Genomic DNA, 288358 nt, shown 5'->3' on the forward strand with positions numbered 1-288358 from the left:
GTATGAAATTGTATGACCCAGAGTGTAGTGGTGATGGGGAAGCTGCCTGTTAAGGACCAGTAATTAAAATCACTCAAAAACTTTTACAACATACAGTATGGCTGAAAATAAAAATCAAGTGTGCTTAATTCATTCTGTTACCTAGTTTATACATGGTTTCTGCTTTTATCCCATCATCTGAATTATGTCTTGCATTAATAAACAGTATAATCAATCAACACTTGTTTGAATAGAAAAGTAGTTAAAAACTTAAAAACTATAAAAACTGTGAAAGCAAAAATAAAAAAAATGTAAAAACTGCAAAGTGAGATAGTATGTTTCTTTTTTTACTTCATCGTTTGTTTCCATAATAGCATTTACGACTTCTCCATTTTTTCCTTAACGTCAGATAAATTATTTATTCTGCTCCTATTTACTATTGGGAATTAAAATCGGATTTCAAGGTCAGCCCAATAAGTGGCATTACTGCCTTCCTTTTCCCTGCAGCCCTTTTAATATGAATATATATAATTAAATACTGTATATATAATTAAATCTGAATTAAGTGTTTGTTGTATATGTAATAGATATTGTGTACTCATTACATTAGCAAAGTAATCAAGTTACGGGGAGTTAGACATTATGTTGTAGATACTTTACCCAACATTATCAGTGCAGTTATACTGATTCTTTTACTGAAAGAAAGCCTTGTTGATTGTTAGCAGCTATTACTCATTTATTTCTTTTATATATATGCTATATACTGTTCATCATAAATTTTAGCTATTGCTGGTAATGGATGTCGTGAAGATGCAATAGTGTTACTGCCTCATGCTCCATTAATTTTATGTGATTCCTAGCTTGCCTATTGTGTTTGTGAAGTTTGTACATCTTACCCATGTCCTATGGGTTCTCTTCAGGCACTTTGTTTTCCTACTATACTGCAGATGTACGCACATTAAATTGATTTGCAGTCCTAACATGGCTCAGAATGAGTGAGTGAGGCGTACAACAATTTTCTAAACAATGACAAAAGCAGGGCTTGTGAGTACGAACAAACAAGGAATAATGCCTAATCAATCCCAGCAAGAAGGTACAGTGGTACTGTACCTCTGGTCACGACCATAATTCGTTCCAAAACTCTGGACGCGACCCGATTTCATCGCAGTCCGAACGTAATTTCCCCATAAGATTGTATGTAAATACAATTAATCCATTCCAGACCGTACGAACTGTATGTAAATATATATATTTTTTATGCACAAAAATAGTTAATTATACAATAGAATGTACAGTGTAATAGTAAACTAAATGTAAAAACATTGAATAACACTGAGAAAACCTTGAACAATAGAGAAAACTAACACTGTAAGAGTCTGCGCTGTAAACACTTTTTTAATGAGTTTTAAGCACAGGGAAAAAAAATTAAATGGCACTTCTCTTGCGAAACTTTTCAAACCATCCTCTACTGGCTTTAAATTCCTCACCTTCACCACTCGGAATAGGATTTTTTTTTCCAGCAAATCACCATGAATCTTCCTGGCTTTCTCGCATATGATTGCCTTGCTTATGCTATCCCCTGCAAGTTGCTTCTCGTTCAACCACACTAGCAACAGTTTTTCCACCTCTTCCAGCACTTGAGGCCTCTGCTTGGTTAACTTTGTAACTCCTTTTGCAACATCAGCTGCTTTGTTAGGCCCTGTATATGCAAACAAAAGAAAATGGGAAACAGAGAATGGGAAATCATTGGCACGTACAAACGCACGTAGGGAAACTGGCCGCCAGTGTTTTTATTCGCCACCAGAGCATGTGGTCATGAACAGATGCAAAATTTTGGCAAACGTTTTGATCGTAACCTGATTTGTACGTGTTCGGAAACGTTCGTGACCAGATGTTCTACTGTACTAAGATTAGGATTAGGGTTGTGGCAAAAAACAAGGGATACCCAGGCATGAACTAGCCGTGCCCTTTCTGAGTATTGTCAATATACAACAACAACAACATTTATTTATATACTGCATTTTCATACCAATATACAAATATAGGCACTAGATGCTCCTTTGGTCTGCACCACTTGAAAATTCTGAAAGAGTAAAATTAAAGAACACTGATATTGGTGACTGCGGTGGGCTGGCGCCCTGCCCAGGGTTTGTTTCCTGCCTTACGCCCTGTGTTGGCTGGGATTGGCTCCAGCAGACCCCTGTAACCCTGTAGTTAGGATAAAGTGAGTTGGATAATGGATGGATGGATGGATGATATTGGTGAGGTTTGACGTCAATAGCTTTCCAGCAAGAGTCTAGAGGAAGTTTTGCCACAATTATCCTTAAAGCAAATGGCCTCAGCTGGATAACAGAATGTTGAAGTGAAGAAAGATCTAGAAGTAGAATAATATAAGAATGGAGAGAAGTATTAATAGAGAGAATAGATAATAGAAAATTGGGCACACCAGGCCAAAAATAAGACAATGACAGTCATTCCCAACACATGCATAAAGATGCCTGATATATTCAAGGAACAGAGGTGACAGTAAGGGTGGAACCACAATCTGCAGGTGTATTGCTTGCATATAAATGATTAACAAACTGAATTGGGTCTGTTGTTAATTTGAGTTTTCACTTACCAAAGATAGTATATTATTAAAAATAAATTCAATGAAATACGGAGAATTAAGAGGTGACCTGGTTGCCACATCAGCTTAAATAGTATTGAGCAATATGTTGCCTTACATAGCAGTGTATAGACAGTTAACACTGGCTTCCCGCTCGGGGTCAGTGTAAGATGGAGTTTATATTGAGGGTGAGAAGCAAAAAAGGTCATGACTACAAATTCACTTGCTTTAAAAACAGATCTAAGATGTAAATAAAAATAAATGGAAGAGTAATAAGGGATAGAAAAGGGAGACTTTGGTGAATAGAATATCTGAGTTGTTGAAATATGTCACCCAGTGTATGGAAACTCCTATAAGCACAGGATTGCAAACTAATAGGATTACCTCCAACGTATGGGGCTAGGCTGTGTAAAATAGGCTATGAAATATACTATTCTGACAAGGATAAAGATGCCTTTCCACCTTACACCATATTCCTAACATGTACTGTATATGATTGAAAGACCCATATTTGAGGATCAAGATGTGTGTTTAACCGAAGAAGAGGGGAGAGTGAGAAGAAGACCCAAGGATACACCAGTTAACTCCAACAATAACCATGAAGCACCAACAGGCTTTGCTTCAATCGGATTAACATACACACACGCATACACACTCAGCTTATGAAACATGCCGTCTGCACCCTGACTTCCTGTAATTCTGTTCCCACTTCCCTTTAGTTTTTTTACATAAACATTCATGGGCCAGTGCTGTCCCATCTGCACAAGAAGCACAGAGCTGTTCTGCAAGGATTAACAATTATTGTCATGATGAGATGACAATAAAAAGTAAAACTGTCCCATGGTTGTAGACCTGGCTCATTCACGTACTGGAGAGAGGCTAACTGTTATTCAGTACGGCGTTTTGAACTTGTGACCTTCTAGTTCTCAAATCACTTTAGCTTGATAATAATTTTTGTGTTACTTTGCTGCTGTTTATGCAAAACACAAACACACCAAGAATGATTATCAAGGTAATGAAGTAGCTCCTATTTGTTATCAGACTACATAACTCCAAAGACTTATTGATCCAATTTTTTTTCTTCTGCTAATTAAAAAAAATATTTAATTTGCCTCAGTGTTTGCCTGTGGCTTTGACAGTAATTGAATTGTTCTTCCCTTGTTGTGGCACTCATTGCTGCATGTAGAAAGCAGAGCTAACAAACTAGGTGTGTGAGCTGTTTGATAAGTCTTGACATTATTATCAAGGGGATTAAGGACAAATGATGAGGGCTGAAGACCCTCTTCATCTGTTGTTATTGTCTTAAAAATAAAATGAGGCCTTTTATATCTATTGAGTTACTTACATGATTGCAGTCTTCCTGTAATTGAGATTATTTTTTGTAGCTGTCTCTCTCTTTCTTCCATTGTCTCACTATTTATCTCTCTCTGCCTTTTTTTTTTTTACTTGTTATTTTGTAATGAAAAACCGTCTGCTTGCAGGATGAAAAAATGCAGCATTAAAGATGAATGTACTCCTTTCTCTTTTTGCATTCTCCACAAGCGGTCTTGATCATTTTACAATGGGATGTTTGACAGAATGCCAGTTCCAATGCAGCTGTGGCAATGTTTCTTGTCAACTCTGATAGCCACATATATCTATCACAGAGTGTTCCTTAAAAACTTTCATTATGAAAGTGATTAAAAATTATCCTTAATTTAAGGAACAACAGGCAGAACCTGAGTAATATAACCCAAGGAGATAGTTGCAATCTAGAAGCAAGAGTAGTTCTCGGAATGCAGTAAGGAATCTTGCTAAGAGCAGCATACAGGCTTTTTGAATGAATGACAATGCACACTGGCAAAATCCGATTAGATTTACTGCTGCTGTGATTCTGAGCAGCTGTATCATAATATTGTATGTGCCAAAACAGCTTTTTGATTTTGTTTTGTATATGCATTTATGCTTTTCGACTTGAGAGATGCATTCTAAGAGTCAATCAGTCACTTGAAAGTCTCTGTGGAACATTAACTGCTGCAATGCTTATGTAAAGCAGACACAGCGACAAGACACACATAACCTTTTCAAAGCTTATCAGTGTGAAACAGAAGTAAGATAGATTATATAACAGTGAATACACCTAAACTGCACACTTTTTATGGAGGAAAATAAGAGACAGTAGTATAAACAGGCTGCGGTTATTACAGCCATTATCACCAATATAATGTACCAAAAAGATCCACTCAGGAAAACTTAGGGAATATAAAGTAGTTTTGCCATGGGATATCTGTTAATTTATTTGCAGTGGGTTCAAGTTAAACAAAAGCACTTTAAATAAATATATGCCGTATATTACAGCATTTCCATTTTTAGTACCTATGTAGGATCAAGAAAGGGTGAAATGGATCCCCAATTATGTAGTGAATCCTAAATTTTAACAGAGGGCAAGGCTACAAACAGACACGGCCACTATGCTTTAAGAAAAAGTGACCAATTAAGTCAGGCCCACGCCAAACATTTACTGTATTTTCCACCCTATCACATATTTATACAAATAACCACACAACAGCATGCATAAATGGTACTATATTATAAAGTCATCAAAACATGTACATCTATTTACACACACTACAAATAGATAATATGTGTGCACACCCAAATGGCCATGGACACTACAGGTAAATGCAAAGTCCTTTTACTATAAATAATGGATCAAATACTTTTGATTCACAGAGCTCGACTATAGTGTACTTCTTAAATGATATGAAAAAAGTAAGTGTGTATGATATGTTCTGTACAGTTTCTCCATGTTTGTATTTTGTTGATTAAATATGATTAAGTGGAATTTGTGGTGTGCTCTTTATGATTTGAGTGGGGATGTCATTCATTTTGGGGCATGTTGAGGTCTCATGATTGCTGGTTGTGTCTTATCTGTAACACCTTGCTTACTTTTCATTATGTACGAGGGACATTCAAAATGTTTCCACACTTTTTATTAACTATTTATTAAGAATTCCAAAAACAAATTACATCACTTTTCTACATAGTCACCTTCCATTGAACTTAAGGATGTCATAAATCAGGGCACAGGCAGATCCAGCGCTCACATTCAGCTCTCCTGCAACCTCTTCAACTGTTATTCTTCTGTTTTTGTGAATCAGTTTCAGGGTTCTTTCTTCATTCCTCATGGTTGTGGCTGTAGCTGGACGTCCGGAGCACTCTGCATCCGTCACATTAGTATGACCATTTTCAAAAATGTCAGTCTACTTATGGATGACTCTACGAGAGAGAACTTTATCCCCATACTGAGCACACATGCGGAGCTGAATTTGTTCTCCTGGCACACCTTCTGCCAACAAAAAGTGTATGGTAGAACGCTGTTCCTCTTTGGTGTAATTTATAAATTTCGTAGCCATCTTCACCACAGGGTGACAACTCTTATACGAAACTGCAAGGGCAGCCGGCTTGCCGGACAGAGCTAGTCACATGACACTCTCGGACACAACCAATTACTACTTCTCTCGCCTTCACCGTTTCCAACGAAAATATAAAAGTGCGTAAACTTTTTGAACGACCCTCGTATATATTGTTTCACTACATATGGACTACATATGTGTTCTGTGATTTTTCAGGTTAGATTGTTATATTAACTGATCAGGGTATCAATTACCCTCTGCTGTGACTTCAGATATGAAATAACCTGTTTTTGCAGTGTTAATAGATGTTTATAACTCTCCACCATGTGTGAATGCAAGAGGTTGGCTGTCAATGCTATTTCAGCTTATATGGACGTTTAAATGGATTTTTAACTATATGAAATTGCATGACACTGATAAAAAACAAGTATTTTAAGCATTCTACTAATACATGTTATAATACCCATCACACATGCTTAAGTCAGACATATTTCTCTAGATACCGCATACTTCAGTATAAGACCTGTGAATCGTTCATATTAACAAGTAATTTTCACAGCATATAAAACGTTTTCATTACACCACACTACACAGAGATTAATAAAGACTTTCCCGATGCTTTATAAATGTTATGACCAAAATAGGCTTTTGTTAAGAACTTGTTATATAACAATAAAAGTGTAATAACTGTATTTCTGGAGTACCTGTTGGGGTTAGAGGATGCAATTATCTATCTGCTCCACAAGGCTTATTCCCATCTGGACAAATCTGGCAGCACTGTAAGGATTATGTTTCTTGATTTCTCCAGTGCCTTCATACCATCCAGTCATCTTGGCTAAGGGATAAACTTGGAGATATGCAGGTGGATGAGCCTATGATGTCCTGGATAATGAACTATCTGTCAGACAGAAGGCAGATTGTGCGGCTCAAGCACCACAAAGAACAGTACTATCTCCTTTTCTCTTCACTCTTTACCCCTCAGACTATAAATATAACATCAGGTCATGTCACTTGCAAAAATTCTCAGATGATTCTGCACTTATGGGGTGTATTGATAATGGGGATGAGACAGAGTATAGGAGTCAGGTGGAGAATTTTCTTCATCTTAACAGCACATTCTCCCAACCTGTACCTGTATTGTACTTAACATCAGCAAAACAAAGGAAATGGATCTTGATTTTCACCACACCAAAGAGCCCCTATGTCTGGTCACTATCCAGGGAGTTGATATAGAACTCAATTGGATTAATGCTGAGAGACAGACAGGCATGATAAACAGAATAAGTGCCTTCACGTTTTATGTGTATGCCCATAAAAAGGTCAACTCTTCGCTTCCCTTCAGTGGTTGGGCTGCACTGCCAACAACAAAAACTAGTTACACCAAGCCATCCTTGTGACGATGCGGGTTCAGCTCCATGCTCCCATCTGCTGTCCAGGAGCCCTTGAACCCGTCACCGTCAGTAATGTTACCAATGAGCTAAGCAGTGAGGCAACAACATAGCAAGGGAATGGTGCAAAAGTGCTTTTATTAAACAGAACAAAAACAATGTCCAAATCAAAGTACTGTATTCAAAATCAATAAAGTGCAGTGCCTTCTAAAAAGAGTCATTAAATAAATAATCCATAAAACAAACGTGGAGATTTAAAAATCAATAAATAGAACAATAATAATAATCCTTTAAAAGACGATGAGGTTAAAATGTTGGAAGCAATCTCTTTAAAACACAAATCCCGGTGTGTTCGTCTAACTAGTGACTCCCCTGCTTCTCCCTATTCAGGCTTTGCAGCAGGGGGAGCCACTCTACCTGCAGCTGACCTTCTTTCCACTTCAGAACAGGTCTGGAGGCCTCTCGATCACTGGCTTCGGTCGTGCACTCAACCCAGACCGGGACTTGGCTTCTCTCCAACGGCCAGGACTCTCACGCTGGAGATTATTTTCCCAAGTCTCCCGACTCCCTCTATCTTCCACGGCGGGTCACCCCCCCTCGCTAGTCACTCCCGCTCCTTTCAAAATGCTCAGCGGGAGTGACCACAATCAACTGCCCTAGGTGTTAGATAAACATCTCGCTAGGGCCCACAATCCAACTGCATTCGAGCCTGCTCTCGCTCGTTCGCTCGATCTCCTTCGCTCTCTCTGTCACACCGACTTTCTCCTCACTTCCTTTCAGCAACCTCCATCTTTTCCTTTCTCTTTCATTTCATTTTTTTCTCCCCTCTAGCCGACTCACGCTTCTATATATCAAGAGGGCATAGCAGCTGCGGCAAATTAGCAGCCCCAGGAACAATCACGGATGCGGGTGGTCTCACACCTGTGCACTTAGGTGAGAAACACCCACATCGCAAATCGCCCTGAGAACTGCTTCAGCCACACAACCAATACGCCCCCTCGCTAAGCCGCGAGCGTGGTGATTATTTATTTAAACTGGCCTTAGAACGGGAGCTGTGGACCCGCTATACCACAATCCTATCCTTACTATCAGTCTCAAAGTATTTGAAGGAAATTTCCAATGTGGCCAAAAGAGGGGATTCACTCAAAGGACCATGTCTGGAACACCATGGCATTTTTTCACTATATTTTATGTCTAAATAAGTTCACCTGTATCCTCTTGATTCAGAAAATTCTGCCCATATTGTTAGGTTTCTCTGTCATGAAGAACAGCTCTGCATAAGAGTCTTGTTTAAGGCACCATATTTATATTTTTTTGTCAGTGCCAAAAGCTAGTGCATGTTGACTAAATTTAGAGCAGCATTTCCACATTACGGGGTCATTATGTAAATCTGTCTCCATGTAAACAACGTCTACTGTAATTTAAAAGACTGGTCTAAACATGTCTCAATGTACTTCAAAAACTTACTCTCCTGGGAAACCCATATTGATGGCACAAAAATACATGCTCAGTCTATTTAGAAACTGATTAGCTGACACACTAAACTGTCTGAATCACTGAAATATTCAGTTAAAATATATGTAAAAATAAAAAAATATGAGCTCATGAAATTAAGTTACAATAAATCTTTATACAATACATCCAGTGCCAAAAACTTGTGCAGTAGCTGGCAGCAATCTAGTGCCTTAAAAACAGTTCATTCCAGTCTTTGCCCAAGATTTACAGACCAAAACGTCCCAGGATACAGTTACTAGTGAAGTTGTTTGCTTAGCGTTAATAAAAGCTAAATGTATAACACTTAAAAACCATCTGGAGGTGCTTGATCATGTAAAGTTTATCAGCGACATGCATCTAATAGTCGGATATCTTCAATGGATTTGAATTGGCTGAGAATTTAATGAATGTTAGGCATTAGTTCACCACATCACCCCAATCACAATAGGATAGATAAGTATGCAGCATCGACTTTGTCTGGACTGAAATAAAATACATTTTTTCCTAGAAATATCAAGGATTCCAAACTCTGCCGTATACTAATTATATTTCTGCCACTGAAAGTAACCTTTAGCCAAGAGATAAAAAGCTCTATGATACAGAAACTAATTTGGCTGCAATGGTTAAAAGCACAAACCTGTTACAAGTCAAGTCAAGCAGAAATCTAATTATTTGTAAATGAAATCTTAGTGCTACATAACTGTATTTTCGTCTAGGAATGAATGCCAGCCAAGAAATTATCAGTTGCTCTGTAAAGTTGTGGCCTGTATTAGTGTTTAGTTAGTGTGACTCTTTTTGTTTTAAAAATATCTTTTCAATCATATTTGCAAAGAAGCATGCAGGTGTGAACCACTTTAATGTATTTTGAGTAAAAGTCTCAGAAATCTAGAAATATTACTGAATATGATTTAATACATTCTGTGCTGTATATTTGCTGACATCCAACATGTGTTAATGTCAAATAAGTGTAGATGCTTCTCTTCTTTCATAGAAGTAGTCAGTGGCAAAGAACTTTTGACGTTCACTTGTATTTAATTTTACATTTATTTTAATGCTTCATTTTGATAAGCAAAAGTTTTGGTAGGTAGATAAATGGACAGTTTAGGGTGCACTTGACATTGCATGGGCTCTTGCTGTCCTTCATATCATGAGGGTTGCACTTTGTAGTGTTGCCATAGGCTGTATAGCAATATTATTATGTACACATGGCAGATGAAAAACCCAAGATGAGACAATGTGTTTTCTTGAAATACATATGCTGTCTGCTTCATTAAGATGCAACTAAAATGTTCAAAGCAGAAATCCCATTTTACTTCTACCCTTACTTTATTACCAGTAAGCTCCTCTTGAAATGTGCTTATGGGATTGGATTCAAAAGCTCTAAAACAATAAACAATATCCAAGTTACAATCTTACATAAATCTTTATAGGTGCATGCAAATGTGTTGTTATCATTTATAAACACAGCAATAATCCCAGCATGGAAGTTTTCCAGAGTTACCAATACAATGAGTAAAAGTGTAAACATTTTTGGAGCAAAAATCAACTATTTTGCATGCATTATATCAGTGTATATATGTATTCCTGTACCTTCTCATGGTACAAGAGCTTGTCTTGACCATCCCTTGAGCTATGCCAGTACTGGTCAAGTGTTCCATAGGTCTGTGTTCCATAGAAGCTAGACAACCTCTGCACCACTGATCCTCCAGGTACACAACTGAAAGTCTGTGATGAGTTAACAAACTCCAGTTTGGATGTTTGTGATAAGCTAACAACACTGCCCAAGTGAAAAAGAAATCATTGCAGAAACCAACACATTAACCTGGTATGGTGGGTGGAAGAAGTAAGGCTTCTTTCGAGGACGCATAACACATTATGGTGAAAGCATAGAAAAGACTGCAAGTCCGACTGTACTTCTCCCAATAACCAAATTCAGAAAGAAATGAAATATCAGTTATTGCATAAGTAGTCACTTACAATAGGAACATCAAATGTGAAGACTCTACTGTGTGTACAAGTGGCCAGAAAGACAGTATAAACCAAACTGAAACCAAATGAAACCCTGCTGTTCTCAGGGAAAACAAGTGAATATGACCCACATGAAGCAAGAGTAGCCTATCTAGTATCAAAGAAGAATAAATGTCAGAACACATCATTAAATTAAAATTCAAGTTAAAGTTGAGAATGTCACCATTATAATGTGATATGCATCAACAAACACAGCAGAAGAATAAGAAAAAGACAAGTTCTACAACCAGTTTTAGTTGGCTGTAAAGAAGATATTGAAAAAAGACATTCTGATGGTTAACATGAATACCACAGAAAGGAATGATAATGCAGTGAGAGAGAAAGAGATGAGAAAACACATTCTGGAAAGTATGAATGAAAATGGAGAAATGTTCACTGATTGCTGTGCCTTCAATGCATTCACATTGCAAAACAGAGTCTCCAATCACCATACCATAAATCAAATTGCTCACATTGCCATCTTCTAGCAGTGAGGAGGATCACTACAGCATGAACAATCCTGTTCTGAACAAATCATTGTTGAATAGACAGTTAATTGGGTAACCCAATACTATATCACTTTCATTGACTTTAAAAAGGCCTTTTAACAATGTAGATAGGTAGTTTATTTGGAACAATACAGGGATACTATGGGTTGCCTTAGAAGGTGCTGAGCCTCATTAGACATTTGCCAGAGATGTTTCAGGTAACTACAAGAGTTAGACAATGCTGTGTGCTAGCATTTATCTTTTTCGAAAGAAGGAAAAAGTCAACGTCTTGAGTGAAAGAACATCAAAGCAAGTTGGATTGAAAATTATTCAGAAAAAGACCCAACTGGTACACATTGACAACAAACAATAAGTCCTTATCATGTCTGGTGAGACAGACAATTGGGGGTGTTTTAACTGATTAATTTCAGCTCATGCCAGGACACATCACACACAAAAAAGTGTGCAGGGGATGCTGGCGCATGCTTGTAGCTGCTGCTCATCCATTAACTCTTTTTGTTAAAATTCACATTAAATTTGCACTTCTTACACTTCTTTCAATTTTTTATTGTATGTATAGTTCATGGATGCATCTGACTCGAGCTCTATTGATTTGGATTTATTTTTATAGACATTATGAACTTTGCCTTGACTGGGTTTGCAGCCTCGGGGACAAATGAATCTTTCTATGGTTCACAGGACGATTCTTACAAACATTTCTTTGCACCATGGTGATCTAGGAGCTGGGGATGGTCTGTCTTCTTGATTATAATGGATATACTAAATATCTAACAAATTAATTCTGTTAGATCTTAGTGCAGCATTTAACACTGTCAGACATGACATTCTACTGTCCAGAATGGAGAACATGCTGGGTATCTTTGGCACTGCCCTCCAGTGGTTTAAGTCCTATTTGACTGACAGGCAAGAGTTTGTTAGTCTTGGTAACAGCAGGTCCAGCATAGCACCAGTCACACAAAGAAGACATCAGGGCTCTGTCCTCGGCCCTCTGCTCTTCTGTATCTATGTGCTTCCCCTTGGCCATATCATTCGTAGCTATGAACTGGGTTATCATTTTTATGCAGACGATACTCAACTCTATTTCAATGTTAAAAGTGAAACTTCATCAGAGCTTTCTCAGCTCACAACTTGCCTCAGTGAAATTAAAACCTGGATGGAGCAGAATTTTTTTAATTTAAATTGCAACAGAACAGAATTCCTGCAAACTGGCACAAAAGTGCAACTTAAGAAAATGAGCTCCTTCTCAGTCACTGATCTCATCAGCCCTTCTTCTGATACAAGGAATCTTGGTGACAGTTTTGATTTCTCCTATTTTTATTTTGCCAACATAAACCACAATGAAAACATTCTTACGTTCACCTCCATAACATATCCCGTGTTCACTCATTCCTCTCCTTTTCTAATGCTGAGAAACTTGTCCACGCGTTCATCACATCCTGCATTGATTATTGTAACTCCCTCCTGGCAGGTGTATCTTCTAATCTTATATCACAGCTTCACCTGATTCAAAACTCTGCTTCAAGAGTCCTTACTCGAACCAGCAACAGCAAGCATATAACACCCATCTGGTGTCGCCTCCACTGGCTCCCTGTGTCTTACAGGACTATATTTAAAATTTGATTATTAACCTACAAAGCTTTAAATGGCTTCACACCGGACTGCATCAGTGACCTTCTCCATCACTATGCTCCTGTTTAGCCACTAAAGTTCTCTGATTCTGGCAGTCTCATTGTGCCCCATAATAAACTGCACTCTGTGGGTGTCCCGGCCTTCAGCTGTATAGCGCCCAGACTTTGGAATGACCTTCCAAAATGAATTAGATCAGCTGACTCCATTCATTCTTTTAAAAAACAACTTAAAACTCATATGTGCCTCCTTTTTCAGTCTTCCTCTCTGTCCAGATGCTCAGGATAATTTGTGTGTGTGTTATATCACAAATAATATTATTTCTAGGCTTTTCTTTTAGTATTTAATTTAGTATTTGACTCTGGTTCATGGTCTTTTATTCTATGTAATGCTTTGTGTTTCCTGTATCTATCTGTTTTAGTGTTCTATTCCGGAAACACTTGTATTAAGTGTTACATATACCTGCAGTTTCCATCTGAGACTCTGTGAAGCACCTTGAGCATGGGAATGGTGCTATATAAATAAAACGAATTATTTATTATTATTAAAGAGATAAATGTTGGTCTTGTTGCAGCATTTTATTGGGTTGGCACTGGCTCCAGGCTGAATGAAGGATATAGGAGATGGGTTAGTGCAGGGGGGCAAGGTCTTTCTATTTTTAGAAAGTTTGTGTTTACACCAAAATGACAGAAGCCATTGCTGGTTGAATGGAGAGTTATTGAAGAGATAGTAAAAAAAGGTGCCATTGGTCAGGTAAAAGATCCAGAGTGACATAAAACGATTCTGTGGTGTGGTTGTACTCTCATCAGATGATGTGAAGAGATGACAGAAGGGGTAAAGGCCACCACAGCATGTTGGAAGATGTTGCAGCATCCATTGAAGGACAAGATGCCCTAGGAGCTGTTGCAGCAATTGCAATGTAGCAAGGATGTGTCAGGCTGTTTCTGGGAAGAGGGTCAGACACAATGGCATTCGTTGAATGGCAAGGTTGTCTGTGAGCTGCAGTCTGCACAGCTTGGATCTGGATAAGGAATTTATTTGGCTTTGTATAGGGGACTCCCGTGGACACGATGGAAACTGGGAGTGGGAACATGGAAAGACTACAATGAGCAGGTCTTGTGAAGGGCTGGTGCCTTGTTCAGGGTTGCTTCCTGCCTAGTGCTCTGGTGCCTGTCATTCTGAATTAGACTAAGTGGGTTACAGAATGTTATGTTACATTACTTTAAGGTTACTATTTATGATATAGGAGGATTAAAAAAATTGTCATGAAGTCTGGGAGAACAGTTTCACTCTTGCTCAAGTTGGAAAACAACTGTAGTTCATGAGAAGCTGTCTTGTGCTGTAAACATAAGAAAAAAATCAAATTATAGCTCCTACTTCGTTGATAGTACAGCTCTACTGCCTACAAATCCTCAAAATATTATAGTGCATAGCTTTTTCTGATTGCCTTTTAAAGTTTCTTGCAAAGAGAAATTGTTTATCCTGTCCAGTATTGGTTCTTGCCATAACATTGTTCTAAGAAAGGCATGGAGAATGTAACATAAATGGTTTCTTAATTATTTAATTAAAAAAAAGTTTTCATACATTATCCTTTTTTATTCAACGTGATAAGTGTTGTCTAATTTGCTAATATGCTGATTTCTGAGGGATGCATGTCTAGGACATTAACCCATCTATAGTTATGCTTACTTATCACTAAGTTCATTATTTCTTGCTTGTCTTCTTATTCCTTTGTCTTCTTCTATTGGTATCTGCTTCAATTCCTTATGAAGAGTTTTCTTTGTAAGATAGTTAGAAGAAAGTGAAGAATTGTACAGTATTTTAAACTTCAATTTACATTCAGCAGTGCTCATAAATAGGATATCCTTTATTGTTAACATTAGTGCAAGACTGAGACAGAAGAGGAAAAAGAGAGCATGCACAGGCATGGTTGGCTCAGTAGCTTTTATGAAAAAAAGGGCTATAATATAATAATCTGAACTGAGTACAATACAGACATACAGTATATGTATAGATACTGTAACATTTATACACATGTGCTGTGTATATAAAATTTGAAAATTGAGATTGAGCTACAGTAACATGATATGGTCTGCATTACCAAAGCTGGGGCAATAAAGAAACCTGAGGTGTTTAATCATTCTAACCCACTGAGAATAATTATTGGATTCTTTTTATAGTTGGTTTTATGGATCTACAGGGATAGCTATTTTAATGAGAGCATGCTAGACCGACCTTGGAAACTAATTTAATTTTCCATGGTTAACTATGCTACAAATGTAATGGATGATTATAGACTGCAGATTGGGGTGCAACATTATAACGTTACAATACACAAATGAAGAAATAAATGCAAAGCAAACTTGTGAATTTTCGTTAAGAAATACATTGGGTGTTTTTTTATGTTGTATAAGCGTAATATTTATAAGACTCTGTGGTAAAACAAAAACCTTAGTCTTAAGACTATTTCTGAGTATATTTCCTTAGCTTAGCACCATGCAGTTCCATCCACTTTAGAATATCTGAAAAGCCTTTTTTTGACACAAACTAGACATATTTTGATCTGGTGTTTTTATTATTTTCATTTTCTACTTCCAATGAAATGGACAAATTTCCATAAGCATGAATGGAGATATTAATAATTATATTTCTCAGTATATTTTTTAGTATGTGGCAGTTTATGGCTTCATTCTCATTTTGTTATCCCAATTTTCAAGGAGCTTTTATTCAAAAACCCCAACAGTTTAAGCTGAATTACAGAAAAAGAGTTAGTGCCACAATTCAGCGTTAATGTTTTATGGTTTAATGCATGACTGGTTCCTCCTGTTGCTACCCATTTTGCTCCAGTGTGCTATAACTCTGATCAAGACATACTAGGTGGAAAATGAATGACTGGTTATCTATCTATCTATCTATCTATCTATCTATCTATCTATCTATCTATCTATCTATCTATCTATCTATCTATCTATCTATCTATCTATCTATCTATCTATCTATCTCTATCGTAAGATTTCAGTAAGAATTTTATAGTGCCCATCACATCCTAAAATTAACCTCCAAGTGCCAAAAAACATAACAGATTTTACTTTTTTTATTATTTATTCAACACAAAATAAGATAACATAATGGAGTAATGTGTGAAAAGTAAACACAACAAGATATAACAGTTTTTTTGAACCACCTTTAGCAGCAATAACGTCAAATAATTAGTTTTTATATATGTTTATCAGCATGTTACATTGCATTTGAAGAACTTCAGCCCACTTCTCCTAACAGTAATGGTTTATTTATTGATGTTTAAGGACATTTGTTTATGGACAACTCTCTAAAGGTCATGATACAGCACATCGATCAGCTTGAGGTTTGGACTTTAACTTGACCATCAAATCCATGACTCGTTTTTTGCCATTCTGATGTATGGCTGTTATGTTTAAGTTCGCCATCATGTTGCATATAATCCAATTTCATGCACAATTTTACTGTGGGACAGACAGTGTTATATTTTCCTTTAAATTACTCATTTAATGAGGAACTTCTTGTAGGATCAAGGCTTTCAGGTCATTCAGTGACTTACTAAACTCTACTGCCACATTTTTTGTTTTTCTCTTGTCTACCTTCATGAAAGCTATACTTGTTCAGTCTGATAGTAAAATCATGGACTGTAACATTTAAAAAGTTGAAAAAGGCCTGTAGATCCTTAAATCTAGCCTTTGGGTCTTTTGCAGTTTTTTGAACATCATATAGTCTGATCTTTAAGTGAATTTTCAGGAAATTCTTCAAAATCCTCACTAAACAATGAAGTACCTGAAAATTTTGGAAACTACCCCATATTCTTCCCAGGCTGATAAACCCCAACAATTGTGGAATGCTTCAGAATGATGCTCCAAAGATGCTGCCCTTATATAAAAGTAGTGGTACTTACTGAGTATTGATTAATAAAGTGAACATAATCAGTAGTACTTAGCTCTAATTGCCTACTTAAATGATATGAAAGCATAAGGGTGTACATAATTCTTCACTTATGGATTCTGCATGTTAGATTGTTTTTTTACAATATCTTCGCTGACATTTGAGATGGCAGTAGTACTTTTTATAACTCAGAAGTACACAGAGGCAGATAGATAGATAGATAGATAGATAGATAGATAGATAGATAGATAGATAGATAGATAGATAGATAGATAGATAGATAGATAGATAGATAGATAGATAGATAGATAGATAGATAGATAGATAGATAGATAGATAGATAGATAGATAGATAGATAATAGATAGATAGATACTTATTAATCCAAGGGGAAATTCACATACTCCAGCAGCAGCATACTGATAAAGAAACAATATTAAATTAAAGAGTGATAAAAAATGCAGGTAAAACAGACAATAACTTTGTATAATGTTAACGTTTACCTCCCCCAAAGGGTGGAATTGAAGAGTCACATAGTGGGGGGGAGGTAAATATTCGAGCTAGGTTGAAACTTTTTGTTTTCTGGTAGTCTTCCATGCAGCTAGTTCCTGTTACAAAATAAAACAATTAATGCATGGCATAATATTCAGCTACATTTTGAGATTTGGTTAACTGGTTTGAAAGCTGGAGATTTTTAAAAATTTTCTAGTAACTTCATCAAAGAGTTTGTTATCACAATTTTCTTTGTTACATACTTCTCAAATAGTAAGACATATTCAAAAATAATAGTGAAGATAGAATGCAGTTGCCTACATTAGTAGAACATATACAATGTTTTAATGCCATTTTACAATGACATGCTGCTTTCACAGACAGCAGATTCCAACTCATGTCAAAAATAAAATCATGTGTGATTGTTACTAGTTGAATGTGTGAGGACTGTGGATAACTGTAGTTCAAATTTCTTAAAAAATATATATATATACAGTATATATATATATATTGTGACAGTTTAACACTAGAATTACCAGAGCCTACGAAAAAACTCGTAAATCCGTCCCACCTTAAATCGCGTCTTAAATCCGTTTGCACCTCTCCGCCAGAGTCCTTTGTCATCTAAATGTGCTGATAAAGCTACTAGCAGCCAGCTATTCCATCCCCCCACCGACTTAGAATGAACTTCTCTCCTAGCTCAAGCCTTGCCTTGATTTGATTACCTGGGATTGAAGTGGAGTTTTACAGTGGAAATAATTCTAGCGTTATTTGGAATACACGCATTTCATGTGTGTTCCATTTCTATAGTTGGCTGTGCAAACACATTTTTAAAACAGAAACGTTTTTCATATTCTAATAGTAAATGACAAAATGTAGGCATAAACTATATAACGTATGAAGCCTGAAGTCCATATATCAAAGAAACACTTTCACAAAAGGTACAAATAAAAGAACACGTGCGCCTTCATTCAAAAAAAAAAAAAAAAAAAAAAAAGCCGCGTTAGCATGCCACATTGACACACTTATTACAACCGCCACAGTGGCGTAATGGTATCAGCGCCTGACTGGGAATCAGAGGGTGGCGAGTTCGATTCCGCACGGTTCCACTTCGAGAAATTAACTGCTCTTATTCTTACAATTTTACAATAACAATATAAATTTAATTTCAGTCTGTAACAGGCGGTGTAACTTATGATACTGGTAAAGGTTAGCTTTTTTTTTTTTTTTTTTTTTAATTCACTTTTCATTCTCGCAGTCACATTCAGAATCAATCCATACAACCCCATCTGACACAGCTGGTTTCACATAAATAAAAGTGCACTTTTATTCAAGACTATAACCGAAGAATAAAGAAAGCAAGTTACAGTTGGTGGTTGATACGACAGCTTGCGTGGTGCAATGTTAAGAACTGCTGATTTCCGATCTGTGCTATATAAAATCATCACATTCAAATATTAACAGTTCCCACACACCCAAGGTCCGCCATTCCTACATTTACGACATGTGTACTTGTTGCAGTGTACACACCTCTCTGTGCTATGGTTCCTATTACAGTGAATGAGCACCTGACACTGTACTTTCTTCCCTGGGGGAAGCTGAGGTCTTAGAACGGAAGTTTGTTGACGCTGTATCGTCTTTTCTTTTTCCATCGCCTTTTCCTGTAAGAAGCGACGACGAAGTTCCTCTGCAAGGTGAGCCATGAACACTCTTCTTTTCTCAGCGGACCCCGTGCATGCCTTATACACTACGTGTGCGTTCATCGCTGCTAGGTCAAGGATGTTGTACAACACAGCAACCGGCCACCTGCGTGTTCCTGTGCGCACTGAACAAGCACGCGCCTTCTGGTCCATGATGTCAACGCCACGCTGGGGAAAAAAGAAAGACAAATATATGTGACATTTTGAAGAAATCATTTTATCACCAGAAGAGCACCAGAATACTTCGTCACACTAATATTTTTTTCATTAGCATACCTTCATGTGGTTGTAGTCTGTGACCGGGTTTGTTTTTTTTTTTTTATCTTGTCCAATCTCCACATCATGGTGCATTGTGCTGAGAATGCAGACAGACTTCATCTTTTTGGGCACATACACTGTCAGCATGGCACTGGGAGATCTAAACACCAGCGTGGAGAATTGTTCGTGTACTGAACTGACTTTAGCTGCAGGTGGAAGTTCCCGTCGCACTTTATTCATGGTGCCAAGCAGAGTTGTATTGCGGTGCAGCAGTCTATTAGCCAGCGAAAGTGACGTGAAGAAGTTGTCTGTTGTTACGGTTCTGCCTTTGTCCAGAAATGGCTCCATAAGCTTTATGACCACAGACTCGGAAAGTCTTTCTCCCGTGGGATGACTGGGATCTTTTCCTAAATAAGGAGTGGCATTGCACATGTACTTTGTCTCCAAATCTGCCGCAATCCAAAAAGGCAGAACCGTAACAACAGACAACTTCTTCACGTCACTTTCGCTGGCTAATAGACTGCTGCACCGCAATACAACTCTGCTTGGCACCATGAATAAAGTGCGACGGAAACTTCCACCTGCAGCTAAAGTCAGTTCAGTACACGAACAATTCTCCACGCTGGTGTTTAGATCTCCCAGTGCCATGCTGACAGTGTATGTGCCCAAAAAGATGAAGTCTGTCTGCATTCTCAGCACAATGCACCATGATGTGGAGATTGGGCGAGATAAAAAAAAAAAAACAAACACGGTCACAGACTACAACCACATGAAGGTATGCTAATGAAAAAAATATTAGTGTGACGAAGTATTCTGGTGCTCTTCTGGTGATAAAATGATTTCTTCAAAATGTCACATATATTTGTCTTTCTTTTTTCCCCAGCGTGGCGTTGACATCATGAACCAGGAGGCGCGTGCTTGTTCAGTGCGCACAGGAACACGCAGGTGGCCGGTTGCTGTGTTGTACAACATCCTTGACCTAGCAGCGATGAACGCACACGTACTGTATAAGGCATGCACGGGGTCCGCTGAGAAAAGAAGAGTGTTCATGGCTCACCTTGCAGAGGAACTTCGTCGTCGCTTCTTACAGGAAAAGGCGATGGAAAAAGAAAAGATGATACAGCGTCAACAAACTTCCATTCTAAGACCTCAGCTTCCCCCAGGGAAGAAAGTACAGTGTCAGGTGCTCATTCACTGTAATAGGAACCATAGCACAGAGAGGTGTGTACACTGCAACAAGTACACATGTTGTAAATGTAGGAATGGCGGACCTTGGGTGTGTGGGAACTGTTAATATTTGAATGTGATGATTTTATATAGCACGGATCGGAAATCAGCAGTTCTTAACATTGCACCACGCAAGCTGTCGTATCAACCACCAACTGTAACTTGCTTTCTTTATTCTTCGGTTATAGTCTTGAATAAAAGTGCACTTTTATTTATGTGAAACCAGCTGTGTCAGATGGGGTTGTATGGATTGATTCTGAATGTGACTGCGAGAATGAAAAGTGAATAAAAAAAAAAAAAAAAAAAAAAGCTAACCTTTACCAGTATCATAAGTTACACCGCCTGTTACAGACTGAAATCAAATTTATATTGTTATTGTAAAATTGTAAGAATAAGAGCAGTTAATTTCTCGAAGTGGAGCCGTGCGGAATCGAACTCGCCACCCTCTGATTCCCAGTCAGGCGCTGATACCATTACACCACTGCGGCGGTTGTAGTAAGAGTGTCAATGTGGCATGCTAACGTGGCTTTTTTTTTTTTTTTTTTTTGAATGAAGGCGCACGTGTTCTTTTATTTGTACCTTTTGTGAAAGTGTTTCTTTGATATATGGACTTCAGGCTTCATACGTTATATAGTTTATGCCTACATTTTGTCATTTACTATTAGAATATGAAAAACGTTTCTGTTTTAAAAATGTGTTTGCACAGCCAACTATAGAAATGGAACACACATGAAATGCGTGTATTCCAAATAACGCTAGAATTATTTCCACTGTAAAACTCCACTTCAATCCCAGGTAATCAAATCAAGGCAAGGCTTGAGCTAGGAGAGAAGTTCATTCTAAGTCGGTGGGGGGATGGAATAGCTGGCTGCTAGTAGCTTTATCAGCACATTTAGATGACAAAGGACTCTGGCGGAGAGGTGCAAACGGATTTAAGACGCGATTTAAGGTGGGACGGATTTACGAGTTTTTTCGTAGGCTCTGGTAATTCTAGTGTTAAGGTCTCCGTGACCCCTTGAACCCTCAGACCAGACGTCAGACACCAGATAAAAGTCCAAATATTGAATTTATTATAATAATAATGTGCACAAAGCACCTACACTTCACAAATCTCCTAAATCAATAACTAATCAATAAACAATCCTCCACACTCCCAGACGCGTTGCCACCCTTCCACCCAACTCAGCTCAACGTCTGGGACTTCCCATCGTCCTTTTATATTCCCTGACCCGGAGGTGTTCCTGTCCAACAATCCCACAAGTCCTTCTGACTTCCAGGTCAGGGTAAAAGTCCTTTTCCTCAACCCGGAAGCGCGTCATTTCTTCTTGTCATGTGATCATGACGCACTTCCGGGTTATAGGGCACGTAAGAGTCCTTGAGCCTCCCTGCAGCGTCCTCTGTTGGGCCCCACGGTGTCCAGCAGGGTTGGGAATAAAAACTCCATTGTCCATAATTCCCTGCTGGTCTTCGGGGCACGTCCATGCTACAGGGAGGGCTCCATCTAGCGGCCTGGGGGTATTGGCCGGGGTAAATGGCCGGCCATCCCTCACAATATATATATATATATATATATATAATGATACAGCATCTTCTAAACGATTAAAAAAATGTACACAACACGTGTTTCAGCCTTATTGGGGCTAGTCAGTGTATGCACTTTTTGCATCCCCTTATGGGGATCAAACCTCAGTGGCAAGTGGTTCATTTATTTAACAGGGTGAAGATTGGACTATAGTATTACATTCCTAGTTCTCGTTCCTCTGGATGCAAAAAGTGTGTACTCCTGATGAGCTCCAATAAGGGCGAAACACGTGTCATGTACTCTTTGTATTGTTAGGAAGATACTATAACACTTATCTGTAAGCTGCTTCTCACAACTGAATGGACGTGGCAGATGTCTGCTGATTAGCTGACCAACCACAAGCATCACCTGGTAGGTAACCATCCAAATAATCAGACTGCAATTCAGAAGTAGGAATGTAATATATATACTGCATGTATTATTGACTTTGCATTAAAATTGATGCTCTGCCTCAGTACTGAGAAGTACAGACAGATTCTTATCCATCATGCAGTTTCATCAAAGAGGCATCTGATTACTTCATTCTGCAGCACGACAATGACCCCAAACACATGGTCAAAACCATAAAAAAAGCTATCTGCAGTGAACAGTGGCACAGGGAATCTTGGTATGGCCCCCATAGAGCTAAGATCTCAATATAATCAAGCCACTCTTGGATATCTTGCATAGACAGAAGCAAAAAAACCCAAAAAAAAACAGCCAAAATCTGCAGTGGAACTGAAGCAAGTACTCCAATAGGCATGGAACAACCAACCACACTAATACCTTAAGAAACTCCACGAAAGTGGACCAAAGAGAATTTCTTCTTTTTTTAAGACAAGGGTTGGTCATACAAAATTTTGATTTTTTTCTGTTTACTGCACTTTCTAAGACATTAATTTATCAATGAAACTATTCATGGCACTATTTTTGAAAGCATTCCTATTTTACAGCATTTTTTCATATTCATTGTATTATGCTGCATGTCCTTGATTTATTTACTGACTGATTGACAAGAAATTCTTAGCAATTTGCAGACAAGCTAAGGAAAAATATTTTTACTAATGGATCTTATGGCCCTGTGGGCCAGAAAAAAAATCAATCCTATTATAATGAGAAATTAATCTTAAAAAAATTTGAAAAAACGAAGATGATGTTTAGCATTTAATAACTAAAAACTTCCATCTTAGCTGTTGAATAGGGCATACACAGAATTGTGCACATGGTAACATGTCTGACCACATGCCATCAAAACTGTGATTGGACTCCAGCCTGAAATATCCTCAAAATGTTGGTGACAAAATAATAAACATAGAGAAAGACAAAGGCTACATGTGTCAAAAATGGCAAAATAAATCCTTATAGCATCCAGTGAGGATGAACTCCGCTGTGCACCTAAAGAAGCTGGTCAGTGTCAAAATTATTCTTACAGTATATATTTAATAAATGCAAGTCTTTCTGTCTGTGCCCTAAAAATTTCTAAATTCATCAAAACTAAAGAACCAACTGTATTTAGGTATCCTTAGATGTGAATACACTAAGACTAGCCCCAAACCAGAAGCGCTGGGTTTAAATGAGTTGCCTTGGGGTCATCAAGAACACAGAGTTACATTTGTGAAGATATACTTCAGAAGCATTAGAACAAATTCTCAATTCAGAGCTCAGGGCCATCTCAACAGCATCATAGGCCCCCGGGCAAAGTAGTGTGCTGGGGCCCCTGTTTTGATAGCAAAACAGAAACATACTTAGGCATCAGAAACATTGTGAGCCCCTGTGTTCCTGGGGCCACTGGACAGTGCCCATTGTACCAATACGTTAAGATGGACCTGTGGAGCCCACTTGCAAACCCACATTCAGCCAAATACATTAACGTGAGAGGAAAACCTGCTTAATCTGAAGAAAGCATACATAGATATGAGGAGAACTTAAAGTGTCCACACAGAATGCAACCTAGCTTGTGATTCAGCAGCATGATACTATGTAGATCCATTGCACCAGCCAAACATTAGAGCTGTAATTTGCATTGAGACGTATTGAGAAAGCTCACAAGCTAATAAAAACTACAAAAAATTGCAAAAGCAAAATTGTCATATATGTATTCATACATTCTCACACCCGCTTAATCTAATTTAGGAATGGCACAAAGTTAACGTTTTCAAAATAACTATCTGTATATGTGATGGATCTGTCTGTTCTTTATGATACTGAAAATAGCTGAGGCCTTGACACCCAAGCTTAGGCTCTTTATCATCTGGGAAATTGGAAGGATTGGATTGAATAGCCCATAACTGTATAATGATAAAGCTTCATTCAGCCAATAATAGGTCTGTCAGTAGTCCAAAAGCTATGAAACATATTAATCAGGCAGAAGCCAACATAAGCTGCCATGTATTTTACAACTTCCAGTGGCAATATTTATTTAAAAAATCCCCAACATGTCATGCAATGCCCTGTCTACCCATTCAATTTGCTAACAATAGGTAATTCTTCTAATTCAAAGCAAATGAATCAATTGATTTTTTTCATTTTCTAAATCAGATTATTCAAATTCAGGGTCACAAATAGTCTATTCCTGCAGTATTAAATGAAAGACGGTCTCACTGTAGGCCGATCTATCACAGGGTGCAGACACAAAGACAAGGCTAATTTTGATTTGTCAATCAAATGAGTTTACATGTCTCTGGGAAATGAAGTAGACCAGAGTGCCCAGAAAGCCCTCACAAACAAGGGTGGAGTGTTCTGAAAACCCATATATACTGTGACGAGAATAAGACTTGAATCCAGGCCCCAGGAACTGTGAGACATTAGTCCTACCCACATTTATATTTATTTTTGTATAGTGCACTTATTATATTAAGAATGAGAGATTTGTGTATTATTATAATTCCATTAAATAACCTGCATATCTAGTTTAGGACAACAGGTATTTGGAAAATAAACTAGTAGTATTGGCTACAAGGCAAATAAAAACTAGTGATGAGTGAGATGGTCTGTGCAAAATAAAGCGGCTTTCTGTGTAATAGTGAATCTTCCTGTGAAGAAAACCCAGTAATGTGAACAAGAGAGCGTTTTGTGGTGGCCTTGTGTGGAAATTATACAACCTCTTAATTTAAAAAAAAAACAAAAAGCATCGAGCTTCATGTGAAATTGAAAAAAATTGACTTAAGCGCCAGGGATTACCTGCAAAATGCAGTCGTGGAAAAAAAGAGTCTAAATGAGTCTTTAGGGACCAATATTCTTGGTTTTCTATGTTAAAAATCATTTACAACCCACCAAACTTTACTCTGTTTCATGTTTCCCAATTTTGGAATTGCCAGCAAAATAAATTTAATTGTCTGGTTTGCAAAATTGTATGCAATTTGAAACCGCCCTGTTTTGTTTATCACAAATAGCAACCCTAGAGTTCCTATCCATCCCAGGGCACACTTTTTTTTATAGTGGGCCAATTTAGACTCACAATTAAATCTAAGAGGAACGTCTTTGGCATGTCAGAAGAAAATTAAAATACATGAAGTAAACTTACAAAGACAAGGGAGAAGCATGCAGACTCCTCAAAGACAATCTCCCTGTTGGATTCAAACCCTTGACTCAGGCATTGTGAGGTAGTAGCCCTATCCACTGAACATTGTGCCACTGTGCATATTTAATAACAATTAGTAAAGTATAAAACATCTGGGAATAAAACACACACAAAAAATATATATATACTATTCAAAAATATGTTATTAAGGTTTCTGATATCAAATAACAGAATTAAATAGTGCAGCTTCAATAATGTTACCAATTACAACAAATACAAGATTATGTTAAATTGGCTAAAAAAAACATAGTACCAAGAGTCTAACCCCAGCTCTATTATAATCACATACCTTTTGCTTTTTCCATTATCAAAAAAAAACATTTCTAGAAAAGCTTTCAGACACTGACATTTCAGGTCTGTTATTGACAAAATATTTATTTATTCAGTGATGTTTTAGACATCACCTTTAACTGTGAACACCACCTCAAAGTACTTCGCCTTTCACAGTTCAGGTTGTTTGTTTTATGCATGGAGAGCACTGACCTGCTTAAGGGATTTTTTTCTCAGCCACACAGTGAGAGAAGAGGGATAAAACTCTAAAACATAGTAACACATATGCCTCTGGTGAAATTATATGTAAAATGACTTCACCTCATCTAGAAAATGAACAGGTAATGAGACAAATTACATATGCTAATCCACTATTAATTCAACTCATTTTCTAATTGTGCTTTTCCTAAATTAAAGTTAGCTAGGAAGAGTGTCAATTGCAGCATTAGGAATCAAGTAGAAACTATCACTGGGCAAAACAAATCCTTGCACAGAGCAAATCTACATAAACATATTAGGCCAATCGGAAATCACCAGTCCACACAACAGCCTGTCTTTGGTCAGGAAGAATGCACATAAACTGCACATGGAAAGTTTCTTGTTGCAAATAGAATTGTTTGCAAATCAACATTAGCAAAACCAAGAAAATGGTTATTCACTTTTGGCACACTAAAAGCCTCTACACTCAGTCATTATACAGTGGATGTGAAGGCGGTACACTGCTAAAAATATTTAGAGGTCCACGTCAACGACAGACTGGACTGGTCTACTAACACAGAGAAACAGGCAGAGTAGACTGTTTTCTTAAGAGTCTGCATCCTTTAATTTGTGGATAGAAACATCTTTTACATTTTCTACAATTCTGTGATGGCCACAGTGTAGTGTGTTAAAGCCGGTAACATCACTTCAAGAGAGGCCCACCGAACCAACAAGTTGAGGAATAATGTATCTATCCTCTATTATGGGCTGCAGTCTCAACTCCCTGGAGGCAGTAGCAGAGGAGAGAATAAAGAAAAACTGATCACTATTACAAATAATGAAGTATATCCTCTCTCTAATACACTACCATTAACTACTTTCAGCTGACAAAGTATTCAGCAGAAGTGTGTCTTTATCATTCCTAATCTCATATACTTTTCCTGTGGTTTTTGCTGTTATCCACACACCCATTATATACTCCTGAACAATGGTTCAAGCCCAAGGCTCCTTGCCTCTTAATTCTGCCCCTGTGCATAATTGTGCTATCTAGACATCATCAAGGACTGTAGTCATCAGAAAGGTTTTAAGAAATAGATCACACATTCAGCTGGAAGTTACTGTAACGTCATAATAATTATTACTACTATCTAAGCAGGCTGTTATGTGTATCAGCAATAAGGTTGTTGGTCATACTTCATATGATAATTTAATGGAGGACTTTAAAGCAAGGAACTACGGGAAGGTAAATGTGTAAATTGCGTAATGGATGGCACACATGGGCTAGCATTCGGGCCAAGACTGTAAAGGGACCCTTACCCAGCTGGGAAGCAAAAGTAATGAAAAGGCAGAGGAATATTTTCTCCCCCAATACTCTAGATGGCAACCTCCCTGGGTTAGTATTCTCACACAGACATCCACAGGGCATGCATGGACGTGTAGTTCCATGGGGCTGCCCTTTTGGTTTCCATGGGTCTCTACTTTCAGGGACTTTTGTTTGACCCGAATGTGCTTTTAGCAGGTTATGCCCTAGCACCGGAAGTACTCCCAGGTCATAGATAAAGGGAGGTGCTCGATCTCTGCCAGGTGATTTGGAGTCGGGAGAGGATCTAGACAACACTCGCCTGGAAGTTTGTTTTGCTGTTCTGTATTGGACTGTGCTAAAAGAAGAAGCCTGTTAAAAGGTAGTTTGTGAATAAAAAATGTCTGCTTGCACCCGGGTCTGTCTTGGTGTTGTTTTGTCTGGGGCTTGGGGGCTCGTAATAGAAAAGTTCTCATTGTCATGTCAGCAGTTAAATTTTTGTTAAATGTCAGTTGTAAAAGCTCTGCAATTATTTTGCTATATTTAAGTACAGTAAAACCTCAATTATCCATCACTCAAATCACCATTAGTCTCTATTAACTGTCAGGGTCAAAAGAAAAAAAAATTGTGTATGCCAGCGCCTACCTATTACTGCACTACTACTGCCATGCGGTGCACTGTGAGCTTTGCACGTTGGAACAACTCTCCCTTGTGCTAGCACGTAGTGTTCTTCCTTTCCCAGCAGCACATGTCATGCTGCATTTTGAAATTACAGTGTTAGTTACGTTCCATCAGTTTTAATAACGTTTCATAGCTTTTCCCTTTTGTTACAATTAATCAGTTATGTCCAATAAATGTAAGAGTGTTGTGTTGGAATTGTTACAAAACCTGAAATTATTAAATGTTTACAAAAGAGTGAAAGTGCTTCAAGTATCACTTCAATTTATGGAGTAGGAAGAACAACAGTGAACGACATAAAGCATGATGCCGACAAAATTGAAAAACGTGTGTCGAAAATGGAAACAACTAACTGTAATGTTATTCAGTAGTAATGTTAATGTGTTAATGTTCTTCTGTATTGTAATTTTCTTTTTCAATTGTTATATTTTGTTAATATGGTGTGATTTGCAGGCAGCTTGAATGCTGTAATTGATGGGACTGGGTGAAGGGCTTCTGTCCTGTAAGGGGCGGAAACGTCTGTTATGAGATGAGTGACAGGAAAAGTTAGGAGAACAGGGAAGGTGTGGCGGAAGGAAGCTTTGAGTTGGGAGTCAGGAGACAAGAAGCAGGAGTGTTTGTAGTACAGAGAAAGACAGAATGTGAGTGGTAGGAGATAAACTGATATTGTTCTTTTATTGTTTCGGAGGTGTTCTCTGTAACCCAGATAACAGAATTTAAGACAGGGCACTGTTTGTTACAAAACAAAGACTCCAAGTAAAATGAAGAAAACTCCAGTACCTGTACCAGTATTGTACTGGCCGTTACAATATTATATGAATTAATTAATGTTGTTAATATTATATTTTGTTAATATAGTTTTGTTTTGTAAATAAATATGACTATTCACTAAACTAATTTACTGTATATCATTTTTAAAGTTGCTGTTCTGTTATCCATTTATGCAAATGTACAGTATTTTTATAGGCTTCCTTACTCTGTAGAGTATTATTTGAAACTTGTCTAAAAAGCATGCTGCATGGTTTGCTGAATTTTAGCATTATGTGGGAAGTTACAAAGTTTATCTGACAGATGTGATTAATTCCGTTGTTATTTCATTCAGGCTTCAGATTATTCATGTATTTTTATCCAAAAAAACAGAGAGGTACACTCATAAACAAATTTTGCACAAACTGCTTTTTAATCAAACCCTTTCTGCTATTTAAAAAGAAAATGTGTTTTTGTATTTATTGTTTAGTTAATCATTTAATATGTACAGTTATGTCAAATTAATTGAAGACTGTCCAATTGGCATGGTGAATGTATTACCTGTCATGAACTCTGAACTCTGCTCTAAAAGAAAAGTTACAAGAGAAAAAACAGCAAGTTAGAAATAGTTATAACTAAATAAATAAAATCTTAAAATAATTTATAAGGAATGAATATACTCTTACTTAACACAGATATACAAGTAGTAGAGTCCTGATTTGAAGATAGGTTTTTTAAGTCCATGAAGATAAGTCTGATCCTGTGGTCAGATAGCCAGGGAGAATAGAGAAAAAAAAAAACTTAGTTTGGGTATGTATGGGCGAGTGTGTGCCATAAAATGGCATCCCTTCCATTGACTGATTCTTTTCTTCTGAAGTTCCTGCTTATCATTTCTACATACATAAATACAAGTTCTGAATTTACTTAAAGCAATGTCACATTACACAACTGCAGAAGTCAGACTTGATCTCATTGCCAGAAGATATCAGATTACACGACTAGAAATGTAGAAATGGCGGAGCATGACAAATTATGCTGGTGTCACATTATACAACTTCTGTTCAGAGGAAATGCCAAACCTAATGAATGAGTTGCTGATCTTGTTGAATGAGAATTTTACACAATCAAATTTCCCAGGGGATGACAAATTAGACACCTTTGTAATGATTTTCCAGTACAGTTTCACATTTCCAAAATATGACAATTTTAAAATTTTCTCTGACAGCAAAAAACGTGCTACCTGATAGAGCTAGTGCCTTAAAAATGCTCTCCTGGTACAGCAAGTTCTGCTGTAATCGACTTTCACCTTTATTTTTTCTTTTTTTCTGCTCATAGTAACTGAAATACTGGAGATCTGACATGCAAGTCTCTCTTCTGTTTCCAAAGCGCAAAACATCCTTGTTTCTTATTTTGTGCAGCTGCCTTAAATGTGAGTAAGCACTCATTAGTTTTTGGTACCTGCATAAAAACAAACGAGCCCCTATGACTTAAGACAAAATCAGACCAGTCTCAGACGAGTCTCAGACAGGTTGGACTGTGTCATTGGAGATGTCTAACTACATGACCGTCTATACCAAACTTGCTATGATTATGTAAATGAAGCTTGTGACTGAGAATTGCTGGAAAAATCATCAGGGGCCTCAATGTATCAACAGTGCGTATGCACAAAAATATTGCATACGCCCGTTTCCATGCTCACTTCGCGATGTATAAAAACTAAACTTGGCGTAAAGCCACGCACATTCTCACGCTAGCTCAAAGCATTGCGTATGCAAGTTTTCGGCTCGGTTTTGCAAACTGGCGGCACCCAGCATCAAAGTGCTACTGTTCCTGTGTGGCTTGCCTTTATTTTTTGGATTCACATCTCTGACAAGACTTTATCAAATACAAATTAACCACATATCGTAATAATATAATGGCCCATGGAATTGTAAAACTATTCCAAATACCATAGTTGGTTTAGCGTTGTTAATCTTGGTGCACCACTCAGAGTATTTTAACCCACTGTATCCGAGTGTGGAATCACAGTTCTACAGCAACTGAACGGAAAGAGGATAATCGGGATACTGTATCTAGCACACTCTTTCTCGGCCATGCACAAAGCCATGCACTGCTCCTATACGGCAAACGCTTCACAGCCTTTCCTGTTGGGACCTCGCGGTTCAGAAGTAGTTTCATTGATCGCTAAATGCACTCAATCAGTCCATCAAGTGCTCCCGGTAGAACTGTTTGTACTTATAAGTACAATTACCTCACTTTAAACTTGCACTGCAGTTGTAATATTGTACAATATGAGCCACTTTTGCTTTCATATTATATATTTTTTATTGTTTTTTTTATTGTATTATTATTATTGTTGTTGTTATTTTATCATTTTATAGGAAAATAAGTTTATGGAGTATTTGCATAATGAATCTCATTATACCATACAATAACAATAAAGGAATTCCATTCAATTCAATTCAATAGAAGAGAGTGCATATTTACAGAGGATGATGGCTGGCTTCTAAATCGATTTAGATTTCCAAGCACTATCTTGTTTGGAGCTCTTGATATCATTTTTAAGATGAAATGCAGTAAAGTATGTATATTACATTATACAGGGATTGTTCCTGCCTTGCTCCGTATGCTTGCTGAGACTGGCGCGATCCGGGTTGAAAAAATGGATGGAATAATTAAACATGTACTGCGAAGATATTTCAATGTTCCATAAAAGTTTTCAAGAATCGGCATTCTAAGCTTACAGATGGCTTGACATTTATTAAAGAACTTATTGTGTGGTGATTGGTTACTTGGAGAAAACAAAGGAAGGACAGGAATTGGGGGTTAACTAGTTTAAAACAGACAGTACTGCTGCAATACATTATTTAATTGAGGGTTGCACATGGTGCAGCAAGCATCTTGTGGGAGGCAGGAACAATCTCTGGATGCGCCAGCACATTGCTACCACTGTGCCACCATGCACTCATGTTTAATAGATACTTTAATTTCTATAATCCTGAAAATGATATGAAGTATACATCTTAGTATTTAAATTGTTAAGAGAGCTGTAATATCATGAATGTAATGTATTCTGAGAAAGCCCGTTTAAGAAGCACATAGTGATTCACATACATAGAGTACATAGAAGAACACATAGAATACAAAGCATTTAACCTGCTATTTTAGTTACGGTGGAATTTGAGAAACTAATAAATTAAATGATTTTAAGATGAAGTTTATGACATTCTACTTTAATGACAAAATAAACTACGAGATTGAAGTGGACATTTTGACCTTTTTTAAACTGTGTCCCTATTCTTTTTTCTTTTCTCTGTACCCTAATACCCTTCCATATGACATTCAACAGTGGGCGATGACTCGCATTTTTATGGCAACTTTGATATCTGGCCATTTCTTTTTTATTTCAGACACTGTGTGACTTTCTGGACTTGAACTTTCGAGTTTTTCTGCACTCAGTATCACTCGATTGACTTCCTTTTGTTGTTTATACCACTGTTAAGTCAACAAATAGTATGTTTTTCCTTGCCTCAACTTTGCATTCACTGACATTCTTTTTTTCACATGCTTTTTCCATTGTCTTTTAACCGAACACTGAATGGAAAGGGCTATTTATATTGATTTACATATGCAAAATACTGGGAGGAGTTGAGGTGGGGCGGCAGGCATGTGCATGTGCGTTACATTTCATGCTGACTGGGATTTATGTAGCGGAAGAATGTGGAAGTCGGTGTATGCACAGATTTATGCATCTGGATTTTTTTGTGTGTACGCACATTTCAGTTTTTGTCTGTATGCCATGATTTAGTGTGAATTCTACACACTGCATTACGCTTCAGGCCCCAGGCCTTTCATTCATGGTTGTGGTTTGTAATAGAGTAACACAGCAGCAGATGAGACCCAGACTGGTTCGGATGCCATGTAACTGCTGGATGCACATATTCATACTTTGTCATTCTGTCACTATGTAGATTAATGCATAATTCTTTGTGTGGTAGAAGTTAAATTAAATATCCAGAGGATTCTGATGCAAAAATGTTTAAACAAATATTCAGACTTCTCATAGACTATGACCAGGCTGAGATCTGCTACTGGATTCTTGAAGGTAGAGTCTGCTGCACTGGCTGCTGTAATGCCATGATTTTACAGTTTTAATTCTATTATTCTTAACTTAGCAAAAGACATTACTCAAAGTCCAAAGAACAGTTCCGTTTCTATACTACCTGGCTGATGTTCTTTTCTGCAGTTTGTTAGGTTACTTGGGTGTGTGATGTGTAGCAGAGCAGCCAAGTGATGAATTAGCTGTGGTGAGTGCAAAGGGTAAAATCCAATTTAAGTCACAATATTCTGAAATCAATATAAGTGGCCCACATTTCATGAAGTGCAAAATGATTTTCAGGGAGCTCATATTGTTTTTAAATGAAATAATGATTGTCTTAAAAATGGGCTTTCTTGCTTTGCTTATGAACGATAATATATAAAGTATATATCGCTGGAAACAAAAACAAATTTTTAAGAATACTTTGTAGCTGTATTTATTTAATGACTAAACCATTGTGTGCTTAAATGTTAAAAGTTTCTTATACTACAGCTGCTTTAAGTAATCATTATATAAGTGCAGATTGCTTGTGATTGACAGCTAAATCCCGGACAGCAGCTGGTATTTTACATTGGCAGCATTGTCTTATTTGCATTTTCATTTTTAATTGTTCCTAACTAGATTATACTTGATGTAAATATCAAATGATCTTTAAACACATTTGATGTTCTTTCTGCCATGTCTTGTGACAGTCATGTTGAAACACAAACTATTTAAAATTTCTTCTTTTCCAACCCGCTGAATCCGAACACAGGGTCACGGGGGTCCGCTGGAGCCAATCCCAGCCAACACAGGGCACAAGGCAGGAACCAATCCCGGGCAGGGTGCCAACCCACCGCAGGACCTATTTAAAATTTGAATTATTTGATTAAAGCTGCAACTGCCGTTTCTTTTTTGTCTTCTTAGATTGAATTAGCGAATTAGGTGTGCGTCTGTAGAAAATCTCAAAACTCCACCAATGATGGTCACGGTGACTAGATAAGCAAACAAGAAACATACCCTTACCTCAAGAACATATTACCAAGAATATGTGATAAAATGTATTACTTCCAGTTTACTTTTGCTATTACAAGCATGCTTCAGAAGTACAGAAGGAACATTTTCTTAAATCAACACTTTTGCTGCTTCAAAGTGGATGTATTCAGTAAGCTTTAAGGCTTTTGTTTTCACGTTTTGGATCCTGGCCCTATTACCTCTATTTTTAAATACAAGAACATGCTAGACATTTTTTAAACTTATGAAAAGTGCTTCAGTTTAGAACATAACTTCACATTGCAAATTAATATATACTGTGATTGTGAAGAAATAACTTTGACTTGAAAAATACTGAACTTATCCTTTAAAAGTGCGCACACTTATGCTCATGTACTGAGGTTCAGTATGTTATAAACTACAGAAACTGTCATACAAAGAGCAAAACACGTTCATTAACAATAGAAACTTTTAAAAATTCGTTCAAAATTCCATTTATTATTGAACCTGATTAATCCAATTCAGGGTTGTGGGAGGCCTGTGGCTTTACTGGCAGCACTGGACACAAGGCAGGAATCAACATTAGATGGGGTGTCATTTAATTCTAGGGCACACTCATGCAAACACTCATATTCACTATTTGAACAATTTATAATCAACAGCCAGCTTAAGATGCAAATCTTTGGAATTTGGAAGAAAAAACTGAGTTTCCCCATAGAAATGTGGAGAGCATACAAACTAGGCTCAAACAATGACTAGTCTGGTATTCAAAACCTATGATTCTGGAACTCTAAATATTATCTCACTAGAAAGACAACATTCTCTTCCTCTGGTTGCATTTTTTAGTCTATTGCTAACTGCTGATTTAGCCAGTGATAAAAGTTCAGATGTCACAACAAATACTTTATATAAGTGCAGTTCTTCTATATATAAATATAACATTCATGAAAATTGACCAAGCTATACATACATTTTATTTGTATAATAAAGAAAGACACAAATGAATGTTAGTGCTGCTGCTGTTTCTCAAATCCAGCATTCTTGGTTCAGATCTTAAGGTCAGATTTCATTGTCTGAGTGGAGTCTGAACAATCTTCCATGTCTGGCACTGAGTTTTTCCCCACTAGATGCCCTGATTTTCCTTCCTTATGCATGTTAGGCTAAAGAATAAGATCAGTATTTTTCTAGTCAGTTATTTGTTCACAATCACGGTATAAATTAATTTGTCACGTGAATTTGTGCTTTAAAGTGATGCATTGTTTAAACATTTAAAAAATATCATGTGTGTTCTTGCAGTTTAAAACAGGTTCGAAGGGGTATGAGTCCAAACCTGAAAACAAAAGTTTTAAAACATATAGAATACATCCATTTAAAAAGTCAAGAGTGTTATTGAGTATTGAACTGTGTCTAAGATTGTAATGTAAAACAGCATATTCATGTTGTTTTAGAAAGACCTCTAGTATTTCCTTTTCACTTGTAAATATGGTCTCTATGTGTAATTAATGACATTACTGAATGCTGAAGCCCAGATGTGAATTGCTGTCACTGTTCTGTAGACAACTAGACAATCATCATTGAACAGATGTCACCCTTATAATCACTCACAATATTTCACTAGGTGTGATAAAAATAATGCAAAATGTACTATATATACTCACAGGTGGTGCAGTGGTAGTGCTGCTGCTTTGCAGTAAGGAGACTGTAGAAGATTGTGGGTTCGCTTCCCGGTTCCTCCCTGTGTAGATAGCGCTTAGAGTACTGATAAAAGTGCTATATAAATGTAATGAATTATTATCATTATTATTATTATTACTCGCATATAAGTCGGGTCTTGAAACCCAAAAAATCGATCATAAAATCAGACCCCGACTTATACGGCTGTTCAAAAATATGACACTTAATATATATATTTTTTTTTTACATCTTCTTGCTTCCTCCAATCTCGCACCAGTTTTTCAGACACATCAAATTTTGTTGCAGCAGCACAGTTACCAATTTCAATCACCATTTCAACGACTTTTGATTTAAAACCAGCTTTATATTTTCTTCTGGTGGAACGCTCCTTCATAGATAAGGGATGCTATTATGATAAAGGTGTATGAGGGTGTGAGATACAAAAAACACAAAACAGTACAAACGTCGCTTTGGAATAGTTCAGGTATTACCGTGGGGTCACGCAGGCACTAAACATAAAAAAAAAAGGCAGCATGCTTCGTGAGCATTAGCATATCAATCTCTTAGACCAATAGTGTGAGTTTTCTGCATTTGACTTACAGTGGTGCTTGAAAGTTTGTGAACCCTTTGGGATTTTCTATATTTCTGCATAAATATGACCTAAAACATCATCAGATTTTCACTCAAGTCCTAAAAGTAGATAAAGAGAAACCAGTTAAACAAAAATATTATACTTGATCATTTATTTATTAAGGAAAATGATCGAATATTACACATTTGTGAGTGGCAAAAGTATGTGAACCTCTAGGATTAGCAGTTAGTTTGAAGGTGAAATTCGAGTCAGGTGTTTTCAATCAATGGGATGACAATCAGGTTTGAGTGGGCACCCTGTGTTATTTAAAGAACAGGGATCTATCGAAGTCTGCTCTTCGCAACATATGTTTGTGAAAGTGTATCATGGCACGAACAAAGGAGATTTCTGAGGACCTCAGAAAAAGAGTTGTTGATGCTCCTCAGGCTGGAAAAGGTTAGAAAACCATCTCTAAAGAGTTTGGACTCCACTAATCTACAGTCAGACAGATTGTGTACAAATGGAGGAAATTCAAGACCATTGTTACCCTCCCCAGGAGTGGTTGACCAACAAAGATCACTCCAAGAGCAAGGCGTGTAATAGTCGGCGAGGTCACAAAGGACCCCAGGGTAACTTCTAAGCAACTGAAGGCCTCTCTCACATTGGGTAATGTTCATGTTCATGAGTCCACCATCAGGAGGACACTGAACAACAATGGTGTGCATGGCAGGGTTGCAAGGAGAAAGCCACTGCTCTCCAAAAAAAACATTGCTGCTCATCTGCAGTTTACTAAAGATCACGTGGACAAACCAGAAGGCTATTGGAAGAATGTTTTTTGGACAGATGAGACCAAAATAGAACTTTTTGGTTTAAATGAAGAGCGTTATGTTTGGAGAAAGGAAAACACTGCATTTCAGCATAAGAACCTTATCCCATCTGTGAAACATGGTGGTGGTAGTATCATGGTTTGGGCCTGTTTTGCTGCATTTGGGCCAGGACAGCTTGTCTTCATTGATGGAACAATGAATTCTGAATTATATCAGAGAATGCTAAAGGAAAATGTCAGGACATCTGTCCATGAACTGAATCTCAAGAGAAGGTGGGTCATGCAGCAAGACAACAACCCTAAGCACACAAGTCGTTCTACCAAAGAATGGTTAAAGAAGAATAAAGTTAATGTTTTGGAATGGCCAAGTCAAAGTCCTGATCTTAATCCAATCGAAATGTTGTGGAAGGACATGAAGTGAGCAGTTAATGTGAGGAAACCCATCAACATCCCAGAGTTGAAGCTGTTCTGTACAGAGGAATGGGCTCAAATTCCTCCAAGCCGGTGTGCAGGACTGATCAACAGTTACCGGAAACGTTTAGTTACAGTTATTGCTGCAAAGGGGGGTCACACCAGATACAGAAAGCAAAGGTTCACATACTTTTGCCACTCACAAATATATAATATTCGATCATTTTCCTCAATAAATAAATGACCAAGTACAATACTTTTGTCTCATTTGCTTCTCTTTATCTACTTTTAGGACTTGAGTGAAAATCTGGTGATGTTTTAGGTCATATTTATGCAGAAATATAGAAAATTCAAAAGGGTTCACAAACTTTCAAGCGCCACTGTATACAGCCAACATTAAAAAATACCTGAAATTATATGGTAAAATCAAGCCCTGACTTATCCGTGGGAGAACTTATACGGTATTTAAAATTTCTTGAGTAAATGTCTGCCCAGAACAAACAATTAAAGTTACTAATTACTATTACTAATTCAAAAACGTTCTCGGTTATTTTATTATCATACTGTCAGCAAGAGTGACACAACATCAAATGCAATAATTGGCTTGTGGCGCTTTAATCTGTTTTGTGGTGGATTAGTTATATTGCATAGCCTTCTCTTTTCATTTCCCCAGCATTTTTTGTTATGCACTTACATGATACACCACACTAATTCCATAATGTGAAGAATTAGTTGACTTTGTGAACTTGGTATTGACTTGCAAGTGTTCTTGGCTCTTCTGGAAAACTAAGGCATTGATAAAAAATTCAAGGCAGTATAAGCAATTCTTTTCAGATTTATTGGATTGTGTACAAAATACAATGGAGCTCTTATGTGCACACATGACTAACATGTACCACACTGCAACTCCCCATTAATCACGCTGTATTAGCGATGTAAAATATAATAACACAGACCATAACAAAAGAGAAGTAGCCCTTGTAGCAAGAGTCCTTACTCGAACCAGCAGCAGCGAGCACATCACACCCATCCTGCTCCGCCTTCACTGGCTCCCTGTGTCCTACAGAATCGAATATAAAATCCTACTAATAACCTACAAAGCTTTAAATAACCTTGCACCAAACTACATCACTGACCTTCTCCATCACTATGTGCCTGCCCGCCCACTAAGGTCCTCTGATTCTGGTAATCTTGTTGTGCCCCTCACTAATCTACACTCCATGGGTGACAGGGCCTTCAGCTGTATAGCGCCCAGACTCTGGAATGACCTACCAAAATTAATCAGGTCAGCTGACTCCATGAATTCTTTTAAAAAACAACTCAAAACTCATCTGTTCAGGAAGGCTTTTAGCTCTACTTGACTTTATTACCTTTCTCTCAGTTTACTTCTCTGTCAAGATGCTCATGTAACCTGTATGTGTGCGCGAGACCATCAATTATGTTGTCTGTTTTTTTTTTTTAGAATTTACTGTCTTAATCTTCTTTGTTTATTTATCTGGTTTGTACAATGCTATATACTGTATATTCTGCCGTTCTTTATTTATTCTGTAAGTGCCTTGAGCATGGAAAAGGCGCTATATAAATAAAATGTATTATTATTATTATTATTATCCCACCCGACATGTAATGTGGTTCATGATTTCATTTGGGTAAGATCGTATATAAAATCAATGTGAATAAAATTCCACTTGTGCTTGTTGTCACAAGCATGCTTCAGAAACACAGAAGGCACATTTTCTTAAATCAAAACTGCTGTCGCCACAGAGTGGACATATTCAATAACTTTTAAGGCTTTTGCCTTCACATTTGTCCCCTGCCCCATTGAACTCCATTTTAAAACACATGAGCAGACTAAGTATTTTTTGAAATTAATAAAAAATGTGCCACTATAGAGCACAAAATTTAGCTTGAAAAATACAAAAAATCATCCTATAACATATATTAAATCTTTTAACATAAACATATGAAAACAAAATAAAAAAATCAGAACACACAATAATGAATCGTATCCTTTAATTTTGTTTCTAAATGTGTCTACTCTAAGTGTAGGTGTATGCATGAGTGGGCCCCTCAATGGACAGCGGTTAGGTAACATGAACCAGGCAAACTCCAGCCCCCTGCGACCTCAGATAGGCTAGTTTGAGAGTATTACATTTTGTTAAAAACAGTAAGCTAAAAAAAAGTCAGTATTAATTTCAGACCAGAATAATAAAAGACACATTTTACTTTAACAAACTATGCTAACAGAATATTGTGCTGTGACAAATTCAGTGCTGCATTTATCCTCAGTCAAAAAAGCAAAAAATAGGAGAATTAAAGATCCCATCTTCCATTTGGCAATTTATACTAGGAATGCAGCCTGGACTTTTAAAGCCAATGTAATTTAATTTTGTCAATATTTTAATTTAATGAGTGAAAAAATAATTATTTGGAAAAATGTAATTGAAAAGTTCAATCAGAAAATATTATATATGAACATATTCCAAACAATATAATCTTATAATTAAAATTTTCAAAAGAAATCCATACTCTTAAAATTAATGTTTATGCAGTAAAAAACCAGCATTAATAAAGTTGAGAAAATTATTTTCCTACGAAATTAGGGATAACACCGTCAACATTGAGGGTTCCTCTTCTAAGTTTTGTCTACATTTGTATATTCCTACACTCAATTCAATGTATTAGTATTGTACATATTTACTTTAACGATAAAATCTCAGAAAATATCAATTGAGTATAAGTGTCTCGTGGTTTTTAGGGTTCCTAATGATGGTGGCGTAATTATTATGTAAATGAAAATTTAGAAAAGATTATAGAACAGCCATTCAAGATGACTACCACTGTTAACAGCAAACAGCACATTTTGTGACCTCATGCTGCTCCAACAAAGTAAAATCATCACTAATTAATCTGCCTGTACAGTGTTAATTCAACTCAACCTTGAGTGTGGAACTTTTATTAAAAATTTACATTATACATTAATGTACCAGTTTAATAATCATTTTCGAAGTTTAGTCAGATTAGCCAGTTGCCCCCTCCAAATCTTTTTTTTTCTTCAATGTCCACCTTGCTGGGCATTCTTTGAAATGAGACCCATTCTTCTTCTGTCTCTCATTGGGCCTCATCCCCTCCACTTCCATCTTGGTGTAACTCTTTAACCAATCATCCTTCACTCCATGCACCCAAACCATACCAAAAGTCTTTATCTCTGCAGCACAACACCTTTTGTCTGCACAATGTGACTTTCTTTTAACTTGGCGTTCATCTACATTGCGATCCATGGCACTCCAAATATCCATCAAATCATTCTCATCTCTGTTCCTTCCAGGTTTGCTTTATCTTCTGCTTTCCTTAGTTTTATCTCACCCTCAAAATGCATACACCTTTTACAAAACAATACCAGAGAGACTACGGTGATAAAACTTTACATAATCACTGACCTACAAAACTATATGTAAAGTACCTCTACCTGCCATCCCAAGTGTAAAGTGCATGTATATGAGCTCATAAAAATATTCATGAAATGACACATGTCCAAGTTAGAGTTAGGCTTAGGGTGACATGAGCAGAGCAAACATTTTAGAAAATATAGATCAGTCTGTCATATGTCACTTTGAAACAAATCAATATATTTTTTTCATGGTGGCAGCTTAGAATATATAGTGTAATAACAAAGCAAAGACAGTGAGATGTTTTGGGGCACTCGTAGACAAACCCCATATAATTGATGTCTCAAAAATGAGAAATGAAATGCAGGTTAAAGTGTTACATTGCATCTTTCCAGATGGGAGTCTGGATACAGCTGCCAAAGATGGCGATTCTTCCAGTTAAGATAATTTCCGACAGGAAGAGGTGAGTCCAGGTGGACAGAAACTGGAAATGACATCAATGATGGACAAGCTGCCTATCTTCCGGTCTGCAGAGGCAGAGAAAGAGAAGGCGTAATCATAGAGTGCCAACCCTTGGAGTGGCAGGGAGTTACCGTCACCAGAGCCCTTAAACTGTCCACTTGTGCACATGCGTGACAATAGTTATTGTTTCTCAAAATTTTAATTGACTTAAACTTCATGTAGAGTATAACAGCTTTAATTTGAGTACAGTCTGCACAAAAGCAGACTAAGAAAGATAAAGAAAAAATAAGTACAAGAGAAAAAGTGTTAATAGAGAGACAGCAGAGAGAGAAAGAAAAAGATGAATTAAACAGGAAAGGAGACACTCATTTCATTCTACAGTACTGCTGTCATTCTAATGATTCTTTATTACCACATGGACTTTAGTCGTCTTTTCATGAAGAAGAACACATGAAAAACGGAGCACTACAATCTAATACAACATTCAATGTGGATTTGTGCCAATATCTCCTTTGTTGGTTTGTAAAGCATCTTGAACTGATCTTTTAAATTAAAGGTGCTATTTAAATAACAGAAGCATTAATCTGAATACATTTCAGCCAGTGATAAATAACTAAGTCAGTGTACTGTGAATTCAACAGAATCATGTCTTAAAGCAGTTTACACCCTGTGTATGCCAAAGACAAGTTTCAGCCTCTTTAATTGATTTCTTTGAGGCCGCACATCAATACAAATTTCAGTAGGACACACACTGGGTCATTATGCTCTGCTGCCTGCTGTTGTTCTGTGGGTTAAATTCCACATAGTGTTTGTTATACAGTAAATATTTCAATCTGATTTGTAAATAGAGGTTCATGTTCTAAAAGCATCATTATCAATAAATGCATTTGTAAAATAACAGTGGAAAGCATGCCTGCTTTATGTTATTCTTTGATCATTGTGAACACAGTTCTGATTGATTTGTATTCAATCTGCTCATGTAGCTTAAGGAACAATATGTGAAACATTGGTGTTTTATACCCCCTTTGTCATTTACTAAGAAATGCTTCAGTAAATGCTCAGTGCAAACTTTTATTGTTTTCATCTCTCTTGCCAGCAACACTGGTTGCATAATTTAAAAGTCAATGAAATGAATCTGTCTCACCTTGCATCAAAGCTTAGTTGTAATTTAACAGAGTATTTCTCCACCGATCTCCTAAAGAAGATGGTTCCTGGGGGTCAATTTGTTTCGAACCTAGTTTTGTTAAACTTGACTTGCATGTATGGAATGTTATCTGATTTTAATAAAATTAATAAAATGTTATAAAAAAAAAGAAGATGGTTCCTTTGGAGTACAGCTATTCAGCCTAAAAACAAATGAATTTCCTTTCAGTGAGTGAGCATCTTTCTATTTTTAGTTAAAGATTTCCAGGCCTATGCAGACTGTTTGACTTATTTCACTTTTATACTTTAAGCTCCCCACTAGTGCAGCATATACTGTAGGCAGTTGCCTAAAGGCACTGAAATTCAAGCTACAAGGTCTACAGTTTAGATGGCATGTCTGCTTCGCTGTGTGACCTTGGGCGAGCCTGTGTTACAACTGTACAACAAAATATAAACGGTGGAACACCTTGGATAAAGCCATTAGCCAAATGTGTGATAGGACTGCACTTTCCTGCTTAATTAGGCTTCTAGAAGAGGCAAAGTTACCTGTTATATGCTGTATTTCTATTGTTTGGATATGCACATTAGGAGTTCGACATCAGTTGTTATTAGGAGACCATAAGTGCAGGATAAAAAATGTTTTGTTTTTGTTGATATTATTATACATACTAAACTGTAGTTAACAGTTTGTAAGTAACATTGGAGAAAGCTGTGTTTTAAATACAGACTTCTATATTACTACTAGTAATAATAACCTGACTTGACTTCAGAAAAGGTAAAACAAATGTCTGTTCCTCCATACATTTTAGAAGGAGGAAATGTTTTTTAGGAAATTCATATGAATATGTTATTTTTTATATTTTAAAATCTGGAATAGCTTACCAATAGAAATTCACCAGGATAATACGGTGGAGCATTTTTAAAAAACTGCTAAAAACCCATTATTTTAATATGGCTTTCTTATAGCTTCATTTTAGTGCAACCCTGATATTCTGTATGTGCATTTAATTATCATTTTTATCATGGCCCTATGATCGGCACTAACCCCTACTTTCTCTGTTGTTCTTTTTCCGGTTTTCCGTGGCTGCGATCTGCGCCACCACCACCTGATTAAAGCACTGTGCAATCCCTACATTAATGGATCTAATTGTTCCACATGAAGCCTGAAAACCACGAGGACTGATTTAGATCATTTATGTTAGGTGAGGGCTGGGTGGTCTTGTGGCCTCAGAACCGCTGCAGATTTTGTTTTTTTTTTTCTCCAGCCCAATGGAGTTTTTTTTTTTTGTTTTTTTCTGTTCTTCTAGCCATCAGACCTTACTTTATTCTTTGTTACTTAGTATTGCCTAATCTTATTTTTATATTTTTCTTTCTTCATCTTGTAAAGCACTTTGAGCTACATAATTTGTATGAAAATGTGCTATATAAATAAATGTTGTTGTTGAATATGTTATTTGTTATATTTTGTTAACTGTGCTGCCCACCTAAGATGGGTTAAAGTCTATGTAATTAATGCAGACCTCAGCATTAACATTTGCACTCCATACATGGCTTTTGTCACTCCAACAGATGGTGCATCACAAACAACTGTAGTTAAAATACATGCACCTGTTGGAATGACAGGTGCAATACATTTGTCTCTGTTATATTACACTTTGTAAGGTTATCATAAAAGCAGTGTTAAAGTTTGGAATGACAAATGCAATGCATTTTATTGCTATAGACGATTGTAATGCACCATCTGTTGGATGACAAAGACATAGCAGCTAGACGGACAAACAGATACACAGACACTCCTTTTATTAAGGAGGATACTTCTCTCCAAACATTTACTGTAGCAGCTAGAAACATAATTTATGTATATCCTTTTGATTTTATAGGTGATGTACAGGTAATATTTATAGAGGCTTAACAGACTACATAGTGCAATAGTAGCATTAGAAAAAAAATACATTAACATCTTATTACTTTCATGACAACTAACTTTGATGTTTAATAACACAATATTGATCAATAACTTGGGGGATACCAATTTACAGATTCAATGGGCCCCATTATATATTTAAATTTAATAAACCATTTTGCACAATATACTGTAATACGAAAGAAATCGAGTCCACAAAATCAAAAAGAGTTGGGGAATGACCCCATATAATGTCCAGCGGACATTGTAGAATAATAATGAAAGTGATCAAAAACCAAAGCATTTGACAACAGACAGTTGGAAAATGGTGATTTTTATACAGGAAAAATGGTAGTCAGAAATGATGTGGCAGGAAATGGCATCAAAGCTGATGGATGGAAGTGACGTCATTGGGAAGGAACCGGAAGTGATGTCATCACGGGAGAGATGGAAGTGACACCATCATCAAGAGCTGGACGTGACATCATCGGAAAGGAACCAGAAGTGATGTCATTAATGGGAAGCAGAAGTGACATTGGGTGGCCATTTTGTGAATCTGGAAGTGTAGCAGGTGAGCTATTTTTCTATTTTGGGTCTGCTGACAAAGAGAGAGAGATATTACTAGCACAAATCAACCCTTGGTCTCACGATATTTCATTCAATTTGTTGACTGCCTTCTAAGCACACGTGTGTGACAATACAATAAAAAGGGAACTCTAACAGGAACTTGAATGATTGCCATATTAATTACATTTACATAGTTACATTCAGTTGTTCTCTGTTTTATAAATTAAAGGGTGAATTGAGAAATGTAGTTTATATTAAGAAAATTACAACTGCACACTGCAAAAAATGTCATCTAAATTAATGAAACCTTTCTAGTCATTAAATCTTGTTTTCCTTATTGTAAGATTAACTGAAATCAAAAAGTGTATTATTTTAGATCACTTAGCTTGTTTAAAGAAATCTTGTCAAGTAATTATTTTTACACTATTAACAGATGTTTTTGCTACTCAAAATCAAAACAACGCCTATTATTTTTTTTGTAACTTCCAAAAATTACCAAGACACAGATAGATTTCTTCATTTTTACTTTGTATTTATTGTTTTTCTTAAAGGTTTTTCAGAAAAAGTATATATAATTAAGTTTGGAAAACACAGGGACTTCAATCTCTAGACATTTTGGGCTCAAGTCCAGGTACACTCAGTGAGAAGATTCCACAATCTGTCTCAAATCCATGTATGTTCATAAATATATATACATTAGAAATACATAACTGTGTTTTAGGTTAATTGGCAGCTATGTATTCAGAAGGTGTAAGTAATGGTGGGTATGTGCCATCATTTATTCTTAAATATCAGCAATACCAAAGAGCTGATCATGGACTACAAAAAGCAGATGAGAGCATACACTAACAATGGGGCTGTAATAAAATAACTTTAAATTTGTCGATTTTCACATTTCTGAAGACACTATATGAATATCACATATTGAACCATAGTGAAAACAGCACAAATGTATGTCAGCAGTCTTAGAAAACTTCAAAATTTCAGCATAAGTACCCAAGTGCTTTTACAGCTGCACCACTGAAAGCACCATGTCCAGCTGGGCAGCCCTATTACCACCCAGTATAGAAACTGCACTGTCATCAAACACAGACCTGTGCAAAGAGTAATAATACAAAAGACATTATTTGGGGACGAGTTTCACAATCTTCAGCAAATCAGCATTAGACAGTGTTTGAAAAGAGCTCAGAAAATTAAACTGGGTTTAGAAATGTAACTTTTTTTGTCACATGAATCAATATAGAAAACAAAGCAGAATTCCAGTATCTAATCAAATTACCACACAATGATTTTAAGTGACATATGATTATAATTTACAATAAACATATATTTACACTATATATACATACTGGTAGCATCTCATCTCAGAGGTAGAAGTGTGCAATTGTATGCTGTGCTTAGCCTAGAGAATGTCCCTCTTAAGGGTGCAGCCGTGGACTGCAAGCATAATGGGGCTCCAGTTGTCTTGGCATCAGTTTTCCATTTCAGAAATGTCCTGATGAAATGATTTGCCATGCTTGTCACAAACCACTCCAAGATTTCCATGGAAAAAGTCCAGATGAGAATCCAAGAAATGAATTTTAAAGATGTGTTACACAACATGGCTTTGTATAGCTTCAAAAGATCTTCCACAGGTTCTTGGTGCCTTATGATTCGCCAAGATGTTCCTACTGAATCTCTTAAAGGAATGCCATGCTGCTTTTTCAGCTTGGTTCAATTGGTAATTGATATTCTCATCATGATTCAGTTCCCTAATTTGAGACCCTATAAAAATTCTTTCTTTAAGCTTAGCATAACCAGTCCTAAGAAATTTCCTTCTTCTACAGTATATGTGAATTTGAGTCTATTTAGATCTATTGCCTTAACAAAATTCTTGCTTAATGCCTAATGTGGAAAGTAATAAAATGTTCATAAACAACAATAAAAGCATTTTAAACCTGAATTTAACTTGAAAACATCCATATATCTTAATAAAGGTTTATATACAAAATATATGGCCTAAAAAACTCAGAAACTATGGGTGATAAAAAAAATTCTGACTACATTTCTGAAATCTACATGAAAAAAATCTTTTAAAACACCTTTAAGTGGTTCTGTGACAAAATCTTTGTTGACCAATGTTATTAAATATTCTAGTCATCCATTCCATGAACTGCTGTCATTGCGGCAGGCCGTACCACAGGCTGCTGAATAATTAGCACAGTATCCACCCTAAAATCTGTTATATAGCAGATAAACATTATTTCATACTTTATTTACAGCATATTGGTCATATTTGTGCTATTGCATCCAAATTATACTTTCATGAACTTATTTTACTATTATTTTATTAGTATTTGTATTTATATGCAACTTGCATTATGTTGTTAATGTCACGATTGTACATCATTTTAGCTTTTTTATGTTCTTCATTGCACTTTTCTAGATATTTTCTTCTCATTTGGGATAGATTCTGTGACTGTTATTTTTATTTTCAATTTTTCTTTTGAGATAGTTGGAACTTTCAATGTCTTAATTTTGTATTTGCTATGATGGAAAAGCCTGAATGCTTGACCTGTGGTGTCATTGTTGTGACAGTATAAAGTTAAGAGTTGTGCACTTCCTAGTTGTCCAGGATTATAGATTCTTTTAACAAATGTATTGTGTGCTTTAGAGTTCACTTTTCTATCCCTCTGTCTTTTGCTTGATTTTGATGACTTGGTTTGATGGATCACCAGGTACTGAATTGTGGGTAATTTTCTGACCATGTTACATCTGATTCCTTAATAACCTGTCTGTCATGTTTTCTTCCTTTGGCAGAATGATTAGTGTGTACTGAATTGTTTCTTCAATTATGTTTTATATTGTACTGTTGTTAATAAGCCATCATTGTTAAGAGCTTTGTGCAAAAGAATTTCATTTGTCTTTGCATCTCTAAATTGTGATGTAACAAATACGGAAAATAAATAATAAACAAGACAGGTTGATTTTCACCTTGTATGTTGCTGAAATGCTTCTGGCTCCCAACAACCCTGAATATGAAACAGAGAGCTCAGCCAATGGATACATTATCTCATTTTTGAGGTGTTTGCCAAGAAAGCTGGTTTGAGACTGCAAAGCTACTTGCAATTCCCACTTTCATCTTTTGGAGAATTTTACTCATATGAAGCTTTTTCAGATTTGAAGTTTGTTGGTAAATGTTCAGCATATCTTGTACATAACTCTGTTGGATAAAGGAAAACAGTTATAAACTGCTCTGCATGTGTATTTTCAATATGTGAACATGAAATGATATGTGTAATTTCAACTCTTCATTATGTGTACAATGAAGTTCTAATTAACTCTTGTAAGTAACTATGAGATGTTGTCTCCCCTGTCAGCCTGCCTTCTTCTTAAACAAACTGAGCTTGATTCATCTTGGTCTCTGTTACCAGCTCTTTCCTATAGCCTCCTCAAGAGAAAGACAGTGAAGGTTACTCTAGACATAATAAAGGAGACTGGTTATTTGTCCTACCATGTTGTTTTCAAAGTTTGTATGTTGATTATTTGAATACCTATGTCCTTTATCAGTGCAGATATTTCTTTACTGTGAGTTTAGGGTTCTGCTTAACATAGTTTCTAGACATGCTATTTAGCTTGTGTTTCCAGCAGAGAGCAGCAGTTCCCTGGAAATGAGTTCTTTTGTGATTGCATCATGTTACCTAATCCAAATCTATATAGATATAAAATAAAAGGTGATACCCCTCCCTAGTGAAACGGCGGTAAGAAATTACATAGGAGAAAAAACTTAGCTTTGTTGATGTTGTCTTATGCTGCATAACAGACGAAGGAAGCCAATGACAAAACCCAGTTTGGGAGTGGGGGCCCGAGGTGTTGAGTCTGTCAATGTTTGTCGGTGCAGTGGAAGGCATTTTCACGATTTCTCGGATAACGATATCTCCCATCTGTCCGTTGGTTTCAAATGGTGTGCCAGGCAATGTTCCAAGGATTTATACTCTTTCTTCATGTGCAAGGCCTCCCTTAGATGAACATGCACTTCCAAATAAGGCAACGGCGCTTAGACAAGGATACAGTTCCATGCTGAGTTAAACAAATAGAAATAGTACACTGCATCTACATGCTTTCCATTTGTTCCAATCTGTTTTATGTGATTCTGCTTGCCTAGCAGTTCTGCTTGGTGAACCCCTGTTTTTAATCTGGCTTTGTGTCAGCTGTGCATGTGAGTAGAAAAAAGCAGATTTATAAGATATATTTGCACAGAGCATAGTGACATATTAAACTTATGCTTATTACATTCTTATTACAGCACGTGACATAGAAGGATTCTTGTATAATTAGTGAGAAAACACAACTCATTTGGGTTGAGTGCGCTCAATGGAGGTGCACAAGAAAAGATTCCAAAAAGGTGGTACTTTATTACAAAATCACTGTAGGTGATATTGTGGATGAAATTTTGATCACTTTGACTGATTCAGCTAACATGGCTGAAGAGTGCTACACACACTCTCTCACCTTAGCAGTCCAGGTAATATACCCCCTTCTTACAACAGTGTTTAATTTGATATGAGACAAACCAGAGCTTCCATATGAGCTACCAGAAATCTGACTTAAAAAAGTATTACAGGAAATTCTAAAACATTTCTTGGTAATAAATTTCCATCTTGACACCAGAAATAAATCCTCTGAAAGATTCACTTGCACACACATTTCCTTCCACTTGTGCTCAATGATTACCATTAATTTTTTAGAATTCAGTTTCAGAATTCAACAAGACACCCATGCAAGTGTCAAGCTACCAGTAGACTTTGTTTAATGTTCTTTGTCACTCTTAATCGGATTCATGAAATTTCCTCTGCCTTTTCCAAACCTTTTTTAAGCAACTATTAAAAACTTTCCAGCACTAAATCTACCAAGGCTCCCAGACTTATACAGTAATTAAATACAAAAACCCAAAAAGACTTGGGCAATTCCAAGACTGTGTTGGTTTTCACAGTCACAATATGTACTCTGCATATGTGACAATACTTCTAATACTACTACTGCTTGAAGAAGGGGCCTTTATGTCCCCATGGTAGCCTAAAATCAGTCAGTGTTAAAGATCATACCGTTTTGAAGCCAGGTATATCCTAATGTCATATATTATAACACCTTCCCAGAGATGGGCACATAAAGAACAAATGAACCTTGTTACTAAATCAAAAGAATCATATAATGCTATGTGTGAATGTTATTTATTTCCAGATATATACATTACAATACAATTTAAGACATATAATAAAACAACGAAACACACATTGCTGTAAGGTGAAAATCAGTCCCATACAAAGTACAATTAATCCAGTGTATCATCGAAAAATGTTAAGATTCATTACTCTTAAAAAAGCACATTTATAAATGTCACTCCAACCTAAGACAGAGAGCTACTCAGTAACAAAAAGCACATCATATTGATTAAAACCACAGCAGTTAAACCGAGATGTTGGCAGAAGCCCAGCAGACTTCCAGAATAATAGCAATGAATTCCTGCCAGCACTATACAATTCCACATAAAGATTTTTTTTTAGTTTTAGATGTCATTTTTCTCCTTGAGCTATGGAGGATGCTTTAAAATTCTTCCAGTTTAGCAAAATTAGCTAACATTGTAGTTTAGGAGATCACCCTCAGTTTATTACTTAATAGTCTTATCAATCAGAATGGTCAGGCATTTCTGTCATGGCTAAGACCAATTGAAAAATTTTATTTGTTCAGTATAGTGGGTATAGTATCATCACCAATTTGTTGCATCCATGTGTGTTGCGGATGTCCTGGCTTTCAGTGAACTGTTTCTGTCTGTATCAACAATAGTGGCTTGGAATAGAGTTCCTCAGATGAGCAACGTGACCAAATATTGCAAATCGGTAGCAGGAAATAGTGGCTACAATGGAATGGATACTAATACTGTACGAACAGTGACCACCGAATTCCAAACCAGCCGATATACAGAACTTGATACTGGAAATGCATTTGAAAAGACTGGAGTATGTCTTTGTATGTCACAAGATAGCAAGGTCCAGGATTCTGGGCCAGAACATGTTTGATAGACTCTGATCTTGGTGCTGACTGGCGCTCAGTAGACTTCCTAGATAAGTAAACCAGTTGGCAGCTTCAACCTTCTAGACCAGGGGTGGGCAAAGTCGATCCTGGAGGGCCGCAGTGGATGCAGGCTTTTGTTCAAACCCAATTGCATAATAAGCACTTATTGCCCAAATAACACCTCTGCTTCATTTTACTTGTCTCGCTTGTTATGTTTGGAACACTTACTGCTTATTTTAGTCTTAAATAGCTGCATTCTTGGCTTTTAAGTGCTCTTTATTAGCAATAGATGCAAATGACAAAAGAAACCAGCAGTTCCCCATTTAGCTTGTTTCCATTTACACCTGTGTGTATTTATCATGCCCTAATTGGTTTAATTGAATACTTGGAAGGAAAGTGAAGAGAAAAAAGTGAAGGACTGAGAATTACTCATCCATTTAAGGCCACAAATCATTTAGTTGAAATCCTTAGAAAGGAAAAAAATCCAGGATATGAGAATGCCATGACATGACAGAGTTAAAGCACTAACTAAGCAATTAAAGTAAATTATTGACAAGGATCATTTTCTAATTAAGCAACTGGGTTGGAACAAAAACCTGAAGCTCTTCAGTTTTCTGTCAAGACATGTTTAGCTGGACGCTTGCAATTCAAGCTAATCAAGAGATCATTAGATGTTTACTGTGGAGTCATTCAGTAATGCAATGTTATCAGCATAGTCACTATCTAAAAAATGATACAGTATCCTTGAAACAGTTAAGGAGAATCACTGAAGTACTTTTATGGGGGATTGTCCACTCCTGTCTGATATTACTCCAAGCACTGCTTAAAGACGACTTGTAATGATAAGTATCTTTCCCAAAAAATGTCCCAAGATAGACATTACTCCAATAACAACAACAAAAACATGTATTTATATAGCACATTTTCATACAGAAAAGTAGCTCAAAGTGCTTTACATAATGAAGAAAAGAAAAATAAAAGACAAAATAAGAAATTAAAATAAGACAACATTAGTTAACATAGAAAAAGAGTAAGGTCCGATGGCCAGGGGGGACAGAAAAAACAAAAGAAAACGCCAGATGGCTGGAGAAAAAAATAAAATCTGCAGGGGTTCCAGGCCACAAGACCGCCCAGTCCCCTCAGGGCATTCTACCTAACATAAGTGAAATAGTCCTCTTTGTATTTAGGGTTCTCACGGAAGGACTTGATGATGATGGTCATGCAGACTTCTGGCTTTTAATCCATCACTGTTGGAAAATCACGGTGCTTTGAGTAGATGGTGGTGGCGCAAGCTATCTATCTATCTATCTATCTATCTATCTATCTATCTATCTATCTATCTATCTATCTATCTATCTATCTATCTATCTATCTATCTATCTATCTATCTATCTATCTAATTGCCATTAGTCATTGACTAACCAATCTCTCTCTCTCATTCTTCCATTGATTGTTCACAGGTAAGGTCCAATCCCTAACATATTTTAGATAACTGTAATCTAGAAAGGTGACGTAAAGTTTAAAGATGAATTATAGCTTGTTTTCACAGATTAATAAAGAATTAATATTGTGAATAATCAAGTCCAATTTTTTGCCTGAGATATTAATAGAAAGGTCTCTTTTCCAGCATTGCCGAAGAGCCACACATAAATAATGAATAAACCTTGTTGCTAAGTCACACGAATCATGCAATATTTTGTGTGAACAATACAGATCTTACTACAGTTTTGTCAGTCAAGCAATAATACACTAGACCAAGCATATTTTAAAAATCATGCAAATATATTAAAAAAAAACAAAGCAGAGCAGCTAATTATGCTGTAAAATGAGAGGCACAGCACATTCTAAGTCAAAGCTTGGGCTGGTAACAATGCATTTCTTTTGTTCTACCACCTATATTTGTGAAGGGGCATTGCTCCATATCACAACTGGTACAGAAGCTACAATCAAACATTTGAATTATCAAAGTGAACGATCCATAAGGAAATAAAGATAGCTTGCATACTAAAGCATGACATGATACTGTACAAGGGTGTAAAATTCCATTTTGATGTGAGTATTTTTTTTCACCTCATAATGATGAACTTCATTCAGCAGGTACAACATGTGTGGCAGGGAGGTGTGGGGGATTGTTCCCATTCAATAACTAATGTATTTGGGTCTGTGTGGAGAAAGGAGTAGGACAGAGTGTTGTACATTAGTCCGCCATTAGTTGGCAAGTTTGGGGTTCTGGATGGACTGCCATAATCACTGAAGAATGAGCAAGGCTCTTTATGGGCCTCGTCTTCTGTGGTCCCTCATGCAACACCTTCTCTGCATCCCTTTTATTTGCACTCCTGCTACTGTACAATGGATTTTGATAACTAAGGTAAAAAATCCATTTATAAGTGGCCCCAACCTTTAATTTCAACCATGCTGTTGATTAGTTAAGAGGCCTAATGACTAAAATTAATGAGCATGTGTGCTGAATCACTGTATAGATTAGAAATGTTTAATCAAGTGCATCTTTGAGATAGTGATCAATAGAAGAGGCAGTACACAAAATAAAAATTCACTGATTGAATTTAAAGTAGATGAAATTAATGATGAATTAATGAATGAGAAAGATGTCTCACTGCAGAGGAGGTAAAATGACTTCTACAAAATAGTAGATGAAATGTGAAATAATAATGTAACAATATTTTTTTATCTTTTGGTTAACAAAGATCTTTTCAGGATTCAGTCTGGTTGCATAGCCATAATTTTCAACACACCAAATCATGCTAAAAAGATAAGACAAATTCAAGAAACCACAAATGAAATTGAAGATGCACTGAGACTTTTTTTTTGACTAAGTTCTAACAATTAAGACTACTATTAAGATTGTGACATTTACGTACTCACAACTTAACAAAACTGCTGCCATTGCCTTGTTACCAATAACACTTTTAGAATGTGTGCATGCTTACGCAAACAGGTAATGGTGGTGATGTACCGTAATCTCTTGTATCACATGAAACATTTCCAGACTCTCCTGCAAAAATAATAAACTTTAATGAAACTTTAATGCAACATGCTCATCTACAAAGTGTCAATTGACAAAGCCAGATCATGACATGAGCTTGGCTATATATTTGCAAGATATGAGAAGAATCTTTAAACACAACTGTATTAAAAGAAACACATTAAGACGTAATTGTCAAAATTAACTTAAATTTCCATTTTACAATCCAAGAGTATGACTATAAAAAGTATTCACTATTGGCAGTTTTCAGATTTTATTGTTATACAACCTTGCTTCACAATGGATTTAATTTGGCTTTTTTGACATTAACTAACAGAAAAACACCCTCTGCAAAGTGATCTAAATCAATTAAAAATATAAAACACAAAGTAATTGATTGCATATGTGTTCACAACCTTTAATACGACACACCTATCACAAATGCAGTTCACAAGAAAATATCGAAGTCACTGAATATCTCTTAGAGTGTAATTAAATCAGTCATTAATAGATAGAAAGAGTATAGCACAGAGCAGGCCATCCACAAAAACAGAGAGACCATTGTGAAGGATTGCTGGCTTTGTACTCCGGCCCTCACCCCCAGGCCGCCAGGAGGAGCTCTCCCGACAGCATGAACGTGCCCCGAATTCCAGCAGGGCATCATGGACTCTGTAGTTTATATGCACAGCCCTGCTGGATACCATGGGGGCCTCCAGGAGTCGCTGTAGGGAGGTTGTTGGACTCTTATGTGCCCTATAACCCGGAGGTGCGTCAAGATCACATGACAGGAAGAAACGACGTGCCTCTGGGGTAAAGAAGAGTTTTTATATGACCCGGAAGTGTTCCTAGTCACGTGGACAGAGAGGATGAAACACTTCCGGATCAGGACTATAAAAGGACTATGGGAAATCCCAGATGGCGAGCTGAGCTGGGTGGAAGGGTGGCAACGCGTCTGGGAGTGGAGGATTGGTTATTGATTATTGTTGTTATTATTATTATTGAGTATTGTGGAGTGGAGGGTGCTTTGTGCACATTTATTATTATTATTACTAATAATAAACCATTATTTGGACTTTTATCTGGTGTCTGACGTCTGGTCTGAGGGTTCAAGGGGTCACGGAGACCTCTATCTATCACAGTTGGCGTAGCCGGCAGGATTCTCTGGCCGTCGATTTTGGCAGAGGACCTGTATTTGGAAAAAATTTTACTGTGGACAGAACCCTAAGAGCACAACGTCCAGACACGCAGCAACATCGCCTGAACCTACCTTTACCAGGTCCGTTATGGGGAAGAAAAAACTTGAGCAGAGCGGCAGCCCAAGTGGAGGTCCTATGTTTAATATGGCCTATGCTCAAGACGAGCCATGGAGCGGTTACGCGTCTCGGGAGAGACATCCGGAAGAGGACGACTTCAAAGAGGTATGTGCTGGGGAAGCATTTGAAAACCTTTTTAAAATAACCCATTTTGTCCCGTGCACATACCTCCCAGGTGTTCATCCGGAGACTCTGCGGAGGGCAGGAAAACCTCCTGAAGCTGACGGTGTATGCTCATCACGGCCTGAAAATAAAACGAAGGACTTCCGCATGTCGGGTGCTGGTGAAGGGCACGTGACCACCCCGGAAAGAGTAGGGGACACAGACGGTACGCGTCCTGATGTTTTCGTCTTCACCCCGGAAAAGACGGACTTGATTTTTCTGAAAAGGAAAGGGGAGGCGAGCGAAGCACCGCTCTCCCTACAAAAAGGTAAGGAGGTTCGGGAAATGACTGAGCGATCTGTCGATAAATTGAGACAGACGGACCGCAGTCAGCCAAAAGCGGCACCGCGGACCTCCGAAAACTCCAAATCCCAGGCTCCCTTGCGGAACCCGTCAGAGCACGTGCCAGGAGCGGGCGTGCTCATTGGCTCCCAGCCGGGAGGTTTGGCTAGTGATGGCTTATGTCTGCCTCCAGCTGAATTAAATAACTTTTTTGATGTGCGCGAGCTGGAAAAGTTGCTTCAGCCCGTGCACAGTTTCTTGCAGATTGTGGCATCTATAAAGAAGATCGTTGGAGAGCTGGGAGCTGCGGCTGAAGCGCCGTTAAGAAAGGTAGACGAGTACCTGCGGCGGTTTGGTCAAGAGCGTCCCGTATTATATGATTTGGCGGTACAAGTAGGAAATACCGGTACCGTATATAATGAAATAGGGACGCAGTATGAAATGGGCCCGCGTTTGATAAGTAGCGGGTGCCAAACCACTCCGAGCCCTACACGAGAGTGTGGGATAAGGACAGAAGGGGCGGAGGAAGCGCCAATCAAACCGGAGCAGTTGGAAGGTACTGTCTCTCGGGGCGATAAGGTGCTGAAGACGCCGCCTCGGGTTAATGTAAAGTCAAAGGGCGTTCAGACAGTAAAAGGACTCTTTTCTGTTAATAAAGAGATCCAAACTGCGGACAAGCCCCAGATTAAAAAGGAGATCCTAAAAGAGAAACGGGAGTCTCCTGATAAAGTGATAAGGGAGTTGTCATTAGTTACTGGAGGGGCGGAGGAAGTGCCAATCAAACCAGGGCAGCTGGAAAGTGCTGTTACCCGGAATGATGTGGTGCTAATGACGCCGCCTCCTATAATACATAGGACAACGGGCGTGCAAACAGCAAAGAGGCTCTCTCTTCTCCATAGAGAGCCTCACGCTGTGCACAACCCCAGAGTAAGCAGGAGATCCCCGAAATAAAAAGCGGGTCTCCTGACAAAGTAAAGAAACGGGCAGAGAGCAGCAAAGCGGCCAAAAAACCCTCCTTAACGGAGGAGAGGGTGGAACTGACAGAATTCCCGAGATGTTTCAGGTCTCGGGAAGAGAGACTACCAGGAGGGCAGCGTCGGTGCTACAACTGCCGTCGGCCAGGCCACTTGTGGCGAAGTTGTCCCCAGAGGACAGGGGAGCGGTGGGACAGAAGATACACCATTCCCCCAAGGTTCACTGGGAGCCTAGACAACGTCACCAAGGTTCGGCTAACGCGTCCTCCTGGAGGAGGACGTCCCTCGCGGGGCTGGTCGCTTCGCCCCAGTTGGCTTCGCTAAGGGGGGGGTATTGTGAAGGATTGCCGGCTTTCTACTCCGGCCCTCACCCCCAGGCTGCCAGGAGGAGCTCTCCCGACAGCATGAACGTGCCCCGAATTCCAGCAGGGCATCATGGACTCTGTAGTTTATATGCACAGCCCTGCTGGATACCATGGGGGCCTCCAGGAGTCGCTGTAGGGAGGTTGTCGGACTCTTATGTGCCCTATAACCCGGAGGTGCGTCAAGATCACATGACAGGAAGAAACGACGTGCCTCCGGGGTATAGAAGAGTTTTTATATGACCCGGAAGTGTTCCTAGTCACGTGGACAGAGAGGATGAAACACTTCTGGATCAGGACTATAAAAGGACTATGGGAAATCCCAGATGGCGAGCTGAGCTGGGTGGAAGGGTGGCAACGCGTCTGGGAGTGGAGGATTGGTTATTGATTATTGTTGTTATTATTATTATTGAGTATTGTGGAGTGTAGGGTGCTTTGTGCACATTTATTATTATTATTACTAATAATAAACCATTATTTGGACTTTTATCTGGTGTCTGACGTCTGGTCTGAGGGTTCAAGGGGTCACGGAGACCTCTATCTATCACACCATACAATAAGAAGACTACTGAGGGAGGCCAAAGAGAAACCGACTGTATGATAACTCTGAAGGAGTTACAGTGGGTCAGACTGGAGAGACCGGGCTTAAAATAATTGTTGGCAGGTTGCTTAATCAGTTGCAGCTTTAGATAGATAGATAGATAGATAGATAGATAGATAGATAGATAGATAGATAGATAGATAGATAGATAGATAGATAGATAGATAGATAGATAGATAGATAGATAGATACTTTATTAATCCCAATGGGAAATTCAAATTCTTCAGCAGCAGCATACTGATACAATAAATAATATTAAATTAAAGAATGATAATAATGCAGGTGAAAAACAGACAATAACTATGTATAATGCTAAATGTTAACGTTTACCTCCCCGGATGGAATTAAAGAGTCGCATAGTTTGGGGGAGGAACGATCTCCTCAATCTGTCAGTGGAGCAGGACAGTGACAGCAGTCTGTCGCTGAAGCTGCTCTTCTGTCTGGAGATGATACTATTAAGTGGATGCAGTGGATTCTCCATAATTGATAGGAGCCTGCTGAGCGCCCTACGCTCTGCCACAGATGTTAAACTGTCCAGCTCCATGCCAACAATAGAGCTTGCCTTCCTCACCAGTTTGTCCAGACGTGAGGCGTCTTTCCTCTTAATGCTGCCTCCCCAGCACACCACTGCGTAGAAGAGGGCGCTCGCCACAACTGTCTGATAGAATATCTGCAGCATCTTATTGCAGATGTTGAAGGACGCCAGCCTTCTAAGGTAGTATAACCGGCTCTGTCCTTTCTTGCACAGCGCATCAGTATTAGCAGTCCAGTCTAATTTATCATCCAGCTGCACTCCCAGATATTTATAGGTCTGTACCATCTGCACACAGTCACCTTTGATGATCACTGGGTCTATGAAGGGTCTGGGCCTCCTAAAATCCACCACCAGCTCTTTGGTTTTGCTGGTGTTCAGGTGTAGGTGGTTTGAGTCGCACCATTTAACAAAGTCATTGATTAGGTCCCTATACTCCTCCTCCAGCCCATTCCTGATGCAGCCCACGATAGCAGTGTCATCAGCGAACTTTTGCACATGGCAGGACTCCAAGTTGTATTGGAAGTCCGATGTATATAGGCTGAACAGGAACGGAGAAAGTACAGTCCCCTGTGGCGCTCCTGTGTTGCTGACCACAATGTCAGACGTGCAGTTCCTAAGATGCACATACTGAGGTCTGTCTTTAAGATAGTCCACAATCCATGCCACTAGGTATGAATCTAATCCCATCTCTGTCAGGTTGTCCCTAAGGAGCAGAGGTTGGATTGTGTTGAAGGCGCTACAGAAGTCTAGAAACATAATTCTTACAGCACCACTGCCTCTGTCCAAGTGAGAGAGGGATCGGTGTAGCTTATAGATGATGGCATCCTCTGCTCCCACCTTCTCCTGATATGCAGACTGCAGAGGGTCAAGGGCGTGTTGAACCTGTGGCCTAAGGTGGTGAAGCAGCAGCCTCTCTATGGTCTTCATCACATGTGATGTCAGAGCAACAGGCCGAAAGTCATTCAGCTCACTAGGACGTGATACCTTTGGGATTGGGGTGATACAAGATGTTTTCCAAAGCCTCGGGACTCTCCCCTGTTCCAGGCTCAGGTTGAAGATGCACTGTAGAGGACCCCCCAGCTCTGATGCACAGACCTTCAGCAATCGTGGCGATACTCCATCTGGACCCGCTGCTTTGCTGGCACAAAGTCTCCTCAGCTCTCTGCTCACTTGCGCTGTTGTAATTATGGGTGGGGATGTCTTTCCTATGCTGGTATCAGCAGAAGGATGTGTGGAGGGTGCAATACTCTGAGGTGAGTGTGAGAGTGGGTTAGGGTGGTCAAACCTGTTAAAGAAGTTGTTCATTTGGTTTGCTCTCTTCATGTCTCTCTCGATGGTGGTTCCCCGCTTCGAGCTACAGCCAGTGATGATCTTCATCCCATCCCACACTTCCTTCATGCTGTTATTCTGCAACTTCTGCTCCAGCTTTCTCCTGTACTGCTCCTTCGCCGCCCTGAGCTGGACTCGGAGTTCCTTCTGCACGCGCTTGAGCTCATGCTGATCACCGTCTTTAAAAGCCCTTTTCTTCTGGTTCAAAAGGGCTTTATGGGCGAGTAGCAAAGAGAACGCCACTGCTACAAAACACAAAGTTTGTCAAAAGGCACATGGGAGACTCTGAAGTCCGCTGGTCTGCTGAGACCAAAATTGAGGTTTTTGGCCATCACAGGAAATGCCACGTAAGCCAAACAATGTACATCAACAAAAATGCACCATCCCCACAATAAAGCATGGTAGTGGCAGTATCACTCTGTGGGCTTGTATGTATGCAGCAGGCCCAGGAAGACTTGTGAGGATAGAGGTGAAAAGTTCCGGATGAAATCCTGATGCTATCTCCAAGAAACTGCACCTCAGGAGAACATATAAATGATCTTATACATTTGTAATTAATATAGACCACTTTCGCTGTGCTCTGTTTTCACTTTGACATTAAAGAGTGTATCCTGATAAACAGCATCAAAAATCCAAATTAAATTCACTCATATTGAATGTTGTATAATAAAGAAATGTGAAAACTTCTAAGGGGGTGAATATTTTTTACAGAAAATGTAGCTGGTGTTTTTAGAACTGAAAGTATATTGAGGACTGAATGCTACTCTCCAACTAACAGTGCATCATTTATTAATGTGTGCTTGGTACATTTTGTATTAAATCTGCTCCTGCACTTTGAAATTCATCTAGAGCTCTTCTTGAAGGGACATTGAGTATCCCTAGTCTTGAGAACTGTATAGATTATCACTTTTCTAGATTTAATTCTGAGCTGATGCAACTTCAATATGACATGTTTTTCCCATGCTTGTGTAAGTCTTAGCTTTTAAATCCAGGCTGAAGACTCACTACATCAACTTAGCATGCCCTGACTAGAGCTGCTGATTAGTTGTATACACTGCATCTCTGTTGTTAGTTATTAGCACTAAAATATAAGTATAGTAATCCCTCCTCCATCGCGGGGGTTGCGTTCCAGAGCCACCCGCGAAATAAGAAAATCTGCGAAGTAGAAACCATATGTTTATATGGTTATTTTTATATTGTCATGCTTGGGTCACAGATTTGCGCAGAAACACAGGAGGTTGTAGAGAGACAGGAACGTTATTCAAACACTGCAAACAAACATTTGTCTCTTTTTCAAAAGTTTAAACTGTGCTCCATGACAAGACAGAGATGACAGTTCCGTCTCACAATTAAAAGAATGCAAACATATTTTCCTCTTCAAAGAGAGTGCACGTCAGGAGCAGAGTCTGTCAGAAAGACAGAGGAAAGCAAACAAATCAATAGGGCTGTTTGCTTTTAAGTATGCGAAGCACCGCGGCACAAAGCTGTTGAAGGCGGCAGCTCACACCCCCTCCGTCAGGAGCAGGGAGAGAGAGAGAGAGATAGAGAGAGACAGAGTTTGTTGTTCAGTCAAAAATCAATACGTGCCCTTCGAGCTTTTAAGTATGCGAAGCACCGTGCAGCATGTCGTTTCAGGAAGCAGCTGCACAAAAGATAGCAACGTGAAGATAATCTTTCAGCATTTTTAGACGAGCGTCCTTATCGTCTAGGTGTGCGAACAGCCCCCCTGCTCAATCCCCCTACGTCAGGATCAGAGAAAGTCAGCGCAAGAGAGACAGAAAAGTAAGCCGGGTAGCTTCTCAGCCATCTGCCAATAGCGTCCCTTGTATGAAATCAACTGGGCAAACCAACTGAGGAAGCATGTACCAGAAATTAAAAGACCCATTGTCCGCAGAAATCCACGAACCAGCAAAAAATCCGCGATATATATTTAAATATGCTTACATATAAAATCCACGATGGAGTGAAGCCGCGAAAGGCGAAGCGCGATATAGCGAGGGATTACTGTAATATGTTATTTATAAACCGTTACCAACCCTACCCTATTCTGTTCCTCTTCACTTGGTGCCACTGCACTACTGCCAATTTGTTTGTCTGCCTATGGAAAAGTCATCTCAGATAATTGAGCCCAGGAATCATTGGGTAGAAGGGTACTTTCATCAGATTGGCTGGCCCACCACTGATTCAGCTGTACAGTGGTCAGTACAAGGGGAGGCGGCTTGTTGGCAGAGGTCTGCAGGATTCTGACTGTGTCTGGCTTAACTCTGACTCATTTTCTGCAATCTGGCTGTGGTTCTACAATTAACTAATTGACAGATATTGTTATTTTTTATTAATGTTAGTCAGTTTCTACTTTGTTTTTTTTCTTGGGTTTTTTTTTTTAACCCAGCCACAGGGGATGCACGAACTAGTGTGTTTCTTCGTACCGGTCCCAAGCCCGGATAAATGGGGAGGGTTATGTCAGGAAGGGCATCCAATGTAAAATTTTGCCAAATCAATATGCAGACAAAAATACAAATTTCCATAATGGATCAGTCGAGCCCCGGGTTAACAACGACCATCACCAGTACTGTAAGTCAACAGGGTGCTGGAGGAAATTGGGCTACTGTTGGCCGAAGAAGAAGAAGAAGAAGAGAGGGGAAACGTATCTGGAGGCAGGAGGAGAGAAGGAATGTAAAGAGAGTGGAACTGGGCGTAGGAACTTTGAATGTTGGCAGTATGACTGGTAATGGAGAGAAGGAAGGTTGATATATTGTACGTGCAAGAGACTAAATGGAAGGGGAGTAAGGCCAGGTGGATCGGAGGTGGATTCAAATTGTTCTATCATGGTGTGAATAGGAGGAGAAATGGAGTAGGGGTTATTCTGAAGGAAAAGTATGTCAAGAGTGTCCTGGAGGTGAAAAGAATGTCAGACAGAGTGATGATTATGAAGCTGGAAATTGGAGGTATGATGATGAATGTTGTTAGTGCATATGCCCCGCAAGTTGGGTGTGCAATGAATGAGAAAGAAGATTTTTGGAGTGAGTTGGATAAAGTGATGAACAGTGTACCCAAGGGACAGAAAGTTGTGATTGGAGCAGATTTCAATGGACATGTTGGTGAAGGGGAACATAGAAGATGAGGAGGTGATGGGTAGGTATGGTGTCAAAGAGAGGAATGAAGAAGGTCAGAGGATAGTGGATTTTGCCAAAAGGATGGCTGTGGTGAATTTTAAGAAGAGGGAGGAACATAGGGTGATGTACAAGAGTGGAAGATGATGCACACAGGTAGATTACATCCTATTAGAAGAGTTAATCTGAAGGAGATTGAAAACTGCAAAGTAGAGGCAGGGGAAAGTGTAGTTAAGCAGCATAGGATGGTGATCTGTAGGATGACGTTGGAGATCAAGAAGAGGAAGAGAGTGAGGGCAGAGCCAAGAATCAAATGGTGGAAGTTGAAAAAGGAAGACTGCAAGGTTGAGTTTAGGGAGAAGGTGAGACAGGCACTGGGTAGTAGTGAAGAATTACCAGACAGTTGGGAAACTACAGCAGATGTAGTAAGGGTGACAGCAAGAAGGGTGCTTGGTGTGACATCTGGACAGAGGAAGGAGGAAAAGGAAACCTGGAGGTGGAATGGGGAAGTACAGGAGAGTATACAGAGGAAGAGGATGGCAAAGAAGAAGTGGGATAGTCAGAGAGATGCAGAAAGTAGACAAGAGTACAAGGAGATAAAGCGCAAGGTGAAGAGAGAAGTGGCGAAGGCTAAAGAAAAAGCGTATGATGAGTTGTATGAGAGGTTTGACACTAAGGAGGGAGAAAAGGACCTGTACTGATTGGCTAGACAGAGGGACTGAGCTGGGAAAGATCTGCAGCAGGTTAGGATAATAAAGGATAAAGATGGAAACATACTCACAAGTGAGGAGAGTGTGTTGAGCAGATGGAAAGAGTACTTTGAGAGGCTGATGAATGAAAAGAACAAGAGAGAGAAGAGGTTAGATGATGTTGAGATAGTGAATCAGGAAGTGTAACGGATTAGCAAGGAGGAAGTAAGGACAGCTATGAAGAGGATGAAGAATTCGAAAAGCTGTTGGTCCAGATGACATACCTGTGGAAGCATGGAGGTGTTTAGGAGAGATGGCAGTGGAGTGAGAGGTTGCCTGAGAAGTGGAGCCGATATTTAAGAATAAGGAGGATGTGCAGGACTGCAGTAACTACAAGGGGATAAAATTGATGAGCCACAGCATGAAGTTATGGGAAAGAGTAGTGAAAGTTAGGTTAAGAAGTGAGGTGATTATTAGTGAGCAGCAGTATGGTTTCATGCCAAGAAAGAGCACAGATGCAATGTTTGCTCTGAGGGTGTTAATGGAGGAGTATAGAGAAGGCCAGAAGGTGTTGCACTGCATCTTTGTGGACCTGGAGAAAGCATATGACAGGGTACCTCGAGAGGAGTTGTGGTATTGTATGAGGAAGTCTGGAGTGGCAGAGAAGTATGTAAGTGTTGTACAGGATATGTACGAGGGAAGTGTGACAGTGGTGAGGTCTGCGGTAGGAGTGACGGATGCATTCAAGGTGGAGGTGGGATTACATCAGGGTTTGGCTCTAAACCCTTTCTTATTTGCAATGGTGATGGACAGATTGACAGATGAGATTAGACAGGAGTCCCCTGTGGACTATGATGTTTGCTGATGACATTGTGATCTGTAGCGATAGTAGGGAGCAGGTTGAGAAGACCCTGGAGAAGCGGAGATATGCTCTACAGAGGAGAGTAATGAAGGTCAGTAGGAACAAGACAGAATACATGTGTGTAAATGAGAGGGAGGTCAGTGGAATGATGAGGATGCAAGGAGTAGAGTTGGCGAAGGTGGATGAGTTTAAATACTTGGGATCAACAGTACAGAGTAATGGGGATTGTGGAAGAGAGGTGAAAAAGAGAGTGGAGGCAGGGTGGAATGGGTGGAGAAGAGTGTCAGGAGTGATTTGTGACAGATGGGTATCTGTAAGAGTGAAAGGGAAGGTCTACAGGATGGTAGTGAGACCAACTATGTTATATGGGTTGGAGACAGTGGCACTGACCAGAAAGCAGGAGACAGAGCTCAAGATAGCAGAGTTAAAGATGCTATGATTTGCATTGGGTGTGACAAGGATGGATAGGATTAGAAATGAGTACATTAGAGGGTTAGCTCAAGTTGGACAGTTGGGAGACAAAGTCAGAGAGGCGAGGTTGCGTTGGTTTGGACATGTGCAGAGGAGAGATGCTGAGTATATTGGGAGAAGGATGCTAAGGACAGAGCTGCCAGGCAAGAGAAAAAGAGGAAGGCCTAACAGTAGGTTTATGGATGTGGTGAGAGAGGACATGCAGGTGATGGGTGTAACAGAACAAGATGCAGAGGACAGAAAGATATGGAAGAAAATGATCCGCTGTGTCAACCCTTAATTGGAGCGGCCGAAAGAAGAAGTTTCTACTTTTTTTTTTATATATTTGAACAAATCTGTCTCCTTATATGTAATAATTCTATATTTAGTGAGTGATATAATGTATTCTTGCATTTTGCCTTGAGAGTTGGTGAGGAGGTCTGTACAAGAACAAAGTAGTTTCTACTATTGTATTGTATTTCTGAGGTGGCAATGATAGATTACCTGTCTAGCTCTGTGAAGAGGCTTTCTTGTGCCCTGTTTTGTGTATTGTATTTACTCCATTTTTTGACACCCATTGCACACCCAACCTACCTGGAAGAGGATCTCTCTCTGAATTGACCTTCCCAAGATTTCTTCCATTTTTTAAAATAGTATTTTTTGTAAGTTTTTTCTTATCTTCTCAGACAGTCTTCTTAAAGAGCTGTCAAAAAACACAGCCTATTAAAGCCCATTGAGGTGTTTCATCGTGTGATTTCGGGCTAAATGAGAAATATGTTGTTGTTTTTGTTTCTACTTGAGGGACTCTAGTTTATTACCATATTATAGAAAAATACTATCACTTACCTGTAACTCTCAAATAGGAAAGGTGTGGTTGTGGATATGAGTGTGCCATAATCATCAGAATAGTTTCTATCATACTATAAACCAAAATTGCAAAAAAGGGTCTTTAGAAAAATAATGAATAGACTGGCCAATCCTTGTCTTGCAACTTTAATTCAAAGCTCTTCCAAGGTGCCAGTTGGGTTCCACTTTGGCTTAATAAGAATAAAAACTTCATTATCACGGGCTTTGAACATCTTGTCCTGTCTTCATATGTAATTGATTGTAATAAAGAGGTATCTTAAATCAGCAGACTGGTTTGCCATGAATTAAAAAATGACATGTAGATCAGGGTCAAGTAAGCCATTCTGTCAACTACAGAAAATGACAGATTCAGTTTTTCAAATAATGAGGCAATTTGTGTAAGATAATGTAAAATCATTCTTAAAAATAGAACAACGTGGATTTTTAGTTACATCAGCCTGGAGTGAAGCAAATAATGTACAACACATGTTCTGATCACAGTGCCTTTTGCCATTTGGATTCCAACTGCTCTCCTCAGTGAGAGCATCTTATCTTTTCCTGTGAATGGTTCTCACTGCCTGAGGATGACCAGATGGCATCACAGCGTTGAGTCAGCAAAGGCATGGACAGGCCTGGAACCAGACGGCCAGTGGACAGTGTAAAATGAAAACACACCATCTGTTTTCTTGCAGATATTAAAACGATTTTCTCTAATGGTTCATGTATCTGAACGTGTGGTGTATTTTGAGGTTTTTGTGAAAAAAAAAAAAAAAAAAAGTGTAGTTTAACGGACCATCATTTTTTAGGTTTTATTTCTATGCAATAAAACTGAAATAAAAAATAGCTGCACAATTTCTTAATAAGTGACATCTGTTAAAATAAATTACTTTTCTGTCTGAAATGACCAATTGCAGCTCTTAATTGATGTCTTTTTTAGAATCTTTTAGCACCAAACTCAGCTCATAATGTTGAGAAATCTGGCACAGCTTTTGCTTTTTCAAGACCTTCATTTATAAAAACACTAAAATGATTAATTCCTACAGAAAAAAACAGCTTTATTAGAAAGGGTTCAGAATGTTCCAGCTACAGAGACACATGGTAAAGTCTGAATGCAAATAAAGCCAAAAAGGAATCATAAACTGCTTTTCACCTCCTTTATTTGTATTTCCTTCGTGAAACATACACATAAAGATTGAAATATTCACTTACAGTACACATTGATGTTTATATGATTATTCTATAGTATTGTGTCTAGCCAGCGTATTTTAAAAGGAGGAGTTGGTTCATTTGTTAACATATTTTTAGGGTTTTGCTGAGGCTATATCCTTGTTTTCCTTTTTACATTTAATTTTTTCTGTGTCTGATTAATTTATTGTTAATTGTTTCTCATTAGTCTCTCCATATTTGGAAAATTAATTTATTAGTTACCTTCTTCCCTTTTTCCTATTAATTGAACCACAATACCAAGAGGCTACCAAATTTAAAGGCTCTTGAAACCTTAAAAAATAAGTTTGGTATGTACTAAGTGAAAGTCATTTTTTCTTAGTCATTGTATATATAAATGTTCCCCATAAAATGGACCTCAAAAGTGAAGCCTTTTTTTAGAAACTTTAAAAAGACATTGGGTCTTCACACTAAAACATGGAGCATGGACAAAACTGGAAATGTGAGTACGTGTAAAAAAATCCAGAACTGTGCAGATGCCAAGTTCCACACACTTCCCCTTTATAAAACCCAATTAATTTGAAATTTTTACACATGTGCACGTGCCTCAGCCCCACCCTGATTCCCCCCAGAATTTTGCATATTTGAATATGCACAACAGTATAAAAAGACCCTTCCATTCTGTGTTTTGTTAAAAGACAATGGCAAAAGCACAAGGAAAAAAGAAGAATTTCAGTGAATGTGAAGCAGAGGCAAGGAAAAACATACTATTTGTTGGCTTAAGCAGTGGTATAAGCAACAAAAGGTGTGTGTGGAGGAGACATTAGAAAGTTCAAGTTCAGAAAGTCATACAGTGCCTGAAATAAAAAGAAGTGGTCAGATGTCAAAGTCAACGTGAAAAGACGAGTCACAGCCCACCGTTTGTTTATTCTGTTTCAGACAATATTACAAAAACTGACCCCTTTGCCGAGGACACAAATCCATGCAGTGATGTTGTTGCTGTGCCCAGCACATCTTCAGACGCTGGCTACACATACACCTCTGTCTCGGAAACCACTAGGCGACCATCTAGCTGTGTGAATGAATGAATGGATACCTATAATGTCCTTTTTATTATTGTCACTTGATTGCATGCTTCATGCATGCACTGTCTTACTGAAGCACATGTGTACATCATCAATCCAGTGGCAGCAGGCAGTACCTTTGTGAAAGAAACAAGCTTCCATATATTGGGGCCTATATTAGGGCAGTGTGGTGTAGTGGTTAATGCTTCAGACTTCAAACACTGAGCCTGTGGCTTCAAATTCTGTTACTGACACTCTATGACCCTGAGCAAGTCAGTTCACCTGCCTGTGCTTTAACTGGAAAACCAAAAGAAATGTAACCAAGTGTATCATAAATGTTGTAAGTTGCCTTGGACAAAGGCATCAGGCAAATATGTAAATGTAAATATTTAAAGAATATAAGCTATCATAAGTAGGCCTTGTGGAAGGGTACAGCCCGGACACAGACAGGAGGACACGTTCTTAGCCATCACCACACGTTTATTCTACAACTATTATATACAAGTCACTATGTGCACCGCCACCAAATACCCCCCACAGTCTCTCACTCTTCAGGCTTCTCTTCTAAGCTTCTTCTCACACACTCAGGCCTCTCTTCGCCCACCTTCTTCTCCGACCTCGTCCACCTCCTCACCCGACTCCAGCCTTGATTGTCGGGAGGCGGACCCTTTTATAGGCAGCTGAATGCCGACCACACCCAGCCACCTGTGACAGCCTTTTTCAGTTATTATTGTCTAATTGTCTATAGAATCGAGACTTGGCTGCAGAATTCAATAATGCCAATAATGGCTCCTGTTAGGGATTTTCCAAGGTGAATCCATGACTCTGGGGCTGAACGGATGCCATGGAAAGATGTATATGGCAATTGGCAAAGTGAAATGCTCAGCCAGTGTAAATTGGCTAAATCTCAGAAGAATGGTTTGCTTTTTGCTTTCTTACCTTCTTAAAACAGAATGGAAATGTTACACTGTTTTGGAATAAGTGTATATATCTCAAGAAGCAGATCAATACTCACTAACATTATTGGCTTGAATAATGATTGTATTCTGTAAGTTTGAAGGCTTTTATTACAATGAGACACCAGTATCCGTAAGCTCCTTTATAAAATGCAATAGCGGGCTAGTAATTTTTTTAACATTTACAAAATATGCTTCACTTTAGAATGCAGTTTCGTGTGGTAGACTAAATATATACCATGATTTTGAAGAAATGAATTTGACTTGAAAAATACCAAACTAATCCTTTAAATGCCTTATTGCGAGGGAATTGAGTAACTTTCTCTCAGTCCGTGATGCCCCCTCAAAGAGTACCTAATAGTGAATTAACGGAAATATTTTGCTCTTGTTAACTATTCTCTAGTATGAAGAAATATTTTTCAGTTTTTAAGATTTAGGGTTTTGTGTACTGTTCTGTTGACTTTGCCATTTTGCTTGAATTTTTACAATATTTCATTGTAGTTATTTTTTCTTACTAGTTATACAATTTGGCATGCAGAGATCTTCTTTTGGGAACCACTCCCCTCTCTCACTCATTCATTGGTCAAGAGTCCTGTCTTCATTTCAAAAGAACAGCATTATGGGAACGTGTCTTTTCTGTTAATATTCGGAACTGAGTTTTCTGGAAGTATTAATAATGTTCTAGCAAAAATAGCATTCAACTGGAAAACAGACCTGTGCATAATATTGTGCAGCATGATTAACTTAAGAATTTTTTTTTTCTCATAATTTTCTTTTGGACAGAATGAGTCTTCATTACGTTGTATTATATCATTAACTGTTTACTCTCATTCTCCATGAAACATGAGAGAATTTTTTTTCTCGACCATTACTACAAACTAAATAGAATAAGTAACATATAAGAAGTATAATTTTTAGCTGGGGCATTCCTTTAACAACTTGCATTTGTGTTTTTTTTTTCTGTATCATTTTCCTTACTTGAATAGAGGCAACTCATGTTTAGTCCCCCCAAGGCATTTTCTGTGGTTTGGGGTAATTATTCTATAAATGATACATGGATCACCGAAAAGAAGAAGAAGTAAATCTACGAAATTAGCCCTAACCCTTTTGGCACGTCACCCATCACTCCATTTACAGTTTCACTTGCCCTGGTTTTAGAATTTTTTCAATATAAGGTAAGATTTAATTGATCGCTTTGACTATAGATCAGCATTTACTGCCTGAATATTTTTTTCACTTGCATTTAATTCTTTGCCTGTGTTTCCCAAGTTTTTGTTATAGGTTGTCCAGCTCTTTTGAATTATTCTTGCTTTCTCTTCAATTTTCCTTTCATTTGATATATCTGAATGTTTGTGACTAATGTACATTTTATATAAGAGTAATGTTTGTAGCACAAGGGATCCCATTGAGGATCTTGCAGTGAATGTTCTACTTATTAGTACACTTTATTTCCTGTCTAAAAATCACTGTAAATAATTGTCCCTAGCTTCAGTATTAATCTTCTGACATCAAGATTACTAAAATTATATTCAAAAGTATCAGTTATTTAAATCATATGTGTTGTTTTTAACTGATACTCCAGTTGCCTATTAAACATTTTATTTTAAATGCTTTTCTTCATCCAAAACACAGTGGATGCTGTTCAAAATATTGTTTTCTGTGATTTAACGTTCATCTTTTCTTTGGATCCATTATGTTTTTAGTTTACCAATCATTGGGCACGTCTTCCATTTGATGTGATTGATAGAATAAGATTGCTAATGGTTCAGAAATATGCAGCAATTGCACCAAGCTCAGAAGTTGTATTCATCTATAATGCGCCTGAAGCCTGAAGCAGATCTAAATCTTGAATTATAAAATTATTCATTATGGAGATTTTTTTTTTATGTCTGTGAAATACATTCCATTTATTTGGTGATTTGTATATAAAACCTTGGTAAGATATTTATTTAATTAATTGTATTATTTCCTGTTTAACTTCAGTAAATTATCCTGCATGTTTTCAAGGCTATAAGTAATTTCTTAAGGTTTTTTTTATTCATTTCAATTATTTCTCTTACTGCTTCTTGCTTAAACTTTCATTTTTTCATTACTAGATGTAATTTCTTGTAGTCCCCATTGTATCTGCATTTACTACAAAAGGCACTTTTAAACTAGTTAATTTGTGCAATGCATATTCTGGTAAAGATACCACGCTAGCTTCTGAAACTATTTGCCTATGTACTGTACGTTTTCCTTATAGGCAGTGTGGCTTAAGGTTCAACCTAATTAGTCTGCATAATAAGTCATGTGATTAAATCTTTTTTCCAATTCAATGCCCAACATGCTTTGTATGACCATTTTATAAGAAGGAAAATTAACATTGGAGGTTCCTGACAGGACTCTGACATCTCCATTGCAAAGAGTCAATGAGCCTCTGAATCTGCAGTTGTGGGATGTTATGCCTTTCCTAATGAAGAGCATTATGAAATTATTGCCATTGGCATCCAGGGTGTTGGGATTTCACGTCTGTTGTGGAAAATAATATTTTTGTTCCTTTCATTCTTATTTTTGCTTTATATTAGTTGTTTTAGTCCATTTCTATGGCATTTTGAATAATTTTATAGCTATTATGTTATATCTCCAGTGACACCATGTTTGACTGGTTTCTTCTGTGGTCATCACAGTTTTATGATATTTGGCCACTACCGTGTTATTTATTGTTGCATCGTCCATTTGTAATCATGTGTTTGGACTTGTTGCAGCGTCATAGCATTATCCCTATTTAAGATGGCAGCATGGCATCACCTGTATTTGTATATTGGATCAAAAAACTCTCATTAAGAATCTTTGTTTATCATGTTTCAGAAAGGCTAAACAAGTTTCCAATAATAATGTTAGGGGCCTTGATTGTTTCTTTGTGTGTGTGCTCAAAAGAATTACTTATGAACATTTTGAAATCACTTTTTTCTCCCCTTCAGGTAAAAGAAAACCAACTACAGGTACGTGTGATATACCATTCAGCTATTCAGCAGTCTTGATGTCTGTTTATGCATGCCACTGAGCCTTTTGGAATTCACCACCATGTTTGTTACTCTAGACCAAAACAAACCTATTTTTAAGCTATTTTTGGACCATATTTTGTGCAAGAAAGTACACCCTTAAAATAAACAGTAAACCAATAGGAATCTTTAGATAAAATCATCAGGAGGATTTGAAGTTATGCATGTCAAAATCAGCTGCTTGTAGTGGTTCAAGTCAAAACCAAACTACTTGGTTCTACTTGAGACAAAAACTGACTACTGCTAAAAGAAATAGTAACTTGTTTTTTTAAATATATTTAATTTTTTTATATATACAAAAAGCTCAAACTTGACAAAACTAAATCCAATTCAAACCCCACCCATGAGAAAGAGAGGAAGGCCAACAGCCAGATTAAAACTTAACAGTAGAAAAGATGGGAGAGGATCCTTTTCCCTCAATATAAATGCTTATTCTAAAATATAATTGATTAGATTCTGCCAGGTTTTAAAAATGTTTTGAATGGATCTTCTAAGTGAGAATTAGATTTTTTCCAATTTCAGATAGCATATAACATCAGTTACTCAGTGACTTAAAAGCGGTGGGCTAGGATTCTTCTTCTTGTAGCTTGTTTTATCCACTGAAGTTGAGGATAAATTGGTATGTGGTCCTATTTATACTGTATGTCACATTGTGGTCACATGATTAAAGAAAAAAGGTGTTAACTAAAAGTAACTTTTTCAATACTTATTCTATTTAATAATAAACAACGGAGCTGATCCATGGTGATTCAAGTCCTAAAATAAACCCAGAACACACATTCAACAATGTATATAATAAAATAACTGATTTATAATCTATTATTCACATACTAGTCATTTAGCCCGTTACAATAACGGGCGCTAGAACAGTAGTGCATAAACATTAGTAGGAACAGTGTATATTAAATGGCAAGGGACTTTGACCTCATTCTTTTTGTTGGTCGTATTTTTCTTTCTTTCAGCCTTTCTTTTGTTGATGTTTACTTGCTGAGCTGACCGTTCTTCGTGGGCTGCCGCCGTGTATTGTGTGTCTTTAATTTTCTGTGACAGTAATACTGTCTTGTACGGCTCTATTCAATAAGGGCGCGTAGATAATTTAGTTCAAATGGTTCTGGAATATGTGAAGAGCAACAGGTGCAGATCTTTATTTACGCGCACCTTTATTCGCTGCGCCCAATTGAGGTCGTCCTTTTGAGGCTCGCCTATTTGTGCGCGCCCTTATTGAAGGATGCCTGTGTGCGCCCTTATTGAAGGATACCGTCTTGTACGTCCGCTGGCTTGTACGTCCGTACGTCCGTAATATACCTTTAATTTTCTCTGGCGGTAATACAGGTGTGCGTGTCGGTAATATGCCTTTAATCTCCTCTTACAGTAATACTGGTTTGTATGTGGCTGTAATATGCGTCACTGTATTGTGTACCTTTAATTTCTTCTTGCAGTAATACTGGTTTGTATTTCTATAAAACGCCTGAAACTTTCTCTGACAGTAATATCGCGCATAGCACCGTGCCCCGCGCATGCGCACTTCACCAGAAGACACCCACACACGGACACCTGGATGCACATAGGGATTTTATATATATAGATGACTGCAAAGCCCTATTTCTAACAGTCGTTAATCCAGAATCCTAATGGTAAACTCTCTTAGCTCATTCTTAATTAATTACATTTTAATGCTAATTGGTTATTAGAGAATCCTTTCTAATTGTGTTAGCACAGCTGAAACCTGTTATTCTGTTCAATAAAAGTAGTACATTTTCTTTTCTTTCGGTGCAAGGTAATGGCATTCCTAAAGTTGCGTTAAAAAGTGGCCAAATTGAAACTTAGCCCATTGCTGTTAAAAAGCTTCTTCCATGTGACAGGTTGTGAAGAAAGTAAACATTTCTTACAAATATGTACACTACTATCTCGAGAGAAGGGGGAAAACTGGATCTAACAGGATAGAAAAGAAGAGAAAGGGTCATATACACACCTACATAAGAAAATGAGGACATCAGAGTGTGTAGTTTCAGAAACAGATGCCATGACAGTTTTCAGTTGGCCACTTAATTAAACAGTACATGCCAAATACCACAGTCATCTGCAACAGTGAAAAGAGAAGGTTAAAATGGGCAAAATAACAGAGACACAAAGTGACAGACTTCTGGGTGATTCCAATTTTTTGCCCATTTTAATCTCTTCTTTTTATTTTCCAGGTTTAGATAAGGATTTTTCTCTGAAACTCTGCCTCTAGGCCACCATACTGGTGTCATCCTAGTATTTGGTGTATATTGCTTAAGGAAGCAGCCAACTAAAGATATGTAAGGTGTGCTGGTTATGCTCTTGTGTGGTTCCTTGAGGACAACTTGATCTTGGACCATCATCTGTTTTACTTGCAGTCAGAACACAGTAGACCAGTGTAGTCCATAGTGTCTGCGAATGCTGGAACATGATATGCCTGTCTGGATTTATGGAAGGGCAGGCCCATGGCTTAAGAAGCAGGTGCCCATTTTTAAATAGTGATTGGAAGAGAAATGGAGAAGGGTGGTTAAAGAAAGAAGAGTGAAGTAGGCAGAAAGACTAGAGAGAGAGAAAACATGAGCGAGTAAATGACTCATGATAGAGAGAAGGGACAGGCAGCCAGGAAGGAGAGCTGCTTGAGGGGAGTGTGAGGCTGATACCCAGGGGCTGAAGGAACTGAAGGAGTGATCACTGCGGCTGAGCTGCTTAGGGGGCCAGAGTGATGCATGTTGAAAAGGACAACTTGCTGTGTAAGCCCAGGAAGGCAGCAGGAGTCGATGAGGCTCGGACTGGGAGTCCCAATGCGAGCACCATGGCCTTTGGGGTCCAGAGCCTAGCTCTGGAGTGGGAGCCTTGTTGTAGCCATGGGACGACAGGGACCTGGACCTGTAGAAAGTCAGCTGTGTCTGTTGGCAGGGAGACTCCTCTGCTGCGAGCCCCCATACGAGATGAACAGAGGACTCGTCAATATTGAAGGGAATACACCAGGGATTTGCTTTATGAAGACAGTTTTCTGCCTGTATTTTAACCTTGTTTTAAAAGATTTTCTCATTTTTGGATTTAAACCTCTACATCGCTGTTGTTTTTATGGATTATTTATTTATTGAACATTTATGGAAGCAGTACACTATTTGGACGTTTTTGTTTTTGAATTGTTTTAAATAAAAGACCTGTTCACTTTTGCACTTACCCTTGCTTTGTGTGTGTCCTCATTTGCTGGCTCATCCCGGTCATGATTATCGATGGGGTCGGGTTCAAGAGGCTCCTGACTGCAACAGGAGCATGGAGCCGACCCGCACCATTACAGTATTTCAAAGAACTCTTACTATTTAAATCTGTGCTGTTTCAGGTTATTTTTTTATTATAATTCCTTCTTCTTTAATTTGAAAATTAAATGAAAAATTTTCAAAGCAGACAGATACATTGGTTTTATTTAAGTTCAAACTGAAATTTCATGGTTTGAAATTTGTATTGGTTCTACTTATTTTGTGTGTGTCCTATATCTGCGAGCGGCCAAACTCATCTTCATAAACACCCAAATCAGTGATGAATTTCCAAGTATAAACATTAGAGAAAATTTGCAGATATCTTGAAGTGGTAATACTAGTTTAATTTCTTGAAACAAGTTCCGTAGCTTTTGAGGCACAGGGAAGCATGACACCATCCCTGTCATCTACAGAACAACACTTTTTGATCTACTGTACATTGATGAAATATGTGAATTTTTAGCTAATTTTTCTTTATACAAAAGTTAAATTAAGAACATTCATTGCAGTCTGATACAAGCTGAATAACTTCATTAGTATGTAAATAAAGCATTATGTTTGCAAAACCATGTAAAGCACAGATGATCATTAAGTATTATTACTTATTTTTACTGCTTGCTACAAGGCTAACTGTTGTGGTCACCCACTGGGTGCTGTTATGATTCAACATATTTTAGAAATGTATTTCTGCTAAAAAATGTTCCCTCCAACATTTATGGATGGTCCTGGGGTTTTTTAACTATAGACACAACAGTCCAGATAGATAGATAGATAAAACTTGATTTGTTCCCAGGGAGAAATTTGGCAATAAATAAATTACTTTTATTAATAAATACTTTTGGTAGAAATGAGCCCCCTTTTTGTTTCGTGACACACTAATCCTCAGTAATTCATTGGCTGAAAGTCCTCAGTGTTATTATGTCAGAGAGAGGATGTGCAGCATTGTTCATAATGGCACTCAATTTTGGTTTCATTCCCTCCTTTACTACGATTTCCAGGGAGTCCAGAGAGTGTCCTATAACTGAGTTTGCCCTTTTAATTAACTTATTGATTCGGTGGGCCTCACATGAAGTGATGTTACCAGTCCAGAACACCACAGTGTAGAATGTCACACTGGAAATCACAGAACTGTAGAAGATGTGTCACTACCCGCAAGGAATGCAGCATTGCCGTATTGTGGCACTGTTGTCATGGTAGTTCCTAGAGGTGTGGCTTGATATGTTGCATCACAACAGCGATGATAAAAAAGGCTACGTGTGATTAGTAGTATATATTGTTTGGAATTTCTCTAAAAACTTTGCCACAGCATTTCACTATTGGTTTCTCTGTCTTTGATCTCTTGCCTCTGTCTATCCACTTTGACTTCCTTAATGTTGTGATGTTCTTTGCCTCTATAATAGTTTTGACCTCTTGCAAGCTCATTTAACATCTCTCTCCTGGTCCTCCCTTTCTAATCCGCCTTGTAGCAGAAAAGGTGTTGTGAGTAAGGAAAGCCTGAAATAGCACACTGATATAGTAATGCTGTTGCTTACACTGGTATATCTGTGTCTGAAAAATTGTGTCTGAATATAACCACTGGTCCCAAAAGAAAAGGCAGTTGTGACAGAAACCTCGTCCTGTGAATTTCAATCAGAGTAACTTCAATGAAGAATGGCACAAGCTTCATTGTAAAATTTGTTTCAAGCATGCACAAATCCTTCCATTTTTTCAATTTTAGATTAACTGGAGAAATAAAATAGTAATGTGTGTGCCAGCAGTTATCCATTTTAAAACCATCAAAAAACACATTTAGGAAGCACAGTATACACCGCTTTCATCTCACTCTCATTCTCTCAGTAGTCATTCCTCTCACACAAAATGTTCTTCCAGTATTACACGGTATGAGGTATCAATGTCAAAATTTACATTCAGAATGGAAACATGAATGGAACCATCACCATCATTTACTGGTGTTGTATGAAAATTCCTGCCCATGGTTCACTTCAAGTTTATGATTCAGTGATTGAGTTGCAGGTATTTTTATATTTAATATTGGTTACAACTTTAAAGTTTATTCTTGAAAAAATGAACTAAATATCAGCATAAGGATAAAAAGGATCTGCAATAAATTTATAAAAATGAATACAAAAAGAGTGAGTAAGCATCATTTTTTCGACATAATGTCCTAGGTTATTAACACATGGCCTGTTTGCCATGCCATATTTTTATGTATAGGCAACCTGATCATTTTTCATCTGTGACACATACAGTATGTGACCATTCTTAAATGTTTCAGTCCATTTATTGACACTTTGCTGAGGCAAAGCATTATTTTGCAATCTGTGCTGAAAGATGACAATGGATCTGTACCTCTGATGCACCACTGGCCTGCTCAAATATAGATAAAAGCATGCTGCTCTTCCTTTATACATGGAGGAAGGGAAGCAGCCATGTTAACAATATTATGACATGCCAGCAAGTGACCAGGCCAGTTCTGACCTGTGGTGCTGCAACTTATTCAAATAAAGCCAATACGCACATGCAAAATTACTGCTGTTAGGGTTTCACCCTGGATGTAGTTTGGTTACTTATTTTTATTTTGTTCCCTTTCTTTTTTAATAATTTACTTTCTTAGGTGTAGCTTTGTAAAAAATTTGCTAATAGTTTTTCATTATTGTGTTGTTGTTTTAAGTAATTGCTTTTTAGTTTTGTTATGTTATGTTATGTTATATTGAGTGATGTTTTGTCTTGTGGGACCTGTAATTAGGCTACAGCCCTCAGGTACTTTGATCATTATGGCTGTGGCTCTTTAAGACACCTGTTGTCACTGCTTCTTTGTAGTGACATTACCTTGTTTTATGGAGCAGTGTTCTTTAGTTTTTCCCTTTTTGTCTGGTTTGGTGGTCTTTTGGCCATTTTGTTTATTTTGGGATTCTCATTGTTATGATTCTATGTAAAAGTTGAAGGCCAACCCCCCCACCCCACCCCAAAAAACACATAACACAAAAACAAATACAATTTAGTTGACTCATTTCTTCTCTTACTTTCTTATGATTTTTACTGGAATATTTCTGTGTTTTCAAGTTGAATTCTTTGTTTAATTTATGAAACCAGTTGTTTTGTTGGGTAAGGTTAATATATTGTCACACACGTGCGATTGGGAGGCAGCTAGAGGGCCTGAATAATAGTAGTAGCACACAAGACCAGGGGGTGGTGAACTGCACTAACTCTCTCTCTCAATTCTCTGCAGACCAGTATAACATGTATACACAGAGAAATCTGAAAATATAAAACCGCCCTATGTTTCATCAGCCATGGAGGATCACTAAAAAAATTCCCCATAGTGGTCCTCTCCAATCCACCTTTTTCGGTGATTCTAGTGCAGAACTGGTCTGATAATATTAATGTAGTGTAGTACTGTGTCACAAAAATGACCAAGAGACATCAAAAAGGTTTGGGGCAACCACCCATTTAATATGCCTTGGCTGCAAAATGGGTAAATTGTTGAGATATGTTCACAGGTTAGACTCCAGAACAGAACTGATGGTGTGGAGGCAAGATGGTGGCTTTAAAGGCCAGTACAGGAAGTGATGTCATCAGGACCATAACCTGAAGTGATGCTATTGGGACTGAAAGTGATGTCATCAATAGCACCGGGACCGAAAGTGATGTCTTCAGTGCCACCCCTCAGCACTCCTCCACCCGTTACCGGAAGTGATGTCATCAATGGCGCCGGAACCTAGCGGGATTTCCCATGGATGGTTTGCAGAGGATTGAGAGAGGGAATTAGTGCAGATTGCCACCTCCTGGTCTGGTGTGGTACTACTATTATTCAGGCCATCTAGCTGCCTTCCCAATTGCATGTGTGTGACAATATGCATACAAGTGCATACAATTTTTCAAAACTTACACTAAAATTAAATTTATTGGTGTTTTGTAAATATGAAATCCGGGTATTTTGTTTTTTATTTTTCGAGTAGAAAGCGAGGAATATTGATCCTTAAAGACTGTTCAGACTTCCATGATTAACTGTGTTTTTTTCTGCAACGGTGTAATGCTGGTAATCTAATCGCAACTATAAAGATGCAAAATGTTAATGGGCCTTAACATGCAGTCTAGTTTTCAGATTAAACAGTGTGTTACAGTTTAAAGGATAAATTTGGTATTTTTTAAGTCAAAGTTAAGTTAAACCATGGTATATAATAGATTGCTACATGAAATTCCACTTTAAAGTGAAGTATATTTTATACATTTTAAAAAATAACTAACCCGCTCTTGCATTTTATAATGGAGAAAAAGGGTATCAGAGTCCCAATATGATGAAAAGCCTTAAACCCTACTAAATATGCCTATTTCTCAATCCAAAAATCTGTTATCGATTACATATATTGTGATGGGTCATTCTTTTGCTCTGACACCTTTTCAAACAGCAACCAGATAAAAAAGAAACACACTTTTAAAAAACTTAAAAGTTTGGCCATGCAGGATCAGCTTCAGAAAATAGTGCATAAATCATACAGCATATCACATGGTGCTATGAGGCTTTAAAGCCGGCTCACCTACACAGTATTTTGTTCTCTGTCCTGTGCAGACTGTCGGCGGCTCCACTCGTGCCTCCCTTCATCTGAATGCTTCTTAGAAAGACGTCTTCAAGTACTTTTAATTCGAAGGAACCACCACTGGAGCAAAACAACTAGGACGTTTTCGGCGTATTTCCAATATTGTTCTGTCAAGCGACAGAATAAAAGCCTCTTTGCCCACTACTCTCCTGGCTGTTGTGCACCTCAGAAGCCCAAACATGGCCCGAACCAGCCCCAGAGAATGAAAGCACATTGTGAATGGTCACAATGTATTGCAAAACATGGATACCCTTTAAAAGAAGACCAGTGATGTCCCTCACTTTGCTGAGTTTGTCTTGCTCCCTAGCAGTTCAGCACTCTTCAGGGCCAGGAGAATGGATTCACCTTGGAAAGTCACTGCCAACCGCCTTTATTGACTTTGAATATTGATGGCCAGATGAGAATTGCTGTCTTGGTTCAGAAGACCTCTAAACATTAATAACTGAAAAAGTCAACTCTTATTCTTTCACTATACAGAGACTTTTTTTCTTTACTTTGCAAAGAACCTGCCTACTGTCAAGATTGTTAAAGCATGTGTGTGCTTCAGTGAGAGAATATTGCGATGACAATGAGCCAGGACTTGAAGTGGGGAATATTACCTACTGTAAATGGTTTCTGCACCATATACTCTGACATCAAACACTGTCCCACTTGATTATGAAATTTCTTAAAACATTATATGCGAGGGGGACTAAGCTGCCAACAGGCAATTATTTGTTTCCACTTCGAACACTGTACGTAGCATGTACTCAAGTGTCAAGAACTGAACAGATGTTAATGGCATCCATCCCACTTATCCAGGGCAGGGGCGTGGTACAGCTGGAGCCTAACTGCCCAAGCGTCAGACACAAGGAAGGAACAACACTGCGACAGAGCGCCAGTCCATCGCAGGGCAAACACACAAACACAGTATAGGGCCAGTTTAGCAAAACAAGTTCACATAAGTTTAATCAGGTTGAACTTTAGCGAGTTGTTTTAAAATAGGCAGATGTTTTAACATAGGCAGAATGGGTTTTCACTCTTGCCTCACAGAGCCAGGTTCTACATAGTCTGCAAGTTCTGCCTATTTACTTAGGGATTGAATGGCATTGATGTCAGTGAATTTACTCTTTTAAAACCATTGTGCTCAGTTTTTTTAGATTAAAAAGATACTTTATTAATCCCAAGGGGAAATTCACATACTCCAGCAGCAGCATATTGATAAAAAACAATATTAAATTAAAGATTGATAATAATGCAGGTAAAACAGACAATAACTTTGTATAATGTTAACGTTTACCCCCCCGGGTGGAATTGAAGAGTCGCATAGTGCGGGGGAGGAACGATCTCCTCAGTCTGTCAGTGGATCAGGACAGTGACAGCAGTCTATCGCTGAAGCTGCTCCTCTGTCTGGAGATGACACTGTGCAGTGGATGCAGTGGATTCTCCATGATTGACAGGAGCCTGCTCAGCACCTGTCGCTCTGCCACGGATATCAAATTGTCCAGCTCCGTGGCTACATTAGAGCCTGCCTTCTTCACCAGTTTGTCCAGGCGTGATGTGTCCCTCTTCTTTATGCTGCCTCCCCAGCACACCACCGTGTAGAAGAGGGCGCTAAACCCAACTGTCTGATAGAACATCTGCAGCATTTTATTGCAGATGTTGAAAGATGCCAGCCTTCTAAGGAAGTATAGTTGGCTCTGTCCTCTCTTGCACAGAGCATCAGTATTGGCAGTCCAGTCCAATTTATCATCCAGCTGCACTCCCAGGTATTTATAGGTCTGCACCCTCTGCACACAGTCACCTCTGATTATCACAGGGTCCATGAGCGGCCTGGGCCTCCTAAAATCCACCACCAGCTCCTTGGTTTTGCTGGTGTTCAGTTGTAGGTGGTTTGAGTTGCACCATTTAACAAAGACCTTGATTAGGTTCCTATACTCTTCCTCCTACCCACTCCTGATGCAGCCCACGATAGCAGTGTCGTCAGCGAACTTTTGCACATGGCAGGACTCTGAGTTGTATTGGAAGTCTGATGTATACAGGCTGAACAGGACCGGAAAAAGTACAGTCCCCTGCGGCGCTCCTGTGTTGCTGACCACAATGTCAGACCTGCAGTTCCCGAGACTCACATACTGTACTGAGGTCTGTCTGTAAGATAATCCACGATCCATGCCACTAGGTATGAATCTGCTCCCATTTCTTTCAGCTTTTCCCTAAGGAGCAGAGGTTGGATGGTGTTGAAGGCGCTAGAGAAGTCCAGAAACATAATTCTTACAGCACCACTGCCTCCGTCCAAGTGGGAGAGGGATCGGTGTAGCATATAGATGATGGCATCCTCCGCTCTCGCCTTCTTCTGGTATGTGAACTGCAGTGGGTCGAGGGTGTGGCGGACCTATGGCCTCAGGTGGTGAAGCAGCAGCCGCTCCATGGTCTTCATCACGTGATGTCAGAGCGACAGGCCGGAAGTCATTCAGCTCACTAGTACGTGATACCTTTGGGACTCTCCCCTGTTCCAGGCTCAGGTTGAAGATATGCTGTAGAGGACTCCCCAGCTCCAACGCACAAGCCTTCAGCAGTCGTGGCGATACTCCATCTGGACCCACTGCTTTGCTGGCACGAAGTTTCCTCAGCTCTCTGCTTATCTGGGCTGCTGTAATTATGGGTGGGGGGAAACTCTCTCCTATGCTGGTATCAGCAGAAGGATGGGTGGAGGGTGCAGAACTACGAGGTGAGAGTGGGTTAGGGTGGTCAAACCTGTTAAAGAAGTTGTTCATCTGGTTTGCTCTATCCACGTCTCTCTTGATGGTGGAACCCCGCTTCGAGCTGCAGCCATTGATGATCTTCATCCCATCTCACACTTCCTTCATGCTGTTATTCTGCAACTTCTGCTCCAGCTTTCTCCTGTACTGCTCCTTCGCCGCCCTGAGCTGGACTCTGAGTTCCTTCTGTACGCGCTTGAGCTCATGCTGATCACAGCCTTTAAAAGTCCTTTTCTTCTGGTTCAAAAGGCCCTTGATGTCACTTGTAATCCATGGCTTGTTGTTAGCATAGCAGCGTACTGTTCTTACTGGAACTACAATGTCCATACAGAAGTTGATGTAGTCAGTAGTGCAGTCAACAACCTCCTCAATGTTCTCACTATATGATCCCTGCAGGATATCCCAGTCTGTAGTTCCAAAGCAGTCTCTCAGAGCCTGCTCTGCCTCAGGGGACCACTTCTTGAATGAGCGTGTGGTTGTAGGTAGCTCCCTGACTCTTGGTTTTTAATGAGGCTGAAGCAGAACCAGGTTATGATCTGCTTTCCCAAGCGCAGGCAGCGGGGTGGCGCTGTATGCATCTTTAATGTTTGCATACAGTAGGTCAATAGTCGTATTTCCCCAGGTGTTACAATCCACATACTGGGAGAAGGGACCATATTGACAGCAAGAAATGACTCATTATGCATTAAAAAAATAGATAAGTGGTGTGTGGCACTTCAATCTGCTCTATCATAAGTCTCTGCCTTTATTATTTTTTTTTTTCATTTTCATCAGTTGTGTGCAAGACATTAAAGGTGGTCCTCCTTTTGCCAAAATCTAACTCTTTTATTTAAAATACAATGCAGTGTAATCAGTTCAGATCTATCGTTATGTGTGCAAAGTACAATGAAAGGCATAATGTTCTTTTCACTATGCTTCCACTCAGAGTAAATCACTTCAAGAGATGCCCACTGAATGAACAAGCTAATTAAAAGGGCAAGCACAGTTATGGGGCACACTCGGAACCTCCTGGAGGTCGTAGTAAAGGAGACAATTAAAACAAAACTGAGTGCCATTATGAACAATGCTGCACATCATCTGTCTGACACAGTTACACTGTGTATTTTCAGCTAATGAAATTCAAGATATGGGACTGGAGCTCCAACAGGAATATGTCTGCATAATGCCTCATTGTAAGTGGGACTGCCAAGTTAGATTTCTTTCTAATTTTCTTTCTTTTTGATCATTCTCTTGTGTGTTTAGACCATACTGTGTTTATTTGTTTATTTAATTATTTGTTTGTTTATTATTTACTTATTTACACTATGTAATTATAATTACATATTTTAAAAGCTTCTGTAAAAAGCTAAATTTCCCCCTGGGGACAAATAAAGTTAAAGTATCTATCTATCTATCTATCTATCTATCTATCTATCTATCTATCTATCTATCTATCTATCTATCTATCTATCTATCTATCTATCTATCTATCTATCTATCTATCTATCTATCTATCTATGTAATTTAATAGGCTAGGAAAGGAGGTGGTTTTCATTGGGTTGTCATAACTCCACCCACAACGGCCACTGCAGACAGACAAATTAGCAATAGACATATGATAGACCTTATGAAAACAAGATCAAGAATCTATGATTAAAGAATTACTTTTAGTTTCTGTCCATTAAATGTGGAACCATAAATGGGCAAGGCACATGTTCTTAAATGAAAATCTTTAACACTTCAAAGTGGACCAAATGGTTAAGTTTTAAGGCTTTCTCTTTCTATTTTGGACTCTGGTACCCTAAAGCCACATTGTAAACTACAAGAACAGACAAGGTATTTTTCAAATTTATCAAAAGCACTTCCCTTTAGAGCAGTGGTCCCCAACATTTTTGACAGCAAGGACCACTTTATTAGATGTAAATTTTTCCACTGACCGGTCCCGGGGGGGGGGAAGGTTCAGTTTTATACACAATTTACATAACATTTCTATTATTATTAAGCAGTTCGCATACGTTTGCAACCCGAGATTTCTCTTCTTTTTTTTGCATATAACAAAGACATATGCTTTGCATTTGCCATTCCAACAGATTGGACATCAAAAACATTAACACTGTTATCGTTTTTTTCGTGTGTGCCGTTTCTATAGGAGGGTGACAATGAGTTAAATTCCAATGGATGTTTTTCAAATGTTGACAAGCAATAAGCAAAAGGTATCACTGAAAACCACAGACAACAAAAACAGCAAAAAAAAAAAAACAGTACGAGGAAAGTTCGAAGAAAGAATTTTTTTTTACAATGTTTCTGTTTGGGGATCGTTGTGCAAACGTGCACATCTGAGCTGTGACCACAGATCTAACTGCTCTGTGGATGATTCATTCAGGCATTTCAAGGTCACTTCGTTGTAATGAAAGCATCTGCTGAATGTACTTCATAGTAACGCGATTTCTATAGACTCGTGTCATATTGGGAAACTATCGGGACCGTAACAATACTTTGTTGTAATAGTCTCTCACCTCGGTCTCTCTCCTCTCTCTGCGCCGCTGCAAAGCCCCACCCGCCAAGCGTTCTGAAAAGTCTGAGTGAGTCTCCGTTGCCGGCAGTTCTCTTGCGGCCCGGCTGTCAGACGGCTGCGGCCCGGTAGTGGGTCGCGGACCGGTTGTTGGGGACCCCTGCTTTAGAGCACAATTTCCATTGGCAAATTAATTTATACCATGATTATAAAGACATAACTTCAACTTGATACCATACTTATGCTTTCATATATTCATTCATACATTTTTTAACCAGATGTGTCCAATGCAGAATCAAAGGAAGATGGAAACAACTTGTATTGAGGAATACAATAGTTTCTTTCCCATGTGTATTGTTTTGTTGGATGACTAAGGAAAAATAGTAAGGGTTATAATAATAATAAAAAAAAATTCACCCTTTAAAAGAAAAGAAGGTGTCTAATGTCATCTTGCCAGTGAAAAGGCTTAGCTTCTCAGTAGGGTGGGGATGGAGTGCCATATCTGTACTGTTAGCAGGGGCCATTGAAATTAAATCTATTTATTTTCAGCTTTCTATCTGTACAATTTTGCAAATTAATAGGCATTTAAAATACCATGCAGCTTGCTTAATGTGGTGCCAAATTAATGAGCCCCAGTCATATAGTTATGTGCTATAACACCTAAAATGAAAATGTTAGAGAAGGGGTGCAAAAAAGTGGCTTCACCACCATAAATGTCCCTGGGGCAGTTATGCTCCATCTGTTATAACACCCATGTTTCCAGTCAGAGAAAAAAAACTGAGTGGTAAACAAAATGGAAATGGATGCCTGGAATCTGAATAATATATAGAGTACCCTAATACTTGAGGACAAGCATAATTACAGCTATTAAAGGAGATCAATCAGCTGCTTTCTGCATACCGACATTACAAGACCCTGCTGTGAAAGCTGAAGTCAGGTCAAGTTGGAAGAGAAAAATCTTGGCATCTGCATGGCTACCTGATTAATGAAAACCATTTTTGATGACAGCTTTTGTTTTCCAAACGGAATTCAATGCATGTATTCACAAAACTGATTTCTGATGAAAAATTGTTGCCAGTGATTTTGATGGCAAAGTTTTAAGTGGCTGACAATTAAGCTTGACTGTTACACTTGCTTGATTTATTTGTCACTCTCACACAAAACTTTAAAGACTTTTTTTTACTTTCAACAAAAAAGAATGGGCTGTGTATTATTGCAGTTTAGCCACACATAGATTGATTTAATTTTAGAAGGAAACTAACCTTTTTAATGTATCTCTTTTGCATTGCATTGCTTTTTTTCCATGAGGTACACTGTGTCCCAACATGTACAAAACAGGGATGTCTAATTCTGCACTGTGTATTATCACGGTAAAAACACATAATTAAATTTGAGACACTAATATATATTCAATAAATATGGAATAGGTGACTTGCCCACTGGTCATCACTAACTGAGATCAATGCATACACTGTAAAAATTGTCAGCATTTCATAGGCATTAACTGTAATTTTTCACAATAAAATGCTGTATTGAAAAATGTAGTGTGTAATAACAGCAGGCTAAGCCATCTTCTGTCATAAGAAAGCAAATTACTTTGAAGTTGTATTTGGACTGGTCCGTGTTGCATTGTGGAACATTTTCAGTTTGTGCATTTTCATATTCTTTCATTTATATGTACAGTAGGATGACAGTTAAATGTGACATCCTCCCCGCAGGGACACTGGTGGAAACTTGTCTGATATCATACAAACATTAGAAAGCTTTCATTCACACAGAGAACTACAGACACAAAGAATGAGTGACCAAGTAGTGATGTGGAGACAAGGAGAAGGACTTTAGGGACCTTCAAAACTCCGCTTGATGTAAGTTGTACAGAAAATAGGTGATTATACTGTAGCAAAACCATGTAATAATACATTACTTTAATTGTGTATTTTCACAGTCAAAAACTGTAATGCAATAAACGGTGTAGATGCCACATAGGCTGGACGAGTATCCCGGCCAGGAGAGGGGATGGTTCCTTAACCAGACGGGAGACTCCTAATAGGTAGATAAGCATCCCGGCCAGGGAGGAAGAAGGGATCAGACCCTGAAGGAAGGACCAAAAGGGATGGACAGACAGCCCACTGGGAGAGAAAGACATCACTGGAGGCTTTTTATTCCCCCAGCATGCTAGATGGCAGCAGCCCCAGATGTCGGTGCCCAGTAGGAAACCAGCAAGGCATTCCGGGAGATGTAGTCTGGCAGAGCAGACCTGCTGGAATCACTGGCGGCCATGAGAGGTCACTGCAGGGAGACAAGCTCTCTGTTATAATGGACTTCTATGCTTCCATTGGGCAATCACCCTGGCACTGGACGCACTCCCAGGTCTGTAATAAAGAGATCTCACTCCCTTATCCAGGCGAGTCAGACCTGGGAGGTAGAGAGGCAATACTTGACTGGAGGAGGGTAGTGCGGTGGTGAGAAAAATTATAATAAGGAGAGAAAAACCTGTGTTTTTGTGCTTTTTGTAAACTTATAAAGGAGTGTGGTGTAATAAACCAACCTTTATTTAAACCCGGGGCTGTGCCTGTGTGTTCATTTTGGGGTTTGGGCCCTGGTTTACATCACAATGGTTAAAATACCATTTAATTAATTAATTTAAATAGATACATGCACATTTTTGCAACGTTTTAGCTGTCAATATCAATTAACTGTTCCAATGTGCAGGACTTTTTTATGAATACTTGTTATATTGCTGTAAAGTCACAGTTGTGCAGAAAACTAAATTTGCAAAAAGTTAGTATATGTTGTCGCAGAAGGCCGTGGTCGTTGTCTGGCCAGGGTGCCTTTCCCTGAGAGGACCGGGGGAGCAAGTGTGGCCAGAACAGTTCCTCTCCCGGGACGCTAGATGGCAGCCCCCATGGGTTGCAGTGGTGCCTTGGACTCCCGCAGGGCTTCATGGGAGATGGAGTTGGATACAACTCTGTTGGGATCTGGAGGGGCTGCTAGGGGGTGCTGCAGCTGCTGCTGAGCCCTACAGAGCAGCTCTTCTGCCACATCAAGAAGTGCTACCAGAATTAGGTGAACGAGCACCTGGCGCACTTCCAGGTGCCTTATAAAAGGAGCCAGCAGCCACTACTCAGTGAGCCAGAGCTGGGAGGAGGGAGACAAAGCTTGCCGGGAGGAGTGGAGGAGAAAGTAAAGTATTAGGATTCTTCTTGTGTTTGGGACTGTGTTCTGAGCTTGTGGGAATGGGGAAGACATTCTCCACAAGCAAAAAGAAAATATAAACAGCTTGTGTTTTTATAAGTGTGCCTTCCGTGTTTGACTGTGTCGGGTTAAGCGCTGGTATAGCGCCATCCACTGTCACAATGTACATAAGGAATACCTCCTTTGCAGCAACACAGTAAATTGGTCCTGATGATCCCCACCCCTTTGCATTGTGAGAAACAAAAAAGTATTAGACACCTGGCAAATTAATTTTTCTTTATGCATACTGAAGATTTTTTGTGGTTACAGAAGTTGATTTATGGAGTTTTTTTTGTTGTCAATAAAATGGAGAATCTGTAACACACCCTACATCACAAAAGCAGCCTTTCCTTTTCCACCAGACAAAATAAATTAATTGTAAGAAACATTGATACTGTATCAGTGGATAAAAATCATGTGTCTAATAACCAAATGAATGATAGCTAAAATGCTAGCCATTTAACTGTTAGGTTACAGACAACTTTATTTTCACAACATCTTTTAACTGAAATTGTTTTTTTTGTAAATTTACAGCAAATTACTATCTAATGAATTGCAGTACTATTGCAGTCGACGTAAAAATTCAGGAAATGACTGTAATTTAATAGCAGTGTACTGCTGCATCACATTCATTTTATGGCCCAGTTTAATGTGAAGTAATGGTATAGTGTTGTATTTTTGAAAGTAATGCAATTAGTAACCGGTAATTTACTGTAAATTCACAGTCAAATTTTTAACAGTGTAGGATTGCAGGCACCTTCAATGAACTATCCCTGGAAAGATCAAATCACCTTGGGCCTCATGTATAACACTGTGTATAGAATTCACATTAAAATAAGGTGTACAGACAAAACTGGAAATGTGCGTATACACACAAAAATCCATATGCATAAAACTGTGCATATGCCAAGTTCCACACACTTTCCTTTAATAAATACAGCCCCACCCTGAACTGCTCCCAGAAATTTGAATATTTGAATATGCAAATTAATATAAATTGCCCCCTCTGTTCAGTGCTTTGTTAAAAGACAATGGCAAAAGAACGTGAAAAAAAAGAATTTTAGCAAGTTACGATTTGTTGGCTTAAGCAGTGGTATAAGTAACAAAAGGAAGTTGATGGAGTGATACAGCGTGATGTAGATACTCAAAAGTTCAAGTTCAGAAAGTCACAAAGTGCTTTTAAGAATCATAGATTCTTTGTATTACAGAAGCTGACCCCCATGACAAGGACATGACTCCAGGTGCTGCTGTGCCCAGCACATCAACAGATGCTGTCTGTACACACACCTCTGCCTCAGAGAATGGCTGGGTGACCATTTCGCTGTTTGTTGATGGACGCTGTTCTAGAGTCACAAAATGCAATAGTGGATGCTGTAAGAAATGTGGCCAATGGTCTAAGAAGTATAAGGCCTGTACTATGTGATAAAATTAAAGACCACAAATTAAATTAATTGGTTTAAAAAATAAATGCTGCATCTGATTACCTATTTTTACATTCTGCTAATTCCATTAAAACGAAGTTATAGTGCTGCCCGATTTGGCTGATCATTAGGTGGGTCAGAGTCAGGTTCATACCCTCCAATTACTTTGGAAATCCAGATGTTGCTGGGAATTGCATTTTGATGTTTCCCAGCTCAACCACAATGTAAGAAAATCTTACATATCTGGATGACAAGCAAATATTACCATCCTATACAGCTGGCATGGCACGACTCAGTGATGATTGTGAAACACCTGATCAGTCAGCAAGCTCATGTTGAAAAGCTCCTGTGGCTAAAACCCTTAGGGTGGACAGAACTTGCAAAGGAGCAAGTAAACCACAATTTCTCAACGTCTTCCTTTGTAAAACCAACACCAGTTCAGCACACAGCTCCTAGAAGATAGCTCTTGGAATTTGAAATCGCCTTTGAAGCCAGTCACCATCTTCTATATATATGTGCTCTCTTCTAATTCTTCCATTTGTGATGTCTTCTAACAACACTAAAGCAGCTATGGTAGTTGGAATAGTTTGGTCATTATATTGTTAAAGAATGATTACAATCAAGTGAATTAAATTTGTAAACTATATGCAATTAATTTTAGTGTATTTGATAAATCCTGTGCCATCGATATACATCTAAAAAAGAAAGGGACACCGCACAGAAACAGTGGCACTACTTTGACACTGGGTGCCACATGTTTGCAAAACTGAGCAGAAACTTGCGTACACATGGTGTGAGGCTGGTGTGAAACTGTGCGTGTCCTTACGCCAGGTTTAGTTTTTATACATCTCAAAGTGTGTGGAAACGGGTGTACACAACATTTTTGTCTGTATGCACCATTTATACATGAGGCCCCTTGTCTTTAAAAGTTGTAAATTCTAAATTTTGGTTAATTTCTTTATGTAATTTTTAAATTAGGCAGAAATTAAGGGCAGAACAATGGTGCAGTAATTAACACAGCCGGCTCACAGATCCAGTGCCCTTGGTTTGAATCCAAAGGCTAGCTGGTATCTGTATGGAGTTTGGACAGTGTAGCCATTTCTAAGGAGGCTTTTCTTGTGAACAATGAATGCTGTGTGTTTTGGTTGCCAGTAAGGAGGAGTGTGGGAATTTTAAAATCTTATTTTTCCTTTGGAAGGGTTTTTTGCATTTTTGTTCACTTGCACAGGAGCAAAAGCAGATGTGGGGTGTGTTGGGGAAAAGTTACTTGTTATATGAACTTGTTCTTCTTAATTGTGTTTGAACTAGTGTCAGTGAGGCAGCAGTAGCTGACACTGGCATCTCTGTAAGTAAATATCTGGCACTGTAGCGATGAATAGGTATAAGTAACAGAAACAATGATTCCTTAGTGGGGAAAAAAGAAAGGCAGCAGCTGACCTCAAAGCTGTAAAGGGAAGGGCTCAGTGGTACAGAGGTAGGTGGGCAGTGTTAAGATACAGATTAGGCAGAAGCAGCTGTAGGAGCAGAGAAGACAATATGAAATTAGCAGTGGATATTCACTAAGCAAGTTTTTCTAGATTGAACACTTCTAAGCGGTCATGGAAGTAGAGTAGTTAAGAGAGAGACGGCATAAGATTTGCTAATATGAATCAGTAAAAATGGTGAGAGTGGAGCATTTTTAAGTAAGGAAAAAGAGGGCAGCAAAGTTAGGAAAGCAAAACAGAGGAAAGTAAAGTTAACCTCATGGAAAGAAAAAGCAGCAGGCATTTAAGGGGGAGAATATTAAAGGAGCTTAAGGAGACAGAAGTTATAAAGTTACTGTAGCATTTCTTAAATTTCTTTGGCTTAATTTTTTCTAGTTTTAACATTTAAGTTAAATAACTTATTTTTAATAAAATAAAAAAGTGAAATCAGTTTTAGCAATCCTAACTCAAATTTAAATATTGAGGCCAGTGAAATGCAAGTTCTGTTGAATGTTGGACTTTTTAGATGATGGCTTGGAAGAGCCAGTTTTCAATGAGGGTTATATCTGCAGGTGATACCAGCTGATTCAGCGCCATAAGGAGGAGTTGGCTGGTGTGCATTGTAGCAGATAATTGGTGGATCTGGCCCAGATGTCCTTTAGAGAGGTAGTGTGCACCCTAAGGTGGTGTGGGAGGAGATTCCAGACAAGACAAGTAGAGATAGGTGGGTAATAGTCACAAGGTGCAAGGTAAAGGGTGCACACTGTTCAGGGACATCAACCCCTGAATTGGAAGTGTCAAGCCATTTTCAGGTTCTTCCAATGCTGGATGGTGTCTCTGAAGATTCTGATGTAATAGACAGGCATGAGGAGCTTCAACAGCCCACCTCAAAAACAGTTCCCAGAAAGAGAGAGGTAGTGAAAGTTGGGGACTCAATCATAGGGGATTGAAGCACAGATTTTCTCAAGAGACAGAGAGTCTTGCATGGTGTGTTGCCTTCCAGGTGCACAGATGGAAGACCTCCTTGCAGAGGTGGATAGGCTGTTGGCCAGAGTGGGGGTAGATCCAGTTGTCATTGTCCATGTTGAAACAAATGACATACATAAGCATAGTCTGTCATTTCTGCAATCCAAATTTAAAGAGTTAGGTGCCAGTCTGAGCAGCAGAACTGACAAAGCAGTCTTCTCTGAAGTTCTACCTGTGCCACGCGCCAGTCCATTTAAGACTGAGGAGTTTAGAAGGCTCAACTCTTGACTTAAATCTTAGTGTAATGTACAAGGGTATATGCTTATGGGGCATTGGGACACTTTTTGGAACAGATGGGACCTGTTACTCCACTATGGGTAACATCTGAACCACAGGGGCACTAATGTGTTGGGGAGATGTATTAGTAGGTTAGTTGAGGATTGTTTAAAGTAGGGTATGGTGGGCAGGGAGTTTAGGACAAGTCAGGTTTAGGACTGTTCATGGAGGAACAAACAATAGTGTAAAAATAAAAATGCATAATAATGTAAATTCTAACCCAATGTTTAAATGTAAAAGTAAAATAAGTAATACATTAAAAATAGATTTCCTTAATGCTCGAAGTATCAAAAATAAAAAATTGTTTTAGAGTTGTATGTAGCTGAGCATAATTTTGATATAATGGCAATTACAGAAACCTGGCTAAATAACAAATATGGGGATGAGTATAACACAGAGGGATACACATTATTTAGGAAGGACAGACAAAACAGAAAATAAGGTGGTGTTGCTGTTTATGTCAAAAAGAATTTAAATGTCATATTCATTTGGAAGATGAACCCCATCTTATTTAGGACCTGTGGCTTCGCCTGGAAAGTATTAGGAAAAGAGGTCTTATTTTAGGAGTGTGTTATTGACTACCCAATGTAGAAAGTAATTATTAACTGGAATAACTGGGATAACCTTACAAATAGCAGAGCACAAGAACAGGAGTTTTTACAAATAATCAATGAGTGTTTTTCAGCAGATGCAGAAAAGTCTAAGGACGATGGACTGGAATAAGCTTTTAAGTGTGGAGATAGTCGAAGAGCAGTGGAACAGGCTTAAAAATGTATTACATGTAATTCAGCAAGAAAGGGTCCAGATCAGAGTGACTAGGCTGATTCCAGGACTACAGGGGATGAATTATGAAGAAAGATTAAAACAGCTGCACCTATTCAATTTAAGTAAAAAAAGATGAATAGGACACATGACTGGAGTGTTTAAAATTATGAAGGGAATTAGTGAAGTGAATCGAGACTGTTATTTTAAAATGAGTTCATCAAGAACACGGGTACACAGTTGGAAACTAGCTAAGGGTAAATTTCGCACAAACATTTGAAGTTTTTCTTTACACAGAGAACCATTGACACATGGAATAAGTTACCAAGTAGTGTGGTAGACAGTAGGTCGTTAGGGACTTTTAAAAATAGACTTGCTGTTTTTTTTAGAAGAATTAAGTGGATAGGACTGGCAAGCTTTGTTGGACTGAATTGCCTGTTCTGGTCTGGGATGCTATAATGTTCTAATTCACTAGTCAGTAGGAAGCCTCTGACCGGGTACCATCAGGAAAAATATTTGTTCCTTCAGGTGCCTAGGAGAGTTTTATTTTGGGCTTATAAATCTACTGAACTAATCAGTAGGTAGTTTTGGTAGAAAGGAATACGTCAAGATATTAGCTCATTTATCAATGTTTTTAAGAAGTTTGTAACAAGTCAAAAAAATGGTTTGGCATATTAGAGCCACATCCTCCTATTCTTCACCTTGGGAAGATGTAAAAATGAATTTTTTTACAGATTTACCAAGATCAAAGTCGTTGTTTTATAAAGTGCACTCATGTTGTCCCACTTAAGAAACAAATCTCCTCAAAAGACTCAATTTACATGAATATTCAGACAATATCTGTGTAATAAATTGAGTAATATAATACATTTTGTCTCCCAAGTATCACCCAGAGAGTAATGGTCACGTAGAACAAATAAACTAAGACCTGAAAAATGTTGAAAAGGTACAATTAATTATTTTCAATCCAATTCTACTTAATTCCTCTACTTAGCTGAATTTCTTGAGAAATGGTTAATAGTATTCCCCTTTCAAGATGTCCATCTTCAAATGTTTCTTTCAATACAAACCCACTATTTTGAATATAAATCTCCCTATTTAGAGGGGGTTTTGTCTCATGTGAAAAAAGCCTGTTGTGGGGTTTTGAAGAAACTAATAGCAGCAGAAAAGTTTGCTAAATGATGTGTAGATTGTAAAGAATATAAAACCTTTGAGTTTCAGGCAGGGCAGCAAGTGTGGCACACTACGTAGGACATCCACCTTACAGTACTGTTTCAGAAACTTGCTACTAAATGCTGTACATTGGGCCGTACAAGATTGTAAAGGAGATTGGGCCATTGCTATAAACCCAATAGCTGCTGAAATAAGCAATAAGACAAAATGGTGGTGCCTGCTTAAAACTAAATAAGATTAATATTAACATTTATAAGATATGGAAAATGCAACGAAGTCCAATGAGTACAAATGAACCCAATGAGTACAAAAATAAAAATGGCAGTGTCCTAAATCACCAAGTAATGACTGTTCATTACTAGAAAAATGCATACTAGTCCTACAAGGATGCTCTTGAAAACCAGTGCTCCATTAAACTAATATAAATGTGTGAGAATCACAAATAAAAGTAAGAATTTCTTGAGCTCTCTTATAATTTTTATAAGATATGCCACGAATATTAAAACATTGGGGTGGGTGGCCGGAATCGGGGGAGAGAGTATTATCAGGACAGTTTCTCTCCTGGGCCGATAGAGGGCAGCCCCCTTGGTTTGTGACCACAAATTATGAGCATGGGAGCTCAACCCTGTTGGAACCCGTGGTCAACACCCGGGGGCACATAGACCTTTCCAGGGCCTTTTTTGGCCACGCTTCTGCCACACCCAGACATGTGGCTGGAAGAAGCTCGTTAGGTACCTGGAGTCCTTCCAGATGCCCAATAAAAAGGAGCCGCCTCACTCCATAAGTTAACCAGAGTCAGGACGAGAGGAAAAAGCCTGAGGAGGAGTGGAGGGAGAAGGACTGATGGCAAGAAGGGACCATTGTGTTGGTGATTTGTTGCCAGTGTGTTTACTGTAAATAAACCGGGTGTTCTCTTGAACCTGTGTCCTGCCTGTGTGTGTCTGGGTTAGGGTAGCGATACACCCCCTAGTGGCTTACAACATATAAACATACATATTATTCAGTACTCTCAGAACTCATTTTATAAAACCTAAATGCAGTTTTATTTAACATTTAATGCAGAAATTTATTTTAACATCCACCAATCCATCCATTTTTGTATTTTTTTAATATATGATCATGGGACCAGCCCAACACATGACACATCTAGTTTGGATATTCTAATTGAACTAATATTTGTGACTTAAAGAGGTGAAGAGGGACCAGATTTCAGGAAAATAATATTTATAGACATGGGGATAACTTCCATACTTTACAGAGAAGGTAAAAGGGAGCAGGAACAAAACCCAGGTATCTAGAGCTATAACGTGTCAGCACCAGTAAATGTTCCAATCTGTTTGTGGCAATTAGCTGTAAGTAATTCATATAGTATTAAAATATAGTAATAAATAAATTTGTAACAACTGCAAATTATCACATGACTGTACATCATTATTACATTGCAGTGAAACTAAACTATGCAGTAAAGACAGATTTCATTAGGTAAGCTATGTTTAGTTAGGTGACTAAACCTCTTGGGCAAAATAATATGCTGAATTTCAATTTACTGTTATTACACCTTAAGGTATAATGAATTTCTTTTTGTAGTCCCTTTAGTGTAGGTACATTAAAAAAAGAATGCTGCAACATTATAGTACATGGAAGACACATATTTCTGATCAAAACACTGGCAATAAATATCAAGGAATGTGAAACTGCACCACACTAAAAATAAATATCAGATATAAACATGCAACATGTTTCAGACAGCAAAAGTATCAATCAGACCATATAGATAAGTGAGCTGCAGAATGGTCAATAACTCAGACTAATTGACTTTACTAATGCAGTTATTTTCAAGCTGAGTACACCATAACAACATCTGTTAAATTTTCAACAGTAGTTTACTGGATAAATTATGTGTTTTTGCATTAACAAACAGAAAAAGACAACATTATTATGTTATATAATTTCAAACCAGCATAATAAATTCTGGCTCTGTTGCAACTTCAACAACCAGGCCAGTTGTTCAGTTTTGTACAGGTGCTCCATTGTAACAAACAGCAGCATAATAATAAAGTTATGAATAGTTACAAAAAGGTTCAAGACCTTAAAAAATACTATCAAAGAGCAGGATCAGATTATCGTTATGCCTCACTGCCATTTTGCCTACTTTTGCTCCTGTTCTTGAAACATGTGGCATTGTAAAGGTTAAATTACTCACGTAAACTGATTTCAGGGAGTGTTATTGTCTCAATGGCAGGTAGACACGCTTTGGGACTCCTGGGGTTTTGGATGATTGTCTTAGACTGCGGAGGTTGGCTTTTTAAACCGGCATACTGTAAGCCCCAAGGTTTGTCAGTAGCTACACCTAGGTGGTAGAGGAGTAGACAAGTAAAATCTCAAAAATCGTTTCTGCGCTTCATAAAGTAGGTCTGTTCTTTGAACACAGTTAAATCTTTAGGTAGTTTCGGACAATGGTTTATGAAATGGAAAGAAATATATTGGCTTAGCATGATAAATGTGTAAACAAGTGTGAAATCCAAAAAGTTAAAGCACAGTGGTGCATCTCTGATGAAAACTGCTACCCTAGAGACCATTTCATTTCATGCTTTTATTCCTGTAAATATGATTTTGTTCTGTGCCCTGTTGTAAACAGTTGATTTTACATTTTAATGGCAGTGGCCTCTTTCTTACTGAAGGGTCTGGCAAACCACGTCAGAGTGTGAAATTTTATTTTTTCCATATACAGAGGCTGTGGTCTGCCACTCCCTTTTGCTGGATTATAATGGCCCAGTACACACAAATCAATATCTTGTTTTATGACAGCTATGAATAACAAATTTCTTGTACATTAATACCATGCTAAGCTCCAAAATGTTTATGACGGAAGTAGATGTAATTCATCATTAGCTTGGACATGTGGAGCATTGTCAAGAGATGGCATGCCTGTCATTATTCAAGTGCTCTGACAAAATACTATTTCTATTGCGGGCAAGCTTGGGGACTCTAATCCCCAATTTAAATGAACAGATTGTCTCCGACAAGATCTATACTTTTTTGATGAGGCCTGTACAACCTGAGGGATTGTGTTTGTGGGAAAAGAGTTTCAGGGGGCTTCTGTATTCTTCAGTTAATTTCATTGCAATGATTTATGAACATTTCTAAAGTTAAGCGTAATAACTAACAAAAATAATTACAAGGCATTAAATAAAATGCATAAGAAACATCTCTTCTTGAAAACAAAATTGTTGTGAAAGAAAAGGTCTGTGGTCTGTTGATACACAGCTGAACTTCATTTGTGGAGCTGTCAGTATTAACTTATAGATAAGTGTATTGGGCTCTGATATATTTTACCAAGAAATTGTGATAATTATTATTTTGAAGCAATGCTAGTACTGTTGTTTGATTGTGTGCCTCATGTGTTTGTGGATAGCTTCAGAAGCTAATCCACCATGGGCACAAGATTAACAGGATCTTCATTGGAGACACGCAAATGGCATGCACTTTTAATTCATCACTGAGACTCAGGTGTAAAGAGATATCTGTGATCATCATGTGGAGTTCTGGGATGTCAAATGTATTCCAAGGATACATTTTGGTATTTGGAAGTAGCCTCGAGAGGTGAGATTGGTCCAGTGCTTGGCCAAGCAGACAGGTAATAAGTAGACATGCAGATTTTAAAATGAGAATAAAACCATCACAGTCATTGGGTCAATGTTCCATCAGACAAGTCCAGCACAACTCCCACTTTATCTCCCTGGCTCACCCGTTACATGCTCCACCGGCAGAAACACTAGCAGCTGTGGTCCTCACCACAACAACCCTCGTCTTAGCTTGAGTGGTGTTGGCCAGACCACTTGGGGTCAGTTGTCCTCCTGTCATCCTTCTCTCTCCCCTGGTGTGTCTGGGGAGGACCCCTCCACGATCTCACCCACTCCTCAGCCCATATTCTGTGGGGACGATCTGCCCCTAGAACGCTAATCTTTCGCTCCATCATGGGGCCAATGACCGCACTGCCTCTCACACATTGGGTGGCTCGTCCTGCCCTTCCACCCAATGCTGTTCTCACTGTTCTGTCTTATTTCTGCTTCCACCTCTCTGCCATGCAGGCTTCTCATATACTGCCTCTCTAAATGTGTGTGCCGCGGTCAGCCAGTGGCCAATTGTAGCCTACACTTTTTAGGGCACGATTATTTATTTAAAATTCTCACAGCACTACGGACCACTTATCATAATACCCCAGGCTAACATTCTATACAACTAGAGCCCCTGGTGCACATGGCTAATCTTTTTTAATTCTTTACCTGAGTTGAACTTAATGATTTGTCTGTGATTGCACTATTTCAGAAGTGCTGAGTAACATTTTAGGCTCCCATTGACAGCCCAGTAAACTTTCCATTTCGGATGAATACATAAATTCTGCTAGGTTATGTCTTTGTGAAACAGAAACTTTGATGCTTTGAACTCCAGCTTTATTCACTAGTATATGGGTGTCACTCACCAGGAAGCTCATCAGGAGGCACCTGGAATACATCTGGGTGGGAATAAAAGGGGCCGCCTCCCTTCAGTCGTCAGCTGGAGTCGGGTGGAAGTGGACGAAGCTCGGAGGAGAGGAGTGGAGGCGGTGAAGGAAGGTTGGTTATTGAAGAGGCCCGGAGTGAGGGTGATTGGTGCAGGGGCACTGGATTGTGTGTGGGACTTTACTCACTGTAAATAGTGTAAATAAAACGTGTTGTGGGTTTGAACATTGGTGTCTGCCTGTCTGTGCCAGGGCTGGTCTTCCACAATGTACATATACATATTTTCACATATATGCGCATGGGGGACAGTTTACAGGCTCAAATAGTGTTATTTGTCAGCCAGAGTGGGAGTTGGCACTCTTACCTGATTCTTTCTCCTCTTATCCCTCTTCAGCCTAGCTGAAGACCTTGACTCTTAATAATATCACCATTGATCCACCCACATCACTTCCGGCCAACCTGATGACATCATTTCCGCTACCCAGAAGTCCCCTTCCTGCCACACCAGTTGCTGTTCCGGCTATCCTGACTCCACCACTTTCTCCTACCCACCATATTTATTGACCAGTCTCAAACGTTTACTTTGTTCAGTTGTGAATTCCGCTCCAGTAAAGACATGTTTCTTTTCATTTGCTGATTTTTCAGTGTATGGGTTAGCCATCCCCAATCCTTTTTCTGTATGCTGCCTGATTTTTTTAATCACAGTATATATATAGCGCCCCCTGCTTGTGACATGCTGCGTGATCTGCATGTCGCGCTGCACGTCGATCATTTAAAAGCCTGTACAGCAGTTGTCCCTTTGTCTTACTTCCTTGTCTCGCGGGACGTTAAAGTGTCTCCAAGAAATTGTTTATAAGTAGGGCATGATGTGCAAGTAGTCCCGTGGGACTTCAAAGTGTCTCTCCGAGATGGTCACGTCTCGACCCAAGATTTTTTTATATAATAGATAGATATAAAGCATATATAGATATTTATATTCATCATTAAATACTGAGATCCCAGGTCTTTTTTTTGTATTGTCTTTACAAGGGATTTGGGCTTATTAAAATTTTTGCATCTACTCAAGCTAATGTTGTTCACTCCTCCTGCTCAAATACTCTTAACACAAAATTGTTTTTATATTCAAGCACCAATATTTTAAAATTAAATCTATTCAAAGTATTGCTCATCATTAACCAGACATTTCCTTCATTTGACCTGTGCAGACAGACATGCCCAGCTTGAGAGCAAATTAAAGGACTCAAAGCTCTAACTTAATGAGTCTATTGATTACCTCCTGTATTGTCAGCCGAGTATAAACAGCTTGGCACAAGAAAAGCATTCTGAAGGTGAACATCAAGGCCATAAAGAGGAAAAGGTCATAAAGAGTTGAAGAATTTACTTCACATCAAGGAAATCATTTTAAAATGTAATTTTTTTTCTTAGGACATTGCCTGATGTTCTTCGCTACGATTAAGGAAACTGAAATATGTGGAAAAGAAAACTTAGATCCATTAAAACTTTTATACAAAGATTTTGTGTCCATTTTTTGTTAATTATAAACTAGACAATGTCACTTCTTTTCATGCACACCAACCTGTGCAATGGTGAATAAGTATGAAAACACTTTAGTTCAGTTCAGTTCAGATGCCACTCATGCGTATTCTTACAGCCATATGAGGCCAATTCAGAATTTGCAAATAACCTAACTTGCACATCCCTGGAATGTGACAAGAAGTCTGAAGAAAATTTGAGTAGACAAGAGCACAATGTGATTCCAAACAAGCAGTGTACAGGTTCGTGATTCAAACCAAGCGTACAACACTCATGAGGCAGTAGTACTGACCATTGCACCACTGTGAGATAATAAATGTGAAATCTATTTCTTGCTGAAATTAGGCTTGAGGTAAAATAATACAAATGAAGCAAAGGTCACCAGTATTTCTGTCCAGGTATGCTTTAATGTTCCATAAAGTTTGTGTCCCATTCTCTCATACGTTTTTGAACAATAGAGTTCTTCCTTTACCCAATGCCTACTCTTGGCCCTGGTACTCATTATCTTTTTGGGTAGCAATGATCCTGATACAATCAAATATGAGAAATGCAATATAAATAAATATGGGAGAGCAATTATTATTCAGTTCTCCAACACTGTCCTTGTGCCCACTCTGAAAGTGTCCTAGCCATTATTTCTTGTATTTTTAATTTATTGCTTTTGATTTGGTATCTTGAGCATAAATAAAAGAAATCTGAAGTTTTTGATTTAGCCTTTGATTTGCCCTTCAATTTAAATTCGGAAAATTTTACTCATCTCAAACTGAGAGAATTGTATAATTCTAAAATATTACAGTATAAAGGTACAGCATATACACTGAAATACCCAAATTCAAAAGCTGACATTTTATATTTTTGACCCTTATACAACTTATTTCTCAAAGCCTATTTGCTTGAGTAAGAAATTAAAGTAGCAATTAGGGCTTCTGTCAAAATACTGCTTTTGGATGTGTCTAATTTGATTTTTGGATGTTATAGCTTACTGGGGTGGCACGGTGGCGCAGTGGGTAGCGCTGCTGCCTCGCAGTTGGGAGACCTGGGGACCTGGGTTCACTTCCTGGGTCCTCCCTGTGTGGAGTTTGCATGTTCTCCCCGTGTCTGCATGGGTTTCCTCTGGGCGCTCCAGTTTCTTCCCACAGTCCAAAGACATGGTGGATTGGCGATACTAAATTGGGCTTGGTGTGTTTGTGTGTGTCCTGTGGTGGGTTGGCACCCTGCCCGGGATTGGTTCCTGCCTTGTTGGCTGGGATTGGCTCCAGCAGACCCCCATGACCCTGTGTTCGGATTCAGCGGGTTGGAAAATGGATGGATGGATGGATAGATAGCTTACTAATATTTTTTCTTTTGATTTTTTAATTTTACTGCTATTTTAATTAAGTTGCTATGTGCAAGCCTTTTGCTTTACAGGCACCACCATTTTGTTTTTGTCAATGTTGAGTTAGCCATATTATTTGAAGTAGGGGTCCCCAACTCTGGTCCTGGAAAGCCCCAGTGGCTGCAGGTTTTCATTTTAACCCTTTTCTTAATTAGTGACCTGTTTTTGCTACTAATTAACTTCTTTTGAATTAATTTTATTTGACGTGCTTGTCTCCTTAATTTTCTTTTTCCTTAATTAGCAGCCAAACAATAATGATATACTATATAAAATGAACCAAAAAACGTTGTTGATCATACCATATCTGAAAATAAAGAAAGATGAAGGTCTCAGGAATGCTGATCTGCTCAGGTCACCAAAGCATTTTAACACTGCTCTTAGAAAAGAGAAAATCAACAATTTCAGAAATGTATGCTATTGCACAATGAGAGCAGCAGCAATACATGGAATTAAAGAATGGGTTTAATTAACAAGAATCAGAACCTAATTAAAAAACTGGTTGGAGTGAAATTGGTTGGAGTTTGAGGCCCTGACTCAGTTAGTCTTCTGTTGGCTCACTGGCTTCACATTTCATTTCTGTTTGGGTGCCATTTAAGGAAAGAAATGAAGCAGTTCAGAGGAACAATGAAGAAATTCAGGGGAACAAATCTTAAAAAACAAGTCAATTAAAATTAATTCAAAAGAAGTTAGTTAGCTACAAAAACAGTACACTAATTAAGAAATGGGTTAGAATGAAAACCTGCAGCCACTGGGGCCCTCCAAGACCAGAGCTGGGGACTCCTGGTTTATAGTAACAGTGGCATTGCCATCACATTCATCCTAATGGTGGTGGCGTAACATGCTTGTTATCCTAGTGTTGACATATTGTTTCCTATTTGAAAATAGATTCAGGTTAGGGTGAGTTAAATTTCTGACCTTTGCTTTGAACTCATGATGTCAAAAATCTCTGTAAACTGGGGAAGATCCAATTAACTATAGGTCAGTAAGCCAAACCACATCAGAGATAAATTAATGGAAGCAATTATTAAGGAAAATGTCGAAAATCATGTGTCAAGAACAGGAGTGTTAGCAAATAGTCGGCCTGGGTTCAGCTGGGGAGATTGTGCTTCACTAATACGATGCAATTCTATGAGTAGTCAACAAACTCATGTAATCAGAGTAGGCACATATAATATTATTTACCTTGGTTTTCACAATGCTTTTGATAAGGTACCACATGAGAAGTTAGTAATAAAGCTGAAAGAAGTGGCATTCCAGGGTGCAGTGTGTAGGTAGGTATAAAATTAGCTTAAAAGCTGGCAACTAAGGGTTCTGCTGGGTGAAACCTTTTCAGAATTTAAGTGCTGCTGAAACTGGTGTCCTTTAAGGATCACTGCTGATGCCACTGTTCTTTTTAATATATTGCGCATAAGTGATATGGACAAGACTACAGTCTGTAAGCTTGTCGATTTTGCAGATGATACTAAGCTAGGAGGAAGAATAGATAATATGAATCATCTGGATCATTACACAGGAACCAAAACAGAATACAGGCTTGGGAAGATTTGTGGCAGATGTAATTTAATGTAAATAAAGGTAAGATAATACCTGCAGGAAGTAAAAATGTTATATCTGAGCAAACAATGGGAGGTTTGAAAGTTGACAGTTCACCTTTTGAGAAGGACCTAGAAGTCATAGTGGGCTCATCGCTATCTACATCCTGACAGTATGCAGAACTAATCAAGAAGGTATGAGGAAACACTGAAGGAGCTGAACCTTTTTTAGTTTAAGCAAACAGAGAGGTGACATGATCAAAATTTTTTAAATTATGAATGGAATTAGTACAGTTTATTCATGCTGTTACTTTAAACGAAGTCCAACCAGAACACAGGGACACAGTAGAAAACTTGTTTAGGGCAGAAATTGCACACATATTAGAAAGTTTTTCTTCACACAGAGAACTACAGACACATAGAATAAATTACTAAGCATGGAAGGCAGTAATATTTTAGGGACCTTCAGATCTTAAATTGATGTAATTTTATGCAATCTAGGTGAATAGGATTGGCAAAGTTTGTTCTGCCTAATGGTCTTTTATCGTTACAATTGTTCTGTTAATCTTTTTGAAGTTGACGCTGGATAATTCACCTTTTGGGCAGCGACCTCAGCCTGTTTAGCAGACCCTGAAAGCCTCTTATGTCTTTGTCACAGTATGCACTCAATGAATTCACAATAGCTTAATTTTACCAATACCTAAGGATGGCACAGAATATGCAAGCTAATGCAAGCTTATTTTACTAGCACATCAGACTGGGGCAAGATAAGCCAATAACAAAATGAAGACACCCTGTGTTACGTGTAACTAGCACCATATCCAGGGTTAGTTTCTGTTGTGTGTGGATAGATTCCAGCCTCTGTATCCCCAAAGTGGTTTAAGCATAATACCTCTGAGATAAGAAGTCCGAGGCAAAGCGTGATTTTAAATAAATTGAGTGCCGGAGCTTGCATTCTCCACACACACTCAGGGGTTGCACACACAACTCCATGGTTGATTGGGATACTTGTCTGATAAAGCATTAATTTGCAAATGTGAGTGGGTCAGTCAGGTGCCTCATTCACACCTCGGAGTAGGTGGAAGACAGCACCAGCACCCAATGGGGGTCATAAAAGGAGCCTGCATGATATAAAGGGGAGCATATCAGAATGAAAAGAGATATAAAATGGCAGGATCGTGAGTGAGCATAGTGTCGGAGGCCTGAGAGTTAGCAAGCGAGAGAGAGAGAGGAAGCAGAGCTGTCAGTAGCCCCACAGAACAAACAATTGGTACTCTGGGGCAGATCGTCCCAGCTGATTTAATGGAGGAGCGGGTATGACAGTGGTCGAGAAGGAAGACTGGGGGACAGCTGACTCGGAGCAGTCTGGCAGACACTGACTGAGGCAGCCAAGACGGGGTTCAGAAAGGGAGGACTGCTATTGCTGGTCTCCCCACTGGCTTAGCAAGCCATTGGTGAGCTGGGGAAACAGGAGAGAGGATGATGCGCTGGGCTGAGTCAGGGGATGGGAGATAGATCAAGGACCTGATGACTGTGTTGCTTTTTCTTTAGATTACTAGGGGGTTCCGCCCCCTGCTCACTTCGCTCGCCCACACCCAGGTTTGGTTTTCCAGGTACAGTGGAACCTCGGTTCACGAACATCTCTGAACATGTACAAATCGGGTTATGACCAAAAAGTTCGGCAAACTTTTGATTCTGTTCACGACCATATACTCGGTATACAAATAAGCCAGTTTCCCTTTCGGTTTGTGCGCGCCGATGATTTCCGCACGTGTTCAGTCTCTCCCTGTGCATTCCCTGTGCAACGAGCGAGCGAGAGAGAGAGAGAGAGAGAGACACACATGTGCGAGAGAGAGACACACACACACACGCGTGCGAGAAAGACACACACACACATGTGCGAGAAAGACACACACACACACGTGCGAGAAAGACACACACACGTGCGAGAAAGACACACACACACGTGCGAGAGAGACAAACGTGCGCGAGAGAGAGAGACACACATGTGCGAGAGAGAGACACACACACACACGCGTGTGAGAGAGACACACACACGCGTGCGAGAGAGACACATGTGCACAAGAGAGAGAGAGAGGGTTGGCCACATAAGTCTGAGAAGGCAGTTAAAGAATGCACCAGGCTTGTTTTTAAAGAGACTGATTCGAGCATTGTTTTAACCTCGTTGTATTTAATGAAGACTTTTTTCTGTTGGATTTTAACCACTTCTGTTTACAGCGATTGGTTCGTAGCGTGCATTGTTGCAATGTTACTTTTCTTGGTTGCTTATTAAATTAGGGATTTTTCAAATGTTCATTTTTTTCCCTGTGCTTAAAACTTATTTAAAAAGTGTTTTTAGCGAGAGCGGTTCGTAGCGCTATAGCGCAAACTCTTGCAATGTTAGTTTTCTCTGTTGTTCAAGGTTTTCTCAGTGTTATTCAATGTTTTTACATTGAGTTTACTATTACGCTGTGCATTCTATGGTGTAATTAACTATATTTGTGCTTAAAAATTAAAAAAATATATATTTACATACAGTTCATACGGTCTGGAACGGATTAATTGTATTTACATACAATCCTATGGGGGAACTAACTTTGGCTCATGACCAAATCGGGTTACGACCAGAGTTTTGGAACGAATTATGGTCGTGACCTGAGGTTCCACTGTATATACAATTTAAAGAGATTGTTATTTTCATGGGAGTTGTTACATATGCATTATTTTCACTTTTACTTTAAGATTTTTGTAAAAACGATACTTGTCCTTTATTTCCAGTCCCGTGCGTGGTTAAATCTTTCTCGCCGGACATATAACACTGCTAGTGTTGTGAAAGGGGAGCGGCTGAACTCACGCTAAGGAGAAGCGGTCAGATCATCTGCTGGCTTCCTGCTGCTGCTGCTGGCAAGCTGCATGTTCTGCTTGTCGCTTGTCCTTGTTTTAAGAGCTGGGAGCACATGATGTCTGTCTGCCAAAAGCATTCCAACAATTGCTTGGTTAGATGTCCGTTAACTTGTTTTAAATGTTTATCTCACTGCCTTTTCTCGTGTGACATTAAAGTGTCTCTTGCGGGACGTCAAATTGTCTTTGCATGATGTTAAAGTGTCTCTCGCAGGACATCAAATTGTCTTCTGAGAAGATCACGTCTTGCCTCCCTAGTCTACCACCCAGGATTTTTTTTTATAATAGAGAGATTTAATCTTATTGGATTATTCATTTGAAGCTGTTTTTGCATTGCTGTTTGGACACTTTTGTTTGTTGGTTTTATAATAAAAGCACTTCAAGCACTTTGCACCAACTCCTTGCTAATTCTGTGTGTCCTCATTTGCCCAGCTCATCCTTGTGTACATTATTGGCAGTCCCATGGTTCATGGAACTCCCAAAAGCAACCAGGGAATGTGGAGCCAACCTGGACTGTCGCAACCTCTTTCATATTTTCTTAGACTTTGCTGCCTCTACAGTAATGAAGATGACCTCAGTAATGAAGCACACAGAATTTCTTCATTGATAGAGGATTCTATTCTCATACTGTAGACATGGTTTCCAATCAAGACAGGATTAGACTGCATAGAATCTACTCTAAGAGGAACCCCAATAATAAAACCTGCATCTCGCTGGTTCTTCCACCCTAACAGTCTCTCTCTCCCATAAGGCATTAAATGAAACATTCCAATTTTACATACTAATCCTTGGACAGGAGCCTTTTTTCCTATGCCTCCCTTGATCGCCTTTTGTCATCCACCTAACCTATGCAAATATCTTGTCCACACCTCATTTCACAGAGGACAGCCACATTCCTCATCACACACATTGAGCTGTAGCAGGAGTTACTGTGTCACTTGCAAATATATCACCAACAATACCCTTGTGTCTGGTACCTCCTGTAAACTTAATATTAAACAATGGGCCTTTGATAGCTCAAAAATTGTATTTATTTGTATTTCTTTCAGGAAATGTCCAGCCATCTACACAAGTGAAACATAGAGAACGGCTAGCAGATCGTTTTGGGGAGCAGATTTGACCCATTAAGATCAAAGGCCTTATAAAGCCTGTTGTAGAGCACTTCTCATCCTTGAGCATAGCCATTGATCTCTCTGTTTGTGTTCCTTCACAGGGCTTCAAAGACACTTTAAAAGAAAAACAGAAGAAGCTAATCTCTTTCTCACCCTGAGGTCACATATTTCTTGAAGTCATAATGACTGACTAACTTTTAAATCACTTCCTTCATCTTCTCTAATGGCAGCATATTCCCACCTACTCTCACCTTTTCTCCTTTCATTTGCTTTGACTTTGCTCCCTCCTTCCCCTTCTACATATGTTACCTGTTTTTGTTCCTCGATAGTTGCACACCTGATGAAGGCCATACAGCCGAAATGTTGTGTCTTTTACCTTTAGAGTATGGCAATAACCTTTAGCTTTTTATTCCTTTGTATTTGCATGCTCATACAGCCCAAAAATAACTTCAGTAGTTTTGCATATTTGTACCTGGTAATGACAGCTACTTTGGACTGAAGTAACTGCAAACGCTGAAAAATGAAGTAGTGATGGTTTGATTAAAGAGAGATGAAAGGATGGTTCTAGTCACTGGAAGATGGTAAATCAGGTTCAGAATTTTAAATGTAAAATTACTTATGGGTTTTATATTCACAATGATTTTCAAATATTGTAATAAGCAGAAAAGGAATAAGATAACTGCCTTCTACTTTATTCGTGAACCATCTGAATTTCCAACACTATGTGACATATTTATTTCAGCAGTTTGCACATTTCACAAAGATTGCTCTTAACACTGATTACTTAGTTGTTAATTAAATGTAATCCTATAATCAGAATCTCAACAAGTATTAGTGTATGTGTAACAATGAAGTCAAGGCTCCCGCTGGTTGAATCAAACACTTCATTTATTATGCTGTCGAGATATTTCTCGCTGCTGTGGGAAACACTGTCTTCTTTTTCCCTTTTTACTTCAGGGCCTTTCACTGTTTTAGACGAACAGTATAAATTATCTACTCATTGAAAGTGTTGATCTTTAGATTTAAATTCAAGTGAAATCCATTTGTGGAATAAGATATATTTTATTTTGTCTCCATTTTTTTCAGCGGTCTTCTAATTCCAGACTCCTGTTCTGTTTCTTTTCTAGAAGATAAACTTCACTTTCATCCTGAACAGAACACATCCACTTTGAAATTCAGTAAGCAGCCACTACATTCAAACACTATTGCTAGCACTACTATGGCCATGGTAGACAAGAAAAGGATTATGAGTTACACAGTGGGAAAAAATGCACCAATGAGGCTAATGTTCCTGTCTGAATTTATTTGTTCAGCTGCACCCATATCTACCAGTTTAATGTTTTGCATGAATCATACAATAGTGATGTAGTGTATGTGTGCTGATTTTTTCAGTGCCTCCAGCATTTTTGACTGATGCATTCAAACACACCGCATTCTTCACACAGGGTATAAATATCTGATGTGTTCTGACAAATTACAATGTGCTACCCTAGTGTGGTTATTCTTTTAATAACACTTTGATATCTGATGAAAAACAGATACTGTAAAGGAGCAGAAGCTTGCAAGAAAGTTTGACAGGAACCATGGATTTTATATATATATATAAATATGTATATATATAAATGAATATAACTTGAAGCCATAAATAAATAGTTACGAGGACACAGAGATCATTCGCAGTATCCATTTACTAAACTTGGGCAACCTGATTTTAGGTGTGGGAGGACAAAGCTTATCACAGCAGCATTGGGTTTTAAGCCAGAATCCACCCTGTTTATTCTGAAACACAGTCACATACAGTACACTGCCTACACTGGGTCAATTTCAAGTCACAGTTTCGATGGCCCTCTTTAATTTTTCTTTTTTCTGAACATTTTCTCAAGTTTTGTTTCTTTGTAACTGATTTTGTGTTGATATTTGCTTTCATTTAATGGTCTTTTCACTATATGTAATAATTCTCATGAAACCATGTTAAAAACATCCTGTTTATATTTTTAATTATTAGTTTCTGATTACAAAGCTGTGCCACCAAGTTCATCAGCTGATCAACAACAACAACAGCAATGTATTTCTTGTAAAGCCTAAAATCTCCCAAGGAATTCCTAACCGGGTTTAACAGGCCCTGTTTTGTGACAGCCCTTGACTCCCTAAAAAGACAAGAAAAAAAAAAAACCTCGAAAAAAAAAATTAAGAAATCTTAGGAAAGGCAATTCAGAGAGAAAGTTTTGTTAAACTACATTAAAAACAAAGTAGAAACTAATTAACATAAATGAAAAGCAACAATATCTGTACATCAATTGCAGAGCCACTGCCAGCTTGTAGAAAAGGAGTCAGACAAACCAGACATATCAGAGTCCTGTTGACCTTAGCCAACAAGCCCCCTTCTCCCTATTGGTCATTCTACAGGTGAGTCAGTGCTGGGCCAGCCAATCTGATGAAAGGGCCCTTCTACCCATTGATTCCAGTGTTCCTTTATTTGAGATGACTCTATCATAAGCAGGCAAGCAACTTGGGTTGGAGCAGTGGCACCAAGTGTCATGTGAGGATACCAAGAAGAAAAACAGAATAAGGAGGGTTATTGATGGTTTTTAAATAGTGGATTAATTATATTTAGTGCTAATGACTAAATGCAGAGATGCAGTATGCATGAAACTAAATTAGTGAATCTTCAGCCTGGATTTAATAGCTGAGACTGAAGGGGCACCTCTTATGGTAGCAGGCAGACCATTCTACAGCTTTGAGGCCCTGTAACTAAAAGCTCGACCTCCCACTGTTATTTTATTAATCCTTGAAATCATAAGGAAACCAGCATCTTGAGATCTTAATGTGCACTCTAGTTTCTAAGTAATGATAAGTTCAGAGAAGTAAGCAGGACTTTGGCCATTTAAGCCTTTATGTGTTAAAAGGAGAATTTTGAAATCTGCCCTAAACTTAACTGGGAGCCAGTGTAAGGATTTAAGAACTGGAGTTATGTGCTCATATTATCTTGTTCTTGTAATAGTTCTTGCAGCAGCTTTTTGAATTAACTGAAGCTGTATAAAGAACAATTTGAGCAGCCAATGAACAGCATATTGAAGTAGTCAATCCTAACAGAAATAAATGCATGGATTAATTTCTCAGTATCCTTCATATTTAGACAATACCTTAATTTTCCAACATTTGAATATGAAAAAAAAATGTTTTTGATAGTTTTGTAAATGTGTGCTTTAAATGACATGCTAGTGTCAAAGATAACGCCTAGATTGCAAGCTGAATCCATAAGTGTAATGCTGATTTCATCTGAGTTAAATAATGACAAAATATTGTTGCGATCGTGTTGTATCATTCCCTCCAACAATTAACATTTCTGTTTTGTCTGTGTTCAAAGACAAGTAGTTCTCATCTGCATCTCCATCCACTCCTTTAACTCACTAACACATCTAATTAAGGACAACATCGGTCAACATTTGGTCTAAAAGAAAGTTGTAACTGAGTGTCATCTGTGTATGTTTTCTAATGATGGTTCCAGGTGGAAGCATGTAAAGTGAAAACAGTAAAGGTTCCAGTGCTGAACCCTGTGTGACACCATGTATCACTCTGTGTATAATCATGGAGTACTGTCAGCACATTTCTGTACATATTATAATCAATTTGATAAATAAGAACTAAACCAGGCAAGGACATTGCCTGTAAGTCCAATGCCAGTTTCCAGGCTGTGTAGTAAAATAGAATGATCAATGCTATCCTGGACAAATAGACTGAGTGCAAACAATTGTGAATCATTTCCTAGCATAATTATATAAGCAACAAATGTGAAGGAGACCCTAAGAGTTGTAGTAAATTTTTATATCAGTGTCATAAACACAATTTATTTGACAGGAGGAAGTGCTGTATAGCAATAGCGTAACATTTTCAAACCCAATTCAGGACTGCAAGATGTTGCCACATATCTTATTAGCACTTGACACAAGGCAGGAAACAGTCCAGGGCAGAGTGGCAGCCCATTGCAGGACCCAGTCACACATACACAAATGCGATCGATTTGAAATCATCAATCAACCTAACATCTTTGGGGATGTGGAAGGATATGCATTGTAACTGGAGAAAAAAAAAACATTCACACATGGTGAGAGCATACGTACTCCACACAGGAAAAAAATGGATGTGATTTCAACCTAAGATTCTAGATCTATGAGGCAGTAACTCTACCCACAACACTACTATGCCACCAATTGGAATCATCTTTTGAAAAAAATTAAAGACAATAATATAATAATAACATAACATAATAGTTTATTAATGTGATTTTCCAGGTGCCAGCAGCTGCCATGATACCTTGAACCTGGGACTGTCAATAGTCATGACTGGGATGAGCCAGGCAATGAGGACACAAACAAGCAAGAGTACAGTGCAAAGTGCAATAGTGCTTTATTACAGACAGTGCTTTTTATAAATACAATGCAGTGCCATCTTCTTAATAATAAATAAGTAAGCAATCCAATAAAAACGTATGTATTTGTGAGTATAAAATCAGCCTGAAATAAATTCCAGATGTGAAACCACATTTTGGGTACCTTTTGACTCGTCACTCCCATGCATCTTTTTCATTTACGTTTACTTATTTGGCTGACACCTGAGACTTACAACATTTAAGATACAATTGGTTACATATCTTTTGTTTTTTCAATTGTAGCACAGGCAGGTCAAGTGACTAATGCTAATGGTCAGTGTCAATGGAGGGATTTGAACTCTGAACCTCAGGTTTGAAAGTCCAACGCCTTAACCACTACACCACAACCTGTCTTCCCCAGCTCACCCAACAAGTCTCATCTTGACTGCCTTCTTTGACATCTGGCAAGACACTTGGATCCGGACCTCCTCCTTCCATATGCCATGTTTCTGGTGTCTGCCAGATCCCTAGGAGGACACTGCTGATCATCCCCGCTCCTCCACACTTTTCAGCAGGGGACTTCCCCTGGAGTGCTGTTCCCTTCACTACATAGTAGGGCCACTGACTGCTCTGTATCCTCTGCCTCCTCATTGCACTGGCTGATCTGCCATATTCTTCCTTTGCTTTCTTTTTCAAACTGCCTCACCCCCACTATCCTGCTCAGGCTTTCTTTATTTATACCTCAGTGGACACAATGTTCTAATTACAACCTTCAGACAGTCCATGAGGAAATTGGAACCAACCACAAACACATCAACTCTAATTTCCCTATTAAATATCCCAGGGCTACGTGAACACGTGCACCCACAGAGCCTAAGCCACACCATTTTCATTTAAAACAAAAACTCCGCTGCCACAGACCTCTATCTCATCACAATTATGCACTATACTTAAAACTCAAAATTATACATTTTCAAAGAAGCCTGCAACTGACCAGCAACTACTATACCTATCACTAATTTTAGATCAGCATTAGCACACACTTAAAAACAGCATGATATGTGTGAATACATGGTAATCTTGTCTGGTCTCAACTATTATTTAATCATAGCAAGGCTGACTTGGTGACTTGCGTGATTTTAACATAGTATTAAGGAAATTATGGATTAAATGAAATGTGAATCAAACCAACAGTGAATATTAACCACACAAGCCATGCCTTCTGATGATGCATGCTGTGAAAGACACAACAAAACTTTATGATTGATTCATGACATCTTGTTTAATAAGAAGCCAGAGCCACAAGAACAAGCACAAGGTAGAAATCGGCCTCAGATGGCAAGTTAGTCCGTTGCTGCAGACAACCATAATTATATTATGGAAAGTTCTAGGTCACTCCTTTAACCAATCCAGCCAAAACAGAAACAATTAAAAAATTCTAAATTACTTAGTGGTATAACCATACCAAATTACTTGCCTTACATGATTAATAGTTTTGCTTCTCTCCTGTAGTAAAAGTATCTGGTTTATAAAATATTATTCATTCAGTTGTGTCATTCTGCCCATTTATTAATAGTAATTTCTTCTTAAGTTACTGACAACATTAGATGTTAAAGGTTTTACTGGTGGGTGGCATGGTGGTGCTGCCTCGCATTTAGGAGACCCGGGTTCACTTCCTGGGTCCTCCCTGCGTGGAGTTTGCATGTTCTCGCTGTGCCTGCGTGGGTTTCCTCCCACAGTCCAAAGACATGCAGGTTAGGTGCATTGGGCGATTCTAAATTGTCCCTAGTGTGTGCTTGGTGTGTGTGTGTGTGCGCGCCCTGCGGTGGGCTGGCGCCCTGCCCGGGGTTTGTTTCCTGTGTTTTCTGGAATTGGCTCCAGCAGACCCCCATGACCCTTTTAGGATATAGTGGGTTGGATAATGGATGGCTGGATGGGTTTTACTGGTTGTACATTTTTCTTTACAATGTTAAGAATACTATAGGCTACAGTTTTTGTTTAATTTTAAAGCATAGTGTAATAAAGATTGGTTATTTTATATATAATACTCTTGATAGAGCTGCTGGGGAGGCTTTTGTATAATCCTTTTTAATAACTATGGCAATCCTTCTATAGCTGTTACTCCACTGTATTCTTGAAATGGGCAAAACAGTTAAGCATCTTCATCTTCTTCTTGTTTTGGCTGCTCCTGTTAGGGGTTGACACAGTAGATCATCTTTTTCCATATCTTTCTGTCCTCTGCATCTTGTTCTGTTACACCCATCACCCGCATGTCCTCTCTCACAACATCCATAAACCTCTTCTTAGGCCTTCCTCTTTTCCGCTTCCCTGGCAGCTCTATCCTTAGCATCCTTCTCCCAATATACCCAGCATCTCTTCTCTCCACATGTCCAAACCAACGCAATCCCGCCTCTCTGACTTTGTCTCCCAACCATCCAACTTGAGCTGACCCTCTAATGTACTCGTTTCTAATCCTGTCCATCTTCGTCACACCCAGTGCAAATCTTAGCATCTTTAACTCTGCCACCTCCAGCTTTGTCTCCTGCTTTCTGGTCAGTGCCATCGTCTCCAACCCATATAACATAGCTGGTCTCACTACCGTCCTGTAGACCTTCCTTTTCACTCTTGCTGATACCCCTCTGTCACAAATCACTCCTGACACTCTTCTCCACCCAGTCCACCCTGCCTACACTCTCTTTTGCACTTCTCTTCCACAATCCCCATTACTCTGTACTGTTGATCCCAAGTATTTAAACTCCTCCACCTTCACCAACTCTACTCCTTGCATCCTCACCATTCCACCGACCTCCCTCTCATTTACACACAGGTATTCTGTCTTGTTCCTACTGACATTGAGTGTCCTGAAGAGTTGAGGCAGCCAGATGGCTAAGAGAAGATGGATACTGTGTGACCTGGGATTTTTTCTTTGTTATCATTTGGTACAAGATTATTATGCACATAATTTTCCATTTAACTATTAATTTGTTTATACAGGAATTGCATTTTCTTTCCTGTTTCTGATACATCCCTTTGCAGCACCCATATGGAAATACCATATCTCCTAATAAAGGCCATAACAACAAGAGATGCTGAGCTGGTTTGTTTAATAACAAATGTTCTTACATTTAAATATCAGCAGCTAAGGGATGCAATGTCTCTGTGAGTTTCTGTTATGGTATTCTGTGTTGGAGAATGTGAACTCTTAAAATGTATGGAATGAATAATGACCAGGAGAGAAAAAAATATTTGAAGCACACAAAAGTTGTGGTCAGAAGGCAGATATAGGTCATTAACTGAATACATAATAAGCTAATGTCTTAACCAAAACAGTAGTCAAAAAGTCAATTGTCAAAAGTCAACAATAATAGAAGTAACGGAAAAAGAAAAAGTCCTAAACAATGCTTTGCACAGAAAGACATGCAAAGTACAAAGTTTCTAGTAAAATCAAAAAGCTTGGATACAGCGCATTAATACTGGGCGTGAGATTGTTTGTCCAGAAGCACAGAAGTACAGGTGGCTAAAATAAAGGAAAAATGACCTTTCAGATTAACTAAAAAATAGAAAGAAGAGGTCAAAAATTGTAGTCAAGTGGCAAGCTAAGGTCGAAATACCAGAAGGCGGAGAAAAATACTAACTGTGAGTTAAAAATCATGTTCAGGAAAACAAGCCAGAGGATTCAGAAGTAAAACTGAAATCCAAAATGAGTCAAAATGTTATGCACAGATATTGTCTTTTAAAGAAATCCCAAACTAGAACATCAGGTTATGCAACACATATCAAATGCAGAAAAAGTGATGTCTAAAGAGATAAAACTGAGAATCATGATGTTATGATTTGTTAATCCTTACTAATTTTTTCTGAGATTAATTCATTTTATTCAGATTTCTGATTAAATTTCTCTGATCTCTTTAATGTCAGGGAATCAATCGTATTGAATTGTTATTTGCACATTATGTTTTGGTTTGAAGGTTATTAATTTCATTTGGTGTTATGTTTGAATTTCTCTGCGATATTATATTTTTCAATGGTTTCTGCCATTTTGTGGCCCCATTGCCATGATGTAATGATGCAATGTTGTGGGTTTTTTTTCTTGAAAATCATCATTAATGCAATATTTTATAAGACGGCACTGCATCATTACTCACGTCCAAGATTGTGGATTCCCTTATATTGCCTCTTACTGTGCTTCTGTATCTCCTCACAATAACACAAGTCTTTGACTTTTGATTAATGTTCTAGTTTGATTAATTATTTATTTTGAACAGCCTTTGTTCAAATTTTACCTGCAATTTGACTATGCAATTCTGCTTCCTCAATCGACTAATTATTGTTATATTTTTTGTGTGACACCCTCTGTCAGAACACATGTCAGAGATGACAGTGCACATCATGATTTTAATTAGATTTGAACATACTAACTGCAGTTAACTATAGGAATCTTATATGACTATGTGTTATTTGTGTTCTGCAATTAGATTAAATGGGTTGGAGAATACTGAGTTATGTTTTATTTGTGATATTATGTTCTTCATATTTCCTTGTTTATTATAGTTTTTTTTATTCCTTTATTTTATTTATACAGGTAAAACCTGATTTAATTTTACGTTTGTCAGTTAGAGTCACCTGCCTACATATTGAAAGTTTACGGACCAGCCATAGTTCTAACTAGAACAGTCATTTTCTAAACTGCTTTTGTCCTGAACAGGGTTGCGGGTGGTGCTGTAGTCTATCCCGACTAGCATAGGGTGCCAGGCAGGAACAAACCCTTGACGGGGACGCACAGCAAAAATGCACAAAACACACCCCCCAACCATACACTAGGGCCAATTTAGTATCGCTATTCCACCAAACTTGCATGTCTCTGGATGTGGGAGGAAATAGGAGCACTTGGAGGAAAACCCACGGTAACTAAAATATTATCTTTAAAGCAGTAATTGAAATATTCATGCTGATTTAATATTTTTAAACATATACAGTTATTACTGCAATATTTTAATATAAATTACCAGAATAACATTTAACCAATTATTTTAATATAAGTAGAGTTGATCAAAATGAAATTTGAATAACATATTTTTTTTAATAATGTTTCTTAATAATAAAATTAAGCACTGAATTGTTTTACATTAAGCTCATTGCTGACTTCATTTTCCTATAAAGCAGTGCAATTTCTCATTGACGGGAATGATGGGTATTTATTGTAGGAAGCATTCCATCTGACAGGTTTTATATCAATATATATAAAAATTGTGAAAAAATAAAGGAGACCACATAATCTCTGGAAATGATGAAAGAGAAAGGCTGTTGTGTTGAAACATGATTGCCAAATACAGTTTAGCTTATGTGCAGCCACTTGAAAGCTCTATAATTTGTCTAACCCATGACTGCTATTTAAGTAACTTAAAATTGGCCAGTAATTGCCTAGTAATTGGTCATTTGTTTTATTTCCTTGATGAATTAAATGTGCATTCACTTCTTTTATGTTTGAAATGACTTTTTTGTTTGCATTTATGCGTGAAGATGTCTTGGCAATACCACATAATCAATCAGCATGAAGTTCAGTATCATTCAAGGACATAATTAAAAGAGGCTTTTGTCCAGCAAAACTTGCCCTGATTACTGATGAAATGCACAAAATTGATGCCAGGATAAAACCACATCTACCAAATCTATTCATCCTTAAGCATTTGGCACATTTAGGAATGAAAACAAATTAATGAAGCCTAAGAAACTTTGTAAGTAGTACATTAATCTACAGTATATAAAGCTAAATGTCCTCGATTGACTCACTGACTGACTGACAACAAATTATTGAGTATTTGAAGACAACCTAAAGATAAACATTAATGAATCAATCCGTTTCCCCAAAGGCCCAGAAAAATGCAGACTAACTGAAAGAAAAATTTGATTGTGAAAATATTGGATAAATCCGATGATGTTTCACATTTAATAGCTGGAAACAGTAATCTTAGTGCCAGCTTATGGTGGTCACAAAATAAAGCAAATGACATCATGGTTTGAGTCATGCCTGTATCTTTTTTTTTATCTTGATAATATTTATGTTTCATGCATGCAAAAATATATGCAGAAAAATAAAGCTACATGTGCCTGACTAAGTGACAATAATAAAGAAAAACGGTTTTCACTAATGGATAAGTCTAATTGCTCTGATGTCCACAATCTAACTTAAGCGAAAAGTTAATTTACTTTAAAAATCACAGAAAATCACAAAAGGTATTTCATATTGAATTGTTGGAAAGGACGACCTTAGTGCCAGTGTTTGGAAGATGCAGTACAGTGCAGAATGTAGTATGTCTGAGCACAAGTCAGTGGCATAGTAGAATTTTTTATTTTACCTTGATGTTATGTTTTGTATATAAAATCTATGCAGTAGAACAATTGTTAACACTGTAAGAGCGATGTAAAAATTAAAAATGTATTTTTAATCAAATAAAAAATATTTCTTATCATAGAAATAAATACTGTCCCACATTGTTGTGTTGTGTAGCACAGAAAAGAGGAAAATACGAACAGATGCTATCATGTTAACTGTGTCATCCATTCCACAGTAACAAAGAAATTACTTGCAGACTCTATAACTACCATTTATAGTAGTAGTATATGAAATATGTATATATTGGAGCACAGAAATGGGAACACAGGATGATTAGGATATTTCCCCAGGGTCTCCTAGTAAGTTAGTAATGAGGACTGAATCAGTAGTCTTGCAATTTACAGGTTCAATATTTTAGTTTCTAAGCGTAATGTCTTACTAATAACCATGAAAAGGTGTTGGCAGTGGCTAAGCAGTTTAAATATCATCTACAAGGCTGCAGGCTCAAATTCCATTAATAGTTCATTGAATGACCATTATATGGTCTATCAATTAATCATAAAGACAAGTATAGGGTGATCCAGATCTAATTATGCAACTTTTAATGCAATGCAGGAAAACCAATGCAAGACAAAAGAATTGTTCGAAATATCTTATAATAAACGAATGCAGGGCAGGTGCTGCCATCTATCGGCAACAAAAAGATTTTTTTGTGAATTCCATCCATCCATCCATTTTCCAACCCGCTGAATCCGACCATAGGGTCACGGGGGTCTGCTGGAGCCAATCCCAGCCAACACAGGGCACAAGGCAGGAACCAATCCCAGGCAGGGTGCCAACCCACCGCAGTTTTTGTGAATTCTCTATGTAATAAACTTAATGTTATAGCGTAATGAAAATTTCATAATTGCATAATTAGATCTGGACCAGCATAATTTTTTAAGTTTTACTTTACTGCTCATATTGGCCTCCAATGCATTTTTTTTGCATAGTAATGATAATAAGTTTCTAAATGCATATAATATTTAGGATTCTCCACATTTTTTCTTCAGAATCTAAAGATTGGCAAGTTAACTGATGTGATTAAAATGGGCTTGTCTATGTGTGCAATGCAGTGGTTTTCTGTTAATGGTGTATTATTATACTGAGGTGCAATGGTTATGGAAATGCATGGATGAAAATCTATTATTTAGTCATTTTAGACTGTAAATAGTCAGTCTTTTCTGAAATTGTGCTTTTTGTTGGGAAAGTAAAGACACATTTCTGAGTATGATTACTATAAACTGAACAGACTAACAAATAAATTATAAAATGAGTAAAAGATAACCTCATGACCTATTCTATGAGAAAGGAACGACCATCTTTGAAAACTATTCACACACCATGACACACCACACATAATCAAGGTCAAAACAGTACATAGTATTGTTAATGGTACTGCATAACTTACCCCAGTGCTGTTCTCTGTTTTCCTTATCTATCTATAAGAATGGAAAGTTAATTTAATTAAAGTTTTTTTTTACAATATACAGTTGGGGCCAACCAAACATTCAAGCTGATGAATGTGCTTCAGTGTATTTGATCCTTTCCTTTGTTTGCTGGTCCAAAGACCCGAAAGAAACAGCTTTCTGGCTCACAATATCAGACAATTTATTCACTTAAAGAGAGGCTATTTCTAATAAATGTTTGTCATCTCTCATTCAATATAAACTAAGTAATATGTTTGAGACAGGATAATGTTTAAGGTGAGGTACCTGTCAAGGCTTTTCCAACATCTATTTTAAAGCGACAAAAGATAATAATTTGAAACCACAGTGTAAAAATTATACCAAATTCCATAATTTACTATTAAATTAATTACCAAGACACTCCTGAATATGTTTGTAAAACACAGTTTTAAGATGAAATGTATAAAATCTGTACTCTACATCTTTTATAAAATGTGCTGATTTCCTTTCATAGTTGTAAAGGGCACCATCAGGAGCAGGACAAGAAAGCATGCCTAGGTGGAGCGTGAGTCCTTTGTAGGGTACATTGACACTTGGCCAGTTTCAATTGGTTAATCAGCTTAGGCCACATGACTTTATGATGTAGGAGGGAACTGTGGTACACCAAGAAAATCCACATGAACTTAAAAAGGATGTACAAACTCTACACTCGCTTGGTTCAGGGTATGCTCAGTAAAGCAACAGTACCAATTCACTGCACCAGTGTGACATATTATAATGGTAATTGCAAAAAATAAAAACAAAAAAATGAATAAAATACTGTGGTGGGCTGGTGCCCTGCCTCTGGTTTGTTTCCTGCATTGTGCCCTGTGTTGGCTGGGATTGGCTCCAGCGGACCCCCATGACCCTGTAGTTACGATATAGCGGGTTGGATAATGGATGGATGGATGATTAAAATAAGACAAATCACATTTGCTACATTACTATATCTACTTCATTTAGCTTACCAAAAAGGATTCATAATGTCCATCATAATGTGCACAAGGCAGGAACCAATCCCGGGCAGGGTGCCAACCCACCGCAGGACACACACAAACACACCCACACACCAAGCACACACTAGGGCCAATTTAGAATCGCCAATCCACCTAACCAGCATGTCTTTGGACAGTGGGAGGAAACCGGAGCACCCAGAGGAAACCCACGCAGACACGGGGAGAACATGCAAACTCCACGCAGGGAGGGCCCGGGAAGCGAACCCGGGTCCCCAGGTCTCCCAACTGCGAGGCAGCAGCGCTACCCACTGCGCCACCGTGCCGCCCATGCCCAAAAAGGATTCATAATATACTTACTGTAAATGACATTGTAACATTGCTGTATGCTTTAAGTATCATTGATGCACTTCAACAGTATGTCCACTCTTTTCCTTTTAGGTGTACCATTAGCATGGCTTCATTTCAGTTGCCTTTTAGACCTGAGGTCTTCAGCTAGCGACACAACAGGTCAAATCTAAAATTTTAAACCTAATTTTTTTTTTAGATTTTTTTTTAAACCTAAAATTTTAAGTAGCCTGCATATACACAGAAAAAATGTTCAGCAATTTGGGTGAATATAAAGAATTGTTTCTGGTTAATTAAAAACTTTAGAGGAAATAATGGAAGCTTTAGAGGAAATAATGTTATGATTGTTAATTGAGTGCAATTTAATATTGCACATTTTGAAAGAAATTGTTTAATTAAAAAATGTGAGCTAATTCTTACTCTTGAGTGAATTTCAGAATACCACAATCGGTTAATGACAAGTTACTGAACAGCCCTGTAGCAAATAGCATCACCGTAAATGATAGATAGATAGATAGATAGATAGATATATCACTACATGTAAACCCATCCCCTGTGCCCAGTGATGTTCAGAGAACACCATAGCAGAATCAGAGTCAGAATTCACTTTATTAGCCAGGTACACTAATGTGTACTAGGAATTTGTCTTGATAGTATTGGTGCATTATACAAGGACAAAACAGAATACAACAGATAGATTTAAAATGATTAAATATAAAACATGATGCAGCATACAAGGACAATACAAAAAGTAAATTAAAATGTCCAGGCAGTCAGGTGTGCAGAGGTTTACATGGATACTAAGGAGGAGTTTAGACCTGATTAGTCAGAATTAGTGCCTGTGAAACAAAACTGTTTTAGCTTTCACTGTACGAGGGAAGTCTTTGGGATAGGTGATACCCTGGGTGAATTGGATTAGCAACTATCCACTTCCTCACCGTGGACTCATCTAGGACTTGAATGTGAGGTAAGTTACAGCCTACAATCTTTTGACATGTTCTGATGATGCATATCAGATTGCACAGACACAGCATCAAACCAGACAGTTACAGGTGAGGTTAAAACAGACTCAGTGATGGATGTGTAGAACTGGACCAATAATGCTTGATGGAGATTGAATTTCCTCAGCAGATGCAAAAGCAACATTATCTGATAGGCTTCCTTGATAATACATTTGATGTTGTTCTCCCACTTAAGGTTTTGTGTCAGCACAGGACCCAAGAAATTTAATGACTCTGTCGTCCTGATGGTTAAGCCATTTATAGCAAGTAATAGGTGAGCACCGTGGTAATGTGCCTACCCAGGCATTACCAAATAGACAAAAATAACTTTCTGTTAAGTATCTGCTTTTCAAGGGGAGGTGAACAGAAAAGAAAGAACTGCAGCTACATTTCCTGTTTACCAGACAGAAAGCAAGAGGACGCTTTCACTAGCATTTCAACGCAACTTCAGGTGGTACAGCGCAACAGCGTGATAGCATTCCTGGCTGCTTGGTGCCATGGAAGCCTGTGTGGTTCATATGCAGCCCATTTCCTTGCCAGGGGCTCATTGTCACCCATCACTGAAGTAAAAGAGGTGCAAGCATTTAGAATTCTAACGTGTTAGCACTGTTAACAAGTTTTGGTCACTTTTGCACAGAACAGGAGAGAACTATGGCAGCCTTCCTTCATATGACAAGGATTTTGGCTAAAAAGAAGAGGGCCCTTTATTGAGTCAGAGACTGTAAAAGTCTGCATTCTAAAATATATTGGCAAACTAATTCCAGGTATAAAAGTTGAAAAAGTGCTGCTTTTGCTATGTTGAGCGGATATACTTGCAAATGAAGTGAAGGAGAAATTTCTGGGTGGTCTTCGACTGACCCAAGTAATGTTCATATCTATTGATAAATCAAACAATGTAGCCCAACTGTACATTTATGTATGATTTTATGATGGATTATGTTTTCATGAATAACTGTTTGGATTAATTTCACTAGAAGGATATGTGACAAATAAAGTAATTCCCACACTATTGGGTCTTTTTTAATACAAACAACTTGGACTTACAAAATGTTTGCTTGTTAGAGACTGATATTGTAAAAGGCATGAAAGGAAATGTTTGGGGACTTGCAGCAAAGCTGATCCCTTCTGTTCCAAAAATGAGGATTTACACTGCATCATTCACAAGTCCATATTATGGTACAAAGTTCAACAGCAAAGTGAAAAATACCTTAGGCAATGTTACAAGTTGTGTTAATTCTATTTGTTCAACGTGAAGTGTACAACATTGTCTTTTCAAATAGTTTCATGCAGAAACATGCACTGAGCCCATAGATTTGTGTATAATAATGTCAGGTGGCTTAGCAAGTGAAAGATATTCCACCATTTTGTTGATTTACGGACAGAGATTGTCACCTTCCACAGCAAATGCAAGCACAAACAGATCACTGCCTTTTTTAAAGCACACGTTGATAAAGAAGTCATGGCAGAAGTCTGTTTTCTTTCTGAATGTTATGAATATTCTAAACATGGAAATGGAAAGACCATTACCATGTTATTGGAAAAGCTGCGGACGTTTAAGGTAAAACTTTCTGTTCTACCGTATGATTTGGCTGCAGTAAATTTGCTGCATTTTCTACAACTCTACTAGAACACCAGCACACGTGGACATCACCTCTGCTATGGTACGGTTTCTGCCAAAGTCGAGAGAAAGCTCTGCATTTAGATTCCATAGCTTCACTATACCTATTGATGTAATGCATTTTGCTTGTGACCACTCTTTCGTAAAATCTGGGGAAGATTTTCGTTCAGAAGCAAATGAGGTCCTCATGTCTATGATGAGGAGTCTTTACTATTGTAATTAACTGATATGTAGACAGTCCCCTGTTGCATTAAAGCAGCCCCACCTGACTGAGAGCATAATTGAATTTTGAAGGTCACATTAATTAGAATCAGTATCCCAACATGAAGAAGCTAGCAGCATTCATACTCACAAAGTTTGGGTCAAGCTTTTGTCATACTTAACATCATAAAAACAAGCACACAGTGCTCCATGAGTGATCAGAGCCTGCAGCAGTGCCTATGAGTTGCCCCTTACCTCATATGGACCAGATTATATTCAAATTGTAGAGTCGAAACAGTGCAACTGCTTAAACTGATTGAAGTTTGTTAGAGATAAACAGTTATGTCTGCACTTGTTACTTTAAATTGTGTCAAAAACGTTTTCACTTAGCTGCTTGCTTCATAGGCTATCAAAACTTAATGTGTTCCCTTTGTGTTACAATCATTGTGGAAAATAAGCAAAAACTCTTCCTTAATAGAAATAGGAAAAAAATGAGTTTCTTGTTCAATGTGCGGTTTACAGTATATTTATATTTTCAATGCTGTACTAATTTACCTTATTTGCCCTTTGTTTCTTTTAAAGTTTGATTAAAGTACGTATACCTTATCTATATTATAAAAATGTTTAAATTCATTAAACAAAGCATGCTTGATCTGTATAGAATTTGGGTTACAAGTAAGTCATTTGTAGATGGGAATAGTGATCAGCCCACATCTTCATTCTGTTTTCTGAATTTTAGAATGTTTTAGAAATAAAATTGCAGTAGAAGTTCTAGTATTCCAATTACATTCAGTATGCTATGGGCGTATTTGGCTACCCGTGTCAACAAACCACCATGAGCACTGGTGAAATACTTCTCTGCAGGATTCTCCTCCTAACTAGGTTCATAGAATGAATATGCGTTCGTCCCTGTGGAGAAGTTCTTTTAGTACATCTTGTAACTAATCCTGAAATGCACCTGCTGTATGTATTTTCAGTCCCCAGGATGCCAGCCTCCAATGATATTTCTGCCTGCCCTTGGGAATTACTTTGGTTGTTCTAAGAAATAAAATATTTACATGTTAAAATATACTAAAGTACTAAAGTACTAGAAAAAATGTTGAAAATGAAATAGCAAATGATGGGAAATGATACATTCAACTTCAGCTTCTAAGAGATAGTGGTGTCAGTGTGATTTAATACTGAAATAAAAGAGATTATAATAAATGCTTCTGTAATAATGAAAACTCACTTTTTCATTATAGTGCCTTCGTTTTCTTTTACAACAGAATTTGTTTATATCAGTTTATTCAGATTCTCCCTCCTATATTCTGAACATAAATTGACTGATCTTCTTAATATTAAAATGCATGCATTTTGCTTAGGTCCAATGCCTATTCTTACTCAACAAATTCCTGTATTGATGACTCCTGCTCCATCCATACTAATGCATTTTCATTTAAGACTGCATACACTTGTCTACATTTTTACCTTTCATCATCACTACCCTGTTGTATTCAATCCCTGAAAACAAGACTTTTAAAATGCTCTCCAAAGCCATATACTACTGCAAACATAGCATCAGCGTTTTAGTGTGGATGAGTGTTAATGTGGTTTGCTGAAAACAATGCTCTATTCATGCTCTGATTGGTTTTTGCTTATTTCATGGCCCTTTCCTTATTGGATTCTACTCATTACAATGACTTATTCCCTGACAGGTCACCCTTCAAGGAAGAAAAACATCAGTGGACATAAAAGAGTTGCTATTTATGGTGCTAGTAGTGCTACTCACCTTTTATTGCCTATAAATCACATTTTGTAAGGTTTGAATGCTGCATACATGTGTAAAAATCAAACTACTACTGGTTGCTACAGTTTTGCAATAAAATCCCATGGCCAGCGGCATTATTGTTGTAGTGAAAAATTCAGAGCCCCATTAAAAATTAGATTGTAAATAACTAATTTAACACCCTTAACACTAGAATTACCAGAGCCTACGAGAAAACTCGTAAATCCAGCTCACCTTAAATCCGTTCGCACCTCTCCATCAGCGTCTTTTGTCCTGTAAATGTGCAAGCAGCCTGCTATTCTATCACCCACCATCGCAGAATGTTCACTAAGTTCTCCCAGCTCATGCCTTGTTTGATTATCTGGGAGTGAACTGCTGGAGTTTTAGAGTGGAAATAATAGATCGTTATTTGGAACACATGCATTTCATATGTGTTCCGTTTCTACAGTAATCTGTGTAAACACATTGTTAAAACAGAAACTTTTTTATATTTTAGTAATAAATGTTACAAAATGTAAGCATAAACTATAGAATGTGTGAAGCCTGAAGTCTAAAGATCAAATTAACACTTTCACAAAAGGTTCAAGGACAATACAACAGCTTCTGTGGCATAGCGATAAGATTTGCTGACTTGTAATCAAGGGGCCACTGGTTTGATCCCCACTGCCTCCTATATTTGCCGTTTTCAGTAGTGAGCTGCTCTTATTGTTAATCCATCCATCCATTATCCAACCCGCTATATCCCAACCACAGGGTCACGGGGATCTGCTGGAGCCAATCCCAGCAAGGCAGGAAACAAATCCCGGGCAGGGCGCCAGCCCACCACAGGGCGTGCACACACACACACAGCACACACTAGGGACAATCTAGAATCGCCAATGCACCTAACCTGCATGTCTTTGGACTGTGGGAGGAAACCGGAGTACCCGGAGGAAACCCACGCAGACACGGGGAGAACATGCAAACTCCACGCAGGAAGGACCCGGGAAGCGAACCTGGGTCTCCTAACTACAAGGCAGCAGCACTACCCACTGCGCCACCGTGCCACCCCTCTTATTATTAATATTATACAAAAAAACACAGACATAGATATACTGTATATGATATTTTGAAGAAATCATTTTATGACCTGAATAGTACCAATCAGAAAACATCATCGTACTAATGCAATATTATTTGAAAACGAACAGTGTCAGATCGGGTGTGAATTTACGCTGGCACTCTTACTTAGAGTCAGATCAGGAGAGGTGGGGGGGTGGTGTTAGAGTGTGATCGTCATTGAGAGAATAAAACTGAAAAAAGCTAACTTTTACAAGTGCTGAGTCGACATCGTGCACCAGAAGGTGTGAGCTTATTCAGTGCAGCAGGATCAACGCACATGTACTGTGCAAGGCATGCACGGGGGCCACTGTGAAAAGAAGAGAGCTCATGGCGCATATTGCAGAGGAACTTCGACGTCGCATCTTACTAGAAAAGGCAATGGAAAAAGAAAAGGAGGATGCAACATCAACAAGCTTCTGTTCCAAGACAGCCGCTTCCCCAGGAAAGTAAACTGAGTCAGTGTCAAGTGCCCTTTCAATGTAATAGAAACCACAGCATAGAGAAAAGTGTGCGCATTGCAACAGGTACACATGTCGTAAATGTAGGAAAGACAATTCTTGCAGCACAGAGAAAAAAAAGAAAGAGACAAATATATGGGACATTAGGTATAAATTTATGGTACTTGTAAAAGTTAGCTTTTTTCAGTTTTATTCTCTCAATGTCGATCACGCTCTAACACCACCAAACCCCCCTCCCACCCTGCCTCTCCTGATCTGTCTCTAAGTAAGAACGCCAGCGTAAATTCACACCCGATCTGATGCTGTTCATTTTCAAATAATATTGCATTAGTGCGATGATGTTTTCTGATTGGTACTATTCAGGTCATAAAATGATTTCTTCAAAATATCATATATATCTACATTTGTGTTTTTTTTTTTTTTGACATTATACACCATAAGGTGCATACTAATTCTGCGTGAGCAGGAACACTCAATAAAACTGAATAAAAAAAAATAAAGTGACGGTGAGATACGAAGAAGGCAGATTCACCAGCGTTTGTGTGTTAGCTTTTATCCCTCTAGATCAGAGAATATCCAGTTCCATTGTCTCAAAACACCACTCACATCTACAGTTATTCCCAGTTTCAAATAAAAACTAACAGCGTCAGATCCCTAGGGCGGTAGTATGTATCGCGATTGTGAGTGAGAGAATAAAAGTGAAAAAAATGGTAACTTTTACAAGTACAGTACTATAAATGTACACTGTCTGTTACAGACGCAAACTAAATGTATGTGTGTACTGTATTATTACTGTACTGTGAGAACCCTAACTACAAAGAGGACTATTTCATTTATGTTAGGTAGAATTCCCAGAGGGGACTGGGCGGTCTCGTGGCCTGGAACCCCTGCAGATTTTATTTTTTTCTCCTGCCTTCTGGAGTTTTTTTTTGTTTTTTCTGTCCACCCTGGCCATCGGACCTTACTCCTTTTCTTTGTTAACTAATGTTGTCTTATTTTAATTTCTTATTTTGTCTGTTATTTTTCTTTTCTTCATTATGTAAAGCACTTTGAGCTACTTTTTGTATGAAAATGTGCTATATAAATAAATGTTGTTGTTGTTGTATATTAACAATAAGAGCAGCTCACTACTGAAAACGGCAAATATAGGAGGCAGTGGGGATCAAACCGGTGGCCCCTTGATTACAAGTCAGCAAATCTTACCGCTACACCACGAAAGCTGTTATATCGTACTTGAACCTTTTGTGAAAGTGTTTATTTGATTTTTGAACTTCAGGCTTCACAGATTCTATAGTTTATGCTTACATTTTGTAACATTTATTACTAAAATATGAAAAAGGTTCTGTTTTAACAATGTGTTTACACAGATTACTGTAGAAACGGAACACACATAAAATGCATGTGTTCCAAATAACAATCTATTATTTCCACTCTAAAACTCCAGCAGTTCACTCCCAGATAATCAAACAAGGCATGAGCTGGGAAAACTTAGTGAACATTCTGCGACGGTGGGTGATGGAATAGCAGGCTGCTTGTTGCTTATCTTAATCGGCACATTTACAGGACAAAAGACGCTGACGGAGAGGTGTGAACAGATTTAAGGTGAGCCGGATTTACGAGTTTTCTCGTAGGCTCTGGTAATTCTAGTGTTAAATAAACGTACTGTCACACACGTGCACATAGGAGGTAGTCAATGGGCTTAACTGAATTTTGTATGCTGGGATAAGGGTTGACTGGGTGCACTAATACTTTTTCTCCTTCCCCAGCAGATCCCTGGAAGGGAAGCCACTCTAATTCTACATTCAGTTCCTCCACAGACTCCACATCCAGACTACATCTACAACCAGGCTCTGACATCACTTCTGGCAATGCAGTAGACATGCCTCTTCCTTTTCTTCATCTATAAAAACCCAACCTCCTCAGATCCCCAACAGTCCCATTTTGGATACAGTGTTTAATGATTACTCTGTTTGAAATTCTTTTTTTTTTTCCGAATTGACAAGTATACACGGTGGATCCTCAGACCTTTTTGACTTCTCTCTGTCACTCATTACAGTATATTATTTAAACTTAATCTGTTCAGTAAGAAAGGTGCAATACACAGCAAAATAATAACAAGGCACATAATGAAGAGGATGGGTGTAGAATGCAGCCAAGCTTACAATGTTACAGAACAGAGAGAGGAATAAAAGCACAACAAAGTAAAACAAAGGTATAGATGCACACACATACTTATTTATTTTCTCTATTGAGTTGGTTTTACAATGTTGTTTAGTACAAGATGTGCTCTGATTGCTATGAACTGCTTATAATCAATCATCTTGCGAATGAACATAGAGCTAAACCCTTAAGTGTCACTTTAACATTTGCTTTGTTTTTATTTAATGACAAGATGACCATTGTCAATTATGAAGATTGTTACTTTCAACTGTAATCAACACATTAACATGACACGGGAGCGATTCACTGTAAACACTTAATCAGAGTCATGTCTGTGCTGATAGTTTTGAAAGTGCATAAAGAACACTTGAATCTGATTATTACAGGGTTATGAATTTTTCACTACACAGTCCCTTTAAGGAGTTTGCCACTGAGCCGTGCATGCCCAGTGTAGGTGGTCTATGTCACATGAATTTTTAGGAGTTTCACTATGAACAGGGATCTGTTTGTAATCAATGCCATAACACCAGGGATGCTGTGGATTATTATTGAACCCAGTAAGCGAATGAGATTTCGGAGGAGAAGGAAACAGAAGCAGGGATGCTGATTAGATCTATGGGCCTCGGTTAACTAGCATCTTTCTCACCAAACGAGATTGATTATTTATAAAATGGACGAGTTGGAGGTACAGATTGCTGCAAATAGTTTCAAATTAGAATTGGTGCATGATGATCGTAAAAGAGACTTGGCTTTGCAAATCCCAGACACCGCAATACTACTAGCAGACCGCAGAATCCACTGACAGGACAGGAACAAAAACTCAGGTAAGAACAGAGGGGTGGCTTATGCACATATGTGCACAGTGACTGGGGTTTTAACAGCAGGGTTATAGACAATCATTGTTCTCCTGACTTAGAAGTGATGTCAATCATTTGCAGACCAATTCTTTTTACCAAGAGAGATAATAATCATTTCATGTAAAAACTTTTAAATGAAAACATGGCAGAGTGGATGTAGACTCAGTGTATTATCGTCAAGACAAATTTTCTTCTGAATTTGATCAGGTTTAAACAAGACACAGCAAAGGACAATAAATTGACATGGTTTGGCGTCTAGATCAGTAATTGCATTTGGCAAATTTGACATACCCAATGACTACAAGTCCATTAACACATTGACTACAGGACTATTTATTACCAGGACCCTGCAGTCTATGTCTACGCAAATATGGTAAATAATGAACTCAACAGTTTTATTATGAACAGCAACTCTGTCAAAATTGTAAAGAAACTGTCAATTACTTTATTTTCACCAGCATAACTATAAGATAAGTATAACTGAAGATCCAGCTTAGGTCCAGTAGGCTACCACCTACTAGGAAAATGAAGCTGGACCTGGTCAAACTCCAAGATCAGGCTGTTTCTGATGAGTTAGCACGCAGTTTGTGTGAGGAACTTACGGACTTGAGTGTGACTGCTAATCCTAATGTGATGTGGGAGACCTGTGACAAGACCCTGAAGGTTTCTGAGGGTTGTGTTGGTGTTACCAGTATTCCCAAAAGGAGGTGTTTCATCTCGCAGGGCACTGTGGATATCATAGGGAGAAGTCTCAGTGCATGGCTTGATGGCAAATCCGGTCTGTACCAGGAACTGAGAAGAATGGCTGTGAGGGCTCTGAGGGCAGATAAGGAGTCATTTATTAGAAGAATCTGTAAGCAAGTGACACACCATCTATGGTCTAGTGACCCATGTCCTGCTTACAGAGGAATTGAAGCATTACGCACATCCGAATCTGTTCCTTGGAGAGTAGCCATCAGAGTGGCAGATGGAACGGTCCTTACGGAAGAAACTGCAGTTGTGACCCACTGGGCTGGGTACTTTGAGCAGCTATTTAAAGATGATCGTCCGGCTAGGACATTGGATATCTCTGGGACCACGGTTCTTAAGGCTGATCCTCCAATTAGCTGTGAACCTCCCGATCTCACTGAGAGTACACAGGTGGTGAACCAGCTGAGGGTAGAGAAGGCTGCAGGGATCTGTGGTATCTGGGGTGAACTTCTCCAGGCTGGTGGTAAGGCTGTCCTCCTGGCATTGAAAGCAATCTTTGCTTCCATTTGGGAGATGGGCATCATCCCAACTGACTGGAAAACGGGACTTGTCATCTCTGTTTGGAAAGGGAAAGGTGATTGCCTGGATTGCGGCAACAACAGGAGGATGACACTACTCTTGGTGCCGGGTAAGGTTCTTACTAGGATCATCCTCAATAGGATCTGTGATCATTTGCTCACCTACCAGCAACAGGAGCAGTTTGGTTTTATGCCTAAGAAGTCTACAATTGACTGCATCCTAGCAATGGTAGTTCTGATGAAGCGCAAATGCGAATATCAACAGAGTTTCTTTGCAGCCTTTGTTGATTTTTGTACAGCATTTGATTCAGTTGATCAAGCTGCCCTGTCGGGCATCCTGAGACTTCACAGGATCCCCTAAAGGTAGCTGGAGGTTATGGTACTGTGAGTGCTGTGCAGAGTGGAGGCAGAACCTCTGTGTTTTTCCCAGTTGATTCTTGGGGTTTGTTCTTGCTCCTACTTTGTTCAATGCTTGCATGTACTGGGTTATGGGCAAGGCCGTGGGGTCCAGCAGGTGTGGGGCATTTGTTGTTGAAGAAAGATTCACTGACCTTGACATTGATGATGATGCTGTGATCTTTGTGGAGTTAATGGAGGCTCTGATTAGAGCTCTCGAGAGACTGAGTGAGAAATCTGAGTTTCTGGGCTTGTGCGTGTCCTGGATAAAAACCAAGATCCAGGCCTTTAATGATCTCTTAGGCACAGCTATCAGCAGTGTGTCTGTCTACGGACAGAGTGTCAACCTTGTCGAGAGGTTTATTTACCTCGGCAGTGACCTTCATGTCTCTGGTGACTCTTCCTATGAAGTCAGTAGACAGATTAGGAGAACATGGAAGGTCATGAGGTTGCTGGAAAGGGGTGTGTGGCGCTCCCTATATCTTTGCAAAAGAATGAAGGTCCAAGATTTTAGAGTCCTGGTGCTTCCTGTCTTGCTATATGGTTGCAAGACATGGACACTATCCAGTGACTTCAGACAAAGACTGGACTCCTTCAGTGCTGTGTCTCTTCGGAGAATCCTTGGGTACCGCTGGTTTGATTTTGTGTCGATTGAGCTGTTGCTCATGGAGTCCTGAATGAGGCACATTACTTGCATTGTGAGGGAGCGTCAGTTATGGCACTATGGCCATGTGGTACGATTCCCCGAGGGTAATCCAGCTCATAGGATCCTCATTGTTGAGGACCCAAGCAGCTGGACCAGGCCAAGAGGACGCCCATGTAACACCTTGCTGCAGCAGATAGATGGTCATTTCCAGATGGTGGGACTAGACTGCATATCTGCCTATGGGGTTGCTAACCAGAATCCCAAACTGTTTTGTTGTGTGGTGGGTGCAGCAACACGCTGTACCAGTGCATGCTCCCCAATCTGACTTGAACTGACCTGATAACTAAAAGTCTGCATTTGTATGAGAGTTCTTGAAGCATGGCACCACACAGAGTGCAGGCTTAGAACTACATGAACCGTAAATATAACGTGTTTCTTTACACTGTCCATGCTTGTTGCACACAACACATTTGGTAGCTGGTGACTGTCTGTGCTCAGTGGCTGTCACAATGTCAATGTATTGCTGTCCAGACAGTTGTGACAAGTTGGGCACCTTACGATGAATAAATGCCTTTGGGGCAGCTATCTACATCAGCAGCAGAGCCCACAGGTTCCACATCATGCAGCTTATTGTCATTATCTTGATCGCTGTCATTATAATCAAAATATTCATCTTGCAACAAATCTAGCTGTTTCAAAATATCAACAGCGTGATAGCCTTTTCACCATAACTACAGACTGTCTTCTTATATAGCACATTTTCCACAAGCTGTTGCCTCAAAAAACAAAAGCAAAATCAATGGCTATCCACTAGATGGCAGCACTGTAGTAGGTAACTAAGACATGGCAGCAAAGCTCACCATCAAGATGGCTGTGTCAATAGTGGGTGTATACTGAGATATGAGCTGTCTCATATGTCGTGTTTTGACAGGCTCAATGAGGTACAACTTATCTTGTACCTCACGTTTAAAGTTGGCTTTAGCCGAACAAATAAAAGATGAGATCCACTAGCAACAAGAGAAATTACCTCTTTTGTCTTTCTCTTTTCTGTCATGTTTTTTTTACATAGTATGGTTATTTATTAGTTTCACATATGTTTTGTGGTTTTTAACATATTTTCTTATGACTCAGTGATCATATTTGATACTATAATTATTGAAACCATTTTGTTAATTTATACAGTGACTGTTGCTACCACATGTTCCCTTAACCTCATCGAAGGATGACATTATTCACCTGTCGCTATATAATGCAACAACGCATATGTTCAGATGTGCAAGCTTTTGGGCAAAATCCATATTCAATGTTCTTGTTAATCACTTAAGATGTGATCGCTCAGTTCTAAGACAAAATGCTATTCAGCTAAGAATTCTGGTTTTCGTTTTGGCTGAAGTGCTTCCTTTAGATTAATTTTTCAGCTTTTTATGAGACATGGCTTTAGACTATGTTAATTCTTTTATTATTCAGTCCTCCACATACACTTTAAACTGTGGCCACTTTTTGCTGGCTCAGTGTATAATACATCTTGGATCTTGATTGACGAATTCTCTGATGTCGGAGAGAGCTGTGTTCTTATTGTAGTGAGCCTTGGTTAAAGATTTCTCTGTTCTCTGCTGCAGCAACTTTCCAGTGGTGGGCGCTTTGCATCAATCCTTTTTACCTTACATTTCCATTTAATTAAAACATACCTGTTAGCATTAATTGGTTACAATACATTTGCATTAGTTTCTCCATTACATATTATGTGCCACCTGGTGTTTTTTCTGACAGAGGATGATAGAGGGGTTGAAGTTCATCAAGTAAACAAGATATGTTTTTCGTTCTTCTGTCACCTTGACGGCCCCTCTGGTTGTTTTTTTTTTCATTTTTTTTTGGCTATTATCAATTCAGGCTTCAAACAATGCAAGCAAGGCCACTCTGCATTGCTTTGGCATGACGCTTATAATGGGTACAATTTTCTGAGAGGACACTAAGGTTTAATTAAAAAGAGTTATTGATCTGGAAAAACCTGCATGTAATGGATTTTGGTTTGTGTTACTTCTGACACCAATATAATAGGTTTATGTTACATCTCTGATGGTCTGATGGTTAAATGGGACACTGATCCTGTTAGCATAGTCTCAGAAGAAATGCCAGTACTGGGTTTAAATGGATATCCATTACCAATAGCTAATTACATTTACAATTAAGATGAGTACAGTACAGGCTGACTGGCAACGATGGAGTATGAATGGTAAATGACATAAGACTGGGATTTTTTTGAACAATTCCTAGAGGAGAGTTTTTGAGGAATCAACTCACTTACATACTTGTAATGGTGCAACCAGAATTTTGATTCTTTTTATTTTTTTGTTTCTTTATTCCCTTTGTTTATCACTTAATTATACTTTGCTTCAGGCCACTAGCCACATTTTCTGGAATAAATCGCAGGAAAAAGAGAAGAATTGGGATACTTTTCTTTCCATCTACAGTATGTAACCAAAAGTTGTTTCTAGGCAAGAATTAACCAGAGTACCAGCTCATCAAAAGGCACTCTCTTAAACATATGCAGTGGACCAATTTAAAATAACTCATTCACCTAATCTACGTCTTTGGAATGAGGAAGGAAACTGGAATATCTAGAGAAGTTCCATTCAGACAAGGAGAGCCCCTGAAAAATGTACATAGATACGAGTACTTAACAGAATGGGAATCAAGTACAGGCCAATCAACCTGTGTAGTAGCCAAACTTACCATTCTTTCCTCATCATTTCTCTACAAATTTCTTTATAAATTATATAAGATATAAAATGTCCTCCTTATTTAGAAAGGCACCATGGTTTAATTGAGGTAAACGTAAATGTCTGGATTCTCTAATCATAAAAATACAGGAGACTGAGACTAATTCCACCTGGTAGTAATGTTTGTCCTTGAGGCCTTTCTTAATAGCAGCTGCATTGGTATAAGTGATTGAAATTGAAAAAAAAACAAAAGGATGACATACCTCACTTGATGTTTGTTGAGGCTGTTGGAGAAAGACACTACAGTCTCTATTGAATTTGCAGATTATTTTTCCTAACAAGAATTCAGGATGCATACGTCTTTTCAAAGATCTTATAATATTTTACATTGAAAAATTCTTTTTTGGGGATTATTATTTACGAATAGCATCAATATTACTATTTTTTAATAGTTAATAATGAGGCAAACTAGTCAGTGTTTGTGCATTCTAAAACTGGATAGTTGTTGTTATAATTAGGACTTTCAGAACTGTAACAGATAGATAGATAGATAGATAGATAGATAGATAGATAGATAGATAGATAGATAGATAGATAGATAGATAGATAGATAGATAGATAGATAGATAGATAGATAGATAGATAGATAGATAGTTAGGTCCATAAATATTTGGACAGAGACAACTTTTTTCTAATTTTGGTTCTGTACATTACCACAATGAATTTTAAATGAAACAACTCTGATGCAGTTGAAGTGCAGACTTTCAGCTTTAATTCAGTGGGGTGAACAAAACGATTGCATAAAAATGTGAGGCAACTAAAGCATTTTTTAACACAATCCCTTCATTTCAGAGATGGTGACTGCCTTTTCCATTCTCTGTGTTACATATTGCACGGCCACATCAGGCTCACTCTTGATATCCAGAGGAACATTGTGTCTTATGTATTGAATGACTGGGACAGGTTCAAGGTGTGGAGTGATGATGGTATAGGAGATAATTATACTGCACAGGAGCACTATAAGAGTGAAATGCTTAAGCCCTTCACCTATGGTTCTGCATGTGAGTTGATGGCTGCCGCTGAATTGTTCGGTTGTTGCTTTCAAGTGTACCGAAATGGCCAAATATTTTACACCTTTGGACAACCGCCAATGCCTCTTAAAAATCTTAGACTCACAGGTGACTATTTGAGTAGTGGACACTTTGATGTTTATGAATGTTTAAACTCTCAAAAGCTGGATGCGAAGTTATCAATGAAACCCATTTCAATTCAAATGCCTCCAATTTCCAGTAAGGTTCTGCTTCACAATGACAATTAATAAGTCTCAGGGACAGACCCTACAAAAGGTTGCCATTGATTTGAGGCAAGATTGCTTTTCACATGGCCAACTATATGTTGCATGCTCAAGAGTAAGCTCAGCGCACAGCTTGGTCATATTACAACCGGAGGGCCGAACTGAAAGAGATCCTTAACAAATAATTATTGGTATATTTTCCCTTAGTTTAAGAAGGTTTACTTTTCTTCTTAATAAAAATTTTAAAGCAGTACTTTGCCGCTGCGAAGCACGGGTATTTTGCTAGTAAACTATATAATGTGTGAAGCCTGAAGTCCAAAGATCAAATAAACACTTTCACAAAAGGTTCAAGGATGATACAACAGCTTCTGTGGTGTAGCAGTAAGAATTGCTGACTTGTAATCAAGAGTCCCCGGTTCAATCCTGACTGCCTCCTATATTTACCATTTTCAGTAGTGAGCTGCTCTTATTGTTAATATTATACAATAAACACATACATTTGGTTTGCGTCTGTAACAGCCGTTGTACATTTATAGTACTTATAAAAGTTAGCGTTTCTTTTTACTTTTATTCTCTCAGTCACGATCACAATACAACACAACCCCTCCCCAGATCTGACGCGGTTACTTTTTATCTGAAACTGGGAATAACTGTACATTGCAACAGGTACACGTATTGTAAATGTAGGAAGGACGGTCCTTGCGTGTGTGTGAACTGTTAAGATTTGAATTTGATGATTGCATATAGCACTGAACTGACCTCTCTGTACAATTCTTTCCTCTGCATGTCCTGGAGTACAAAAGAAACAACACCATACAGCAACATGGAGACTGGCAAGATTGGGAAAAAAAAAACAACACACGGTCACTGATTACAACCGCAAGATGTTATGCGAATGAATATAAATAATATGAATAATATTGCATCCATGCCACAATGTTTTCCGAAATGTACTATACAGGTCATAAAATGAATAATTCCAAATATCATATATACCTATGTCTCTGTGTTTTTTTTTTTTTTTGTCAGTGCGGCTTTGACATCATGGACCATTAAAGTGCATACTAATTCAACATGAACAGGAACACTCAATAAAACTAAATTAAAAAAATCAAGTGACAGTGAGATACAAATAAAGCAGATTCACCAGCATTTGTGTGTCAGCTTTTATCCCACCAGATCAGAGAATGTCCAGTTCCATTGTCTCAAACCACCACTCACATCTACAGTTATTCCCAGTTTCAGGTAAGTGATTCAAAAATGCTTAGTGTACGTTATTTCTCACAAAAAAAGTGTCCAATGAATAAAGTGCAGTGCAAAGACGTGACAATAAATAAATAATCCATAAAACCAGTGCTTGACAGAAAGATAAAGCTATCAATAAATAATCTATTCATAAATAGTTAAAAACAGGAATAACATCACATACAGGATCCTACATACTTCATTATGACCCTACTGCTCCATCCATTGTCTCACCTAACTCACCTGCACAGATCTCTTTTGCTGAGCTGAGACTCCCAGCCACCATCCTTCAGCATCCAGCCCAACTTCATCTTCCATTTGCCCTCAATGGCATCTGCAGGAGCCCCGGAAGCCCATGAACTCCCATGCTCCAACTGATCAGCATAGTTGATCTTCCCTTGGATCGCTCCCTCGAATGCAAAACTTCCTCACCACAGCCATTGTCCAAATTCCTAATCTTACTCTCGCTCTCTCTTGGTTTCTTTTTGTTACATTTTTATTCTCCTCTTGCTCTCATTCACAGACGCCTTTAATCCTCAGCGAGTGTAGGTGCATCAAATGAATCATGGAGCCCTGATTAAGGACCACTTGCGAGCATGTGAGAAACAATTAGAAAATTCCCCTATCAAGATTCTCTATGGCCACATGGCTTTCCTCTCACATACTGTGACTCCTGAGGTCTGTGTTGCCTCACTGTGCACTGCCACAGACTCCAAATGCACCTTACCGTACATTGCAATATGAAAGCTTTCTTTTGCACATTATGTGACGGGATAGAAATAATTCCTGAGAACAGGGTCTCTTGCATGAAACTTCCATGATATAAAGCATTTACTCAACTTGGCAGATAAATGCTATGTAATTGTTTTTTCTGCACTCACCGGGTTCTCCCCACTTGGATCCCACACTCCCAAATTCAGGCCTTCAGAGAAAAAGCAACTGTCATAGCCAGTTGAGCTAAAGGAGAATGACTAATTGGGCATCTGAGTGCCAGAGTGTTTCTTCTTCATTGTGCGCTCATTCCATTTGAGCCCTACTACAAATATCCATCAATATCTGTTGCTACCTTTCATTCCTCTCCCAATATTCCTGGAAGTGTGATGCATTTGAACCAAAGTTAAGTATTCTGTGATGATCAGGGATCAGGCGATGGTCTTGAACACAGTGTCAATCAAGGGTAAAAGCTGTATTTTGAAATGTCTGTGCTTCAGAAGCTCAACATGCTGCTGATACTGAACCTGTCATCCATAATTATAGCTAAGAATAGGAAATAAAAAAGAAATTATTTTCTCTGTTTAACAAGAGGATGAAGCAAAAGTAGAATTTCCATAAAATATAGCTATTTGAAACATCCATATATTTTATAATCAGCATCAATTGCAAGGAATAGGCCTATCCTGGTCCTGACAATTAAGGTAATATACATATCTCTGGACATCTTGGATGGACTAGTTTGTGGGACTGAATGTCCTGCTCTCATGAAAATTGTTCTAATGTTCTAATGTTTGGAATGTGGATGTTTTGAGCAAGTCTGCTTAAATATGAGCAGAACTTTATGAAGTAAAGTGACTGGACTAAATATCAAAGTCAGGCCTCTGAAGCCAGAAAGTGTCAGGACAAGCTACAAAGTCATGAATTCAGACAAGATTTTTAGTACAGGCACGCCATTTTATTTTTAAAGGTGTTTTTTTTTTTACTGTTTCACTTAAAAGGTGTTGTTGAAAAGTAAACAGTGGCTTCATGATTGGGATATATGACACTGAAGGAAAAACCTTAGTGGCATCCTCTGACATAAATTCACATACATGAAAAAATTGAGGCATAGCTACATTAAATATCACAGCTACATTTTCAGATGAGTATTATTAAGAATTCTCAGTATGCCTATGTGTATTCACTTTGTGAATTGTGGTGTTTTTATTAAAGCAACTAATGTTGTGAACTGCCAAAATATAGTATGTCAGAGGTTAGCCATCAAGAATCAGAAATAGGCCACATTAGCAGGGTGTAACATGCATTGGCCAATGGAAACTTTCTGGCTGAATAGATGAATTGACTATTGCAGGATATATTCTCTACTTTATAAACCTACTCACTTAATTTGTGTTAAAATTTTCCCTTATGATACATCACCATATATTTTGATTTATATAGGCTCCATTATCACTCTCAAATGTCTTTATGACCCCAGTGCAAATGCAGGCAGAAATAAGCTAAATATGGCACAGATATGCATATTTTTATTGTCTCACTGGCCATTCATTGACCGCATTTCAGCTTCATCTGCTACTGCTTACTAGTCTGGAAGCCATTACACAAATTTAACTACTGATAAATGAACCCCTGGAGGTTTATTTAAGATAAGACTGCTTTTTTCTGTTTAATATTTTACGTCAGTTTCAAAAGCTATTAATTCACACACAGCTGTTTAACTTTCCCGTCTAAGTACTTAGAAAGGGTACTTATTGCCAAACCGTGAGCTGACTCAGCAATAATCCACACTCTCCAGTCTGTAACATTTTGCTGAATTACCACGAAGTTGACTCCTACACAAAGAACATGCACCTTTTTGAGAAAATGCTTGTAGCTGCTATGTACACACTGAATTTAACAACCATATCCCCGAAGGGCTGTACGCTAGAAGAAGGAAGAAATGGTTCAGTCTTTACAAGTGTAAACCATTGCTCACTCTAACAGACAATCCATTTCAGTATCATTATTTTCACTTGTATTTTTCCACATTAAATCATACCAAATATATATAAAGACCATCAAATCTTTTTCTTAAAGCTCCTTTAGCCTTGTTTAATGAAACTTTAAAAATTCAAAATATTACTGCTGTAAATGTTAACTTTACTGCCAATATTACTTCCCTTTTATTTAAATTATTGCTGTTTGTGGTGGACTGACCTCTAGCACATAAGTTTATAAATATTTTGCATGTCTTTATTTTTAAAGTAGATAAAGAATTTGTAATGTTAGATAGTGTTTCAGGAGGCATGTTTTACTTCATTGATGAGGACAGTGGTACTTTCATGTTTACATGACCAGCCCCCCCAGTCTTGAGGACTGAATGAGGATGTGCAATTTATGGTGAGGGGGACGGAGCATTAGACCAGTCTGGCAAGGGTGACTGCGTTTGGACTTTGAGCCTACAAGCCTTCCACTGCTGGACGGCCATAGACTAACTAAACAAAACAACTGGGGGATGAGTTGTTCCTGAGCACTTTCATTGGTGACTGGTCAGAAAGGGACTGGAAATTAATTCAATTAGTCTAAAGTCTGGCTGTTTATGACTGGTTTTGAATCTGAGACCATTCCTCACTATGACTACCCATTGGTTTGTGTTTTTGTGTAAGAATGGTATAAAGTTGGCCACTTTGCCTTTATCTCTATCTCACCATCTGGCCATGAAGAGAACTCCATGATAAAGACAACTTTATCTTGGCAGCCATATTGAGACAAGCATGTGGCCTGTTTCCATACTCCATTCCAAGTCTATGTGGTAACAAAGCAAACAAGACTGAGGATAAGACGACAGATGCCTATGGATTGAAGACACAACGCTACATAGGCTGTAAGGGTATGGTTTGCCAATATTCACATTGTATTCTGCTTCCTTAATATTTTTGGGCATTTTTATCAATAATGCATAATTTAATGTGTAACTTAACTCCTGCCTATTTCTTTACTCTGTCTAATTGCTTGTGGTTACAGATGTGGAAGGGGGAGGAAGTTCTAAAGTATCTGATCGTAGAGTGGTAAGTGAATGGCATTTTAGACATTTTATTAAGTTCTACACAATAACAAGCATAAAGGGGAAAACAGGATCACCACGAGACCTTACATAACAGAACACTCAAATATAGGTGTATTTATTTATTTGTAAAGCCAGAGTTTTTTCAATTTTAATTTTCTTTTAATATTTATTTATATTGCTAATACTGGTAATATCTCTGTTACTAATATTACTGCAATTGCCATCAATAATATTAATTATAGTATTTATTTAATGCTCTAGTGATCTTCTTTACTTTGCGTTATAAATCTTAAAGATGTTTTTGAAATATTGTGATTGGGTGCAAAGAGAACTGGAAATGGGATAGGGTAATTAAAAATGAAAGGAAACAAGCTATAGTCTTGTTTCACTAATGCTTTTTAGAAATCTACCGTAGTTTTCATTCTGCTTCTTATTGCCACAATGGGACATGTTAAAGGATTCTGTATTGCTGTGCTGATGCAATGATTCAGAAGATGATTCAACTGGAATGTGAGGAAAGTGGTGTCAGGAACTGGTCCAGTAATTCTCAGGTTATATACCTTCATTTATGCTCAAATGGACAAAGTTGTTTACTGAGGGTTTAGTCTGGCAGGTGGTCTGTCAGAATTCACTTCAGTTGTTGGGATGTCACATTTTATTTTTGGTTTTGTTTAACAATAAAGCAAAAAGCACAAAATACAATTGTATACTAGTAAGAGAATAAATACAAAAACAGTATTATAAAAAGCATTGTATTCAAGATAACAGAAATGAGAAAAAATAGAGAGGTCATAAACACTGCCTTCCCACCATCCATAAACCTCTGTTATCTATCTATCTATCTATCTATCTATCTATCTATCTATCTATCTATCTATCTATCTATCTATCTATCTATCTATCTATCTATCTATCTATCTATCTATCTATCTATCTATCTATCTATAAGGACTAAAAATTGATATAAAGCAGGTCATTGATATTGGTCTATCAGTCCATTTTCTTCTACTATTTAATATAGAAATATTGATAGAAAACACTCATGAGAAGCATATTGTTAAAAAAACGCTGCTTTAAAACTTACAAACATTCTAAGCAATCAGTCCGTTTATAGTGCCAACTATAATAACGAGGATAATGTAAATAGTAAAGTGGAAAGATTTAATACTAAAGTGAGAGCTGCTGTTGACATAGTTGCACCTTAAAAGACAGTTAAAAAATCTTCTAGCATTGTTATACCATGGAAGACGCAAAGAGTGTCTGATCTGAAGAGAAAATGCCGTAGAGCTGAGCGTAAATGGAGGAAAACAAAACTAACTATCCACTATGAAATATTAAAGGTTATAATAGCAGAATACAATAACACAGTCCGTCTGGAGAGGCGCTGCTATTTCTCTAAGATTATAAATAACAATGCTAGTAATCCCAAAGTCTTATTCTTGACGATTGATCCAAAGTACTTCCAGTAAAACCTGTGAGGCTATTGCTGTATTTTTCAATCAAAAAATTAATGATATTAGAAATAACATAGTATATCTCCCCAACACTAAGGATCCTCCTAAACCCCAGCATTCCGTTATAAACAAATTAAACTCTTTCACTAGGATAGATTTACCTGATTTACATAAAATAATTTCTCAACTGAAACCCTACACCTGCGTCCTTGACCCAATACCAACACGTTTTTTCAAAGAAGTATCAGGCGTGCTAATTGATAATATTCTTGATATAGTAAATTCGTCATTAGATATGGGGGTCTTCTCAGACTGTCTTAAGACTGCTGTAGTTAAACCCCTACTTAAGAAAAATAATCTTGACCCCTCTGCTCTTGAAAATTTTAGACCCATCTCTAACCTGCTTTTCTTAAGTAAAATTCTAGAGAAGGCAGTCATTATGACTAAATTTCAGTCAGGTTTTAGAACAAATCACAGCACAGAAACTGCACTCGTTAAAGTAGTAAATGACTTGCAGGTAAATGCAGACAGAGGCCATTTATCTGTTCTAATCCTCCTAGATCTGAATGCCGCATTTGACACCATTGATCATAATATTCTTAGAAATCGCCTTAGTCAATGGGTGGGCCTCTCTGGCAGTGTCTTAAATTGGTTTGAATCCTACCTGGCAGGGAGAAAATTCTCTGTTAGTTGTGGTAATTACAACTCAAAGACACATGATATCCTATATGGTGTTCCACAAGGCTCTATCCTGGGTCCACTGCTCTTCTCAATCTACATGCTTCGGTTAGGTCAGATTATCTCAGGGCATAACGTGAGCTACCACAGCTATGCTGATGACACATAGCTGTACCTATCCATAGCACCTGATGACCCCAATTCTCTTGATTCACTAACACAATGTCTTACTTGTATTTCTGAATGGATGAATAGTAATTTTCTAAAGCTAAATAAAGAGAAAACTGAAATTGATGATTTTTGATTGGCAATAATGGATACAATGAGGCTATTAGAGACAAACTGGATGCATTAGGATTAAAAGTCAAGACAGAGGTAAAAAGCTTAGGGGTAACTGTTGACTGTAATCTGAGTTTTAAATCGCATATTCATCAAACCACTAGGACAGCATTTTTTCACTTAAGAAACATAGCAAAAGTTAGACCTCTTATATTATTGAAAGATGCTGAGAAATTAGTTCACGTGTTTGTTTTTAGTCAACTAGATTACTGTAACGCACTCATCTCAGGACTACCCAAAAAAGACATAAATCGTTTGCAGAATGCAGCTGCTAGAATCCTAACTAGGAAAAGAAAATCCGAGCACATTTCTCCAGTTTTGATGTCACTACACTGGTTACCTGTGTCATTCAGGATTGGCTTTAAAATTCTGCTTATGGTTTATAAAGCCTTAAATAATCTTGCCCCACCTTATATATCGGAATGTCTGACATCTTATATTCCAAATCATAACCTTAGATCCTCGAATGAGTATATCCTTAGAATTCCAAGAGCAAAACTTAAAAGAAGTGGTGAGGCGGCCTTCTGCTGTTATGCACCTAAAATCTGGAATAGCCTGCCAGTAGGAATTCGCCAGGCTAATACAGTGGAGCACTTTAAAAAACTGCTGAAAACACATTATTTTAACATGGCTTTCTCATAACTTCACTTTAATTTAATCCTGATACTCTGTATATTCAATTCATTATAATAACTATTCATGGTGGCTCTAAAATCCGTACTAACCCCTACTCTCTCTGCTGTTTCTTTTTCCGGTCTCTTTGTGGTGGCGGCGATCTACTCAAAGCACCGTGATGTTCCAACATTGATGGATTAAAAGCCAGAAGTCTGCATGACCATCATCATCGAGTCCTTCCGTGAGAACTCTAAATACAAAGAGGACTATTTCATTTATGGGCGGTCTCGTGGCCTGGAACCCTGCAGATTTTATTTTTTTCTCCAGCCATCTGGAGTTTTTTTTTTTGTTTTTTCTGTCGTCCCTGGCCATCGGACCTTACTCTTATTCTATGTTAATTAATGTCTTATTTTAATTTCTTACTTTGTCTTTTATTTTTCTTTTCTTCATTATGTAAAGCACTTTGAGCTACTTTTTTTGTATGAAAATGTGCTATATAAATAAATGTTGTTGTTGTTCTATCTATCTATAATAATAATTCATTACATTTATATAGCGCTTTTCTCAGTACTCAAAGCGCTATCCACACAGGGAGGAACCGGGAAGTGAACCCACAATCTTCCACAGTCTCCTTACTGCAAAGCAGCAGCACTACCACTGCGCCACCTGTGAGGATCTATCTATCTATCTATCTATCTATCTACCTACCTACCTACCTACCTACCTACCTACCTACCTACCTACCTACCTACCTACCTACCTACCTACCTACCTACCTACCTACCTACCTACCTACCTACCTACCCTATGATACTCTTTGAAATAATCCTAATGACTGCCGTCCACCATATATAAATTAATAAAAATACCCTAAATACTGCACAACTGGCCTTTCATTTTCTTTGTAAAATCTTCCCATGTTTTTAATGGTTTTATCTGCTACTCCTTTCATTCTTGAAGCTGAAGCCTCCAAAATCATTAAATTGTAAAATGAAAATTTCCATTGCCAAAATGATAAATTTATTTGTGTTTTCCCTTAAAGTAATAGATACAAAGAAATAAACCATTTTGGTAGCTAAGATATTGAAGAAAGGCAAATTGAGAAATTGAATAAAATCAGTAATTGTGGCAATACTGGTATTTGAACATCAATAACAAAGGCTGGCGCACTGGCAACCCAATATTATAATTCCGTCACCCTTCCAAAAGTCAAGGAGAAAGGTGCCAGACACCCTAGATGGACAAAAATTACATTTTGAGGTAACAGCCTTAACCATAAAAATATGTTTGCACTGTGTAATATAGAGTATGTATGGTGAATACATCTAAATGGCATAAACTGATAATTAGAGTTTCTAGAATAGGCTTTCAACTTGTCAAAAATGTCTTCCGACAAATCTCGCTGACAGACATTTTGAAAAGTTATTGGGTTCACTGTAAGGCTTTGTAGCGTGGCATGAAATTCAGAAACCAGTTTGGAATTGGGGATAAGTTCAGGGATGGACTTAATTAAGAGGTATGTAGAAAAAGGAGTTGACAGCAGGTAATAGGAAATATTACTAGGAAAATAATAGAAAAATTAAGAATTAGAAATAGAAACTTCTTTACAGGGTGATCAAATAGATAAATGAATAAGGGATACACGATTCTGTTCCAGAGTTAACCAGGATAAGGTTACATCAGTCTTGATATGCTGTTGCTAACTGAAAACACAACCAGCGTGACATTCCTCAAGTCTGTAAGTGAAAGCCCGTGCTATATAAATCCTAGGTTCTTTTTATTCCATAGACATCTTAATACCACAGATTTTACCTAATAATAATAGTGTCTGAATGTTATAGAAAAGAATTTAATTTATTCCACCTATACTTGAGCCTTTAATTGTTTAGACAATGCTCTTGGTTGGATGTGGGTGAACTAAACTATGAATTACATTCTGGAACCTGGCAGGCAACACATTTGCAAAAAGCTTCACACCACTATTTACAAGGGTAATGGAATATTCATTCGCATCCTACCCAGATTTTGACAAAACTGAGAACATGCCTTGATTAACTGTAGAGTGTAAGCCCACTCTAGACATGGCCAATGTGAGTATATTAAATTGTGGCCCTGATAACTGAGACCGGAAAGCTTTATTTAACTGAGTTGTTAATCCATCTAGAACTGGATGGCTTTTTGTTACATTTAAACAAAGATAATACTAGCACAGCACATACATTTTCCTTTTCCATTGACAACTTTAGATAATGAAGCCTGGACAGAAAATGGTCAGTTACATCATCAGATGCAGTTTAATCTTCTATGAATAAATCTGAGAGAACAAACTTAGCAAAATGAAATAAACCTCACCAGTATACGCTTTCACAACATTTAAAGGTGTTATATTTAAAGAGTTTGATCTTTCCCAGATAAAACAGGAAAGAATTACTCCCATAGCCTTTATTTATTGTCATTGCATAATGAACAGTGGAATTTAGTGGCAGCACCCAGTAAAACATAAATTTGAATGTAGACACACGTATAATTTAAACATAAACATAGCCTAGGCTATCAATAAAAAAAAATCCTCAAGATAATAAAACATAAAAATTTATATTATTATACTGTACATGTGAACATTGCCTGTGCTATCTATATAAAACCCTGTACATAAAAGAATAAAATATAAAGTGCATATAGATAGTTGTGCCTTATAATTCCTTCTTGTTCAGTGCTGTTTAATTCAGTAATAGCCCTGTGGTAAAAACTGCCTTTGAGCATAGAGATCCAGGCATACAGAGTCCAGTAATGACTGCCAGAGGACAACAAGATAACCAAATAATGACAAGGGAGAATTGAGTCGTTTACAATATTATTAGCCCTGCAGAGACAACAAAAGTGGTAGATGTCATCCATTGATGGAATCTGAACTCCAATAATCATTTGTCTAATATTTATAACTCTTTGGAAAGCCTTTTTATCTGCTGCAGAGCAACTGGAGTATTACACCGTCAAAGAATATGTGAGGACAGTCTCCATGGAACATCAGTAAAAGGGCATCATCAGCCTCTCAGACAGAGTGAGTTTCCCTAATATTCTGAGGAAAAAAAAAACACTGGAGTGCCTTTGTAACCAGTGACATAGTGTTGGTCAGTCATAAAAAATTCTCTGTATAAGTTCTCAATAACTTGAAGGCAGGGACACTTTCTACTTTCTCCTCATTTATGGCGAGTGGTACCAGGTCATTCTTGTTGTGGACTATGGCCGGAAGCTTATCCCGGCCAATACCCCCAAGCCGCCAGGTGGAACCCTCCCTGCGACGTGGAGATGTCCCAGGTTCCAGCAGGGCATCATGGACCTTGGCATTTCCCTTCACAGCCCTGCTGGATACCATGGGGACCGCCAGGGATCGCTACAGGGAGGCCCGGGGACTGCTACCAGCCCTATAACCCGTAAGTACATCTTAGTCACAGCGACAGAAGAAATGAAGTACTTCCGGGATGAAGAAAAGGAGTTTTCACCTGACCCGGAAGTGCTGGGTAATCACATGGACTGAAGGATCAGAAGCACTTCCGGGTCATGAACTATAAAAGGATTGTGGGAGATCCCAGCAGGGAGCCGGAGTTGGGAGGGAGTGCGACAGAGCTGCTGGGAGGAGTGGAGTTGGTATTGTATTTGATTATTGATTTATTATTGGAGTGTTTGGTATTGAGCAACAAGTTGTTAGCCAAGACTCATCTCTGTAGACCAAATAATTGGCGTCCAAGATCAGCTTGATTAATGTTGCAAAATTAATGATGCATTTGGATGAGTCAGAACACAGTCAAAGGTTCAGGGAAAGTACAAAAGGGGACTCAAATATTGTCTAGTAGAGTGGGTGATAAGTGAGGAACTAAACTGACTGTCTGTTGATGGTCTCTTAGAAAGTCATACAACAACTTATTTTTGTATAGCCCAAAATCACACAAGGAGTTCCATAATGGGTTTTAACAGGCCCTGTTTATTGACAGCCCCCCAAGTCTTGTCACCCTAAGAAGACTAGAAAAAAACTCCCAACAAAACCCTTGTAGGGAAAATGGAAGAAACCTAGGGAAAGGAAGTTCAAAGAGAGACCCCTTTCCAGGTAGGTTAGGCATGCAATTGGTGTCAAAAAATGGGGTAAATACAATACAATACACAAAACAGGACAGAATTAATCCTCTTCACATATCTAGATGGCCAATCGATCATTGCCACCTCAGAAATACAGTTCAATAGTGCAACAGTAATAGTGCAAGTATGGAACTTGACCCGGACACAGACAGGCAGACACGTTGTAAGTACCCCACACACCTTTATTTTGGTGCTCCATAATACAAAATATCACTCACAGACCCCCAATACCCCACAGTCCAGGCCAACACGATGCCTTCTCTCTCTTCTTCAGACTGCCTCCTTCTCTCCTTCAGAAACCTTGTCCTTCTTCCACCCAACTCAAGTCCATCTCTAAAGGGAGGCGGCCCCTTTAAATAAGCACCCGGATGTGCTCCAGGTGTGTTCCCGGCAATCTCCCACCAACACGCCCCAGTGTGGCGGAAGTGTCGACTGTCTCCCCGGAAGCACTCCGGGTGTCCCTGTTCCTCTTCCCCCCAGCACTTCCACCACAGCAGGTGACTTTTTAATTGGCAATTAAACAACTTGGCAGCAGAGCAGTGGCACTAAGTTCCATATGAGGTTACAAAGAAGAGGAACAGAATAGGGGGTGGTTAATGATAGTTTATAAATATGTTATTTATGTTTGGTACTAATGAATAACAACAGAGATGTAGTATGCACAGTTAATCAGCAGCTCTAGTCTGCGTATGCTAAACTGAAGTAGTGAGTCTTTAGCTGGGATTTAAGTGCTGAGAATGAAGGGGCACCTCTTATAGTAGCACGCAGACCATTGCATAGCTTTGGGGCCCTGTAATTAAAACCTCACACAGTTATTTTATTAAATCTTGGAATCATACTCAGACTGGATCTTGTCTGGTTTGTAAGTAAAGATAAGTTCAGACAAGTAGGCCGGACCTTGGTAATTTAAGGCTTTATGAGTTAAAAGAAGGATTTTGAAATTTGCCTTAAACTTAATCAGAAGCCAGTGTAATGAGTTAAGAACTGGAGTTTGTACTGTGTTTGTTTTTTCTTATTCTTGTAATAATTGTTACAGCAGCATTTTGAATTAACTTATCCCCACATCCAGATGTTTATTGACCATTCTGCTTGGGATGATAGTATTGAATGCCGAGCTATAATTGGCCTGCCCTCCCACCAGCACACATACAGGATGGGAGTGACGGAGATGGACAAATGGATGGATAGTGTCATCATCGGATTGATTAACAGACAGCCATTATGTGATATTCTGTAATGCTATCCTCTCAAACCTGTTTCAACCATTCTATGATCTGCTTCTCACAACTGAGGGCACCGTGGCGGATGTTAGCAGACTCGCTGGCCAACCACAAGCGTTACCTGATAGGTAACCACCCATACAATCAGATTGTGACACAGACTACGAATGCCATGAACATATATATATATATCCATCCATCCATTTTCCAACCCGCTGAATCCAAACACAGGGTCACGGGGGTCTGCTGGAGCCAATCCCAGCCAACACAGGGCACAAGGCAGGAACCAATCCAAATGGGTGCCAACCCACCGCAGTATATATATATATATAGATATAGAAATTTAAGAAATAAAATATATTTAGTAGAATGAGCATATGAATCTGAGTCCCTGCTTGCCAGTTTTTTATTTGCTATCCTCTCTTCCATCCAGCCACTCTGACCCTTGTTTTGTTTAGCTCCTTTTCTATTACACTTTCCTTTTCTCCTACACTTAGCATCCCACTTAATTCTTTAATCCACGTTTATCTCAGAGCTGCTTTTTGGCATTATAAACATATATTGCATATATGCAATTTAGAACCTGCTCATTCCACTATTAACCTTAGATGTATTATCTTTGTATTAAAATATGCAAGTCTATGAGACACCCAGAAAGTATGTCTTAAGAATGTGAAGAATGGAATGTAAGTGTGTTACATTCAGACATTACTAGCTAGAAAAATTAGTATGCAAAACTTGTTTATATGCACTGTACACTGTCTTCTCTTCTTGAACATGTTATGCATCATTTTCTCTTTTTGACTGTTTGACTTGAGTTTGATGGAGTACTGCCTGTTGATGACAATTAAACACTTTCTGTTGAGAGCAGTTATATCAAGCCCCTGTGTCATCAGTACATATGACACTCATAAATAATATTTTCAATAGCTCAGGCTGATTACTTCCCACAAAGTTCTATCTCATCTTGGTTCTGTGAAGGCAGACAATGCCTTTTTACAAAAGGGGCACATGCTTATTAATAATGTATCTACAATATATTGAAGAAAGGATGGGTTGGGCAGATACAATTTTTCTCTCTAGCTTTCATATTAAAACTAGAGAAAGAAGATCAATATGAATGTTGATACCCAAACCTGTCTCTTTTGTTTCTTACTGTAGGCGTGAAACCAAACTGATTCTGGCTAATGTTTAGGCTCATGACTGGGATGGCACTAAATTTAGATCTAATTTGTTTTTCTTCCATTTCTAAAATGCATATCCACATATGTGGCTGGGGAATTTGATTATGTTTTTAATTATACTATAAGTTATTCCTTATTTGCTGTATAGGTGTATTAAATAATTCACAATTTTTTTGAAAAGTAAAATATCAGATCAATAATTGTTTTGGCATTTCCTCTTTCTTTTGACAAAATCTATGATTGCGTGTCTCTGACTGTGTACATTCTTCTTTGATATTGCAGAGGTAAGGTGGTGCTGTGGTTTGCACTGCTGCTATACAGGTCAGGTCACTTTTTGACCACAATAATTGGTCCAGTATAGTTGACAGATGTTTCCCTAGCCATCAGTGACACTTTAAAAACGACTGTGCCCTTATAATTCAGTGTCTTAATGTCTTAATGAGTTAGACATACTATAACTTTAGGTTTTATATATAAATAACTGCATCAACCATGAAATTTTTCCAAAGTTTTAGAAGTTGTAAAATCAAAAAAAGCACCAAAAGTTTCAGCCTTTATATGTTCTTTTATATATATATATTTATATATATCCTAAATTAGCACTGTTAATATGATCTGTTTTCCTTAGATTTAAAGAATATGAATCCTCACTTAAAACTCTTTCCCAGACATCTCTATCTATCACAACTCGACTCAGTGATGACTGAGACCCAATCAGTCAGCAAGTTCACATTGAAAAGTTCCTGTTGGTTAAAAACCTGAGAGTGGACAGAACTTGCAAAGTAAGCAGGTAGAGCACAATTCCTCAAACATCTGCCTTTGTAAAGCCAGGGCCAGTTCAGCACACAGCTCCAAGAGGATAGCTCTTGGAAATTGAAATCAACTTAGAAGCCAGTCGTAATCATCTCTAAAAACATGCTCTATTCTAATTCCTCCACTTATGATGTCTTCTATCAACGGTAGCTATGGTAGTTGGAATAGTTTGGCCATTCCGTGGTCCTTTACATTGTTACAGAATGATTACAATCAAGTGAATTAAGTTTGTAAATGATATGCAATTAATTTCGGTGTATTTGATAACGCCTGTGTCAAGGATACAAATATGAAAAAGAAAGGTAGACGACACAGAAAAAGTAGCACTGCTTTGACATTTGGTGCTTCCAGTTTGCAAAACCAAACAGAAAAGTGCGTACGTAAGATGAGAAGCTGCCGTCAAAATGTGCATATCTTTACCCCAAGTTTAGTTTTAATACATCTCAACGTGAGCGTGGAAACAGGTGTAAGCATCATTTTTATGCATATGCAACGTTTAAACATGATGCCCCAGGACTTCTAGAACACAATGCTTTGAAAAGACAAATCAAACACTTATTGGCCACACTACCATAAGACATGTTTGACAAAAACAAATGACAGCATTTGACCTGAAGAATGTGATACCAACTGTAGATCATGGTGGTGTAAATGTTATGATTTGGGACTGTTTTGCTGTTTCAGGGCCTGGGCAACTCACTACAATAGAATCCACTATGAATTGTACCAGAGGTTGCTTGGAGTTGGAGATGTGAGACCATCTGCCAGAAGTTTGAAGTTCAACTGAAAGTGGACCTTGCAAAATGTCAGTGATGCTAAACATACTAGTCAATCCACCAAGGAATGACTGACAAAAAAGAAATAGTGGTTTCTGGAATGGCCAAGTCAAAGTCAGGATCTGAACCCCTTTAGATGCTGTGGGGAAATTTGAAACAAGCTATGCACAGCTGAAAAAATTTTGCATGGATAAGTAGGAAAATATTTCTCCCAGTTGATACAGGTATAGGAAATGTATACTTGAGGTTGTTTCTTTCAAAGGAGGCAGCACCATCTATTAGAACCAAGGGTGTGCTTACTTTTTCCATAGACAGAAATAGCACATCTGCTCATTTTTCATTGAATAAATTATTGCAGATTCAAATGTTCATTGTTTTTCTTCATTCAATTACATCACCTTGATCTAAAGATAGTATTTAGATGAAGACCAAATATTGATATGTCCACATATGTTAAAAAAAATATATATATTTCATGGGGTGAACACTCTTTTTTACATGACTGTAATATATGCTTCATCTACATCTGACATTGACTGGTTTTTGATCTGAAGAACACACTTTGAGAGTATTGCAGGGACTTCGTATGTGCTGCTTTGTATTTGTGTCTAATGTATTGTCACACACGTGCGCATGGGAGGCAGCTAAAGGGCTTGAGTAAAGGCAGTTCTTAGGCATGCCAGGATGTGGCAGAGTGCACTGACTCTTTTTCTCCCTTCCCTGTAGACCATTCACGGGAGATTCCACCTGGCTCTTTTGACGTCACTTCCTGGACCGAGCCAATGGAAGGAGACCTTGCCGGCTCTGGCCCCTGTGATGTCACGTCTGGGCTCGAACCAATGGCTGAAGAACATGAGCCCGATCCTTATGATCTCACTTCCTGTCTCCCCCTTTAAAAACCTGCACCTTTTCCCTATTCCCTCAGTCTTGTTTTGGACTCGGTTGTATGCACATTAGTGCTGTATATTTTAAGAAAGCAACTTTGCAGCCAGGATACCAAATTATATGGGCGGCTGCCCCAAACCTTTATATGACTCTGTTTCGAGTTTGTGACAGTATCTACATTCACATATCAATTATATTCTTACTCTAAACTCCCAGGTTGTTAGAATAATGTAAACTCCTTGTTCTAAGATAAGGCACTCTGTGAGGAAAGCCTCTGTCTCTGAATCTTTTCCCTGTTTCAAATAACCTTGTGCAATCAAAGGAGACTGAGGAAATTCTAAATAATTGACGTTTTATGTTGAAATCATATAATTTTATATAACTAACTTAAACTTTTTCCATTCAGATCTCTTAAATGCAATGGATCAGTTCCACAAGGTTAGCATTAATTTGATTAATATTAACATATTGTTTCCTGTTAACACTTGTACAAGTATCTTCTAAAACTAGCATTTCCCCTTCTCTTGCTAGTACTGGTTAACTTACCTATCCCACTACAGCTTAGTGCTTTCTTCAAATTCAGTTTTAACAGACTTTTTGAGCATCTTAAACAAGATTTTGATATCTAATTTAATTAATCCCTGAAATGAGTATCTCACCACATTCATATACCATTTTCCATATGTGAACAAAATCATCTTTAAAAAAACTACATACAGTATATATATATATATATATATATATATATATATATATATATATATATATATATATATATATATATATATATATATATATATATATATATATAATATGAATAGAATTATAATATTGTTTATATAGAATAGGATTTGACCCCGGGAAAAATAAAAACATTCAGAAACTAAGAGTAGAAGTTTAAATGACTTCCAGTTTTATTACAGGGCAATGAATGATCCAACTTTGATGCACTAATGGCAGGTATATAGCACTAAACCTACACCATCAAGATATTCTACAAAAGAGGAGACCCCGCTCTTTTTTCTAAATTCTCTACTCCACTCCACTGTACTCTAATAATCCATGTACTCACTGATCATCTGGTATCATTTCAGCAGATATCTCCGGACAGAAGTTTTACAGACAACCCCATCTTCACAAGCTAACCCTTCTCATTCCTTAAAAAGAACAGTGCAGTGGAACCTCGGTTCACGACCATAATTTGTTCCAAAACTCTGGTCGTATTACCGATTTGGTCGTGAACCGAAGCAATTTCCTCCATAGGATTGTATGTAAATACAATTAATCCGTTCCAGACCATACGAACTGTATGTAAATATATATATGTTTAAGTTTTTAAGCACAAATATAATTAATTAAACCATAGAATGCACAGCGTAACAGTAAACTAAATGTAAAAACATTGAATAACACTGAGAAAACCTTGAACAACAGAGAAAACTAACACTGCAATAGTTTGTGCTATAGCGCTACCAACCGCTGGCTAAAAACACTTTTTTTTAATGAGTTTTAAGCACAGGGAAAAAAAATGAACATTTGAAAAAATCCGTAATTTAATAAACCACCAAGAAAAGTAACATTGCAACAATGCACACTACAAACCGATCGCTGTAAACAGAAGTGAAAACAAAATCAAGCCCAGTGCATTCTTTAACTGCCTTCCTACCTTAAGCGTCCAGCCCCCTCTCTCTCATGCTGCCTGTGTGTGTGTGCGTCTCTCTCTCGTGCTACCTGTGTGTGTGCGCGTGTCTCTCTCTCGCTGCCTGTGTGTGTGTGCGTGTCTCTCTCTCGCGCTGCCTGTGTGTGTGCGAGAATCTCTCTCACGCTGCCTGTGTGTGTGCGCACTCTCTCTCAGGCTGCCTGTGTGTGTGCGCGCTCTCTCTCTCGCGCTGCCTGTGTGTGTGCGCGCTCTCTCTCTGCCTGTGTGTGTGTTCTCTCTCTCGTGCTGCCTGTGTATGTGTGTGTTCTCTCTCTCTCTCTCTGCACAAGAAATGCACAGGGAGAGACTGAACATGTACTAACCGAAAGGGGAAACTGGCTTGTTCGTATACCGAGTGTGTGGTCGTGAACCGAGGCAAAAGTTTGGCAACCTTTTTGGTCGTAAACCGATTTGTTCATGTACCGAGACGTTCGTGAACCGAGGTTCCACTGTACTTATAATATTGAAAATGTAGAGTATTAAGTCTTTCAATAGACTTATTTATCAATAATGTATTTGTATCTTTTGAAAAGCTTCACTTTAAATATAATCTCTCAAAAACATTTCTTCAATTATATGCAAGTCAGAGACCTTTCTAAAAAGAACAAAGCTCAATTGCCTATTCTTCCTCTATTATCTGCTAAAAAGTTTTTATTACTAAGAAACCAAAATATACTGGTGCTTTCATAATAGTACACATTTAATTAATTAAGCACTTTGAACAGAACCTCACAATAAGATTCTTAGATATTTAAAAAAGCATTAATCCTACATAGCATATGTAGAGTCTGCCAGAGATATCTTCAAGAGTCTACTTCCCTTCCCCTCATGTTTTAGCTATCCTTTTATCTTACACAGTACTGGAATATACAGTGCATCTGGAAAGTATTCACAGTGCATCACTTTTTCCACAATTTGTTATGTTACAGCCTTATTCCAAAATGGATTAAATTCATTTTTTTCCTCAGTATTCTACACACAACACCCCATAATGACAACATGAAAAAAGTTTACTTTTGGTTTTTGCAAATTTATTAAAAATAAAAAAACTTGAGAAATCACATGTACATAAGTATTCACATCTTAACATCTTAAACGTTTTTAAGTGCATGGTAGTAAAGCACTGGGTCAATGTTCTACTCACGCCTGCTGTGAGCTCCAGGAATGCTGATGACCCAACGCAGCAGAGTGAATTTGAAGGTCAACTGTCAAGAGAAAGGCTTGAAAACATGCCACCCTACCACTCCTTAGAAACTGTGCCAGCACTAAGATTAATGGCAAAGGTATGTCTTTTGCCAAACGTATTTTGACCAGTGATTTGGCTTATCACCACTAAGTCAAACTTGTCTGTCTATATTTAGTGAATTTTGATAAAGAAGACTAGGGGGCTCTTCCCCCTGCTCGCTTTGCTCGCCTACCACCAGGTTTGGTCCTGTGGAAATACGATTTAAGGTGTTTTTTTTTTTTTTTCAGTGGGAATTGTTACATATGCATTATATATTTGGAATGAACTGTTCTTCAAGATCACATTGAATTTTGATTCCTTGTTTGGTCTTACAGTGTGATAATGCAACGTATAAGTGGCCGTGAGTGAATATCGTTTCTTTGTTTCTTATAAATAAACCGACTTTTTCAAATGTTTGTCCTTGTGATTTGTTAATTGTCATTGCAAAAGCTATTCTCACAGAAAACTGTAAATGTTTTAATACGAATGGCATATTCCCGTTTCGAGTTCCAGAGCCGGTGTAGCCAGTGGCATTGTTCTCAAGAAGCTGCAGATTTCTGGCAATTGTATGGATTGCACGTCATTGTGTCTCTGCCTCTCTGAAGTGTCTCTCTGTCTCTCTTCCAGATCACGTCTCGTCGCAAGATTTTTTTTATAATAAGAGAGGAGTGTGTCAGTAAATGATTCAAGGGTTTGATCTTCTGTTCTTATTGCTCACTTTCAAAATATGATTGAGCTTCCTATATTCAAACAAATATTGTAGACATCATTGTATTATCTAGTTCAGAATTATCAGCACCTTCCAAAGAGCAAACATAAATTAACCACTTAATAAAACATGTAGGAGTCCTGCCCTGCCGTTACTGTCGCACCCTAAAGGTTACATCACATTAATAGCCATCACTCCGACTATACAGACTATACAGACTGTACAGAAAAGTACTTGAACAGAGAACTCCAGGAAAACTGGATGATGCATCATGACTTCTTTTTGGTCCATGGCAAAACATAGATATCATTTTGTTCAGCAAGATAAAATAACAAATACCCTGTAAATGGTCAGTCATTTCTTGCTATATGCTAGGTTATTCTGGGGCTTCCTCACAGCCATCACCATGCATTTATACAATATATTAGCCTACAGCTTTGCAAAAACAGTACCCATCTGTGAAGAAGTTTTTGAAAAGCACACTGGAGGAAAGCAATGTCACAATTTCAATAAAAAATATACCCATTGATTAAACATTTTGAAGATTCAAGTGGGCAATTTGGAAGATGGCAGCATTTCCTTTCACCAGAAGCCATCTATCTGTCAGTTCATATTCCATGATTGCAATTCACATATGCATGCTCATCCACACTTGGGTCAATGATCTTTATGTGCATACCGATTTGCACGAACACAGCTTGCTTTAACATTGCCTCCTGCTGAGTCTTGAGCAAATGTATATTATGTGCATTACCTCACGTGTTGTAAAAGCATTCAAAGTTTGGTGCAAAATTGAAGAAATGCTTAGCTGTTCCATTCCCAAATCACTGCTACTGCAAAGCGGCCTTTTTCCCTGTGACCAAAAAGTGCATTGATACTAACACTTTAATTTCGACTGATAGTGTGTGGCTTATCTACGTAGATTGATTGATCATGTAATGTACAAAATGTGCTATGAATATTATTCCATCTCTGTCAGCTCATTACTATCCATCATTTCCAAATCATTTAGCCTTCCACGAGATGTGTGTGCTGATCTGTCCCTGAATGCCATCTTCTGGCAGCTCCTAGTCTGTCCTAAATCCTGGTAAAGTTAGGAGTAGTTTCCTAAATTAGGAAAATTGATTAAATGCTTTTACTCCTACTCCTAAGAATAAATTCAGATTTGTGTCACTCTGAGATTTTTGAGCGAGTTAGGAGGGCCAATTTCTTACTCTGAGATACTTGATATATATATGGGCACAAGACTTCAGTTCTCTAATTTCCTAGGCTCTTCTTGGATTATGTTGATTTAATCAAGTGTAGTCAAGGCTGATGGGGTGTATAGTTAAATCAATGATAAATACAATGATTTCTTTTCTATGAAAAGCCACAAATAAAAGTGAGACAATTTATAATAACCGCTACAGATAGGTTCTCCATTAACAGCAAGCATTTTTTTAGATTTAACTGTAATGCTAGATCAACACTAATAAAACATTCAGCCCCCCCCCCCCCCAAGTCAATAAAGAATTAAACAAGAACAGACTTATTGCTTATATTTAGTGTTGCATACACTGCAAGCATTGAAGTGCTGATGTAAGACTGTAAACTAGCACAAAGAGCATTTACCCAATTATTTAGTAGATGGCGGCACTACCCTGGAACTTTGAGCAGTTACTATGCATATTGTTTTTGGCATGAACGAGGCTATCCATCTTTAAGATGTACTTGTTGTCTTCCCATGAAGCTTAGTTTTATAAATCTAGTTTTTGTTCAGTTCCACACTAAACTACTTTGGGATGTGTCTTAGAAATTCTTACATCCATTTTCAGCACAAATTTAAGACAAAATATCATGATGAAAGTGGTTTTCCTTCACTGTCTGTAAATTAAAACTCCTCTTCCCAACATCTTTATAAGTAAGACAGATGCCTTTAAGAATTTGATGGGTTTTTTTTCCTTTATCCATAAGGGTTTTTAATAGTGTTGACTCTGTAATATAAAAAGGGCAGTTTTTCAAAATGAATAGTGATAAAAAAAAAATCTCTAATTTGGAAGTAATGAAAAAATTGTGCAAAAGCTATTTCTCATATTGCTTTTTTAAAGATGCAAACGTGTCTTCAATATACAAGTCTCCATATGTTCAATATACAAGTCTCCATATAATTCCAGAATTTAAAATAAGAGCAAGCACATGATTTTTTAATGGTGCAGTTGACAGTGATGACACTGAATCAAAATGCTGCCTGCACTGGAACCAAATTTCAATGACTTAGAAACCTGTGGATTTTACTTGCTGAACTTTGAAATAAGACATTGAAACTTAGGAAATTAATGACTTTGAATGTTTGAATTTCTCTCTACAACACTGTCTCTGTCTCCCATGCACAAACTCATGTAGGTGGTAAATACAAGTCAATTCAAGTCAAGTTGGGAGCATGCACTGGTACAATGCATTGCCGCACCCACTACACGACGAAACAACTCGGGATCCCGGTTTGCAACCCCCCAGGCAGACACGCGGTCCAGTCCCACCCTCCGAAAATGACCTTCTATCTGCCACAGCCAGGTGTTATGTAGGCGTCCTCTTGACCTGGTCCAGCCACTTGGGTCCCCAACAATGAGCATCCTGTGAGCCGGATCACCCTCGGGGAATCACGCCACATGGCCATAGTGCCATAACTGACGCTCCCTCACAATGCAGGTAATGTGCCTCATCCGGGACTCCACGAGCAACCACTTATTCAACACAAAATCAAACCAACGGTACCCAAGGATTTTCTGGAGAGACACAGTACCAAAGGAGTCCAGTCTTCATCTCAGGTCACTATTTAGCGTCCATTTCTAGCAACCATATAGCAAGACAGGAAGCACCAGGACTCTAAAGACTTGGGCCTTCGTCCTTTTGCATAGATATCGGCAGCACCACACACCCTTTCCAGCAACCTCATGACCACCCATGCTCTCCCATTCCGTCTACTGACTTCATAGGAAGAGTCACCAGAGACATGAATGTCACTGCTGAGGTAAGTAAACCTCTCGACAAGGCCGACACTCTCTCTACAAACAGACACACTGCTGATGGCTGTGCCCAAGTGGTCATTAAAAACTATGCACCATTTCATATGGTATGAGATCTCACAAAATTAATCTAGATACCCAAATCACGTTGCAGCAAAGTGACACTACCTGTAATTTTAGCAGGCTGTGATTGCATTTTTTCACTTTTAGTTAGCCTTAACATTCACGAATGATGGAGAAATACTATCAGAAAATTCTTTTGGCTTTATTAGCAATCGTCTTGCATTGTGAAAAGCATGCAGATGTTAAGGAAATTTTTAAAACATTTGGTGTTAAACACCACAAAAGGAGACTTAACAATTTAATAATATTAAAAAGAACGTGAAAAAAAATTGCCAGGTACAGGGTATTCACCATAACGTAACTGAGTGTTTCTTAAATTATGGGTCAGGGCCGAAATTGGGTCACGGACATGTTTGTGATGGATCATCACATGATTGTCTAGTTAAATTAGCCTAGTTTAATCCAAGCCTGAATTATGTGGTGTGTGATACACTGCCTTCTACTTACCATTCTATTTATTATGGTAGTATGTGAAACAACACCATTGACGTATCACAAACAGCTTTCATTTCTAATGCACAAAAATATAAACAAATACTCCCCATGATGCCACCTACCTTCTCAAAACCTGTGAGATAATCATACTGTGATGACTGACAAGAAAAGTCATATATAAGAAAGGGGAAGGAGGAGGGAGAGACAGACAAGTTTGTAAAGTGAAATTTGAAGTGTGGAAGCTAAATTAACTCTGCAGCACAGTTTTCAGGATGTGTTTGTGAAAAGAGCTGTTGTATATACTGTATGTTGCATACTGTAAGCAGTTTCAATTGCATGCTCATTGTTATGGAGTACATTAAATCTAAATCTGCAACTAAGGTGCAAGGAAGAATTTGCATGAAGTTTAATGTGCTATATAGAGAGGAAGAATTCCTTCTCCTAACACTGTTTTCAATAAATTTCAGTCTACTGGTAGTATGAAGTGTAAGAGGTCCAATGTGTACCTAGTATTTGTCTGAGTCTCTTATCCTTTGGAGTTTATGCTTAACAGCTGATGCTGTTATTTTATTATTTATTACTTTAATTATTACTTTATTTATTATTTATTGCTTAAATCGGGGCATTCCAGTAGGGGAGGGTGTCTGTATTCATAGTTTTCTTCCACATAAGGACAGGACCATTGAGAGCTGTAAGAACATTAGAAAATCACAAATTATAACGCATATGAGAGCATGAGGGCAACTATTTAGGGAAGCTAAAAGGCAATTAGAGAAGAATACTGCAGAAAAAGCAAAAGATGACCCAAAGTAGATTCTTTCAGTATTTTAGTAGTAAAAGAGCAGTCAAGAAAGAGGTGAAGTGCATCAGGAATAGTAAAGAGAAATTAAAATAATGTCTAATGACCTGGGTGGGTCAGGTTTCTGAATGGGAGAACCTACACCCTCCTAAGCACTTCTGTATCTTCTGCCCTGGTATCATATTGTCCAAGGCCTTGTAAGGAACTATATTCATCTGGTTGCACTTTCAGGTATTTGTTATAATTTGTGTTTGTTTCATTTTTTTCACATCCTTGAGCTCTGTTGGTTACATTTTGTATTGAAATGTAATTTTTGTAGTTGAAAAACCCAATTTTGGCATCAGTTTTGTTACTGACAATCGTTTTCTAATAGTCAACGGATTACAAGGTCAGCAATGTGCACTTCCTGGTCATCCAAGTTTGCATATAAACCCTAAGACTTTGTTGCTTGACTGTTGCTATTATTCATTGTTAGTACTTTAATGGCTTTAAGTTTGATTGTTGGTTTGGCATTTAAGAGCAACAAAAGACGTGACAGATTATTGTCTATTATCTTTTGATTTTTATTTTTTTTTATTTTATTAAAATCAATTAGCATTCCATACAAATAACTTTTACAAAAAAAGGTTTTAAACAAATCAACCCCCACCCCTGAGAAAGAGAGCTAGGCCAGCAGAGTAAAACTTAAGGCTAGTAAAATAAGTAAATAGATAAATTAATAAATGAATAAAGACAAATGCAGTAAAAGAGGGGAGAGAACCTACTTCCTTTAAATGCTTATTCTAAAATGTTATTGATTTAGATCCTGCCAGGTTCTGAAAAAGTTTTGTACAGATCCTCTAAGTGAGAATTTGATTTTTTCCAGTTTCAAATAGTATACAACATCAGTTACCCACTGACTTAGAATAGGAGAGTTAGGATTCTTCCAGTTGACCAAGATAAGTCTAAGTGCCAATAGTGTAGTAAAGGTATTTTTGATGTCTCTTCTTCTGGTCTCCTCCATTATTCTTTCCTTTGACAAACATATCAGTAGTGACGATAAAGAGGGTCATTTTGAATGTTCTTCTCACATATTGCTTCTGTCTTTATGTGATTCTTGTTATATTTAGTCTTACATGGAAAATCAACACTTTCTGGGACTCAGGTAGCAGCCTTAAAGTGCCCCTATGTTTACTATCTGACCAGTATGGAAGACCAGCCCTGGCACAGACAGGCAGACACCAATGGTTCAAGCACACACGTCTATTTACACACTATTTACAAATAAATAAAGTCCCGCACACAACCCAGTGTTCCTTCACCAATCACCCCAATCCGGGCCTCTCCAATGTCCAGCCTTCCTTCACCGCCTCCACTCCTCTCCTCCGAGCTTCGTCCACTTCCACCTGACTCCGGCTGACAACTGGAGGGAGGTGGCCCCTTTTATTCCCACCCGGATGTGCTCCAGATGCCCCCTGATGAGCTTCCTGCGGCACTTCCTGGTGTGGCAGAAATGCCGCATGAGCACTTGGAAGCACTCCGGGTGTCCCTGGTATTTCTTTCGCCAGCACCTCCGGTTTGGCGGAAGTGCTGACGTCCAGGGCTTCTTACTCATCTGTGCGCCCCATGGCGGTGGCCACGAGCCCTTATAGGGTTGAGCTTCCATGCTGCATTTCCGTGACCGCCATACAAACCAGGGCGGCTGCCCTCTCATGGTCCGGGGGAGGCATAGTCCCTCTCTCGGCCCTTCTAGGTGTCCCGGCTGGGCACAGCCCCCAGCCACCCGCCACACCAGGTAATGTTTATTGTGTATTTTTACCACCTGTAGGAATTCCAGTGGCAGTGGTGGATACTCGGACACAGAATATTAAGTTTCAGGTTGAGTTCAGGAGGAACAATCGTACTGAAAGAAATGCTTTATTCAACAAAGGGCATCCTAACATAGACATGCAGCCTGACATAGTTTTCAAGGGAAATGAGGAGGGCCACTGAGATTTTGTCAGCCATTAACCTAATTATTTGATAATCAGGCTAGATTAAGCCATGGGAGCTCAAAATTGTGCTGTCAATAGAAGAAACAAATACTTTATCCCAAGCATTTTATGGCTATAAAAAGGGGTGCCAGTAGTGGTCATCCGAAAGCATTAATACAGCTTTCTTTGGCAATGGCACTATGGTGTTTTTTTTAACTATTCTTATAAAACAAACAGAGGTAGTGATCACGAAAAAAAAAAAGCTTGTGAATAAAGAGGTTAGTTCATCTGCAAATATTTTTAGGAAGAAAAATCCCTTCTTTAGCTGTTTTGCAGGTCTTTACATATTTAAAGCTACACATCATTCTTCCTGAATTATAGCACAGAATTCCCTGGTTCACTGACAGTGTGGAGGAAGGCGTCGGACTAGTGGAAAATTTATTCAGCTCATCTGGAAGCAAGGTGTCAGTGGGGGTGATTTAACTGGCATTCCCCTTATGGTTAGTGACAGCTTGCAAACCCTGCCACATGCACTGTGCCTCAGTTCCTTCACAGAGGGTTTCCAGTTTGCTTATGAAATGCCTTTTTGCCTGTCTGAGAGCTTTCCAAAAGTTATACCTGGAGGTTTGTGTATTTTTCTATCACTTGAATGATAAGCTGCAGTCTGTTTTTATGTCTGATTCTTGTGAAATGCTATAAATGTCTTACTAAGGCACTGTACGTTTTGAAGCATATTTTCAACTGCAGTCCCAACAGTAACTACAAGGAGGTCACACAGATAAGGACTGAATCAAGAATTGAACGCATGCCCTTTGAGCTGTGGGGCAGCAGAGGCAAGCAGAGTGCCAGCCTAAATAGTTGATACTTCTAAGATTAACTAGAATTTTAGATTCAGCTATTAAAACAGGAAAAAATGCACTGCTTTGTCAATTATAAATTAATTAATAAATAGTTTTTCACAACACAAATAAAGTTATTAGCACATAGTTTTCTGCCTCACTCCACGCTGTCCGTGCAACGCAGTCGCAGAGAGCTTAAACAACGTGGCACATCCACATAAAAACGACAAGGGGTGAGCTATCTTGAAGGCTTTTACTGGACATACCTTGTTGTAAACTGAAATATATACAAAAGAAACATTCAGGTATATATAGGTGTACAACCAAAGACAATAAATAATGATTTACAAAGCAATACATAGCAGAGAGTATACATTAAACAATGAAGCTTTAAAAGACACTTACAAAGCGAGTGATTTCCATGGTTGGATCATGACAAAGAGAAGCACGTAGACAGAGGTTCAGATTGCTGCGTACCACAACTAGCCAGACCCAGGGGTTTACATACCTTAAAGATACACTTCGGATGTGACTGAAACAAGAGATAAAGGGGTGCCTACGTGAGACACATGGGTTGTATTGTATTCAAATGTTTATTGTGGGACATACATGCTTTACGTGAGTTTCATAGACATTTATGGCACCACTGTGAGTGTGGGACATGACTGATTGGTATGTTAATAAATGAGAAGATGAAGGGGGAGTACAGCTCAACAAATAACAGCTAACAACATAAGGGGCAGAACACATAGATTTAATTCATTTAATCAAAGGCCTTTGAAACTGTTAATGGAAAAAGATCCAGAAAAAAAATGTTGATTCTGCAACACCTGATAGTGACAATTCCAGCAAAATCGGTTTAAGTTGAAACACAACAGGGATAGTCCACAATCAGAATGGGACCTTCCGTTCTTTCCCTCCTCATGGGTTGACAAACTGAATTGACAACATTTCTTTAGATTACATCCTCCTGGGTGAACATAATCACACTGAACTCTATCACATTCATTACTTTATGTGAAACTATCACAGTATGCTAAACACTCAGTGTAACAGACAACCATCTAAAAAACAGACCAACAGCAGCAATGTAGAACTTTTAAATGATTTCCTTTATTATGGTTGAACCTTGAAACTCTGCTAACATTTGAAAACAGACTCTGCAGCAACCTTAATTTTAAGGTGTACTTTCAGAAAAATGTCAGTTGCACTAAAAACTCAAAGATCAGACCTTCGTGGGATGTCTGTTTAGGCAAATTCTCAAGCACCCATTTTCGTACTCTGCATTTTTTTTCGATGGAGTACTGAAAGCTGTGATCAAAAAGACCTCTCAATGGACATCTGTTTTTTCCTTCATCTCTACTTATTTTCCTCTGTACGCATTTTTGTTAAATGATTTGATTCAGGAAAATTGTTCTACACATAATCAATAGAATACCTCAGTGCTATTTTTATTAGCTGATAAAATAGAACAACAATATTATGAGAGATGAAGTTTTAATATTCATATTTTTTAATAAAACAGTAAGTGCAATAATTAGTTCTCAGTCGAGCAAAGCAATAAGATATTACTTTAGTTTATTCATTTTTCAGAAATAAGCCTCAATCAGGCATTGTCTCTCATACTGTCTAAGTCCATCTTTGGTGACATGAAGATAAATGAACAGTAAACAAGCATATGTCAATATGTTTAAGTAACACTGCCTCTTGTGTACAGTGCATGAATGATCTCAGCTCATTCAAGGGTTAATTAAGACGTGCGGTGTCATATACACACACATAGCCCTTCAGCCCTTAGCTATTTATAGATATTTTATCACATCCGTACAGCGGGAAGCTGTTACTCCAGTGTGAGCTTTTTATGCCCGGTTCACTTTGCTCAATAATCTGACTGTCTGTGCTGCACATGATCTGACATTTTGATTGATCTGTCTCTTTGCAGCCTTTAACGTATGTCTGCACTGAATTCAGTGAGTAAGAATAGACCAGGGGTCTCTTGAATGAACCTCTTTGAAACCTTTGTTTTCTTTATGCCAGCTTCCAATTGCTTAAAGTGCAAATGCTCTCTTGGCAGTTGTTATTTTTTTTTTCCTAGAAGCAGATAAGTCTTACCTGATAACTGTATACCGCATAGAAAGAGTTATATATTTCACAGTGTGATCATTCTTTCAGTACATGCAGTTATTTCTGGCAATAGCTATGTCTGCTATGTCTTGAACAAGTCCGACATTTCAACGGTATATCATTTTCCCATGTATCCTATGCTTTTTATACCTATTGTTAAAGTTTCAGATAATATAACTCAATTTGTTTGTGTTTTTCTCTTTATTTATTTTCCATGTGAAAATGATCAAAACTTCATTATGGTCAAATGTAAGAACCTTTTGTCTTAACTGAGGAAACTTACATTAAGATTTAAAGAGATGGCCTGAATGAATGATGGCTGATTAAGGAATTTCAGAATTAAAAAATTTTGATTATTGTGTTTATTACCTAATGACTTACAGAACATAAATAGGCATTCACATGAGCTTTCTATATAAATAGTTTAAGCAATAAATAAATAAATAACCTTTAAGCTAATTTTAGGAGTTTCAAAAACCTTTGTTTAGATATCTCTAAAATTAATGGAAATACTGACAACCTACTTTATATATTATAAAATAAATGGTAATCTGTCAGTCATCTAACATATAAAGCACAGTCTTTGCATATGTGTATATATGTCCAGTATACAAATCCACACAGTTGGCCCAATCTCTGACAAAATTTTCACAGCTCCTTCATTTAATTATGGTAGGACTGCAGACTTTGTCCCAACCCAGTTTTTTCATCCAATATATCAATATTTTTGGGTAAAACCTGTAGCTATGCTAACATTAATTGATTGGACTATGCTGGGAAGGGAATTTAAGCAAATGAAGGGTGCATTACAAACACTTAATGAGCATCACTGACACATGTTTGGACAAGTATAGGTGAGGCAGTGTCCTGGACAGGAAAAAGGAGATGGTATCATGTTTGCCGTGGAAAGTGAGATGTAAAATGAAAGGAGAGAGGTTGGTACAGGTCTGTACAGCTCAAGTTATACATACTTAGCAAGAGCACTTTAAAGGCTGAGTGTGGGGGCCACAAGCTGTTGCTTTGAGCTTTGGTGTGGCATTGCTAAAACTGGAAAGGAAAGTGTCAATGTTGTTGCTAAAGGAAAGTCCATGAAGTGGTGTCTAAGAAATGCCCCTGGTCCACTTACCACTTTCGATACTGTACTCAGAAGAAACATTCAGTAATATGTCTAGTTAAATGATCTCACCCATCAGATTCCCCCCAACCCCATCTGTTCAGAAGCAGCTGGAAACTCCAAGCATATGTGATAAGAGTACCATGGGGATGCACGATTTTTAAATAAATAATCAGGTCCAGGAGCGGGTGCGGGTGTACATATGCCGGCACCACTCTGAGGTTGACTGGGATGCTTGGCTGATTGCGCATTAACATGTAAATGCGAACAGAAATTTCAGGTGCCCCATTCACACCTTGGAATAGGTGGATGCAACACCTGTACCCAATCAGGCAGTACATAGGGAGCCTGTATGGCAGAGAGGGGATCAGAAGTTCTAAAACAGATCAAAACAAAACCGAAAAAGGGAGTAGAGAGAACAAAAGAGAACAGAGGTTACAGGAAGAAGCAGGGTGGTGAGAAGACTGTGTCGCAAAAAGTGGAGGCAGCTGGAGTATTCCAAGAGGAAACGAGTGGCAGGCCTGCACTCGAGTGTGGGGCGCTCCTTAGAGCCCTATCATGCAGCATCTCTGTGATGCTGGAGGACTGGCTGAGAGAGACATGAGTGGAGTTTGGAGGAGAGTCCTACCGATGTCAACGGACTGGCTGTAGGACCCCAAACTCAAGATTTTGTGAAAGGCCGCACCTGTAAGGTCCTGCTGGGATGTGCTGTGGAGACACCAGATTTTGGGAAGAGGCATTAGAGCTTGGATTGGAAAAGAAGAATCTGCCCAAGATTTAAACATTGTTTTTACTGTTTATTGGATCTGAACCTACAGGTATCACTTTGCTCTTATGGATGATTTATTTATTGATGGACAATCTGTTTTTGCACTGCACCCTTGAACACTTTGGATTGGTTTTTATTAAATGTACTATGCACATTTGCACCAATCCCTTGCTGATTGTGTGTGTCCTAATTTGCCTGGCTCATCTTAGTTTACGACTACTGACTATTCAAGAGGTTCCAGGAAGTAACCAAGGAACTTTGAGCCAACCCAAACTTTCACAGGATACCACCCACCCACATCCACTTGCAGACCACTTGAAACTGCAAAAAGAACTCTCCCCCACTCAAACGCCATTTTAAAACCCTAGGCAGACCACATTTAAGTGAAACAGTTTATTTACACACCCTTTAATAAATTCTTAAAATAACATTTTTCAAATGAGCTCCACAATTAATAGATCAATATAATTTTCTGCAATGAATTTGCAAATACTTCAACATATCCTAGCATTCCTTTAACAATTCAGTAAACAGTAAAAAACAAAGGTTAGGAAGCTATGTACTTGAACCCTTAAATGCTGGCAGATTTCTCTCCTTTATCATTTCCTTGTCTGTTCTGTTACTTGACAGAGCATGGTTACTGTTGCCAAGTGACAGATTCAAATGGGTGGAGCCATGAATAAAAGTGAGGAGCCGATGGTGAAGACAGATTAATTTGCCACTTAATACAATAATGTAAAATAATAAATCACTTAGAGAACTTTGCAAATCTATTATGAGTATTCTTACTCTGCTTATTTGGAACTAGCAAAATACCCGCGCTTTGCAGCGGAGAAGTAGTGTGTTAAAGAGGTTATGTAAACATATATATACATGATATATGCACATACTAAATCGACAGGACACACATTCAACTGGGACAACGTAAAAGTAAAATTTAAGGCCAGTACAAAAAGCGCCAGAGAGTTGGCCGAGTCTTGGCTATCAGATGAAAACGCCATCAACAGACACTTGTACATAAACCCAGCATATGCCAACTTAAGAAGGACATATGCACATTAATTAAACGATACCCCCCCCCCCCCCCTTGATCATACTGACTTAGTCACAGACACCCCCCCCATCCCCCCCCCCCAATACTGAATGTGTTGCTATATATTGCCTTTGATTCTTGTAAGTCTAAGCATTATCCTCTGATGAAGACCCCTGACAGGGGTTGAAAGCTCAGGAATAAAACTATTTTATGATACGTGATTCGTTTTTTCTCCCTTTGTGGATCTCCAACTGCAAATATACATATATATACATATCTACATATACACATATCTACATATACATATATATACATACATATACACATCCACATATACATATATATACATATACAAATGTACACATCTACATATATATATATATACATATGTACATATATATACATATAAATATATACATATCTACATATATACACATATATATATACATTTGCACATATATATATATATATATAAATATAGACATACATATATACATACATACATACATTCACATATATATATATATATATAGCAAAATACCCGCGCTTCGCAGCGAAGTAGTGTGTTAAAGAGGTTATGTAAACATATATATACATATACATATATACATATATACACATATCTACAAATACATATATATATATATATATATATATATATATATATATATATATATATATATATATATATATATATATATACACATATCAACATATATATACATATATATATATATATATATATATATATATATATATATGTATATATATATACACATATCAACATATATATACACATACATATACACATATACATAAACACACACGTATACATCCATCCATCCATCCATCCTCTTCATATATACATATATACATACATACATAGTGCGTTGTAACACGGGCTGTGATTGTTACATGGGAGGGAGACGACAAATCACAGCTTCCCGCTTTCTAATCGGGCCTGTGATTGGTGCTTTGACTGATACCTATATCCCACAGTATGTCCCCTTAGGAGAGGCGTTAGGCAAGTGTAATTGAATAGTGGTGCTGCAAGTTTAGCTTTACACTTGTTTTTAAGGCTGGAGCTTGTCAGTTCAAATCCTGGTACTGACACCACTGTGTGACCCTGAGGAAGTCACTTCACCTGCCTGTGCTGCAAAAAACAAAAGTAATGTAACAAATTGTACCTCAGATGTTGCAAGTTGCTGGAATAAAGGCATAAGTAAAATAGATAAATATGTATTATACACATAGGAACTATTCATTTATTTTCAGTTAAGTCATCTGCAGCAAACCTTTATAAATGAGGGTTTCTCCTTTTTAGATAGTGCAAACTGTTTCTTCTTCATTGACGTTTTCTCTTGGAGAGCTTTTTTCATTTCATTGAAAATTAAAGCAGCACCTGCCAAAATATGTAGCTTTCTTATTAATTTTTCAACATTGTGTAAAATAAATTTATAAAGTAACATAAAAGGTTTAAATACTGGTTATTCTTTTACACTAAAATATTACTAAAGAGATACAAAAAAAGTAAAATGCATATGTTCTTTTTCTTTAAGGAGATTAAATATTACTGAAGAAAGAAAAAAAAAAACTAAAACAGCCAAATGGGGCTATGCATACGAACTTAAAAGGTTTAAATAAAACAGAAATATATACTTTTATTTTTATCTTCCTTAACTTGTGGAGGGTGTATCCTGTAGCAAAGCCCTAACTTTTTTCGTGAAAGCCCGTTTCAGTCAATAAGTCTTAATAACAGGTGTAAAGATATCGACAATAAGCTACGCAAACCCACCAAGACATGGAATTGTTTAAATCAAGTATCATTACATCTTCCTTTCTTAAAGAGAAGTAAGGCAGTACTTATAAGCTTACATATATATATATAGACATACATACATATATATATCTACTGTATATCTATATATATCTATATATATATCTATATATGTATATCTATATATCTATATCTATATATATCTATATCTCTATATACATACATATATATATATATATATATATATATATATATATATATATATATATATATATATATATATATATATATATATATATATATATATATATATATAGATCTATATATATATATCTATATCTAAATCCCCGCGAAGTACTGCTTTTAAATTTTTATTAAGAAGAAAAGAAAACCTTTTTAAATTGAGGGAAAATATCCCAATAACAATTTGTTAAGGATCTCATATTGCTCTATAACTTCTTTTAAAACATACACATTTTATTTTATATGACTTGTCTATTTTTAACTTGTAATCTTTTTTTAAGCTTTATTGGATCTAGGCTGAGTGACTTGTTTTTCTCGTCATACACATTTCATTGTATGTTGACCCTGTGTTAACCTATATATGACAAATAAATAATAAACCTAATAAACCTAAACCTAATCTCTTTTTTTGTGAAGCTGACTTCACACAGCCTCTCCGCTGTTTTATAAACGAACGCCATATAAGGTCTTCCTTTTTCGTTGCTTCGCCAACGGAAGCAGCCTTTTTATTTAATGCACGGGTTGTCCGCTGTTTTTTTGTTCGTTTATTACGATTGTTATAGTTCTGTTTGTATACCACGTTGTCAGTTCAGCACTCCGGTTGTAATATGACCAAGCTGTGCAAGCACACTCTTGAGAATGCAACGTATAGTTGTACAGGAGAAAAGCAATCTTGCCTGAAATCAATGGCAACCTTTTGTAGGTCCATGAACTTAATTTAAACTTTAGGTTTACACGGTGCTTTCTTTCCGAAGTACCTGCACTCATGAATATGTCTGTATGCGTCAGTCGCTCAAATCCCCGCACTTCGCACCGGCGAAGTACTGCTTTTAAATTTTTATTAAAAAGAAAAGAAAACCTTTTAAAATTGAGAAAAAATATACCAATAACAGTTTGTTAAGGATCTGTTTTTTTGTGAAGCTGCCTTCACTCGAGTGATCACTTCGAGCTGACTTGCTGGCTAACCATAAGCGTTACCTGGTAGGTAACTACCCATACAATCAGATTGTGAATCAGACTACGAATGCCGTGAATGTAATTACCCCGATCTACATGCTGTCAAATAAACGAACCACACGGCGTGTTTAGGGGCTTCGCCTCTAGCGCTGACGTCCGAGGTTCGATTCCCGTAAGGGAGTGAAGTGAGTGGGTGGTTACCTACCAGGTAATGCTTATGGTTGGCCAGCAAGTCAGGTAACATCAGCCACAGTGCCTTCAGTTGTGAGAAGCAGATCATAGAATGGTTGAAAATAGTTTACTGTCAAATAATGCAAAGAGTACGCGACACGTCTTTCCCCCTTATTCTTGGCTCATCAGGCGTACACACTCACTGCACTCGCTTACGGTAATCGAACCTCGGACGTCAGCGCTAGAGGGGCTTCGCAGTGGTGAAGTATTGCTTTTAAATTTTAATTAAGAAGAAAAGAAAACCTTTTTAAATTAAGTCTTAAAAAGAGGTGTAAAGATATTGACAATAAGCTATGCAAACCCACCAAGACATGCAATCGTTTAAATCAAGGTGCGAGTCGAAAAACACCATCCCATAATATTAGTTAACGATTAACACATTTCTATATGTATTGTAAGCATACAATACAACTGATAATATGTTGCGCTTATTTATCTGGTGTACCGACATTTTTGCGCGTTTAACACTAGAATTACCAGAGCCTACGAAAAAACTCGTAAATCTGTCCCACCTTAAATCACGTCTTAAATCCGTTTGCACCTCTCCGCCAGAGTCCTTTGTCATCTAAATGTGCTGATAAACAAAAGCTACTAGCAGCCAGCTATTCCATCCCCCCACCGACTTAGAACGAATTTCTCCTAGCTCATGGCTTGCCTTGATTTGATTATCTGGGATTGAAGTGGAGTTTTAGAGTGGAAATAATATAGTGTTATTTGGAATACACGCATTTCATGTGTGTTCCGTTTCTATAGTAGTCTGTGCAAGCACATTTTTAAAACAGAAACGTTTTTCATATTCTAATAGTAAATGACAAAATGTAGGCATAAACTATATAACGTATGAAGCCTGAAGTCCATATATCAAAGAAACACTTTCACAAAAGGTACAAATAAGAGAACACGTGCGCTTTTATTCAAAAATATAACTGCACAAAAAAAAAAAGCCGCGTTAGCATGCCACATTGACACTCTTCCTACAACTGGCGTAATGGTATCAGCTCCTGACTGGGAATCAGAGGGTGGCGAGTTCGATGCCGCACGGCTCCACTTCGAGAAGTGAACTGCTCTTATTCTTACAATTTTAGAATAACAACATAAATTTGATTTCAGTCTGTAACAGCCGGTGTAACTTATGATACTGGTAAAGGTTAGCTTTTTTTTTTTTAATTCACTTTTCATTCATTCACTTTTCATTTTCACCCCATCTGACATAAAGACGCGCTATAGGTCTGCAGTGTACCACGATGCATACTACCGCCCCCCCCCACCCAAAAGGGTTCTGACACACAAACGCTGGCGAAGCTGCCTTCTTCGTATCTCACCGTCACTTGAAATATGTCACTTAATATGTATGCTTACACAGTATTAAAAGACACTTAACAATTACACAGTATTAAAAGACACTCAACAATTAACGTCATTTACCTTCGTTCCCGCATTTGACTCGTGCTGTAAATCATTTCCTTGTTTTCAGTTCACGTGATTACATAGGAGGCGTAATACGTGATGACGCGATACGTGACTCCGCCTCCTCCATTAGAGTATATGGACAAAAAACAGGTTCCAGTTATGACCATTACGCATAGAATTTCAAAATGAAACCTGCCTAACTTTTGTAAGTAAGCTGTAAGGAATGAGCCTGCCAAATTTCAGCCTTCTACCTACACGGGAAGTTGGAGAATTAGTGATGAGTGAGTCAGTCAGTCAGTCAGTCAGTGAGTGAGTGAGTCAGTGAGGGCTTTGCCTTTTATTAGTATAGATAACACTGATATGGTGTGGTTCGGAGCAGACTGCATATAGTAAAATGTAGGTTATACAAATCAAAAGAATTAAAAGTAGTGAAAACACTCATAATTACAATACAAAACATAAAAAATACATGTTATCCAACTAAAACCAAAAAGGAGTGCTCACTTTCATCAGATTTGTGTATATACTGAAAATTATTTGTTCGGCAACTGAACCACTTAAAATCATAATGTTTACCAGTGCAATTTACATGTTTAACAGAATATCATGATAAGCACTACTTCAGGGTTTTTCTTCACTGACGGATATTAGAACATTATTAAGAATACAAGAACTCTTCAAAAACAATAATATATAATTTAAAATCAAAAATAAACAGGATAAATAAAAAATTGCCAGGCATAAAAATTCATTATAACAAATATAAATGACAATAATATACATGGTGTGTGGAAAATTAGACAAAAAGGCTGCTACGTTCTATACTTGCTTAAGAGCATGAATCACACTCATTTTGATTAATGAAGATTTCCACAGCAGAGCGTATCATCTGCACCTGTTAACTGTGAGCTTAAAAAAAATGTTTCTTAATTTTGCCTAATTCTCCAGTACTAACATTTAAAGAGTCATTTTAGGTCTGTGTTTCTGCTGTTTCCTCTGACTCCTTGTACCTTTGTAGTTATTGTCTTGACCTAAGATACTTGGCCTTGCCTGCTCATATTCTGCCTTCAGATCAGAAACTTGCTTCCTATACAGTATACTTTTTAAATTGTAAATCTTAATTAACAATGAAGTGGGGGCATTTTAAAGGCAAGGCTCTTTAAAATTAATCAGTGCAGTTGTGGCACTACATAAGTATTAGCAATGCTGCATGCATTCGCAGTAGGTACAGCAGCTCCACTATTGTGTTTATAATAAGCAGGAAGCTATTCTGAGCCTATGACTGAATCTTTTTAACATTTGAGTAGTTCTCTGCGGCAAATCTTGCTGTTCATATGACAAATTCATATTGCTGTTTACAGTAGGGCCATAATAGATGGTTTATCTCTGTCTAATGATGTTCTGGTTCAAGGTTTTGGCTGTAGGTATTATTACATTGATAGGCAATTCTAAATTCACCTGGTGTGGGTATAGGTGCGGATTTGTTTATGAGTGGAACCTCAAATGAACTGCCATCCCATCTTGGGCTGGTCCCTGCCTTACGCTAAATGTTGCTGGAAGAGACTTTGGAATCCCTTCACTGTGAATAGGATAAAAGCAGGCTATCAAAAGAGTAAAGACTGTTTCTTTAGGCGTTTTTATAAAGGTGTGCCTAAGGAATTTGTGTTGTTGCCAATTCGTATCTTAGATGAAGAGACATTCAACAGAATTTTTCTTCTGTAATTACTGTTGTCACACATATGCGTATAGGGCACGTCTTCAGGATTCCTCAAGTTCTGACAATACCACCCTAAGCAGTCGTGGGGCACTACTATTTACTGCCTATTCCCTTTTACCTGCAGTCTCGAGGCTTGTTCAAGAGAGGACCAGTAACCATCGAGATATAAGCAGCAGCTCAACTAGAAGTTGGCATTCAGTTTGAAACAGCCTTGAAAGGAAGTCAGGGTGCTTCCACCAATCTGAAGGCTGCTATAATTTGTTTTTTCCCTCTTTTCTAACCTTTGCCAACATTAAAAGGGGCCTTCCACCTGGAATCCTAACACTTTTTTGGAATCCTAACACTTTTTTCTTTTTAAATTTTCTTCCTTTTGATCTTTCTACGCTCTAATTACTATCAATATTTTTATTAGCAGAGAGTTCTGTTGTTCCATTTGCATGTTTCTGTCCTACATCATGTTTGCTGTTGGTGAAGTGGCTACACTTACAGTTAGGTCCATAAATATTTGGACAGAGACAACTTTTTTCTAATTTTGGTTCTGTTACATTACCACAATGCATTTTAAATGAAACAACTCCGATGCAGTTGAAGTGCAGACTTTCAGCTTTAATTCAGTGGGGTGAACAAAACAATTGCATAAAAATGTGAGGCAACTAAAGCATTTTTTTAACACAATCCCTTCATTTCAGGGGCTCAAAAGTAATTGGACAAATTAAATAACTGGAAATAAAATGTTAATTTCTAATACTTGGTTGAAAACCCTTTGCTGGAAATGACAGCCTGAAGTCTTGAACAAATGGACATCACCAGATGCTGGGTTTCCTCCTTTTTAATGCTCTGCCAGGCCTTTACTGCAGCGGCTTTCAGTTGTTGTTTGTTTGTGGGCCTTTCTGTCTGAAGTTTAGTCTTCAACAAGTGAAATGCATGCTCAATTGGGTTAAGATCAGGTGGCTGACTTGGCCATTCAAGAATTTTCCACTTCTTTGCTTTAATAAACTCCTGGGTTGCTTTGGCTGTATGTTTTGGGTCATTGTTCATCTGTATCATGAAACGCCGCCCAATCAATGTGACTGCATTTAGCTGGATTTGAGCTGACAGTATGTCTCTGAACACCTCAGAATTCATTCGGCTGCTTCTGTCCTGTGTCACATCATCAATAAACACTAGTGTCCCAGTGCCACTGGCAGCCATGCATGCCCAAGCCATCACACTGCCTCCACTGTGTTTTACAGATGATGTGGTATACTTTGGATAATGAGCTGTTCCACGCCTTCTCCATACTTTTTTCTTGCCATCATTCTGGTAGAGGTTGATCTTGGTTTCATCTGTCCAAAGAATGTTTTTCCAGAACTGTGCTGGCTTTTTTTAGATGTTCTTTAGCAAAGTCCAATCTAGCCTAGCATCCACCACTGTTGTCTTCTGTGGACGTCCAGGCCTTTTTGTGTTGCTGAGTTCACCAGTGCTTGATTTCTTTCTCAGGATGTACCAAACTGTAGATTCTGCCACTTGTAATATTGTAGCAATTTCTCAGATGAGTTTTTTCTGTTTTCACAGCTTAAGGATGGCTTCTTTCACCTGCATGGAGAGCTCCTTTGACCGCATGTTGTCTGTTCACAGCAAAATCTTCCACATGCAAGAACCACACCTCAAATCAACTCCAGGCCTTTTATCTGCTTAATTGATAATGACATAACGACGGACTTTCCCACACCTGCCCATGAAATAGCCTTTGAGTCAATTGTCAAATTACTTCTGAGCTCCTGAAATGAAGGGATTGTGTTAAAAAATGCTTTAGTTGCCTCACATTTTTATGCAATCGTTTTGTTCACCCCACTGAATTAAAGCTGAAAGTCTGCACTTCAACTGCATCTGAGTTGTTTCATTTAAAATTCATTGTGGTAATGTACAGAACCAAAATTAGAAAAAAAGTTGTCTCTGTCCAAATATTTATGGACCTAACGGTATATCCTTTACAAATTGCTGAGATAGACTGTAGCTCTACCCATGACCCTGCCCTGGACAGGGGGTTTTCAGAAAATGGATGGATGGGCATTTCTATTTTGCTTTTTTGCGCATTGACCCAAAGCTCTGCTTTAATGCCAGTATGAAAAGTCACATAAACATTTCATTGTTGAGAAGAATATCGTGCTTTGGTTTTCCAGTGTGGTGTGGTGCTTAGCAAAGACTGATTGTCTTCCATTGAAAAGAGAATAATGTACTAGCCGAGTCCAGTGTATTGTGTTAAACACATGACTACAACAGTTGTTTTTTTTACAGAACTGAAATTTACTTATTTTACAATTTCCAAACCCAGTTTTCTGAAAATGTTCACATATTGTCCAGACTTGAAATGTGTGGTTAAATGAGTTAGAGGGAGTTATGCAATGAAAGTACTCCATTACTAATACAAGTCATTAATTACTTCTATCAAATTGTAAAGGGAATAACATTATTTGATGGAAACATTGATAATTACATTGTTTTATGTTACTGTCTGAACCTATGAAAATATGTACCATGTGGAATATACATAGATATTTATTTATGAAATATATGGGTCATTTTTATAGGCAACCAATCATCCATGTATTTTTTTGTTGAAAAGAGACAGCAATAAGAGAGCTGAGGTCCTGGAGAGAAAGAGAGAGAGAGAGAGAGAGAGAGAGAGAAGGAGGGTCTGGAAAGTTACCTGAGAGTAGAAGGTGCATATTTGTTTGTACACACACCAGCAGCTTTATATGTGTGACCAGGGAGATGCTGATATACAGGGCATCCGCATGCAGGTAAGGTGGACGTGGTGAGAACGTTATTGTTTGGGTGTGCCAAGCAAATATCTTAGCCAGATAGTCTGCACCAGGCATAGTAAACTGAATTATACACATTAGGGATCAGTCATTTTTGTGTGTTTGGAGAGGAAAGGCAGCAGAGCGATTGAATTGCAATCTTTATAGAGCATTACTGTAAATAGATATAGATATACTGTAGATATAAATATATTCTGTGCTTTTTCTTGTATATTTTTATATTTTTGCCATTTTTCACTTTTTGTTTTTGATAACTGTTTTGATGTCCTTTTTGATTTTTAGGTTGTGTTTAAAGGAGATGGAAGAAGAATAATTTGTTTTTCATACTTTTTTTTAATCTTTTGATTTCAGACCCATGGTACATATTATAAGCATTCACCAGCATCTTTTTTTCTTTATTGTTGCAAATATTCTTTGTCATCGCAGAAGGACTGTTTAATTCCATGACTCTACGATTTTTGTTTCTGACACTGTAATAAAGACCATAGCCTTCACCCCCAAGATGGAGCTAAAAGGTTCAGGCTGAATATGCAAACATGTGAGCACATATGTGGCGAGAACTAGGCAGGCACAAAGGCCTACCCCAGAAAACCAGAACTAGCCAGCAGTGCCAGACAAACACACAAAAAATGTACATACTTAGCATCCAATCTTTGATGCCTGTTTAATGTAATATATTCACCCGCAAAGTTAAACATCCCAGAGATATTGTTATCCTTGGATGAAGAAAAAGCATTTGATATGATTGAATGGAACTACCTTTTCACTACTTTGGAGAAATTTGGGTTTGGCCCCAACATTTCTGCAAGGGTCAAACTACTGTATACCAATCCAGAAGCTTCAGTTTGCATTAACAATATTAATTCAGACTACCTTAAATTAGAACATGGTACCAGACAAGGATGCCCCTTGTCACCACTACTTTTTGCAATCGCCATTGAGCTGTGACGATGCGGGTTCGCTCCAGGTTCCCATGCAGCTTCAGGGAGTTCTTGAACCTGACACTATCAGTAATGTCATCGATGAGCTTGGCAGTGAGGCATAACAATGAAACAAGGGGATGGTGCAAAAATACCAAGTGCTTTTATTAAAAACCAGCAACAACAAGGTGTTCAAAATAAAGTGCAGTGTATCAAAATCATTTAAATAAATAATCCAGTAAAACTGAAATATGGATGTTAAAAACAATAAATGAATCCTTTAAAGCGAGGTTAAAACAATGGCTGGAAGCATTGTCTTTAACACTAGAATTACCAGAGCCTAAAAATAAACTCATACATCCGTCCCACCTTAAATCGCTTCTCACCTCTCTCTCAGCTTCTTTTGTCCTTTAAATGTGTTGATAAACAGCAAGCAGTCTGCTATCACATCCCCCACTGGCGCACAGTTTTCTAAGCTCAAGTCTGTTTACCTGCGTGTCAGTTGCTTGGAGTTGTATAGAGTGAGAAGTCAAGCAAAATCACACCTTTTATAAATACTATATCGTTATTTGGAACACATGCATTTCATGTGTGTTCCGTGTCTACAACGGTCTATGTAAACACATCGTTAAAAAAGAAACATTTTTCATGTTTTAGTAATAATTGACAAAATGTAGACATGAAGTTTATAATGTGTGAAGCCTGGAGTCCAAATATTAAAGAAACACTTTCACAAAAGGTACAAATATAACAGAACAAGTGCGCTCTTATTCAAAAATATAACTGCAGAAAAACAACACGCGTTAGGGTGTGACATTGATACGCATTTACTACAACTGCTTCGGTGGTGCAACGGTATCAACTGTTGACTGGTAATCAAAGCTTCACGGGTCCGTTTTGAGAAGGGAACTGTTCTTATTCTTACTATTTCAGAATAAAAACATACATTTGATTTCAGTCTGTAACAGCCGGTGTAAATGTATGATACTCTTTTTTTTATTATTCAGTTTCATTCTCTCAGTCGCATTCATGATCCTACCCTACCCCCCACCCCTCCTCATCTGACACTGCTGTTTTCACATAAAGACGCGCTATAGCTCTGCACTCTGTAGGAATTAATTAAATAAATCCAAATAAATAACATTCAATCTGGCTTTTATGTAAGTAACATATAAATGTTGATGTACAAGTATAACAAAACAAGTGCACTTTTATTCAAGACTATAACGTGGATCAGCTGTGGTAATCAGCATGACTCCTCACCTGTGCACTTAAGTGAGAATCGCCCACATCACGAACTTCCCGAGAACCGCTCGGCCACACACCACCATGCCCCCTTGCTAAGCCGCGAGTGCGGTGATTATTTATTTTAAAAACTGGCCCTTTTGACATGAGCTTTGGACACACTATACCACATGAGCCACTGGCAGTTCACTGTCGAAACGCTTATTAGATAAAGGGGATTATCAGAGAAGGACTTGAACAGAAAATTTCCCTATATGCAGATAATATGGTACTGTATATATCAGACCCACAAAATACTGTGCCTGCAGTCCTAACAGCACTAACAGAATTTCAAAAGATTTCTGGTCTCAAATTAAGCAACACTTGCATAGATGGTCAACCCTTCATCTCACTTCAGCTGGAAGAATTTACGTTGTTAAGATGAATATCCTCCCTAAGCTTCTCTTCTTATTTCAAAACATTCCAATATACATCAATAAATCATTTTTTAAGAAATTAGATTCCACCATAATCACATTTATTTGGAATTCAAAACATCCACGTATCCAAAGAGCGACCCTACAAAGGCCAAAGGCAGAAGGTGGCATGGCTCTACCTAACTTTCAATTTTATTACTGGGCAGCAAACATACAACCTATAAAAACCTGGACATGGACACAAATAGATGAACATACACAGGCTTGGTCTGCAATAGAAATAAAATCCTGCAGTTACTTCTTTATATTCCTTGCTTTGTGCCCCAATAAATGCAACTTATCACCAATATACTAATAACCCAATTGTGCTTCACTCACTCAGAATGCGGAACCAATGTAGAAAGCATTTTAAGATGGAGAATCTTTTATCGGTGGCACCTCTGCACAAGAACCACCTTTTTCAACCTCGCAAATATATGCAGTTTTTAATGTCTGGAAATCATTTGGGATTAAATCACTTAGAGATCTGTACATACAACAACATCAACAACAACAACATTTATTTATATAGCACATTTTCATACAAAAAGTAGCTCAAAGTGCTTTACATAATGAAGAAAAGAAAAATAACAGACAAAATACAAAATTAAAATAAGACAACATTAGTTAACATAGAAAAGGAGTAAGGTCCAATGGCCAGGGTGGACAGAAAAAACAAAAAAAAAAAAACTCCAGAAGGTGGAAAAAGAAAAGAAAATCTGTAGGGGTTCCAGGCCACGAGACCGCCCAGTCCCCTCTGGGCATTCTACCTAACATAAATGAAATAGTCTTCTTTGTAGTTAGACAATGTCTTTGTATCCTACGAACAATTACATTCCAAATGTAACTTTCTAGCAACATATTTCTTTCACTTTCTTCAAATTAGGAACTTTGTTAAACAGAACCTGCCCAATTTCCCTCACCTCCCACCTCCCTCTATGCTGGAAAAAATATTGTTCAGTTTCAAGGACTTAGACAGCATTTCTGCAATATATAAAACCATTTTACAGTCCCTCTCTTTCAATGATACAAGAGAACAGTCGGAAAAGGATCTCTCACTCAACATCTCAGAAAAGGAGTGGAAGGTAGCAATACAGAGAATTCATTTGAGCTCCATATGCGCAACGCATACAATTGTCCAAAATGTTTCCAGGGCAAGATCCAACCTGTGAACGCTGCAATCAAGTTCCAGCCTCACTGGTTCACATGTTTTGGGCCTGCACCAAATTAACATCATTCTGGACCAGCCTTAGTGTCACAATCCCTCCTAACCAATATACAGCTGTGTTTGGTGGACTCCCAGATGGGCTTAAAGTGGAGAAGGACAAACAAACTGTGATTGCCTTCACTACACTATTGGCACGCAGACTTATCTTGCTAAACTAGAAGAATCCAAACTCTCCTCTTTTATGTCAGTGGGTAACTGATGTTATATATTATTTGAAATTGGAAAAAAAATCAAATTCCCACTTAGAGAATCTGTGCAGAAATTTTTCAAAACCTGGCTGGATCTAATCAATAACATTTTAGAATAAGGTTTTAAAGCACTGAGGAAGCAGATTCTCTCCCCATTTCTTTTTCTTCACCATTTATCTTTATTCACTTATTAATTCATCTATTTATTTATTTTTACTAGCTTTAAGTTTTATTCTGCTGCCCATGCTCTCTTTCTCAGGGGTGGGGGTTGATTTGTTTTCAATCCTATTTTTGTAAAATTGATATATTTGTATGGAATGTTGTGTGATTTCAATAAAATCAATAAAATTATAAAATGAAAAAAAATGTACATACTCCAAAGCAAAATATTTTTCTAGCTTGAAATTGCATTGATCATATCTGGGAAATTTAAAAAAATAATATTGTTGTGAGTTAAATTTGGTATTAACATTTTAACAATGCATTCAGTTATTGGGGTGAGTTTACTCAGTGATTAAAATGCATATACATAAGTGCCAGTACCATATGTGTTATAGTACGCCGATGTATTAACATGAAGAGTGAGGAACACAGAGCAGTAGCTTTGAGAATTGCAAACAGTTTCTGTGGTTTCCCCATTAGAAATTCAAGTGCCACAATCTACGACTGGCGCTTGGGTATTGTGTCATTTATGTACGAGCTTTCAGTGCCTCGAATGAAGAATATGGAGGGGTTACCATTTAGGGTTTCCAGCACCTTTTCCAGGTTGTCAACATAGCAGAACGGATAACCATGATAAGAGATGGTGCACTAGAAAACACTGCTGGTATGCGTACACATGTAAAAGTCTGGTCTGCCACTTAAAACACAGAGTTTACTGGTTATTTAATTGTTGCACAACAGAGCTATCTACTGGAGGATGGGGGGGGGGGGGGGGGGTGGTGTTGTGGTTAGTGCACCAGCAGCCCTTACTGTTTTGCTCTGTTCATTCTGTATATATAATTACATTTTTTATAGAAGAAAATGGCCAAAATTGCTAACTTTATTTGTTTATGCATGTTTCCTGTATAAACTGAAATAAACAGGAGACCAAGAAATAATTTATAGTATACTTCATGAAAAAATAAACCTCAGAAATCTGTAAAAATATTTTCTCTTTTGTGTCATCTTCCAGGAGCAGAAATTAAAATATTTTGCTGTTCTTATTAAATTCACTAAGGCACACCAATGAAAGCATCTTATGCAGTCGCTGCCTTTCTTTTACTTTAGCAGTGACAAGAACTGGGACTTGTAACCATAGCAAGGCAAACGCACAACATGAAAGTAATTAGCTTCTGTTAAGTTCTAATTTCATTTAAATGAGGTGATTAGCAGCAGGCGTGATTATATAACATATTTTTGTGTAACCGCTAAACTGTGCTAAAGTCACAAATCCCTGGTGAAATTAGCACCACTGGGAATTGACAGCAACTGCAAAGCAAGTGTTAATCACTTACAGTTCTTTATTTGACTTTAGCTACAGCCATGGAAATCCCCTTAATGACATATATGTAACAAAAGATGATATTAAAAAAACACAGCAGGTTGCCCCCCACCCACCACAACAGAATGCCTCTGCACTCTTGAAGAAAGTCCATGTAAACGAGAAAGAACGATTCTCACGTGGAAAAAAAAACTATTGGACATTGACTCCAAGTTAAAATGGCATGAATTAGTTGCAGCACAACAATTTTCCTGTCCCTCAATTATAGGTTGCCTCATACCTGTTTAAATATTATATAAAAGATGATACATTTCGTTGATAATTGCAACTTTTAGACTTCTAGGCATCTTATACTGTTACCCCTTTCAAACTGTACTCAATCTGCACTAAATTATAGCCATCTATATTTTTATGTTAGACAATCAGTATTTTGTGCCCTTTTGCTTTTCAGCCCATTGTATTTTCTGTCCCTTTATATTCCATCCTCTTGTATGTCTGCCCCTTATCCTGCCAAGCTATCAGTTATTAGCCTTTAGTGAGAGTCCTCATCTATACACTCTGACTTCTGAACCAAAGTTTAACAGACAATACACAATAGTTTGCACATTCTCCATTTCCTCAATACTAGCAGTCTTTCTGTGGTGGATTTATTCATTATGTAGAATGCATCCTCAGTACATGTTCCTCCCCCGCATTGTTGTGGCTAAAGAATGAATTCTTAACATTCAAAAGGAAGATCTTCCACAAGTGCTAGAAAACTATACTGCAGTGTCTTACTAATAAGCTTTTCTACCTGACAGAGAAAAAAAAAAATCTTTAATGAATATTTTTCATTTACTTAGTACAAGTACATGCTAGATTCAAATTCAGCTTTAAATTCAGATTTAATCTGACCCCTACTATAACATTTATTGTTGTATACTGTATATGTAGTCAACAATACAGACAAAACAGTGACCTTTTACTTGGAAATTGTTCAAACAGTTTAAATAATTAAATACATGTAGAGATAATAACAGTAATACCAGTTGGAGGAGGTCAAATAAATTAAATGAGAGCAATTTTCTATTTAAACTCCAGTGAAGAGGTAATTGATTGATTTGTTTTGCAGCTTTGCACACTGTTCTGTAAATGATCAGCCCGAGAGGCACCAGGATGAGTGAAGCTCACAGTGGAACCTCCAGGCTGTATCTCTACCATGGCAGATAAAAGGATTTTAGTAAACACAAAGTAAAGGGATCTATCAAAAACAACCAAGAAAATATAAACGCAACACCAAATGTTAAATTCCGATTACATATAAAAACACATTAACACAGGTGGTGAGGTTACATTGTGGTTAGTGCTGTCATGCCACAGTTCCAGTTTCACTCCTCATATAGCCACAGTCTGTTTCCAGTTTCCTTTTGCTCATGTTTGTTTTCTATAGGTGATCTACAACGCAGATGGAAGGTAAAGGAGCCAGAAGAATACATGTTTGTTAAAAACTAGCCAAGTTTGCAACTGAGACTTTTAACTGATTTATTTTTCTTTTGTCAAATCAAAAACAACACAATAAATTATTGTAAAGTTTTTGCCAAAATAGTCTTTAACCAGAAAAATTAAGAAAAACAAAAGTGCACCTAAAGTTCCCTTTTGACATTCAAATGTCAAATGACCCAGAATGTATGAAGTTCATTCTGTTGCAAAATTGACGTTAGAAATCACATGTTAACATACCACTTCTGTTTTAACAGGGGGTCAACCTCATAACCAAAATAGTATTGCTTGTGAAAACCAAGATGATTTCAATAAAGACAAGACACTTGAAAGTGAGCTTAAATCAAAAAAGTAACATTGGGAATTAATTAGGCAACTTCACAAAAAATATAATAACTTTAGTTTTATATGCAAAGGTCTTTTTAGGAAATGAAATACAAATTTATAAAAGAGGTAGTTCTATGTTCTTCCATATCACAAAGTCCATCCATCCATTATCCAACCCGCTATATCCTAACTACATGGTCACAGGGGTCTGCTGGGGCCAATCCCAGCCAACGGGGCACAAGGCAGGAAACAAACTCTGGGCCAAGCGCCGGTCCACCGCAGCATATCGCAAAGTCCTTAGGCTAATTGGTATTTCTAAATTTGCTTGTGTCTTTTTATCGGAATGTAGATCAGAATACAAGTGTTTCTTATGACTGGACGTTATTTCTTTCTAGGATTAATTCATTTCTTCAACTGAATGTTGCAAGGATGAGTGTTGTCTCTCTGTGACCTTTATTAGACTAAGTCTGCTAAGAAAATGAACAGATGGATTCAGTGAACAGATATGAAAACAAATGTTGGCAAAATCTTTAAAGTATATATAAACAGAATCATTTTGAATTGTTGTAATAGTTTTATTATTTACCATTCTAATCAGCATATGGTGAGGGCTGTCATGCATGTGCATCCGAGTGTCATCTTCCAGGCTCATCTGAGGTAAGCGCTACCACTCTGGGATACATAATTCTTGTATCTCTCTTTTCACCCACAGCTCCAAGAAGATGCCAACTCAGGGTAACTTACATAGACAGGAACCATTATTGAGAGAGCAAGTGTTTCAGGCTCATGCCCAGGGTGCAATCATGTGGACTCTTCCTGTCTTCAGTAGGCGGGAATTTGGCTTGCTGGAGGGAGGTTAGAAATAAGACCACCCACCCCAGAACATGTGCAGAAGCCTCTGTTACATTGTATTACTTTCTATTCTCCCAGATGCCAAGGAAATAAAATACCAGAAATTGAAGGCAACTGATGTATTTGTCTTCTGTTGCCTGACACGAATAGAAGAAAAGAGCAGTGTAGCGGAAGGTTACACACATCCATTTGTGTCTGGACGCTATAAAAGTGAGGCACTACCAAGAAGTGGTGTCTCATTCAGAAGATAAGCACACCACCTTACGGAGCTCCGATCCCATGCAAAGACCACTCTCCAGAGGGTATTGCTGTGAAACCACAATGGCTGAAGTCTTAGAATTTGTTACTTTTGCGCTATCATGCCCCTATCATTTTCTTTTTTTTTTTATTTCAAGTAAACAGGGTGGTCTGGTTGGCACCCCAACATTCTACTTGAGTCCTGTCCTTCCCTCGACCCGAAGACAGGGCATATATCTCAGCAGTTGTTGTTATTCTTTTTACCAAGTGTACCATTGTCTTCTTCTTATAGTCATAGTTTAGTGAAATAAGAATTCTACCAATGTTTTGTAATAGAATAGAACTTATCATTATATTACAATACTAATACTTTTCTTGGCCCTAAGCTACCTTTTCCCTGCTGATGAGAAGCATCTTCTAACATGGCATGGAAACTATAATGATAGACAGCATGGATGGTACTCCTTGGCTGACTTGCAGAATTGTTATAGCGTATGACTTAAGACTGATTTTTTAAAGTATAGACACATTTTAAAAGTTTTGGCTTATAGTTGTAATTAAAGTTAATTACTGATTATTAATTGAAATAAAAGCAGGCACAATATGAACATGTGAACAATAATATATACAGTGCATTCAGGGAGGCCTTTAATGACCTCTTGGGCACAGTGTGTTTGTCAGTGGAGAGAATGTTGATCTTGTCAAGAGGTTTACTTACTTGGCAGTGACAATCATGTCTCCAGTGACTGTTCCTATGAAGTCAGTAGACGGATTGGGAGAACATAGGGGGGGTCATGAGGTCGCTGGAAAGGGGTGTGTGGCGCTTCCGATGTCTATGCAAAGGGACGAAGGTCCAAGTCTTTAGTGCTTCCTGTCTTGCTATATGGTTGTGAGACATGGATGCTATTCAGTGACCTGAGATGAAGGCTGGACTTCTTTGGTACTGTGTCTCTTCAGAGAATCCTTGTGTACCGTTGGTTTGACTTTGTGTCGAATGACCGGTTGCTCATGGAGTCCCAAATGAGGCACATTACCTGCATGTTGAGGTAGCTACAGCAATTCCCTGAAGGTGATCCGGTTGGCAGGATCCTCATTGTTGAGTACCCAAGTGGCTGGACCAGGCCAAGGGGACTCCCACGTAACACCTGGCTGCGGTAGATAGAAGGTAATTTCCGGAGGGTGGGATTGGACAGCGTGTCTGCCTAGGAGGTTGCCAATCAGGATCCTGAGCTGTTTCATTGTATGGTGGGTGCGGCAGCGCACTGTACCAGTGCATGCTCGCCAGGGAGTATTCAGGCTCCTTCACTTGTTGCACATTTTGTTATCTTGCAGCCTGATTCTACTAAAAATGTTTGAATCAACTTTTTCCTCATCAAACAACATGCAATTCAGTGACAAACTGAAAAAAGGATTTTAGGAACTTTTGAGAATTTATTAAAAACAAAAAACTGAAATATCACATTGACACAGTTTTTTAGACCCTTTGCTATGCAAACTAAAATTTTGCTCAGGTGCATCCCATTCTGTAGATCATTATTGAGGGCTTTCTACACCTTGTTTGAAGCCTACATGTGGTCAATTCAATTGATTGGACATGATTAAGAAAGTATGAGGTCCCACAGTTGACCATGTGTATCAGAGCATAAAACAAGTCATGAAGTCAAAGTTATTGCTTGCAGGGCTTTGATACAGGATTGTGTTGAGACACAGAACTGGGCAAGGCTACAAAAAGATTCCTACAGCATTGAAGGTTTCCAAGAGCACAATTGACTTCATAAATCCTATATGTAAGAAGTCTGGAACAACAATAAATCTTTCTAGAGCTGGCCCTTTGGCCAAATTGAGAAATTGCGGGAGAAAGGCAATGGTAACAGAGGTGATAAGGCTCTCTGAGCTTCAGAGAACTCATATGGAGATGGGGGAAACTTCCAGAAGGTTGACCGTCACTGCAACATTCCACATATCTGGGCTTTATGATCAAATAGAAACTTCTCATCAGTAAAAGATACATGGAAATATGCTTAGAGTTTACAAAAAGGCACCTAAAGACTTCCTAGCTGTGAGTAACAATATTCTCTGCTTTGATAAGACCAAAGTTAGCATCATGCCTAGAGGAAACCTGGAAACACTCATCACCTATGCAATACCATTCCAACAGTGAAGCATGGTGGTGGCACTATCATGCTGTGGGTCACTTTTTCAGCAGCAGGGACTGGGAATTTAGACAGGGCTGAGGAAAAGCGGAGCAGAGTGAAGTACACAGAAGTCCTTAATGAAAACATAATTAAGAGTGATCTGGACCTTAGGCTGGGCTGAAGGTTCACCATCCAACAGAACAATAACTCTAACCACAAAGGAAAGAAAACACAGCGGTGGGTTAGCGACAACTCTGTTAATGTCCTTGAGTTGACAAGCTAGAGTCTGGACTTGAACCTAGTCGAACATCTCTAGAACATCTCTAGCTATCCACTAACAGTCTCTGTCCAACCTGACAGTGCTGGAGAGGATCTACAGAAGAGAATAGCAGAAAAAAAGTCCCCAAATCAAAGTGTGCGAAGCTTGTCATATTAAACCTAAAACGACTTCACTCTGCAATCACTGACAAAGGGGGCTTTAACTAAGTATTGAGTAAGAGGTCTGAATACTTGTGTCAAAGTAATGTTTCAGTTTATTATTTTTAATAAATTTTTGAAAATTTCTAAAATCTTGTAAATCCTGCTATGTCATTCTGGGGTATTAAATGTGATAAAAATGAATTTAAATGATTTTAGCACAAGGCTGCAACATAGTAAAATGAGGGAGGTTTGAATACTTTCTGTAATATTCTGTACTATTCCTGTATATATTATAGACTAAATTCAAATTTAGTGCCTACTGCAGCTCATACCATACAAAGCTGACAGAGAGCTATCTCTGCACCATAAAATGCCCAAGCATTGAACTCAATGTACAAAGGCAAAGAACAAAGAAAGCTCCATCTGGACACCCCATTTAATGTTGTGAACTGAAAATCATATAAAGGAATTAAATATTATCATAGTCGTTGTTACTGTTGCTCCTTTGAGCCCCACTTATAAAATGTTTATAGGTGGAACTTGTTTGTAAAATTGAACACAGAAAAAGAAAAAGGTTTGGGGATCCACCCCATATACTGTCAGAAGTTATGCGCTTCAAAGAGTGATATCAAAAGACGGAGTCCGAATGGAACTGCCTGGGGAAGGCAAGTGACTGCTTTTATAGGTGAAGGAAAGGAAGTGGAAAGTCCAACAGGGCACTGGTGGAAGTGAGGGTGTGGTCTGGAGGAGGTAGTGGAATTTGGTTAGGCTGTAGTCAGTCTTCTGTGGTTCTGCAGAGGAGAGAGAGGAGACATTAGTGCTCTTCATCAACCCCTGACCCGGTGTTTTACCCTTAGTTAAACCCATAGACTGCCTCCCAAGCACACGTGTATGTCACCTTCCTTTTCTAAAGCAGATCCCAAAGAGAATGTTGACTTTTGGGTGAGTAGCGATTTACCTAGCTGGGTAATCAGAAGAGGCAGGGCGTTTGGCTATTATACCAGAGATGAGGCCTTTCATCTTCCAGGGGCTTCTTCACTACCCTAGAGGAAATTAAAACTGTGCTAGTGACAGTGCTTCTCTCTCTCTCTCTTCACTCTATGATAACCTAAACTAGTACCTGTGAGACACTCCCCAAGATTGTATATGTGACAACTATCACAATATTACACAAAACGAATATTATGATTTCACAAGAACAACATCTACCTGCTGGATATTATGAGGAGAACAATCTACAGTGTACTCACATTTAATTTTATTTTTAAAACCTCCAACTTTGCTCCTAAGCATGCACATTCAGCATGTATTTGAAAGAGATTCTGAAGCTTCATCGGGTACTGGGTCTGGAAGGAGAAAACAAGGACAGACACATTAACAGTTAGTTAAAGAGCAAACTGGAGTACTGGAGAAAAGATGGAAGAGAATTGGAAGAATCTGGAAAATCTATAAAAGCTGCAGTCACCCTCTCATACATCTGTATTTTCTTATATTATTTTGTTGACTTGTACTGTATGTTGTTTGTTGCTGTGTCTATTATGAATATATTGAAATCCCTAACATATCAAATTTTCTTCAAAAGCCAAAATACTTCAAAGAAGCTCCCCAACAGACTCAGGTGGAATAAATTGATTTTAACACTCATATTTTATAATTTATATGAACTTTCTTTATTCAGTTTCAGAAATGTGGCTAAATATATAGACTTAGTCTGAGAGATTGTTGTTTTTTTTTGGTGCTATAAATTTTGAAACTTTACTTTGCCCCTGGCCATTTGATGGCAATTGATTAATTCCTTCACAGATGGATTATTTGTCTGGATTCACTGCATCTCTTGTTTGGGAGTTATGAAATAAATCATTGAATTGTTACTTTGGGGAAATCACACTAAAAATGACCTCCCATCATGTTTAAATTGCACTGCTCTAGTATCAAAAAATTATGACTTACTCTATTTGTCTTTGCTGCATGTCTATATTTTACCACAGGAAAAAAAATTCTCCATAGTAGAAGTGAGCATGGCAACACATTTAATAAACAGGAAAAAGTGAAGGGTATTGTCATGGTAAAAAAGAAAAGAAGATTTTAGAAATGTTTCAGTTCTGTAGTCTTCATCGGGTGTGACTCAGTAGTCTTCATCAGGTAGATTGATGAAGTCTTCCCCACTGAAATATTGCGACTGTAAAGTTCTTTTTTCTTTTTCAGCCATCTTAACTTTACATATAGATACACACTAGTGCAGTCCTTCACTAAGTACATTTCCTTTTTAATTATTTCAATAAAGGACAATGGACTATTGTTTTAAGCTTTAAAATGGAGAGATGATATCAGTAGTGAGATATCATTACAGCGCCATTAGACTATCAAGGTTGCAACCCTGTGATCCTAAATATTGTTACTCATCCAAAATGTATGTGTGTCTCTGAAGTTTAATTATAATTATACATTAAAGTCAACATATCTGAGAACATAATGAGAATTAAAGTTAAATGGAGATTGCCTACCCTGTATTAATAACATCACTCACATAAAAATATTAGAAATAATGGAACCACTTGGTCTAATACCATTTTTAAATTGATAACAGTATATGTTCTGCAGACATTCATACAGCTACAATGAATGACAATTTATTTTGTATTAAGCCCAAGTTTTTTTTCCTTGTAGCAACTTAGAAGCACAGACAGCACTCTTGTACTTAAGGCTTTATCTGCTAGTGTGACTTATAAAATCGTGTTTAAAGGTAGCCTTTCAGGTCTTTTTAATGATTTTAATTTTGTCTAATAAATAATTGAGAAATTTTCATTCTTTGAGGTAATAAGCATTCTGACTCAAACAAGCTGTCTTATAGCCCAGAAGACTTCTATCTCTGTATAATGATGCAAGTACGGCTCCATGCTCCTTCTTCTCATTTGGGGAGCCTTTTGTACCCGACCTGAGCGATGGGCTCTCGCTCCTCCTAGGGCTTCACTCCCATCCACCGGCTTACACTCTGTTCACTGCCTTGTTTCCTCTCTCTTTCTCCTGCCTGCTTTTTCTCCCATCTTTCAACCTCCATTTTCTTTTCTTGTCTTTTCCTCTTTCCTCACTCTCACGTGTCCCTTTTTAAAATGGGGATGTGGCAGAATTGTTTTGATTAGCAGCTCCCAGCAACCAATTAGGGTCACGGATGATCCCACACCTGTGCACGTAGTGTAACCGCCTGCTCCTGCATCGTGCCCATGGACTGCTCTCGCCACACTCCCACGCCCCCTCCTGCCAATACATGAGTGAGGTGATTATTTATTTAAAATGGCAAACAGCCTCGGACCTCACTTTACCACACACTGTTCAATGTAATGGTGGTGACATTGTACTGTATTTCCGAATGCAGACTCTCACTTCAGTTTTGTTGCATTTCCTTGACTTTGTAGTTTTTTTCAAACTGAACATTGGCAGTTGTTATTCATAAATATAAATTTTCACGGTAGTGTTAACATGTCTTGTGTGACTCTCTCCTCTTAAAGATCATAGATCATTGCTTTAGTCATTCTTTTACTTGACTTTGCAAAAAAATAAATATTTAAGAAACAGTACAATGTGGCACCTGTGTAGGATAGTACTACAGTAATCCCTCGCTATATTCGACTTTCGCGGCTTCACTCTATTGTGGATTTTATATGTAAGCATATTTAAATATATATCGCGGATTTTTTGCTGGTTCACGGATTTCTGCGGACAATGGGTCTTTTAATTTCTGGTACATGCTTCCTCAGTTGGTTTGCCCAGTTGATTTCATACAAGGGTCGCTATTGGCAGATGGCTGAGAAGCTACCCAACCAGAGCGTGTATTACTTATTAAATAAAACTCCTCAGATATATTGTGAGCATGGGGACTGTTCACACCCCTAGAGGATACGGCTGCTCCTCAAAAAACGCTGAAAGATTACCTTCACATTGCTGCCATCCTTGCAGGGCTTACATGTGGCTGCTTTGTCAAGCGATATGCTTCCTGCACGGTGCTTCGCATACTTAAAAGATCAAACAGCACGTATTGATTTTTGATTGTCAGAGTGAGAGAGAGAGAAAAGTAAGCATTCTCTGCTCCTGACGGAGGGGGTGTGACCAGGGGGGCTGTTCGCACCCCAGACAATATGGACGCTCGTCTAAAAATGCTGAAAGATCATCTTCACATTGCTCCCTTCCGTCTTTGTCAAGCGACATGCTTCCCGCATGGTGCTTCGCATACTTAAAAGCTCGAACGGCACGTATTGATTTTTGATTGTTTGTTTTTCTCTCTCTCTCTCACTCTCTCTGACATTCTCTGCTCCTGACAGAGGGGGTGTGAGCAGAGGGGCTGTTCGCACACTGGCCTAGAGGATACGGACGCTCCTCTAAAAAATGCTGAAAGACTACCTTCACATTGCTCTCTTCCTTGCAGCTGCTTTATACGGCGGTGCTTCGCATACTTAAAAGCTAAACAGCCCCTATTGATTTTTGATTGTTTGCTTTCTTCTCTCTATCTGTCTGACATTATCTGCTCCTGACGCGCACTTCTTTGAAGAGGAAGATATGTTTGAATTCTTTTAATTGTGAGACGGAACTGTCATCTCTGTCTTGTCATGGAGCACAGTTTAAACTTTTGAAAAAGAGACAAATGTTTGTTTGCAGTGTTTGAATAAAGTTCCTGTCTCTCTACAACCTCCTGTGTTTCTGTGCAAATCTGTGACCCAAGCATGACAATATAAAAATAACCATATAAACATATGGTTTCTACTTCACAGATTTTTCCTTTCGCGGGGGGTTCTGGAACGCAACCCCCACAATTGAGGAGGGATTACTGTATTTTATAAGTAGTATAAAAATCCCTTCTCTGTCTATAGCTTTCTCTGCTACAATTCCAAAGTTACAAATAAATGTAATACTAATTTTACATTCAGAAAAAAATAGTTGCTGCCTTGCCTGAACAATAAGAAACAAGATATGTCTGACACAAATTATTATAACTTCATTAGTGCAAATTGCCACTGAAATGCTTCATAAACAACTGATGTATCAATAAATCATTATAATTCTTATTCTTCTATCCACATATATTGTTCTCTAGATAATGTGATTTGCTCCTACAACACAAAGGTGTGCATGTTGGGATAACTTCTAGGTCTAAACTGACCTTGTGAATTTCCCATTGGGATTAATAAAGTATCTATCTATCTATCTATCTATCTATCTATCTATCTATCTATCTATCTATCTATCTATCTATCTATCTATCTATCTATCTATCTATCTATCTATCTATCTATCTATCTATCTATCTATCTATCTATCTATCTATCTATCTATCTGTCTATCCATAACTGGCTGTATTGGTGTGGTGAATTCTGATTTTCAATCAGTGCTGTCAGGAAAGTCCTTAATATCCCCGACTTGGACTACGTTGGTATGAGAATGTCAGTTTTTAATGTCAGGCATATTTCATAGGCATTTTTCAATTGCAATAAGAATGTAAGGTTAAGGTTTACCACTTCATGGCCTACTAGTATCACTGGGACAAGTCATTTGTTTGTTTTTTTGTGACGAGAAGAGGACATTCAGTCCATCCATCCTAGGGTTCTCCAAAATAATGTTAAGCTGAGATCTGGAAGTACCTGAAGTCCAACCCTTCACCACACTACTGTGATTTATTCCATGTGTCTATGGTTTTTTGAATGAAGATAAAGTTTCCTAACATTTGTACAGAAGCTGCCCTTATCAAGCTTCCAACCACGTCCCTGTGTTTTTGCTGCAGAATTTATCTTTATAGTAATAACTGGTATCTACTGAACTAGTTTCTTTTTTCATAATTTGAAACACTTCAATGATTTCTCCTTTTAATTGCCATTTGATTAAACTCAAAAAGTTCATCTCTTTTAATCTCTTCTCATAGCTCTTTCCTCTCAGTCCTCTAATGAGCCTTGTTACTCTCCTCTTTGTCTAGTGCTGCTATGTCTATTTTATATTATGGAGACTAAAACTGAAAACAGTACTCCTGGTGAGCCCTCATTAGTACGTTATAAAATTCAACTATGCATAAGCTCCTTTGACTTGAGGTACTCCACACCTTGTGATATGTAACTTTACATCATGTTAGCTTTCTTTATTGCTTCTTTGCACAGTCTAGATGTAGGTACTGATGAGTCCACTATAACGCCTAGTCTTTTTCCTAACATGTTTTTCAAGTCTCAGACCTTCCATTGTGTATTCAAATCTAACATTTTTGCTTCCTATGCATAAAACCTTACATTTATTTACCTTTAATTTCATCTACCATAAATCTGCCCAAGTCTGTATGCTATCTGAGTCCCTGTACAGTGGATTCTAGATTATCTGTCCTTCCATGTAGTTTGGTATCATCAGCAAACGAATCCATCTTATTAATTATATTCTTGTCCAGGTTGTTTGCATACATTAAAAATGACCCTGATGGACAGTGCTTTTAAACACTCTTAATTCTGAAAATGTTCCCCTCACCATAACTCTGAACTTCCTCTGTTTGAGGCAATTTTGAAGTCCCTATTTTTTTCCTGACCACTAACCTTTAATTTCTATTCCAGAGGCAATACTGATCAGTATTGAAAACTTAGATAGTATCTCAACAATATCTAAAAACATCTCAAAGAATCTTCCCCTCAGCAATCCTCAGGTACAATGGAAAAGGACCTTTCAATTAGCGTCTTAGAAGAGGAGAGGAAATCAGCCATATGTAGAATTCACTCTAGCTTTATATGCACCAAGCACGCGATAATTCAAATTAAAATCTTCCATCGATTGCACTTATCTTGTTTAAAATTGTCCAAAATGTAACCTGGGCAAGATCCAAATTGCGAGTGTTGCCATCTAGTTCCAGCATCACTAGGCCACATGATTTTCTAATGCACCAAATTAATAGAATTTTGGACAAAAATCTTTAAATACTAATGAGACATCCTTGATGTCATAATCACTCCTAACCCATTAACAGCTGTCTTTGGTGTAATCCCAGGTGGTCTTAAAGTGGATAAAGACAAATTGATTGTAATAGCCTACTAACCCATAGACTTATCGTGCTTAACTGGATGAATCCCAACACGCCTTTTATAATCATTGGGTAACTGATGTTCTATATTATTTGAAATAGGAAAAAATTATTATTATAGCTTGAAGATCTGTCCAAATCTTTTTTTAAAATATAGCAAGATTTAATTTAAAAAAAATTAGACTAAGCAATCATATTGAGGGACTTTTTTTTCTCTGCTCTTAGCTCTCTTCTCGCTTAGGTGAGGGTTGAATTCTTGTTTGTTTTGTTTTTGCTCTGTTTTCTTTGTTTTTTAAATGTTCTTGTGTTTTTTTCTAGATTGATTTTGAAGTTATTGATTTTATAAGTTCTGCAATTTTTACCTGCTTGATTGTATACTATGTTACTTTCTTAAAATAAAAATAAAATTGAAAAAATAATTGCTTAATGTTAGTCAAACACTACAGGATAATCTACCTGAGTATTGGCTAGATTCAGGCCTTCTGACATTCACAAAAAATGTTCCAGTTTCAGACAGGTTTTAAATTTTATCTTCCCATATTATTTTGTACTGTTAAGTACATACTGATTAAGTTCTCTGATATTTTTACACAAGCCAAGCCCCCGACTATTCAATATTTACGATTTCAAACCCTGTATTATGGTGGTGGAACCACTTTTTTTTTTTATGTAATGCATCTTGACATTACATGTGAATGACCAATAGCTAATGATAGATGAGTACAAGGATTACTGCAAGTAAATATGAGATGTTTGGTGTGATAGGCCCCAACCTCCCTGCAACCTTGCTCTGGATAAGAACATTTGTAAAATGGGTGGATGGCAGTGAAGAAGGAAGAATCTCACTCCTGAATCATATGGACCAAAGTTTATAATCAGCGGGAGCTTCCACTGTGGCCTGCTGCCTGGCCTGGCATTCAGAGCAGCCAGTGAATTAAACTAATGGTGAAATTATATGATGTTATTACACTGGAAAACGAGCAGGCATTATTGCTTTGTAATGGGCACAAATCCTTTCGGTTTAACGTTGGAGGATTTCTTTTCTGGTTTCTGGTTGGATGGTTTCTTGTTTTTGTTCAAGTCAAGTTTTGACTTTGTGTGCGTCTCGCACTCTGACAGTTAAATAGGAGCGCTATGATGAGAGGTGCGTATGTCTGGTGCTTTTGTGATTAAAGTTATATATGAAGATTGTTTAAAAGTTTATAATATACTTTGAATTATATTTGGATGTTGCATGGGTTTTGGTATTTGTTACTGTGTATTTATTTTGTTTTGTTTTTGTTTCAAATTTTAATGAAGTGTAACCTATGGTCACATTTTTTACTTCTTTTTTTCATTTTTCCCTCAGAGTGACTGACTATGCTACACAAAATGCCTTATTTTATTTTTTTATTAATGAAACACGTATGTGAGTGGAATGATTTGTGTTTTTAAATGTACCTTTTGTTCTTGATTTCATGATAAGTTTGTTAATGAACGTGTCTTGTTTTTACTTTATTTTAATATTTTTAAAATGTGTCTCTTGCGCTCTGACAGTTAAACCTTAGCACTATGATGAGAGAGATGTTTCATAGTTTTTTGTTTACTAAATGCATTCTTTTAAAAATGCTTGACAGAATTCTGTGTCACTGAGACATTTTTTGAGTCTTTTGTCCATTTAAGGAATTCAAAATGGTCTTTTTTGACCAACACTTCAAACTTTGTGGAAGAGTATTCAGCGTTACCATCCAGACACGGACATCGGCTCGGCTGTGTAGATTCCAGACTCACAGTTGAAATAGCAAATGTAATCTATGCACTATGGATTCCACTGACAACTACTTTTTGTGGTTCAGTGCTTTTTGCACATTTGTTTTCATATACATATTATAGAATTACGTGGTTTATTTATTTATGAAGTGTCTACATTTATGAAGTGTTGTTCCACACTTTATCAGATGTTGTCTTGAGACTAATATTTAAGAGTGAAATGTATGTGTACTGTGGTGGGCTGGCACCCTGCACGGGATTGGTTCCTGCCTTGTGCCCCGTGTTGGCTGGGATTGGCTCCAGCAGACCCCCGTGACCCTGTGTTCAGATTCAGCGGGTTGGAAAATGGATGGATGGATGTATGTGTAAAAGCTGAATCTACTGTCTCCTTAATCATAAAAAATTCCAAGACAAAATGGTGTTTGTTGTTTTTTTGAGTCTGTGCCTGTACAAGAAAACTGTGTGGCCTGGGTTAGACTTGGAATTGCCAGCCAGAATAAGCTTCCCAGAACGGCCCTGGTTGTCACACATGTGCACATAGGAGGCAGCTAAAGGGCTCAAAAGGTGGTAATTCCCAGTCAGACCAGGGGGTGGCAGAGTGCACTAATCCTTTCTCTGATCTCCCCACAGACTAAATGTGGGAAAATTCCAGTTCTGCCCAGAAGATGTCACTTCCAGACTATCAGAAGAGCCCACCTCCTAATGATGTGATTTCCACATCCCAAGAAGTTGCAGCCTGAAGACCTCATTTTCAGTTCTGGTCCCAAGACCCCTTCTCTTCCTGTTTTTCAACTATATATCCGCCATGTTTCCTAACCTGTTCAGCTCTGTTTTGGGCTCTTGTCTGTAAAGACCATTTTTCTCAACTTTTGATTTGAAGCCACTTCCAATTATACGGGAGGCTGCCCCAAACCTTTTTTGTTGTGTCAAGGCTTGTTTATTTACCATAAGGTAAAATTTTAAAAGAAATTCTATTTTGTGCTAAGCATTACCAGCTTCTGCTCCAATTGTTAAAATGCATAAGCAAAGACATGCAATTTAGCTCTGCATTGTAAAGTTCTTTGGAATGGTGATACTTGTAGAAAGGGACTCTATAAAATAGTAAAATTGTAAGTAACGATAAAGATGTGCAGATATTGTATTTTGTATTCAGTATATTCACCTTATGACTGATTAAATGGAGATATTAAAGTATTTTTTCTTAGATTAATAGCTGAGCAGTTCAATCGATCCCTATAGAAAAGTAATGACTTCCTATTACAATCTTACAGGTAACTACTTTAATAAAATACTACAGTAGGTGAGTTAAAACTACGCCTCTGCTTAATCTCTGAGAAAATGGAAGTTCTAATATAGCTTGGCAATTCTGCAATACTGTTGAATTTCTTTTTTTTTCATTTAGATCTGTCCTTAGTTTTTCACATTATGAAATGTTTACTTTCCCAAGATTAGAAACATCACAGAAAATACAGCTTTTTTTTTACACTTCAACTAATTTACACATTCTTACAGCAAATAAGACTACAATATATTTTCAGACAGTTGATTTCAACTAGTTGCTATAAAATATGGCAGAAATGTTCAAACTTCACAATAATAACGGGGACAAAAGATGAGCTCCATACACTTTTTAACCCTTGTTGTTGGCTTCCACAGTTTACTTCAAAATGCAATTTTGACTTCTCTTGTAAAACCTCTACTGAAGTTCTTCAGAAGATATATTTGATCCTAAGCTGTTCCAGTCTCAAGGGAAATGACATAACCATTGCTGATAACTACCTGGTGTAGCAGACTAAGATGAGTACATCACGTCCATATCCACTCCCTGAATTGTGACCCAGTGTAGAAGCTTTTTGGTGTGGTGAAAGTCAATAATGACTTCCTTGGTTTGCTGGTATTGAGTTGCAGACAATTCTTTATGCAAACAAACAAAGTTCTTTAGCTGACTCCTATACTTTGTGCCATCCCCCTTGTCAATTCAACCCGTTAGAGGGGAATCTTTGGGGAACTTCTGTGGGTAATATGGTGTTATATTTATAGCCCAGGGTATACAGGGTGAACAAAAAGATGACAGGACTGTTCCTTGTTGTGCTCCAGTTTTGCTCACATCCACATCAAAGACAGTCTTTAAGTCTCACAAACTGCATCTGCAGTAGATAACAGTCCATTATTCATGACGCCAAAGGTACCATCTGTCTGCTTATCCTGAGCTTACCTCCTAACAGGGATGGCTAGTTGGTATTGAAGAAAGCTAAAATGGCTCTGAGGCTAAGGATCTGCACTGGCAATCGGAAGGTTGCCGGTTCGAATCCTGTAAATGCCAATAGAGACTCTGCTCTGTTGGGCCCTTAAGCAAGGCCCTTAACCTGCAATTGCTGAGCGCTTTGAGTAGTGAGAAAAGCGCTATACAAATGCAAAGAATTATTATTATTATAATCCTCACAGTGCTGTCAGCTTTGTCCAAATGGAAATAAAACTTGTGGAGGAGACAGATAATTGCGTCATCTAGTCCAATTTTTGTCAGATGAAGTGGTCTTTCAAAAGAGAACTCGTATAGTCCTGGACCAGCCCCTAAAATGTCTTCATGATGTGGAATATAAGTGCCATTAGCCTTGCATCACTACATGAAAAGGTGCCTGCTTTATTTGGAACTAGAAAAATATTGAATGTTCACCACAGACTGAGCAGGTAGCAGAGGATATCACAAAACTGATCAGCAGTCACCTTAAATATTAAAGGGTTCACTCCATTTGGTCTGTGACTTTTCCTGAGTGCAGCCTCCTCAGTTGTCTCCTCACATGGCCCGCAGTCATACTCTGCCCATAGATGACAGATGATAACAAGATAGATGAAGAAGAGGAATACATTTGGCAATATATTTGTTCCATAAGAAATTTAAATGTAACGCACAGACAAAATTGTCAAAAATCCAGTTTATACTAAAAAATCAAAATAGTTTTAAAAGAATGATCCAGTTGGAGCCATTATATAAATAACAGTGCAATGATATTTGAATCATAGTAGTTTTGAATAGGACATAGCTGACATCTTAGTAAGGTATAGAAACCAGTGAAAGACCATAACAAGGGAAATCTGAAATATTATGTTAGCCAAAAAAATATACCATGCTGTGCTCTTGACAGGCACCAGTATTATCATACTGCAAACCAGCATCTTCAACCTCTTTGATGTGGAACCCAAATGTTCTTTTATTGTTTTTCTCCTATTTGCCAACAACACGATACGCTGATGAATAAGGAGGTGAAATTTATGATTAGATTCAATAGTTAATCAGAAAGGAGAAAGAAAAAGTCAATGTACCTATTTATGTGTGATTTTAATGCTGTAGCTGAAGAAGGAAGAGAAAATCTGGGAAGAGAAGAGAAACAGTGGGAGCTTTGGGGCTAAGTAAGAGAAATGGAAATACATAACTACTCATTGACCATTGCAGAACAGACCACAATACTTTAAAACGTTGTCATGCGTGCATGTCCAAGGGTCACCTTCTGGGCTTATCTGAGGTAAAGTGCTACCACTCCTGGAAACCAGGGGGTGCGATTGCTAACTCTTGTATCTCTCTTATCACCAACAGCTCATAGAAGAACCCTCACAGAGGCAACTGTCTATGCACTTTCAAGTCTAGGTGCTATAAAAGCAGGGAGCTCCCGAAAAGTGGGGTCTTATTCATGACAAAAGTGCAGCAGCTTACAGAACTCTGATTCTGTGACTAGACCTCTTTCCAGAGCCTATCGTTCTGAAGTTTATGGCTAAAACTTTACTATTGTTAATCCTTGCACTATCACATGCCTGTTATTTTCAGGTTTTTCTTTCCTTTCAAGTAAGCAGGGGTGGCCTGGCTGGCACCCCAATGTTCTGTTTGAGTACTTTCCTTTGTCACAAAGATGAGTCACAGACATCATGAAGGTTTGGGACAGCCACCCCTATATTGTTTCTAGGCTGCAAAATTGAAATACAGTAGAATCGAACAGAGATCTTCACAGGTTTGAGTCCAAAATAGCACTGATAGTATGGAGGTAAGATGGCGGCTTTAAAGAATGGTAAAGGAAATGATGTCATGGGAGCCAGAGCTGGATGTGACATCATCAGAACCGGAAGTGATATCATCATTGGCGCCAAGCCGCAAAGTGACGTCGTTGGGACCAGAAGTGACATCATCAGTGGCACCAGGAATCTGCAGGATTTCCCGTGAATGGTCTGCAAGAGATTGAGAGAGACAGTCAGCGCACCCCGCCATCCCCTGGTCTGACATGGAATTACTATCGTTTAGGCCCTTCAGCTGTCTCCCAGTCAGACGTGTGTGACACGTTTCTTCCACTGATGACATTGTATACTTTAAAAGTGAAGCACATTAAATCCTATTTCGATGGCAATTGCTAATAAGAAGAGGATATTGGTATTAGTCTTTTCTTTATTTGCTCTCTAAGAAACAGTGCCTTTAGCAAAGCAATGACTTGGTAAAAACATCACAGTGTATACTTCACCAAAGTAGGAATCTGATACAAGCAGGAAGATGTTTATAAGAACATGGAAGTGGAATATTGTTGCTGTTATTTTTTCTCTTTTAAGCACGCTGTAAGAGCCAATCTTAGAAAGTTAATGTTTTAAGTTAAACTCATATTAGAGTTTGCTTAATTTGAATAGAATATAATTTTCTCTCATAACTATAGATAATGGTATATTCTAACTATTTCTTGTCCACCTGACCATAGATTAGTCTCAGTTAGTGACCTGCCTTGCTGTAGGTAAAGCATGGAAGGAACATGGTTTCAAACCGTGCCTTAACGTGCTCAGTTGTATGTGCAGAGCCATATGTTTAGAACGTACTGAATGTGAAGTAAAGCATAGAGAAATAGCTCATCCTTAAGTATAGAAACAATTGAAGTTTAACAAGAAAAAACATTTTTCCTTTTTTTGCCTTTTATTCTACATGTGTAACAACTTTTCTCTATCCTTGTGTGGACTGTTTGCTTTGAATTTTCGCTAAATGTTTTTAAAAAGTACCTTTTTTGGACTGAGAGATTTCTTTAGGCATGTGTCTTGATCCTTTCTTACTTACCAGCAGCTACACATGCCTTAATGACAAATATAAGGAAATGTTGGATTATCTGATATGGAATTTTTACTTTAACTGTGAAGCTTACACGGTAACACCCATTTTTGATGCTAATCATTAGGCAGCCGGTGATGTTGTTTATGAGTGGAAAATGATCTGTTAGTTATTAATTTTAAGTAATCTCTTGCCTCTTACATTTTTTTAGCAAGATTAAAACCCTACCCGACATCTTTAAAATGAATAAAGATATCCATCCATCCATCCATTTTCCAACCCGCTGAATCCGAACACAGGGTCACGGGGGTCTGCGGGAGCCAATCCTGAATAAAGATATATCAACAGAAAAACATTTTTGAATAAATTTAAACAGGAGTAATATACAGAATTCAATAATCCTAGGAGTTCACCTGATTTTTGTATTAGTTCATTTTAAGAAAGTAGTGTATGCTAATCTAAAATAGCTTAATACATTTATTCCCTCTCGGAGTATCCAGAAAATATCCTTACACATTTCAAGAGGTTCCGGCTGTGGTCAAGAAGAGTATAAAGGGAGTCTGGGAGCTTTAGGTCATCAAATAATAATGTAATGGTGCATGCTTTAGGAGCTGTAGAATAACATACTGTAGTTCTCACTCCCATCTGATGAGAATACTGGGATAGGATTTCACAATATGATTATAGAAAGATTAGGTGGGAGTGTAAAAACTGCTATCAGTGAGCCATATTAAAATATATTTTGAAAGTAATGCACCATAAATAGTATATATTATTACCATGTACTGTGCACTTAAATGTGTCCACAATACCTCTGTGAATACTACTGGCTTGTAACTAAAAGCTGCAATTTTACATTTGCTTAGAATTAAATAAAATTCTGGAGGGTGTCTGTAATTTTTAATGGCATAAAATCTGTTTGTTTTCATCATGGTTTATGATCTTTAAAATTAAAAATGATAACAGCACAAATGTCTTCAATTTATAGGCATACCTAGGGCTGATAAAATAACTATATTTGTCTTATTCCTTTGGAAAGTATGAATATGGAAATATTCAAATCAGCATTATTAAATTTGTCCTCGATTCCCTAAAACAACAGAGAACATTTTTAATTAAGACTCAATTATAAATTCATTAATGCATAGGGTATTGTTATCATATTGCATACAATAAAAACAAGAACCTTACTGGAAAGAATAACCATGCAATGTGTGTGATGTTGTTTGATTTTTTAGTCACAGATAGAAGTAACACTGGTTATGTGTTTAATTGAATATTAATGTATACATTATGGAAATGTGTCATGTTCTGTGAAAATCATGTTTTTCATCAAACTTATATTTAAAATTGCAGTTGTAGTTCCTCCGGCTAAAGGTTTGCAGAGTGGCAAAAAGTTCAAGAGAGGCCTTAATGCAAACTCTGTCTGCAAAAACTCTGATCTCTGCTTCGTCTAACTAGCACTAGTTACAGTATGCGTATGTCTGTTTATGCTTTTCAGTGGAGAGGTTCTCTGCTTTTCAGCTAAAGAATTAAGCTTTTGCAGTTAATTACATCCAGGGTGAGGCTAATAAACTTGTGAGGAGTTTATTTTTGTTTAATTTTACTCTTAATTCTTTTTGACAGCACTGGCTGTGACAAGCACAATGCATGAACAGATGGATTGTCTTCCCTGGGTGTAGATAAGTTTGAATGGATTGCACTTGCTGTCACTTGGACGTCACCTGTTAACAAATATATATATATATATATATATATATATATATATATATATACATATATATATATATATATATATATATAAAGCCCTCACTGACTCACTGACTGACTGACTGACTGACTCATCACTAATTCTCCAACTTCCCGTGTAGGTAGAAGGCTGAAATTTGGCAGGCTCATTCCTTACAGCTTACTTACAAAAGTTAGGCAGGTTTTATTTCGAAATTCTATGCGTAATGGTCATAACTGGAACCTGTTTGACTGACTCACTCATCACTAATTCTCCAACTTCCCGTGTAGGTAGAAGTCTGAAATTTGGCAGGCTCATTCCTTACAGCTTACTTACAAAAGTTAGGCAGGTTTTATTTCGAAATTCTACGCGTAATGGTCATAACTGGAACCTGTTTGACTGACTCACTCATCACTAATTCTACAACTTCCCGTGTAGGTAGAAGTCTGAAATTTGGCAGGCTCATTCCTTACAGCTTACTTACAAAAGTTAGGCAGGTTTTATTTCGAAATTCTACGCGTAATGGTCATAACTGGAACCTGTTTGACTGACTCATTCATCACTAATTCTCCAACTTCCCGTGTAGGTAGAAGGCTGAAATTTGGCAGGCTCATTCCTTACAGCTTACTTACAAAAGTTAGGCAGGTTTCATTTCGAAATTCTACGTGTAATGGTCATAACTAGAACCTGTTTTTTGTCCATATACTCTAATGGAGGAGGCGGAGTCAGGTATCGCGTCATCACGTATTACGCCTCCTACGTAATCACGTGAACTGAAAACGAGGAAGAGATTTACAGTACAAGTCAAACGCGGGAACGCTTATTGTCAATATCTTTACAGTTCTTTTTAAGACTTAATTTAAAAAGGTTGTCTTTTCTTCTTAATAAAAATTTAAAAGCAGGACTTTAAAAGCAGCGCTCACTTCACTCCCTTACGGGAATCGAACCTCGGACGTCAGCGCTACAGGCTAAGCCCCTAAAATTGCGCCACGGCGTGTGGTTCGTTTATTTGACAGCATGTAGATCGGGGTAATTACATTCACGGCATTCGTAGTCTGATTCACAATCTGATTGTATGGGTGGTTACCTACCAGGTAACGCTTATGGTTAGCCAGCAAGTCATCTCGAAGTGATCACTCGAGTGAACGCAGCTTCACAAAAAAACAGATCCTTAACAAACTGTTATTGGTATATTTTCCCTCAATTTTAAAAGGTTTTCTTTTCTTCTTAATAAAAATTTAAAAGCAGTACTTCGCCGGTGCGAAGCGCGGGGATTTGAGCGACTGACGCATACCGACATATTCATGAGTGCAGGTACTTCGGAAAGAAAGCACCGTGTAAACCTAAAGTTTAAATTAAGTTCATAGACCTACAAAAGTTTGCCATTGATTTGAGGCAAGATTGCTTTTCTCATGTACAACTATACGTTGCATTCTTAACAGTAAGCTTGCACAGCTTGGTCATATTACAACCTGAGTGCTGAACTGACAACGTCGTATACAAACAGAACTATAACAATCGTAATAAACAAACAAAAAAAAAAAGTGAAGAACCCTTGGATTTAATAAAAAGGCTCTTTCCTTGGAGAAGCAAGGAAAAACGAAGACCTTATATGGCGTTCGTTTATAAAACAGTGGAAAAGCTATGTTAAGGCTGCTTCACAAAAAAACAGATCCTTAACAAATTGCTATTGGGATATTTTCCCTCAATTTAAAAAGCTTTTCTTCTTAATAAAAATTTAAAAGCAGTACTTCGCGGGGATTTACATATATATATATATATATATATATATATATAGAGAGAGAGAGAGAGAGAGAGAGAGAGAGAGATATAGATATATATATATATATATAGATTTAGATATATATAGATATACATATATAGATATAGATATATATAGATATAGATATATATATATTTATGTATGTATGTCTATATATATATATATATTTAAGCTTATAAGTACTGCCTTACTTCTCTTTAAGAAAGGAAGATGTAATGATACTTGATTTAAACGATTCCATGTCTTGGTGGGTTTGCGTAGCTTATTGTCAATATCTTTACACCTGTTTTTAAGACTTATTGACTGAAATGGGCTTTCACGAAAAAAGTTAGGGCTTTGCTACAGGATACACCCTCCACAAGTTAAGCAAGTAAAAATACAAGTGTATATTTCTGTTTTATTTAAACCTTTTAAGTTTGTAAGCATAGCCCCATTTGGCTGTTGTAGTTTTTTTTTTCTTTCTTCAGTAATATTTAATCTCCTTAAAGAAAAAGAACATATGCATTTTACTTTTTTTGTATCTCTTTAGTAATATTTTAGTGTAAAAGGATAACCAGTATTTAAACCTTTTATGTTACTTTATAAAGTTATTTTACACAATGTTGAAAAATTAATAAGAAAGCTACATAATTTGGCAGCTGCTGCTTTAATTTTCAATGAAATGAAAAAAGCTCTCCAACAGAAAACCTCAATGAAGAAGAAACAGTTTGCAAATATATATATATGTGTATATATATATATATATTATATATAAATATATATATGTGTATATATATATATATATATTATATATATATGTGTATATATATATATATATGTTATATATATGTATAAATATATATATATTATATATATATATATATATATGTGTATATATATATATATTATATATATAATATATATGTGTATATATATATATATTATATATATATGTGTATATATATATATATTATATATATATGTGTGTATATATATATATATATATATACTAGCAAAATACCCGCGCTTCGCAGCGGAGAAGTAATGTGTTAAAGAGGTTATGAAAAAAAAAGGAAACATTTTAAAAATAACGTAACATGATTGTCAATGTAATTGTGTTGTCATTGTTATGAGTGTTGCTGTCTTTTATATATATAATATGCACACACACACACATAAACATATATATACATAAACATATATATATAAATATCTACATATACACATATCTACATATACATACGTATATACACATCCACATAAACATATATATACATATACAAATTTACATATCTACATATATATATATATATAGACATAGATATATACATACATACATTCACATATATATATATATATATATATATATACTGTATATATACATATCTACTTATTGGCTCCTGCATTTAGGATATGGCAGGTTGGATAATGGACGGATGGACATCTGTATGCATAGCCCTATTTGCCCATTTTCGTTTTTTTTCTTTCTTCAGTAATATTTCAGCAAACCCGGAGCTTGTCAGTTCAAATCCTGGTACTGACACCACTGTGTGACCCTGAGGAAGTCACTTCACCTGCCTGTGCTGCAAAAAACAAAAGTAATGTAACAAATTGTACTTCAGATGTTGTAAGTTGGTGGAATAAAGGCATAAGTGAAATAGATAAATATGTATTATACACATAGGAACTATTCATTTATTTTCAGTTAAGTCATCTGCAGCAAACTTTTATAAATGAGGGTTTCTCCTTTTTAGATAGTGCAAACTGTTTCTTCTTCATTGACGTTTTCTCTTGGAGAGCTTTTTTCATTTCATTGAAAATGAAAGCAGCAGCTGCCAAAATATGTAGCTTTCTTATTAATTTTTCAACATTGTGTAAAATAAATGTATAAAGTAACATAAAAGGTTTAAATACTGGTTATTCTTTTACACTAAAATATTACTACACAGATACAAAAAAAGTTAAATGGATATGTTCTTTTTCTTTAAGGAGATTAAATATTACTGAAGAAAGAAAAAAAAAATTAAACAGCCAAATGGGTCTATACATACAAACTTAAAAGGTTTAAATAAAACAGAAATATATATTTTATTTTTACTTGGTTAACTTGTGGAGGGTGTATCCTGTAGCAAAGCCCTAACTGTTTTCGTGAAAGCCCGTTTCAGTCAATAAGTCTTATGTGTGTGTTTATGTATGTGTGTATATATATGTAGATATGTGTATATGTAGATATGTATATATATGTATATGTATATAAATGTTTATGTGTGTGTGTATATTATATATATAATATATATATATATATAAAAGACAGCAACACTTATAACAATGACAACACAATTACATTGACAATCATGTTACGTTATTTTTAAAATGTTTCCTTTTTTTTTCATAACCTCTTTAACACACTACTTCTCTGCTGCGAAGCGCGGGTATTTTGCTAGTATATATATATATATATATATATATATATATATATATATATATATATATATATATATATATATACATACATATACACACATACATGCAGTTTCAATAACATAGAAATCAATATAAATATTAACATCATTATCATATGAGAATATGAAGTAATATATAAGAAGCACATTTCATATAAATATAAATTATTAAACAGTAAAATCTTCTTCTGTAATTTGCTACCGTGGCAATTTGTGTGTCTGTCCAGGATTTTAAATCACCTGTAGCTCGCAAACCGTTTCACCTATTGACTTGAAATCTGGTACACATATAGTACGTCACGTCTACTATCCGCTTTATGGGTGATGATTGTATTACTCTTTTTATGTTTATTTTATTTTATTGTAGAATCAACTCCTATCTGCGCACACCAGGGCGGCCGTGGGCAGATGCGTATGGTGTATTCACTCCATGTTATCGTGCATTGCGCTGTAACTGGTATTTTGATAAAAGAATTTGAACAACATATAAGGAGCGTATAAATTATTAAACAGTAAAACATTAACATTTAAGAAGTAAAGTTAGATTAAGTACTACTGCAGTGCCCTCCGGTATACCTCATTTTTTGTTTGTCCATTACATGCTTAAATGTATACATTTTTTGGTGTACCTACCCGAGAACACGCGACATATAACCGAGCGTGGGAGAAGCATGGATTTTAAACACGCGTTGAGTTCATCTGCTGGTCTACCTCGTGGAATAACTGGTAATGTTTGAATAAAATCTACAGCGAGTAAAACGACATTACCTCCTATTTTTTTTTTTACGATCTCTGAGATGTTGCTTTTTTCGGTTCAAGGCTTCATAAGCTCTTTTATGTTCAATGTTGTACTTAATAAGTACTAATTATCCCAAACCATCATCTTTGAATGTTGCAAGACTTTCGCCTTGTATGTAGATCGGGGTAATTACATTCATTGCATTCCTAGTCTGAATCACAATCTGATTGTATGGGTGGTTACCTGGCACTGTAGGGTTGCCACCCGTCCTTTAAAATACGGAATCGTGCCGCATTTGAGAATGAAATTGCGCGTCCCGTTTTGAATCAATACTGTACGGGATTTCTCCCGTATTTTTTTTATCATTTTTTTTAAAGCAGCGTCTCATGCAAATCATCCCACACGCATTTTATGAAGATGCCTCCTTTCCTACTTTTGATTGGGTAATACTTGATGTCATCGTTAGTTTGATTGGTGTTTTTAACTGTCCAGTGAGGAGGGCGTGTCTTTTAACTACAGTCTGCAAAGTGTTGGCACTGAGATGTGGCGTCAGCGCCAGAGTTGAAGCCCCTAATGTTGCGGTCAGCAAGTCGGCTAACATCCGCCATGTGCCGTCTTTCAGTTGCGAGAAGCAGATCATAGAATGGTTGAAACTGTTGCCCCTAACGTTGCGCCACGGCGTGTGGTTCGTTTATACCTCGTGTCTTCTCATTAAACTTTTATGTCGCGAATATGTTATTGCAATCCGCACCGGGAGCGTTTCTATAAACTTAATTTAAACTTACGTTTTACACCGTGCTTTGTTTCCCTTATGAACATGCTTGTATGCTTAACTCGCTCCGTTCTCAATTGTTTAATTAATTTTTTGCTCTTCGCTGTTTGCGGCTGTTCCTCCATTTCCCCCTACTTCGTTCTTTTATCTCGCGAATATGTTATTGCAATCCTTAACGGGAGCGTTTCAATAAACTGATTGAAAATAGTTTTGCATTTACCTTTTTAGTAAAAGGCGAGCTTTTAAGCCTGAGAAATCACCACGTAAATGCACACGTTTAATTGCACATATGTTAATATGTATGGTTACACAGTATTAAAAGACAGTGAACAACGTCAGTTACCTTTGTTCCCGCATTTGATAAAAGGTGAGCTTTTAAGCCTGAGAAATCACCCCGTAAATGCACACGTTTAATTGCACATGTGTTAATATGTATGCTTACACAGTATTAAAAGACAGTCAAAAATTAACGTCATTTACCTTCGTTCCCGCGTGTGACTCGTGCTGTAAATGTCTTCCTTGTTTTTAGTTCACGTGATTACGTAGGAGGCGTGATGACGCGATACGTGACTCCGCCTCCTCCATTACAGTGTATGGACAAAAAATATGTTCCAGTTATGACCATTACGCTTTGAATTTCGAAATGAGACCTGCCTAACTTTTGTAAGTAAGCTGTAAGGAATGAGCCTGCCAAATTTCAGCCTTCCACCTACACGGGAAGTTGGAGAATTAGTGATGAGTGAGTCAGTCAGTCAGTCAGTGAGGGCTTTGCCTTTTATTATTATAGATATATATATATATGTGTATATATATATATATTATATATATATGTGTGTGTATATATATATATTATATATATAATATGTGTGTATATATATATTATATATATATATATATATACGCATATATTATATATATATGTGTATATATATATGTGTGTATATATATATAAATGTAATGAATTATTATTTATTATTATTATATAATATGTGTATATATATATATATAATATATGTGTATATATATATATATATATATATATATATATATATATATATATATATATATATATAATACATATATATATACATATATATATATATATAATATATGTGTATATGTATGTATATATATATATATATATGACAGCAACACAACACAATATATATAAAAGTTTTTTAAGTGATATGATTTTATTGAAAAATGCACTAAAAATTAAAAAAAAAAATTTTCCTTGTACTAAGATTTTGTTGTTCATATGTGACAAAAAAAAATTCTTGGTTGCCCATAAAAGAATTACTTTAATTCATTAAAATGACATTTCTAACCAGCAAATCTATGGAAAGAAAATGACACATCATAGAAAAGTTGATTAAAGTATGTTGTATAACGGTTTATAACTGGAGAAAGTTTCCAATTGTAGGAGTTTTTTTTTTTGGAATCATTAAGGAATCTATGAATTTTATTTGAATCCATTTATAAATCTTTTTTTATATATATTTTTATCCACCCTAATGCCACATAGTCAAAACATTGACTTGGTTGGGACGGTGATTAGACAGAAATGACATTAGTGACTGAGTCCAATCAAATCATTTTGACTGTTTGATGAAAAGTCCAAGACGCTAACCACTTGACCAGCACCACTAATTCATATATATGTGTACTCGATAAAAAAGTGTAATATAAGGAAATGAGAAATTTAAATTTGATATAATTAACATACAGATCGTGGCTCAAAACTGATGAAATATTTTATTGCGACCGGAGTTCAGCATGACTGCAAAGTTTGAAGGAAATCGGTTTGGTAAAAGTGTATAATAATAAAATTGCATAATAATAATAATAATAAAGAAGGTATGAAGCAGTCAAATGGTCGCCACTGCAAACTCCAAACAAGTAATAAACATTTAACAGATATGCCATTTGCTTATAGAACAGATTGTGATTTATAATTCCTGTAGGCTGTGTGTTTTGTACAACATTTTATAAAATATATTATATGTATAGATAAAGCATATCATTATTTTTAAACACAAATGTTTCTTCTTTTGAAAAACAGCAGGTTGTATTCATGAAAAAAACACTAAACTGCCTGAAAAAATGTGTTTCAATTATAGGGTCAATCTCATTAGAAATTCTGTTTTACAATCTTTTTTTTTAACTTTTATAACAGCCTTGAATGTTTTTTTAATAGAAAAGACTATGTGTCCTAGTCAGCTGACAAATCTGTAATTAATTTGTAATTAGTAAAGTCTTTTAACCTGAACGCCTCTACTCAGCAAGATAGTGTAGAAAAATTAACTTAAGAGGAAACATGTCGTCAATGTTTGGTTTGCATCCATTGAAATTGAAATCCAAATGATTTCTAGTGTAGGCCAGGAACAAATCCAGATTATCATTACTAAATGCAAGGATTTTCAATTTGCTCTTAAAAGCTTAGCCCTAGTGTAAGTTTACTTCTTTCTCTGCAATCATAATACTTGACTTTCTTTGCGTTCAAAGTATGACAGCTCTTCATCTTGCTCTGTTCAATTCACATAGACATACACATGCCTTTCTGAGTACAATTCAGATGTCATAAATTCCCTTCTGAGGGCATGAGGGAAGAAGTGATGAGTGCTGAAGGTTTTTTTGTTTAATTACACTTTGTATGGAGGTTTTATTCTTTGTTGATGGTTGTCTCAGAGAGTTCTTATTTAGCTTACCTTTAGGCAAACTGTCCTGTCTCCTCCTTAAAGATGCATATTTGCAATAAAAGGCAAACCCATAACATCCCATTTTCCCAGGTATACATTTAAGGAGAGAGTAAACTAACAAAAGGCCAATAGTACATGTGGCACTCACTACAGTTGTGTGTCAAAAGCATTTTTCATATATTACTTTTCATAAAAATCACTTTTACTCTTTTCTTACACTTTCCATAGGTACCTTAAACGTTCAGATGTTGTATAAAAGTTGTTCCTGACATGGCAGTCAAAGCAGTTTCAGTAGGTTGCGGGAATGCTTTTTGAAAATAATCACAGCCTTTCAACTTGAACCCAGTACTATCCTACGAAAGGTGTAAGTGTGCAATATAGAGAAGAGAAAATATCACCAAACTGTTGTGGCAATAATGCAGGATTGAACAGTGAGTAGACTATAGGCACTAAGTAGGATTGAACAGCTTCAATAAAATGACAGTAAATGGCAAAATTGAATTATTGTTTTGTTATTTATTGCAGATTTTCTCACTTAGAAAAATTATATAGAAAGAACAATAAAAAAACAGCTTTCCAGATAATAAAAAAGTAGCAGCAATTAGTTATCTATTTAAATAAAATGTATTATTATTATTATTATTATTATTACATTTTATTATTATTATTACATTTACATTTATTGCTTAGGAGACGCTTCGATTCAAACCTACAAAAGAGGTAAACAATCAAGTAACATTAGGTTAGGGCCTGCTTGTTCAGCAAGTGCAATAGGACAGGTAACAAAAGTTGATTGCCACATAACTCATACATTTATAATCAATAAAGAAATGACACTTAAATAGACAAGAATATAAAGTATTGCAGCTCAAAGTTTTTGTTTTTGTCTTTTCAATTAGACAGATATTCAAAAAACAGATGGGTCTTCAATTGCTTCTTAAATACAATGAGGGAGACAGCAGTACAGATGGAAGTGGGCAGCCCATTCCACCAACTCAGAAACCACACACGAAAAGAGTCTGGATTAAGACGTAATACCACGCAGAGGCAACAACACCAGATGCTGTTCCCTGGCAGACCTGAGAAGGAGCGTAGCACTTCACCAGTGTCTCTATATACTGAGGTGCTGACCCATTGACTACTCTGTGGGCAAGCATCAGGGATTTGAACTTAATGTGTACTGCCACCGGGACCCAATGAGAGGAGTGACATGCGACCGTCTTAGCTGGTTAAATACAAGACAGGCCGCTGCATTCTTGATCATCTGCAGCGGCTTGATAGCACATGCTGGTACTGCTGCCAGAAGTGAGTTGTAATACCAAAGTGAGTTGTAGCACCAAAGACCAAAGCCTGGACCAAAAGTTGCGCCGCATATTCTGTCAGAAAAGGTCTGATCTTGTGGATTTGTACAGCACAAACCTGGTTGGTGTTAGCGACAGTAAGTTATTATTATTATTATTATTATTATTATTATTATTATTATGCAGGCATCTTCTTCAGCTGAGTGAATCTTCTTCTAACTGATAAAAGGACATGTGTACAGTGAAAATCAGTAAGGTGGCACCCCAAGAGTTATCATTGGCGGATCAAGGCACACAAAAAGTGAGTTGCTTTAGGAATATGGTTGAAAACCTTGTTATGCGTGATGTATAGTAGATAAAAATAACAATGTTTTTGACTATGTCAGTTACAGTGTTCTGTCTTTTTATAACTACTTCATATGAGACCTAAAACCTATTTTGAAACTCATTCAATGTAGAATTTAATATAAATTATTCTTAATGCATTGGTCCTTCAGCCTGATATCCCTCCTGCAGTTAGATATACATACCAGAAACATGAAATCCAGAAAAAGTAAAGCAGTCAAGAAAAAGTAAGAACCTAATTTGATTTCTCCTTTTTACATACATTGTATGGAATTAATACATGTATTTCACCACTGTTTTACTGTGAAAACTAAAATGATATTTTTATTTTCTCTACATTTCATACATCGAGGAAGTTCGGTTTCTATAAAAAAGTCAACATAAGGTTTCCAACAGAGAAATACATTTTGAAATACCTAAAACATGTTTTGTGCATAATGTATGCCCAGATATATGTGTATTTGTCTGTTCAAGATAAAAACTTTGCTGAGGATAAATGAAACATTAAATCCCAATGGAAAAATGAATTGGTTCTAAAATGACCACTGAGGGATACCATATCTAACTGACAGGAACGTAGAAATTATAATCAGTATGAAGTAATAAACTGTTGTGGTAAATAAAATATGAGACATCAGACAGACAAGGTTCTCATTTGTTTGCGATGTCCAAAACTCCTATGTTCGTTATTCTTCATCGCTGCAGTATATGCATTGTATTTCTGAATGGGCATCCACTTGTTGTCAGCTCTCATGCACACAGAAATCCACCCCATGACAAAAAACTAAATCAAACCTGTTTGATTTTACCAAAGCAAGTCGCTGACCAGTTTGAAGGACTCACTGGGCATGTCACGTTATGTAATTAGCATCAGAGGAGCAAACCACTGATTGCCTTTGAGTTTTTAAGATGATGCAACTGGAGTCTACTTCATAAATATTTTGGAAAAGTTGCATAATGTGACAGAGCCTTTATTGGCCTGGGCTTTGGCACACTTGCATATATCAGTTCTCTGCTATCCTTGTGTTATGAATACATTTTATTATTTTACAATGAGCATGTTTGACTTGTTTCTTGAAATATAGATTATTGGTATGATCCAATCAAAATTTTGTTTGTGTGCACTGTCACCAATTTTTTGAAGCATATCTCTTCATAGTTCTGGTGCCCCTGCTGACAGATACATCTCAAAACATGCTAATATTTTTCCAATTATACATAAAGATCATGTTAATAATAATAAATAATAGTAAGTTACATTTATAGAGCACCCTTCACAAACCCAAGGTCACTTTACATACAGTAAATTAAAGAACAAAATTACACAGAAGACAAAAGTTCGTCAAAGAGGAAAGTTCTGAGTTGAGATTTAAAGGTGAAGAAAGAGGAGCAATCTCGGAGAGACTGAGGAAGAGAGTTCCAGAGTTGAGGGGCTATAGCACTGAAGGACCTGCCTCCCAGGGTGGAAAGTCTGGTGCATGGGACTGTAAGGAGATTACTGTGTGAGGACCTGAGAGAGAGACAAGGAATGTATGAAGCTAGGAGCTGAGTGAGGTAGAGGGTGCAAGGTTATGTAGGGCTTTGAAGGTTAGACGAAGAATCTTGAATTTAATCCTTGATGAAACTGGTAACCAGTGAAGCTGGGAGAGAACAGAGGAGATGTGAGCAGAACGCTTTGTGTGGGTGAGGACTCTGAACTCTGAGAGTTCTGAATATACTGTAGCTTCTGTATAGATTTTGCAGGGAGGCCAATGAAGAGGGAATTACAGTGCTGGATGTTGGATTATTTACATGAATATTGTATCAAACATATGAGAATTCCCTTTTATCTTCTGTCAACAGCTTATAGTAACACATAATTTTGTTTATAGCAACACAGAGGACATACAAATGATTTAAGTCTCAATCTGGGTCTGCTTACCCAAGAAAAAAAATGAAACACATCTTCTTGTTGATGAGTCTACATCCAAAATTGATATTGCTCACATGGAATAATGACAACAAAAGTAATGTGAGAAAGATGACAGCACAAACCAAAGCCTGCAGTTCCATTGATCTTCCTTAACAATTTTGTTTCCCATGAGTGTTTGATGGGGTAGCTTTCCCACTTTCCCAACTTCAAAAGTGCTATAAAACAACAAATGTTTGTAGTTTTAATCTCTCTGTCTATAAATTCTGGTTCTCTGTTTCTCTCACTAAAGAACTCTTGTCCTAACTATCCTTTTTCCAACTGACCTTATTACCCAATTTGGTTATTTTTAGGCCAACATAATTGCCTTCTTGATAAGGTAGTAATAGTAGTAGAGAAAGTAGTATTACCACATGCTCAGAGTACAGGGAAATTTTGTATGTGTGTATTTCACGGTGGCGTGATAAACAAGAATACATTAAGATACAGTACATAGTTTCATTGCAATAAGTATTGAATTCAAACCATCTTACTTCATGTGCTCCTTATCCCAGTTTCCAAACCAGTTGTTCAGTTATGCATCCATACTCTATATACTCTATATAAAATCCAATAGTCTTTGTCTAACAGTGGCATCCAGTGACGCCACCAACATTTACATTCCTAAAACCTAAAAGTTCTTGTTATGGTCCAGGTGTGTAAAATACTTTCAGATCTACCTGTTTCCTCTCTAACTAAGCTCTTCCTATCCCAGCTGTACAACATGTTCTTATCACAGTACTTCACAGCTACTCTCTCATTGGTACCTTCCAATAATTTACTGCTTGGGCATTTAAACTGCTCTTTGGCAGTCCTCGTTTTCCCTTATTGAAATGTGAAGGAGCTCTGCATTTGCCAATATCTTCCTACAACCCTAGGTCTGTTCCACTCAGGTGTCCTTTTTCTCCTTTGCGTTCCCTTACCAGCCGAAATATACATGTATAGGGATAATATGTTATCAGTTACTAGACATTTTGCAAGATCTATTTCACCACTTAGATTATATTTTATTAATATACAATACATAATATTTGACACACAGAGAATGATATCATTTATCAAATGAAGTGTGTGCTACAAATGCATATCACCATCATCTCTTTTCTTAATTACAAAACTGCAGGTTGTCATTTAAGGTCTACATGAAGTTACCACCTAATGTGTTATGCAATGTATTATTATTTTTTTCATATTTTAGACTATATCTCAAATGTATTGATTATTGTTTTAATTGTATATTTGTGTTTTTAAGTTGATAGTATAGTATAACCGTATCGGATAGTCTTTTTAACTCTCTTGCAGTTTACGTATTATAAAGTAATGGGTCTATTTTTTATCTAAAATAAAAGTGAGATGAAAAAAATATATGAAAGGGCTAACATTAATCTTAAAATTCCATCGAGCTAATGTCATTTCTGTTTTCCAACTGTCTTCTCTTGATCGTATTCTAAAGTAGTAATTTCTTACAATTCATCAGTTCAATAATGTTGATGTCTTAGGAAATGTCAGGGGGGGTTAAAAAATGAAAACCCTAAATCTGTTATTTTGACATTTTTTGTGGTTTTGCAGATAGGGTCACTTAGTTTGGGAAAGGTGCAGCACTTACCAGAAAGTGCAATAAGTCTTTTAAATGAAGGGTAAGTGTGAATATTGACCCCTTGAGCAAGACCCATAACTTTATGTCACTGGGTGACCAATCAATGTACTTTTACCTGGTTCACCGGTCACAAAGCGCAGCATGTGCAGAGCTTCTCTTAACAAAAGATTGGGTGATTCATAGCAAGTCCTAAGCCAAAAAAATATTTGACATATTTATAAACTGTTTCAAGCACTTTAAATTACTCAATTTATTTTAATTTTATATAGTATATTATACAGCAAGCATCATCATGAGGTATATTATAAAACCAATGGAATTACAATATAGCAACTGAAATGGCAATATAAAAATTTTAAAAATTCTGAAGTTTTATTTACAATTCTACATAATTTATACTACTAATGTAAGTCTTTAAAAATACTTTAAAAAAGCTTAAGTTTTTTTGGCTGGTTTTGAAAAAGTGTTGTGTTTGGAATAAAAAAAAACTGGTCTCTTTATCACAAATGGCCAGCTCTGCTACCATAAAGGAGACTCTCGAATGTATGAGGGGCCAAACAGGCCATAAATCATATATTTCTGTGTGTAATCTATTGGTTTACGTATGAGCACTATTGGATTATGAATATTTACTATCGGTTTGCGTGCATACTTAACTGGTTTGTGTGCATACAATACTGGTTTCATTCATATGAACTATATTGGTTCATGTCCATATATTATCGGTTTGTGCGTGAACTATATCCGTTTGTATATGCATAGCAGTGGTTTGCATATGAACTATATTGATTCGCGTGTGTATATCAGTGGTTCCAGTACGTTTGTTATTGGTTTGTGAGTGAACTGCATTGGTTTTCGGTTGTATGTTATCGGTTTGCGTATGAACTATAGTGGCTTGCGTTCTGTGCCGGTCTAACGATGGATTTGTGTATGCACTGTATTGGTTTCATGCACGTCTTATACTGGTTTCATGTGGGTAACATATCGGTTTTGCGCTTGAACTCTATTGGTTGTATGTGTGTTCCATGTCGGTTTCTTGTACGAAACATACTGGTTATGCGTGCGCACCCTATTGCAACTCTGTGTATGAACTATATCGGTTCTGCATGCGAACTATATCGGTTGTTGATGTGATCTTCAGTGGAAATGAGCGGGGCAAGAAACAGAAACTCAGGGGCCGGTAGAGTCATGGAATGTAAAGACAAGTGGCTAGGAGACAGATCTGGGTTTACTTCAAATAGTGCAGTATTTTTTTCCGCACAATAGGTTTGGGAAAGGACATTGGTGGTAATTATTACTATTTAATAGAATCTGCCATTGAGTGTGTAATGAACACAAAGCTGAAGTTAAGTACGTATTTGGTCATCTTTTTATTCGCTTCCAGCTACATGCTCGCTTGCAACCCGCGACTGTACTTTTTCACACAGCTTTTGCAAACTTATTCTAAAGGCAAAATATTCTAAAATTACGACTGACGCCTTTATCTAGTATAACATTTAGTTACTACTGATTACATTTCTTATGCCCAGCGATCCCGCACCGTGCCGCCTATTCAGGTGAAGTGACATGCTCATGGTCACACAGTGTCACTATCAGGACTTTAACCGAGAAATGTAGGATTTAGAGGACAAAGCCCTTACCACAATGCCCCAATGCTTGCACATCTGCAATGTGTATATTATTTGACATAATATAATCTTGTCCAGGACAGATTCCTTTGTTAAAGTTGAGTGTAACATTTTCAACCCGTTCAAGTCCTAAATCTGGGATATTTATTCTTTCAAATAATGTATCAGTTTGCAGATTAATGTACACGCTGTATAATATTTTGCCATGCACTTAACATTGAAGAAGAAGCTGGTTTGTGAATAAGTAGCTGACTACAAGCATATGTGTAGCTAGGAGTGAATAAAAAGCCACCTGAACATGCTGGATATCTCTGGCACTGCCCTCCAGTGGTTCAAGTCCTATCTGATTGATAGGCAAGAGTTTGTTAGTCTTGGCAACAGCAGATCCAGTTCAGCGCCAGTCACACAAGGAGTTCCTCAGGGCTCTGTCCTCGGTCCTCTGCTTTTCTGTATTTATATGCTTCCCCTTGGCCATATTATCCGTAGTTATGGACTGGGTTATCATTTTTATGCAGATGATACTCAACTCTACTTCAATGTTGAAAGTGGAACTTCATCAGAGCTTTCTCAGCTCACAACCTGCCTTAGTGAAATTAAAACCTGGATGGAGCAGAACTCTTTAAAATTAAATTGCAATAAAACTGAACTCCTGCAAATTGGTACTAAAATGCAACTTAATAAAATGAGCTCCTTCCCAGTCTATCTTGGCGATGATCTCATCAAACCTGCCTCTACTGTAAAAAATCTTGGTGTCATTTTTGATTCCTCCCTCTCTTATTCCACCCCCATAAATCACATTAAGAAACTTTCTTACTTTCACCTCTGTAACATATCCCATGTTCGCTCCTTCCTCTCCTTCTCTAATGCTGAGAAACTTGTCAATGCTTTTATCACATCCCGCATCGATTATTGTAATTCCCTACTGGCAGGTGCCCCTTCTAATCTTATATCACAGCTCCATCTTATTCAAAACTCAGCTGCAAGAGTCCTTACTCGAACCAGCAGCAGTGAGCACATCACACCCATCCTGCTCCGTCTTCACTGGCTCCCTGTGTCTTACAGAATCGAATATAAAATCCTACTAATAACCTACAAAGCCTTAAATAACCTCGCGCCAAACTGCATCAGTGACCTTCTCCATCACTATGTGCCTGCCTGCCCACTAAGGTCCTCTGATTCTGGCAATCTTGTTGTACCCCACATTAATCTACACTCCATGGGTGACAGGGCCTTCAGCTGTATAGCGCCCAGACTCTGGAATGACCTACCGAAATTAATCAGGTCAGCTGACTCCACAAATTCTTTTTTAAAACAACTCAGAACTCATCTGTTCAGGATGGCTTATAGCTCTACTTGACTTTATCACCCTTCTCTAAGTTTACCTCTCTGTCAAGATGCTAATGTAACCTGTGTGTGTGTGCTATGCCATCAATTATGTTGTCTGTTTTTTTTTTCCAGAATTCACTGTCTTAATCTTCTTTATTTATTTATCTGGTTTGTACAATGCTTTATACTCTATACACTGCCGTTCTTTATTATATTCTGTAAGTGCCTTGAGCATGGGAAATAAATGGGATATAAATAAAATGTATTATTATTATTATTATTGAATGTGTACCTAACTTAAGTCCTGTGATCATTTAAGATGTTAAACGTTAATCATCACCAAGCCCTTTCACAAACATTAAGTGGCATACAAAAGTATTCAGTCCCCTTGAAAGTCATAATTTTCTCAAGAAACAACATTCCTACAGTGGAATATGGTGGTGGCAGTCTCATGCTATGGGGATGTTTTTCATGTGCTGGGTCTGAGAATCTTGTCAGAGTTGAAGGAACAATGGATGGACACAAATACTGCACAATTTTGCAAGAGAACTTGTTCCAGTCTGCTATGAAAGCTCAGGAGAAGATTCATCTTTCAACATGATAATGACCCGAAGCATTAGGCCAGTGTGACACTGGGATAGCTCAAAAACAGAAAGGTGAATGTTTAGGAGTGGCCAAGTCAAAGCCCTAAGCTTAACCCTGTTGAGAATCTGTGGCACTGTTTGAAAACTGCTGTTCAGAGATGCCATCTCACCAACATAGAGGGTCTCTAGAAATCCTGCCAAGAAGAAAGGGGCAGAATCACTCCTGAGCAACGTGCAGAACTGGGGCCTACTTACAAAAGAACGAAGGCTGTTATGGCAGCAAAAGGGTTCTTGACAAAGTATGAATGTGTTGGGCTTGAATACTTAATGTAAACACCAACTTTGGAGTTTTTCTTCTTCAGTTAAATATCTACAGAAAATGGTTTATTTAGACTTTGGAAATGTATTGTTACTGCACAAGAGTTCACATTAAAAAGAATGAATGAATAAACGTGGAAAAATCTTTTGTCATACAGAAAATTAGGATGACTTTTAAAGTGATTGAATACTTTTGCATGTCACTGTATGTTTCTGAAAGGGCTTGGTGGTTATTATTTTTAACAGTATTTTCCCGTAATTCTGAAATATTCACGGGGCTGACGTTAGGTGCACATTCTGCTGGCTTTTTATTCAATCCTAGCTACATCCAGTATATGCTTGCAGTCAGCTACTTATTCATACAGCTTTTGCACACCAGCTTCTTATTCTATTTTAACAGTATGGCAAAATATTCTACAGCATGTACATTAATCAGAATCATTACAAACTGATCAATTATTTGAAAAAATAAATATTCCACATTTTGGTTCTGCACAGGTCAAAAATGTTAAACACAACTTTAATTTAACAAAGGAATCTGTCTTGTCACAAAACTGTGAAAATGAAGGTGGCCGAACGTGATTTAACACTTTACAGTGCCCATTAAATAGCACAGTAAATCCTATTTATCAGATATTGGAGTGGAAATACGCAGGTACTCGTACCTGGCAGGGCAAAACTCGGCTGCATCTTAAAAAACGCATATGCCTTGTCACAAAACTGTGAAAGGTAAGGTGGCCCAATATGATGTAACTCACATATACTGGTCCTAAATATGGAACATTTAGCTTTTCAAAGAATGGACACGATCATATCATGTCAAATAATATGCACGTTGCAGATGTGCAAGCAGTGGGGTATTGTGGTTAGGGCTTTGTCCTCTAAACCCTACATTTGTCGGTTCAAGTCCTGATAGTGACACTATGTGACCATGAGCATGTCACTTCACCTGTCTAGGCGGCACGGTGCGAGATCGCTGGGCATAAGAAATGTAACCAGTAGTAACTAAATGTTATACTGGATAAAGGCATCAGTCATAAATGTAGAATATTTTGCCTTTAGAATAAGTAACTAGTTTGCAAAAGCTGTGTGAAAAAGTATAGTCGCGGGTTGGAAGCGAGCATGTAGCTGGAAGCGAACAAAAAGACAGACCAAATACATATTTAACTTCAGCTTTGTGTTCATTACACACTCAATGGCAGATTCTATTAAATAGTAATAATTACCACCAAGTCCTTTCCCAAACCTATTGTGCGGAAAAAAATATGGCGCTGTTTAAAGTAAGCCCAGATCCGTCTCCTGTCAGCTTCTCTACACGCTCCATGACTCTACCGGTCCCTGAGTTCCTGTTTCTTGCCCCGCCCATTTCCGCTGAAGATCACATGAACAACCGATATAGTTCGCACGCAGAACTGATATAGTTCATACACAACATTGCAATAGTGTGCGTTCGCAAACCAGTATGTTTGATACGCAAAACCGATATACTGCACACATAAATCCAGCATGTTACTTTCACAAAGCCGGCATAGTACGCACACATAAAACAGGTAGAAGACTGACAAGGACTCAATGTAGTGCATACACAAAACCAATAGCATTCATATGCGAAACCGATATATTACCCACGTGAAACCAGTATAGTGCATATGAAAAACCAGTGCTATACGTAAGCAAACCAGTAGTATACGAACACAAGCCAATATAGTTGATACGCAAACCGATTGCATACGCACGCAAACCAATGCAATTCACTCACAAACCGACAGCAAACACACGTGAACCAGTAATAAAGTTCAATTCAATATAGTTCATATGCAAACCAAAAGCATACATGTACAAGCCGATAGAGTTCATGCACAAACCGATAATATACGGACACGAACCAGTGCAGTTCATATGAATGAAACCATTATTGCACATACGCAAACCAATAGTAAATATTCATAAACCAATAGTGTTCACGTCTCAACCGATAGGATACGTTTGAAAATATATGATTTATGGCTTGTTTGGCCCCTCATACGAATGGGATAGTATTTGTGTTAGTGTGTATGTGGGTGGGAGTTAAGAAAAACAATAGGATTTTTATTGGTGTCAGTTTAAAAATGGATACAATATACAGTATATGTATGTAATGAATGTGTGTGTGTTAGGGCTGTCAAAATAACCAACAAATGAAGTTCTAATTTTCTCATAACTAAATATTTAAAATGTTTTTGAACTAAGGTGAATGAATCTGAGTTTCACATATATATTTTAAGAATTTCTGAATCCCTTATTAGTAAAACAGATCTACAGTGTTTGGTGATGAACATGATGGAGCACCATTCCATAAGGCAAAAGTGATAACTAAGTGGCTTGGGAAACAAAACATTTAAATTTTGAGTCCATGGCCAGGAAACTCCCTAGACTTTAATCCCATTGAGAACTTGTGGTCAATCCTCAAGAGGCGGGTGGACAAACAAAAACCCACAAATTCTAACAAACTCCATGCATTGATTATGCAAGAATAGGCTGCCATCAGTCAGGATTTGGCCCAGAAGTTGACTGACAGCATGCCAGGGCGAATTACAGATGTCTTGAAAAAGAAGGGTCAACACTGCAAATATTGACTCCTTTCATAAACTTAATGCAATAGTAAATAAAAGCCTTTGAAACGAAATGCTTGTAATTATAATTGAGTATACCATAGAAACATCTGACAGAAACTCTAAAAACACTGGATCAGCAAACGTTGTGAAAACCAATACTTGTGTCATTCTCAAAACTTTTGGTCATGACTTTAAAGCTTGTCTGCTAATAACTATGCTAGACTATCAGGATTGGAGTAGACATTCCAGGATGTATTTCCTCCACTTGCAACACTACGTAAGTAGAACATTTTACAGTATGTAATGTTGTTGAAACCATGTGGCACAACATTGAGGAAAGAATAAATCCATGATGCTGAACATTCCATTATCAGAGATGTATGATTTTCTTTTTTTTAACAGTACAGTGGAACCTTGGTTCACGGCCATAATTCGTTCCAAAACTCTGGTCGTAACCTGATTTGGACGTGAACCGAAGTAATTTCTCCCATAGGATTGTATGTAAATACAATTTCCAGACCGTACGAACTGTATGTAAATATATTTTTTTAAAGATTTTTAAGCACAAATATAGTTAACTATATCATAGAATGTACATCGTAATAGTAAACTAAATGTTAAAACATTGAATAACACTGAGAAAACCTTGAACAACAGAGAAAACTAACACTGCAAGAGTTTGCACTATAGCGCTACGAACCGCTCGCTAAAAACACTTTTTTTTAATGAGTTTTAAGCACAGGGAAAAATAAACATTTGAAAAATCTGTAATTTAATAAACCACCAAGAAAAGTAACAATGCAACAATGCATGCTACGAACCAATTGCTATAAACAGAAGTGAAGTGGAGGATAAAATCCAATAGAAAAAAGTCTTCATTAAATACAACAAGGTTAAAACAATGCTACAATCTGTCTCTTTAAAAACAAGCCCTTATTCGGCCAGCCCTCTCTCTTGCTCACTCTCTCTCTCTCTCGTGCACGCATCTGTGTGTGTGTCTCTCTCGCACGTGCTTGCGCGTGTGTGTGTCTCTCTCTCGCTCACTGCACAGGGAATGCACAGGGAGAAACTGAACACGTGTGGAAATCATCGGCGCGCACAAACCGAAAGGGAAACTGACTTGTTCGTATACCGAGTGTGTGGTCGTGAAAAAATGCAGAAGTTTGGCGAACTTTTTGGTCGTAAACCAATTTGTACGTGTTCAGAGACATTCATGAATTGAGGTTCCACTGTACTTTAAATGTGTGAGCAGTTTTGTTTTTGATAGTGAAGCATGCAAGTGTTTTTTTGCTGTATCGTTTCGTTTTATTAGTTTGTCAATGTTACTACTCATGATTGGAGTTGTAATCATTATATTTACAATAACAGAGTAAATGTTATGATCACTGGCGTTGTACACAGTAAGCAAGAAACATTGCATTTTATAAATAGCTACACTGTTCATGTTATGCCTGAAAGAGAATGACGGTCATTGTTTTCCCAGTGACTAGCCAGTGATTGCTTGTACAGCATGTATTAAGGATGTGATGCTGTGTGCTACTGCTTTGATAGAACAATTCACATTTACTGCCAAGTATTTATTGTTTTAGTTGCAATGAGAATGAGGAGTTTGTTAAATATTTGCTTTGCAGGCCATGTTGACTCTTTTGAGAATGTGGTTACTGTGTGGTTACAAGCCATCTTGGCTTGTAGATTTGCACTGTGGTAACTGCTGGTAGCTCATTGCAAATCCACAACATCTCGATTACAACGACCTTCAAAAGCAATCTCTTCTCTGCCTGAGCTAATTGAGTACTCCTGGCCTTGGTTTAGTGGATGTTGCTTCTGGACACTACAAGAGGAGCACTGCCCGGTGACATCAACTGAGCTTTCTACTCAGTACACGCTGCCCTGCCACAGCAACACACCACGTGTGTCGAGCAGTGTGGTCAAGTGACTTAGGAAAATAATAGGCAAATTATGTGTTGCTGGGTTTAGTAGTGACAGAATGATAAATCCAGGAAAAGCCTCTAAGAAGGTCTGGTGGCAACTTGCAAATAGGGACTAAAACCCAATGTCTTATGGTTGAGCTACAAGGGTTTGTTTCACTTACCTGTCCCTTCTTGACCAGGTTTGAGTGCCTGTATATCCAAGTAGCTCATAATGAGCATGTTGGAAAGCACAAAAAGCACAATACCTATTAAGGGTATTTGATACATGAGTAAATTAATGTACCTATGCTTTAATTGTAAAATATTATAATAATAATCACAATAAACTCTAATAATTGTATTATAGTTACACATTTGTAAGGTGCATTTGGACAACCTTTACTTTATAAAGGTAAATATAAAATAACTTATAGCTGTTGTTTCAAGGAGATCCCTTACAAGACCTGAAGATGTTGCCCTATGGCTATTTCAACAAGTGCTAAAACTCTAATGTACCAAAGAATTGTACTTAAAATACCATGTGCGAAAACACACATTCTGTTTTTTTCATTTTTGTCCTACTGCTTGTTTGTCATTAAATTTTATTGTTGTCCCTTTAAAGCAATAATAGAAAGAAAAAAATCTTTTATCAATAATACAAAAATTGTATCTATTATCTAACCTGTTTATCCCATTCAGAGTAGCAGGGAATGCCTTCCTATTCTTAATGCAGTTAAACTGTTATGACACCCCCTCTACACTTTCCTGTTCACTGCCCTGGAGTTAAGATATGTATGACAGCTAATCCAGAAGGAATAAACTGCTGCAATAAATATGTGTAAAAGTAGAGAGAGATCTATGCAGAAAAGCTTTTATGGGGATGCATGTATTCTGCAGAGCCATGTAGCTGGGTGTACTGATAAACAGATATTTTGGAACATACTGTACAAGTACTTTTTAAAGATGGTGCTATGGGCATTATAGTCACACATCAATTAATTGGATTTTGGTTACCTGCATTCTTTATAAGAAGATTTGCAAGATATCTTATAAGGAGAAGATATCTGGCTGATGAGGAAAAGGTTAAACAGAGACTTGGAGCAAAGGTGCAGTAAATATCTAGGGACTTTATTAACCTCCTTAGCATCATGTTTACCCGTGGAAAAACAAGCCAAAAATGTTATTTTATTTTTAACAAGAAAGAATGTAATACAGAGACATGTTAATAGTAAAACATCAACATAAATAAAGTAAGAAAGGTATGTCTTGTGTCCACTGCTCTACTGATGCAGATTCAGTACATGTCCTACATGTGATATATTTTTTAACACTCACAAACACAAAGCTGGACGTTGCCTTTGGACAGTAGAAGCAATGTGAATTTGCACACTTTTCTTATAATATGTTTTTTGTTGTTTGTGCATGAGAACATAGAATGTCAATACCCAATCCACATAATCAATATTGTCCATTCTGTGTTTGTAGGCTACCCCACCTCAAAGGTTAGTGACTTCTGCATTTCTCTTGACATGAATATTGACAGTTGCAGCAAAGTGAACAGTGCTTAGATGGCTAACATCTTTTTTATCCTTCACAATAATTTTGTATTTTTGCCACACTGGAGCATCAAGCGACCAAATTCACCAGACACATCATGGCGATTCTGTCATACAGTGCCATTTTCCATGTCAATATGTGATAACCAATTCACATTGTAATCAGCATTGCTTGATTCAGCTAATGATTTATTTTCTTTTGATCTAAAACAGGCTTTAATCTTTTCTCAAATACACCATTTTGTGTTTAGTTTGAAGGCTCCGACCCACTCATGAATACTGATAAGTTACCATAGAGTAGAAAAACAGTTTTTGCAGCATGATGTTATTTTATCCACTAGATGGCAGCAGGATACTGTATCAAACATTATTTGGGCCTAATGCTTTACAAGAGACACTTGGGGTTAACCATTTTTACATAGAATTCTGAACCAGAGTGATGCTCAGGTTTGGCACCAAGAAGGTTAATGAAGTTGAGAAGAGCATAATTTAATAATAATTGGAAACAAATATTAAAGTAAACCCCTTGAAAAAGTCTCAGAAAATTCTCATTTAAATTTGTGGCTCCTATTCACTGAAAATGTCTTTCTAGATTTGCTTGTGAGGATCCATTTGTGTTAACATTCATATCAAAACAAGATTGTTTAAATTACTAATTCTCCACTTACAAGTTTTTCATAGTTCTTACTATTGAAAGTGATGACACGGTAATGTCACTACCATACTGTGTGATATTTTTTGATTTTTGTTTCACCTAATTTCCCTACAGCAATTAACATAATTTACAAAAACAGAGTTAAAATGTCTTGTCTGTGATTGGAATGACCACATCAGATATCCAGACCCTTTATTCCTCTATATCTCTTCTTTCAGTAACCCAAATATATAAATAAATGTAATAAATTCACATATTTAAGTGGAGATTGTTGATAACGTTTGTTGATTTTGGAAGGGAAAAAGGTGGTAGCTCCAGCGCTATGGGAAGAGCAGACTTTTTGTTCTGCCCAAGTGTAGGAGTAAACAGGTGGGTGTCACACACGTCCATGGGGGGGACAGCTTAAGGGCTTTGGTGATGGTAGTTAACCACTGAACCAGAGGTTGGCACTATACTAATGCCTTCTCTTCTCCTCCCTCTTTAGAACGTGAGATTCACATCTACCTCATCTCTGATATTACTTCTGTGTCCATCCGTCTGGACGCTTCCCTTCCTGCCACTTGAACTGATAACTCAAAAGTCAGCCATCTTGAGTCTGGTCTGTTATGAACTCACATCTGTTAAGGCATTTCCACAATTGCTGTGTGTTTTGTTTTGCTTTGAGTCTTTCAGTTATACAAAATCACCAAGGTGGTGCCCAACTCTTTATCGTTGTCTGTATCCTATTTTACACAGGAAATCAAAATGGAGTTGGGAGCTTTAGCATTAGTATTGCTTTTTTCTAGAGAGAATGAATCAGAAAAATGAGTGATAGAAGCTCCTCCATTACAAGAGTGTGGGGAGATACATGTCAAACTAAGTGGAGGCTGGAGTGGAAAACATTGCAACTGGTGGAAAACTGAGGAGGACCTTGGTTTGACATGCATATGAATGCTAAGAGTGGAACATTTACCACATCTACCACATTGCTCAGAGTCAAGTCTTTTTTTCTCTTTTATGAATATATTTTTGTTTGTTAGCATTAATCATTTTACTTTAAGTGGAGGGACATTGTTTCATGTGTCAACATTTACAAGCAGCATCACAGGCCTGCAACAGTAAAAGCAGAAAAAACATGGGGTTGTATTCATTAAGTGAACTTTCAAATTGAACAATGTCTTTCAAGCAGTTTATGTGGTTGCTCATTTCCAAAGTCTGTGTTAATGTTAAATGTAGAAATGGTGTGGATGAGAAGAATCAATTCATTTACGTTAACTGTTTTTGACATCATGGTCAGCTTTCTCTTGTTCAAATGCTCAGTTTACAGTGAAAAAGGCCTAAGCAGTTTGATTGTAGTTCAAGGGTTTGGTATTCAATTTATTCAAAAGCTTGTAACACCTGGAAGTTTACCTGATACAGTTACGAGCTTGTTATACAGTTATAGTCAAATATGAGAAGGAGAATTTTAGATGGCTGTTGTATGAGCTAATTGTAGTTTTAATTTAGCTTGGCATACATAAACAGATTTACAATAACAAGCCTTTAAGGATGATGTCTGTTGTGATGTAAGATTTTGCATATAAATTAATAAATATTTTGTATGTCTTTATTTGTAATTTAGGCAAAGCAATGTTACATTAGTGAGAAGCATTCATGTTTAACCCAGGAATGGGTGTCTTTGAATTTTACGACAGAGTTGGGGGAGGATGTGCCTTAAACCAGTTTGGCGAGTGTTTCTCTGCTAAAGTCTTTCAACCCCTGCAAGAAAACCATAAAGACATATGCTCTTGGGGGTGGCAGGTTTTAAGATGTTGTATTCCCCCATTGGTCTGAAGTATTGCTGTTTGGAATTGGCTTGGATCAGAAGCTTTTAAGTGCCATGATGTCCTATTGGCTCTAGGGGTTGGACAGAGAATCTATAAATCTGCTTGCTCAACCACATTCTCTCTCTCTTACTAACCTCTGATGATGAAGACCAAACTGATGAACTGAAAAGACAACACAATGGAGACCACAGCTTGGCAGCCATATTGGAACAGGCATACGGCCTGTTCTGAAGAAAGCTAAGCACCAATGATGCCTTAACTGCAGACATTTTAAGTAACAAGTCTGTGTGCCACCTGAAACTACAAATCAGCATTTAATCAGGTTATATGGTTACCAATATTCAAATGTACTTTGCATATTGTTATTATTTATGAATATTACCAATAATACATTATTTTATGTGTAACTTAACTCCTGCTTGTCTTTTTGCTACACCTAATTGCCTGAGGTTATAGATATAGAAGGGAAGGTGGGGATAAGTTATATACTATAATACCTTATAAACAGTGGTAAGTCTATGGGATTAGGCATTCTGACAAAGGCTACTTATTAATAATACAATAGGGGAAAGTAGAGCAATATACAACTCTACCAAGATAAAACAATGTCCAGAACTGTTTTGGTGCTGTGTGTCGTTTGACTGAAGAACTTTGCTTGGAGTGCTCTCTTTTTTCTTTTGCCTCATGGTCTTTTGTCTGTGGTGTGGTGGTATCTTCCTCAGCGCACTCTAAGGATATTTGATGTGTCATCTGCAATTTCATAGGAGAAAAGCATGCCAGATTATGTGCTGAAGTTCCTTTCTAGAAGCAATGCTACTACTCAGTATTTTCAGACTGTGCTTAGTCAATGCCATGGAGCATGGCTTAGAAGAGTGCATCTTAGATTTATTTCAGGGCATGTATTTCAGCTTCAAGGCTGAATGCAGATTAGCAGTATCTAGATGCATTTAGGCATGTAGACATTGTCAAGACGGCCTGCTGAAGTTCAAACAGAGAATCAGAATGGGAAGAAAGGTGATTTGAGTGACTTTGAATATGGCATGGTCGTTGGTGCCAGATGTGCTGGCCTGAGTATTTCAGAAACTGCTGTACTACTGGGATTTTCATGCACAACCATCTCTAGGGTTTACAGATAATGGTCAGAAAAAGGGAAAATATCCAGTGAGTGGCAGTTCTGTGTTGATGTCACAGGGTAGAGGATAATGGCCAGATGGGTTAGAGCTGATAGAAAGGCAACAATTACTCAAATAATCACTTGTTACAACTGTGGTATGCAGAAGAGCATCTTTGAATGCACAACACGTCAAACCTTGAAGCAGATGGGCTACTGTCAGCTAAGAACAGGCAACTGAGGCTACAATTCATATGAGCTCACCAAAATTGGACAATAGAAGATTGGTAAAACATTGCCTGCTCTGATGAGTCTCAATTTCTGCTGAGACATTTGGATGGTGTTGTTATAATTTGGCATCAACAACATAAAAGCATGATCCATCCTGCCTTGTATCAATGGTTCAGACTGGTGGTGGTGGTGTACTGGTGTGATGGATATTTTCTTGGCACACTTTGGGCCCCTTAGTACCAGTTGGACATTGTTTAAATGCCACAGCCTACCTGAATATTATTGTGAGTCATGTCCATCCCTTTATGACTGCAGTGTACCTATTTACTGATGGCTACTTCCAGCAGGATATGCGCCATGTCACAAGGCGCAGATCATCTCTGGTTTCTTGAACATGACAATGAGTTCTCTGTACTCAAATGGCCTCCACAGTCACCAGATCTCAATCCAATACAGCACCTTTGGGATATGGTGGAAAGGGAGATTTGCGTCATGGATGTGCACCCAACAAATCTGCAGAAACTGCGTGATGCTATCATATCGATATGGACCAAAATCCCTGATAATTATTTCCAACACCTTGTTGAATCTATTCCACCAAGAATTACGGTGGTTCTGAAGGCAAAAAGTGGTCCAACACGGTACTAGCAAGGCGTACCTAATAAAGTGGCCGGGGAATGTATGTTTAAACAGTTTGTTCTAGTGGCACAGCAGCAAGAGTTCAGACCTTGAATCTTTGGGAGCTCATGTTGATGATAGAAAAAGAGGATGGATGTTACTTACATGAAGGACTAAATGTATTTTCAGAATTGAGAAGTAGTTGACCACTATATTTAAATTTAAAATGAACTTTTTTTGGAGTTTATGTCCTACTGTACACTAGTAGAACTTACATCCTAAGAAATAACAAAGGCCTAAAATAAGCAGCAAAAAAGTTACACAATAAAATGGGTAGCATTGAATCCTGCTTTAGGCTGTCATCTTGATCTAGAATTTAGTAGTAATGAAGGATTCAATATTCTTTTTTCTCTTTGTTCAAAGAAATAAATTAGTTTTATTTACAAATATTGGTTTCAAATCTCTATTAGAAGGAAAAGTAATGCTTCATTTGGAATGCACCACATTTTATAATAATTAACTATATAATCTATTTAGTTACATTTTTGGTAAGCAATGAGTAATGTCCATCCATTCATATTCTTCCACTTATCTGGGTTCTGGTCATGGGGGCAGCATTCTAATCAAAGAAGCCCAGATGCAGTATATACTGTATATATGGTAAAAGAAGAGAACCAAACTTGAAAAGGGTTTGGGACACGTCTGTGACCCCGTATAATGTAAAGCAAATAGAGGAAATAAACTGTATTTCTGCCAAGACAAAGTAATGTCTTTTTAGCTGTGAGTCAAACAAAGAACTGACAGCAATGTCAGGGTTTGAGGTCATATGGTATCCAAGCAGGATGGGGAGGGTCCAGGAGGGCAGACAATGGAAGTGACATCAGCGGTGCAAAGGCTGTCAATCGTCCATTCTGTAAAGGGTAGAAGAAAGAAGGAATCAGACAACAGGGTCAACCCCTGGTTTGGCAGGAAAATTATCATCAGAGCCCTTATGCTGTTTCCCAAGTGCATGTGCGTGACTATATATGTCTTTCCTTTAGAGAGTTGCAAAGAAAGCCAAGATGTCAGTGAGTTTAGTTTCCTACATCTTCAGAAAGAACATGAAAATGGAGGAAACTCTGACAGGAACAGGACTGGCAGACCCAAAGCCACAACTGAATCAGAAGGCAAGTTTCTGAGAGTCAGCAGTTTCTGTGATTTGTGCCTCACAGTTCTTTTCGATTGTGTAGGAAACTGTCCTGACATTGGATACACAGTACCTAGCTCACATGTTGAAAAGCTCAGGGTTAGGAGGAGCATCCGTGATCCAGAGCAATTTGCACCTCTGCTGCCCAAATAAACCCTGCTGATCAAAGTGTTAATTTACTTACAAGTTTTTTCCAGCAGTATAAAAACTGTGGATCATCAAGAAGGTCACTAATTGTAGGAAAGTTTTGATTGTTTATTGTATTTTTAGTAGAGGGTGATCACTAATGTTCTGACATTAGGAATAAAAAAAAAACACTTGGAGAAAAAGCTGACCACAGTAAGTAACGAGAGTCCTAAGAGAAAAAGCACCCAAAGCCTGAACAAATCCTTTTTCATGTAAGTTAGAGCATCACTTAGTTACTGCATAAGTCATTAAATGTGAATAGTGAATTGCTATTCTAGTTAAGTAGCTGTTTAACTCGAAATATTTTTTAGTTTGACTAAAACTTTTTATTTTAAACAAATCCAAACTTTTTTTTTTAACATTATTTTAAAGGTAAATTTTCCTTAGTCTGCTTACCTTGAACTTGAGTATAATATAGCTTAATAAAGATAATGGAAGATTCAATTATCCCCCTATAAGTTATAGAAAATGGAATGTTCATAATCTTAACTCTGTGTGACAGTAGAATAGCCCATAGATTGAAGTTAGACAGCTAGAAAGAAACATGAACAGTCAGACAGATGGACATTAAGAGCATATAGTTTTCTATGTCTGTTGTGTAGAACAATGCATAGAACCCTAAGAAATGTAATATACATATTTAAGCAGAATATCATAAGTTCCTAATTTTCCCCTTTCGATTTTGTGTGTATTTTTTACTTTTTTCTCTATTTTTTGTGTGAACTATTTGCTTTGAATTTCACTAAAATCTTCCAAAACAAGACACCTAGACTGTGGGGGTATTTTTAGTGTGACGGGTCATACTAGTGCTGGAATATCTATCTAATAGATGAATTTGAACTATTTTGAACTATTTACTGTTGAAACCTTTGCCAGCTACACATCCACTTCTTATAATTACTGATTTTCCCTATAACTTGCCCGGTGTTGAACCCAAGTTATAGTAGTGAGCCAGCAAATAATGCAGAGATGGTAGCTGTATTAACTCTCATAAAGCCCTGAAGGTATATTACTTCCCATTACCAGTGAGGGGTTATAAAGATAAAGTGTTAAAAGTGAAAAACGTGTTGACCTATAAGGAGTACCAGCCACAAAATTATTTCTTTCAGTAAAGATGTTTTGCATTTTCATCTCAATATTAGGAGGAAAACATAAAAAAACAATACTTAACCCAATAGTTTACCCCAAAATGAGAAATGTCACTATTATTTTCTAACATACTTACATATATTAGGACATAGTTAAATTTAAACCTGTACGACTTAGTATACATTAATATTATTAAAAACTGGATCATGCTCTGTGGTGATTTAGGCATTCAGTTCACAACATGATTTTCCTGACAGTGGATTGCAATGATTCCAAATAATTTATAAAATATTGAAAAGCAATTTAACCAGAATGAAAGCTGAGCATTTCTTGTGTCAATTGACATTATTCAACATAGGAAAACAGCATGAAATCTTGAATTTTAAATGAGCTGTTCTTTTTACAAATTGCCTTTTTTCAACATTGAAAATGAAATGAAGGCAAGGAAGGGTGATATGAGGACAGTGAGTTTGAGAAGTGAAAATGTTGATAATACACTTTTTTTTTGTTATAGAAAACCATTTTAAACTGAGCTAGCAGTTATGCAAGTCAAGATTCATGCTTCAGAATTAAGTTCGGACGTTTTTCAAAACTTTTATTACTTATTTAACTTTCATGTTATATTTGTGGGCAGTTGATCCAACATTGTTACAGGTATTCAAGGTGGCTGTTTTCTCTTGGTAGAGTTCTCTACTTTCCCCTTTTGTATTGTTTATTGTGATGCCTGTGTCAGAATGCCTCAAATCCCATAGACTTAGCACTGTATATAGGGTATTGTACTTTATAACTTCTCTCCAACTTCACTTCTACATATATTACCTCAGGCAATTACATAGAGTAAAAGACAAACAGGAGTTAAATTACTCTTTAAATAATGTATTATTTATAATGTTCATAAATAATAACAATAAGCAAAGTACAAGTTAACACTGGCACCCATACAACCTGATAAATGCTGATAAATAGTTTCAGGCAGTACACAGACTTGCAGTTACTTTAAATGTCTCTAGTTAAATCATCATTTTCTAGTTTACTTCAGGACACAGCGCATGCCTCAATATTGCTGCTGAGCAGTGTGTCTCAGTATGTTCTTCTTTTTAGTCCATAGTGTGAGATGCTCATTCATCGTGATGGTATGAGAGAGACAGGGATGGGTAAAGCAGGCATATTTATACATTCTCTGTTCAAATCCTATGGCCAATAGGGTGTCATGGAACAGAATGTCTTCTGATTCAAAACCAAACTGTCAATTTTAGACCAATATAATTCTAGTGCAACATTCCCCCCAGTTACTGGCGTATTTTCACACATGCCCCCATAAACCATTTGTTGAGTGAAGCTTGCCAGCTAGGAAGTTCGGCCTTCTTATGGGAGTTGACTGAGAGAGACCTGTAGAGAATCACTTGCCAAACTGGTTTTAGGCATTTCCCCCAACCCTATCATAAAATTACCTCCCTGACTCAGTCCTAAAGATTCTAGGATTAGACATAAAAGCATATCAATGAAATAAAACACTAATATTACATTTGCTTTGTCTAACTTGCAAATAAAGACATACAAAGTATTTATCAAGTTATATAAAAAATATCACACCACAACAGTGGTCATATCTTGATGTTATGAAGGCATGCTTACGAGGTCAATGGGCATTATTGTGCTGTCCGTGTAAGATTTTACATAGCACAGTCTCAGGTTCTTGTAGCCATTTTGCTCCAACATAAAAGTGCTGTAAAATCATAAACTTTTTTTTTTGAAGAAAATAACCTTGTATACAATCGTGTCAAGCTTATACAAAAATCAATTCATAGTCAAAAACAAACGTAATCCATGTTAACCATTTCAAAGAAGAGAGAAAAATAGAGATGGCTTAAGGTAATAGTGTTTTCTTAATTTTATTAGTACGGGTAGAATAAAAAGGCATGAGATAGAAATAAGTCCAATATGGGAGTGGAAACGGGGGTACGTGGCTGAAAATGCCGACGGAAAAAGAAGGAAGGAGACAAGAACACTGGCAGATTTATTTTTTTTGATCGGCTGCAACAAGGAATTGGAGACGTTTTGCTAGAATGCATAGTGAGGAGTTGTGTTATATCTTGTTATTTTAGAGATTGATAAAGTATCGGAGATACCTTTTTTTTTTCTTCATTTTTGTTTACTTTGCGTAAGCAAAGAGACACTGTTAAATGAATTTTGCCACACCACATGCAAGTGTCATTTCAGGCCTGCAAAGATAGGACGTAAACCATTTTAATTATAAAGTGGGCCCACTCCGAGAAGCAAAAGAAAATAAACTCTGGGACTGGGTTTTATAACTGTAATAATTGTTTAAATAATTTCAAAAGGACCATTGAAATTTCTGTATTATTGTTTCATATTAAGGTTTAAAAATGTTTTCTTTTTTATGTCTAGTAAAGGTCTGTACATAGTTTTAAATTGTGTTCTGTTTGATTCATGTTTTGTATTTGATTGAATGTTAAATGTTTTTTCTTAGGATTCTATAATTAGTTATTAGTTATTAGTACAACATAATTTCAGATAAAATGTTGCTGACTGGAATAAAAACTCAAGAGCAGATCAGAGAGGGTGTGCATTTACTCTAATAAAATGTGTTACACTAATGTAACCATCATAGACAGGCACTGCTTGCCAGATTTAGGGTACACAACAGTAAGATGCCGACTTTTTTAATCTACCATGGGAGTTCACGGTTGTTATTATTGTGGCTGTGTATATTTCACCAAGAGCTAACACTAAGATAGCATTAGACGCCCTGCTAACAGCAATCAGCAAGATACAGACTGCTCACCCTGATGGGACTTTTAGCATACCTGGAGACTTGAACAATGCAAATTTGAAAACAGTCCTCTCTAAATTCAGACAATCTGTGACTTGCCTCTATATGCATCCGGCGCCGCCGTGAGTGGCAGCCTTTTCAGCAGCTCCGTGTATGACTGTATATGTATGTGTACTTTCTACTTTTATTTTTCTATTTTTATTTATTGATCACTCCTACCACTTTATTTTATGTTGATTCGTTCCCTGGACACACTTACTTTTACAACGTGGGCATGGATTTTAACACGCCGAGACTCGCCTATTCAAGTACTCAACTTCGGGCGCTGAGAACAAATGCCAGTGCCGGTGTGGTTCCATATTTACCCGACGAGGTAAGAAGGCGGTATCGTGGCAGCAGAGCCGGCACTAAGCTAAAAATGAAGCGGCTTGCGAGAAAGTGGCGTTTCAAGCCTTCGGTGCCTTCTGTGATTCTGGGGAATGTAAACTCAATCTCAAATAAGATCGACGAACTGGCTGCGCTGGTGAAAAATGTAAGGACCTACAGAGAATGCAGTTTGTTGTGTTTCTGCGAAACGTGGCTAAATAACACCATCCCAGATGCCAACGTGGAGCTATCCGGGTTTAGCACAGTTAGAGCGGACAGAGATGCAAGTGCCTGTGGTAAGCACAAAGGAGGAGGACTCGCTCTCTATGTTAATACAAGGTGGTGTCACTCTGGACATGTTAACATCAAAATCTCCACTTGCTGCAGGGACATCGAACTGTTGGCCGTAAGTTTACGTCCCTACTATTTGCCCAGAGAGTTTGGACATGTCATTGTTGTCATCGTGTATATTCCTCCTCGGGCAGACGTTGAGTCAGCGAGTGACATCATCCATTCCGCTGTTGCTAAGTTACAAACGCAGCACCCTGAGGCGCTTGTGCTAATCGCTGGAGACTTTAACCATGTGACGCTGGACAAAACATTGCCTGCATTTTCCCAGTATGTGGACTGTAACACCCGGGGAAATAAGACTATTGATTTACTGTATGCAAACGTTAAAGACGCATACAGTGCCACCCCGCTGCCTGCGCTTGGGAAAGGAGATCATAACCTGGTTCAGCTTCAGCCTCACTATAAACCAAAAGTTAGAGTCCTACCTACAACCACACGATCATTCAGGAAGTGGACCCCGGAGGCTGAGAATACTCTGAGAGAACTTTTTGGAAGTACAGACTGGGATATCCTGCAGGGATCTCATAATGAGAACATTGAGGAAGTTGTTGACTGCACTACTGACTACATCAACTTCTGTATGGACATTGTAGTTCCAGTAAGAACAGTACGCTGCTATGCTAACAACAAGCCATGGATTACAAGTGACATCAAGGGCCTTTTGAATCAGAAGAAAAGGGCTTTTAAAGACGGTGATCAGCATGAGCTCAAGCGCGTGCAGAAGGAACTCCGAGTCCAACTCAGGGCGGCGAAGGAGCAGTACAGGAGAAAGCTGGAGCAGAAGTTGCAGAATAACAGCATGAAGGAAGTGTGGGATGGGATGAAGATCATCACTGGCTGCAGCTCGAAGCGGGGTACCACCATTGAGAGAGACGTGAAGAGAGCAAACCAAATGAACAACTTTTTTAACAGGTTTGACCACCCTAACCCACTCTCACTCTCACCTCGGAGTACTGCACCCTCCACACATCCTTCTGCTGATACCAGCATAGGAAAAACATCCCCACCCATAATAACAACAGCGCAAGTGAGCAGAGAGCTGAGGAGACTTCGTGCCAGCAAAGCAGCGGGTCCAGATGGAGTATCGCCACGACTGCTGAAGGTCTGTGCATCGGAGCTGGGGGGTCCTCTACAGCGCATCTTCAACCTGAGCCTGGAACAGGGGAGAGTCCCGAGGCTTTGGAAAACATCTTGTATCACCCCAGTCCCAAAGGTATCACGTCCTAGTGAGCTGAATGACTTTCGGCCTGTTGCTCTGACATCACATGTGATGAAGACCATGGAGAGGCTGCTGCTTCACCACCTGAGGCCACAGGTTCAACACGCCCTTGACCCTCTGCAGTTTGCATATCAGGAGAAGGTGGGAGCGGAAGATGCCATCATCTATATGCTACACCGATCCCTCTCCCATTTGGACAGAGGCAGTGGTGCTGTAAGAATTATGTTTCTAGACTTCTCTAGCGCCTTCAACACAATCCAACCTCTGCTCCTTAGGGACAAGCTGACAGAGATGGGATTAGATTCATACCTAGTGGCATGGATCGTGGACTATCTTAAAGACAGACCTCAGTATGTGCGTCTTGGGAACTGCACGTCTGACATTGTGGTCAGCAACACAGGAGCGCCACAAGGGACTGTACTTTCTCCGGTCCTGTTCAGCCTATATACATCGGACTTCCAATACAACTCGGAGTCCTGCCATGTGCAAAAGTTCGCTGATGACACTGCTATCGTGGGCTGTATCAGGAATGGGCTGGAGGAGGAGTATAGGGACCTAATCAATGACTTTGTTAAATGGTCCGACTCAAACCACCTACACCTGAACACCAGCAAAACCAAGGAACTGGTGGTGGATTTTAGGAGGCCCAGACCCCTCATAGACCCAGTGATCATCAAAGGTGACTGTGTGCAGATGGTGCAGACCTATAAATATCTGGGAGTGCAGCTGGATGATAAATTAGACTGGACTGCCAATACTGATGCGCTGTGCAAGAAAGCACAAAGCCGGTTATACTTCCTTAGAAGGCTGGCTTCCTTCAACATCTGCAATAAGATGCTGCAGATGTTCTATCAAACAGTTGTGGCGAGCGCCCTCTTCTACGCAGTGGTGTGCTGGGGAGGCAGCATTAAGAGGAAAGACGCCTCACGCCTGGACAAACTGGTGAGGAAGGCAGGCTCTATTGTTGGCATGGAGCTGGACAGTTTAACATCTGTGGCAGAGCGAAGGGCGCTCAGCAGGCTCCTATCAATTATGGAGAATCCACTGCATCCACTAAATAATGTCATCTCCAGACAGAAGAGCAGCTTCAGCGACAGACTGCTGTCACTGTCCTGCTCCACTGACAGACTGAGGAGATCGTTCCTCCCCCAAACTATGCGACTCTTTAATTCCACCAGGGGGGGTAAACGTTAACATTTAACATTATACAAAGTTATTGTCTGTTTTTTTTTTTTTTTTTTTTTTTTTTTCACCTGTATTATTATCATTCTTTAATTTAATATTATTTATTGTATCAGTATGCTGCTGCTGAAGAATGTGAATTTCCCATTGGGATTAATAAAGTATCTATCTATCTATCTATCTATCTATCTATGAAAGGCCAAAGCACATTGGACAATGTTTACAGCAACACTGGGGAAATAGACAGAATCTCCACCGCCTCCAGCTAAAGCCAGTGGTGGTTATTTTGGGGACCCTCTCTAAATTGAGTAAAGATATTTTCAGATGTCAGTTTTTTAGAGAAGTCAAACTGTCATTTTGACATTCATTTCTTAAATCTTGCTGAAACAATTTTTCCATATGTCATTTGTTTTCACACATTAATTTTCATTTTATATTTTCAGCACTGTCTCTGGTGCAGTGGTAGCGCTGCTGCCTTGCAGTAAGGAGATCTGGGTTCGCTTCCCACGTCTATCCTGCATGGAGTTTGCATGTTCTCCCCGTGTCTGTGTGGGTTTCCTCCTGGTGCTCCGGTTTCCTCCCACAGTCCAAAGACATGCAGGTTAGGTGAACTGGCGATCCTAAATTGTCACTTGTGTGTGTGTGTGTGTGTGTGTGTGCCCTGCGGTGGGCTGGTGCCCTGCCCGGGGTTTGTTTCCTGCCTTGTACCCTGTGTTGGCTGGGATTGGCTCCAGGTGACCTGTAGTTAGGATATAGCAGGTTGGATAATGGATGGATGGAGCACTGTCTCCTTGATTGTTTAAGTATGTTGCATTTTCACTTTTTTCAGTAATGTGCTTTTAATGTGTATTTAGAAACTAGTTCTCTGACCCCAGACTGCAACAGAAAAGGAAGGTGAAACAATTTCTTGTGAATGCGACATAGTGCTACAGCTAGCTTTCAGTTTTTTCCTGTTAGTAACAGAGCCTGACAGAGTTCTACACTTTTATTTTTTTCTTGACTTGAAAGTGACTTTTCATGTTCAATTAAACCACTCTGTTTATGTGCCTTATTTCTAGCTCTGGGTTTATAATCATTTCTCAACCCAGCAAACTACTTCAATTTATTTACTCAGTTTTATACGGTAATTTATAGTGAACACAATAAAGAGTACAAACTGTGTGTAATGCTACAAAACATATATTTTTGGGTGATGGGGATTAAAATAATAACAATTAATTTAGAAAAAGAATAAAAAATAATTCCTTCAGTAGTAGAATGATAAAAGCTTCACACATCAAAGAAATGCCAAATCGGCTGAAGTAGAATTTAAAGAATAGAAGAAAAGATCATATCTGCTTGGGCTATTCCTTGTTTCTCTGACATATACTCAGGACTTCCTTATTATTGATTCATCTGCATGTTAAATAAAGGATGTTGTTAGTTAGTGGCCTTTTAAAAACCCAATGCTAATTCAGCATCAAAACATAGGAGCATTGCAACCTTTATTCATCAAACCAGAGCATCTGTTCTAATGTTAAAACAAAACACATGAAGCCAACATGTCCTCTGGCAAGATGACTCACCCTCGGGCTGTCTTGTAATGCTAGGTGACAGATCTATGAACACAAGGACCTCACGATCTCATGGATTATTACTAAAGAGATTAATTATCCATGTCAGCAGATGGACAAAAAATAGCTGCTAACAGCTAATGATCTCTACAGCGCACTGTCTGATACATATTTCATAGCTTTAATAGCAGCAATGCGTTAATCAGTAATATATTTATGAAACAAAATACGGTCTGATTTCAGAACATTTTTGGGGCAATGAGTATTTACATTCAGACTTAATGAAAGCTTTGTTGGCTCTGCTAGATCACATCACACTTCCTTTATGTTAGTTTTGTGTCACATAAATTTAAAGGCAGGCATAAATGCAAGAGAAATACAGTATGAGCTCAGAGAAGGGCTCTTGATTGTGCAGGCAGTTCAGACTAGTGGCTCAAGTAAAAGCAAAATTGTCCCCTAAATTCTTAACACCGTAGAATCCAAGTCATTGAATATGTCTATGTGTTGTAAACTCTATATGCAGTATGTGAAACAATATATGCATACATTATTAAAAGTGACTAACACTTTAGGATGGTATTTATTGTTATTACATGTAAAGAAAGACTGTTTTTTGTTAAATGGCAAAACATTAGTAAAGACAAACAACTATAATAAACACTTTGAGCATTGAGAAAAGCTCTATACAAATGTAATGAATTATTACATATATATATATATATATACATATATATATATATATATATATATATATATATATATATATATATATATATATATATATATATATATATATATATATATATAGAATCCAATGTCTGTCTGTCTGTCTGTGTGTATGTCTGTCCGCTTTTCACTTAACGGATATGGATTGGGATTTTTCTATAGTTTAGTTGAACATATCGCACTAAGTATCATAGTTTGCTTGTGGTACCGATTTATTTGTGCGAATCCGACAGAGAGGCTGAGGTTCTGAGGGGAGTCACATGCCAGCCTCCATTCAAGTCGGTCTACCTCTCGCCACATGTTGGAGGGTATCTTGCCTCTGCTTAGCTAGCGATACCTGTTTGTTTAACAGACATTATCATCTACAGTTAGTTAAGGAGTAAGATTTGACATTTATGAGAGAGAGATCAGAGCTATGTGCATTTTAGAGGGTAGCTGCTGATTGCCAGAGATATCACGGCCATGTCCTTTTCTCCCCATGTGGGGATGCTCTCCCGTCAGAGATGAACACAATCAGATACAGTGACAAAAAAGTTGTCTCTGTCCAAATATTTATGGACCTAACTGTAAGTAACTATAAAAAACAAAACCCCACTGTCTATCCAGGCCTTTCCTCATAGGTATTTGAGCACATGTCTGATGTTTTGAACTCATAAGCATCACAAACAACTCACACATTTCTGTTTCTGTCAGTCCTGGCCTTTACGCCTTCCAGTGAGTCTTCACATAAAAACCACCCTACAAACTACAAAACTCCATTCTGTTTCAGGTCGGCTTTTAATCCACTCATGTTGCCATTTTGGGCCAAGTATTTGAGGTGTTTTTGGCCGTAAAGATACCAGGCTAGAATGTTAGACAGTGGCCCCTTCAACAGTCCTTAATAAATTGGGATACTCAGGCAGCCGCTATGCTTCCTTTTCCTTCAAAATGATCATACTGACCCACTATTTCTGTTTGGAAATCATGTGCCTTCTATTTACTAAGAAAAACCTACTTACCTTTCTCCTTGTCTGGTATTTTTCATCTCCTGAAAGAAGGTGAGGCACCCTTATTTTCTGGTTCCTTAATTAAAGAATGCTTGTATTCCCATAGGTTACTACTCTCTCAAACAAACCACAAAACTTTTTATCCAGAACTTGGACACCAATCAAAGTGCACTGCCATCTTAAGTATTGTTGATGTGATGCACCTTCCTTCTGGAAATTGTGTGGTGGCAATGAGGAAGCCACCACTAACAACAATATGGCCACCACTGTGGAAGAAACAAAAAATGGCAGCACCCCGATAAAAGACTACAACGAAGATGATGATGAGGTAATTTAAAAAACATAATGATAAAATGTATTCATAGCATGAAAATGAATGAATTCACAAAGAAAAATTACAGGATTAAATTGTGTACAAGTAAGAATCAGAAATCATGATACTAGTCAATGTAAGGTGTGGGAGGAATATGGAATGCCTAAAACAGTTCCAATTAGATAGGTAGATAAATGTTCAGTGTTCTTGAAAATTTATAGTTTAAATTCAAATTAAATAAATTGAACCCAAAAAGTTATGAGCTCTGATATCTCAGACATTTTTTTTCATGTTTTTGTGAGCAGTTACCTAATTAGCAATCTACTGATCCTTCAGTGCTTCTCGTATTTGTTTATTGCTTTTCTTTGATGGATTTTAGAAGTTTTCTCCTTCTAGATGGTTTGACTGATTACATTTAAAATGTGAAATTAATTACATGCACTGCAAGATTATTAAACACTGCAAGGCTGAATTATTTTAGGAAAAATTCACTTTTTTGTTAAAGATGTCAGAATTCTTTTTTATTACTCAGATTGTGCAAAACATTCAACAAAGAAATGTTTGATAACACATACACTTTATAGAAACTATGCATGATAGTTTTAAATTGTACGATACTGTTTAAAGCAACCAATTGTAGGCATTTGAAAACCACACATTCTACAGTACATTCATGCATTGCTGATGCTGTTTTGCTTCCTTTTGCTGAAAACTGCACACTGTAGTCGTACTTGTAATTCTTGATTTCATAGCTGGCTGCCTGCTTAGTAAGCCAGAGTAATCTCCAATGTAAGGTGGGCAGATAGTGTAAGGTGAACAGAAGTGTGCAAGCCTCCGTTTATTTTGCTGTCTTTGCTGCCGATAACTTTTGTTGACATTCAGAAACTGTTTCAGCTTCCAAACCCTTGAGTTCAACTTTTATAGACACCTTCTTTGAGAAAGTTAAAATCATATAATGATCTTCATTTTCCAAGTTTGCTGGCAGTTCCCAACAAAAGGTTTTACTTTAGTTCATAGAATTGAACAGTTGTCACGTTTATTTTGTTCATTTAAATATCACGTTATGATCCTGTATTAGGCCTCTCAGTTGGGAAATGATGTTACATTTTATATTTATATAAATATGAGAACAAATGCTGTCACATTTTGCTGTCAATCTTTAAACCAACTTCACTATGAAACTCGACAGGCACGTGTTGCACAAAGGTGTTCCACCAGTTGCATCTGTGTGTAAAAAAGAGGCTGTATGTTCATATTGCACAATTGTTTTCTGTTTTCTAACACTAGTCATTATTTCACAAAGGCATCTTCCAATCCCGCTTTATCCTGAGCAAGGTTGTGAAGAAGATAGAGTCTATTCATGCAAGACATGCAAGGCAGGAACAATCTTTGGACACAGTGCCAGTGTATGATAGGGTGGACTCACAAACACACATACAAACACACACTACGGCAAGTTTAGTAATGCCAGTCCATCTAAATTTGAATATGTTTGGACTGTGGGAGGAAACCGGAATGACCAGAGGAAATCCATGAGGACATGGGAAGAACATAAAAACTGCTCAAAAAGAGGACCTGAAATATGAACACTTGCCTTCTTATTGCAAGGTTATCACTGTGTCACCATGTCACCCTTGTTTTAAAACATTTACAACATATTCCAGGGTACATATTCCTCACAGGGACTGTCTTCTGGTATTGCTATTGTGCATACATGGAGTTCGTATTCTTCATAAAACAGTGCATTCATTATCCAGAAACACAGTGGCCTTATAAAAAACAGGTTTGAAGACCCTAGAATAAATTATTCATCCATTAAGTGGTGTTGAGATATGATGTGTGTTCATTTTAAGAGTGAAATTTGATACCACTTTTGATTGTAAATAGTAAAATTACTGCCATAAAGGTGTCACAAAGTTGGAGAACAGCAGATAGTTAACCAAGAAAACTAAATATATAAATTGATAATTCCATTATTTCATTCTTATTTCTCCAATAAATGTCTTTTGGAACTGTAAACTGTTTCTTTTTTTTCAATTGAGATATACTTGAGACATTATCTAATAAATTTACTGAAGTAGCCAAAACATTTATGGAGAATCATAAATATTAAAATGTACAAAATGTCTATATTTGGGTTCTCTTCTTTTTAAACAATATTTCTATCCTATACACTGAAACACTGCACTAGATCTGGTTCCATTTCATTGTACAAAATCATGTGGTTGATTTTTTTTAATGCTTCTTAAAATGTGCAGATGATGCATCAACACAGATTTTTAAAATACTGCAAATATATTGAAGTGGATATTTCAAATATATCATACATGTCAGATATTCCCCCTACTCTAGCTTTGGCCTTTTCTTATATTCTGTAGTAAAATCATAATAAAATCTATGCTAACCTTCAGATAGCAACTAACTGGATCTATAAAGTAACAGTTTACTTTAGTTTTGTTCTCATAAATGTCCAGCTATAGTTACTGATAGTAAACTGTCAGTTTTCTGACCTTTCACAATATTTTCTAGGTCTGTGTTGGCACTCCTACCTTATAACTGTTTTATACATATATCTGTCAACTGAGAGAATACACTGGTCACGGAGGAAATGTTGGGGCATCAGCCAGTTCGCCCCTTTTAATATTTCAACAGAAAGAGGAGCATGATGGCACTTCCAATACAGAAAAACGAAAAAGAAGGTTAACCAAAAATTAAACAAATTTTTCAGTCTTCTCTCGGGTTCCGCAATTTCTTTTAGAAACCTTTCATTGGTCTGCTGTCTCCTAAGTGAGACTTTTTCTTTGGGATCATCTCACTTTTATAGTGGAGGGACTGCAGGTGGGCTCTGTGGGTGGTTTCTCAAGGATGTGGTAGAAAAGGGAGTTGTTACCATCAACAACTATACCCCTTGGGGGCCCCTGGACAAACACACACACTTCCATGTGTAGACGTTTATATATAAGATATATTTATATATTGTATATATACAGGGTAAGTCAAAATTATGTTAACACTAATGGTAGTGCTATGTATATACTTATATACAATTTTTTTGGACAATTTATGTGCCACATATGAACTATGTTTATTTTGACTTACCCTGTATATATACAATATATAAATATATCTTACATATAAACGTCTACACATGGAAGTGTGTGTGTCTGTCCAGCCCGGAAGTGAGAGGTAGAGTCGGGGTAAGGGCTCCACCGCCGAGGAAACAGAAAACTCGGTTAGCCACTAATAACACAAGTGATGCTAGCACGTCAGCAAAATGAAACCTAAGAACAAAGACAAAGTCGTTTAGCTGCTAGCATCGGCAAAACGGTATCCCTTTTACTTTTCCTCCCACCACTAATGTGCAAGCTATGTGAGCATGTCTGCAAAATAAAGGAGAGAGACGCCCAGAGTAGTTCCTTTCAATTTCCTGACATCTCTACATTTCAATTTTTTTTCTGACGATTTCAATAGGACCCTGACGATTTCAATAGGACCCTGGGCTTTTTACAGCAAGTGCTTACACACACACACACTCATGTATATATATATACAGAGTATATATATATATATATACAGTATATACAGTGATCCCTCGCTATATCGCGCTTCGCCTTTCGCGGCTTCACCCCATCGCGGATTTTATATGTAAGCATATTTAAATATATATCGCGGATTTTTCGCTGCTTCGCGGGTTTCTGAGGACAATGGGTCTTTTAATTTCTGGTACATGCTTCCTCAGTTGGTTTGCCCAGTTGATTTCATACAAGGGACGCTATTGGCAGATGGCTGAGAAGCTACCCAACTTACTTTCTCTCTCTCTCTCTCTTGCGCTGACGTAGGGGGGTGTGAGCAGGGTGGCTGTTCGCACACCTAGACGATAGGGACGTTGCTACCTTCTGTATGCAGCTGCTTCCTGAAGGACATGCTGCACGGTGCTTTGCATACTTAAAAGCTCAAAGGGCACGTGTTGATTTTTGACTGAAAAACAAACTCTGTCTCTGTCTCTGTCTCTCTCTCTCTCTCTCTCTCTCCCTGCTCCTGACGGAGGGGGTGTGAGCTGCCGCCTTCAACAGCTTTGTACCGGCGGTGCTTCGCATACTTAAAAGCCAAACAGCCCTATTGATTTTTTTTTTGACTGCTTGCTTTGTTCTCTCTCTCTCTCCTGACGCGCACTCCTTTGAAAAGGAAGATATGTTTGCATTCTTTTAATTGTGAGACAGAACTGTCATCTCTGTCTTGTCATGGAGCACAGTTTAAACTTTTGAAAAAGAGACAAATGTTTGTTTGCAGTGTTTGAATAACGTTCCTGTCTCTCTACAACCTCCTGTGTTTCTGCGCAAATCTGTGACCCAAGCATGACAATATAAAAATAACCATATAAACATATGGTTTCTACTTCGCGGATTTTCTTATTTCGCGGGTGGCTCTGGAACGCAACCCCCGCGATGGAGGAGGGATTACTGTATATATATATATATATATATATATATATATATATATATATATATATATATATATATATATATATATATATTTAATAACAAGTAAAGATCCCTAAAAATTGACTATATGCAAAGTATAGAACTGAGAATGTAAATACAACTAAAAACTGACAGCCATCATAGAGTTTGTGAAGAGACCATATAGGTCCATGCGCTCAACTAAAAATATAATATTAAATTAAAAAAATAGTAATAATGTCATACTTTAATTAATACCTAAGATTAATAAAATCTTACCTTCAACAGACAAAGTGTTTAAGCAAGACATTTTCATTCTTTTCTCTATGGCAGACAAACAATCACACTTTTATTTTTAAAAACTAACCTACATAAATTCACTTTTCTATTAAATATTATTTGATTTATTAATTTTTATCAAAAAATGTACAGGTCTGCCCCAGTTAAAGCACATTCCATAAACACTGGTTGTGACTTTTTGCAACAAGGCACAACTAGTATTTATCAACAAAGATAACGTTTAATGTAGTGATCATATTTAATTTACTGCTATTTGTCAACTTAAAAACAGTGCATTTAAAGTGCATGAGTATTAATTTTGCTTTAACTTAAACTACTATCATTTTTCCACTAATTTTTGTATTGAAAATAATACATGTAGTTTGTATAATCTATTATTAAAACTAAGTTTGAATAATAAAATTATTACCAAAGTCTAAATGTGCTTCACACACACTAAACAATGTCCACATGTTCATATGATTTATAATCACTGAGAGGACTGCCTTTAATGTGTGTCAGAACAGGTAATCCACCTGAAGGTAAGCCTGATCGAGCACGGCCAGTACTTGGATGGGGGACCATCTAGGAAAAGCTTAGGTGATGTTGAAGGAGCACTTACCCAGTGGTCTGTGTGTAGATCCCAATGCCTCATTGACTGGGACACTGTGCAGAAAAATGGCACTGTCTTTCAGACAGATTTATAACCATGATTCATGATTCTCTGTGGTCATAAATAATCTTTGAATATTCTTCATAAAGTGTAGGATGTTTCCCAATGTCCAGGCTAAATTGCACACCACAGTCTGGTCATTCTGCCCATCTTCTGTCTCTAATTATTATCTCTGTCACCCCTACATCACCTAATAGCAAATGTGTGTTGAGCGTACTGGCACCAAAATGGCTTCCATCACATCATCCAGGTGGACGCTGAACATTTTTGGTTGTTGAATTGGCTCCCAACTCTCTATGTAAAGCATTTTGAGTATTGAGAAAGGGCTATATAAATGTAATGTCTTCTTCTTCTTCTGTACTCTTATACCTCATGCATCTCTTTGTAGCTCAAAAAACATTACAACATAAAATGATAAACATATGCTATGTATCCAATAAATTAAGCCAGGGATTAGTTTAAAATAATTTCTCCACCATGACTGAAATTTTCACTCCTAGTCAGCCCTCAAAGAAATTAGACGAACACAGTAACAGTTTCAGTCCAAAGGCCCTGTATGAAAGTCATGATGCAGTCAAGCGATTCTTTTAATTTTCGCTCTTTTGAGGATTTCATTGCTATGAATACATTATAGACTGGTCAGACCTAGAGTACTAAATCTTCATATCAGACCATATATTCGAATAATTAAAACTTTCCCCGACTTCCAGGCAAAGCCTTTTACTATAGTGAAGTACATTAAAATTCAATAGATATAAGTACTGACCATATCGTTAAAAAGGAACTGGGCAAATCACGTGCCCTATTTCAGTTACATTGGTTAATGCAAAAGATGGTCAAAACACAAAGGTGATAATAGTGAAGACGGAAAAACTAATAAAGAAGCTGAAAATAAATGAAGAGAGTGACACTGATGAAAATGTTTGTGTGAGGTCATGTGTAAAAACTGAAAGACATCAATAATAAAGCATTAGAAATGAAAGTAGGCTAACTTCAGGCAAATCATTACTGAAACATTTATGGCTCTCATTTCAGACATGATTGTGAATGTGAGCTTGAGGCTTAATGTTAAAGAAGGCTGTAAGCAAATTTGGCATCTCATTTATCAAGCAAGTGTAAGCCATCAAATTTTATTGGGCACCTGGACTTGGCATAATAAATCAAACCTGTTTGCATTCATATTTCTATACAAATGGCATAAACTATGTTTTAAAAGCCTGTCAGTAACGTGACCTTTCGGGGGTATTTACAGGGACTAAAATAAAGGGAATGTAGGAAAAGTGTCTGACTTGTTTTAGCGATATGACATATTTGTCTAGTTCCTTCATGGTCTGGAAATCACTGAACCAGAAGAAGAACTGTGACCCCAGCCAGACTTTACCCACCAACATGCATTATAAATAGTTCCCAGAATTTACCTTGTACTGTTTTTTGAGTGGATGAGGGCTATTCCACTTCTCTGTACTAATACACAGTTGTTGCTGTTGACAGTGTACTTACAAAGACACCGTCAACCTACAACTTTGCATCAATACATGGAGTTTTCCCACCTGGGACTCTTACACTCCTTCGTATAATCATGTCCAGTTCAGTAGACCCCATTCATGGAACTGGAAGAGCAAGTCCAGCAGCTTCAACTAAAACTTGACAAACAAACTGCTCTTGCAGAAACAAGGAACATACAGTATATGAAAACATTGAACTCTCACAATAATGTGGGTCATCTGATGTCTAACAGAGTTGTTTGCATTGTGTTGTGGAATGGGTTTTGTTTTATGGGAATGTATTTTGCTCCGCTTTGGTTTTCTGTACATAAGAAGTTATGTTCTTATGGGATGGAAAGCGCACTCAGAAATGGGATTTGTCAGTGCCTTGTCAGGTGAATAAAGTTAGAATCATCTGCTCTGTTTCAGTTCAGTTCAGTTCAGTTCAGTTACAAGAGCAAGATGCACCAAAGTGCTCCAAATAATGGACCCTGATGACAACATCAAAACCTACTAAATTATATCTGAAACAATGGCAAGTTATTATTAGCAGTCCAGACAACACTAAGCAACATGCTGTACTTGCACTGTTTATATCTGGTGAGACCCTCCAAGCCTACTATAACCTGGATAACAACACTGTCCAAAGATTAAGATGTACTATGGTATGGACAAATCACTGTTATTAATGTGAGCAGGAGTTAGGCAAAACAATTGTGAAGCCACCAAAAATAGCTACAAAGCAGGCCGGGACATTCACTGTCCAGCCAAGAAATACTATCATTTTGAAATTTTAAATTGTGGAGTGGCTTTGTTTGCTCTGAGTTGCCTGGTTAGGCATACACTTTTATTATATTTCTTTTCTCTGCTTTATTTCTTGCATTTATTCCTTGCAATAAATGTTTAAAATTCAACAACATTGGTTTTGTCATATATTGTATGTGCTTGAGGTTTTACAGTGCATCTCCCTGTTTTTATTATTTTATATATTTTTTGAAGATTATTAAATATTGTTTTGGTTCAGTACTGGGATTTTCCTAATTTTGTGCCATTGTACGTTTGCTTATAGTTTGGGCAGAAAAGCTCATTTTGAATTTTGGGCCTTAGATAAAGCCTGGTGGTATTTTGAAACCAGAGAAGATTACAACTTCTAAGGGCAAAGATGTTTGAGGTGTTGGGACAGGCTGCCAAGTTGCTGCATTCAGGGGTTAATTTGTCCAGGCGTATAACCAAGATGGTCACTGTGGATCGCGTCATACAGTCTGTTAAAAAAAAACTCCTGGGATATTGTACAAGAATTAACTGAGCTGGTTGAATGGCATTGACTACAGGAGAGGAAAACAAGAATGAAAATAACATAACTAGAGGGAAGGAAAGAAGACTTATGCACCTAAGACCAACTGTTTTACGACTAAACAGGTTTGGCAATGGAAACAAGATTGTCTGCGTACATCTGTGGTGAATCGGACGTTCCAGAAGACCATTTGCTGCATTAAATTTGGTGCGATGGGGCAAACAGTATCTTAACTGCCCATAGACCAGGGGTCTCCAACCTTTTTTCCCCTGAGAGCTACTTTTATAAAATGAAAATGGCAGAGAGCTACTCATGTTTTCTAACATTTATTGTCTTAGCTTATTTCAATCAAAACAAACTGAATAAGTTTGTTTTGTCTGAACAATTACAAAATGTTGGTGTCCAAAACTCACATTTTGCATTAAAACATCACAAAAAATATTTAGTTTACTTGCTAGTGCATTTTGTGTCTATATGCATTTTCTAGTGTATCTCACACTATTGAATTAAAACATGAATGCTTTCAAAACAGAACAATGCAATTACAATTACACAGATATGACTTATTCATTTGTCATTTTGTTACATGTCACTGATTCACTTCACAAGAGTATTCACATGTCCAGTTGCATGTGTGATGTGTTTTTTAATTAGTCCGATGACTGGCACTGCATGGAGTCAACAAGAGAGGCAGGTGTATGGTGGAGTGTAGCCACTTAGGTTCACTCTTATGGAGTCATTTAAATGTTCATCTGTCAGTCTTGTTCTGAACTTTGATTTCATGATATTCACGTCAGAAAAGGCAGACTCACAAAGGTATGTAGACCCAAACAAAGCAGACATTTTCAGAGCTGCTTGGAGAAGATTCTTATAGTTATCTGGCTCTACTAAACTCCAGAAATACTGAGAATGCTGTTGAGACTTTAACTGCACGTTATTTTGAAGGTTTAGTAATATATAATATATAAAATCCAATGTCTCTCTGTCTGTATGTCTGTCTGCTTTTCACGAGAGAACTACTTAACGGATTTAGATCAGGTTTTTTTCTATAATTTGCTTGAACATTCCAGTTGTTTTTGCGACTTCTCTCATTTTGCTATGTATCATAGTTCTCTTGCGGTACTGATTTATTTGTGCAAACCAAAATCCATGCAACGGGCCGAATGGGGGAAAGACAGGTGTGGGGGGGGGGGGGGGTGGGGGTGGGGGTTTGGGGTTGTGAGTGAGCCCTCCTCACTCACTTGCCAGCTTTGGGGAGTGTTCCTTAACTCCACTTAGCTAGTGAACGAGAGAACAATTGAATTCAACTTTGTTATTTAAAATAAAGTGTTACTTAGGTCTTGATGAGTTTGAGTCCGGATATTCTCCTAAGTGTATGCCACATTGAAAAGATAGATTGCAATTCAGATTGTGGATCATGATTTTGTGTTAAAAGGATCATGATATGATTTTTTGGAAAGATTGGCCACCCCTAATTTGACTTATCAAGTTTTCAAATTTATGTAGGATTCATTAACCCTTTGGCGAGCTACATGGAAAGGGGTTGGCTCACGAGTGTGCGTGTTACAGACCCCTGCCATAGACCAATGACCCAGAGGACCTCAATTGGAGCAGATGGTGCTTGGATTTCTTGGTTATTGTAAGATTTAAGTATTTGGGCAAGCATGTATGGACCTTATCGACCAGCTATTTTAACCAGCTAATAGCACTGCAACAAATTTATTCTACACACCAAATTACAAATTACCTGCATTCATAGAGGCACAAAAGCATGATCACAACTGTTACATGTAGAGGAACAATGTATGTTTTTAGGCTACATTAATTCTTAAATCTCCAGAGATTGACCACTGACTGTTGTTCACCTGAAGCCATCCTATATTCCTGTTCCTATCATTATACAACAGTTGTTGCCAGCAGTGCGCTAAAACACAGCCCATCAACCTATAATTTATCCTCACTAAGTGGGGATTTCAAACTTTGGAGCTAAACATTCTTATTTTTAATGTTGTGATTTACAAGCACTATTTAAACAAGTCACCCTTCTTCTCTTTAAAAGTAGTATAGTAAAAAATTATATCCAAGGATTAAATTCCACCATGTGTTTAGTAAATACTTTGCCCTGAAATGAGTGCCTTTCTTGTTTGATTCCAATGGTATAATCAGCTTCACTACTGCTTAACTTAACTTTTGCCTTTAAACAAAAGATATTCTACAATGATCTCTCTCGAAGAGCTATTGTGTTATTCAAACTCACCTAAGCCACTTTAAACCATCTGTAATTATTTCTTCACCTAAACCGCATACAGCTTTTATCAAACATTTTGCTAGAAGTTTAATAAAGCAATCCCATGGTACTTTGTTTTAAAAGAAAGGGTAGTATACAGTGGTGTGAAAAACTATTTGCCCCCTTCCTGATTTCTTATTGTTTTGCATGTTTGTCACACAAAATGTTTCTGATCATCAAACACATTTAACCATTAGTCAAATATAACACAAGTAAACACAAAATGCAGTTTTTAAATGATGGTTTTTATTATTTAGGGAGAAAAAAAATCCAAACCTACATGGCCCTGTGTGAAAAAGTAATTGCCCCCTTGTTAAAAAATAACCTAACTGTGGTGTATCACACCTGAGTTCAATTTCCGTAGCCATCCCCAGGCCTGATTACTGCCACACCTGTTTCAATCAAGAAATCACTTAAATAGGAGCTGCCTGACACAGAGAAGTAGACCAAAAGCACCTCAAAAGCTAGACATCATGCCAAGATCCAAAGAAATTCAGGAACAAATGAGAACAGAAGTAATTGAGATCTATCAGTCTGGTAAAGGTTATAAAGCCATTTCTAAAGCTTTGGGACTCCAGCGAACCACAGTGAGAGCCATTATCCACAAATGGCAAAAACATGGAACAGTGGTGAACCTTCCCAGGAGTGGCCGGCCGACCAAAATTACCCCAAGAGCGCAGAGATGACTCATCCGAGAGGTCACAAAAGACCCCAGGACAACGTCTAAAGAACTGCAGGCCTCACTTGCCTCAATTAAGGTCAGTGTTCACGACTCCACCATAAGAAAGAGACTGGGCAAAAATGGCCTGCATGGCAGATTTCCAAGACGCAAACCACTGTTAAGCAAAAAGAACATTAGGGCTCATCTCAATTTTGCTAAGAAACATCTCAATGATTGCCAAGACTTTTGGGAAAATACCTTGTGGACTGATGAGACAAAAGTTGAACTTTTTGGAAGGCAAATGTCCCGTTACATCTGGCATAAAAGGAACACAGCATTTCAGAAAAAGAACATCATACCAACAGTAAAATATGGTGGTGGTAGTGTGATGGTCTGGGGTTGTTTTGCTGCTTCAGGACCTGGAAGGCTTGCTGTGATAGATGGAACCATGAATTCTACTGTCTACCAAAAAATCCTGAAGGAGAATGTCCGGCCATCTGTTCGTCAACTCAAGCTGAAGCGATCTTGGGTGCTGCAACAGGACAATGACCCAAAACACACCAGCAAATCCACCTCTGAATGGCTGAAGAAAAACAAAATGAAGACTTTGGAGTGGCCTAGTCAAAGTCCTGACCTGAATCCAATTGAGATGCAATGGCATGACCTTAAAAAGGCGGTTCATGCTAGAAAACCCTCAAATAAAGCTGAATTACAACAATTTTGCAAAGATGAGTGGGCCAAAATTCCTCCAGAGCGCTGTAAAAGACTCATTGCAAGTTATCGCAAACGCTTGATTGCAGTTATTGCTGCTAAGGGTGGCCCAACCAGTTATTAGGTTCAGGGGGCAATTACTTTTTCACACAGGGCCATGTAGGTTTGGATTTTTTTTTCTCCCTAAATAATAAAAACCACCATTTACAAACTGCATTTTGTGTTTACTTGTGTTATATTTGACTAATGGTTAAATGTGTTTGATGATCAGAAAAATTTTTGTGTGACAAACATGCAAAAGAATAAGAAATCAGGAAAGGGGCAAATAGTTTTTCACACCACTGTAAGTCATTTCCTTAACAGATGTGTGAGTAAAGAAATGTACTGGCAAACTATATTGTAGCTCATTAATGTATTCAGGTTCTGAAAATGTAAAAACACACACACACACACACAAAAATACTTGTTTAATCCCTAAGATTTTCTGAGTTTAAAGTGTGTGATAAATAAAGCAAATGAAACAGAATAAGGGTTGGGGAGCCTCTCCGTATACTGGTTGTAGGTTCCAGTTGTTAGCAACAAGGTCAAAATCACAACAAAGGTTAGATACATTTGACAAAAAACACTGGGGTCAGGAAGTTTTTATAGAGGGACAAATCAAAATAATGGATGTGATGAAGATGAAGGGAGCCGGAGATGACGTCAGAAATGGAGGGACGGAACTGAAGTCATAAGGACAGGACTGGAAGTGAGGTGATTCCATGGGCGGAACGGAGGACTTTTTCCGTGGTGTGGATAATGGTGGAGATTGGTACATTCGTTGAGGTACGAGCTTTTTATTCAGGCGTCTTTCTGTAGATGAAAAGGAGAGAAGAGTATTTGCTTCCTCCCTGTGTGGATAGCGCTTTGAGTACTGAGAAAAGCGCTATATAAATGTAATGAATTATTATTATTATTATTATACTATGATCCAGATCCCCATTTCTTGTAGATTCACGCACGATAGATCCCGCTGACTGTTCCCTAATCGTGCCTGTATGACAAATGGCATAGTGAGGTAATGGTTAGTGCTGCTACCACCCAGATCTGATGTCCTGGGTTTAAATTCTGGATCTACACTCTTAAAAAGAAAGGTGCCAAAGAGGTACTTCTGAGTGATGCCATAAGGCAGGGGTACGCAGTTACAGTCCAGGAGGTTGTGGTGTAGTGGGTCCACAGCTCATATCAAAAAGGCCACTTTTTAATAAATAATCGGCGCACTCGCAGCTTAGAGAGGGGGCATGGTATGTGTGGCCGAGCAGTTCCCGGGTGATGCGTGATGTGGATGGTCCTCACTTAAGTGCACAGGTAAGGAGTCGTCTGCATCCATAATTGGTGCCGGGAGCTGCTAACTACCACATCTGATCCACGTCCCCGTAATAAATAGAAGCGTGAGATGGCTAGGAGAGGGGGAGAAAAGGTAAAGACGAATGAAGGTTGCAGGAGAAGAAGGCTGGAAGCAGGTAGAGGAAAGCCGGTGCAGGAGAGCAAAAGCGAGCAAGCGCAGGCTCGCGCTGATTGTGGGCAGCTGAACAGTGAGCCTGGGTGTTTGGCCGGCACCCCGGGAGCAGTCGATTGTGGTCACTACCACTGAGCATTTAGTGAGGAGCGGGAATGACTGGAAGGAGGATGGCTCGCCGCATAAGGCCAAGAAGGCAGCGGGAATCAGGACTTGGGGCATGAAAGCCCCAGCATGAGCACCATAGTCGCTGGGAAGCCCAAGTCACGGTCTGGTGAAGCCTACTGGAGCCAGGGATCAGCGAGGTGAACAGATCAGCAGAAGAAGGCAGAAAGCAGATCAGCTGCAGGTGGGGTGGCTCCCCTGGTGCATAGCCTGGATGGGAGAAACAGGGGAGTCACCAGTAAAAAAAAGGCACCGGGCTTTGGGTTTAAAAGGACAGCTTCCAGCCATTGTTTCAACCTTGTAGTTTTTTTAAAGGATTTTTTTTCTAATGGATTTTAACCTCCACCTTTCACTTCTTTTATTGGATTATTTATTTATTGGAACTGTGGAGCACTGCACTATTTATTTGAACACTGTTTTGTTTGTTGATTTTAAATAAAAGCACTTTTGCACTTTTTGCACCATCCCCTTGCTTTGTTGTGCCTCACTGTCTAGCTCATCGGTGACATTACCGACGGTGTTGGGTTCAGAACTCCCAGAAGCCAGATGGGAGCATGGAGTAGAACCCGCATCGTCACAGAGGTCCACAGTAGCTGTACGTTTTCATTCCAACCAGTTTTGTAATTAGAAGCCAGAATAACAGATAATGAAACAGTATTTAATCAAATGGCTTATTAATGCTTTCATTATTAATGGTAACAAGCAAGTTAACTAAAACTAAGCCCTAAAAATATGTCTTTATTATTAAATAAGCAGGTTCTGATTAAGAAACTGGGCAAAGCAAATCCTGCAGGCACTGCAGACCTTTAAGGACCTCATTTATAAAGCTTGCACATACAACTTCACACACAAACATTGGAAATTATACAAGAAATCTTGAGGGGAATGTGTGTATATTTACAGCAACTCTGACCCATGTGTACACAACATTTTGGAGAAACTAGAAATGACATCACACTTGATCAGGTAATGAAAATGCAGCCAAATGAGCTAACTGATTACTCGCACATACAATTCATATCATTGAGCCATTATTATAATGTGTGTTGACATGACAAAAATTTTACAACTCAAAAGTGATGAATATGATGTACAGACTGTATTTTAGTTCCCAAATGCTGCCTATTTGCATAGATTCTTTTTTTTTTTCATTAGTTTATATCTGCAGTATCTCTGCCAAGCATCACTTCACTATGCCTGCTGTTCTAGAAACTATTAACCTGACCAGCATGGCACTATATTCAGTTTTTTGTATGGTGTGGGTGCATATACATAAAATATAACATGTTTTTGCCAACATAAAAATGCAATTTGAAGAAATGTCTTACGTTCTTCTAACATAACTGAAGCACTTTACTGCATTCATATTGCAATAAGGGCACCAAGTGAGAATGAAGCTGCCTTTGCTAACTTTGAGCTGTTACATTTTGATAATGCACAAGTCATCTGTGATGCCAAGATGTGGCTGGTAAACGTTATGTCTCAGTGGCCTTGGTCAACCTGTGATTCATTTATTTTGAGGCAGAGTAGCTTTGGTAGATGAGATGGTACTGTATGTGGTGAATAGCTTGTTGTTAAAATAACTGGCTGAACACTGTTTTTTATATGACCTGAACTAACCATTGTAACAGCAATCATGTCATTACATGTGCCAGGTAATAGTGGCTACTTGCTCAAATGCTGCCACCTTTCCCTGACTCATTGAATGAGAGAAGAGATATTATAATGCTGTGCATGATCTTGCGCTCTCCGTTGTTGAGCACAGTCATGTGCTGTACTCTTGAATGCAGGTGGTGAGGTCTCGACACATCAAGAGGGAGCTGCTACACCTGCCAATGAAGTTTTTCAGCATTGTGATTGCATATGTATGAGGCTGATTAGCATGTTCCATATATGGATGTTTCAGGGCTATGTTTGAGATGTGTTCACATAATCACATTTACAAGATGATTGTGGTTTATAAAGTGTAACTTGTGTAGAAATGTGAGTATTCCAGGATTTGCAAAATCTGATCTTCCTGTTTTTTTGCCATATTTTTACACTCTAATTCATGCCATGTTTTATAAATGAGGCTCCAGGACCGTAATTGAGTACCCCTGTCATAGGGGTTTCCAAAACAACCATCCATATTTAAGTTCCAGAAAAAAAGCTTTATTTGATTAAAAAACTATGAGTAAATAATAGGACATGTGTAAAATACCAATGGGTTCTTAATTATAAAAATCACTCTTGCTGCACATTATAATTAATAATTAATAATAATAATAATTCATTACATTTATATAGCGCTTTTCTCAGTACTCAGGCTAAGTTCAGGTTTTCTTGATCTCAAGAGCGGTGTTTGGGGGTGGCGAGTGGGTCGACTGCCCCAGGCCCCGTGCCTAAGGGAGCCCTGCTTTTGAGGTCCGAGTGTCCTGTTCAAGTGGATTTCTTAAGTTAAATTGTCCAGTTTTATTTTGATAAAGTCTGCAAGTTATCTTGTAAAAATGTAGCTGAATACTGTAACGAGAAAACCCGGTGTATGTTAACATTATTTTTATGAAATTCATGCACAAGTTTATGCAGTCCACACATACTGGTAACAGTGTTTGATGTAACCGGTCCTGTGTGGGGTTGGTCAGCCCTTTGCCCCGCACACCCCTAAGGCCGCCTCTGCTTGATCTGTTAATATCCTGTTAGATAGCCTACTAGACATTCAAGATTTCTGATTTGTCAATACATTATGGACTATTTTCACATACAATAAACTGTTCACAGAATGAAATGGTTCATTGTCAAGCAATGCTTTTACGAGGAAACCACACAACCCGACAAAATGCCATTGAAAAACATTATTTTTAAGAGTGTATGCACTGTCTGGTTCTGCCTTACGTGTTTTTTTTATTTCTGCAAGGCCTTTTTACCAGTGCAAGGGTTTTATCGCAAATCCCAAAGACATGACTACTTCATGATTCTAAAATCCCCCTGTGTGGTTGTATGCATAAGTGGCCCTGGCAGTGAATTCGTGCCCATTCCTGTATCATGGGACTCAAAGCCTATCCCACCAGCACTTCAAACAAGATAGGAGGCAAACCACAGCAACACAAAATTCTCAGACAGGGCTAATTAGGAATCACTGACTGATCTAACATTTGAGAGGGAAACTGCAGATATGTGAAGAATGTGTAGATTTCACAAAGACGATGATAAGAAGTGGAATATGAACCCAGGATGGTAGATCAGTGAGGTAGAAATGCTACCTACTTCACTACTGTGTTGATCTCAGTCTTTTTTATTACAGAAATCTGGAATTAAATCAAAGGAAAAAAGAAAAAAAGTTTCTGGTTAATCCATACAAACATAAGGGGAACCTCCAAACTTTACATGGGATTCAGAATGGGGTGCTTGTGTTATGAGGTGGTAATACTGCAATGTCTGCATGTTGTCCATTCTATGCAAAATACTTTTGCTTTCTGAAGATGTACAGCAGCAACAGCACTCACCATCAAACAAAGATACAAATTGTAATATACAATGTTGACACTGCTAATTTTGTCCAATTTGACCCAAAGAAGAATAATACATTTCCTTTTGTTTTGCTAATCCCTTCATTTCTTTAATCTGCACATTCCATTTCAGGGTTGAGAAAAAATGGGAGCCTTTATCGGCAGGACTAGTTGCAAGGCAGGAATTTAGTAAAATAAGTATATTAAGAAAAAATAAAACATAGTTTAGGGTAATCAACTAAGATAGCACTTTCTCAATCACTTCACAGAGTGCTTGAAAGCAGGATTTAGTGTGCCTTTCAAACAGGGAGATTCTCCACCGCATGAGAAACTCACAACATCAAACCTGCTTGGTGTCCTTTGAAGATCAAGCCTACATCAAAATGAAAATGATGGCACTCTGAATAGGGTTTCTCATTACAGCAGCCATAATTTATGATCAGTACATCTGAGTTTTCATTTCATCTCTTAAAATACTGGACAGCGTGACCTGCTTGAGCTAAAAGTTGTTTAGCGGAATACAGTCAATTATATTTGATGCCTTTAGCAATGATTATAGAAATGTAAAGGAAATTAGAGACACGAGGAAAAAGAATCACAAACTTTAAAGCTTGCATTATTAAGAAAATTAATATATAAGTGTTTTCTTTTTTATAATTGGTTGCAGGCTTTGTTGTTGGCAGAGTAATTACAATTTAATTTAGGCAGCAAATGTGAGCTAGAAATACAGTTTTTAATCAAATGCTCTTCTGTATTATTTATTCAAGGGATTTATTGTCCTTCTTTAAATATGCATTTTGTGTGGTCATTAGCAGCATGAGACTAAAATTAGAATGTATTAAGTTGAAAAGGGTTCACAATGTGTTTATTACTAGCATTGCCGGCAGTTCAGTGTCAGTCTGATACAACATTGTTACACTTTTGAACAAAACAAAGCTGAAGCTCATTAATGTTAGGTCTTAAAGCCCAATTAGGCCCATAGTGTTTTACTTCAGTTTCTGAAACCTCCTCTGGCAAACTGCTTAATGCAATTATACTTTCCAGCAAATAGGATCTGAAAATCAGCCTAGTCTTATCATTCACAAATGAATTAAAGTGCCTTCTCTTCACAAAGGCAGGAGCACATCTATGAGATAGGTGCCTACAGATAAAAAAGAGACTGTTAACCCTTCACAACTCAATGATGGCTAGAACAACAACAACAACAACATTTATTTATATAGCACATTTTCATACAAAAAGTAGCTCAAAGTGCTTTACATAATGAAGAAAATAAAAATAAAAGACAAAATAACAAATTAAAATAAGACAACATTAGTTACCATAGAAAAGGAGTAAGGTCCGATGGCCAGGGTGGACAGGAAAAACAAACAAAAAAAAAAAACTCCAGAAAGCTGGAGAAAAAAATAAAATCTGTAGAGGTTCCAGGCCACGAGACCACCCAGTCCCCTCTGGGCATTCTACCTAACATAAATGAAATAGTCCTCTTGTAGTTAGGGTTCTCACGGAGTCACTTGATGCTGATGGTCATACAGACTTCTGGCTTTTAATCCATCCATCATTGTTGGAACATCATGGTGCTTTGAGTAGATGGTGGTGAAGGACACCGGAAAAGGAAACAGAAGGGAGAGTAGGGGTTAGTACAGATTTTTGAGCCACCATGAAATAGTTATTATAATAAATGAGATATACAGAGTATCAGGATTTAAATTACAGTGAAGTTATGAGAAGGCCATGTTAAAGTAATGTGTTTTCAGCAGTTTTTTAAAGTAATTTCTCAGCATCTTTCAATGATATAAGAGGTCTAACTTTTGCTATGTTTCTTAAGTGAAAAAATGCTGTCCTAGTGATCTGATTAATATGTGATTTAAAATTTAGATTACAGTCAACAGTTACCCCTAAGCTTTTTACCTCCGTTTTGACTTTTAATCCTAATGCATCCAGTTTATTTCTAATAGCCTCATTGTATCCATTATTGCCAATCATTAAGATTTCAGTTTTCTCTTTATTTAACTTGAGAAAGTTACTATTCATCCATTCTGAGATACAAGTCAGACATTGTGTTAGTGAATCAAGAGAATCGGGGTCATCAGGTGCAATTGATAAATACAGCTCTGTGTCATTGGCATAGCTGTGGTAGCTCACGTTGTGCCCCGAGATAATCTGACCTAACGGAAGCATGTAGATTGAGAAAAGCAGCGGGCCCAGGATAGAGCCTTGAGGAACACCATATAGCATAACATGTGTCTTTGAGTTGTAATTACCACAACTAATAAAGAATTTTCTCCCTCCCGGGTAGGATTCAAACCAATTTAAGACGCTGCCAGAGAGGCCCACCCATTGACTAAGGCAATTTCTAAGAATATTATGATCAATGGTGTCAAATGCGGCACTCAGATCTAAGAGGATGAGAACAGATAAATGACCTCTGTCTGCATTTACCTGCAAATCATTTACTACTTTAACGAGTGCAGTTTCTGTGCTGTGATTTGTTCTAAAACCTGACTGTAATTTATAAAGAATAGTATGTTTATTGAGGTGCTCATTTAACTGCATAATGACTGCCTTCTCTAGAATTTTACTTAAGAAAGGCAGGTTAGAGATGGGTCTAAAATTTTCAAGAGCAGAGGGGTCGAGATTATTTTTCTTAAGTAGGGGTTTAACTACAGCAGTCTTAAGACAGTCTGGGAAGACCCCCGTATCTAATGATGAATTTACTATGTCAAGAAAATTATCAATTAGCACGCCCAATACTTCTTTGAAAAAATTTGTTGGTAATGGGTCAAGGACGCAGGTGGAGGGTTTCATTTGAGAAACCCTTAAATGAAATTATGCCAACAAGCCTTGAAGTCAAAGATATAAATGCTTTAAAAATGGTAAGACTATGGCACAATGGTTCAACACTGCTTAGAAAATTAGAAAGATTTTGATTAGAATAGGCCATTTTGCCCAATAAAACTCACCAGACCTATCCAGTTCACTCCTCCAAAATAACATTAAGTCTAGCTTTTAAGGTCTCTAAAGTCTTACTGTCTACCACACTACTTGTTAACTTGTTGCATGTTTCTTTGTTGCTCTTTGTGAAGAAAAACTTCATAATGTTTGTGTGAAATTTACCCTTAACAAGTTTCCAACTGCATCCATGTGTTCTTGAATGAACTCAAGTAACAGTCTCGATCCACTGGACTAATTCCTTTCATAATTTTAAACACTTCAATCATGTCACCTCTCAGTCTCCCTTTACTTAAACTGAAAAGGTTCAGCTCTTTTAATATTTCCTCATAATTCATCTCCTTATCTGCTGTGTCTTTTGTGCAGTATGGAGACCAAAATTGCACACTGCACACTTCAGGTGTGGCCTCACTAATGTGTTATAAAGTTTATACTCTACACATTTTGCTAAATAACCTAACATTCTGTTACCCTTCTTAAACAATGTCTGGAAGTTGATAATAATAAGTCCACTGCAACTCCTAAATCCTTCTCATAAGCTGTACTTTCAATTTTCTGACCTCTTATTGGGTATTCAAATCTAATGGTTCTACTTCCTATGTATATCTATATATATAATTCACTAAGCCAGGAGACAAGTAGCCGACCATGGAAAGCACGCCGGAAGGGGCGTGGAGACAAGTAGCCGACCATGGAAAGCATGCCGGTAGGGGCGTGGATTATATAATTCACTAAGCCAGGAGACAAGTAGCCGACCATGGAAAACACCCCAGAAGGGGCGTGGATTCACTAAACCGCCGACAAGTAAGACGCCAATGGCGCACGCAGGAAGGAGCCACGCCCACCAACTTTTAGACCATTGGATACGACGAAAAAATCACGGTCACGCCCACCAACTCGGATGCGACGCCTCGAAAAACATGCCGTCATTTCTGTTTGTCTGTGCCACATTCCACTTGCAGCTCTGAGTTACGTTGACTTTTCATTAGTCAACCTCAGTGGAATCTTGGTTCACACAGAGGCAGCGCGAGAGACAGAGCCGCGCGCACACACACACAGAGGCAACGCCAGAGAGAGACAGAAGCATACACAGGCAGCGCGTGAGAGAGAGCCGCACACACACACAGAGGCAGCGCCACAGAGAGACAGAGGCACACACAGGCAGCGCAAGAGAGAGCCGCGCAATCCTTTAAAACTGAAGTTAAAACACAATGAAGGAAGCAGTCTTTAAAAATCAATAAGCCCTGTGCCTCTTTTTCATTAGCGTCTCACCTGCTTCAGGCCCTGCAACAGTCGAGACGCTCTCTCTGCAGCTGACCTTCTCTGTGCCTGACTCCACTACTGTCAGTCGCCTGATTAAAAATGGCCTTTTCAATGTGAGCTATGGACCCGCTATACCACAGGAACACATTGCCTTCGAGCCTGCTCTCGCTCACTCTAACGTACCGGCTTTCTCTCTCTCTCCTCACTCACTCACACACTGCACAGGGGAGAAATGCCCGAAGCACGAGTCTACACTGTGAGTGCGATGATTATTTATTTAAAAATGGGCTTTTGAAGGGGAGCTGTGGACCCACTATACCACAGGATCACCTGTGACATTGCCTTCACATTGTTTTCCTTTTATTTATAATCCTGTTGAGCAGATCAGACACCCAGGCAAACAACACTGAATAATCAATAGCTCCAACTACTTTGCCCGCCCCCACTCCTCACCTGAGTCGGTTTCGTCTCTGTTCAGCAGTGTTTGCCAAACTTGGTCCTGGTGAACCCCTGTGGCTGCAGGGTTTTGTTCCAACCAGATTCCTAATCATTAATGCCGGTGAAACTCATCCGGGATAAGTCGGTTTTTCAAACGCAGCCGTGTAGCAGATTAGTCTAGCAAGATGTAATAATCCGAGATGAATGCGCGCCCTCGTGCTGAGTGAAAAGCCAATATATATTGAGTTTACAAAACATGATCACCAAGTCTTTGATAGGCTGCAACAAAATGATGAAAGAACGGGCGCATTTTTTTCACACAAGCTGAGTGAGTGGGTGTTAGTTAGTTAATTAGCAACTCGAAGGATTAAAAAACATTGAAAAAGCGGCGCAGATTGGTTTGCAGCGTGTAAAACAGTTTGTTTGTCGCGGATAATTTGCTATCCACACAGGGACGAACCGGGAAGTGAACCCACAATCTTCCACTGTCTCCTTACTGCAAAGCAGCCGTACTACTACACCGCCACAAGGCAGTTAAACAATGCACCGGGCCACATGTTCATTTTTTCCCCTGTGCTTAAAAGACATTAAAAAACTGTTTCTCAACTGTGACTCCCGAACAACTCAGTACGCGAAAAGCGGCCAGAATCGCAAACAACAATCAAAACTCTACGTGACTCACAGGTAGTGATGGGCCGTTCTATACTAAGGTTTTGACACTGTGTCGAGCTTTCGAAGCACTGCAGATTTTAATACTTGATCGAATAATGACATCTGTGATTTAAGGATTTCACATTTTCTTTCTCAAATGTGTTTACCTATATCATGGCAAACTACAGGGATAAACCTTTATTTTCTGTCTACTCCGTTTTAATTAACACAGACCAAACAAAACATTTAAGGCTATTAAATGTGATCTCAAGAAAAGACCAGGGTTAATTATAATACTAATAACAGGAGCGATTTTAATGATACAGTGCAAAAGTAAATACTAATTGAAAGAGCCGGGAATGCATGAGGTGAGGCGTCTTATTTTGTTTAACTCTTGCTATCGTATAGTGCATTCTGCCTGTCGGCATTAGTTATATTTATATTTTTTAGACATCAGACACTAGAAGCTACTGACGAACCCTTCTCTTCGTTGTCAGTCTGTAGCTACGAAAAAATAAAAGCAATACGACTTTTAACAGACGTCATTGAAGTGTATCATAAGTTTCTGTAACGTTAATGAAAATGGCCAGAAGGTGTCACGTGACAGGTGAGTGTCAAATGCTTCGAAGCTTCTATACGATTTCCGACACAATTGCTTCAAACGTGTTGATGCTTCTCAAGGCTTCACCCCGCCCATCACTACTCACAGGTTACTGAACGAGAAATCAGCAGACTAGCATGACGAATGGGGCGTAATGGGCGTCCTTCCCCTCTCCTCTGGATTTTTCAAATGTTAATTTTTTCCCTGTGCTTAAAAATCATTAAAAAAGCGGCCTGATTATGCAGCGTATGGTACGCCGCGGGTTGGCTAGTTAGCTTATATTTACTTATATTAAACTTCATCTGACAAATCTACCCAAGCCTGTATGCTGGCCACGTCCCTCCGCAAAGATTCATTGTATTCTAAATCTGCCAATCCATGTTAGTTTGGTATCATCTGCAAACTTAACCAGCTTTTTATTTACAGTATATTCCTGTTCAAATAATATATATATACAGTGATCCCTCGCTATATCGCGCTTCGCCTTTCGCGGCTTCACTCCATCGCGGATTTTATATGTAAGCATATTTAAATATATATCGCGGATTTTTCGCTGCTTCGCGGGTTTCTGCGGACAATGGGTCTTTTAATTTCTGGTACATGCTTCCTCAGTTGGTTTGCCCAGTTGATTTCATACAAGGGACGCTACTGGCAGATGGCTGAGAAGCTACCCAACTTACTTTCTCTCTCTCTCTCTCTCTCTCTCTCTCTTGCGCTGACGTAGGGGGGTGTGAGCAGGGGGGCTGTGTGCAGCTGCTTCCTGAAGGACATGCTGCACGGTGCTTCGCATACTTAAAAGCTCAAAGGGCACGTATTGATTTTTGACTTTGTTTTTCTGTGGCTCTCTCTCTCTCTCTTCCTGCTCCTGACAGAGGGGGTGTGAGCTGCCGCCTTCAACAGCTTTGTACCGGCGGTGCTTCGCATACTTAAAAGCCAAAAAGCCGTATTGATTTTTTTTTTGACTGCTTGCTTTGCACTTCTTTGAAAAGGAAGATATGTTTGCATTCTTTTAATTGTGAGACAGAACTGTCATCTCTGTCTTGTCATGGAGCACAGTTTAAACTTTTGAAAAAGAGACAAATGTTTGTTTGCAGTGTTTGAATAACGTTCCTGTCTCTCTACAACCTCCTGTGTTTCTGCGCAAATCTGTGACCCAAGCATGACATTCTAAAAATAACCATATAAACATATGGTTTGTACTTCGCGGATTTTCCTATTTCGCGGGTGGCTCTGGAACACAACCCCCGCGATGGAGGAGGGATTACTGTATATATATATATATATATATATCTATCTATATATATATATATATATATATATATATATATATATATACTGTATATACAGTACATAAATAGCAGCAGTCCTAGCACTAACCCTAAGAGACACCACTCTTAACATCGCTCAATTCTGATAAGTTTCCTTGTACCATAACCCTCTGCTTCCTATGTTTTAGGTAATTCTGCACCCATTTTTAGTTTGATGCCCAACCTCTCATGTGGCACCTTATTAAATCCTTTCTGAAAGTCAAGATAAATAATATTGTATGTACCACTTTGATTGTGTCCTTTTGTTGCTTCCTCAAAGAGTTTCAGCATGTTAGTAAAACACAACCTCTGAATCCATCATCATCTGAACCCATGTTGAACATTACACCCTGAACTCCCACTTCTGCTAGTTTGGCACCTAAGTTAAATACTATCATAAACACCACTTTGATTGTATCATTTTCTTGCTTCATCATAGAATCCCAGCATGTTAGTAAAACATGAACTCCATCATCTTTATACTATGTCTGCTGTTCACTAATACTCCTGTTTTTAATATGTACTGCTTGATATTTTACATAATAATTGCTTTGATTAATTTACCTGTGATACACATTAAGCCTATATTTACTTGGATCAGCCCGATCATCCTTTTTATATAACTGGAAACTGTTTGCCATTTTCCAGTCCTTAGGAATTTCCCAAGTGTGCAGTGACTTCCTAAAAATATGTGTCAAGGGTTTATATATGTATTCACTAATCTCCTTAAGTACTTAAGGATAAATATGATCTAATCATGATGATTTGTTATATTTCAGCTTATCTGATCTAAGCAGCACTTCTCCATTTACAACTTCCAAATCACCTACTATCTCCTTGTTACCACTGGGAGGTGATCCACTTCCTTACATTTGAAAAGTTCAGAAAAAAGCAAGTTTAGAGCATTCAAAATTTCACTGTATATTTTAATGCCCCCCACCCCCCCCCCCCACCCCCACCCCCTTACTATACCTGTTACACTTCACTTCCCACCCTGACAGTTCTTTTATTGCCAAAATACTGAATCTCTTTGGGTCATCTTTCACCTTATCTGCAATATTCCTTTCTGATTGCCTTTTAGCTTCCTTAAGATACTTTTTAATGGCTGCCCTCATGCTCTCATATTCCCTGCAATTCACATTGGAGTTATTAGTCTTATATGCCTTATACAGCTGTTTTTTCCTTTGCAACTCTTTATTAACTCACTGTGGATTTGTTTTTAAATTTTCTTGTAATTTCACATTTTGGGGTGTACATGTCCTGCATTATATGTAAAATGTTTCTATATCTGTTCTTCTGCTCCTCAATTGTGTCTACACTTAAAAGCTTATTCTAGTTTATAATTTTTTGATAAGCAAACTCCATGCAGGGAGGACCCAGGATGAGAACTCTGGACTCCTTACTGTGAGGCAGCAACACTAGCACTGCGCCACCATGTTATGAGCAGTACATTTTAAAAATTTATTTTGAGTGAGATATGTTTTTCTTACAAGAATGTATGTGGGTTTAGGAGTTCATTTATATCGAAGAACATCTGTGGATGGTCAGTTTAATTGTATGCTGTATCTGGAAATATGCAGTATTAATTAATTTTTTTATTATTTTCACATTATCATGCTTCTCTTTTGTAATACTCGTGGAGTATTACAACAACTTGGTCATTTCATTCACCGCTGTGCCTGACGCCATCAGCATGACATTTTAAATACTTTCACATCAGATCATTCAGTATTCATGATCAGGATATAAATAAAGAACTTGTGTCCATTTCTTTTTAAAATATGGTGTTTTGAACTAATAGCTTTCTCCTGTAGACTTTGAGTCAGTTTCGATTTAGCGTTGGTATTTGAATAAACATGCTATTGGCTCTTACCTCTTTTTTTTTGTTTTGATCACAAATTATCTTGTGGTCCTTAAATTTTCCTTCTACATTCTTTCAGCTTTCTGGCAGGATATCTTTATTTTATTTACTGGGGAAACTGGAGTTAAAATGTGATCAAACAGTCTTTAGTTGACTTTTAGGTAGTGAGTAGATGACCTACATGTCTGTTGATATGTGTTACAATACTAGCTAAGTTGGTACATTCAGTATAAGCTACTTACATTTTAGGACTGGCAGACAACCAGTGAATGTTTCACCTCTGAACTACAAAACAACTGTAGTGAGCAACTGTCATTTAGTTTTCCCTCAGACAAACTATATGATAACTGAAACCTCCACAAAGTCAAAGTGAATGGACCATAAGTTTCAGAATGGAAAAGATCATTTAGGATCACTTGCACAAAAGAAGTGTCAACTACAGTACATACTGTATCTGAATGGCTGAACTGAGCAACGGCCTACACTAAAGAGAATTGTGCTGTTTTGTCGGGGACAGGGCTTTGGGGTGACCCTATCCTAAAATATAGATTCTTTTATTTCTACACCCAGATTCTTTGTTACACAGACCCACACATATGTACTCCACCCCAACTGTTGTTCTCTTATCCTTTCATGCACTTGAAACTGGGACTATGGTTACAATCTACACTGTGAACTCACTGCTACTGTGCTTCATTATTAGAAGACATCCTAACTTTATTCTTGTATACGCCAGGTACCAAGAGAGAGCAAATACTAAACAAAAGCAAGGGGAGCAGGAAATAAATATCAATTTAGTCATTATAGCCTTTAATATTCTTAAATGTTCTTAATGTGCCAAAAGCAGAAGAAAATGCAAGCAGATGTGGTCAATAACTGTCACAGGCGATGCGTCCCACAGAGTGAGGCAGACACATGGTGACAGAGTTCTTCCTATTTTTTGTTCTTCTTGTTTTTTCTCTTCTTGCTGACTTTATAAAAATGTCAGGGCAAAGATAAACCCCCTAACCCCACTCTGTGCAATGTCACTTTAACAAGTGTTCATGTGGTGTGCACGATGATATCCAGTTGTTTGAGGGCGCTACTTTTTTACATGAAGTGGAAAATCCAGAAAATGTCTAATTTAGCATCAGAACTTAACCTTTCTTAAAATATAATTTTGGTATGTTTAAAGTTTTGATCTTTTATCTTGCCAGACTGCCCTTTTGCAACAGTATCTTTCATTTTTGCTAGTTTATCTTCATATCTGATGTCTCTGTTAATGCTACCTCTATTTTGTGGTTTAGACAAGCTACAGTTACAGAGATCAAAAGTTCAAGAAAAGAATTTACAGTATTAACTTACAGTTTAACCTCATGAGATATTGTGTATACTGCTTCTAATGCTTTAAAAAAAGAAATATATAACAATTTCATTACCCTATGCACCATTAAGGTTGTATTAAATTTGTTTAAAAATAATAGAAAAATTCAACCTAAGAAATCTGTTTTGAATGTCAATAAAGGACCCTCAGAAAATAATCAGATTTTGACCCAGCTATCATTTACACCTTCGACATTTGTTCTGCTTTTAGAACAAAATTCCTAATCTCAGATTTTGCTTCAGGTTTGCTTCTTTGGTTTGCCCCTTAAATTTATTCTACACTATTCTGCTCTACACTACATGTCAGTCTAAATCACTCATCTCAACAAATAAATGTTCTTTTAATTTTTATATTTCTTTTCAACTGCATTCCAATATTTTTTATCAGAAAAATAAATAAAAACACAACACAATTTTATTTAATTCATATTGGCATTTCAAAAAAGAGTTAGGATCTGTTGTTAGGGTTTTCCAACTGATATGTTTATTTGGAGCTTTGTAAAGTAGGCCTTAAGAGGTTTTTGAACCATCTTCCTCTGGCCTTAGTGGGATCTCTCACCTCAGCAAAGTAGGGACAAGGAAACTTGTCTGGGAAGTCAGGCATTCTGATTCAGTGGCCTGTCCACAAGTTTTAGGTCTATAGGATCATAGCTCATCTTTGCATTGATTAAATACACCAAATTGGTATGATGATCATTCCAATTGATGCAATGCTGAATTTTCTTCTCAATGATTACACTTTGGGACAGTCGGTTGATGTGTTGGGCATTAAATTACAATTGGCAACTTTTTTAGTATAATGCCTGGTTTGTCAAACTCAAACAAGACAGTGTGGAATTTTTTGTTAATATATAATCTTTTACAGACTATTATACATATATACCTAAATGATGTAACAATGGATTACTGAAACATAAGGAAAAGAATTGACTGTAACTAAAGGGTTAAGTAAATGTTGTTTTGGCACCAAAGTAGTTGTAAAGGATAAAATGAAGTAAATGAGTAATAAACACCCCTTAAAAAGCGAGGACAAACTAGTGAGATAGCCCAAACACCCCTATTGTGAAGCGGTGATACGATCAATGGGAAATCCCTTAGGACACCCCTATTAACGAAGCGATGTTTACAATAATGGAAGAATCAATATGTATACGAAGTTACTGGTGGCTGTAGTTAATTGGTTAAAATGACAGAATTCTGAATATTAAGAGTCAGATGACGAACGTTATGTATTAGATAAGGTAATGGTAATAGAAGAGTATAAAAGGGAATGAATTGTTTAATTAATGGCTCATTCTAAGGACTGAGATATATGTGCGTATCTATGTGAAAATAAAGAATTGTTCTGCATTTTCATCTGGTGTCCGTGAATTACTTCTTTGAAAATGGAGGAAAGTTTTTTCCACAACAGCAAAAGAATTATTTTAAATAGTTTAAGGTATAATTCAATGCTACATTTCTTAAAAATAATACAGACGAGTTTGAAGACAATACTGTGCAAAGATGTGGCATTACTTGTACTACTCCTGGAGGTTGTAGCGAAAAAGAGAACGTAAACAAAACTGAGTGCCATTATGAACAATGCTACACATCCTCTCTGTTACACACTAACTCTGAGGACTTAGAACCAACAACTTATTCAGCTGAAGTGTGTCAAGGAATGCTAAGGGGGCTTCTTTATTCCAACAGCAATACATTTGCATAATGCCTCTTTGGGACTGTAACAGCCATCAATTTATCAACCAACTCTGCTGTCATGACCCATCTGGCCGGAATACAAGCTTTCACTATATTAGACTACATACATAATATAGAGTTGTTTATTTACATTGTTATGCTGCTTATGCAAGTTATACTGTTGTTTTCTTTAGCTGCAGGTCAGTTTTGCTTTTTTTCCTAGATTTCAAGAAGAAAATAGAAAGGATCCAGTTGTACCTCAGCATGACAACAACTCGAAACAGTAGATGTGTGACAGGAGTCTGGTCACATTTATAGATGACCTAAACTAAACACAGTGAAAATATCCGACTACACCACCCAGTTTTATTAAGAGTCTGGGAACTCTTGAACTTTAAAGATAGTAGTGCACAAGTTTCTTTAACTTGGGCAGTGAGTAAACACACAATTAATGACACAGCAGTAATTTCAAGAAAAACAACAGTAACTTGTATTACAGCAGGTAATGTAAAATCCACCAAGTATATATAAGTATATATGAATCTAAAAATATCAGGAGCGAAAAACCTTTTAAAAAGAGAACACACAGTCCAACCTCTAAAAGTTCATTAAACCACAACAGTGGAGGATACAATCATTGATGGTGCAAAGTCCAAGTTGCGTGCTGTGTTACCACAACAATTAGTCTTCCAACTGTTCTATTGAAACACTCTGTTCGCCGAATGCTTGTTTCCCAAAGAAAGTCATCCTAACTTGTCGAAATCTTTGTCAGCATCTCTCCCTCTTGGAGTGAGTGTTCTTTTTCACTTCTGGGTTCCTCATGTTGCCACGACGACCTAGGCACACCTTGCTTCTTGTCCTCTAAGTTTGCTTGGTCCACTCATGAGTCTTTCCCCTCTCGCTGGACCTGCATCTGTCTGATAAAAATGTCTTTTTCTCCCTGTAAGTAGGTGTCACTGTCAGCTTACATTGCATCATGTCAGCTCAACAGCTTGTGCTCCGTGCGAGTAAACTTGACAGCATTCTCGGTGGACCATCTCTCTCTACATGACTGCTTTAGTCTCTGCCTACTGTTGATTAACATGACGATTGATTAAGTAGTACATACCAATTTCCTTTGCTAATCAATAGTGTAAACACATTTTCATTGGTTAAAAAATAGTATTGTTGTCAGCTATCAAGGAGTACATATACCCTGTTATGCCGATTAGAAACCAAGGTCCCCAGAGCATGTTCATTTTCAAACCAGGTAAATACAAACATTTTCCAAGGAAGCAGGCAGTTCGGATATCACAATATTGTATGTTGATGAGATACAAAGCAGTTTCATCTTCAAAGCTGGTGAATCTTTTACAAGACAGATTCTTGTAGACAGACATCGATCATAACCTGTAATAGAATATTTACGTTTTCACTTATGACCCTAGTCTCAACAAAGGGTGCCTATTGCCCCTTCATCTATTGGATTTTTACATTTATTATTTACATGTTTTTGCTTAAAGTAAAAAAAGAAAACCACTCATTGTACAAAAAATGTGTCCCTCTGATGGATGCTTAGTGAGCTTTTGCCCTTCTGCTCCAATTCTGTATTACTACTGATATATACAGTACTTGGCAGGTAATTGACAATATCCCCTTTCATTGCACAATTTAATTAACTCATTAAGATGTTTTTTTTTCAATTTTAGTAACTAGCCTGGTAAAAATGAGAAGAAAAATAAATAAAGCACCCCCTATGTTTGCTGGTATTCTTTTCACTGTTTGAGACTGCCACCTGAACACTGTGTTTAGGATTATACCCTACTAAAGTCTTTATCCACCTACATTTGCAATTTTTCTGTGGAACATTTCTACATTGATGAGAGAACCGTTGTATGCTGCTTTCTAGGGAATTGCATTTTGATTTTAAATTGAGAAAGAATCTGTCTTCCCCCAGTTAATGATCCTAAAGGGAGCACAATTTTTCTTTGGTTAACCGGTATATTAGAGAGACATCTTTTCCCTGCAGCGGATGTAAAAAGGAGTTTAACTTTACATCGTAAAGACTTTGAAGTGATTGTAGTGCTCTTTCTATCCACAGTGTGCCACTCCAAAGGTAATCCTCCTACAGGGAATCCAGTGGTCTTCTGGTTTGTGAATTTAGTAAAGAATAATTGTTCTGTATTATGTCCATGATATTCTATGCTATACTCCATTTTTCAATTTGATTATATTTAAAACAAAAGGTGTTCATTTTCAAATTCTGGGGTTTGTTAAGGCTTTATATGAAATGTTATTAAAATTTATGTAGCACTCTTATTATCTGGAGGGTCCTGCATTAAGACTGTCTGCAATTTTTACCTGATGTTAATGGGTTGGATGTAAATTTAAGATGTTGTGACAGTTTAAGGGTCCCCGTGACCCCTTGAACCCTCAGACCAGACGTCAGACACCAGATAAAAGTCCAAATCTAATATTTATTAGATAGATAGATAGATAGATAGATAGATAGATAGATAGATAGATAGATAGATAGATAGATAGATAGATAGATAGATAGATAGATAGATAGATAGATAGATAGATAGATCTTTATTGTCATTGTCACTTTTACAAAGGAACAACGAAATTGAAGGTGCAATCGACTCAGTGTGAGGAATAAGAGTTAAAAAGACAAAAAGACAAGAAGAGAGAAAATAATAACAAACCGAATAGTAATAAATATACAAATTGCACTTGTTGACTTAAGGTCTATATTGCACATTGGTAGAATAATATGGAGCAGTTTTATTCTGAGTTCAGGGCCATGATTGCTTTCGGATAAAAGCTGTTTTTAAGGCGGTTTGGACAATAATGTGCACAAAGCACCCTCCACTCCTTAATAAATCAATAATCAAATAATCAATAATCACAATCCTCCACTCCCAGACGCGTTGCCACCCTTCCACCCAGCTCAGCTCATCCATCTGGGATTTCCCACAGTCCTTTATAGTCCTCGACCCGGAAGTGCTTCTGAGCCCTCAGTCCATGTGATTATCCAGCACTTCCAGGTCAGGAAAAACTTTTTTTTTTTCTTCAGCCCGGAAGTATATCATTTCTTCCGTTCCCGTGACTTGGAATACTTCCAGGCTATACGGAAAATATAAATCCCTGGGCCTCCCTGCAGCGACTCCTGGTGGCCCCCATGGTATCCAGCAGGGCTGTGCATTAAAACTCCACTGTTCATGAGGCCCTGCTGGAATTCGGGGCACCTCCATGTTGCAGGGAAGGCTCCATCTGGCAGCCTGGGGGTATTGGCCGGGATGAATGGCCGGCCGTATCCCACAATGTTTTATCATGGCATGGTTTTGGGCAGACACTTTCTTAAAATACAGATTTTTTTTTTTTAATTTCCATGCTCAGATTCTTTGTTAGGTATGTAGCAACCGCACAATACGGGAACGCGATTCCTACACTTCACAACCCGTACAGGGGGGTGGACGATGTTTGAAAGCATAATAGCACAACCATATTCGGTCCTCGTCCCCTCTTGCCACGATTCCCTTCTTAATAATTTGCAGCAAATAAAACACAAGAGGAAGTGGAACAAAAAAAATATATTAACAGTGGCTGTTACATTAACTTGACCGGTGCCTGAGTGCCCCTTAGTGAACCCCTTCCCCAGACGCCCTCCCTAGCGCCCAAATACTAACCCCCGGTTTGACACAGACAAAAAAAAGAAAAAAGGTAAATAATAAGAAAAACTGTTCTTTGAGAATGCAAAAGATTAGATTTCACTTAGTCCAAAATATAGGAAAACAAGAAACACTGCAGTTTAGTTCCTCCGTGAAAGCAGGAAACACACTCGTCCTTTGGCGGAACGGCTTCTCCGCGGACTATCACAAAGAATAAAACTCAGGAATCCGACTCACCAGACAGGAGCACCCGGAGAACACCAGACCCTGGCCTCTTCTCGAGGATTCGTCCTTGAATATTTCTTCGGGGTGGCCACCCATGAATAGCAGACGTCCCTGGGTGAAGTAAAATCCTGAATAGTTCTTAGAGCGTGGATAGTCGCTGCGATGCCTTCAGCCTTATCCTTTCTTTTTTCTCCTCTCTACTTGTTCCGCCATTCCCCTTAAAAAGAGAAAGTTTCCTGCCGAAAATCCTTGCCCCTCTCGGTTGTTATGGCAACCTTACGCCAGCAACAGGCAGCTGGAAAGTGTACTTGGGCGGGATCCTCCCAGAACGGGACGTCACAAAAGGTGCCTGAAGGGCTATTTAAAACACCCTCCCATTCAACCTCATAGAGTGACGGACAATTCAGAAGGCTACCCCGACTGTCTGTTATGTAGCCTTGCTACAGGTAGACCAACACATATGTTCCCTAGGCAAAGACTGTTTCTACTATCATTGGATTTATCTGTTGGGGAAGGTAAAACAGCCCACAGCAGACACGCCACCAGGGGGAGGCAAACATGACACCTGTCAGGGGCCCCAGGCAGTGGGAGGCTCTCTTGCGTGAGGCTAAAGCTGCGGCAAATGAAATGGAAATACCTGCAGTGTTCAAATCAGGTCAGCGTCACAAAAGACCAAGATGTCTTATTGAGTCCAACAGATCTGACCCAGAAGCAGATTGTCAGGAATCCCAAGATCCAGAAGTAAAATTCAGAAGAGGCATGTTTCACGTAATGATGGATTCCTTAATTTCAGAATTGTCTGGGCATTTTGAAAGCCTAAACAACATATGTCATCTTTTTCGTCCAATTTTAAACTTTAAGAGCATGAGCACAGAGGAGATCTCAGCCTCTTGTGCAAATTTAGATGTAAAATATTCAAAGGTTCTGTCACATCATTTGAAAGATGAGGTGATTCACATCAAGAACATATATGATGCAAATGTCTGAAGGTGGGCACTGTGATTGTTGATATCATATCATCAGATACACATACAGAAATAAAAATGTTGTAAAAAGATACGTTGACTCTGTTAGTAATTTTAATTCAGAGCTACCAGACCATCCATGCATCATGAGACACGAAATGTGATACGATATTATATAAATGTAATTCCGGTTGCGCAAAATTTCAATGTGATTGAAGTTAAGCTTGAGTGTAGCATAGGCACATCACTTGATCAGCTTGGGGAGGCAAAATTATCGTAGTATGGAGCCAGGGGGCCCAGGTACTCAGCCATAATTGTCAGGGGCCCAAAATTTTCTGGCGGCCCACAGCCACAATGCACTTGAATCTGGGCATATTGTCCAACTTTACTTTCCTATCCCTGCGGCACCCCCTACTAATCTGTAGACCACAGGTGGCAAGATAGAACAGCAATTCAAGAAGGGGAGCAGAATCAAACTTTTTATATATTCTTTATAGATTTTTCATTCTTAATAATCCTGAAGCATAAGCAAAGATGCGGACAGATAAGTGAGATCTTTCAATAATTTAAAAAATGTTTTTATTTATTGAGGGTTGAAAAATTTGCAGTGGTCAGAGAAAAAGTACTACATCACCATCATAGTCAACACGCCAAAACATCTCTGTATTTGTATCACTCATAACTACACAGTACATGTCAAAGGCTAAATCTGCAAGGGTGAATTTAGCTCTAACTTTAGCAAATATTTGTACACACTCAGAAAAATAAATTTATAGAATTAGTTATCATGGCGTACAGTAAACAGTAGTACTCTGGGAACCTTCAAATCTTGACTTTGTATTTTAAAAGAGTTAGTCTGAATAGTGATTGACAAGCTTGGGAGGTCTGAATGGCCTGTTTTTATCATTTTTTTTCGTATGCTGTTGATATTAAATGGTTAATACTAAACTTCTGTAAATAATAAACCACCTCCTAAGCTGGAAAGAAATAAAACAAAAAATGTGAGAGTAGTACCTCCAATTATTTATAGGCATTCTTCCAAAACAAGAGTTCACGGCCTCCACTGTCTCTAATCCTGAGTACTTATGGATCTTTGCTTGCTATTAGTCTTTCCTTTATTTTTGTAACATCCTTGCTTTTCATTGCCTTCTCATTTTCTTCTCATCCGGTCATAGAATGTACCTACCATTTCTAAATATATGTTGGGGTAGGGATTTGCTACTTGATCCATAAATCTCCACTTCACCACCCTTAACTGCTCCTTTCTTCAATTCTCAAGGTCCTAATATATGAATCATATGACTCACCCCATATAAATAACATTTCCTCAGATTTTCTTAACATAGGGGGTTATTGATTCCCTTGCTCATTCTGCCATTTTTTCTTAATCTAAATTGCATTTCCCGATGACAAACGTTACCATTCTCTTTAATATTTTCAGCTGCACCTTGAGCATTATTTTCAAACATAGTCTTATCTTTCCAGGGTTTTAGAACATATTTTCTAAACACCTGAAAACATAGTTTCCTAAAAACACTGTCTTACTGAAACTATCAAAACAGGATCACCTGTCAAGTATGACTAATTCTTGCTTATCAATTGCAATGCTTTTCCGTTTGTTGTTTTATTTTAACATTGTGCTGAGCTTGTAAATATGTAGTGCTGTATACTGTATAGTATAAAATAAATTGAATACTTCCATTTCAGACTAATCTATTTTAGGTTTGACGGTTTGTCATATTTTCCTTTGCTCTGTCTCCCCTTAACATCTTTCAGGTCCCAGAGGAACACTTTGTTTTTATTCCTAATGTACATTTTTGCTCTTATGAGCCGATTCATTCATGTAAGCATTACATCGGTTTTGTTCTTTGTCTCTGACTCAGGATTGACTCATTCTGCTTTCCACCAACTCTCAAATGCTCTCTCTGTTATTGTTTTCAGATTATTCTTCAGTGAGCAGTATTACCTTAATTTAACTTGTCTTCTCCTATTCCCTTTAATTTTCTCATAATTTCTTTATTCTGTAAAAAGAGATTAAAATCTCACTAAAAATAAAAATAAAGATTACAAATACATAATTTTGACTATTGAGACATCATTAGAAGAGTTTTGTCATTCTAATTAATTTTTCTGTTTTTTTAGATGTAAGATTGCTTCCACATGACTTGTAAGGTTTCATTTTGTGTGTTTGGAGTGCCCTCTCCCATTTCTGTTCTTCAGTTTTTCTTTTAGGCGCTTAAAAAGTTTTTTGCAACATTTTACAATGCTTTGTCTCATCTAGTATCTAATCTTTTTCAGTTTCAACACTTCTTCTCTCATCAATATGTTATGATGTGATCCAATCTCTACATTTTTAAACTACCTTTGCCCAAATAAAATGTAGTCAATTTCATAGTCCTCTCTGTTAGCAGGACATGTCCATCTGTACCTTCTCCCATTTGACTATTATATACATGTACTCTGTGCTTTACAGATGATATTTCTTACAGTATCCATCCATCCATCCATTGTCCAACCCGCTGAATCCGAACACAGGGTCACGGGGGTCTGCTGGAGCCAATCCCAGCCAACACAGGGCACAAGGCACGAACTAATCCTGGGCAGGGTGCCAACCCACCGCAGGACACACACAAACACACCCACACACCAAGCACACACTAGGGCCAATTTAGAATCGCCAATCCACCTAACCTGATGTCTTTGGACTGTGGGAGGAAACCGGAGCGCCCGGAGGAAACCCACGCAGACACGGGGAGAACATGCAAACTCCACGCAGGGAGGACCCGGGAAGCGAACCCAGGTCCCTAGGTCTCCCAACTGCGAGGCAGCAGCGCTACCCACTGCGCCACCGTGCCGCCCTCTTACAGTATTTAAACTCTTATTACTATTATAGGAAATACAATTTTAATGAAGTGCTGAACTTGGCTAATTTCAAACTTCCATGTTGCACCACCAGTTTAATGCCACAAAAGGTACACAAGGATATTTTATTTAACAGTTCATTACAACTGGTAATTTAAGATTTTGAGGTGCCGTAAGGGGGCTTTTTTGCATTTACCACTTGACTGTTCAAGGAGTGGAACATCACTGCTCAGTCTTGATCTTTTGTATTAAAAAATCTGTACAACAGATGACATGACTGCCTGTTACCAAGAGTAAGATGAAGCTGTCATTCTCCTTCACAACATTCCTGCATCACAGAAAAATTAATGGAAGGAATTATTAAGGATAAGATTAAGCAACACCTGGCAAGGACAGGAGTTATTCTGAACAATCAGCATGGGTTCAGAACAGGGAGGTCATGTTTTACTAACATGCTGGAATTCTATGAGGAGGCAATAAAAGAATATGATTAAAGTGGAGCATATGATATTATTTATCTGGACTTTCAGAAAACATCTGATAAGGTGCCACATGAGAGGTTGGGCATCAAACTAAAAGAAGTGGGATTTCAGGGTAATGTTTTTAGATGGGTGCAGAATTGGCTCAGACACAGGAAGCAGAGGGTGATGGTGCGAGGAACCTCATCAGAACTGGCTGATGTTAAGAGTGGTTTTCCACAGGGGTCAGTGCAAGGCCGCTGGTATTTTTAATATATATAAATGATATAGATAGGAATATAACAAACAAGCTGGTTAAGTTTGCAGTTAATATCATGATAGGTGGATTAGCAGATAATGTTTAATCCGTTATATCATTACAGAAGAACTTGGATAGCATACAGGCTTTGGCAGATTTGTGGCAGATGAAATTTAATGTCTGTAAATGTAAAGAATTACACATAGGAAGTAATACTAGGGTGCTGTACCGTGTTAGCCATGGTGAATGTAGAGAAAAGCCAAGCAAAATGACACCTTTTATTGGCTAACTAAAAAGATTACAATATGCAAGCTTTCGAGGCAACTCAGGCCCCTTCTTCAGGCAAGATGTAATGTAATTTTTTACATCTTGCCTGAAGAAGGGGCCAGAGTTGCCTCGAAAGCTTGCAAATTGTAATCTTTTTAGTTAGCCAATACATAGGAAGTAAAAATGTTAGGTTTGATTACACAATGGGCAGTCGAAAAATCGAGAGCACACCTTATGAGAAGGATTTAGGAGTCACAGTGGACTCTAAGCTATTGACTTCCAGACATTGTTCAGAAGCCATTAAGAAGGCAAACACAATGTAAGGTTATATAACACAACGTGTGGAGTACAAGTGCAACGAGGTTATGCTCAAGCTTTAAAATGCACTGGTGAGGCGTCATCTGGAGTACAGTGTGCAGTTTTGGTCTCCAAGCTACAAAAAATACATAGCAGCACTAGAAAAGGTCCAGAGAAGAGCGACTAGGCTGACTCCAGGGCTACAGGAGTTGAATTATGAGGAAAAATTAAAAGAGCTGAGCCTATACACTTTAAGCAAAAGAAGATTAAGAGGTGACATGATTGAAGTGTTTAAAATTATGAAGGAAATTAGTCCAGTGGATCGAGACTGTTATTTTAAAATGAGTTCATCAAGAACACGGGGGCACAGTTGGAAACTTGTTAAGGGTAAATTTCACAAAAACATTAAGGAGTTTTTCTTTACACAAAGAACGATAGACACTTGGAAAAACTACCAAGTAGTGTGGTAGACAGTAAGACGTTTGGGACTTTCAAAACTCGACTTGATGTTTTTTTGGAAGAAATAAGTGGATACGGTGGCGCAGTGGGTAGCGCTGCTGCCTCGCAGTTGGGAGACCTGGGGACCTGGGTTCACTTCCCGGGTCCTCCCTGCGTGGAGTTTGCATGTTCTCCCCGTGTCTGCGTGGGTTTCCACCGGGCGCTCCGGTTTCCTCCCACAGTCCAAAGACATGCAGGTTAGGTGGATTGGCGATTCTAAATTGGCCCTAGTGTGTGCTTGGTGTGTGGGTGTGTTTGTGTGTGTCCTGCGGTAGGTTGGCACCCTGCCTGGGATTGGTTCCTGCCTTGTGCTCTGTGTTGGCTGGGATTGGCTCCAGCAGACCCCCGTGACCCTGTGTTCGGATTCAGCGGGTTGGAAAATGGATGGATGAATAAGTGGATACGACTGGCAAGCTTTGTTGGGCTTGTAATGGCCGACCCCTTACCCAGCCGGCAGCTACACCTCCAAGACCTGTGGCCTGGATGAATTACTGAGATGAATCTAAATATCAAGCCATACCTCTAACAAATGAAATTTTCCCCACAATCAACGGTTTAAACAAGCACGCAAAAACAGATGATATGTAAAAATAGGTGAATATATTAAAACAGAACACAACAAAACACTATTGTACATACCCCATGTACAATATATATGTATATCCCTCCACGGCTTGATATTTAGATTTAGATATTTAGACACCAGGAAGTGCCGCCAGAAGATCATCACAGAGCACCTGGCGCACCTCACTCCAGTAGAGGAGCCGGAGTTGGGAGGAGGAAGACAGAGCTTGTGGAGAGAGGAGTAGAGGCGGCAGAGGGATTCGAGGAGAAAGAAAGAAAGAAGGGACTGAGTTGGCTGATTAAGCCAATGTGGTGTTGTTGTTTATAAAAAACATGTGTGTTTTGGACATTCGTTGTCTGTCTGTCTGTGCCCAGGGGTTGTCCTTCCACAATTTTTTGGTGGCAGCCCTGCACAGCGGATGAAGACACACACACACGCCACTGCACACCCGCACTGCTAAAAGCCGCTCATCTCAATGGTCGCCAGTGTTCTAGGAAGACGCCTAAGTCCAGACCAATGGGGAAAAAGAGGAGCAGGCAAGCTCTGAAAGCAGCGAAAGCCCAAACTCATGTCACTGTTGCGGGTGCCTGGGTTAGCGTTATAGTTAAAGAGACCATCCGGCAGACGGGATCCAACAGGTAAGCATCACACCAAATGGTGGTTGGCCCGGCGGAGATTACCTGGCCATCCCCTGTATTTTTATTTTAGAAGGGGACTGTGCGGATCCGGTCCTGTGTTCGAAGCAGGCCGGCCTGGGGAGCCACAGTGAAACATCGGCGAGAGGAAAAGAGCGATCGCCACACGGTGAAGAAGGGCAGAGTGAGGAGTGCCTGTGTGCTCAACTCCCCGATAGGCCCGAGCGAAGGGTGGAGGAGGGTGTTAAGGACCGGCAGTCCCTCCCTGAGACAGGCAAGGGATTGGACGAAGTGTGTTGTGTGCCCGCCACTGATTGGTTGAGGGTGGGACCAATGAATGTCCATCCTCAGCCCGAAGATGACCCGAATGAGCCTGCGCAGAGGCTCCATGGCTCACAGCCGGCAAATAAGGACAAACAAATGGTAAGTCCACCGCCAGCTGATGTTTTGGATTTGATTGTGACTGTACGTGAGATGGAGGGGGTCCTTCAGCCTGTACAGTCGTTTCTTCAGATAATTCGTGCCCTCCATGAGAAGGTGGAGAAGCTGGAGGAGAAGGCGATCACACCAGCAGGAGGGACACGGCGGTACAGGTATGCCTCACCTGTACCGTAAATGAAAGAGGAGTGTTGAGCAAAGTGGCCCCGGTATCAGTCTGTTCCAGGGGACAAGTAACCGCATCTCCTACAGTTGAGGCAGAGGTGAGTGTTTGGTAGAGGCAAGAAAGGCAAGGGAGCAGACAAGACCCTGGCTGATGAGTGCCGCGTGTCAAAACGCCCCGCTTCAAGAGTCAACGACAGGCTCGCACCGCTCTGCAATGGGCACAGACACCACAGGGTCTCATTTTCTTCCATAGGGAGGCCCAGGCCGTCGGAGCGCCCCAGTAAAAGGGGAGGACCAGGAGGAGGAAAGCTGGGCCGCCAGACAATGAGAAACGTGGGTCTGCTGGCTCACGTACGTTAATGGGCCACTCTCTGCAAGGGCAGAGGGAAGCCCCAAACTTGGCTGGAGAGACAAGGGCATGGGCATTCCCATCCTGCTTTCAGAGAGGATGCCGATGTTACAAGTGTCATGGGGCCGGTCATCTGTAGTGATGTTGTCCCCACGGCATGATGGAAGACGCCAGTAGGTGGCGTCGGGACGACATCTCCGCACTCTATTCTTGTTTTTTTAAAGGACCAGACCATGGACGAAAGTATGTTGGCACCCTACCGTGGGAGAAAACCAGCCCTTGTGAGATGGGCCGCTTTTCCCATCCATTATATATGTGTGTGGGTGTGTGTGTGTGCATGTGTGTGTGCGTGTGTGTATGTGTGTATTTATATAATGGTAACTGACTCACTGACTGACCGACTCATTCACTCATTTATTTCAGTGTTTAGCTGAAAAGCTGAAATTTAGTAGGATGGGACGTCTTGAGCAGTAGCTTTCTACTAAGAAAGATTATGTCAATATAGCAATATTTGGGGTTAAAAATCCCATCACAATAAAAAAAAAAAACAAATACCCCAAAATCTCAAAAATGCCCTTGATGGATTTTATTGAAATTTGGTGATGTTGTAGAAAAAAGAAAATTAGCCAACACATGTTCTTTATTTATTAATATTTGTTGTTTATAATGTTCTAGCACACAGGTGTCGAACTCCGGTCCTGGATGGCCGCAGTGGCTGCAGGTTTTCATTCTATCCTTCTTCTTCATTTGTGACATGTTTTTGCTGCTAATTAAATTCTTTTGCCTTAGTTTTAATTAACTTGACTCAGACCCCTTAGTTGTCTCTTTTTCCTTAATTAGCAGCCAAACAATAATGAGACACAAAACAAGCCGCCACATGACCAGCTCAACTGTGCTCAGCACATAATATCTGAAAATAACGAAAGGTGAAGTTCTCAGTAAGGTTGATCTCTCAGGTCACCCAAACATTTTGATGATGTTCTTAGACAAAACAGAAAATCAACAGTTTTAGAAATGTCTGCCGTGGCAGAATGAGAGCAGCAACAAGCTGTGGAATTAAATAACGAGTTTAATTAACAGCAAGAATCAGCTTTTCATTAAGAGATTGGTTGGAGTGAAAGTTAGTTGGAGTTTCAAATCCCAATTTAGCTGGTCATCTGTCGGCTTGTTTCACATCTCATTTCTGTTTGGCTCTCATTTAATGAAGAAAGGAATAAATTCAGAGGACTGACTCCTTAAAAACAAGGCTATTAAAATGGAGGGAAAATGAGTTAATTAGCAATGAAAACTGTTCAGTGATTAGGAAAAGGGTTAGAATGAAAACCTGTAGCCACCCCTGTTCTAGCAAGTGTGGCGATCTAACACGGCTCATCCTCAGTTTTGCCAATGTGCTGACAGCAATCACACAGAGAAAAGGCCGTTTGCAGAAGTGTAGTGAGATGAGCAAAGTTCGGTGACTGAAACACCCCACCTGAGCCCTTGACACAATAACAAAAGGCTTTTTTTAAAGAAGTCTCTGATGCACTTATTGATATTGTACTTGACAAAGTGAACTCATCATTATATACTGTGGTTTTCCCTGACTGTCTGAAGACCGCAGTTGTTAAACACCTGCTCAAGGAAAATAATCTCAACTCCTCTGTCTTTTTACAGTTTTGACCAACTTCTAACCTGCCTTTTTTAAGTAAAATTCTAGAAAAGGCAGTTATTAAGTAGTAAATGATTTGCTGGTTAATGCGGACAGAGGCTGTATATCTGTTCTTGTTCTCTTAGACTTGAGTGCAGAATTTGACACAATTGATTACAGTACAGTAATCCCTCACTATGTTGTGCTTCGACTTTCACGTCTTCACTCTATTGCAGATTTTATATGTAAACATATCTAAATATATATCGCGGATTTTTCGCTGGTTCACGGATTTCTGCAGACAATGCATGCTTCCTCAGTTGGTTTGCCCAGTTACAAGATATGCTATTGGTGGAAGCCTGAAAAGCTACCCAATCAGAGTACGTATTACGTATTAAATAAAACTCCTCAAATATATTGTGAGTAGGGGGGCTGTTCGCACCCCTAGAGGATACTGATGCTCCTCTAAAAAATGCTGAAGGACTACCTTCACATTGCTCCCTTCCTTGCTGGGCTTACTTGCGACTGCTTTGTTGCGCGATATGCTTCCCGCACGGTGCTTCGCATACTTAAAAGCCTGAACAGCACCTATTGATTTTTGATTGTTTGCTTTTCTCTCTCTCGCTCTCTCTCTCTCTGACATTCTCTGCTCCTGACGTGCAGTCCTTTGAAGAGGAAGATATGTTTGCATTCTTTTAATTGTGAGACAGAACTGTCATCTCTGTCTTGTCATGGAGCACATTTAAACTTTTGAAAAAGAGACAAATGTTTGTTTGCAGTGTTTGAATAAAGTTCCTGTCTTTCTACAATCTCCTGTGTTTCTGTGCAAATCTGTGACCCAAGCATGACAATATAAAAATAACCATATAAACATATGTTTTTTTACTTCACAGATTTTCACCTTTCGCGTGGGGTTCTGGAACGCAACCCCCACGATCGAGAAGGGATCACTGTATTCTTATAAATCACCTTAGACAATGGGTTGGTCTCTCTGGCAGCCTCCTAAATTGGTTTGAGGCGTTCTTAACAGATAGAAAATTCTTTGCTAGTTGCAGTAATTGTACTTCGGAGATACGTGGTATGGTTTGTGGTGTTCCACAAGAATCTATTCTGGGTCCGCTGCTCTTTTTAATCCACATGCTTCCCTTAGATCTGATTATCTCAAAGCACAAGGTGATGCAGACAACCCACAGCTTTATTTATCAGTAGCACCTGATGACCCTGATGCTTTTGGCTCTCTTATCCAATGTCTTAGCAGTATTTCTGATTGGATGAGTAGTAACTTTCTCATACTAAATAAGGAGAAAAAAGAAATCTTTGTGATTGGCAAACATGGATATAGTGAGGATATCAGAAA

Source organism: Erpetoichthys calabaricus, chromosome 14 (genome assembly GCF_900747795.2).
Source record: "Erpetoichthys calabaricus chromosome 14, fErpCal1.3, whole genome shotgun sequence".
Taxonomy (NCBI): domain Eukaryota; kingdom Metazoa; phylum Chordata; class Cladistia; order Polypteriformes; family Polypteridae; genus Erpetoichthys; species Erpetoichthys calabaricus.